The sequence below is a fragment of the Crinia signifera genome, chromosome 12 (genome assembly GCF_055691185.1).
Source record: "Crinia signifera chromosome 12, ASM5569118v1, whole genome shotgun sequence".
Classification (NCBI taxonomy): Eukaryota; Metazoa; Chordata; class Amphibia; order Anura; family Myobatrachidae; genus Crinia; species Crinia signifera.
The window spans coordinates 10,305,220-10,593,577 of record NC_139228.1 but is presented as its reverse complement, the minus strand read 5'-3'; the positions used below and the strand labels follow the sequence as shown (position 1 = coordinate 10,593,577).

General features: G+C 45.9%; 4 protein-coding genes and 1 long non-coding RNA gene across 10 annotated transcripts; 3 read left to right on the top strand and 2 right to left on the bottom strand.

The window, feature by feature from the left end:
- Nucleotides 1–20,948: 20,948 nt before the first annotated feature.
- Nucleotides 20,949–57,331, bottom strand: SH2D2A (SH2 domain containing 2A). 4 transcript variants are annotated; one of them, XM_083165801.1, is made up of 9 exons: nucleotides 57,188–57,316; nucleotides 52,279–52,444; nucleotides 49,013–49,146; nucleotides 46,840–46,982; nucleotides 27,925–28,014; nucleotides 25,789–25,954; nucleotides 25,422–25,580; nucleotides 23,602–24,117; nucleotides 20,949–22,198 (listed from the first exon to the last, which is right to left on the bottom strand). In XM_083165801.1, exons 3-9 carry the CDS (start codon nucleotides 49,025–49,027, stop codon nucleotides 22,022–22,024), a joined length of 1,266 nt encoding a protein of 421 aa, XP_083021927.1. In that variant the 5' UTR covers nucleotides 49,028–49,146; nucleotides 52,279–52,444; nucleotides 57,188–57,316; the 3' UTR covers nucleotides 20,949–22,021. The 4 variants fall into 4 exon arrangements, with proteins under 4 accessions (XP_083021927.1, XP_083021924.1, XP_083021925.1 ...); XM_083165798.1 differs by lacking the exons at nucleotides 52,279–52,444; nucleotides 57,188–57,316 and adding an exon at nucleotides 52,093–52,224; XM_083165799.1 differs by lacking the exons at nucleotides 49,013–49,146; nucleotides 52,279–52,444 and having other exon boundaries at nucleotides 57,188–57,331.
- A 52,290-nt stretch (nucleotides 57,332–109,621) lies between these two features.
- LOC146050584 (Fc receptor-like protein 4) lies at nucleotides 109,622–146,192 on the top strand. Of its 2 annotated transcripts, XM_083167665.1 has the most exons (14): nucleotides 109,622–109,663; nucleotides 114,962–114,982; nucleotides 116,854–117,114; nucleotides 119,756–120,010; nucleotides 128,900–129,178; nucleotides 131,268–131,543; nucleotides 133,005–133,280; nucleotides 134,401–134,433; nucleotides 134,787–134,918; nucleotides 135,658–135,685; nucleotides 137,954–138,021; nucleotides 139,688–139,747; nucleotides 141,603–141,628; nucleotides 145,341–146,192. In XM_083167665.1, the coding sequence occupies exons 1-14, from the start codon at nucleotides 109,633–109,635 to the stop codon at nucleotides 145,461–145,463; spliced, it is 1,869 nt and encodes a 622-aa protein (XP_083023791.1). In that variant the 5' UTR covers nucleotides 109,622–109,632; the 3' UTR covers nucleotides 145,464–146,192. The 2 variants fall into 2 exon arrangements, with proteins under 2 accessions (XP_083023791.1, XP_083023792.1); XM_083167666.1 differs by lacking the exon at nucleotides 134,401–134,433.
- On the bottom strand, nucleotides 119,331–126,996 carry LOC146050586 (uncharacterized). Its single transcript, XR_014466338.1, has 3 exons — nucleotides 126,677–126,996; nucleotides 124,624–124,892; nucleotides 119,331–119,926 (listed from the first exon to the last, which is right to left on the bottom strand). It is a non-coding gene; the product is annotated as an uncharacterized LOC146050586 (long non-coding RNA).
- A 7,962-nt stretch (nucleotides 146,193–154,154) lies between the features above and the next one.
- Nucleotides 154,155–205,854, top strand: LOC146050298 (Fc receptor-like protein 3). The gene is made up of 10 exons (XM_083167225.1): nucleotides 154,155–154,224; nucleotides 155,016–155,036; nucleotides 158,354–158,608; nucleotides 160,216–160,485; nucleotides 161,077–161,322; nucleotides 167,709–167,990; nucleotides 191,988–192,233; nucleotides 192,341–192,622; nucleotides 199,591–199,875; nucleotides 205,724–205,854. The coding sequence occupies exons 1-10, from the start codon at nucleotides 154,194–154,196 to the stop codon at nucleotides 205,837–205,839; spliced, it is 2,034 nt and encodes a 677-aa protein (XP_083023351.1). The 5' UTR covers nucleotides 154,155–154,193; the 3' UTR covers nucleotides 205,840–205,854.
- A 13,435-nt stretch (nucleotides 205,855–219,289) lies between these two features.
- On the top strand, nucleotides 219,290–261,585 carry LOC146049360 (Fc receptor-like protein 5). Of its 2 annotated transcripts, XM_083165858.1 has the most exons (14): nucleotides 219,290–219,334; nucleotides 220,958–220,978; nucleotides 243,420–243,680; nucleotides 249,157–249,411; nucleotides 249,699–249,980; nucleotides 251,014–251,289; nucleotides 252,499–252,774; nucleotides 253,555–253,650; nucleotides 255,186–255,317; nucleotides 256,024–256,051; nucleotides 257,109–257,185; nucleotides 258,113–258,172; nucleotides 260,648–260,673; nucleotides 260,963–261,585. In XM_083165858.1, the coding sequence occupies exons 1-14, from the start codon at nucleotides 219,304–219,306 to the stop codon at nucleotides 261,083–261,085; spliced, it is 1,944 nt and encodes a 647-aa protein (XP_083021984.1). In that variant the 5' UTR covers nucleotides 219,290–219,303; the 3' UTR covers nucleotides 261,086–261,585. The 2 variants fall into 2 exon arrangements, with proteins under 2 accessions (XP_083021984.1, XP_083021985.1); XM_083165859.1 differs by lacking the exon at nucleotides 253,555–253,650.
- The last annotated feature ends 26,773 nt before the right edge of the window (nucleotides 261,586–288,358 follow it).

Genomic DNA, 288,358 nt, shown 5'->3' with positions numbered 1-288,358 from the left:
CCCTACCGGCAATTCTTCTCCTCGTAGGAGGTCAGAGTTATTAACTCCCGTTAGTACCTCACTGGTCCGGTCTGTGTCAATCTCAGGATCGGTGTCGACCTCTGTGTCGAAAGTAGTTGGAGTAGGGATTTTCTTCACTCTGGATGCGTGGATCCACGTTGGGTTGTCATCGGTGAGCACAGCAGTTCTTGTCACAGTGACCACCTCTGTCTCAGGACCGTAGGAGAAATCACCTGGATTCTTGTTGCGTGGAAGGACTTTAACCACAACTTTGTCTCCGACTTGGAATGGATGTGTAGGTTTCTGTGGATGACAAGGATTTTTAAGTACAACTTCATGTTCAATTTCGTCTAGTCTGTGTATTAAAGTCCTTACATATTCTTCTCTGATTACTTCTAAATCTCCTGCTTGTGTAACTAGTGGTTTCCTTGCCCAGGGGGTGGGGAAGGGGCGTCCCATTAGTATTTCAAAAGGGGAGTAACCTAGAGTCTTTTGTGGCGTCATTCTTATTTCAGCTAACACAATAGGAAGGACTTGCTTCCATTTTGTGAAGGTGCCCCCAGTAGCCTTTCTCAATTTATCCTTCAAGGTGCGGTTCATGCGTTCGACAATAGCTGAACTCTGTGGGTGGTACGGAATGTGGAATTTCCAATCTATTTGGAGGGCTTTAACTAGTTCAGCAGTGACTTTGGCAGTAAAAGCAGAACCTTTATCACTATTGATTTGTAGCGGGCATCCCCAGCGCGGAATGATCTCCTGCGTGAGAATGCGGGCTACAGTTTTTGCATCTTCGGACTTTGTTGGATATGCCTCCGCCCAGCGTGAGAACATATCAACTATGACCAAAGCGTATTCCTGTTTCCCTGTACCTGGTATATGGGTAAAATCAATCTGCAGGTGAGTAAACGGAGTGGTGGGGTATTCAAGATGTTGGTGTTTTGCTTTATTGGGATTGTTAGGGTTGTTTCTAAGACACACAATACATCTACTAACATATTGGGTGACAAGTTCTTTTGCATTTGTGATGTAAAAATCATTGGTGAGGAGCAGTGTTGTCGTGACTTTGCTGTGGTGACCTACTCCGTGATAGTGTGCTATGAACAGTGAGGCACTTGTTTGGGGGATACAGGGTTTCCCCTCTTTGCAGATTAATCCAGTCCGTGGATTCTTCTGCAGAATTGGGTATGTCCAATCTGATAAATCAGAGTTAGAGGCAGTTGCCTGTAATTCTGTAAGTAAGTATGTGTCTTCTAGTGACGGTGGTGACATTATGGTAAGTGTGAGGTTGTATGTGGATGTGGCAGCAGCTTGTTTTGCAGCAGTGTCAGCGAGGGCATTGCCCCGTGAGATATCATCTTTTCCACCAGTATGTGCTTTGCAATGGAGAATGGCAATGTGTGAGGGCAATGTGATTGCATGCAATAAGTCAGCAATAAGTTGGGCATGTGAGATGCCTTTTCCATCAGCACCTGTGAAACCTCGGCGCTGCCAAATCATGCCGTGGTCGTGAACAACGCCATAAGCAAATTTGGAGTCTGTGTAAATGTTGACAGGTTTTCCTGTGTACAAGTGACAAGCTCTGGTGAGAGCGATTAGCTCAGCAGCCTGTGCTGATTGCAGAGGAACTGCCTTTGCTTCAAGGACAGTTTGAGGAAGTTTAACTACTGCGTAGCCTGTCTGGTATGTTTTGTCATTTGGTCGACTGCAGGAGCCGTCGACAAAAATTATGTCGGCGTCGGGTATGGGTACAGCCGACATGTCACTTCTGGGTGAAGTTTCTGAGTCGATTGTCAGAGAACAGTCATGTGGGGGAGGTGCTTCGTCATCAGGTCCTTTTAAGCCTAAAAGGGCATTAAGTATGGGCACAGGTCCTTCTGTATTTGTAGCATATTTGATAACAAGTGATGGGTTACCTAGTAAGAGTACTTCATAACCACTAAGTCTTTGGGCCGACATGTGTTGCGTATGTAAGCCTTTTAAGATGGACAGGACGTTGTGGGTAGTGTGAAGGATGGTGTTGTGTCCTAAAGTGAGTGTGGCAGCCATTTCAACCACCATTGCACAGGCAGCCAGCGCTCGAAGACAAGCAGGCATTCCTTGTACAGTGACCGGCATTACCTTTGAAAAGAATGCGACAGGGCGCATTTTGCCTCCATGACCTTGGGTGAGCACGCCCGCCACAGTTTTACAAGTGTCCCTTGCAAACAAATGAAATGGCAAAACATAGTTGGGGAGACCAAGCGCGGGACTTTTAACTAACATTGCTTTGAGCTTTTCATATGCAGAAAACATTTCATTTGACCATTGTATGACTTTGGGTTTGTCTTTGAGTGTGCACTGTCTCAAGATATTATCGTAATAGGAACAATCAGAAATCCACTGTCTGCAGTAGTTTACCATACCCAAGAAAGACAGCATATCCTTCTGGGTAGCTGGGGTGACCAGGCCCAGTACAGACTGTATGCGTTGTGGACTGATTTTCCTTTCTCCCTCAGAGAGCACAAAACCCAAGTAATTGACATGCTTTTGACACCATTGCATTTTTGTTCTGGACACTTTATGTCCACATTCACATAACCAGTTCAATAATGATATACCATCTTCCCGGCTGGCTTCCTCCGTTGGACTACAGAGTAGCAGATCATCTGCATACTGTAGCAGGACTGAACCACAGGGGGGGTGCCAGGGTGCCAAGGTGGCTTGGAGGACTATGCTATAGACCACTGGGGAGTCAATATAGCCTTGTGGTAAACGACACCAAGTCATTTGTTTACCTTCAAAAGAGAAAGCAAAAAGTAATTGGGTCTCTGCGTCAATCGGAATACTGAAAAAAGCATTCTTCAGATCGGCAACTGTGAAAAATGCTGCGTCTGCAGGGATGGCTGAAATGAGTGTGTTAATGTCTGGCACTATTGGTGCAATTGGGACTATGAGGTCATTTACCTTCCTCAAGTCCTGTACAAATCTAATACTTCCATCAGCCTTAGCGACCGGGTTGATGGGTGTGCAGTATGGTGAGATCACATATCTCAGTATGCCTTCTTTTAAAAACTCCTGTATCATTGGTCTAAGACCGTCAATTTTCTCTGATGATAAAGGGTATTGTTTGCTGTACACGTGACTAGAGTCTGGCTTGAGTTTGGCTTTGTATGGTGTACAGGGTATGAGGCCTGTGTCATAGGGACCCTTGGCCCAAATTTCTGCATTGATTTTGTCAATTGAGGTATCAAGTGAATCTTGGGACATTAGGAAGTGTGGTGAAGTGACGTGAAGTCCACTTCCTTTGGGTGAGGGTGTAATGGAGATGTGGAATTTGTTGAAAAGATCCCTTCCCAACAAGTTGACAGGGCATTCTGAAATAACCCTGAACTGATGTTCTCCTAAGTAATGTCCGTTCATGGACCGTATGGTCAGCTCGTCAGTCAGATAAGTGTCAGTGGGTATCCCATTGATTCCCATTGAAGGAGTAGTCTTTTGCAATTCACCATCATAGTGTAATGAACACAGGACACTGGTTGTGGCACCGCTATCTACCAAAAAGGGTAGCTTCTTTCCATTAACATATAAAGTGATAAGGGGTGCGTCTTCCCAGTGTGTGGTGAATTGTACAAAAGATAGGACACCCTCCTTCGGGCCCCGTCACAAGGTGGGGTCGGACCAATCAACTCTAAAACGTACATGTTCTTGGACGGGTGTGGGGCCACGTGCTGCTCTGGGTGGCCCTTGTGTGAAAGATGGTTGCTGAGACCTGTGTGTGCCTGGTGGAGGTCGATATGGTTGTTGTGGTCTTTGGGGTGGGAATGGGCATTCCCTAGCCCAGTGTGTGTCTTGGCCACAATTGTAACATGTTGTGTCTTTTGCTATTGTGCCAGTGTTATTATCTCTGTTGTAAAGAGGGGCCCGATGGTGTTGGTGTGGTGGGCCTTGTGATGGTCTGAAGGGTTTCCTTTGACCATATTGGGGTGCCCTACTCTGTCTATTTGATGGGCCCCTGTTGTCTTGTTGATAACTGTGTGTTGTGACAATTGTCTTTTTCATGTCAAAACATCCAGCTGCCTCCTTTTCATACAAATGGGTCTCAAATTCTTGGAGGGTGTCTGAAGTCCAGGAAGAGACACTTTGTTTAACTGGCGTGGAAATGGAGGGGTGCAGGTTATTGATAAAGGTGGAAATGAGTAAGGAGAATATTTCAAGAAATAGTCCCGCTTCCTCAGTCCAGCATCTTTTAAATCTCTTCCAAAATTCAGTGACTGATTCAGTGGGTTTTTGTTTACACGCCACTGCGACAGGCAATGAGGACCTCATTTTGAAGATCTTGGTCATCCCTGCTTCTATTTCTGTCCACATTGTGGCTATTGCCTTTGAATTATTTAAGGGGTAGTATGCTGTTCCTACCGTGGTTGTAATGTTTTTGAAACTTTTGATCTTATCCCAATCCCACGCATGGTGATGGTCGATTACATTATCGACAATCAGTTTTATGTCATCATGGGTGTAATTTCTGCCTACACATGCTTTCTTCAGATAGGCAATGGTTCCTGCCGCTGTTACAGAGGGTTTTGGGCAGTGTTTAATGATCCTATTTAGGTCTTCTATGTCAATTGGTTTAACAAGTAATTGGTCACCAATTGTCATGAAGGGACAGTATTCAGTTGTTGTGCCATCATAGGTGGCACCAGATTTTGTTGTCTTCGGGCCAAGTTCTGTAGTAACTAATGATTTGTCTGCTGATACTCTGGTGCTTTTTGCTAAAGGTCCTTTCTCTTCTCCCTCTAACAAAGGCATATCCTCGGTATTAGTTTCCTTTTTATCATCTAATTTAAGATCTGGTTTGGGTGGAGGTGCGGTAGGATGTAGAACATGGTGACCCACGGCCATCAGTTCTGTATCCGTGAGGAAAGGGTATACTGGACTGTAAGGTGGAGGTGAAAGGACTTTAATTTCCTTATTGATACGAGTCTCCTCTATTTTATGGAGTTTTGCAGTGACGTCTCTAATTTTCTTTTGTTTCTTTGTCAAATTGGTGTCATGCCAGAAAGGTGCAATAATAAGCCATTGTTCACCTCCTGCACGCATGTATTTCATATCCCAGGTGGGATCTCCTGTATACCAGGGGAAGGCTTCTTTGTCCCCAAGACAAAGACCTTTTATCATTTGCATAAAGAAAGGATAATTAGAGCCGTCTCTAGGGAAGGGGTTGGGACTACATTTTTCCGACCAACCTGCCAGGTTATCTACCCAGGGGTCAATTAGGAAATAGTCTGTAGAAGAATTACGGGCTACATATTCCTTACAAGTTTCATTGGGTAAGGGTGGTGGATAGGAAATTATTTTATTTTTACTAATTTTTGAACCCATGTTTAGTTTATGTCCTTTTATGTTTGTGTGAGAACTTTCTCCACCTTTTAATTTGTTCCTGATGTTCAGGGTCTTGACTAAAGTCAAGGAAATAGAGTAGTTGACTACCTTCAGGTAACTTGTGGATCTGGTCTAAAGTTTTAGGACAGATAATAGGATATGTGAAAAGGTTAATTGGTATATCTGTTAAGAAAAATGGGTATGTCTGATCAATGTATTTTTCAATAAGTCCTGTATCCAAATGACAACCCAATATAATAACGGATTCTAAAACGGTGCCATTAGATGATGTCTTTGTTGTGAGTTTAAATCTTGTGGGTTCTCTAATGACAGATGTCAATTTGGGCCAATAATCGTCTCTGTCGGGGTTATGGTACCAGAGGACGATACTACATTTACAATTTAAACAAGTACCTATGTATGGATGTCTGGGGTGTGACATAGACGTAGATGAAGTATGAGAATGGATGAAATATGAGAGCGTGAAAAATTCTTAGTATCCAGACCAGGGGCGCCGTTTCAGTAAGGCAGGAGTGTACCTACAGCAGCAGACTGAAAGGGTTGGTCTTTATCTGAATACTGTGTGAATTATGTATTCACTTTATACATCTCATAAAAATTAATGTTTATGATTGGTTAGTTATAACCACAGACTGTCTACGTGACAGTGGATAGAGTCAAGTGGTTTTATCCTGAAAACTGCATATGAAGCCTCACGTTGCGTTACCCCAAAGAGAGGGGAGCATATAGTCCGCAAGTCTATTGGCATACAGTAATCAATGAGACAAGAGAGAGAAAGAGTTAGTGTGCGTCAACTTACCAACCGCACAAGATGTACAAGTTAAATACATATATCGCATGTGTGTTCACTTACCAACCACACAAGGATATTACACGTAATACAACTTATACTGTAAAAAAAAGGATAGTAAGAAATGGCCATATAGAAAAAAGGGCGATCAAATTGAGGTGACTAATGAGCGGACCCCTTAGGTCACTCTTTATATATTACCAGATCACTGATCTGCGTGTGCACACTATAAAACAACCAGCTGAAACTTTACTACTTTTGAAGTAAAGGTCTATACGGATTCAGGATTCGATATGTCCGTGATCCGAGAACAGGCAACAGACCACGTATGGGTGTCAACAGTTCAACGGGAACGAAGATCGAAATCCCGGGCCGGGCCCCCAGCTGTTAGGAGTAGTCTTTAACCTACCTCCTGAGGTGGACTCTAACCTACCTCTGGATAGGGAGTTGGACTTTAACCAATCTTCCTTTATCCCTTCTTCCTCAATTTGATGGCCCCCCTTAGAGCTCCGTGAGTGTTAACCCTGTATATGCTGATCAGGAAAGAAGACCATCATGTATGCAAGGTACAACACTGATTTATTGTTTACACATACAGCATATTTATACAGTATAGCATGCATGGGCTCGACAAGAGATGATTGGATGATACAGGGGTGTAGCAGGGAGGAGTTCCAGTTACTGTCTAGGGGATATATGTTATTATTATACAAGGACATGGGAGAACAGACAGTTTTTGTAGAAAACATGTGAAATACATCTTAAAGGAAATAACCTTGAGCAAAGCAGCCTTGAGCAGCAGCAGACTGTCACAAAGCAGAATAGAAACTTGTAATTTTCCACTCACTATAAGGCATTTGAGACAAGATGGAGAACAGCATACAAAATGGTGTATAAATCCTTTCACAGGTCTCCATCTAGAATCACAAGTTAATTAGCTGCACCTATGGATGCTTTAAAATGTGTCAGTGGGCAGTATTCAATGATAAATCTCGCCGTGTGCAGCGAATCTTATTTAGGATTCGCTGCACACTCGCTGCGTTCCGGAGGGCTGGCTGACACTCGCTCCCTCCGTATTCAATGTCGGAGGGGCGAGTAGCCCCTCGCGGCGAATTTTCACCCCTGCAGGGTGAAATAATAGCTACAGGTGTTGTGGTACCTATATATTTGGAAACTATTCTCCTGCCTAGTGGAAAAATACAGTAAGCAACGATTATGATGAACAGAAGTACAGTAAGTGTAATGATACCTAGTTGAGTTAAGGCATGTTTCCAGTTGCTCATCCAGCCGAACCAAGCAGCCCAGGGGTCAGTGACACCTGAGTTTTCCTTGAGCTCTCGGGATAAGTCTTCTAATTTTTTAATGGCTAGTGTGACTTTGCCATTGGGACCTGTATTGTCAGGAATGAAGGTGCAACATCCTGCAACTGTGTTTATGTATACACATGTACCACCTTTCTCGGCCAAGATCATATCCAGGGCCATGCGATTCTGGAATGTCATCTGTGATGTGGCCTCCAGTTGTTCTGCAATACCTTTCAAGGCATCCTTTGTATCATTAACAAATCTCTGTTGATTATAATACATATAGTTTATCCATGCAACATTCTTATTGATTGTAACCTGGGGCAGCAGAGATTCAAAGCCAGCAGCTACTTCATCTCGGGCCTTGAACTCGTCTGGGACACCCCGGGGTACACCAATAGTATCAATGTATACGTGTGGGTCAAAGCTTTCCAGTGGGGTACTTCTCTTTTGTCTAGGGTGTGGGTCAGGTAGGGGTGAAGGTGTTTCAATGGCTGTTGGCAAAATATGGATAGGCATAATGATTTTTGAGAGAGCACATTCGCCTCTCCATACACTGTCAAGCTTTGCTCTAATTTTCATGTCCCCACAAATGAAATAAATGTCACCAAGGGATTTCTTCATGATGGGTAAGGTTACATACCTGCGGATGGCACAGTAACCATCCGGGAATGTTTTCAGATCTACCCCCTTAGTGACATTAGAACAGTAACAAGTATAGTTGCCTGGATATATGGTGATTGTGTTACCTGGATTGGTGTTTTTTTCTAAGATGGGGTAGTTCTTCTTCCATAACTCACATTCATTATCTTTAGTTTTATTGCCAGTGTATAAGGTAAAAAAACATTCATCTTCTGATTCTGGTATGTTAAGGGGGACGGTACCAAGGTGGGGTCTGGACTTAGCACATACATAACAGTCAGTTCGGTTAGTCTGTCGTGCATTGTATTTCATCCATTCTAACCAAAAATTCACATCAGCTAAACCTGTCTCTATGGACATGGTGTCCTCATATGTGGGATTACTGATAGCAACCATATCTTTAAAGGTACTTATGTGTGGTTTGAATGGGGATAATGGCTGGGGCCTGGCGGGGGATGGTGGCTTACGGAGGGAAAGGTATTCCTGATTGTTAAACATATCTTTGAGATAGAATTGTTGTCTATCACTGGCATATCCACCTCCCCACCATACCCCTAGAACATACATTCCAGCATCACTGGGGCTGGGATTTTCAATATTTATAGTGCAATAATAGTCATATCTACCGTCATCCTTAGTGATAGTCATCCTAGAAAGTAATGGCTTACCATACTTGTCCTTTCGATCAATAGCCAAGGTGGGTTTGTATGCCCAGTCGATACCTGAATTCCACCCCACTGCTCCCCAATAATTGCAGTTATTTCCCTAATAATAATCATCTGTGACACAAATATATACATTTTTTGTCTGGCTGAGAGCTGATTTGGATGGCATGGACCACATGTTACTAGGTATGACCGTATCATAGTTTATTCGGTAAGTGGCCACGCGAGTGGTAGATGAATTGTACCAAAGGGTAAGCACATCATCCTGACTGGTAATATCCACTTCTGCGGTACAGAAATTATAAAGAACAAGAGCGAGTAAAGTCAGCAGAGCTAAGATAGGGGGAATCATTTCCTTCAAGGGTCCTCTCGGCCTCAGTAGGAATTCCGTTTTCCTCGATGTCTGGATCCCCTACCGGCAATTCTTCTCCTCGTAGGAGGTCAGAGTTATTAACTCCCGTTAGTACCTCACTGGTCCGGTCTGTGTCAATCTCAGGATCGGTGTCGACCTCTGTGTCGAAAGTAGTTGGAGTAGGGATTTTCTTCACTCTGGATGCGTGGATCCACGTTGGGTTGTCATCGGTGAGCACAGCAGTTCTTGTCACAGCGACCACCTCTGTCTCAGGACCGTAGGAGAAATCACCTGGATTCTTGTTGCGTGGAAGGACTTTAACCACAACTTTGTCTCCGACTTGGAATGGATGTGTAGGTTTCTGTGGATGACAAGGATTTTTAAGTACAACTTCATGTTCAATTTCGTCTAGTCTGTGTATTAAAGTCCTTACATATTCTTCTCTGATTACTTCTAAATCTCCTGCTTGTGTAACTAGTGGTTTCCTTGCCCAGGGGGTGGGGAAGGGGCGTCCCATTAGTATTTCAAAAGGGGAGTAACCTAGAGTCTTTTGTGGCGTCATTCTTATTTCAGCTAACACAATAGGAAGGACTTGCTTCCATTTTGTGAAGGTGCCCCCAGTAGCCTTTCTCAATTTATCCTTCAAGGTGCGGTTCATGCGTTCGACAATAGCTGAACTCTGTGGGTGGTACGGAATGTGGAATTTCCAATCTATTTGGAGGGCTTTAACTAGTTCAGCAGTGACTTTGGCAGTAAAAGCAGAACCTTTATCACTATTGATTTGTAGCGGGCATCCCCAGCGCGGAATGATCTCCTGCGTGAGAATGCGGGCTACAGTTTTTGCATCTTCGGACTTTGTTGGATATGCCTCCGCCCAGCGTGAGAACATATCAACTATGACCAAAGCGTATTCCTGTTTCCCTGTACCTGGTATATGGGTAAAATCAATCTGCAGGTGAGTAAACGGAGTGGTGGGGTATTCAAGATGTTGGTGTTTTGCTTTATTGGGATTGTTAGGGTTGTTTCTAAGACACACAATACATCTACTAACATATTGGGTGACAAGTTCTTTTGCATTTGTGATGTAAAAATCATTGGTGAGGAGCAGTGTTGTCGTGACTTTGCTGTGGTGACCTACTCCGTGATAGTGTGCTATGAACAGTGAGGCACTTGTTTGGGGGATACAGGGTTTCCCCTCTTTGCAGATTAATCCAGTCCGTGGATTCTTCTGCAGAATTGGGTATGTCCAATCTGATAAATCAGAGTTAGAGGCAGTTGCCTGTAATTCTGTAAGTAAGTATGTGTCTTCTAGTGACGGTGGTGACATTATGGTAAGTGTGAGGTTGTATGTGGATGTGGCAGCAGCTTGTTTTGCAGCAGTGTCAGCGAGGGCATTGCCCCGTGAGATATCATCTTTTCCACCAGTATGTGCTTTGCAATGGAGAATGGCAATGTGTGAGGGCAATGTGATTGCATGCAATAAGTCAGCAATAAGTTGGGCATGTGAGATGCCTTTTCCATCAGCACCTGTGAAACCTCGGCGCTGCCAAATCATGCCGTGGTCGTGAACAACGCCATAAGCAAATTTGGAGTCTGTGTAAATGTTGACAGGTTTTCCTGTGTACAAGTGACAAGCTCTGGTGAGAGCGATTAGCTCAGCAGCCTGTGCTGATTGCAGAGGAACTGCCTTTGCTTCAAGGACAGTTTGAGGAAGTTTAACTACTGCGTAGCCTGTCTGGTATGTTTTGTCATTTGGTCGACTGCAGGAGCCGTCGACAAAAATTATGTCGGCGTCGGGTATGGGTACAGCCGACATGTCACTTCTGGGTGAAGTTTCTGAGTCGATTGTCAGAGAACAGTCATGTGGGGGAGGTGCTTCGTCATCAGGTCCTTTTAAGCCTAAAAGGGCATTAAGTATGGGCACAGGTCCTTCTGTATTTGTAGCATATTTGATAACAAGTGATGGGTTACCTAGTAAGAGTACTTCATAACCACTAAGTCTTTGGGCCGACATGTGTTGCGTATGTAAGCCTTTTAAGATGGACAGGACGTTGTGGGTAGTGTGAAGGATGGTGTTGTGTCCTAAAGTGAGTGTGGCAGCCATTTCAACCACCATTGCACAGGCAGCCAGCGCTCGAAGACAAGCAGGCATTCCTTGTACAGTGACCGGCATTACCTTTGAAAAGAATGCGACAGGGCGCATTTTGCCTCCATGACCTTGGGTGAGCACGCCCGCCACAGTTTTACAAGTGTCCCTTGCAAACAAATGAAATGGCAAAACATAGTTGGGGAGACCAAGCGCGGGACTTTTAACTAACATTGCTTTGAGCTTTTCATATGCAGAAAACATTTCATTTGACCATTGTATGACTTTGGGTTTGTCTTTGAGTGTGCACTGTCTCAAGATATTATCGTAATAGGAACAATCAGAAATCCACTGTCTGCAGTAGTTTACCATACCCAAGAAAGACAGCATATCCTTCTGGGTAGCTGGGGTGACCAGGCCCAGTACAGACTGTATGCGTTGTGGACTGATTTTCCTTTCTCCCTCAGAGAGCACAAAACCCAAGTAATTGACATGCTTTTGACACCATTGCATTTTTGTTCTGGACACTTTATGTCCACATTCACATAACCAGTTCAATAATGATATACCATCTTCCCGGCTGGCTTCCTCCGTTGGACTACAGAGTAGCAGATCATCTGCATACTGTAGCAGGACTGAACCACAGGGGGGGTGCCAGGGTGCCAAGGTGGCTTGGAGGACTATGCTATAGACCACTGGGGAGTCAATATAGCCTTGTGGTAAACGACACCAAGTCATTTGTTTACCTTCAAAAGAGAAAGCAAAAAGTAATTGGGTCTCTGCGTCAATCGGAATACTGAAAAACGCATTCTTCAGATCGGCAACTGTGAAAAATGCTGCGTCTGCAGGGATGGCTGAAATGAGTGTGTTAATGTCTGGCACTATTGGTGCAATTGGGACTATGAGGTCATTTACCTTCCTCAAGTCCTGTACAAATCTAATACTTCCATCAGCCTTAGCGACCGGGTTGATGGGTGTGCAGTATGGTGAGATCACATATCTCAGTATGCCTTCTTTTAAAAACTCCTGTATCATTGGTCTAAGACCGTCAATTTTCTCTGATGATAAAGGGTATTGTTTGCTGTACACGTGACTAGAGTCTGGCTTGAGTTTGGCTTTGTATGGTGTACAGGGTATGAGGCCTGTGTCATAGGGACCCTTGGCCCAAATTTCTGCATTGATTTTGTCAATTGAGGTATCAAGTGAATCTTGGGACATTAGGAAGTGTGGTGAAGTGACGTGAAGTCCACTTCCTTTGGGTGAGGGTGTAATGGAGATGTGGAATTTGTTGAAAAGATCCCTTCCCAACAAGTTGACAGGGCATTCTGAAATAACCCTGAACTGATGTTCTCCTAAGTAATGTCCGTTCATGGACCGTATGGTCAGCTCGTCAGTCAGATAAGTGTCAGTGGGTATCCCATTGATTCCCATTGAAGGAGTAGTCTTTTGCAATTCACCATCATAGTGTAATGAACACAGGACACTGGTTGTGGCACCGCTATCTACCAAAAAGGGTAGCTTCTTTCCATTAACATATAAAGTGATAAGGGGTGCGTCTTCCCAGTGTGTGGTGAATTGTACAAAAGATAGGACACCCTCCTTCGGGCCCCGTCACAAGGTGGGGTCGGACCAATCAACTCTAAAACGTACATGTTCTTGGACGGGTGTGGGGCCACGTGCTGCTCTGGGTGGCCCTTGTGTGAAAGATGGTTGCTGAGACCTGTGTGTGCCTGGTGGAGGTCGATATGGTTGTTGTGGTCTTTGGGGTGGGAATGGGCATTCCCTAGCCCAGTGTGTGTCTTGGCCACAATTGTAACATGTTGTGTCTTTTGCTATTGTGCCAGTGTTATTATCTCTGTTGTAAAGAGGGGCCCGATGGTGTTGGTGTGGTGGGCCTTGTGATGGTCTGAAGGGTTTCCTTTGACCATATTGGGGTGCCCTACTCTGTCTATTTGATGGGCCCCTGTTGTCTTGTTGATAACTGTGTGTTGTGACAATTGTCTTTTTCATGTCAAAACATCCAGCTGCCTCCTTTTCATACAAATGGGTCTCAAATTCTTGGAGGGTGTCTGAAGTCCAGGAAGAGACACTTTGTTTAACTGGCGTGGAAATGGAGGGGTGCAGGTTATTGATAAAGGTGGAAATGAGTAAGGAGAATATTTCAAGAAATAGTCCCGCTTCCTCAGTCCAGCATCTTTTAAATCTCTTCCAAAATTCAGTGACTGATTCAGTGGGTTTTTGTTTACACGCCACTGCGACAGGCAATGAGGACCTCATTTTGAAGATCTTGGTCATCCCTGCTTCTATTTCTGTCCACATTGTGGCTATTGCCTTTGAATTATTTAAGGGGTAGTATGCTGTTCCTACCGTGGTTGTAATGTTTTTGAAACTTTTGATCTTATCCCAATCCCACGCATGGTGATGGTCGATTACATTATCGACAATCAGTTTTATGTCATCATGGGTGTAATTTCTGCCTACACATGCTTTCTTCAGATAGGCAATGGTTCCTGCCGCTGTTACAGAGGGTTTTGGGCAGTGTTTAATGATCCTATTTAGGTCTTCTATGTCAATTGGTTTAACAAGTAATTGGTCACCAATTGTCATGAAGGGACAGTATTCAGTTGTTGTGCCATCATAGGTGGCACCAGATTTTGTTGTCTTCGGGCCAAGTTCTGTAGTAACTAATGATTTGTCTGCTGATACTCTGGTGCTTTTTGCTAAAGGTCCTTTCTCTTCTCCCTCTAACAAAGGCATATCCTCGGTATTAGTTTCCTTTTTATCATCTAATTTAAGATCTGGTTTGGGTGGAGGTGCGGTAGGATGTAGAACATGGTGACCCACGGCCATCAGTTCTGTATCCGTGAGGAAAGGGTATACTGGACTGTAAGGTGGAGGTGAAAGGACTTTAATTTCCTTATTGATACGAGTCTCCTCTATTTTATGGAGTTTTGCAGTGACGTCTCTAATTTTCTTTTGTTTCTTTGTCAAATTGGTGTCATGCCAGAAAGGTGCAATAATAAGCCATTGTTCACCTCCTGCACGCATGTATTTCATATCCCAGGTGGGATCTCCTGTATACCAGGGGAAGGCTTCTTTGTCCCCAAGACAAAGACCTTTTATCATTTGCATAAAGAAAGGATAATTAGAGCCGTCTCTAGGGAAGGGGTTGGGACTACATTTTTCCGACCAACCTGCCAGGTTATCTACCCAGGGGTCAATTAGGAAATAGTCTGTAGAAGAATTACGGGCTACATATTCCTTACAAGTTTCATTGGGTAAGGGTGGTGGATAGGAAATTATTTTATTTTTACTAATTTTTGAACCCATGTTTAGTTTATGTCCTTTTATGTTTGTGTGAGAACTTTCTCCACCTTTTAATTTGTTCCTGATGTTCAGGGTCTTGACTAAAGTCAAGGAAATAGAGTAGTTGACTACCTTCAGGTAACTTGTGGATCTGGTCTAAAGTTTTAGGACAGATAATAGGATATGTGAAAAGGTTAATTGGTATATCTGTTAAGAAAAATGGGTATGTCTGATCAATGTATTTTTCAATAAGTCCTGTATCCAAATGACAACCCAATATAATAACGGATTCTAAAACGGTGCCATTAGATGATGTCTTTGTTGTGAGTTTAAATCTTGTGGGTTCTCTAATGACAGATGTCAATTTGGGCCAATAATCGTCTCTGTCGGGGTTATGGTACCAGAGGACGATACTACATTTACAATTTAAACAAGTACCTATGTATGGATGTCTGGGGTGTGACATAGACGTAGATGAAGTATGAGAATGGATGAAATATGAGAGCGTGAAAAATTCTTAGTATCCAGACCAGGGGCGCCGTTTCAGTAAGGCAGGAGTGTACCTACAGCAGCAGACTGAAAGGGTTGGTCTTTATCTGAATACTGTGTGAATTATGTATTCACTTTATACATCTCATAAAAATTAATGTTTATGATTGGTTAGTTATAACCACAGACTGTCTACGTGACAGTGGATAGAGTCAAGTGGTTTTATCCTGAAAACTGCATATGAAGCCTCACGTTGCGTTACCCCAAAGAGAGGGGAGCATATAGTCCGCAAGTCTATTGGCATACAGTAATCAATGAGACAAGAGAGAGAAAGAGTTAGTGTGCGTCAACTTACCAACCGCACAAGATGTACAAGTTAAATACATATATCGCATGTGTGTTCACTTACCAACCACACAAGGATATTACACGTAATACAACTTATACTGTAAAAAAAAGGATAGTAAGAAATGGCCATATAGAAAAAAGGGCGATCAAATTGAGGTGACTAATGAGCGGACCCCTTAGGTCACTCTTTATATATTACCAGATCACTGATCTGCGTGTGCACACTATAAAACAACCAGCTGAAACTTTACTACTTTTGAAGTAAAGGTCTATACGGATTCAGGATTCGATATGTCCGTGATCCGAGAACAGGCAACAGACCACGTATGGGTGTCAACAGTTCAACGGGAACGAAGATCGAAATCCCGGGCCGGGCCCCCAGCTGTTAGGAGTAGTCTTTAACCTACCTCCTGAGGTGGACTCTAACCTACCTCTGGATAGGGAGTTGGACTTTAACCAATCTTCCTTTATCCCTTCTTCCTCAATTTGATGGCCCCCCTTAGAGCTCCGTGAGTGTTAACCCTGTATATGCTGATCAGGAAAGAAGACCATCATGTATGCAAGGTACAACACTGATTTATTGTTTACACATACAGCATATTTATACAGTATAGCATGCATGGGCTCGACAAGAGATGATTGGATGATACAGGGGTGTAGCAGGGAGGAGTTCCAGTTACTGTCTAGGGGATATATGTTATTATACAAGGACATGGGAGAACAGACAGTTTTTGTAGAAAACATGTGAAATACATCTTAAAGGAAATAACCTTGAGCAAAGCAGCCTTGAGCAGCAGCAGACTGTCACAAAGCAGAATAGAAACTTGTAATTTTCCACTCACTATAAGGCATTTGAGACAAGATGGAGAACAGCATACAAAATGGTGTATAAATCCTTTCACAGGTCTCCATCTAGAATCACAAGTTAATTAGCTGCACCTATGGATGCTTTAAAATGTGTCAGTGGGCAGTATTCAATGATAAATCTCGCCGTGTGCAGCGAATCTTATTTAGGATTCGCTGCACACTCGCTGCGTTCCGGAGGGCTGGCTGACACTCGCTCCCTCCGTATTCAATGTCGGAGGGGCGAGTAGCCCCTCGCGGCGAATTTTCACCCCTGCAGCGGACGAGTGTCCGCGGCAGGGAGCCATGGGACAGTGGCAGGCAGGGAGATTGAAGTCTCCCTGCCTGCCCCAGAACGTATGTGGGGGGAGGTGAGCTCCCCGGGACCCAGGCAGCACAAGTTGCCGCGCCCCCCCCCAGAGCCAGCAGGGGACTGGGTATAGTCACTGCTCCCGATCATGCATATGTAATGATCGGGTGAAGTGAATATATGAATATCTAATGAGCAGCTCGGCTCCCGGCCCCCTGCTGGCTGCTCAGTGTAAAAAAAAATTAAAAATAATAATTATTTCAATATATATTCATGTGCTATAAGCACATGAATAAAAATAGCATGCCCCTGCTCAGAATAAAATTCCTGATTTTTTGACACCAAAATTAAAACAAAAAACCTTTTATTTAAAAAGTTCACATCCACTTCTCCATGAAAAGATGGAGAATTGCTACACAGAGAGACACGACGAAAATCACTCAGAAACACGGCGAGAAGTGCACATTGAATAGGGTTGCTCGCTTTTGGAGAGCAAAAGTCTCCGTCCAACGTGAGAAAAGCACAAACTCGCCATAAAACATGGCAAATTTTTCTCATTGAATAATGCCCAGTGAGTAAGGAACGCAGCTGCTGGGAAACAGGTCAGTGGGTAACGAGTACACCTGTGCAACTGCCAGGTAACCTTAGAAATAGGTCAGTGGGTAACGAGTACACCTGTGCAACTGCCAGGTAACCTGGGAAACAGGTCAGTGGGTAACGAGTACACCTGTGCAGCTGCCAGGTAACCTGGGAAACAGGTCAGTGGGCAACGAGTACACCTGTGCAACTGCCAGGTAACCTGGGAAACAGGTCAGTGGGTAACGAGTACACCTGTGCAGCCGCCAGGTAACCTGGGAAACAGGTCAGTGGGCAACGAGTACACATGTGCAACTGCCAGGTAACCTGGGAAACAGGTCAGTGGGTAACGAGTACACATGTGCAGCTGCCAGGTAACCTGGGAAGCTGGTACACCTGCTGGGACACCTAGGGCATGTCCATGAGTAATGAGTGCACCTGCTTTGTGTCCTAAGAAACATGAACCATTTGAGGACTGAGGTTGGGAACCACAGCCCTAGAGGACTAGATCTCCATTCAAAAACCGTGATCCCTATATCACTGGGCCTGATGGCTGTGTCTGAATTGCAATGAAATGGTAGGATTTATTAGATATTTATTAATACATTGCTGTCAAATACCATTACACAGTGATTTATGATTAATATAAAGAACCTAGACTGACATTCAAACACTATCAATACAGGCCTAGTTTGCTGTTTGTCACTAGGCAAATAAGTTACATTCTCCAGAACAGTCAGAATTATACATTATAGATACACTTAGAACAGTGACTGTTGTGATTACAACGTAACAAAGTATCAATCACTATGTACCAGGCTGCTGTAAATTTAATTCAAACATTCTGGGGTAGATTTATTAAGCTCAGTGAAGTGATAAACTGTCTGTTTATCACCGGCCAATCAGCTCTTGCCTGTCTTTTTTCAAACCAAGCCTGTAGCTTCACAGGTAGGAGCTGATTGGTCGGTGATAAAAACCAGAACATTTATCACTTCTCCGATTTTAACCCCTTCCCGACATTTGACGTACATTTACGTCATGGTCGGGATGTACTTCCCGACACATGACGTAAATGTACGTCATGACTTTAAACTGTCACCGCGTCTATAGACGCGGTGACAGAGGGACGATGTCTGCTGTCCCTGACAGCAGACATCTTCCCTCATTGCCCAGGGGGGGCACCGATGCCCCCCCCCCCCCTCAGCGATCGCTGCGATTGGCTGTTCAAACGTGAACAGCCAAAAGCAGCGTTTACTGTGTTAGGTGTATAATTTTGACTCTGCTGCCCCCTAGTGTCCCAAAAAAATAAAAGGAGTTTGAAATAATGATTAAAACATAAAGTAGACATATGATCTTTGTTAGTTATGAACTATTTTGAGTGGTATGATTATTTGTCTCACAAGCAGAAAATTTAACATTTTGCAAAATGTTCAATTTTTTTACGACATTTTGGTATTTTTCACAAAAAAAGACTGTATCGACCAAAATTTACCACTAACTTAAAGTACAATGTGTCACGAGAAAACAATCTCAAAATCACTGGGATAAGTAAAAGCAAAAAAAAGTTATCCCCACTTAAGTGATACATGTCAGATTTGAAAAAAAGGCCTCTGTCAGGAAGGCAAAAACAGGCTGCGTCAGTAAGGGGTTAATGAATTTACCCCTATATTATACAGATTAAGATGCAACATGAAGAATAAACTTTGATAACTACATCATCTCTGTGCACAATCACATGCATCCAGACAGGATGCAGTCAAAATCCCGACAAGGTAAAAATGCCGACAAGGTCAAAATGCCGACATTTAAAATGCCGACAAGGTCAAAATGCCAACATTTAAAATGCCGACAAGGTCAAAATGCCAACATTTAAAATGCCGACAGGTACTTGTGTATTTTGGCGGCGCCCCCGATGTCCGTCGTACGACGGACAGATCGCATCGCATCGCATGCCATGCACCCGATGGCATGCGATGCGACGCGATTTTGATCCCCTATACGACCAAAAATCGTATAAGCACCCTAAAGGGTGCTTTTGAGCACCCAAATGGGTGCTTACAATGTTAAATGCACCCCCACGCCACCCCCCCACTATAAACGTGAACCCGAAGCGTAGCGAGCCCGCGAGGGGCGGCGGTACGCGTCCTACGACCTTTTCATACCCCCACTATCCACGTCGGCGTGGAGTTGAGAATAGAATAGTGTGGCGCGAGCGAGCCACTGAGCCCGAAGCGTGGCGAGCGCAGCGTGCCCCGCGAGGGGACGCGGATACCTTCACAGGTAAACGCGTCCCTTCGCGGGCTTCACAGGTGTCCGTGGCGACGCGGACACCTGTGAAGCCCGTGAGGGGACGCGTTTACTAGGGCATGGTGGGAGAATAAAATAGTGTGCCGAGCGCAGCGATGCAACGAGCACGAAGCATAGCGAGTGGCTGCGGTTGACTTCCAACTGTGTTTATGTCGACTGTGTCGACATTTGGGTAAAAAAGTGAAAAAACCCATGTCGACCTCGCAACATGTCGACGAAAGTCATGTTGACTTTTTCACCTGTCTACATTCTATATGTCGGCATTTTGACCGTTGGGACTTTGGATGGATTCGGTGTGAAATCCCGACGGTCAGACATCATTATTTAAAATTTTTGCCACTTGTTGCCTTATACTGTACTTTGCAGTTTTTCCAAGTTCCCTGCAGTGAATCGGATAATTTCCCCGTGAATGCCATGGTTGCTGGCTAGGCAGTGTAATATGACAGAAGACAATAAAATACACTTTATACCATGCATATTATACCCCTTTCACACCAACCTAAATTCCTGGGTTGGTTCCGGGAACAACCCAGGACTAGCTCTGGTGTGAAAGGTCCCAGGGACAAACTACCGGGTTAATTTGCCGGCAATTCAACCCTGCTAGGTAGCAGAGTTGCTCCCGGGTCCTTCCAGGGTTACTGGCTGGTGTGAAAGGTGCAGGTATATGTTCCTCCTTCCCGTGTTGCCTCTGCTAGTGCTGATTTGCTAGCAGGGCAACTTCCTGTTGTGATGGACACTCACAGACACGCCCAGAGGCAGCATGCAGTGTACAGGGAGACAGTGGCCCTTTTTCAGATCTGACCGCAGTACATATTTGTTCTCAAAATGGGCAAAACCATGTGCACTGCAGGTGGGGCAGATGTAACATGGATAGAGAGAGTTAGATTTGGGTGAGTTATTTTGTTTCTGTGCAGGGTAAATACTGACAGCATTATTTTTACACTGCAATTTAGATTTCAGTTTCAACACACCCCACCCAAATTTTACTCTCTCTGCACATGTTACATCTGCCCCACCTGCAGTGCACATGGTTTTGCTAATTTTGAGAACAAGTTTGTACTGCGATCAGATCTGAATAAGGGCCAGTGTGCATGTTCTGTGGCACCACAGACCCCAGAAGTTCATTTTAACCCCTGAAAGCCTGCAATGTGTGCCATGTCTTGGACAAATGAGGAAGTGAAAGCTATTAATCATTAGAGGGGAAGATGCTTTTATATGCCTTTTAATTTGTTTTATACAATTAAACAAAGGCTGAAACACTACAAATGTTTTGTGTCTTAATCATACCTCCCAACTTCTGTCCATATGAAATAGGGCGTCAGAAAAGGGGGCGGGCGTATGCAAATGAGGGCGCGGCTTATGCTAATTAGCCGCGACCTCATTTTCATACGAGAATAGACGCTGTGCGCATGCGCACAGCGTCTATTCTACTAGATTGGGGGTCTCCCAACTGTCACCCCCCCGCAGCGGGACAATGCCTGCCGTGGGTGGGACAGCGGGACAGGACCCGAAAATCGGGACTGTCCCTCTAAAATCGTGACAGTTGGGAGGTATGTCTTAATTATTAATAATCAATAATCTAATGTGAGCCTAAAAAATGCCATTTTCAATGCTATTCTCATAGAAATGCAGGGTCATCCCGGGTTCAGTGTGAAAGGTGACGACCCGGGTGTCAGTGCTTCAAAAGCATTTGTGAATGGGTCCCAACCTGGGAATGTCCCTGGAATTTAATTCCCGGGTTTTTCTCTGCATTTCTGGTGTGAAAGGGGTATAAGTTGACTAGTGCAAGATTAGCAACCCTTGTTTTTATACATGACAATACACTTCTGTAATTTATTTAAGAAGTAGTGACTAACGCCTGACATACAGTAGGAAGGGATGGTAGTTGTCCTAGCAGGGGTGCAGTGTTAATTGGCCAAACCTTTATAGAGCCTACACACAGGTGAGACTGTGCTGAGCAATCAGATGCTAGAACGCTCAGCGCACAACACATCGATGTGCCAGTGCTGAGCTCTCAGGGCCACAGGGGTACCTCTGCAGGGGTACAGCAGGAATTTGACACCAACTAAGGTGTTTCAGCAGCATGACCATGTATACTGAGAGGCAGGCAGGTCCAGGTGCTGATTGTAGGAACCTGGAGGTGGCATTGAGTTACCCACACACAAGCAGTAAGAGCAAGAAGGAACCCCTGATCTGGCAAGTCCATGTGACCAAACACATCTGATCATCCATTAAGGCACAGGTCTTCAACCTGTGGACCTCCAGATGTTGTGGAACTACATATCCCAGCATGCCCTGAGGGTTTTTGGCATGCTCTTATAGGAAAAAATGTGGCAATGCATTTTGGAACATGTAGTTTCACAACATCTGGAGGGCCACAGGTTGAAGACCCATGCATTAAGGTGAGGCACTCCTTAATTTATTTTTTATGGCTTTTAATGTTGATGGTCTGACACTCAACAGGAATAAGTGCTGGCACAGTTCCTCTAATATCACCAGATTTAGAAAGACTTCACAGCAATGATTCATTTCAGACCATGTAATGGCTACCACCACCATCTGTTGGTTGAAACCTGTCCTGTGTCATGAAGTCCTCCAGGTGATCCTGTTAGTGGTGGCTCACATCAGCTTTCATTCCTTGCAGAATGTTTTTTCTTCGGGTTGACGGAAAGACTTTCAGGAATCTTCTCATAGACGTTCTCCTGACTATCCAGTGAGAGGGACGGTGGTGTATCTGTACGATGGATGGTTCTCTTCCCATATGCCGGGTCATCAAACTGGACAGGAATCTGCATTTTGGTCTGTAAAATATTTGGGTAAGAAATTAGGTTTGATTTATTTTTCAGCAAGAAAATGTCTGCCACACTACTTTTGCTACTTTTTAGATATAGGTCATCATTGTAAAGGTCCCCATACACTATGCCAGTGATGGCTAACCTTGACACTCCAGCTGTTGAACTACACATCTCAGCAGTTTTAGCATGGCCAGATCGTAAAACTGTAGCAGGGCATGCTGGAATGTGTAGTTCAACAGCTGGAGTGTCAAGGTTAGCCATCACTGCCCTATGCAACTACGTGAAGGGGAGAAGTTGCATCCATTGCCTCATGAGCTATCTGGGAGCTTCCCGAATGGCAGGATTGCCTTGCGATATATCGTATGCAGTCATTTTACATACAATATCGTAGGTGCTCCCATTCCCCGCTGCTGGGAGGCAGCACATCCTGCCCCGGTGGCAGTGTGGACCGTGGCCCATAGTCTACAATGGTCTACTCTACCGCCATCTCAGAATTGCGGTAGTCCAGGGAGGTGAAGCGCTGCTGCCCAATGTTGATACATAATATGGGGGATGCGGCCAGCGGTGGTGCAGGAAGGATCGGAAATTCCTGCTGCGCTCCTTCATGATACATTCCAGTTAAGGCCCCCATACACTAGCCGATTTTGGTCAGATTTCAGCCAGATCAGTCGGATCTGGCCGAAATCGGACCAAAATCTGCTAGTTTTGATGTCCCCTCAGATCCGATGCGCGGTCCCGTGCGCATCGGATCTGCGTCGGGTGGTCGGACCTGCTGCACGTCCGACCACCCGACTTGGGACCTAGTGGGGCGGCGCGGCGGTAGAGGGAGCAGGGGGGGGCTGGGGACGCTGCGGGGGACACAGGCGGCATAGAGCCGGGCAGGGGGAGCCGGCGGGAGCTGTCAGTACGGAAGGAAAAAAAAAAAAGCCCATACAATGAATGGGCAGCCTGTGATTGGCTGAGCGCTCTCTCAGCCAGTCAGCAATTGGCTGAGAGAGCGCTCAGCAGCCAATCACAGGCTGCCCATTCATTGTATGGGCTTTTTTTTTTCTTCGGTACAGACAGCTCCCGGCTCCCCCTGCCCGGCTCAGCTGTAAGTAATTGCCGCAGCGTCCATCCCCCCAGCCGCCTCAATGTCCCCCTGCCCCCTTCACATTGCAGCTCCCCTGGAGTTGCAAATGATACATCGCATGCGATGTATCATTTGCAAAACTTGGCACATCAAGTGCCAAATCGTGTGTCCCCCTCCCGGGGAGCTGCAGGGGGAAATCAGGTCCGACTTGTCCTTAGGACAAGTCGGACTAATGTATGGGGGCCTTAATACTTACATTTATGGCTAACCCCCAGGCATCAAGCAGCAAGTGTTGAATGATAAATGGGCCACTCAGTACATTGTTCCAAATACTTACTTTTGTTTTGGGCAGATGTTTGGAAGCCATTCCATGAGCCCTCCCCCGATCTTCCTGCAGGACTTCAGGCTGGTTGTGCAGACGCAATGAAGTGTGAAAGGCTGATGCTTTGTGCTGGAAAGCCTTGCACTTGGGGTGAGGAACAGTGGCATATCCAAGCCGGTGATACTGGTTGGCTCTGGGCTCTCTGGATTCATGCAGTGCCATGGCATTTATGTCCACCTCACTATACACGTTCTCCATGGTGTCACTGCTGGAGCCATTCCCTACAGCATAAAAGGCTATGGGCTCATCTGTGCTGTCCAAGTTGTCCCCTTGTGTGGTCCACAGCTCTGGCTCTGTGTATGTATGGAGCTCTGGTGGGGTATAGGTAGGTCCCTGGGAAGGCTCCTCATTCTTGCCACCTGTAGGATCTCTTGAGGGCTTAGTAACTGATGTGTACGCAGCTGATGGACCTTCATGGACTCCTGCACTTTGCGGAGGTTCTTTCTCCATGAAAGGTGAAGCATATTCCACCTGTGGGAAAGATCTTTCGTGAACCAATGTATGATAGTGATTACTTGTCTTTCTGCTGATGGAGAACTTCACAATGGGGCTTAGCAGCTGCTTTAAACGCAGTCTAGCACTCTCCCCCAAAGTACCTGGACCGATCTACAACCCTTCACAGCCTAAACCAAACCGTACCCACTTTAGTTCCTAATCCCCCACCTCCTGCTTCACCCCAACCACCACTAGTGGCCAACTCCCCCCAGCATGGCCTAACCCTAACCAGATAAAGCATACTTCCGTTTGGGATGCCAGAAGTTGGAAATTCCAGCACCGGCATTGTAAGTGGGGCTGGAATTCCGGTGTCTTCTCACCAGTATCAGGATTCCATGTGTTTGCATTCCCACTGCTCGAATCCCAAACGCTGGAATGTGGAACACATACAATTTATGCTGCAGATAGCATTCCCTATCATTAATGAGGACTATGTACCCAAATCCCATTTTTTTGTGTGACTTTGGTCCTGCCGGTTTAAGACATCCTCATATGTCAAAAAGTAATTTACTTGGGCCTTGTTAAGGGGCACAGGACCAGTTGCTGCTACCCCTCTTTGGCCCAGGTTTTTGGTGGGTTGCCCTGGAAGGACTTAGGTTCTGGGAGAGTGTGCAGGGCAACCGAGAGAGGGGGGGGGGGGGAGCAGGTACTAATTACCCTGCCCTGGTCCGACCCCTCCCTTCCCCCTCCGTCCCCCCTGGGCAGCAACAGCAGCACACAGTTCTACAGCATGCGCTCTCCCTGACAGCATGAGTGCTCATGCGGAGCCTGTTGTCAGCACAGCACATGCTGTAGGTGTGTGCTGCTGCTGCGTTTACAGTTTTTAGTGTTTTCTTTAACCACCCTCTAAACATGTTGGGGGCGTTGCATAAGCGCGAATTTTACCGAGGCCCCGCATTCCTCTCTGCTGCCCTGGGAGTGTGGACTTATAATCTGGTTCCCAGTCCAACCCCATGGTGTTCTGTCAGCACAGGCAGAGTAGAAGTCTCAGCAATAACCCAAGTCTAGCCTGCAGTTTAAAACCAGTGTTCATTGACCTGGGCTGGGCCTGTGGTCTGATAGAGCTATTACTCTTCTGCCTTACTATATAAACAGATCTCTGCGCTCAGGTACAATGAACCACCAGTACAGGTTATGATGGTGCTACCTGGGAGACAATGTCGTATTTAGTGGTCTAGAATTGGACCCTTTTACATTAAGTCTAATAACACTCCCAAAAACACTTCTAAACAAGACATTCTGTATTTGCAGTCACCACATCCAATAGAAATGTTCCGTACCACTATATTCTCTACAAATGATGCGTTTTCGCTGGGGGAAGTGGATGTCAGAGGGGCCTTATCCAGCATCACCTTGCACTGCTTGGTTATCCTGCCGTAGAGCAGTCCACCAGCGGAGCCGTCTGACGCACCAAGAAGAGGGTGGTCTGTCCTAGGATTCTGTAGATAACAAAAATTACAAATCCAGTTTATAGGCACGAGTTAGAGTGCAGAAATGCACTGCTGCATGGGCCAGTGGATAATTACACAAGGGCAGGACACATCACAGCAGCTTAACTGACTGCAATCTCACATTTTTCATGAATATTTGTACCATAAACTATTTGGGATCTGTTAGTGGGGCCATGAATGGAGCCTGTTACCCTACCTTCTCGCAGGGCATTGTCAGTATCTCCTTGTATGGCTCCATGGGACACGTGGAGTAATGCTGGATCAGGTCATCTAGCTGTGGGTGCGCGCTCTGCTCCCCTTCAATCACATATTGCTCATCCTCTTTCTGATAGAGAATGAAATGGCGACAGCGCTCAGAGCCCCTAGAAAGCAAGAAAGACCAAGAGACCATAAAACCTCAAGGAAAAAATACCACTAGGCGCCTTATGTACACTCAAGAGAACATTTAATAACAATTTAATAAATCACAATAAAAACAATTAATTGCATGCAGATTAAACCAAAAAATTGGGATGATTTGTATTCCACTTTTGAAACCCCCAGTGAGGTAACTGAAGTGCTCAGCTGTTTTTATGTATAGCGTCCCAGGTCTGGGGAAAGAATAACAATCACAGTTGCGGTACTTACTGCTTCCCGCAGTTGATTTTGGTCCGTGGCTTTATGACAGTGTCCAGCAGGGCACCTCCTGTATGTTGTGCGGGGTCCGATGACACCTCGCGGCGCCCACTTACTGCACGCCGGATTGCTGTATTGCGGGAGGGAAGCAGGTGGTAGATTAAGCTGATCACAGCTGCTGCGTCCTCTCCGGTATCCGGGATAATGGCCGGCTGTGTGGCCACTCTGCCGATGTTGCCAAGGTGGGGATGGGACGTTTTAACAATTTGCTGAGTATTGATACGTCTCTCCAATCCTCAGTAGTGGGGATATATCAGAGTCCTCAAAAACATGTTTCGCCGCGCTCAGGGCGGCTTTTTCAATTCAGAATTATTGTGATTTATTAAATTGTTATTAAATGTTCTCTTGAGTGTACATAAGGCGCCTAGTGGTATTTTTTCCTTGTCTTGTTTGTATTGAGGGCGGCACCCCTCAACCATAGGGCAGCCTCTGTACACGGCACACCACAACCAGCCCCTAGCGCTCATACTTTGTTTTGTTATTGCTTAATACCATAAAACAGGCATGTCCAAAGTCAGGCCCGGGGGCCAAATGCGGCCCGTGCTATTGCTTAATACCATAAAACAGGCATGTCCAAAGTCAGGCCCGGGGGCCAAATGCGGCCCGTGCTGTCATTTGATGCGGCCCACAGCCTCCAGCTGGAAGCGGGCAGAGCATCAGATGTGGGAAGCACAGCACAGGACACTAAAGGTGGGGCCCCGGCAAGCGCGCCTTTACCTTGCTGTCTGCTGCAGTGAGGAGGTGCCGGCGGCCACAGTCAGATGTGTTTGGCGTCCTACCCCTGCTGCTGCAATCGTATATCACCCTACTCCACAATCACAGTGACAGCAGTGTTTGGGGAGGGGGGCAGCAAGGGGGAAGCTTGCTCCCGTAACATGCAGAGTGGAGGAGGGCAGCAGCGGGAGCCCAAGCATCTCCTGTCCTTGCAGTGCCGGCTTTGCCTCTCCTTCCTCTGGCTCACACAAGGGGCTGGGAAACATACAGAGAAGGGAGGGGGCAGAGTGGGGGACATACAGTGAAGGCGGGTCAGGCTGGGGGACATACAGTGAATGGAGGCACTGATGGACATTAAGAGAAGGGGGCAGGCTGGGGGACATACAGTGAATGGGGGCAGGCTGTGGGAAATACAGTGAAGGGGCAGGCTGGGGGACATACAGAATGGGGGCAGGCTGGGGGAACATTCTGATGTGATTAATGATTCAAAGAATGTCAGGCTGAATGGTTGGCCCCCACACATTTACACTTCACCAAATCTGGCCCTCGTCGCAAAAAGTTTGGACCCCCTGCCATAAAACCTCAGACTGCAAGCGGCTCACTGCGGTGGTGGTTGGGGGGGGGGGGGGGGGGGGTTGCAGTCCTGCAGCCCATTGGTAAAATCTGACACGATTCATGTGCAATTTCTGTATTTTGTGCTATTACTACTGAGAATATGGTGTCGAATTTATTATTTTCACTGTTATATGTTACTTGTGTTTGTTAATGTTCCTAGTGCCACATTTATTGTAATACATTTTATTACATTTTCATTGTTGCAGCTTATTGATCTGCAGTACATGTCCCCAATACCGCCTCCGCTGCCCCACTGATCTACAACCTTAGTCCGGCTCAGAGTAACAGCGTATGGCGGTAAGTGTTACCGTTATTATAATAAGCTTACCTGTAGGACAGGACAAATCCGACTCGGCTCTCACAGAAGCGGATGAGGAAACATCCCAGCGGTTTATCTCGCAGCATCTCCTCTGCTCGCCTGTAGATGTGGCAGTAACGATAGTTTAGAATTACATCAGTGGGCTTAGCTTTACCTTTTTTTGCCCCAGATAACCAGTTCTGCCCCCCCCCCCCCCCCTTTCCAAAACCATAGAGACTCATGGACCTAACCTCTCGATAAGGACTATGGGCAAACTCATGCAGATCATCATGGAGACTCCAGAAACAGCGAGTGATCGCCTGAACAGCGGCGGGTGTGTAATAATTACTTTTCTCTAATCCAGGGTTGCCGACCCTCCCGGAATTTCCGGGAGTCTCCCGAAAATCGGGTACACCCTCCCGGGGGCAAGGGTGGTCAACCCTCCCGGATTCAGGGGGGACCACCGCTGCCCCCCGGATCGCGGCATTAAAATGCCGCAATCCTCGGGTCTGAGCTAAAATGGCACAATCGCGTCATTTTAGCCCCGCCCCCTCCACGGAGATCCATGAATTTGCTGCTTTAACAGCATGGGGCGGGGCCCGGAGAGGAGAATCTTAAAGTCGGCAACCCTGCTCTAATCCCAGATCATTCTAGCACCAAACCTGTATCATTACATATGAACAAGACTATAGATGTAGCGGCACACAACCACCATTGCTACCATAGGGCCGTTCATGCCCATTTAGTTTGCCAAAGTCACACACACCCTACGCTGTGCCCTTGCTGCCCAATGCATTTCTATGAGGTTATAGATAGAGAAAAAAAAAATGTTGGTTCCAGTGAGAAACCTGTAAAGTGACAGTTAGAAGCAGATTGCTCGGTACTTTACGGCTCTCCACTTTCTCCAAGCTTTGATAACTCTTATGCTTACTTTGTTTTCCTTAGTCTTCCGTCTTCCTTAGTCTTCTGCTTTTATTTTTGCTCTTTAAAACCTCCGATTTCCCATACACCTGCTGGGTAATATGTAGCTACTGACAGATACTGCTGTCATCTACACCACAGCTTCCTAGAGTACACAGACGTACCAGCGTGATCCCAATAAAACCCTTACAACGCTTTTAGCAACCTGTCAAAGCCACAGCCACATCCTGTGTAAGCGTGCAGACGCAATGGGCCTATTCTGAGCACAATAGGTGTCACCTGTGCCCCAGGATTTGCAAATACCGCCGATCTCATGCGAAGATAAAAATAGAGACTACTCCTCGGTCACTAAAAGCTGCAGCTACCAGTACCTCCATTGCACTACGCTGCAGAGGAGCACTGTAAGAGGCCCAATTCATGTTTGTATGCAAATAGAAACATATAGAAACATATAGAAACATAGAATGTGACGGCAGATAAGAACCACTTGGCCCATCTAGTTTGCCCCTTTTTTTTAAAAATGTTACCTCAAACCATATTTGATCCTTATTTTTTTGTAAGCATATCAATATGGTTATCCCAAGCATGTTTACATTGTACTACTGTATTTGCTCCTACCACCTCTGATGGTAGGATATTCCACTTATCTACTATTTCTGTGAAGTAATTCTTCCTCCCCCCCAGTGTCAGTGCATGCCCTCTTGTTCTGCTGCTCCTCTTCCTGTGAAGAATGTCTCCCACCTGTACCTTGTTAAATTTTAAAAGTTTCTATCATGTCCCCCCTTTCCTTTCTCTAAAGTATACATATTAAGATCTTTTAGTCTTTCCTGGTACGTTTGTGATGTAGGCCATGCACCATTTTAGTTGCCCTTCTTTGTACAGTCTCTAATGTATTTATATCCTTCTGGAGATATGACCTCCAGAACTGGACACGATACTCCAGATGAGGTCGTACCAATGACCTATACAGTGGCGTTATTACTTCTTTCTACTGCTGATACCTCTCCCTATGCAACCAGGGCCGGCATCAGAAATCTTGGGGCCCTGTACAATTTCTGGGCCCCCCCCACCTAATCCCAAATCCACACAACGCTCTTCTGCATTAGCCTCATTTTATCTTTCGCTGCTCCAGAGCCTGCTTTCAGGTGCAGACTTCTCTCGTTCTAAAGCAGCTCTTAAGGTGCCCATACACGGTACAATTATTCAACATTTTTATTGGTAAGCTGCTCAATCAGAGGTCTGTCATTCAGGTGCCAACAGGGAGGGGTAAATCTGGTTAGGAAAGAAAAACAGTTTGTATCCCTATTGCACACTGAATGAGAAATATACATATAATAATCAGACAATACAGAGATCTTGGTTGCATATATCTGCAGATATAGGGTTAAGCCCCCAGGCCGTACGTCAAGGCGTCTCTGTCACTGGGGGTCCCTAACACTGGGTATGGGTCTGGGGTGTGGGCCCCCAACATGCCGACACAGGCTGACTACTCCAGGGCAGCACACAAATGAAAATTAGTAAGTGTTAAATAAGAAGCACATAAGTGCTATGTAGGGAGGTGAAGGTGTGATTAAAATAATACATACAAAAGGGAAAAAACATAAATGTTAATAAAGTGTTAGGGTGTGCTACCCTGGAGCAGACCAGCCATACCAACAAAGGGGGAATCACACTCCCAAACCCATCCCATGCACAATAACAAATTTATGGGCCTAATAGCCCAGTGTAAGGCCACATGATAATGGCTTTACAACATCTGAGAGCCAGCTTACCTGGAGATACCCCTGGCTTCTCCAATGGCACTCAGGTGTCAGCAATCCCTCCTATTGCTGACCCATCTATGCCTCTCAACTGCACAACATTTTTATTGGTAAGCTGCTCAATCAGAGGTCTGTCATTCAGGTGCCAACAGGGAGGGGTAAATCTGGTTAGGAAAGAAAAACAGTTTGTATCCCTATTGCACACTGAATGAGAAATATACATATAATAATCAGACAATACAGAGATCTTGGTTGCATATATCTGCAGATATAGGGTTAAGCCCCCAGGCCGTACGTCAAGGCGTCTCTGTCACTGGGGGTCCCTAACACTGGGTATGGGTCTGGGGTGTGGGCCCCCAACATGCCGACACAGGCTGACTACTCCAGGGCAGCACACAAATGAAAATTAGTAAGTGTTAAATAAGAAGCACATAAGTGCTATGTAGGGAGGTGAAGGTGTGATTAAAATAATACATACAAAAGGGAAAAAACATAAATGTTAATAAAGTGTTAGGGTGTGCTACCCTGGAGCAGACCAGCCATACCAACAAAGGGGGAATCACACTCCCAAACCCATCCCATGCACAATAACAAATTTATGGGCCTAATAGCCCAGTGTAAGGCCACATGATAATGGCTTTACAACATCTGAGAGCCAGCTTACCTGGAGATACCCCTGGCTTCTCCAATGGCACTCAGGTGTCAGCAATCCCTCCTATTGCTGACCCATCTATGCCTCTCAACTGCACAACATTTTTATTGGTAAGCTGCTCAATCAGAGGTCTGTCATTCAGGTGCCAACAGGGAGGGGTAAATCTGGTTAGGAAAGAAAAACAGTTTGTATCCCTATTGCACACTGAATGAGAAATATACATATAATAATCAGACAATACAGAGATCTTGGTTGCATATATCTGCAGATATAGGGTTAAGCCCCCAGGCCGTACGTCAAGGCGTCTCTGTCACTGGGGGTCCCTAACACTGGGTATGGGTCTGGGGTGTGGGCCCCCAACATGCCGACACAGGCTGACTACTCCAGGGCAGCACACAAATGAAAATTAGTAAGTGTTAAATAAGAAGCACATAAGTGCTATGTAGGGAGGTGAAGGTGTGATTAAAATAATACATACAAAAGGGAAAAAACATAAATGTTAATAAAGTGTTAGGGTGTGCTACCCTGGAGCAGACCAGCCATACCAACAAAGGGGGAATCACACTCCCAAACCCATCCCATGCACAATAACAAATTTATGGGCCTAATAGCCCAGTGTAAGGCCACATGATAATGGCTTTACAACATCTGAGAGCCAGCTTACCTGGAGATACCCCTGGCTTCTCCAATGGCACTCAGGTGTCAGCAATCCCTCCTATTGCTGACCCATCTATGCCTCTCAACTGCACAACATTTTTATTGGTAAGCTGCTCAATCAGAGGTCTGTCATTCAGGTGCCAACAGGGAGGGGTAAATCTGGTTAGGAAAGAAAAACAGTTTGTATCCCTATTGCACACTGAATGAGAAATATACATATAATAATCAGACAATACAGAGATCTTGGTTGCATATATCTGCAGATATAGGGTTAAGCCCCCAGGCCGTACGTCAAGGCGTCTCTGTCACTGGGGGTCCCTAACACTGGGTATGGGTCTGGGGTGTGGGCCCCCAACATGCCGACACAGGCTGACTACTCCAGGGCAGCACACAAATGAAAATTAGTAAGTGTTAAATAAGAAGCACATAAGTGCTATGTAGGGAGGTGAAGGTGTGATTAAAATAATACATACAAAAGGGAAAAAACATAAATGTTAATAAAGTGTTAGGGTGTGCTACCCTGGAGCAGACCAGCCATACCAACAAAGGGGGAATCACACTCCCAAACCCATCCCATGCACAATAACAAATTTATGGGCCTAATAGCCCAGTGTAAGGCCACATGATAATGGCTTTACAACATCTGAGAGCCAGCTTACCTGGAGATACCCCTGGCTTCTCCAATGGCACTCAGGTGTCAGCAATCCCTCCTATTGCTGACCCATCTATGCCTCTCAACTGCACAACATTTTTATTGGTAAGCTGCTCAATCAGAGGTCTGTCATTCAGGTGCCAACAGGGAGGGGTAAATCTGGTTAGGAAAGAAAAACAGTTTGTATCCCTATTGCACACTGAATGAGAAATATACATATAATAATCAGACAATACAGAGATCTTGGTTGCATATATCTGCAGATATAGGGTTAAGCCCCCAGGCCGTACGTCAAGGCGTCTCTGTCACTGGGGGTCCCTAACACTGGGTATGGGTCTGGGGTGTGGGCCCCCAACATGCCGACACAGGCTGACTACTCCAGGGCAGCACACAAATGAAAATTAGTAAGTGTTAAATAAGAAGCACATAAGTGCTATGTAGGGAGGTGAAGGTGTGATTAAAATAATACATACAAAAGGGAAAAAACATAAATGTTAATAAAGTGTTAGGGTGTGCTACCCTGGAGCAGACCAGCCATACCAACAAAGGGGGAATCACACTCCCAAACCCATCCCATGCACAATAACAAATTTATGGGCCTAATAGCCCAGTGTAAGGCCACATGATAATGGCTTTACAACATCTGAGAGCCAGCTTACCTGGAGATACCCCTGGCTTCTCCAATGGCACTCAGGTGTCAGCAATCCCTCCTATTGCTGACCCATCTATGCCTCTCAACTGCACAACATTTTTATTGGTAAGCTGCTCAATCAGAGGTCTGTCATTCAGGTGCCAACAGGGAGGGGTAAATCTGGTTAGGAAAGAAAAACAGTTTGTATCCCTATTGCACACTGAATGAGAAATATACATATAATAATCAGACAATACAGAGATCTTGGTTGCATATATCTGCAGATATAGGGTTAAGCCCCCAGGCCGTACGTCAAGGCGTCTCTGTCACTGGGGGTCCCTAACACTGGGTATGGGTCTGGGGTGTGGGCCCCCAACATGCCGACACAGGCTGACTACTCCAGGGCAGCACACAAATGAAAATTAGTAAGTGTTAAATAAGAAGCACATAAGTGCTATGTAGGGAGGTGAAGGTGTGATTAAAATAATACATACAAAAGGGAAAAAACATAAATGTTAATAAAGTGTTAGGGTGTGCTACCCTGGAGCAGACCAGCCATACCAACAAAGGGGGAATCACACTCCCAAACCCATCCCATGCACAATAACAAATTTATGGGCCTAATAGCCCAGTGTAAGGCCACATGATAATGGCTTTACAACATCTGAGAGCCAGCTTACCTGGAGATACCCCTGGCTTCTCCAATGGCACTCAGGTGTCAGCAATCCCTCCTATTGCTGACCCATCTATGCCTCTCAACTGCACAACATTTTTATTGGTAAGCTGCTCAATCAGAGGTCTGTCATTCAGGTGCCAACAGGGAGGGGTAAATCTGGTTAGGAAAGAAAAACAGTTTGTATCCCTATTGCACACTGAATGAGAAATATACATATAATAATCAGACAATACAGAGATCTTGGTTGCATATATCTGCAGATATAGGGTTAAGCCCCCAGGCCGTACGTCAAGGCGTCTCTGTCACTGGGGGTCCCTAACACTGGGTATGGGTCTGGGGTGTGGGCCCCCAACATGCCGACACAGGCTGACTACTCCAGGGCAGCACACAAATGAAAATTAGTAAGTGTTAAATAAGAAGCACATAAGTGCTATGTAGGGAGGTGAAGGTGTGATTAAAATAATACATACAAAAGGGAAAAAACATAAATGTTAATAAAGTGTTAGGGTGTGCTACCCTGGAGCAGACCAGCCATACCAACAAAGGGGGAATCACACTCCCAAACCCATCCCATGCACAATAACAAATTTATGGGCCTAATAGCCCAGTGTAAGGCCACATGATAATGGCTTTACAACATCTGAGAGCCAGCTTACCTGGAGATACCCCTGGCTTCTCCAATGGCACTCAGGTGTCAGCAATCCCTCCTATTGCTGACCCATCTATGCCTCTCAACTGCACAACATTTTTATTGGTAAGCTGCTCAATCAGAGGTCTGTCATTCAGGTGCCAACAGGGAGGGGTAAATCTGGTTAGGAAAGAAAAACAGTTTGTATCCCTATTGCACACTGAATGAGAAATATACATATAATAATCAGACAATACAGAGATCTTGGTTGCATATATCTGCAGATATAGGGTTAAGCCCCCAGGCCGTACGTCAAGGCGTCTCTGTCACTGGGGGTCCCTAACACTGGGTATGGGTCTGGGGTGTGGGCCCCCAACATGCCGACACAGGCTGACTACTCCAGGGCAGCACACAAATGAAAATTAGTAAGTGTTAAATAAGAAGCACATAAGTGCTATGTAGGGAGGTGAAGGTGTGATTAAAATAATACATACAAAAGGGAAAAAACATAAATGTTAATAAAGTGTTAGGGTGTGCTACCCTGGAGCAGACCAGCCATACCAACAAAGGGGGAATCACACTCCCAAACCCATCCCATGCACAATAACAAATTTATGGGCCTAATAGCCCAGTGTAAGGCCACATGATAATGGCTTTACAACATCTGAGAGCCAGCTTACCTGGAGATACCCCTGGCTTCTCCAATGGCACTCAGGTGTCAGCAATCCCTCCTATTGCTGACCCATCTATGCCTCTCAACTGCACAACATTTTTATTGGTAAGCTGCTCAATCAGAGGTCTGTCATTCAGGTGCCAACAGGGAGGGGTAAATCTGGTTAGGAAAGAAAAACAGTTTGTATCCCTATTGCACACTGAATGAGAAATATACATATAATAATCAGACAATACAGAGATCTTGGTTGCATATATCTGCAGATATAGGGTTAAGCCCCCAGGCCGTACGTCAAGGCGTCTCTGTCACTGGGGGTCCCTAACACTGGGTATGGGTCTGGGGTGTGGGCCCCCAACATGCCGACACAGGCTGACTACTCCAGGGCAGCACACAAATGAAAATTAGTAAGTGTTAAATAAGAAGCACATAAGTGCTATGTAGGGAGGTGAAGGTGTGATTAAAATAATACATACAAAAGGGAAAAAACATAAATGTTAATAAAGTGTTAGGGTGTGCTACCCTGGAGCAGACCAGCCATACCAACAAAGGGGGAATCACACTCCCAAACCCATCCCATGCACAATAACAAATTTATGGGCCTAATAGCCCAGTGTAAGGCCACATGATAATGGCTTTACAACATCTGAGAGCCAGCTTACCTGGAGATACCCCTGGCTTCTCCAATGGCACTCAGGTGTCAGCAATCCCTCCTATTGCTGACCCATCTATGCCTCTCAACTGCACAACATTTTTATTGGTAAGCTGCTCAATCAGAGGTCTGTCATTCAGGTGCCAACAGGGAGGGGTAAATCTGGTTAGGAAAGAAAAACAGTTTGTATCCCTATTGCACACTGAATGAGAAATATACATATAATAATCAGACAATACAGAGATCTTGGTTGCATATATCTGCAGATATAGGGTTAAGCCCCCAGGCCGTACGTCAAGGCGTCTCTGTCACTGGGGGTCCCTAACACTGGGTATGGGTCTGGGGTGTGGGCCCCCAACATGCCGACACAGGCTGACTACTCCAGGGCAGCACACAAATGAAAATTAGTAAGTGTTAAATAAGAAGCACATAAGTGCTATGTAGGGAGGTGAAGGTGTGATTAAAATAATACATACAAAAGGGAAAAAACATAAATGTTAATAAAGTGTTAGGGTGTGCTACCCTGGAGCAGACCAGCCATACCAACAAAGGGGGAATCACACTCCCAAACCCATCCCATGCACAATAACAAATTTATGGGCCTAATAGCCCAGTGTAAGGCCACATGATAATGGCTTTACAACATCTGAGAGCCAGCTTACCTGGAGATACCCCTGGCTTCTCCAATGGCACTCAGGTGTCAGCAATCCCTCCTATTGCTGACCCATCTATGCCTCTCAACTGCACAACATTTTTATTGGTAAGCTGCTCAATCAGAGGTCTGTCATTCAGGTGCCAACAGGGAGGGGTAAATCTGGTTAGGAAAGAAAAACAGTTTGTATCCCTATTGCACACTGAATGAGAAATATACATATAATAATCAGACAATACAGAGATCTTGGTTGCATATATCTGCAGATATAGGGTTAAGCCCCCAGGCCGTACGTCAAGGCGTCTCTGTCACTGGGGGTCCCTAACACTGGGTATGGGTCTGGGGTGTGGGCCCCCAACATGCCGACACAGGCTGACTACTCCAGGGCAGCACACAAATGAAAATTAGTAAGTGTTAAATAAGAAGCACATAAGTGCTATGTAGGGAGGTGAAGGTGTGATTAAAATAATACATACAAAAGGGAAAAAACATAAATGTTAATAAAGTGTTAGGGTGTGCTACCCTGGAGCAGACCAGCCATACCAACAAAGGGGGAATCACACTCCCAAACCCATCCCATGCACAATAACAAATTTATGGGCCTAATAGCCCAGTGTAAGGCCACATGATAATGGCTTTACAACATCTGAGAGCCAGCTTACCTGGAGATACCCCTGGCTTCTCCAATGGCACTCAGGTGTCAGCAATCCCTCCTATTGCTGACCCATCTATGCCTCTCAACTGCACAACATTTTTATTGGTAAGCTGCTCAATCAGAGGTCTGTCATTCAGGTGCCAACAGGGAGGGGTAAATCTGGTTAGGAAAGAAAAACAGTTTGTATCCCTATTGCACACTGAATGAGAAATATACATATAATAATCAGACAATACAGAGATCTTGGTTGCATATATCTGCAGATATAGGGTTAAGCCCCCAGGCCGTACGTCAAGGCGTCTCTGTCACTGGGGGTCCCTAACACTGGGTATGGGTCTGGGGTGTGGGCCCCCAACATGCCGACACAGGCTGACTACTCCAGGGCAGCACACAAATGAAAATTAGTAAGTGTTAAATAAGAAGCACATAAGTGCTATGTAGGGAGGTGAAGGTGTGATTAAAATAATACATACAAAAGGGAAAAAACATAAATGTTAATAAAGTGTTAGGGTGTGCTACCCTGGAGCAGACCAGCCATACCAACAAAGGGGGAATCACACTCCCAAACCCATCCCATGCACAATAACAAATTTATGGGCCTAATAGCCCAGTGTAAGGCCACATGATAATGGCTTTACAACATCTGAGAGCCAGCTTACCTGGAGATACCCCTGGCTTCTCCAATGGCACTCAGGTGTCAGCAATCCCTCCTATTGCTGACCCATCTATGCCTCTCAACTGCACAACATTTTTATTGGTAAGCTGCTCAATCAGAGGTCTGTCATTCAGGTGCCAACAGGGAGGGGTAAATCTGGTTAGGAAAGAAAAACAGTTTGTATCCCTATTGCACACTGAATGAGAAATATACATATAATAATCAGACAATACAGAGATCTTGGTTGCATATATCTGCAGATATAGGGTTAAGCCCCCAGGCCGTACGTCAAGGCGTCTCTGTCACTGGGGGTCCCTAACACTGGGTATGGGTCTGGGGTGTGGGCCCCCAACATGCCGACACAGGCTGACTACTCCAGGGCAGCACACAAATGAAAATTAGTAAGTGTTAAATAAGAAGCACATAAGTGCTATGTAGGGAGGTGAAGGTGTGATTAAAATAATACATACAAAAGGGAAAAAACATAAATGTTAATAAAGTGTTAGGGTGTGCTACCCTGGAGCAGACCAGCCATACCAACAAAGGGGGAATCACACTCCCAAACCCATCCCATGCACAATAACAAATTTATGGGCCTAATAGCCCAGTGTAAGGCCACATGATAATGGCTTTACAACATCTGAGAGCCAGCTTACCTGGAGATACCCCTGGCTTCTCCAATGGCACTCAGGTGTCAGCAATCCCTCCTATTGCTGACCCATCTATGCCTCTCAACTGCACAACATTTTTATTGGTAAGCTGCTCAATCAGAGGTCTGTCATTCAGGTGCCAACAGGGAGGGGTAAATCTGGTTAGGAAAGAAAAACAGTTTGTATCCCTATTGCACACTGAATGAGAAATATACATATAATAATCAGACAATACAGAGATCTTGGTTGCATATATCTGCAGATATAGGGTTAAGCCCCCAGGCCGTACGTCAAGGCGTCTCTGTCACTGGGGGTCCCTAACACTGGGTATGGGTCTGGGGTGTGGGCCCCCAACATGCCGACACAGGCTGACTACTCCAGGGCAGCACACAAATGAAAATTAGTAAGTGTTAAATAAGAAGCACATAAGTGCTATGTAGGGAGGTGAAGGTGTGATTAAAATAATACATACAAAAGGGAAAAAACATAAATGTTAATAAAGTGTTAGGGTGTGCTACCCTGGAGCAGACCAGCCATACCAACAAAGGGGGAATCACACTCCCAAACCCATCCCATGCACAATAACAAATTTATGGGCCTAATAGCCCAGTGTAAGGCCACATGATAATGGCTTTACAACATCTGAGAGCCAGCTTACCTGGAGATACCCCTGGCTTCTCCAATGGCACTCAGGTGTCAGCAATCCCTCCTATTGCTGACCCATCTATGCCTCTCAACTGCACAACATTTTTATTGGTAAGCTGCTCAATCAGAGGTCTGTCATTCAGGTGCCAACAGGGAGGGGTAAATCTGGTTAGGAAAGAAAAACAGTTTGTATCCCTATTGCACACTGAATGAGAAATATACATATAATAATCAGACAATACAGAGATCTTGGTTGCATATATCTGCAGATATAGGGTTAAGCCCCCAGGCCGTACGTCAAGGCGTCTCTGTCACTGGGGGTCCCTAACACTGGGTATGGGTCTGGGGTGTGGGCCCCCAACATGCCGACACAGGCTGACTACTCCAGGGCAGCACACAAATGAAAATTAGTAAGTGTTAAATAAGAAGCACATAAGTGCTATGTAGGGAGGTGAAGGTGTGATTAAAATAATACATACAAAAGGGAAAAAACATAAATGTTAATAAAGTGTTAGGGTGTGCTACCCTGGAGCAGACCAGCCATACCAACAAAGGGGGAATCACACTCCCAAACCCATCCCATGCACAATAACAAATTTATGGGCCTAATAGCCCAGTGTAAGGCCACATGATAATGGCTTTACAACATCTGAGAGCCAGCTTACCTGGAGATACCCCTGGCTTCTCCAATGGCACTCAGGTGTCAGCAATCCCTCCTATTGCTGACCCATCTATGCCTCTCAACTGCACAACATTTTTATTGGTAAGCTGCTCAATCAGAGGTCTGTCATTCAGGTGCCAACAGGGAGGGGTAAATCTGGTTAGAAAAGAAAAACAGTTTGTATCCCTATTGCACACTGAATGAGAAATATACATATAATAATCAGACAATACAGAGATCTTGGTTGCATATATCTGCAGATATAGGGTTAAGCCCCCAGGCCGTACGTCAAGGCGTCTCTGTCACTGGGGGTCCCTAACACTGGGTATGGGTCTGGGGTGTGGGCCCCCAACATGCCGACACAGGCTGACTACTCCAGGGCAGCACACAAATGAAAATTAGTAAGTGTTAAATAAGAAGCACATAAGTGCTATGTAGGGAGGTGAAGGTGTGATTAAAATAATACATACAAAAGGGAAAAAACATAAATGTTAATAAAGTGTTAGGGTGTGCTACCCTGGAGCAGACCAGCCATACCAACAAAGGGGGAATCACACTCCCAAACCCATCCCATGCACAATAACAAATTTATGGGCCTAATAGCCCAGTGTAAGGCCACATGATAATGGCTTTACAACATCTGAGAGCCAGCTTACCTGGAGATACCCCTGGCTTCTCCAATGGCACTCAGGTGTCAGCAATCCCTCCTATTGCTGACCCATCTATGCCTCTCAACTGCACAACATTTTTATTGGTAAGCTGCTCAATCAGAGGTCTGTCATTCAGGTGCCAACAGGGAGGGGTAAATCTGGTTAGGAAAGAAAAACAGTTTGTATCCCTATTGCACACTGAATGAGAAATATACATATAATAATCAGACAATACAGAGATCTTGGTTGCATATATCTGCAGATATAGGGTTAAGCCCCCAGGCCGTACGTCAAGGCGTCTCTGTCACTGGGGGTCCCTAACACTGGGTATGGGTCTGGGGTGTGGGCCCCCAACATGCCGACACAGGCTGACTACTCCAGGGCAGCACACAAATGAAAATTAGTAAGTGTTAAATAAGAAGCACATAAGTGCTATGTAGGGAGGTGAAGGTGTGATTAAAATAATACATACAAAAGGGAAAAAACATAAATGTTAATAAAGTGTTAGGGTGTGCTACCCTGGAGCAGACCAGCCATACCAACAAAGGGGGAATCACACTCCCAAACCCATCCCATGCACAATAACAAATTTATGGGCCTAATAGCCCAGTGTAAGGCCACATGATAATGGCTTTACAACATCTGAGAGCCAGCTTACCTGGAGATACCCCTGGCTTCTCCAATGGCACTCAGGTGTCAGCAATCCCTCCTATTGCTGACCCATCTATGCCTCTCAACTGCACAACATTTTTATTGGTAAGCTGCTCAATCAGAGGTCTGTCATTCAGGTGCCAACAGGGAGGGGTAAATCTGGTTAGGAAAGAAAAACAGTTTGTATCCCTATTGCACACTGAATGAGAAATATACATATAATAATCAGACAATACAGAGATCTTGGTTGCATATATCTGCAGATATAGGGTTAAGCCCCCAGGCCGTACGTCAAGGCGTCTCTGTCACTGGGGGTCCCTAACACTGGGTATGGGTCTGGGGTGTGGGCCCCCAACATGCCGACACAGGCTGACTACTCCAGGGCAGCACACAAATGAAAATTAGTAAGTGTTAAATAAGAAGCACATAAGTGCTATGTAGGGAGGTGAAGGTGTGATTAAAATAATACATACAAAAGGGAAAAAACATAAATGTTAATAAAGTGTTAGGGTGTGCTACCCTGGAGCAGACCAGCCATACCAACAAAGGGGGAATCACACTCCCAAACCCATCCCATGCACAATAACAAATTTATGGGCCTAATAGCCCAGTGTAAGGCCACATGATAATGGCTTTACAACATCTGAGAGCCAGCTTACCTGGAGATACCCCTGGCTTCTCCAATGGCACTCAGGTGTCAGCAATCCCTCCTATTGCTGACCCATCTATGCCTCTCAACTGCACAACATTTTTATTGGTAAGCTGCTCAATCAGAGGTCTGTCATTCAGGTGCCAACAGGGAGGGGTAAATCTGGTTAGGAAAGAAAAACAGTTTGTATCCCTATTGCACACTGAATGAGAAATATACATATAATAATCAGACAATACAGAGATCTTGGTTGCATATATCTGCAGATATAGGGTTAAGCCCCCAGGCCGTACGTCAAGGCGTCTCTGTCACTGGGGGTCCCTAACACTGGGTATGGGTCTGGGGTGTGGGCCCCCAACATGCCGACACAGGCTGACTACTCCAGGGCAGCACACAAATGAAAATTAGTAAGTGTTAAATAAGAAGCACATAAGTGCTATGTAGGGAGGTGAAGGTGTGATTAAAATAATACATACAAAAGGGAAAAAACATAAATGTTAATAAAGTGTTAGGGTGTGCTACCCTGGAGCAGACCAGCCATACCAACAAAGGGGGAATCACACTCCCAAACCCATCCCATGCACAATAACAAATTTATGGGCCTAATAGCCCAGTGTAAGGCCACATGATAATGGCTTTACAACATCTGAGAGCCAGCTTACCTGGAGATACCCCTGGCTTCTCCAATGGCACTCAGGTGTCAGCAATCCCTCCTATTGCTGACCCATCTATGCCTCTCAACTGCACAACATTTTTATTGGTAAGCTGCTCAATCAGAGGTCTGTCATTCAGGTGCCAACAGGGAGGGGTAAATCTGGTTAGGAAAGAAAAACAGTTTGTATCCCTATTGCACACTGAATGAGAAATATACATATAATAATCAGACAATACAGAGATCTTGGTTGCATATATCTGCAGATATAGGGTTAAGCCCCCAGGCCGTACGTCAAGGCGTCTCTGTCACTGGGGGTCCCTAACACTGGGTATGGGTCTGGGGTGTGGGCCCCCAACATGCCGACACAGGCTGACTACTCCAGGGCAGCACACAAATGAAAATTAGTAAGTGTTAAATAAGAAGCACATAAGTGCTATGTAGGGAGGTGAAGGTGTGATTAAAATAATACATACAAAAGGGAAAAAACATAAATGTTAATAAAGTGTTAGGGTGTGCTACCCTGGAGCAGACCAGCCATACCAACAAAGGGGGAATCACACTCCCAAACCCATCCCATGCACAATAACAAATTTATGGGCCTAATAGCCCAGTGTAAGGCCACATGATAATGGCTTTACAACATCTGAGAGCCAGCTTACCTGGAGATACCCCTGGCTTCTCCAATGGCACTCAGGTGTCAGCAATCCCTCCTATTGCTGACCCATCTATGCCTCTCAACTGCACAACATTTTTATTGGTAAGCTGCTCAATCAGAGGTCTGTCATTCAGGTGCCAACAGGGAGGGGTAAATCTGGTTAGGAAAGAAAAACAGTTTGTATCCCTATTGCACACTGAATGAGAAATATACATATAATAATCAGACAATACAGAGATCTTGGTTGCATATATCTGCAGATATAGGGTTAAGCCCCCAGGCCGTACGTCAAGGCGTCTCTGTCACTGGGGGTCCCTAACACTGGGTATGGGTCTGGGGTGTGGGCCCCCAACATGCCGACACAGGCTGACTACTCCAGGGCAGCACACAAATGAAAATTAGTAAGTGTTAAATAAGAAGCACATAAGTGCTATGTAGGGAGGTGAAGGTGTGATTAAAATAATACATACAAAAGGGAAAAAACATAAATGTTAATAAAGTGTTAGGGTGTGCTACCCTGGAGCAGACCAGCCATACCAACAAAGGGGGAATCACACTCCCAAACCCATCCCATGCACAATAACAAATTTATGGGCCTAATAGCCCAGTGTAAGGCCACATGATAATGGCTTTACAACATCTGAGAGCCAGCTTACCTGGAGATACCCCTGGCTTCTCCAATGGCACTCAGGTGTCAGCAATCCCTCCTATTGCTGACCCATCTATGCCTCTCAACTGCACAACATTTTTATTGGTAAGCTGCTCAATCAGAGGTCTGTCATTCAGGTGCCAACAGGGAGGGGTAAATCTGGTTAGGAAAGAAAAACAGTTTGTATCCCTATTGCACACTGAATGAGAAATATACATATAATAATCAGACAATACAGAGATCTTGGTTGCATATATCTGCAGATATAGGGTTAAGCCCCCAGGCCGTACGTCAAGGCGTCTCTGTCACTGGGGGTCCCTAACACTGGGTATGGGTCTGGGGTGTGGGCCCCCAACATGCCGACACAGGCTGACTACTCCAGGGCAGCACACAAATGAAAATTAGTAAGTGTTAAATAAGAAGCACATAAGTGCTATGTAGGGAGGTGAAGGTGTGATTAAAATAATACATACAAAAGGACTAGATTGCATCGCATATGTTTTGCAATGCAATTCTATGCAATCTAGTCCAAATTGCATACAATAATTGTACCGTGTATGGGCACCTATACACGCTGCTATGAGAGCGTGCTTTCCGTACTGTACTAGCATGGATCACATTGCATTGCATTGCATTGCTGTGCATGCGATGCAATGTGATGAAACCCAAGTACAAAAAGTATGTGCAAGCACATACTTTTTGTACTGTGCGATGAGGTGCCGCGGGAGCGCGCACCTCAAAGCACACATCGGAACAGCACGCATAGCAGCGTGTATGGGCAGCTTAAGTCCTGCTGGCTCACGGCTGCTGTTGGCCTGTCACTTTCACAAAAGATCGCTGAGCACTACGAGCAGACAGGGCTGGTCATTTGCAGACGACACGAACAGGCGCAGTAAAAGTACAGGGGCCAGAGACTGAGGACACAGCGGTAGGTACGGCTGTGCGCCTGCGGCCCCAGGCCATGTGCACACACAGAGTAGATGGCTCTGAGCGCCGAACGGCAGGGTGCACACACAGTAGACCGAAGTGGCACACAGCGAGTCAGACTCAGCAACACACAGATGGGGCCCTTCAGATCACTGGGGCTTGTCACACTTGTACCCCTTGTCCCCCCCGTCGCCGGCCCTGTATGCAACCAAGCATCTGTATCTTCGGAACCAACTGACCCATTTACATGAGACCAGTATCATATTGAAGAACTTTTAAATTGGCTTTGAATGATTTTGGTCCCGTGAAACTGGGCTGTTTGTTTATGTTCTTTGAGGGCAATTTTCTCATGAAATTACATAAAAAAAAAAAAAAAAAACACGGTTTAACCTCAATATCCCTGGAACCAATTAACCCATATGGATCCAGCCTGGTATCAGATTGAAGGCCCAGTGATTTGGGTTCGACTGAGATCAACTTCGAGCTTCAGTGTTGCCGAAGGGGGAACTGGCAGCCGTTGTACTGGGTGGGGGTCAGAATTAGTGGGTCCCATGTTATCCTATAGGGAAAACGTTCCAGCTTTGCCTGGCAGTATCTCTGGTTCCCAGAGGGCTAGAGACACTGGGCTGGGCTTGTTGGAAAGCCCCATCCCTCAGCTACAAAATGGGCTAATGGGTGATTCGCCTATGGTCCCATTATGACTTGCCACAGTTTTGCTATTAGGGAATGCTAAAACTATTGCAAAGCATGCTGGGATGTGTAGTTTCAAAACATCTGGAGGGCCAACGTTGGACATGCCTGGTCTAGAGCATTCTTAAGCTGGCCATACCCTAGTCTGATTTGGCCACCTTTGACCCGATTACGTTTGACATTCAATCCAATTCATGGATTGGAGTCGGTGGTCAGACCTGCAGCAAGGAATGGGGTCACATGCGATCCTGCTGCCCAGGATTAGCTGACCATACCCTGCTGTGAGAAACAAAGTAGTGCATGGCCACCTTTAGCAAGTGAAACTGCCACCCAGGAATGACGAGTCCACAAGAACCATTGCAAACCCCTTCACAATCCTCACATACATGCAAGAACACAGAACATTGAGGTTATGGGCTGCTCTAGGGCTACACAGACTGAATACAGCAGTAGAGTTGTCTGAGTTTCCCTGACCGCCCCCATAAACTCCCATTTGACACCTGTCAATTCTTTGCCACATAATCCACAGTGAGCCAGATCGCAGCGGCAGCTTTGCGCATACACATTGCAATTCACGAAGTCTGCAGATAATCGATTTGTTGCGCGATAATCAGGCATTGCATATAATCGCAAAAGTGGCAAATTTTACCATGTTAGGAGATAGGCAGGGACGGCGTCACCACTAGGCAGCTTTCGGCATTTGCCACTGAAGGGCAGTAGTTGGGAGCAGGGACCCCCCCCCCACGGATGGAGGTGAGCGGTGGTCATCCCCCCCAGCATCACATCCCCCCCCGGAGTGATGCAGTGGCCTCCTCCACCTCCCCACCCTGGAGCAGTGCGCCAGCCGCATCACAGCCCCCCTCCACCCGGAGCAGCACGGTGGCTGTATCCCCCCCCCCCACCCCTGGAGCAGCGCGCCACCCGCATCGCACCACCCCCCGGAGCAGCACAGCAGCAAAATTCCCCCCTCAGGAGCAACGCAGCAGCCACATTGCGCATCCTCCCTCCTCCTTCCTGTGGAGCGGGTGAGCGCCGTGGCACCCCCCCCCCACCACCTGGGGCACTCCAGGTGCCTTGTACCGGCCCTGGAGATAGGTCCTTGTGGCAAAGCCATGTTGAGATAACATTAGTCATTGTAACCTGTAGGCTACACAATACAAAAGTACCCAGTAGAGAAATTAAGAACCCTCCGCCGCAACTCTCCACATGTATAGTATGTCTGGTCCCAAAACTTGTAGTAAACTGACTGCAATAAAATTACCTCAACCCCTCACAAGCATTGAAAACTTTGAAGCCCCACCCCTGGATCCGCAACTGGATGTCCTGCAATCAGTTTTTGATACAAGATACATCCCGCCCTCAGTCAGATATATGAGGTGAGATTTAATAGGATGAGAGATTCGGTAAGAAATCACCAGTTTTTTTTTTTTAAAGCAGCAATCATTTACACTGCAAAATCACACTGGTTAAGCAGTGTAAACGATTGCCGCTTTATAAAAAAAAACTTGGAGATTTCTCTCACTTTCGGAATCTCTCATCCTATTAAATCTCACCCCTGGTGTCCATTAATAATCTTTGTTACATTGGTGAGAGGTTACTTACTTCCTTGTGACAAATCCATGGAACCAGTCTGGAAAGTGACCTTTCTTCACCAGCTTACTCCTCTGAGTCCCCTCAAACCATTGGTACGTCTGTTCTTTTAGAGTGGCATCGGGTCTCCTCGCGGTTTCAGATGGAGGCGTATCCTAAATCAGGGATGGAAAATAAGTGAACTTGGCAAACATCCCTCACCAATCACAATGGCCAACATAACTCACCGAGAATATGGAGCGAAAACCCATGTCTGCCCAAACTGCACCCAGAACCCCCTAGTCCATAAGACATAACCCATTCTCAAGTAGGTCATGTACCGCATGGCTGTAGAATATCGGGATGGGGCGAACGTCCAGTCTAATTTTATTGGTAACTGAAGACTATTTAGAGCGCTCGATTTTCTATAAAGTTTTGAGAGGGGGGGGGGGGTTATTGAGAGTTGGGGGAACACATTGGAATTGGGTTTAATATCTGCAGACAACTGGGTACCTATTGGTCGTTCTGTCCTAGAGGTAAGGGAACAAACAGTAAAAAAAGTAATAAATGATATTACTAGCAGTCAAATGAGTATTAAAGCCTGGAGTGATTTTTGTGCAGAACCCGCCATCTCCTTTGTGCAGCATTTAACCCCCCTCTCCCCTACAACTCACCAGTGACACCGCCAGCTTGTGTGTGATACTAGAGTAGGGTGCGTATGCAAAACATATCAGAAAAATGGTGCCACTGACAGCAGGTACAGGGCTACCCATTGCAGCATAACATGAGACCCCCATGTCTGCAAGCAGAGGCGTACCTACATATTCTTGATTGCACATTTTTTTCCTCCAATGGACAAAATCGTGCTGCACTGCAGGTGGGGCAGATGTAACATGTGCAGAGTGTTAGATTTGGGTGGGGTGTGTTCAAACTGAAATCAGAGTCAGTGTAAAAATAAAGCAGCATATTTACCAGGGTTTCCGACGTTAATATTCTCCTCTCCATGGAGGGGGCGGGGCTAAAATGATGCAATTTTGCCATTTTAGCTCCGCCCCCTCTGAGACCCGCGGATTGCGGCATTTAAATGCCGCGATCGGGGGCGCAGCGGGGGGTCCCCCCTGAAACCGGGAGGGGGATTTTCTGGAGACTCCCGGCCATTCCGGGAGGGTGGGCAACCCTCATATTTACCCTGCACAGAAACAAAACTCGCCCAAATCTCTAAACAGGTTATAACAGCCACAGCAGGGATTTTTTGAGGAAGGAAAAAAAATCAAGTCTGAATTAGGCCCAATGTATTGGAGATCAGATGACGGTATACATTGTAGTGAAAGGGGTTAGTGGGAAGCAGGCTCCATAGGGTTGGTTAGGGCTGGTGTAAATGATGTGATGGTAGTTAATCTCTGGTGGATTCGTCCGAGGCCTCACAGGCCCATTGCATATCTGTCAGACTCACTGGTGCGGTGAGGCCTATAATCTAGCATTAGGCCTGGTGTAGTCATGGGATTCGATCATGGAAACACCAATATACAGATACGGCGATTCTCAAACACAGAAATGCGGTAAAAACCCCGTTATCAGGGTTTTTACCGCATTTCTGTATGTTCTGTCCCCCCTCCGCAGTGTCACCGCTGCGGAGGGAATCGCCAGCAAAAGCTGGCAAATCCCTGCAGAAGCCTATGGGCTTCTTACCGCAGCGCTGTGTGAGGGATCCGTCACGGATCCCTCCCAGCATGCCCTGTGGCCGGTGCCGTGCAGATGTGCAGATGGACTCCCGGGTTACAGAATGCCCGGCGATACATGGCAGCGGATGTTAGAAGATCCCGCCCACTGACTTACAGGGTTTAGTGGTTGCCTTTTCCCACACTGCAATTGTGAGGAAGGCACTACATAGATAAAACATGGCATCCCATTCCATATTAACTATCTATTTGCAAATAAAAGGCTATAGCCAAGCCTCTCTTCTATGAGGTGAAGTACCGCCACTTGCCACTAGAGGCCACAATACTCCTTAGTGTGCGGAAAGATCATAACAGAAAGGGAAAGCAATGTTTGCAGGAAAACTTTCAACCTTGCTGGATATGGAGAGAGAAAACTGTGAAGAGATTAGAGGTAGGAGCAGGTAGGGACTAAACGGTCACAGCTCAAAGTGAAAGTACTGTACATTGCAGAAGCTGGCATTTTAACTAGTATACATTATAATTGCAACCTTTCTTTTAGGCATGGTCTCTGACTTAAGTTCTCCGGGGGGGATGAGCCTTGCATTGCAGAGGGTGGGATCTCTGGGTTCTTCTTGTTTTGGAGGAATAGGCTTAAAAGTACTGAAGTGGAGGGGAGTGAAATCTGCGGAAGAGAAGGCATGGATATCTGGTTACAAGAGTATATGTGAAGTGTATGCATAAACAAAATGGTTCCTATAGAGTTATATCATAGCTAGCCATTCTTACAGAAATGTAGGTGCATGTGCTCAATATCAACAGTATTGGAAGTGAGAGGAAATCTCATCAATTCCAACAACTGGCTCCAACACTTTCCTCACTGCGGCAGCCATTTTGTTTCACCTCCACCACAGCCCTGCACGGTACTTCCAACAGAAAAGCCTGTCCTACTACCCCGACCAACAGATGCAGGCAACACCAGTGTCACTAATAAGCTGTAGGCACCTCCCTCTTCACATTCTGGCTGTTCTAGGCAGGGCCGGTGCAAGGTTTGTTGGCACCCTAGGCAAACTTCTGCCAACTCCCTCTCCCCTCCTATAACACTCAGGTGTAACTGCGGAGATGGCGGATAGGTTTAGACATTAGGGGGGAAAATGGGGTAAACTGTGGGGGAAGTTAGGATTAGGCTGGGAGGTGGGGGGCTAGGCTGTGAGGTAGAGGTTAGTTAGGGTTAGGCTGTGGGTGAGGGTAAGGGTTGGGCTGTGAGGTAGGGGATAGTTAGGGTTAGGCTGTGGGTGAGGGTAAGGGTTGGGCTGTGAGGTAGGGGTTAGTTAGGGTTGAGCTGGGGGTAAGGGTTGGGCTGTGGGGTAGGGGTTAGTTAGGGTTATAATGTGGGTGGGGGTAAGGGTTGGGCTGTGAGGTACGGGTTAGGATGTGGGTGAGGGTAAGGGTTGGGCTGTGAGGTAGGGGTTAGGTAGGGTTAGGCTGTGGGTGAGGGTAAGGGTTGGGCTGTGAGGTAGGGGTTAGGTAGGGTTAGGCTGTGGGTGAGGGTAAGGGTTGGGCTGTGAGGTAGGGGATAGTTAGGGTTGAGCTGGGGGTAAGGGTTGGGCTGTGGGGTAGGGTTTAGTTAGGGTTGGGCTGTGGGGTAGGGTTTAGTTCGGGTTGGGCTGTGGGTGGGGGTAAGGGTTAGGCTGTGAGATAGGGGTTAGTTAGGGTTAGGCTGTGGGTGAGGGTAAGGGTTGGGCTGTGAGGGTAAGGGTTAGTTAGGGTTAGGCTGTGGGTGAGGGTTGGGCTGTGAGGTAGGGGATAGTTAGGGCTGAGCTGGGGGTAAGGGTTGGGCTGTGGGGTAGGGGTTAGTTAGGGTTGGGCTGTAGGTAGGGGTATGGGTTGGGCTGTGAGGTAGGGGTTAGTTAGGGTTGGGCTGTGGGTGAGGGTAAGGGTTTGGCTGTGGGGTGGGGGTTAGTTAGGGTTGGGCTGTGGGTGGGGGTAAGGGTTGGGCTGTGAGGTAGGGGTAAGGGTTGGGCTGTGAGGTAGGGGTTAGTTAGGGTTAGGCTGTGGGTGGGGCTGTGAGGTAGGGGTTAGTTAGGGTTAGGCTGTGGGTGAGGGTAAGGGTTGGGCTGTGAGGGTAAGGGTTAGTTAGGGTTAGGCTGTGGATGAGGGTTGGGCTGTGAGGTAGGGGATAGTTAGGGCTGAGCTGGGGGTAAGGGTTGGGCTGTGGGGTAGGGGTTAGTTAGGGTTGGGCTGTAGGTAGGGGTATGGGTTGGGCTGTGAGGTAGGGGTTAGTTAGGGTTAGGCTGTGGGTGAGGGTAAGGGTTGGGCTGTGGGGTGGGGGTTAGTTAGGGTTGGGCTGTGAGTGGGGGTAAGGGTTGGGCTGTGAGGTAGGGGTAAGGGTTGGGCTGTGAGGTAGGGGTTAGTTAGGGTGGGTCTGTGAGGTAGGGGTTAGGGTTAGGCTGTGGGTAGGGGTTAGAATAAGGCGGTGGGGTACAAGCTTTAGCTGCTAGCAGGGATGGATAGGGACAGACTAGACTGCAGGGGACGCCAGCATCTGTATTCTGAACACCAGCATCCCCATCACTGTCGGTCATCCATTTGTATCCAGTGAGAGGGGGGTACGCTGTCAGAATACCATATATGGATCACTCCAAGGGGCTGATTCAGGATTGCTCGTAGCAATCCGAAATCAGCCCCAGCCCCGATGGTCAGGGTTCTGGGCATGTGCAAACCCCAGCACCAAGTGGCTTTGGCAAGTAACACACTCGCTGTGCCATTCGATGCGTGGTGCGAGGCACAGGGGCGGAAACAGGGCTGGAGCAGGGGAACGCCCATTGTTTTATGGGTGTCCCCATGAAAACGCTGGGGGTTCTTCTGGGAAAGCAGTCAGGCTGATGCCTGCCGGAGGCGGGTGGCTGTCACAGGACATCAGTGTCCGTTCTGTCTTCGGCGATTTGGATTTATTAGAGATAGAAGTCAGTTCAGACTGACATATCCAAAGGCAGGAGACATCATTCAGAGGTTGACGACCATCCATCAAATGATTTCTCCTGCTAGCGGCTGCATGCGAGGGGATGTCGTAGCGACGGCATGGCAGCAAAGAGATTTGGGCACCGGGAGGGAGGGGGAGCGGCCGTGGGGTGCACTGCTTAATTATTGGGGGGGGGGCGCATAAATCATAGACCCCATAAAAAGGTACAGGCCATTAAAAAGAAACAGTACTATAGCTGGAGAGTAGGGGTTAATTAGCTGCCAACAAAATGAACCCTGGAATAAATGTGTATACAGAGCATGCGGTAGGGAAATAAGATTCCTCCACTTGGGCAGGGACGGATATGAACGTTCAAATACTCTCTGGAGAGCGCTCTGGAATATGTGTGCGCTATATAAACAACTGGTAATAAATAATGCAATGTTGCAGGTCATGGCATTGTAAATGTCGATTCCTTGCGCGTTTCTCCGCCTGTACTATGATTGGTAACTTCCGGAGTGGATCAGTCCTAGATCTCTGTGGAAGCTGCCTGGCTGGCAACATTACATTTATTGCAAAGTGGTAAAGGACGCACAGCACGGATAATACTGTGCATTGGAACACACCAGCATTATTCCTAAATAACAGAACAGTATATATATGCCTTACCTTGGTGGTAGTTGTACGCCATGACTGATACTGGATCAATGGGAAGAGCTGTACCCAACCTGTGTCTGAGCAGCTGGTTGCACAGGCTGAGTGTGCGCCTTGTTCTTGCACGCTCACAGACAAGGAAATCATGCCTATGCCACAGGACATCACAACAGCAAGGAACTGAGCTAAGCACAAACTCACCCACGTCATGGAAACACTGCTCAGCGCGGCTGAGGTTCTCACTTCTGTCACAGAGCTGTGACCTGGTTTATTTTTTTTTTGGGTTACAGCAGAGACGAGTTTGTATCTGGTCTTGTGCACTGCAGCACCCTGTGTGATGCACATGGCTGTGATAGGAGATGTGGACCTGGGGAGGAAGGGGCATCAAAACTTTTAATGAGCACACATGTAAAGTCACCCATAGCAATCAGCACATGTATTCTATAAAATGCTGGCTAGACGCTTGGTTATGCTATGAGTGACTTCTATTCTTTTAAAAAGGTATGCACCTGTCCCCGCCAAGGCCCAAAAGTCCTTAGGTTTGAGACATCTCCCCCCCCCCCCTGCATTGACCACTATGCACTATGTTCTGTAAGCATCGAAAGGAAATCTAAGTGAGCACCATGGAACCATTAGGTGCATTGGTTTTACATTTCTTGTAACTGGTTTAAAAAAAAAATCTGAAGTATTTTAATAGGTATAAATAGTAATTTAAAATGTGGCTGGTTATTTTTAGATTTGAGTACATTTTTGTATTTCTCAGACAACATCCGACAGATCGTAAAAGCCACATATAAAGTGCAGTGCACAAGGTAAAGCAGGGGTAGCCAACTCCAGTTCAAGAGCTACCAACAGTTCACATTTTCTAACCCGCGTAAGTGGTGCACAGGTGCACTCATTAACTCACTGACACATTTCCCAGGTCACCCAGCAGCTGCACAGGTGTACTCATTAACTCACTGACACATTTCCCAGGTCACCCAGCAGCTGCACAGGTGTACTAATTAACTCACTGACACATTTCCCAGGTCACCCAGCAACTGCACTCATTACACACTGACCTGTTTCCCTGGTTACCCAGCAGCTGCACAGGTGTACTCATTACTCAGTGACACATTTCCCAGGTCACCCAGCAGCTGCACAGGTGCACTCATTAACTCACTGACACATTTCCCAGGTTACCCAACAGGAGCACAGGTGTACTCATCAACTCAGACACATTTCCCAGGTCACCCAGCAGCTGCACTCATTACACACTGACACATTTCCCATGTCACCCAGCAGCAGCTGCACAGGTGCACTCATTACTCACTGACCTGTTTCCCTGGTTACCCAGCAGCAGCTGCACAGGTGCACTCATTACTCACTGACCTGTTTCCCTGGTTACCCAGCAGCTGCACAGGTGCACTCATTACTCACTGACCTGTTTCCCTGGTGACCCAGCAGCTGCAGAGGTGTACTAATTACTCACTGACCTGTTTCCCTGGTGACCCAGCAGCTGCACAGGTGTACTCATTACTCACTGACCTGTTTCCCTGGTTACCCAGCAGCAGCACAGGTGTACTAATTACTCACTGACCTGTTTCCCTGGTTACCCAGCAGCTGCACAGGTGTACTCATTACTCACTGACCTGTTTCCTTGGTGACCCAGCAGCTGCACAGGTGTACTCATTACTCACTGACCTGTTTCCCTGGTTACCCAGCAGGAGCACATGTGTACTAATTACTCACTGACCTGTTTCCTTGGTGACCCAGCAGCTGCACAGGTGTACTAATTACTCACTGACCTGTTTCCTTGGTGACCCAGCAGCTGCACAGGTGTACTAATTACTCACTGACCTGTTTCCTTGGTGACCCAGCAGCTGCACAGGTGTACTCATTACTCACTGACCTGTTTCCCTGGTGACCCAGCAGCTGCACAGGTGTACTCATTACTCACTGACCTGTTTCCCTGGTTACCCAGCAGGAGCACAGGTGTACTCATTACTCACTGACCTGTTTCCATGGTTACCCAGCAGCTGCACTCTGACATTTTAAAATATCCCCAGGTGGAGCTAATTAAGTCACTTGTGATTCTGTGTGGAAACCTGGAAACAAGTTAAATGTTGGTAGCACTCGAGGACTGGGATTGGCTACCCCTAGGCTAAGGAGTCTATTTACTATGACTGAGAAAGAAACTGGACAGAGATAAAGTACCAACGAGGTCCTAACTGCCATGGTACAGGCTGTGAATGAAAAATAACAGAAGCAGATGCTAATACTTGATCTAATTTTCTCCCTGAAGGAGAGGGTCAGGTAGGCAAGTATGCTTTATCTCCATGCATGGCTTAGTAATTAGACCCCTATTTCAATGGCCACTAAAGTATAGTGCTGTAGAGAGAAAGTTAAGAGCATATCTGCTATTGGGACAGGGCTGCCAAATTGGTCCTACAGGTCTACCAGTTTGTTTTCCAGACCGGCCGTGGATCTGTAGATTGTTGTGAATGAATGCAGCACAGGTTTGAAAATGTGACAGTAATGACTCCAACTGTGCACCAGCTAGGTGGTCTGTGAATGTGACAGTAATGACTGCACCTGTGCACCAGCTAGTGGTAGGGGAATGTGACATTAATGACTGCACCTGTGCACCAGCTAGTGGTAGGGGAATGTGACAGTAATGACTGCACCTGAGCACCAGCTAGGCAGTCTGGGAAATGTGACCGTGATGATTCCACCTGTGCACCAGCTACGTGGTCTGTGAAATGTGATGATTAGTAAAGACTGCACCTGTGCACCAGCTAGGTGGTCTGGAAAATGTGACAATGATGATTCCACCTGTGCACCAGCTAGGGAGTCTGGGAATGTGACAGACAGTAATGATTACACCTGTGCACCAGCTAGGTGGTCTGGTAAATGTGACAGATTGTATTGATTGCACCTGTGCACCAGCTGTCACATTTCCCAGACAACCTGGCTGGTCACAGGTGCAGACATTACTAACAGTTACTTCCCAGACGACCTAGCTGTAGCATAGGGGCAGTCATTAATAGCGAACACATTACTAAGGTGGTCTGAAAAACATGACCAGTATTAGGATATCAATATCTACTAAGCAAAGTATAATCAGCATATTACCTGGTCACCAGGCGGATGTCCTTCATTAGCATAATATATTTAGCAGGATACTGCAGCTATATAGAATAGCATTGACTTATGAAAAAGCAGCAGGGTGGAGGTGTAACCAATTAAAGGCATTATCAGCATTGTAAAGCTGGGGGAGTGGCTACAGTTATGCCAGAAACACTTCATCAGCAGCCAAGACCACCCATTTTACTCACTTAGCGGGTGGCTGGGCAATGGGGTCCCAAAATCAGGAGACATACCTGTCCTTCTGGGGGCCATTCAATTTATGGTAACCTCCCAGCCATTGCAGGAAAGTAGTCCAGGATCTGGGAGCAGTATGGAGACAGCAGAACTAAACCAAGCAAAAGGATGGTTAGTGGCTGGGGATAATCTGGAACCAGTGATGCAGGATTGAATTGGGAAATCTGAGATCGGGTTTCCATAGGTGTTGCGCTGGATCAAGTAACAGGGTGTGGAATAGGATTGGCCTGGATTAGAACACCACAAAATATGCTGTGCAAGCTTACAGAAGTATTGCACACAGGTAGGGCAGGGCCGTCTTTTCGTATGGGCTTAATGGGCACTTGCCCAGGGGCCCCAGGTGTATAAGGGCCCTAGGCTGATAGCTGAGGATCCCCTTTTTCCAGGGATACCAGAATTGTGAAAATCGGCCTTGGGGAACTGGAGATATCCAACTTCAAAGCAGCAGTCCACATCTGGCCTGTTAATTGCAATTCCCAGTCATATTTCTCAGGTTCTCTCTGACTTAGTTTTTCTGAGAGTATATTCAAAAAGCTGGGACTCTCCCCTTTCTGGCAACACTAGCGGCTTGTCTCTATCATACCCAAAACCAGAGATATCAGCCTTCCAGCAGCCAGTCCCTGCTCCAGCTCCAAACGTCTGGTGTACAGTTTTATATTTTTGTCAATGGATTGCTCTGGCTCCTGATCTCTGATCCCCAAGTCCCCAGCACCTCCTGAAAGTTGGGACTCTAGGTTTTTATACTATTGAAGGCTAAGAAATCTATTTCCAGATAATGGCGATATCTGCAGTCAGACAAGCTGCCTTTCCCCTGGAAAATGACGAATTTTAAGCCCACTCCATTATCCAACCCTCCCCTGTGTATAAAACACCCCCTACCTCCCTGGAAGTCATTTACAACTTACAAGGGACCCTTCATTCAGCTCAGTGCCCCCTTCCACACATTAGTGTTCTCCCTCCCACCACCCGTGCAGTAAAGGAGTAAGTCCTACATGTTAACTGGAAGCTAGAGCACCCCCTGCCACCCGTGGGACATTAAAGCTGCTGCTGATAGCACCCCCCCACCCCTAGGAGGGGAGAATGGGTAAGGGCCCCAGTGCATTGCTTTGCCCAGGGGCCCACACTGCTGTTAAGATGGCCCTGAGGTAGGGACTGGGATAAACATACCAATGGTGGCTCAGAGTCGTAGATAATACAGAGGTGAGCAATACTGATCAGAGCAGGGACGCCACATACACTGCACTGCAGTGGCTTCTGCAGCAGGAAAGTCATATAGATGGGGATTAGACTCACAGCAGGTAAAGGGGCCCATTTATCATTTAATATTTGTGACCAAATCACCTGAATGTATCGGGTAGGACCACAGCATGTGTCACCAATCCCTCTTGCACCGCACACAGACACTCCCCCAAACATTATGGGGGAGGCAAAGCTGGCCGATGTATTACCATGTAGCATCACAGTGGGTCCCGGGACCACCGCCACTGAGATTGCAGTAGCCTATGGGCTACACACCACTGCCAGCAGGGCCGCTGGGTCAGCCCTATCTGCACATGCACAGCCCCCCCAGAACCCAGCAGGCTTTCAGAGCCCCATTACCTCCAGGTTAAAACATTCAAACTAATGGTTCATATATCGCAATGTAATCCTGGGCATTAAATGCCACCCAGATCACAATGCATGTGAGCTCCAATAGGAAAATGGGCCCTAAAGTCAGTCTAACAATGCAAGAATCATGCAAACTAACCAGTAGCTGGTTCCACAGTCTGGAGATGAAATAACAAATCAGCAGCCTGAATATTGGATAGAAGTAGCAGTTTGTTGGGCTACAGAACATTGCTCCAAGAGCCACTAGCTGCACTATACAGTAGAACCAAGCAACCAGCTGGAGGAGAGGACAAGAAAGGGGCAGTGCTAGAAATGTTGATGGACTTTATACCCCTGGGTTAGCTGTGATTGGCTGAGTGGAGTCAGTTTAGGATTGGATGAACCAATGTCAGGTGATCGTAACCTGTCACAGCAGTACTCTAGGCTAGGCTCTAATGTGGACTTCGGCCTAACAGGCCAAGAAAACTGAAGCCTATGCATCCTAGAAAGGACTTTGGAGAGTGGATCACAACATGGCAGGAGCGGTAAGTGACACAGCGACAGAGATAACAGGAGGGTGTCGGTCATTGGGTCGACACAGGTTAACATGAGTTTTTCATGATTTTATAAAATAAGAAACGGTCTTACTTTACCATCCCAGTGGGCAGAGTGTTTGATTCAAATAGTGTGCCGAGCAAGGCGGTACACTGACTGTGTCCATATTGACATATGTCGACAGACAACATAAATGTGAGAAACCCATGTCAACCTTCACCATGTCCACCTTTTGACCATGTCAACCTTTTCTCGCATCAATTTTCTGTCTGTCTATAGGAACTGGTTGCGACAGTATTTTACATGTACTGAGGTTCTAGTCAGGCAATGGCGATGCGCGAGACTGCCCCGTTGCTCGGGGGCATACACACATTAGGTGTACGGATGGTCAGCAGATTTATTTATTTTTTATTTACAGTTCACCGTGCACACAGCACAATGCGCTCATGTATCTGTAGGGTATACGGTGGTAAGGTCTACATGATGGTAAGGTTGAAAGGGTCAAAAGTTTGGTGTCTTGACATTCGGGACACAAAAAAAGTTGAGATGACTAAGGTCAAAAGGGTCTAAAGTTTGGTGTCCATGTCAGCTATCTTGACATTCGGGACAAAAAAAAGTAAAAACAGCATGTTGACCTTTTGACTGTTGACAGAATGCTTTTGTCGACCTCTTGACCCGTCAACCTTAGCCATGTCATCCTTTTTCATGTGTCGACCTATGGCCTGTTGACCTTCAGTGGTTGACACAATGCACGTCGACCTTAATTTGGTTAAGCCCATCTTTAGATGTATCAGCCAAGCTACTCAGCACACATACATATTGCTAGTACACTCTGTCGGACGGACCAGGGATATATCGGCTGTCTGTGTGTACCAGCATAAGGCAGAGGTTCCCAAAAGTGGCACCCTATTGGTCCAGGTGTACGTATATTCATGCTGGCAGTCTGAAGGTGGTGCACTTTACATAGCAATTGTTAAAATATAACTTTTATTAATAAGTAAAATAATGGTTGTATCTGCTACTAGCGCTAGGGCTGTTTATCCTGACTAAACGTTTGACCTGAAAGGGTTAAAACATTTTTAGAGAATGTGCGTAAGACAGATAAAAGTGCATGTCATACCAACACTGATTTATAAAGAACATATTTATAAAGCTTTTATAAGTATTTATAAAAACATTTGTTTTGGTCAAAAAAGGAAAATTCCAAAAGTTCCTCTTTTTCTGCTTTAAACTTTAGGTACACATCCGAAATGTATTACTGAGTTGACAGAAGTTGATTCTGGTGCATGATTTTGAACCCCGGTCAGAAAAATAATCACATCCATAGGAACATTTCCGTAAGCCCCGGACCTGTCGTTTTGGTCAAAAAATTAAAATTCCAAAAGTTCCTCTTTTTCTGCTTTAAACCTTAGGTACACATCCGAAATGTATTACTGAGTTATTATTATTATAATTTTATTTATAAGGCGCCACAAGTGTTTTGCAGCGCCGTACAAAGGAACAATACAGGGAGACAAAACTTGGGATAACATTGAATAAATAACAAAAATACAGTACAAATAAAAGAGCACCACAGTTCAATACACATTACAGCTTAAATGTAAGTAGTGAGGACCCAATCAACATACAACTAGAGGCTTGAGGCCAATGATGGAGATGAGTATGAAGATGGTCACTGGGTGTTGGAGTAAAGGAGAGCTGTGAGTGAAATGTGAAGAGAAGTGGGCTTTGACAACAGGAGGGAAGAGGGCCCTACTCGGAGGAGCTTACAATCTAGTAGGAAGGGGAGACAGACAGATTACAAGAGGTGCAAGCGAGGGGGTGGTGGTTAGATAGCAGGATGTAAACAGGCAAGGGGTCGGAGAACCAGCTGGTTTATGCAGTGGAAGGGTACGCTTTGATGAAAAGGTGAGTTTTCAGTGCCCGTTTGAAGCTTTGCAAGGTCGGGGAGAGTCTAATGGAGCGAGGGAGTGCGTTCCACTGAAGGGGTGCAGCACGGGCAAAGTCCTGTACTCTAGCATGGGAAGCAGTGATCAGGGTGGAGGAGAGACGACAGTCGTCAGCTGACCGTAAAGGGCGGGAGGGTGTATGAATGGAGATGAGGTTAGAGATATATGGAGCAATGGAATTAGAGATGGCCCTGTATGTGAGTGTGAGGTGTTTGAAGAGGATTCTGTAGGGGAATGGAAGCCAGTGCAGATTTTGTTGAAGGGGAGTAGCAGAATTAGAGCGGCGGGAGAGGAAGATAAGCCTGGCTGCAGCATTGAGGACAGATTGGAGAGGAGCTAGTTGGGATTGAGCGAGGCCGGTGAGAAGAGCATTACAGTAGTCAAGCCGTGAGATGACTAATGAGTGGATGATCAGCTTAGTTGCACTCTGTGAGAGAAAGGGCCGGATGCGAGCAATGTTGCGTAACTGGAACCGGCAAGAATGGGCCAGGGCTTGGATGTGGGGTGCAAAGGAGAGGGAGGAGTCAAGAGTAACACCCAGGCAGCGGAGTTGGGGAACAGGGGAGATGATGGTGTTGTTAACAGTGATAGAGATATTAGTAGGGGGCATAGCTCTGGGTGGGGGAAAGATAATAAGTTCGGTTTTGTCCATATTCAGCTTCAGAAATCGCTCTGACATCCAGGTAGAGATGGCAGCGAGGCAGTTGGAAACTTGAGAGAAAACAGTGGGGGACAGATCAGGAGAGGAGAGGTAGATTTGGGTGTCATCTGCATAGAGGTGATATTGGAAGCCAAAGGAGTTAATGAGTGCACCCAGAGAGGAAGTGTACAGAGAGAACAGAATGGGGCCAAGGACGGAACCCTGAGGGACCCCGACAGGAAGGATAGAAGGTGGTGAGGTAGAGCCAGAGGCAGAGACTGAGAAGGAACGGTTGAAGAGGTAAGAGGAAAACCAGTTGAAGACTGTGCCAGAGAGGCCAATGTTTTGGAGTGTGTGGAGGAGGAGAGGGTGATCCACAGTGTCAAAGGCAGCAGATAGGTCCAAAAGGATAAGCAGGGAGAAGTGACCCTTGGATTTGGCTGACAGCAGGTCATTGGTGACTTTCACTAGGGCAGTCTCAGTGGAGTAAAGTGGGCGAAAGCCAGATTGAAGGGGATCTAGGATGGAGTGGTCAGACAGGTAGCTGGTGAGACGCCTGTAAACCAGCCGTTCTAGTATTTTAGAGGCAAATGGGAGAAGAGAGATAGGGCGGTAGCTTGTGGGAGATAAAGGGTCCAGGTTAGGTTTTTTAAGAATAGGCGAGACCAGAGCGTGTTTGAAGGGTGAGGGAAAGATGCCAGTAGAAAGAGATAGGTTAAAGAGGTGAGCAAGGTGGGAGCAGCCAGTGGGGGAGAGGGAACTGAGGAGACAGGAGGGGAGAGGGTCCAAGGGACAGGTAGAGGGGGGAGAGGATGAGATGAGGGAGCGGATTTCCTCAGCTGTAGTAGGGCAGAAGGATGACAGAGTGGGGTAGTTGGTAGGGGAGGATGATTGGGGTGGGTGGGCAGCAGAGGGGGTATGGAAGGAGATATCATGTCGGATTACCTCAATTTTAGAGAGGAAGAAGGAGGCAAAGTCAGTGGCAGTGAGGGATGAAGGGAGGAGAGGTGGTGCAGGCCGAAGTAGAGTGTTGAAAGTATCAAAGAGACGTTGGGGATTGGAGGAATGGGAAGAGATGAGAGATTTGAAGAAAGATTGTTTGGTATAGGAGAGAGCAGCGCTGTAGGAGGAGAGAATAAACTTGAAATGGAGGAAGTCTTCCAGAGAGTGAGATTTCCTCCAGAGGCGTTCAGCAGAGCATGCACATTTTTGCAAGAATCTAGTTATTTTGTTGTGCCAGGGTTGTGGTTTAGAGCGTCGAAGGGGAACAGTGTGGAGGGGAGCTACAGAGTCGAGAGCAGAGGTGAGAGAAGAGTAATAGAAAGAGGCAGCCTGGTTGGGGCAAGTCATGGTTGAGAGAGGAGAGAGGAAAGTCTCCAGGGAAGACAGGACAGTAGGGTCAAGAGACCCGAGGTTACGTCTGGTGACGGTGGGTCTGGGCAGTGAGGGGAGAGGGGAGGATGAGAGGGTGAAAGAGAGCAGATTATGGTCAGAGAGTGGGAAGGAAGAATTAGAGAAATCAGAGAGATTACAATGGTGGGTGAAGACTAGGTCAAGGGAGTGTCCGAGATTATGAGTGGGGGTGGAGGTCCATTGAGAAAGTCCAAAGGAGGTGGTAAGGTCAAGAAGGTTAGAGGAGGCAGCATTATTGATGTCAATAGGAATGTTAAAGTCACCGAGGATGATAGAGGGGAGGTCAGAGGCAAGAAAGTGTGGAAGCCACGCAGCAAAGTTATCAAGGAAAGGGGAGCAGGGGCCAGGGGGGCGGTAGATTACAGCCACAAGGAGGTGAATGGGGTAGAAGAGGCGGATAGTGTGTACCTCAAAGGTGGAGAATGTGAGGGAGGGCTCAGGTGGGATGGCGCGGAAGGTGCAGTTGGGGGAGAGGAGGATGCCCACTCCTCCACCCTGGCGGCCATCCGGTCTGACCGAGTGTGTGAAGGAGAGGCCTCCATAAGAGAGGGCAGCAGGGGAGGTAGTGTCAGATGCGGACAGCCAGGTTTCAGTGATGGCAAGAAGGTTAAAAAAGTGGGAGATAAAGAGGTCGTGGATAGTTGGGAGCTTGTTGCAGACTGATCTAGCATTCCAGAGAGCACAGGAGAAAGGAAGGGAGGGGACAGGTGAGATAGTAATTAGGTTGTGTGGGTTGTGGGTGCGTGTGAAAGGTGTGGAAGTTGAGAGGGGGCGAGACCTGAGTTGACAGAAGTTGATTCTGGTGCATGGTTTTAAAACCGCGGTCAGAAAAATAATCACATCCATATGAGCATTTCCGTAAGCCCCGGCCGGACCTGTCGTGTTGGTCAAAAAATGAAAATTCCAAAAGTTCCTCTTTTTCTGCTTTAAACTTTAGGTACACATCCGAAATGTATTACTGAGTTGACAGAAGTTGATTCTGGTGCATGGTTTTGAAACCGCAGTCAGAAAAATAATCACATCCATATGAGCATTTCCGTAAGCCCCGGAGCTGTGGTTTTGGTCAAAAAATTAAAATCCCAAAAGTTCCTCTTTTTCTGCTTTAAACTTTAGGTACACATCCGAAATGTATTACTGAGTTGACAGAAGTTGATTCTGGTGCATGGTTTTGAAACCGCGGTCAGAAAAATAAATCACATCCATATGAGCATTTCCTTAAGCCCCGGACCTGTCGTTTTGGTCAAAAAAAGAAAATTCCAAAAGTTCCTCTTTTTCTGCTTTAAACTGTAGGTACACATCCGAAATGTATTACTGAGTTGAGAGACGTTGATTCTGGTGCATGGTTTTGAAACCGCGGTCAGAAAAATAATCACATCCATATGAGCATTTCTGTAAGCCCCGGAGCTGTCGTTTTGGTCAGAAAATGAAAATTCCAAAAGTTCCTCTTTTTCTGCTTTAAACTTTAGGTACACATACGAAATGTACTACTGAGTTGACAGAAGTTGATTCTGGTGCATGGTTTTGAAACCGCGGTCAGAAAAATAATCACATCCATATGAGCACTTTCGTAAGCCCCGGAGCTGTCGTTTTGGGCAGAAAATGAAAATTCCAAAAGTTCCTCTTTTTCTGCTTTAAACTTTAGGTACACATCCGAAATGTATTACTGAGTTGACAGAAGTTGATTCTGGTGCATGGTTTTGAAACCGCGGTCAGAAAAATAATCACATCCATATGAGCATTTCCGTAAGCCCCGGAGCAGTCGTTTTGGTCAGAAAATGAAAATTCCAAAAGTTCCTCTTTTTCTGCTTTAAACTTTAGGTACACATCCGAAATGTATTACTGAGTTGACAGAAGTTGATTCTGGTGCATGGTTTTGAAACCGCGGTCAAAAAAATAATCACATCCATATGAGCATTTCCGTAAGCCCCGGAGCTGTCGTTTTGGTCAGAAAATGAAAATTCCAAAAGTTCCTCTTTTTCTGCTTTAAACTTTAGGTACACATCCGAAATGTATTACTGAGTTGACAGAAGTTGATTCTGGTGCATGGTTTTGAAACCGCGGTCAGAAAAATAATCACATCCATATGAGCATTTCCGTAAGCCCCGGAGCAGTCGTTTTGGTCAGAAAATGAAAATTCCAAAAGTTCCTCTTTTTCTGCTTTAAACTTTAGGTACACATCCGAAATGTATTACTGAGTTGACAGAAGTTGATTCTGGTGCATGGTTTTGAAACCGCGGTCAAAAAAATAATCACATCCATATGAGCATTTCCGTAAGCCCCGGAGCTGTCGTTTTGGTCAGAAAATGAAAATTCCAAAAGTTCCTCTTTTTCTGCTTTAAACTTTAGGTACACATCCGAAATGTATTACTGAGTTGACAGAAGTTGATTCTGGTGCATGGTTTTGAGACCGCGGTAAGAAAAATAATCACATCCATATGAGCATTTCCGTAAGCCCCGGAGCTGTCGTTTTGGTCAGAAAATGAAAATTCCAAAAGTTCCTCTTTTTCTGCTTTAAACTTTAGGTAAACATCCGAAATGTATTAGTGAGTTGACAGAAGTTGATTCTGGTGCATGGTTTTGAAACCGCGGTCAGAAAAATAATCACATTCATATGAGCATTTCCGTAAGCCCCGGAGCTGTCGTTTTGATCAGAAAATTAAAATTCCAAAAGTTCCTCTTTTTCTGCTTTAAACTTTAGGTACACATCCGAAATGTATTACTGAGTTGACAGAAGTTGATTCTGGTGCATGGTTTTAAAACCGCGGTCAGAAAAATAATCACATCCATATGAGCATTTCCGTAAGCCCCGGAGCAGTCGTTTTGGTCAGAAAATGAAAATTCCAAAAATTCCTCTTTTTCTGCTTTAAACTTTAGGTACACATCCGAAATGTATTACTGAGTTGACAGAAGTTGATTCTCGTGCATTGTTTTGAAACCGCGGTCAGAAAAATAATCACATCCATATGAGCATTTCCATAAGCTTCGGAGCTGTCGTTTTGGTCAGAAAATGAAAATTCCAAAAGTTCCTCTTTTTCTGCTTTAAACTTTAGGTACACATCCGAAATGTATTACTGAGTTGACAGAAGTTGATTCTGGTGCATGGTTTTGAAACCGCGGTCAGAAAAATAATCACATCCATATGAGCATTTCCGTAAGCCCCGGAGCTGTCGTTTTTGTCAGAAAATGGAAATTCCAAAAGTTCCTCTTTTTCTGCTTTAAACTTTAGGTACACATCCGAAATGTACTACTGAGTTGACAGAAGTTGATTCTGGTGCATGGTTTTGAAACCGCGGTCAGAAAAATAATCACATCCATAAGAGCATTTCCGTAAGCCCCGGAGCTGTCGTTTTGGTCAGAAAATGAAAATTCCAAAAGTTCCTTTTTTTCTACTTGAAACTTTAGGTACACATCCAAAATGTATTACTGAGTTGACAGAAGTTGATTCTGGTGCATGGTTTTGAAACCGCGGTCAGAAAAATAATCACATCCATATGAGCATTTCCGTAAGCCCCGGAGCTGTCGTTTTGGTCAGAAAATGAAAATTCCAAAAGTTCCTCTTTTTCTGCTTTAAACTTTAGGTACACATCCGAAATGTATTACTGAGTTGACAGAAGTTGATTCTGGTGCATGGTTTTGAAACCGCGGTCAGAAAAATAATCACATCCATATGAGCATTTCCGTAAGCCCCGGAGCTGTCGTTTTGGTCAGAAAATGAAAATTCCAAAAGTTCCTTTTTTTCTGCTTGAAACTTTAGGTACACATCCGAAATGTATTACTGAGTTGACAGAAGTTGATTCTGGTGCATGGTTTTGAAACCGCGGTCAGAAAAATAATCACATCCATATGAGCATTTCCGTAAGCCCCGGAGCTGTCGTTTTGGTCAGAAAATGAAAATTCCAAAAGTTCCTCTTTTTCTGCTTTAAACTTTAGGTACACATCCGAAATGTACTACTGAGTTGACAGAAGTGGATTCTGGTGCATGGTTTTGAAACCGCGGTCAGAAAAATAATCACATCCATATGAGCATTTCCGTAAGCCCCGGAGCAGTCGTTTTGGTCAGAAAATGAAAATTCCAAAAATTCCTCTTTTTCTGCTTTAAACTTTAGGTACACATCCGAAATGTATTACTGAGTTGACAGAAGTTGATTCTGGTGCATTGTTTTGAAACCGCGGTCAGAAAAATAATCACATCCATATGAGCATTTCCGTAAGCTTCGGAGCTGTCGTTTTGGTCAGAAAATGAAAATTCCAAAAGTTCCTCTTTTTCTGCTTTAAACTTTAGGTACACATCCGAAATGTATTACTGAGTTGACAGAAGTTGATTCTGGTGCATGGTTTTGAAACCGCGGTCAGAAAAATAATCACATCCATATGAGCATTTCCGTAAGCCCCGGAGCTGTCGTTTTTGTCAGAAAATGGAAATTCCAAAAGTTCCTCTTTTTCTGCTTTAAACTTTAGGTACACATCCGAAATGTACTACTGAGTTGACAGAAGTTGATTCTGGTGCATGGTTTTGAAACCGCGGTCAGAAAAATAATCACATCCATAAGAGCATTTCCGTAAGCCCCGGAGCTGTCGTTTTGGTCAGAAAATGAAAATTCCAAAAGTTCCTTTTTTTCTGCTTGAAACTTTAGGTACACATCCGAAATGTATTACTGAGTTGACAGAAGTTGATTCTGGTGCATGGTTTTGAAACCGCGGTCAAAAAAATAATCACATCCATATGAGCATTTCCGTAAGCCCCGGAGCTGTCGTTTTGGTCAGAAAATGAAAATTCCAAAAGTTCCTCTTTTTCTGCTTTAAACTTTAGGTACACATCCGAAATGTATTACTGAGTTGACAGAAGTTGATTCTGGTGCATGGTTTTGAAACCGCGGTCAAAAAAATAATCACATCCATATGAGCATTTCCGTAAGCCCCGGAGCTGTCGTTTTGGTCAGAAAATGAAAATTCCAAAAGTTCCTCTTTTTCTGCTTTAAACTTTAGGTACACATCCGAAATGTATTACTGAGTTGACAGAAGTTGATTCTGGTGCATGGTTTTGAAACCGCGGTCAGAAAAATAATCACATTCATATGAGCATTTCCGTAAGCCCCGGAGCTGTCGTTTTGATCAGAAAATTAAAATTCCAAAAGTTCCTCTTTTTCTGCTTTAAACTTTAGGTACACATCCGAAATGTATTACTGAGTTGACAGAAGTTGATTCTGGTGCATGGTTTTAAAACCGCGGTCAGAAAAATAATCACATCCATATGAGCATTTCCGTAAGCCCCGGAGCAGTCGTTTTGGTCAGAAAATGAAAATTCCAAAAATTCCTCTTTTTCTGCTTTAAACTTTAGGTACACATCCGAAATGTATTACTGAGTTGACAGAAGTTGATTCTGGTGCATTGTTTTGAAACCGCGGTCAGAAAAATAATCACATCCATATGAGCATTTCCATAAGCTTCGGAGCTGTCGTTTTGGTCAGAAAATGAAAATTCCAAAAGTTCCTCTTTTTCTGCTTTAAACTTTAGGTACACATCCGAAATGTATTACTGAGTTGACAGAAGTTGATTCTGGTGCATGGTTTTGAAACTGCGGTCAGAAAAATAATCACATCCATATGAGCATTTCCGTAAGCCCCGGAGCTGTCGTTTTTGTCAGAAAATGGAAATTCCAAAAGTTCCTCTTTTTCTGCTTTAAACTTTAGGTACACATCCGAAATGTACTACTGAGTTGACAGAAGTTGATTCTGGTGCATGGTTTTGAAACCGCGGTCAGAAAAATAATCACATCCATAAGAGCATTTCCGTAAGCCCCGGAGCTGTCGTTTTGGTCAGAAAATGAAAATTCCAAAAGTTCCTTTTTTTCTACTTGAAACTTTAGGTACACATCCAAAATGTATTACTGAGTTGACAGAAGTTGATTCTGGTGCATGGTTTTGAAACCGCGGTCAGAAAAATAATCACATCCATATGAGCATTTCCGTAAGCCCCGGAGCTGTCGTTTTGGTCAGAAAATGAAAATTCCAAAAGTTCCTCTTTTTCTGCTTTAAACTTTAGGTACACATCCGAAATGTATTACTGAGTTGACAGAAGTTGATTCTGGTGCATGGTTTTGAAACCGCGGTCAGAAAAATAATCACATCCATATGAGCATTTCCGTAAGCCCCGGAGCTGTCGTTTTGGTCAGAAAATGAAAATTCCAAAAGTTCCTTTTTTTCTGCTTGAAACTTTAGGTACACATCCGAAATGTATTACTGAGTTGACAGAAGTTGATTCTGGTGCATGGTTTTGAAACCGCGGTCAGAAAAATAATCACATCCATATGAGCATTTCCGTAAGCCCCGGAGCTGTCGTTTTGGTCAGAAAATGAAAATTCCAAAAGTTCCTCTTTTTCTGCTTTAAACTTTAGGTACACATCCGAAATGTACTACTGAGTTGACAGAAGTGGATTCTGGTGCATGGTTTTGAAACCGTGGTCAGAAAAATAATCACATCCATATGAGCATTTCCGTAAGCCCCGGAGCAGTCGTTTTGGTCAGAAAATGAAAATTCCAAAAATTCCTCTTTTTCTGCTTTAAACTTTAGGTACACATCCGAAATGTATTACTGAGTTGACAGAAGTTGATTCTGGTGCATTGTTTTGAAACCGCGGTCAGAAAAATAATCACATCCATATGAGCATTTCCGTAAGCCCCGGAGCTGTCGTTTTGGTCAGAAAATGAAAATTCCAAAAGTTCCTCTTTTTCTGCTTTAAACTTTAGGTACACATCCGAAATGTATTACTGAGTTGACAGAAGTTGATTCTGGTGCATGGTTTTGAAACCGCGGTCAGAAAAATAATCACATCCATATGAGCATTTCCGTAAGCCCCGAGCTGTCGTTTTGGTCAGAAAATTAAAATTCCAAAAGTTCCTCTTTTTCTGCTTTAAACTTTAGGTACACATCCGAAATGTACTACTGAGTTGACAGAAGTTGATTCTGGTGCATGGTTTTGAAACCGCGGTCAGAAAAATAATCACATCCATATGAGCATTTCCGTAAGCCCCGGAGCTGTCGTTTTGGTCAGAAAATGAAAATTCCAAAAGTTCCTCTTTTTCTGCTTTAAACTTTAGGTACACATCCGAAATGTACTACTGAGTTGACAGAAGTTGATTCTGGTGCATGGTTTTGAAACCGCGGTCAGAAAAATAATCACATCCATATGAGCATTTCCGTAAGCCCCGGCCGGACCTGTCGTGTTGGTCAAAAAATGAAAATTCCAAAAGTTCCTCTTTTTCTGCTTTAAACTTTAGGTACACATCCGAAATGTATTACTGAGTTGACAGAAGTTGATTCTGGTGCATGGTTTTGAAACCGCAGTCAGAAAAATAATCACATCCATATGAGCATTTCCGTAAGCCCTAGAGCTGTGGTTTTGGTCAAAAAATTAAAATCCCAAAAGTTCCTCTTTTTCTGCTTTAAACTTTAGGTACACATCCGAAATGTATTACTGAGTTGACAGAAGTTGATTCTGGTGCATGGTTTTGAAACCGCGGTCAGAAAAATAAATCACATCCATATGAGCATTTCCTTAAGCCCCGGACCTGTCGTTTTGGTCAAAAAAAGAAAATTCCAAAAGTTCCTCTTTTTCTGCTTTAAACTGTAGGTACACATCCGAAATGTATTACTGAGTTGAGAGACGTTGATTCTGGTGCATGGTTTTGAAACCGCGGTCAGAAAAATAATCACATCCATATGAGCATTTCTGTAAGCCCCGGAGCTGTCGTTTTGGTCAGAAAATGAAAATTCCAAAAGTTCCTCTTTTTCTGCTTTAAACTTTAGGTACACATCCGAAATGTACTACTGAGTTGACAGAAGTTGATTCTGGTGCATGGTTTTGAAACCGCGGTCAGAAAAATAATCACATCCATATGAGCACTTTCGTAAGCCCCGGAGCTGTCGTTTTGGGCAGAAAATGAAAATTCCAAAAGTTCCTCTTTTTCTGCTTTAAACTTTAGGTACACATCCGAAATGTATTACTGAGTTGACAGAAGTTGATTCTGGTGCATGGTTTTGAAACCGCGGTCAGAAAAATAATCACATCCATATGAGCATTTCCGTAAGCCCCGGAGCAGTCGTTTTGGTCAGAAAATGAAAATTCCAAAAGTTCCTCTTTTTCTGCTTTAAACTTTAGGTACACATCCGAAATGTATTACTGAGTTGACAGAAGTTGATTCTGGTGCATGGTTTTGAAACCGCGGTCAAAAAAATAATCACATCCATATGAGCATTTCCGTAAGCCCCGGAGCTGTCGTTTTGGTCAGAAAATGAAAATTCCAAAAGTTCCTCTTTTTCTGCTTTAAACTTTAGGTACACATCCGAAATGTATTACTGAGTTGACAGAAGTTGATTCTGGTGCATGGTTTTGAGACCGCGGTCAGAAAAATAATCACATCCATATGAGCATTTCCGTAAGCCCCGGAGCTGTCGTTTTGGTCAGAAAATGAAAATTCCAAAAGTTCCTCTTTTTCTGCTTTAAACTTTAGGTACACATCCGAAATGTATTAGTGAGTTGACAGAAGTTGATTCTGGTGCATGGTTTTGAAACCGCGGTCAGAAAAATAATCACATTCATATGAGCATTTCCGTAAGCCCCGGAGCTGTCGTTTTGATCAGAAAATTAAAATTCCAAAAGTTCCTCTTTTTCTGCTTTAAACTTTAGGTACACATCCGAAATGTATTACTGAGTTGACAGAAGTTGATTCTGGTGCATGGTTTTAAAACCGCGGTCAGAAAAATAATCACATCCATATGAGCATTTCCGTAAGCCCCGGAGCAGTCGTTTTGGTCAGAAAATGAAAATTCCAAAAATTCCTCTTTTTCTGCTTTAAACTTTAGGTACACATCCGAAATGTATTACTGAGTTGACAGAAGTTGATTCTGGTGCATTGTTTTGAAACCGCGGTCAGAAAAATAATCACATCCATATGAGCATTTCCGTAAGCTTCGGAGCTGTCGTTTTGGTCAGAAAATGAAAATTCCAAAAGTTCCTCTTTTTCTGCTTTAAACTTTAGGTACACATCCGAAATGTATTACTGAGTTGACAGAAGTTGATTCTGGTGCATGGTTTTGAAACCGCGGTCAGAAAAATAATCACATCCATATGAGCATTTCCGTAAGCCCCGGAGCTGTCGTTTTTGTCAGAAAATGGAAATTCCAAAAGTTCCTCTTTTTCTGCTTTAAACTTTAGGTACACATCCGAAATGTACTACTGAGTTGACAGAAGTTGATTCTGGTGCATGGTTTTGAAACCGCGGTCAGAAAAATAATCACATCCATAAGAGCATTTCCGTAAGCCCCGGAGCTGTCGTTTTGGTCAGAAAATGAAAATTCCAAAAGTTCCTTTTTTTCTGCTTGAAACTTTAGGTACACATCCGAAATGTATTACTGAGTTGACAGAAGTTGATTCTGGTGCATGGTTTTGAAACCGCGGTCAGAAAAATAATCACATCCATATGAGCATTTCCGTAAGCCCCGGAGCTGTCGTTTTGGTCAGAAAATGAAAATTCCAAAAGTTCCTCTTTTTCTGCTTTAAACTTTAGGTACACATCCGAAATGTATTACTGAGTTGACAGAAGTTGATTCTGGTGCATGGTTTTGAAACCGCGGTCAGAAAAATAATCACATCCATATGAGCATTTCCGTAAGCCCCGAGCTGTCGTTTTGGTCAGAAAATTAAAATTCCAAAAGTTCCTCTTTTTCTGCTTTAAACTTTAGGTACACATCCGAAATGTACTACTGAGTTGACAGAAGTTGATTCTGGTGCATGGTTTTGAAACCGCGGTCAGAAAAATAATCACATCCATATGAGCATTTCCGTAAGCCCCGGAGCTGTCGTTTTGGTCAGAAAATGAAAATTCCAAAAGTTCCTCTTTTTCTGCTTTAAACTTTAGGTACACATCCGAAATGTACTACTGAGTTGACAGAAGTTGATTCTGGTGCATGGTTTTGAAACCGCGGTCAGAAAAATAATCACATCCATAAGAGCATTTCCGTAAGCCCCGGAGCTGTCGTTTTGGTCAGAAAATGAAAATTCCAAAAGTTCCTCTTTTTCTGCTTTAAACTTTAGGTACACATCCGAAATGTATTACTGAGATGACAGAAGTTGATTCTGGTGCATGGTTTTGAAACCGCGGTCAGAAAAATAATCACATCCATATGAGCATTTCCGTAAGCCCCGGAGCTGTCGTTTTGGTCAGAAAATGAAAATTCCAAAAGTTCCTCTTTTTCTGCTTTAAACTTTAGGTACACATCCGAAATGTATTACTGAGTTGACAGAAGTTGATTCTGGTGCATGGTTTTGAAACTGCGGTCAGAAAAATAATCACATCCATATGAGCATTTCCGTAAGCCCCGCAGCTGTCGTTTTGGTCAGAAAATGAAAATTCCCAAAGTTCCTCTTTTTCTGCTTTAAACTTTAGGTACACATCCGAAATGTATTACTGAGTTGACAGAAGTTGATTCTGGTGCATGGTTTTGAAACCGCGGTCAGAATAATAATCACATCCATATGAGCATTTTAGTAAGCACCGGAGCTGTCGTTTTGGTCAGAAAATGAAAAATTCCAAAAGTTCCTCTTTTTCTGCTTTAAACTTTAGGTACACATCCGAAATGTATTACTGAGTTGACAGAAGTTGATTCTGGTGCATGGTTTTGAAAACGCGGTCAGAAAAATAATCACATCCATATGAGCATTTCCATAAGCCCCGGAGCTGTCGTTTTGGTCAGAAAATGAAAATTCCAAAAGTTCCTCTTTTTCTGCTTTAAACTTTAGGTACACATCCGAAATGTATTACTGAGATGACAGAAGTTGATTCTGGTGCATGGTTTTGAAACCGCGGTCAGAAAAATAATCACATCCATATGAGCATTTCCGTAAGCCCCGGAGCTGTCGTTTTGGTCAGAAAATGAAAATTCCAAAAGTTCCACTTTTTCTGCTTTAAACTTTAGGTACACATCCGAAATGTATTACTGAGATGACAGAAGTTGATTCTGGTGCATGGTTTTGAAACCGCGGTCAGAAAAATAATCACATCCATATGAGCATTTCCGTAAGCCCCGGAGCTGTCGTTTTGGTCAGAAAATGAAAATTCCAAAAGTTCCTCTTTTTCTGCTTTAAACTTTAGGTACACATCCGAAATGTATTACTGAGTTGACAGAAGTTGATTCTGGTGCATGGTTTTGAAACCGCGGTCAGAAAAATAATCACATCCATATGAGCATTTCCGTAAGCCCCGAGCTGTCGTTTTGGTCAGAAAATTAAAATTCCAAAAGTTCCTCTTTTTCTGCTTTAAACTTTAGGTACACATCCGAAATGTACTACTGAGTTGACAGAAGTTGATTCTGGTGCATGGTTTTGAAACCGCGGTCAGAAAAATAATCACATCCATATAAGCATTTCCGTAAGCCCCGGAGCTGTCGTTTTGGTCAGAAAATGAAAATTCCAAAAGTTCCTCTTTTTCTGCTTTAAACTTTAGGTACACATCCGAAATGTACTACTGAGTTGACAGAAGTTGATTCTGGTGCATGGTTTTGAAACCGCGGTCAGAAAAATAATCACATCCATAAGAGCATTTCCGTAAGCCCCGGAGCTGTCGTTTTGGTCAGAAAATGAAAATTCCAAAAGTTCCTTTTTTTCTGCTTGAAACTTTACGTACACATCCGAAATGTATTACTGAGTTGACAGAAGTTGATTCTGGTGCATGGTTTTGAAACCGCGGTCAGAAAAATAATCACATCCATATGAGCATTTCCGTAAGCCCCGAGCTGTCGTTTTGGTCAGAAAATGAAAATTCCAAAAGTTCCTCTTTTTCTGCTTTAAACTTTAGGTACACGTCCGAAATGTAATACTGAGTTGACAGAAGTTGATTCTGGTACATGGTTTTGAAACCGCGGTCAGAAAAATAATCACATCCATATGAGCATTTCTGTAAGCCCCGGAGCTGTCGTTTTGGTCAGAAAATGAAAATTCCAAAAGTTGCTCTTTTTCTGCTTTAAACTTTAGGTACACATCCGAAATGTATTACTGAGTTGACAGAAGTTGATTCTGGTGCATGGTTTTGAAACCACGGTCAGAAAAATAATCACATCCATATGAGCATTTCCGTAAGCCCCGAAGCTGTCGTTTTGGTCAGAAAATGAAAATTCCAAAAGTTCCTCTTTTTCTGCTTTAAACTTTAGGTACACATCCGAAATGTACTACTGAGTTGACAGAAGTTGATTCTGGTGCATGGTTTTGAAACCGCGGTCAGAAAAATAATCACATCCATATGAGCATTTCCGTAAGCCCCGGAGCTGTCGTTTTGGTCAGAAAATGAAAATTCCAAAAGTTCCTCTTTTTCTGCTTTAAACTTTAGGTACACATCCGAAATGTACTACTGAGTTGACAGAAGTTGATTCTGGTGCATGGTTTTGAAACCGCGGTCAGAAAAATAATCACATCCATAAGAGCATTTCCGTAAGCCCCGGAGCTGTCGTTTTGGTCAGAAAATGAAAATTCCAAAAGTTCCTCTTTTTCTGCTTGAAACTTTAGGTACACATCCGAAATGTATTACTGAGTTGACAGAAGTTGATTCTGGTGCATGGTTTTGAAACCGCGGTCAGAAAAATAATCACATCCATATGAGCATTTCCGTAAGCCCCGGAGCTGTCGTTTTGGTCAGAAAATGAAAATTCCAAAAGTTCCTCTTTTTCTGCTTTAAACTTTAGGTACACATCCGAAATGTATTACTGAGTTGACAGAAGTTGATTCTGGTGCATGGTTTTGAAACCGCGGTCAGAAAAATAATCACATCCATATGAGCATTTCCGTAAGCCCCGAGCTGTCGTTTTGGTCAGAAAATTAAAATTCCAAAAGTTCCTCTTTTTCTGCTTTAAACTTTAGGTACACATCCGAAATGTATTACTGAGTTGACAGAAGTTGATTCTGGTGCATGGTTTTGAAACCGCGGTCAGAAAAATAATCACATCCATATGAGCATTTCCGTAAGCCCCGGAGCAGTCGTTTTGGTCAGAAAATGAAAATTCCAAAAGTTCCTCTTTTTCTGCTTTAAACTTTAGGTACACATCCGAAATGTATTACTGAGTTGACAGAAGTTGATTCTGGTGCATGGTTTTGAAACCGCGGTCAAAAAAATAATCACATCCATATGAGCATTTCCGTAAGCCCCGGAGCTGTCGTTTTGGTCAGAAAATGAAAATTCCAAAAGTTCCTCTTTTTCTGCTTTAAACTTTAGGTACACATCCGAAATGTATTACTGAGTTGACAGAAGTTGATTCTGGTGCATGGTTTTGAGACCGCGGTCAGAAAAATAATCACATCCATATGAGCATTTCCGTAAGCCCCGGAGCTGTCGTTTTGGTCAGAAAATGAAAATTCCAAAAGTTCCTCTTTTTCTGCTTTAAACTTTAGGTACACATCCGAAATGTATTAGTGAGTTGACAGAAGTTGATTCTGGTGCATGGTTTTGAAACCGCGGTCAGAAAAATAATCACATTCATATGAGCATTTCCGTAAGCCCCGGAGCTGTCGTTTTGATCAGAAAATTAAAATTCCAAAAGTTCCTCTTTTTCTGCTTTAAACTTTAGGTACACATCCGAAATGTATTACTGAGTTGACAGAAGTTGATTCTGGTGCATGGTTTTAAAACCGCGGTCAGAAAAATAATCACATCCATATGAGCATTTCCGTAAGCCCCGGAGCAGTCGTTTTGGTCAGAAAATGAAAATTCCAAAAATTCCTCTTTTTCTGCTTTAAACTTTAGGTACACATCCGAAATGTATTACTGAGTTGACAGAAGTTGATTCTGGTGCATTGTTTTGAAACCGCGGTCAGAAAAATAATCACATCCATATGAGCATTTCCGTAAGCTTCGGAGCTGTCGTTTTGGTCAGAAAATGAAAATTCCAAAAGTTCCTCTTTTTCTGCTTTAAACTTTAGGTACACATCCGAAATGTATTACTGAGTTGACAGAAGTTGATTCTGGTGCATGGTTTTGAAACCGCGGTCAGAAAAATAATCACATCCATATGAGCATTTCCGTAAGCCCCGGAGCTGTCGTTTTTGTCAGAAAATGGAAATTCCAAAAGTTCCTCTTTTTCTGCTTTAAACTTTAGGTACACATCCGAAATGTACTACTGAGTTGACAGAAGTTGATTCTGGTGCATGGTTTTGAAACCGCGGTCAGAAAAATAATCACATCCATAAGAGCATTTCCGTAAGCCCCGGAGCTGTCGTTTTGGTCAGAAAATGAAAATTCAAAAAGTTCCTTTTTTTCTGCTTGAAACTTTAGGTACACATCCGAAATGTATTACTGAGTTGACAGAAGTTGATTCTGGTGCATGGTTTTGAAACCGCGGTCAGAAAAATAATCACATCCATATGAGCATTTCCGTAAGCCCCGGAGCTGTCGTTTTGGTCAGAAAATGAAAATTCCAAAAGTTCCTCTTTTTCTGCTTTAAACTTTAGGTACACATCCGAAATGTATTACTGAGTTGACAGAAGTTGATTCTGGTGCATGGTTTTGAAACCGCGGTCAGAAAAATAATCACATCCATATGAGCATTTCCGTAAGCCCCGAGCTGTCGTTTTGGTCAGAAAATTAAAATTCCAAAAGTTCCTCTTTTTCTGCTTTAAACTTTAGGTACACATCCGAAATGTACTACTGAGTTGACAGAAGTTGATTCTGGTGCATGGTTTTGAAACCGCGGTCAGAAAAATAATCACATCCATATGAGCATTTCCGTAAGCCCCGGAGCTGTCGTTTTGGTCAGAAAATGAAAATTCCAAAAGTTCCTCTTTTTCTGCTTTAAACTTTAGGTACACATCCGAAATGTACTACTGAGTTGACAGAAGTTGATTCTGGTGCATGGTTTTGAAACCGCGGTCAGAAAAATAATCACATCCATAAGAGCATTTCCGTAAGCCCCGGAGCTGTCGTTTTGGTCAGAAAATGAAAATTCCAAAAGTTCCTCTTTTTCTGCTTTAAACTTTAGGTACACATCCGAAATGTATTACTGAGATGACAGAAGTTGATTCTGGTGCATGGTTTTGAAACCGCGGTCAGAAAAATAATCACATCCATATGAGCATTTCCGTAAGCCCCGGAGCTGTCGTTTTGGTCAGAAAATGAAAATTCCAAAAGTTCCTCTTTTTCTGCTTTAAACTTTAGGTACACATCCGAAATGTATTACTGAGTTGACAGAAGTTGATTCTGGTGCATGGTTTTGAAACTGCGGTCAGAAAAATAATCACATCCATATGAGCATTTCCGTAAGCCCCGCAGCTGTCGTTTTGGTCAGAAAATGAAAATTCCCAAAGTTCCTCTTTTTCTGCTTTAAACTTTAGGTACACATCCGAAATGTATTACTGAGTTGACAGAAGTTGATTCTGGTGCATGGTTTTGAAACCGCGGTCAGAATAATAATCACATCCATATGAGCATTTTAGTAAGCACCGGAGCTGTCGTTTTGGTCAGAAAATGAAAAATTCCAAAAGTTCCTCTTTTTCTGCTTTAAACTTTAGGTACACATCCGAAATGTATTACTGAGTTGACAGAAGTTGATTCTGGTGCATGGTTTTGAAACCGCGGTCAGAAAAATAATCACATCCATATGAGCATTTCCATAAGCCCCGGAGCTGTCGTTTTGGTCAGAAAATGAAAATTCCAAAAGTTCCTCTTTTTCTGCTTTAAACTTTAGGTACACATCCGAAATGTATTACTGAGATGACAGAAGTTGATTCTGGTGCATGGTTTTGAAACCGCGGTCAGAAAAATAATCACATCCATATGAGCATTTCCGTAAGCCCCGGAGCTGTCGTTTTGGTCAGAAAATGAAAATTCCAAAAGTTCCACTTTTTCTGCTTTAAACTTTAGGTACACATCCGAAATGTATTACTGAGATGACAGAAGTTGATTCTGGTGCATGGTTTTGAAACCGCGGTCAGAAAAATAATCACATCCATATGAGCATTTCCGTAAGCCCCGGAGCTGTCGTTTTGGTCAGAAAATGAAAATTCCAAAAGTTCCTCTTTTTCTGCTTTAAACTTTAGGTACACATCCGAAATGTATTACTGAGTTGACAGAAGTTGATTCTGGTGCATGGTTTTGAAACCGCGGTCAGAAAAATAATCACATCCATATGAGCATTTCCGTAAGCCCCGAGCTGTCGTTTTGGTCAGAAAATTAAAATTCCAAAAGTTCCTCTTTTTCTGCTTTAAACTTTAGGTACACATCCGAAATGTACTACTGAGTTGACAGAAGTTGATTCTGGTGCATGGTTTTGAAACCGCGGTCAGAAAAATAATCACATCCATATAAGCATTTCCGTAAGCCCCGGAGCTGTCGTTTTGGTCAGAAAATGAAAATTCCAAAAGTTCCTCTTTTTCTGCTTTAAACTTTAGGTACACGTCCGAAATGTAATACTGAGTTGACAGAAGTTGATTCTGGTACATGGTTTTGAAACCGCGGTCAGAAAAATAATCACATCCATATGAGCATTTCTGTAAGCCCCGGAGCTGTCGTTCTGGTCAGAAAATGAAAATTCCAAAAGTTGCTCTTTTTCTGCTTTAAACTTTAGGTACACATCCGAAATGTATTACTGAGTTGACAGAAGTTGATTCTGGTGCATGGTTTTGAAACCACGGTCAGAAAAATAATCACATCCATATGAGCATTTCCGTAAGCCCCGAAGCTGTCGTTTTGGTCAGAAAATGAAAATTCCAAAAGTTCCTCTTTTTCTGCTTTAAACTTTAGGTACACATCCGAAATGTACTACTGAGTTGACAGAAGTTGATTCTGGTGCATGGTTTTGAAACCGCGGTCAGAAAAATAATCACATCCATATGAGCATTTCCGTAAGCCCCGGAGCTGTCGTTTTGGTCAGAAAATGAAAATTCCAAAAGTTCCTCTTTTTCTGCTTTAAACTTTAGGTACACATCCGAAATGTACTACTGAGTTGACAGAAGTTGATTCTGGTGCATGGTTTTGAAACCGCGGTCAGAAAAATAATCACATCCATAAGAGCATTTCCGTAAGCCCCGGAGCTGTCGTTTTGGTCAGAAAATGAAAATTCCAAAAGTTCCTCTTTTTCTGCTTGAAACTTTAGGTACACATCCGAAATGTATTACTGAGTTGACAGAAGTTGATTCTGGTGCATGGTTTTGAAACCGCGGTCAGAAAAATAATCACATCCATATGAGCATTTCCGTAAGCCCCGGAGCTGTCGTTTTGGTCAGAAAATGAAAATTCCAAAAGTTCCTCTTTTTCTGCTTTAAACTTTAGGTACACATCCGAAATGTATTACTGAGTTGACAGAAGTTGATTCTGGTGCATGGTTTTGAAACCGCGGTCAGAAAAATAATCACATCCATATGAGCATTTCCGTAAGCCCCGAGCTGTCGTTTTGGTCAGAAAATTAAAATTCCAAAAGTTCCTCTTTTTCTGCTTTAAACTTTAGGTACTCATTCGAAATGTATTACTGAGTTGACAGAAGTTGATTCTGGTGCATGGTTTTGAAACCGCGGTCAGAAAAATAATCACATCCATATGAGCATTTCCGTAAGCCCCGGAGCTGTCGTTTTGGTCAGAAAATGAAAATTCCAAAAGTTCCTCTTTTTCTGCTTTAAACTTTAGGTACACATCCGAAATGTATTACTGAGTTGACAGAAGTTGATTCTGGTGCATGGTTTTGAAACCGCGGTCAGAAAAATAATCACATCCATATGAGCATTTCCGTAAGCCCCGGAGCTGTGGTTTTGGTCAGAAAATGAAAATTCCAAAAGTTCCTCTTTTTCTGCTTTAAACTTTAGGTACACATCCGAAATGTATTACTGAGTTGACAGAAGTTGATTCTGGTGCATGGTTTTGAAACCACGGTCAGAAAAATAATCACATCCATATGAGCATTTCCGTAAGCCCCGAAGCTGTCGTTTTGGTCATAAAATGAAAATTCCAAAAGTTCCTCTTTTTCTGCTTTAAACTTTAGGTACACATCCGAAATGTATTACTGAGATGACAGAAGTTGATTCTGGTGCATGGTTTTGAAACCCCGGTCAGAAAAATAATCACATCCATATGAGCATTTCCGTAAGCCCCGGAGCTGTCGTTTTGGTCAGAAAATGAAAATTCCAAAAGTTCCTCTTTTTCTGCTTTAAACTTTAGGTACACATCCGAAATGTATTACTGAGATGACAGAAGTTGATTCTGGTGCATGGTTTTGAAACCGCGGTCAGAAAAATAATCACATCCATATGAGCATTTCCGTAAGCCCCGGAGCTGTCGTTTTGGTCAGAAAATGAAAATTCCAAAAGTTCCTCTTTTTCTGCTTTAAACTTTAGGTACACATCCGAAATGTACTACTGAGATGACAGAAGTTGATTCTGGTGCATGGTTTTGAAACCGCAGTCAGAAAAATAATCACATCCATAAGAGCATTTCCGTAAGCCCCGGAGCTGTCGTTTTGGTCAGAAAATGAAAATTCCAAATGTTCCTCTTTTTTTCTGCTTTAAACTTTAGGTACACATCCGAAATGTACTACTGATTTGACAGAAGTTGATTCTGGTACATGGTTTTGAAACCGCGGTCAGAAAAATAATCACATCCATATGAGCATTTCCGTAAGCCCCGGAGCAGTCGTTTTGGTCAGAAAATGAAAATTCCAAAAATTCCTCTTTTTCTGCTTTAAACTTTAGGTACACATCCGAAATGTATTACTGAGTTGACAGAAGTTGATTCTGGTGCATTGTTTTGAAACCGCGGTCAGAAAAATAATCACATCCATATGAGCATTTCCGTAAGCTTCGGAGCTGTCGTTTTGGTCAGAAAATGAAAATTCCAAAAGTTCCTCTTTTTCTGCTTTAAACTTTAGGTACACATCCGAAATGTATTACTGAGTTGACAGAAGTTGATTCTGGTGCATGGTTTTGAAACCGCGGTCAGAAAAATAATCACATCCATATGAGCATTTCCGTAAGCCCCGGAGCTGTCGTTTTGGTCAAAAAAGAAAATTCCAAAAGTTCCTCTTTTTCTGCTTTAAACTGTAGGTACACATCCGAAATGTATTACTGAGTTGAGAGACGTTGATTCTGGTGCATGGTTTTGAAACCGCGGTCAGAAAAATAATCACATCCATATGAGCATTTCTGTAAGCCCCGGAGCTGTCGTTTTGGTCAGAAAATGAAAATTCCAAAAGTTCCTCTTTTTCTGCTTTAAACTTTAGGTACACATCCGAAATGTACTACTGAGTTGACAGAAGTTGATTCTGGTGCATGGTTTTGAAACCGCGGTCAGAAAAATAATCACATCCATATGAGCACTTTCGTAAGCCCCGGAGCTGTCGTTTTGGGCAGAAAATGAAAATTCCAAAAGTTCCTCTTTTTCTGCTTTAAACTTTAGGTACACATCCGAAATGTATTACTGAGTTGACAGAAGTTGATTCTGGTGCATGGTTTTGAAACCGCGGTCAGAAAAATAATCACATCCATATGAGCATTTCCGTAAGCCCCGGAGCAGTCGTTTTGGTCAGAAAATGAAAATTCCAAAAGTTCCTCTTTTTCTGCTTTAAACTTTAGGTACACATCCGAAATGTATTACTGAGTTGACAGAAGTTGATTCTGGTGCATGGTTTTGAAACCGCGGTCAAAAAAATAATCACATCCATATGAGCATTTCCGTAAGCCCCGGAGCTGTCGTTTTGGTCAGAAAATGAAAATTCCAAAAGTTCCTCTTTTTCTGCTTTAAACTTTAGGTACACATCCGAAATGTATTACTGAGTTGACAGAAGTTGATTCTGGTGCATGGTTTTGAGACCGCGGTCAGAAAAATAATCACATCCATATGAGCATTTCCGTAAGCCCCGGAGCTGTCGTTTTGGTCAGAAAATGAAAATTCCAAAAGTTCCTCTTTTTCTGCTTTAAACTTTAGGTACACATTCGAAATGTATTAGTGAGTTGACAGAAGTTGATTCTGGTGCATGGTTTTGAAACCGCGGTCAGAAAAATAATCACATTCATATGAGCATTTCCGTAAGCCCCGGAGCTGTCGTTTTGATCAGAAAATTAAAATTCCAAAAGTTCCTCTTTTTCTGCTTTAAACTTTAGGTACACATCCGAAATGTATTACTGAGTTGACAGAAGTTGATTCTGGTGCATGGTTTTAAAACCGCGGTCAGAAAAATAATCACATCCATATGAGCATTTCCGTAAGCCCCGGAGCAGTCGTTTTGGTCAGAAAATGAAAATTCCAAAAATTCCTCTTTTTCTGCTTTAAACTTTAGGTACACATCCGAAATGTATTACTGAGTTGACAGAAGTTGATTCTGGTGCATTGTTTTGAAACCGCGGTCAGAAAAATAATCACATCCATATGAGCATTTCCGTAAGCCCCGGAGCTGTCGTTTTTGTCAGAAAATGGAAATTCCAAAAGTTCCTCTTTTTCTGCTTTAAACTTTAGGTACACATCCGAAATGTACTACTGAGTTGACAGAAGTTGATTCTGGTGCATGGTTTTGAAACCGCGGTCAGAAAAATAATCACATCCATAAGAGCATTTCCGTAAGCCCCGGAGCTGTCGTTATGGTCAGAAAATGAAAATTCAAAAAGTTCCTTTTTTTCTGCTTGAAACTTTAGGTACACATCCGAAATGTATTACTGAGTTGACAGAAGTTGATTCTGGTGCATGGTTTTGAAACCGCGGTCAGAAAAATAATCACATCCATATGAGCATTTCCGTAAGCCCCGGAGCTGTCGTTTTTGTCAGAAAATGGAAATTCCAAAAGTTCCTCTTTTTCTGCTTTAAACTTTAGGTACACATCCGAAATGTACTACTGAGTTGACAGAAGTTGATTCTGGTGCATGGTTTTGAAACCGCGGTCAGAAAAATAATCACATCCATAAGAGCATTTCCGTAAGCCCCGGAGCTGTCGTTTTGGTCAGAAAATGAAAATTCAAAAAGTTCCTTTTTTTCTGCTTGAAACTTTAGGTACACATCCGAAATGTATTACTGAGTTGACAGAAGTTGATTCTGGTGCATGGTTTTGAAACCGCGGTCAGAAAAATAATCACATCCATATGAGCATTTCCGTAAGCCCCGGAGCTGTCGTTTTGGTCAGAAAATGAAAATTCCAAAAGTTCCTCTTTTTCTGCTTTAAACTTTAGGTACACATCCGAAATGTATTACTGAGTTGACAGAAGTTGATTCTGGTGCATGGTTTTGAAACCGCGGTCAGAAAAATAATCACATCCATATGAGCATTTCCATAAGCCCCGGAGCTGTCGTTTTGGTCAGAAAATGAAAATTCCAAAAGTTCCTCTTTTTCTGCTTTAAACTTTAGGTACACATCCGAAATGTATTACTGAGTTGACAGAAGTTGATTCTGGTGCATGGTTTTGAAACTGCGGTCAGAAAAATAATCACATCCATATGAGCATTTCCGTAAGCCCCGCAGCTGTCGTTTTGGTCAGAAAATGAAAATTCCCAAAGTTCCTCTTTTTCTGCTTTAAACTTTAGGTACACATCCGAAATGTATTACTGAGTTGACAGAAGTTGATTCTGGTGCATGGTTTTGAAACCGCGGTCAGAATAATAATCACATCCATATGAGCATTTTAGTAAGCACCGGAGCTGTCGTTTTGGTCAGAAAATGAAAAATTCCAAAAGTTCCTCTTTTTCTGCTTTAAACTTTAGGTACACATCCGAAATGTATTACTGAGTTGACAGAAGTTGATTCTGGTGCATGGTTTTGAAACCGCGGTCAGAAAAATAATCACATCCATATGAGCATTTCCATAAGCCCCGGAGCTGTCGTTTTGGTCAGAAAATGAAAATTCCAAAAGTTCCTCTTTTTCTGCTTTAAACTTTAGGTACACATCCGAAATGTATTACTGAGATGACAGAAGTTGATTCTGGTGCATGGTTTTGAAACCGCGGTCAGAAAAATAATCACATCCATATGAGCATTTCCGTAAGCCCCGGAGCTGTCGTTTTGGTCAGAAAATGAAAATTCCAAAAGTTCCTCTTTTTCTGCTTTAAACTTTAGGTACACATCCGAAATGTATTACTGAGATGACAGAAGTTGATTCTGGTGCATGGTTTTGAAACCGCGGTCAGAAAAATAATCACATCCATATGAGCATTTCCGTAAGCCCCGGAGCTGTCGTTTTGGTCAGAAAATGAAAATTCCAAAAGTTCCTCTTTTTCTGCTTTAAACTTTAGGTACACATCCGAAATGTATTACTGAGTTGACAGAAGTTGATTCTGGTGCATGGTTTTGAAACCGCGGTCAGAAAAATAATCACATCCATATGAGCATTTCCGTAAGCCCCGAGCTGTCGTTTTGGTCAGAAAATGAAAATTCCAAAAGTTCCTCTTTTTCTGCTTTAAACTTTAGGTACACATCCGAAATGTACTACTGAGTTGACAGAAGTTGATTCTGGTGCATGGTTTTGAAACCGCGGTCAGAAAAATAATCACATCCATAAGAGCATTTCCGTAAGCCCCGGAGCTGTCGTTTTGGTCAGAAAATGAAAATTCCAAAAGTTCCTTTTTTTCTGCTTGAAACTTTACGTACACATCCGAAATGTATTACTGAGTTGACAGAAGTTGATTCTGGTGCATGGTTTTGAAACCGCGGTCAGAAAAATAATCACATCCATATGAGCATTTCCGTAAGCCCCGAGCTGTCGTTTTGGTCAGAAAATGAAAATTCCAAAAGTTCCTCTTTTTCTGCTTTAAACTTTAGGTACACGTCCGAAATGTAATACTGAGTTGACAGAAGTTGATTCTGGTACATGGTTTTGAAACCGCGGTCAGAAAAATAATCACATCCATATGAGCATTTCTGTAAGCCCCGGAGCTGTCGTTTTGGTCAGAAAATGAAAATTCCAAAAGTTCCTCTTTTTCTGCTTTAAACTTTAGGTACACGTCCGAAATGTACTACTGAGTTGACAGAAGTTGATTCTGGTGCATGGTTTTGAAACCGCGGTCAGAAAAATAATCACATCCATATGAGCATTTCCGTAAGCCCCGGAGCTGTCGTTTTGGTCAGAAAATGAAAATTCCAAAAGTTCCTCTTTTTCTGCTTTAAACTTTAGGTACACATCCGAAATGTACTACTGAGTTGACAGAAGTTGATTCTGGTGCATGGTTTTGAAACCGCGGTCAGAAAAATAATCACATCCATAAGAGCATTTCCGTAAGCCCCGGAGCTGTCGTTTTGGTCAGAAAATGAAAATTCCAAAAGTTCCTCTTTTTCTGCTTGAAACTTTAGGTACACATCCGAAATGTATTACTGAGTTGACAGAAGTTGATTCTGGTGCATTGTTTTGAAACCGCGGTCAGAAAAATAATCACATCCATATGAGCATTTCCGTAAGCCCCGGAGCTGTCGTTTTGGTCAGAAAATGAAAATTCCAAAAGTTCCTCTTTTTCTGCTTTAAACTTTAGGTACACGTCCGAAATGTACTACTGAGTTGACAGAAGTTGATTCTGGTGCATGGTTTTGAAACCGCGGTCAGAAAAATAATCACATCCATATGAGCATTTCCGTAAGCCCCGGAGCTGTCGTTTTGGTCAGAAAATGAAAATTCCAAAAGTTCCTCTTTTTCTGCTTTAAACTTTAGGTACACATCCGAAATGTACTACTGAGTTGACAGAAGTTGATTCTGGTGCATGGTTTTGAAACCGCGGTCAGAAAAATAATCACATCCATAAGAGCATTTCCGTAAGCCCCGGAGCTGTCGTTTTGGTCAGAAAATGAAAATTCCAAAAGTTCCTCTTTTTCTGCTTGAAACTTTAGGTACACATCCGAAATGTATTACTGAGTTGACAGAAGTTGATTCTGGTGCATTGTTTTGAAACCGCGGTCAGAAAAATAATCACATCCATATGAGCATTTCCGTAAGCCCCGGAGCTGTCGTTTTGGTCAGAAAATGAAAATTCCAAAAGTTCCTCTTTTTCTGCTTTAAACTTTAGGTACACATCCGAAATGTATTACTGAGTTGACAGAAGTTGATTCTGGTGCATGGTTTTGAAACCGCGGTCAGAAAAATAATCACATCCATATGAGCATTTCCGTAAGCCCCGAGCTGTCGTTTTGGTCAGAAAATTAAAATTCCAAAAGTTCCTCTTTTTCTGCTTTAAACTTTAGGTACACATTCGAAATGTATTACTGAGTTGACAGAAGTTGATTCTGGTGCATGGTTTTGAAACCGCGGTCAGAAAAATAATCACATCCATATGAGCATTTCCGTAAGCCCCGGAGCTGTCGTTTTGGTCAGAAAATGAAAATTCCAAAAGTTCCTCTTTTTCTGCTTTAAACTTTAGGTACACATCCGAAATGTATTACTGAGTTGACAGAAGTTGATTCTGGTGCATGGTTTTGAAACCGCGGTCAGAAAAATAATCACATCCATATGAGCATTTCCGTAAGCCCCGGAGCTGTCGTTTTGGTCAGAAAATGAAAATTCCAAAAGTTCCTCTTTTTCTGCTTTAAACTTTAGGTACACATCCGAAATGTATTACTGAGTTGACAGAAGTTGATTCTGGTGCATGGTTTTGAAACCACGGTCAGAAAAATAATCACATCCATATGAGCATTTCCGTAAGCCCCGAAGCTGTCGTTTTGGTCAGAAAATGAAAATTCCAAAAGTTCCTCTTTTTCTGCTTTAAACTTTAGGTACACATCCGAAATGTATTACTGAGATGACAGAAGTTGATTCTGGTGCATGGTTTTGAAACCCCGGTCAGAAAAATAATCACATCCATATGAGCATTTCCGTAAGCCCCGGAGCTGTCGTTTTGGTCAGAAAATGAAAATTCCAAAAGTTCCTCTTTTTCTGCTTTAAACTTTAGGTACACATCCGAAATGTATTACTGAGATGACAGAAGTTGATTCTGGTGCATGGTTTTGAAACCGCGGTCAGAAAAATAATCACATCCATATGAGCATTTCCGTAAGCCCCGGAGCTGTCGTTTTGGTCAGAAAATGAAAATTCCAAAAGTTCCTCTTTTTCTGCTTTAAACTTTAGGTACACATCCGAAATGTACTACTGAGATGACAGAAGTTGATTCTGGTGCATGGTTTTGAAACCGCAGTCAGAAAAATAATCACATCCATAAGAGCATTTCCGTAAGCCCCGGAGCTGTCGTTTTGGTCAGAAAATGAAAATTCCAAATGTTCCTCTTTTTTTCTGCTTTAAACTTTAGGTACACATCCGAAATGTACTACTGATTTGACAGAAGTTGATTCTGGTACATGGTTTTGAAACCGCGGTCAGAAAAATAATCACATCCATATGAGCATTTCCGTAAGCCCCGGAGCAGTCGTTTTGGTCAGAAAATGAAAATTCCAAAAATTCCTCTTTTTCTGCTTTAAACTTTAGGCACACATCCGAAATGTATTGCTGAGTTGACAGAAGTTGATTCTGGTGCATTGTTTTGAAACCGCGGTCAGAAAAATAATCACATCCATATGAGCATTTCCGTAAGCTTCGGAGCTGTCGTTTTGGTCAGAAAATGAAAATTCCAAAAGTTCCTCTTTTTCTGCTTTAAACTTTAGGTACACATCCGAAATGTATTACTGAGTTGACAGAAGTTGATTCTGGTGCATGGTTTTGAAACCGCGGTCAGAAAAATAATCACATCCATATGAGCATTTCCGTAAGCCCCGGAGCTGTCGTTTTTGTCAGAAAATGGAAATTCCAAAAGTTCCTCTTTTTCTGCTTTAAACTTTAGGTACACATCCGAAATGTACTACTGAGTTGACAGAAGTTGATTCTGGTGCATGGTTTTGAAACCGCGGTCAGAAAAATAATCACATCCATAAGAGCATTTCCGTAAGCCCCGGAGCTGTCGTTTTGGTCAGAAAATGAAAATTCCAAAAGTTCCTTTTTTTCTGCTTGAAACTTTAGGTACACATCCGAAATGTATTACTGAGTTGACAGAAGTTGATTCTGGTGCATGGTTTTGAAACCGCGGTCAGAAAAATAATCACATCCATATGAGCATTTCCGTAAGCCCCGGAGCTGTCGTTTTGGTCAGAAAATGAAAATTCCAAAAGTTCCTCTTTTTCTGCTTTAAACTTTAGGTACACATCCGAAATGTATTACTGAGTTGACAGAAGTTGATTCTGGTGCATGGTTTTGAAACCGCGGTCAGAAAAATAATCACATCCATATGAGCATTTCCGTAAGCCCCGAGCTGTCGTTTTGGTCAGAAAATTAAAATTCCAAAAGTTCCTCTTTTTCTGCTTTAAACTTTAGGTACACATCCGAAATGTACTACTGAGTTGACAGAAGTTGATTCTGGTGCATGGTTTTGAAACCGCGGTCAGAAAAATAATCACATCCATATGAGCATTTCCGTAAGCCCCGGAGCTGTCGTTTTGGTCAGAAAATGAAAATTCCAAAAGTTCCTCTTTTTCTGCTTTAAACTTTAGGTACACATCCGAAATGTACTACTGAGTTGACAGAAGTTGATTCTGGTGCATGGTTTTGAAACCGCGGTCAGAAAAATAATCACATCCATATGAGCATTTCCGTAAGCCCCGGCCGGACCTGTCGTGTTGGTCAAAAAATGAAAATTCCAAAAGTTCCTCTTTTTCTGCTTTAAACTTTAGGTACACATCCGAAATGTATTACTGAGTTGACAGAAGTTGATTCTGGTGCATGGTTTTGAAACCGCAGTCAGAAAAATAATCACATCCATATGAGCATTTCCGTAAGCCCCGGAGCTGTGGTTTTGGTCAAAAAATTAAAATCCCAAAAGTTCCTCTTTTTCTGCTTTAAACTTTAGGTACACATCCGAAATGTATTACTGAGTTGACAGAAGTTGATTCTGGTGCATGGTTTTGAAACCGCGGTCAGAAAAATAAATCACATCCATATGAGCATTTCCTTAAGCCCCGGACCTGTCGTTTTGGTCAGAAAATGAAAATTCCAAAAGTTCCTCTTTTTCTGCTTTAAACTTTAGGTACACATCCGAAATGTATTACTGAGTTGACAGAAGTTGATTCTGGTGCATGGTTTTGAAACCGCGGTCAGAAAAATAATCACATCCATATGAGCATTTCCGTAAGCCCCGGAGCAGTCGTTTTGGTCAGAAAATGAAAATTCCAAAAGTTCCTCTTTTTCTGCTTTAAACTTTAGGTACACATCCGAAATGTATTACTGAGTTGACAGAAGTTGATTCTGGTGCATGGTTTTGAAACCGCGGTCAAAAAAATAATCACATCCATATGAGCATTTCCGTAAGCCCCGGAGCTGTCGTTTTGGTCAGAAAATGAAAATTCCAAAAGTTCCTCTTTTTCTGCTTTAAACTTTAGGTACACATCCGAAATGTATTACTGAGTTGACAGAAGTTGATTCTGGTGCATGGTTTTGAGACCGCGGTCAGAAAAATAATCACATCCATATGAGCATTTCCGTAAGCCCCGGAGCTGTCGTTTTGGTCAGAAAATGAAAATTCCAAAAGTTCCTCTTTTTCTGCTTTAAACTTTAGGTACACATCCGAAATGTATTAGTGAGTTGACAGAAGTTGATTCTGGTGCATGGTTTTGAAACCGCGGTCAGAAAAATAATCACATTCATATGAGCATTTCCGTAAGCCCCGGAGCTGTCGTTTTGATCAGAAAATTAAAATTCCAAAAGTTCCTCTTTTTCTGCTTTAAACTTTAGGTACACATCCGAAATGTATTACTGAGTTGACAGAAGTTGATTCTGGTGCATGGTTTTAAAACCGCGGTCAGAAAAATAATCACATCCATATGAGCATTTCCGTAAGCCCCAGAGCAGTCGTTTTGGTCAGAAAATGAAAATTCCAAAAATTCCTCTTTTTCTGCTTTAAACTTTAGGTACACATCCGAAATGTATTACTGAGTTGACAGAAGTTGATTCTGGTGCATTGTTTTGAAACCGCGGTCAGAAAAATAATCACATCCATATGAGCATTTCCGTAAGCTTCGGAGCTGTCGTTTTGGTCAGAAAATGAAAATTCCAAAAGTTCCTCTTTTTCTGCTTTAAACTTTAGGTACACATCCGAAATGTATTACTGAGTTGACAGAAGTTGATTCTGGTGCATGGTTTTGAAACCGCGGTCAGAAAAATAATCACATCCATATGAGCATTTCCGTAAGCCCCGGAGCTGTCGTTTTTGTCAGAAAATGGAAATTCCAAAAGTTCCTCTTTTTCTGCTTTAAACTTTAGGTACACATCCGAAATGTACTACTGAGTTGACAGAAGTTGATTCTGGTGCATGGTTTTGAAACCGCGGTCAGAAAAATAATCACATCCATAAGAGCATTTCCGTAAGCCCCGGAGCTGTCGTTTTGGTCAGAAAATGAAAATTCAAAAAGTTCCTTTTTTTCTGCTTGAAACTTTAGGTACACATCCGAAATGTATTACTGAGTTGACAGAAGTTGATTCTGGTGCATGGTTTTGAAACCGCGGTCAGAAAAATAATCACATCCATATGAGCATTTCCGTAAGCCCCGGAGCTGTCGTTTTGGTCAGAAAATGAAAATTCCAAAAGTTCCTCTTTTTCTGCTTTAAACTTTAGGTACACATCCGAAATGTATTACTGAGTTGACAGAAGTTGATTCTGGTGCATGGTTTTGAAACCGCGGTCAGAAAAATAATCACATCCATATGAGCATTTCCGTAAGCCCCGAGCTGTCTTTTTGGTCAGAAAATTAAAATTCCAAAAGTTCCTCTTTTTCTGCTTTAAACTTTAGGTACACATCCGAAATGTACTACTGAGTTGACAGAAGTTGATTCTGGTGCATGGTTTTGAAACCGCGGTCAGAAAAATAATCACATCCATATGAGCATTTCCGTAAGCCCCGGAGCTGTCGTTTTGGTCAGAAAATGAAAATTCCAAAAGTTCCTCTTTTTCTGCTTTAAACTTTAGGTACACATCCGAAATGTACTACTGAGTTGACAGAAGTTGATTCTGGTGCATGGTTTTGAAACCGCGGTCAGAAAAATAATCACATCCATAAGAGCATTTCCGTAAGCCCCGGAGCTGTCGTTTTGGTCAGAAAATGAAAATTCCAAAAGTTCCTCTTTTTCTGCTTTAAACTTTAGGTACACATCCGAAATGTATTACTGAGATGACAGAAGTTGATTCTGGTGCATGGTTTTGAAACCGCGGTCAGAAAAATAATCACATCCATATGAGCATTTCCGTAAGCCCCGGAGCTGTCGTTTTGGTCAGAAAATGAAAATTCCAAAAGTTCCTCTTTTTCTGCTTTAAACTTTAGGTACACATCCGAAATGTATTACTGAGTTGACAGAAGTTGATTCTGGTGCATGGTTTTGAAACTGCGGTCAGAAAAATAATCACATCCATATGAGCATTTCCGTAAGCCCCGCAGCTGTCGTTTTGGTCAGAAAATGAAAATTCCCAAAGTTCCTCTTTTTCTGCTTTAAACTTTAGGTACACATCCGAAATGTATTACTGAGTTGACAGAAGTTGATTCTGGTGCATGGTTTTGAAACCGCGGTCAGAATAATAATCACATCCATATGAGCATTTTAGTAAGCACCGGAGCTGTCGTTTTGGTCAGAAAATGAAAAATTCCAAAAGTTCCTCTTTTTCTGCTTTAAACTTTAGGTACACATCCGAAATGTATTACTGAGTTGACAGAAGTTGATTCTGGTGCATGGTTTTGAAACCGCGGTCAGAAAAATAATCACATCCATATGAGCATTTCCATAAGCCCCGGAGCTGTCGTTTTGGTCAGAAAATGAAAATTCCAAAAGTTCCTCTTTTTCTGCTTTAAACTTTAGGTACACATCCGAAATGTATTACTGAGATGACAGAAGTTGATTCTGGTGCATGGTTTTGAAACCGCGGTCAGAAAAATAATCACATCCATATGAGCATTTCCGTAAGCCCCGGAGCTGTCGTTTTGGTCAGAAAATGAAAATTCCAAAAGTTCCTCTTTTTCTGCTTTAAACTTTAGGTACACATCCGAAATGTATTACTGAGATGACAGAAGTTGATTCTGGTGCATGGTTTTGAAACCGCGGTCAGAAAAATAATCACATCCATATGAGCATTTCCGTAAGCCCCGGAGCTGTCGTTTTGGTCAGAAAATGAAAATTCCAAAAGTTCCTCTTTTTCTGCTTTAAACTTTAGGTACACATCCGAAATGTATTACTGAGTTGACAGAAGTTGATTCTGGTGCATGGTTTTGAAACCGCGGTCAGAAAAATAATCACATCCATATGAGCATTTCCGTAAGCCCCGAGCTGTCGTTTTGGTCAGAAAATTAAAATTCCAAAAGTTCCTCTTTTTCTGCTTTAAACTTTAGGTACACATCCGAAATGTACTACTGAGTTGACAGAAGTTGATTCTGGTGCATGGTTTTGAAACCGCGGTCAGAAAAATAATCACATCCATATGAGCATTTCCGTAAGCCCCAGAGCTGTCGTTTTGGTCAGAAAATGAAAATTCCAAAAGTTCCTCTTTTTCTGCTTTAAACTTTAGGTACACATCCGAAATGTACTACTGAGTTGACAGAAGTTGATTCTGGTGCATGGTTTTGAAACCGCGGTCAGAAAAATAATCACATCCATAAGAGCATTTCCGTAAGCCCCGGAGCTGTCGTTTTGGTCAGAAAATGAAAATTCCAAAAGTTCCTTTTTTTCTGCTTGAAACTTTACGTACACATCCGAAATGTATTACTGAGTTGACAGAAGTTGATTCTGGTGCATGGTTTTGAAACCGCGGTCAGAAAAATAATCACATCCATATGAGCATTTCCGTAAGCCCCGAGCTGTCGTTTTGGTCAGAAAATGAAAATTCCAAAAGTTCCTCTTTTTCTGCTTTAAACTTTAGGTACACATCCGAAATGTACTACTGAGTTGACAGAAGTTGATTCTGGTGCATGGTTTTGAAACCGCGGTCAGAAAAATAATCACATCCATAAGAGCATTTCCGTAAGCCCCGGAGCTGTCGTTTTGGTCAGAAAATGAAAATTCCAAAAGTTCCTCTTTTTCTGCTTGAAACTTTAGGTACACATCCGAAATGTATTACTGAGTTGACAGAAGTTGATTCTGGTGCATGGTTTTGAAACCGCGGTCAGAAAAATAATCACATCCATATGAGCATTTCCGTAAGCCCCGGAGCTGTCGTTTTGGTCAGAAAATGAAAATTCCAAAAGTTCCTCTTTTTCTGCTTGAAACTTTAGGTACACATCCGAAATGTATTACTGAGTTGACAGAAGTTGATTCTGGTGCATGGTTTTGAAACCGCGGTCAGAAAAATAATCACATCCATATGAGCATTTCCGTAAGCCCCGAGCTGTCGTTTTGGTCAGAAAATTAAAATTCCAAAAGTTCCTCTTTTTCTGCTTTAAACTTTAGGTACACATTCGAAATGTATTACTGAGTTGACAGAAGTTGATTCTGGTGCATGGTTTTGAAACCGCGGTCAGAAAAATAATCACATCCATATGAGCATTTCCGTAAGCCCCGGAGCTGTCGTTTTGGTCAGAAAATGAAAATTCCAAAAGTTCCTCTTTTTCTGCTTTAAACTTTAGGTACACATCCGAAATGTATTACTGAGTTGACAGAAGTTGATTCTGGTGCATGGTTTTGAAACCGCGGTCAGAAAAATAATCACATCCATATGAGCATTTCCGTAAGCCCCGGAGCTGTCGTTTTGGTCAGAAAATGAAAATTCCAAAAGTTCCTCTTTTTCTGCTTTAAACTTTAGGTACACATCCGAAATGTATTACTGAGTTGACAGAAGTTGATTCTGGTGCATGGTTTTGAAACCACGGTCAAAAAATAATCACATCCATATGAGCATTTCCGTAAGCCCCGAAGCTGTCGTTTTGGTCAGAAAATGAAAATTCCAAAAGTTCCTCTTTTTCTGCTTTAAACTTTAGGTACACATCCGAAATGTATTACTGAGATGACAGAAGTTGATTCTGGTGCATGGTTTTGAAACCCCGGTCAGAAAAATAATCACATCCATATGAGCATTTCCGTAAGCCCCGGAGCTGTCGTTTTGGTCAGAAAATGAAAATTCCAAAAGTTCCTCTTTTTCTGCTTTAAACTTTAGGTACACATCCGAAATGTATTACTGAGATGACAGAAGTTGATTCTGGTGCATGGTTTTGAAACCGCGGTCAGAAAAATAATCACATCCATATGAGCATTTCCGTAAGCCCCGGAGCTGTCGTTTTGGTCAGAAAATGAAAATTCCAAAAGTTCCTCTTTTTCTGCTTTAAACTTTAGGTACACATCCGAAATGTACTACTGAGATGACAGAAGTTGATTCTGGTGCATGGTTTTGAAACCGCAGTCAGAAAAATAATCACATCCATAAGAGCATTTCCGTAAGCCCCGGAGCTGTCGTTTTGGTCAGAAAATGAAAATTCCAAAAGTTCCTCTTTTTTTCTGCTTTAAACTTTAGGTACACATCCGAAATGTACTACTGATTTGACAGAAGTTGATTCTGGTACATGGTTTTGAAACCGCGGTCAGAAAAATAATCACATCCATATGAGCATTTCCGTAAGCCCCGGAGCTGTCGTTTTGGTCAGAAAATGAAAATTCCAAAAGTTCCTCTTTTTCTGCTTTAAACTTTAGGTACACATCCGAAATGTATTACTGAGTTGACAGAAGTTGATTCTGGTGCATGGTTTTGAAACCGCGGTCAGAAAAATAATCACATCCATATGAGCATTTCCGTAAGCCCCGAGCTGTCGTTTTGGTCAGAAAATGAAAATTCCAAAAGTTCCTCTTTTTCTGCTTTAAACTTTAGGTACACGTCCGAAATGTAATACTGAGTTGACAGAAGTTGATTCTGGTACATGGTTTTGAAACCGCGGTCAGAAAAATAATCACATCCATATGAGCATTTCCGTAAGCCCCGGAGCTGTCGTTTTGGTCAGAAAATGAAAATTCCAAAAGTTGCTCTTTTTCTGCTTTAAACTTTAGGTACACATCCGAAATGTATTACTGAGTTGACAGAAGTTGATTCTGGTGCATGGTTTTGAAACCGCGGTCAGAAAAATAATCACATCCATATGAGCATTTCCGTAAGCCCCGGAGCTGTCGTTTTGGTCAGAAAATAAAAATTCCAAAAGTTGCTCTTTTTCTGCTTTAAACTTTAGGTACACATCCGAAATGTATTACTGAGTTGACAGAAGTTGATTCTGGTGCATGGTTTTGAAACCACGGTCAGAAAAATAATCACATCCATATGAGCATTTCCGTAAGCCCCGGAGCTGTCGTTTTGGTCAGAAAATGAAAATTCCAAAAGTTCCTCTTTTTATGCTTTAAACTTTAGGTACACATCCGAAATGTATTACTGAGATGACAGAAGTTGATTCTGGTGCATGGTTTTGAAACCCCGGTCAGAAAAATAATCACATCCATATGAGCATTTCCGTAAGCCCCGGAGCTGTCGTTTTGGTCAGAAAATGAAAATTCCAAAAGTTCCTCTTTTTCTGCTTTAAACTTTAGGTACACATCCGAAATGTATTACTGAGATGACAGAAGTTGATTCTGGTGCATGGTTTTGAAACCCCGGTCAGAAAAATAATCACATCCATATGAGCATTTCCGTAAGCCCCGGAGCTGTCGTTTTGGTCAGAAAATGAAAATTCCAAAAGTTCCTCTTTTTCTGCTTTAAACTTTAGGTACACATCCGAAATGTATTACTGAGATGACAGAAGTTGATTCTGGTGCATGGTTTTGAAACCGCGGTCAGAAAAATAATCACATCCATATGAGCATTTCCGTAAGCCCCGGAGCTGTCGTTTTGGTCAGAAAATGAAAATTCCAAAAGTTCCTCTTTTTCTGCTTTAAACTTTAGGTACACATCCGAAATGTATTACTGAGATGACAGAAGTTGATTCTGGTGCATGGTTTTGAAACCGCAGTCAGAAAAATAATCACATCCATAAGAGCATTTCCGTAAGCCCCGGAGCTGTCGTTTTGGTCAGAAAATGAAAATTCCAAATGTTCCTCTTTTTCTGCTTTAAACTTTAGGTACACATCCGAAATGTACTACTGATTTGACAGAAGTTGATTCTGGTACATGGTTTTGAAACCGCGGTCAGAAAAATAATCACATCCATATGAGCATTTCCGTAAGCCCCGAGCTGTCGTTTTGGTCAGAAAATGAAAATTCCAAAAGTTCCTCTTTTTCTGCTTTAAACTTTAGGTACACGTCCGAAATGTAATACTGAGTTGACAGAAGTTGATTCTGGTACATGGTTTTGAAACCGCGGTCAGAAAAATAATCACATCCATATGAGCATTTCCGTAAGCCCCGAGCTGTCGTTTTGGTCAGAAAATGAAAATTCCAAAAGTTGCTCTTTTTCTGCTTTAAACTTTAGGTACACATTCGAAATGTATTACTGAGTTGACAGAAGTTGATTCTGGTGCATGGTTTTGAAACCGCGGTCAGAAAAATAATCACATCCATATGAGCATTTCCGTAAGCCCCGGAGCTGTCGTTTTGGTCAGAAAATGAAAATTCCAAAAGTTCCTCTTTTTCTGCTTTAAACTTTAGGTACACATCCGAAATGTATTACTGAGTTGACAGAAGTTGATTCTGGTGCATGGTTTTGAAACCGCGGTCAGAAAAATAATCACATCCATATGAGCATTTCCGTAAGCCCCGGAGCTGTCGTTTTGGTCAGAAAATGAAAATTCCAAAAGTTCCTCTTTTTCTGCTTTAAACTTTAGGTACACATCCGAAATGTATTACTGAGTTGACAGAAGTTGATTCTGGTGCATGGTTTTGAAACCCCGGTCAGAAAAATAATCACATCCATATGAGCATTTCCGTAAGCCCCGAAGCTGTCGTTTTGGTCAGAAAATGAAAATTCCAAAAGTTCCTCTTTTTCTGCTTTAAACTTTAGGTACACATCCGAAATGTATTACTGAGATGACAGAAGTTGATTCTGGTGCATGGTTTTGAAACCCCGGTCAGAAAAATTATCACATCCATATGAGCATTTCCGTAAGCCCCGGAGCTGTCGTTTTGGTCAGAAAATGAAAATTCCAAAAGTTCCTCTTTTTCTGCTTTAAACTTTAGGTACACATCCGAAATGTATTACTGAGATGACAGAAGTTGATTCTGGTGCATGGTTTTGAAACCGCGGTCAGAAAAATAATCACATCCATATGAGCATTTCCGTAAGCCCCGGAGCTGTCGTTTTGGTCAGAAAATGAAAATTCCAAAAGTTCCTCTTTTTCTGCTTTAAACTTTAGGTACACATCCGAAATGTATTACTGAGATGACAGAAGTTGATTCTGGTGCATGGTTTTGAAACCGCAGTCAGAAAAATAATCACATCCATAAGAGCATTTCCGTAAGCCCCGGAGCTGTCGTTTTGGTCAGAAAATGAAAATTCCAAATGTTCCTCTTTTTCTGCTTTAAACTTTAGGTACACATCCGAAATGTATTACTGAGATGACAGAAGTTGATTCTGGTGCATGGTTTTGAAACCGCAGTCAGAAAAATAATCACATCCATAAGAGCATTTCCGTAAGCCCCGGAGCTGTCGTTTTGGTCAGAAAATGAAAATTCCAAAAGTTCCTCTTTTTCTGCTTTAAACTTTAGGTACACATCCGAAATGTATTACTGAGATGACAGAAGTTGATTCTGGTGCATGGTTTTGAAACCCCGGTCAGAAAAATTATCACATCCATATGAGCATTTCCGTAAGCCCCGGAGCTGTCGTTTTGGTCAGAAAATGAAAATTCCAAAAGTTCCTCTTTTTCTGCTTTAAACTTTAGGTACACATCCGAAATGTATTACTGAGATGACAGAAGTTGATTCTGGTGCATGGTTTTGAAACCGCGGTCAGAAAAATAATCACATCCATATGAGCATTTCCGTAAGCCCCGGAGCTGTCGTTTTGGTCAGAAAATGAAAATTCCAAAAGTTCCTCTTTTTCTGCTTTAAACTTTAGGTACACATCCGAAATGTATTACTGAGATGACAGAAGTTGATTCTGGTGCATGGTTTTGAAACCGCAGTCAGAAAAATAATCACATCCATAAGAGCATTTCCGTAAGCCCCGGAGCTGTCGTTTTGGTCAGAAAATGAAAATTCCAAATGTTCCTCTTTTTCTGCTTTAAACTTTAGGTACACATCCGAAATGTATTACTGAGATGACAGAAGTTGATTCTGGTGCATGGTTTTGAAACCGCAGTCAGAAAAATAATCACATCCATAAGAGCATTTCCGTAAGCCCCGGAGCTGTCGTTTTGGTCAGAAAATGAAAATTCCAAAAGTTCCTCTTTTTCTGCTTTAAACTTTAGGTACACATCCGAAATGTATTACTGAGATGACAGAAGTTGATTCTGGTGCATGGTTTTGAAACCCCGGTCAGAAAAATTATCACATCCATATGAGCATTTCCGTAAGCCCCGGAGCTGTCGTTTTGGTCAGAAAATGAAAATTCCAAAAGTTCCTCTTTTTCTGCTTTAAACTTTAGGTACACATCCGAAATGTATTACTGAGATGACAGAAGTTGATTCTGGTGCATGGTTTTGAAACCGCGGTCAGAAAAATAATCACATCCATATGAGCATTTCCGTAAGCCCCGGAGCTGTCGTTTTGGTCAGAAAATGAAAATTCCAAAAGTTCCTCTTTTTCTGCTTTAAACTTTAGGTACACATCCGAAATGTATTACTGAGATGACAGAAGTTGATTCTGGTGCATGGTTTTGAAACCGCAGTCAGAAAAATAATCACATCCATAAGAGCATTTCCGTAAGCCCCGGAGCTGTCGTTTTGGTCAGAAAATGAAAATTCCAAATGTTCCTCTTTTTTTCTGCTTTAAACTTTAGGTACACATCCGAAATGTACTACTGATTTGACAGAAGTTGATTCTGGTACATGGTTTTGAAACCGCGGTCAGAAAAATAATCACATCCATATGAGCATTTCCGTAAGCCCCGGAGCTGTCGTTTTGGTCAGAAAATGAAAATTCCAAAAGTTCCTCTTTTTCTGCTTTAAACTTTAGGTACACATCCGAAATGTATTACTGAGTTGACAGAAGTTGATTCTGGTGCATGGTTTTGAAACCGCGGTCAGAAAAATAATCACATCCATATGAGCATTTCCGTAAGCCCCGGAGCTGTCGTTTTGGTCAGAAAATGAAAATTCCAAAAGTTCCTCTTTTTCTGCTTTAAACTTTAGGTACACATCCGAAATGTATTACTGAGTTGACAGAAGTTGATTCTGGTGCATGGTTTTGAAACCGCGGTCAGAAAAATAATCACATCCATATGAGTATTTCCGTAAGCCCCGGAGCTGTCGTTTTGGTCAGAAAATGAAAATTCCAAAAGTTCCTCTTTTTCTGCTTTAAACTTTAGGTACACATCCGAAATGTATTACTGAGTTGACAGAAGTTGATTCTGGTGCATGGTTTTGAAACCACGGTCAGAAAAATAATCACATCCATATGAGCATTTCCGTAAGCCCCGAAGCTGTCGTTTTGGTCAGAAAATGAAAATTCCAAAAGTTCCTCTTTTTCTGCTTTAAACTTTAGGTACACATCCGAAATGTATTACTGAGATGACAGAAGTTGATTCTGGTGCATGGTTTTGAAACCCCGGTCAGAAAAATAATCACATCCATATGAGCATTTCCGTAAGCCCCGAAGCTGTCGTTTTGGTCAGAAAATGAAAATTCCAAAAGTTCCTCTTTTTCTGCTTTAAACTTTAGGTACACATCCGAAATGTATTACTGAGATGACAGAAGTTGATTCTGGTGCATGGTTTTGAAACCGCGGTCAGAAAAATAATCACATCCATATGAGCATTTCCGTAAGCCCCGGAGCTGTCGTTTTGGTCAGAAAATGAAAATTCCAAAAGTTCCTCTTTTTCTGCTTTAAACTTTAGGTACACATCCGAAATGTATTACTGAGATGACAGAAGTTGATTCTGGTGCATGGTTTTGAAACCGCAGTCAGAAAAATAATCACATCTATAAGAGCATTTCCGTAAGCCCCGGAGCTGTCGTTTTGGTCAGAAAATGAAAATTCCAAATGTTCCTCTCTTTCTGCTTTAAACTTTAGGTACACATCCGAAATGTATTACTGAGTTGACAGAAGTTGATTCTGGTGCATGGTTTTGAAACCGCGGTCAGAAAAATAATCACATCCATATGAGCATTTTCGTAAGCCCCAGAGCTGTCGTTTTGGTCAGAAAATGAAAAATTCCAAAAGTTCCTCTTTTTCTGCTTTAAACTTTAGGTACACATCCGAAATGTATTACTGAGTTGACAGAAGTTGATTCTGGTGCATGGTTTTGAAACCGCGGTCAGAAAAATAATCACATCCATATGAGCATTTCCATAAGCCCCGGAGCTGTCGTTTTGGTCAGAAAATGAAAATTCCAAAAGTTCCTCTTTTTCTGCTTTAAACTTTAGGTACACATCCGAAATGTATTACTGAGATGACAGAAGTTGATTCTGGTGCATGGTTTTGAAACCGCGGTCAGAAAAATAATCACATCCATATGAGCATTTCCGTAAGCCCCGGAGCTGTCGTTTTGGTCAGAAAATGAAAATTCCAAAAGTTCCTCTTTTTCTGCTTTAAACTTTAGGTACACATCCGAAATGTATTACTGAGATGACAGAAGTTGATTCTGGTGCATGGTTTTGAAACCGCGGTCAGAAAAATAATCACATCCATATGAGCATTTCCGTAAGCCCCGGAGCTGTCGTTTTGGTCAGAAAATGAAAATTCCCAAAGTTCCTCTTTTTCTGCTTTAAACTTTAGGTACACATCCGAAATGTATTACTGAGTTGACAGAAGTTGATTCTGGTGCATGGTTTTGAAACCGCGGTCAGAAAAATAATCACATCCATATGAGCATTTCCGTAAGCCCCGGAGCTGTCGTTTTGGTCAGAAAATGAAAATTCCCAAAGTTCCTCTTTTTCTGCTTTAAACTTTAGGTACACATCCGAAATGTATTACTGAGTTGACAGAAGTTGATTCTGGTGCATGGTTTTGAAACCGCGGTCAGAAAAATAATCACATCCATATGAGCATTTTCGTAAGCCCCGGAGCTGTCGTTTTGGTCAGAAAATGAAAAATTCCAAAAGTTCCTCTTTTTCTGCTTTAAACTTTAGGTACACATCCGAAATGTATTACTGAGTTGACAGAAGTTGATTCTGGTGCATGGTTTTGAAACCGCGGTCAGAAAGATAATCACATCCATATGAGCATTTCCATAAGCCCCGGAGCTGTCGTTTTGGTCAGAAAATGAAAATTCCAAAAGTTCCTCTTTTTCTGCTTTAAACTTTAGGTACACATCCGAAATGTATTACTGAGATGACAGAAGTTGATTCTGGTGCATGGTTTTGAAACCGCGGTCAGAAAAATAATCACATCCATATGAGCATTTCCGTAAGCCCCGGAGCTGTCGTTTTGGTCAGAAAATGAAAATTCCCAAAGTTCCTCTTTTTCTGCTTTAAACTTTAGGTACACATCCGAAATGTATTACTGAGTTGAAAGAAGTTGATTCTGGTGCATGGTTTTGAAACCGCGGTCAGAAAAATAATCACATCCATATAAGCATTTCCGTAAGCCCCGGAGCTGTCGTTTTGGTCAGAAAATGAAAATTCCCAAAGTTCCTCTTTTTCTGCTTTAAACTTTAGGTACACATCCGAAATGTATTACTGAGTTGACAGAAGTTGATTCTGGTGCATGGTTTTGAAACCGCGGTCAGAAAAATAATCACATCCATATGAGCATTTTCGTAAGCCCCGGAGCTGTCGTTTTGGTCAGAAAATGAAAAATTCCAAAAGTTCCTCTTTTTCTGCTTTAAACTTTAGGTACACATCCGAAATGTATTACTGAGTTGACAGAAGTTGATTCTGGTGCATGGTTTTGAAACCGCGGTCAGAAAGATAATCACATCCATATGAGCATTTCCATAAGCCCCGGAGCTGTCGTTTTGGTCAGAAAATGAAAATTCCAAAAGTTCCTCTTTTTCTGCTTTAAACTTTAGGTACACATCCGAAATGTATTACTGAGATGACAGAAGTTGATTCTGGTGCATGGTTTTGAAACCGCGGTCAGAAAAATAATCACATCCATATGAGCATTTCCGTAAGCCCCGGAGCTGTCGTTTTGGTCAGAAAATGAAAATTCCAAAAGTTCCTCTTTTTCTGCTTTAAACTTTAGGTACACATCCGAAATGTACTACTGATTTGACAGAAGTTGATTCTGGTGCATGGTTTTGAAACCGCGGTCAGAAAAATAATCACATCCATATGAGCATTTCCGTAAGCCCCGGAGCTGTCGTTTTGGTCAGAAAATGAAAATTCCAAAAGTTCCTCTTTTTCTGCTTTAAACTTTAGGTACACATCCGAAATGTATTACTGAGTTGACAGAAGTTGATTCTGGTGCATGGTTTTGAAACCGCGGTCAGAAAAATAATCACATCCATATGAGCATTTCCGTAAGCCCCGGAGCTGTCGTTTTGGTCAGAAAATGAAAATTCCAAAAGTTCCTCTTTTTCTGCTTTAAACTTTAGGTACACATCCGAAATGTATTACTGAGTTGACAGAAGTTGATTCTGGTGCATGGTTTTGAAACCGCGGTCAGAAAAATAATCACATCCATATGAGCATTTCCGTAAGCCCCGGAGCTGTCGTTTTGGTCAGAAAATGAAAATTCCAAAAGTTCCTCTTTTTCTGCTTTAAACTTTAGGTACACATCCGAAATGTATTACTGAGTTGACAGAAGTTGATTCTGGTGCATGGTTTTGAAACCACGGTCAGAAAAATAATCACATCCATATGAGCATTTCCGTAAGCCCCGAAGCTGTCGTTTTGGTCAGAAAATGAAAATTCCAAAAGTTCCTCTTTTTCTGCTTTAAACTTTAGGTACACATCCGAAATGTATTACTGAGATGACAGAAGTTGATTCTGGTGCATGGTTTTGAAACCCCGGTCAGAAAAATAATCACATCCATATGAGCATTTCCGTAAGCCCCGGAGCTGTCGTTTTGGTCAGAAAATGAAAATTCCAAAAGTTCCTCTTTTTCTGCTTTAAACTTTAGGTACACATCCGAAATGTATTACTGAGATGACAGAAGTTGATTCTGGTGCATGGTTTTGAAACCGCGGTCAGAAAAATAATCACATCCATATGAGCATTTCCGTAAGCCCCGGAGCTGTCGTTTTGGTCAGAAAATGAAAATTCCAAAAGTTCCTCTTTTTCTGCTTTAAACTTTAGGTACACATCCGAAATGTATTACTGAGATGACAGAAGTTGATTCTGGTGCATGGTTTTGAAACCGCGGTCAGAAAAATAATCACATCCATATGAGCATTTCCGTAAGCCCCGGAGCTGTCGTTTTGGTCAGAAAATGAAAATTCCAAAAGTTCCTCTTTTTCTGCTTTAAACTTTAGGTACACATCCGAAATGTATTACTGAGATGACAGAAGTTGATTCTGGTGCATGGTTTTGAAACCGCAGTCAGAAAAATAATCACATCCATATGAGCATTTCCGTAAGCCCCGGAGCTGTCGTTTTGGTCAGAAAATGAAAATTCCAAAAGTTCCTCTTTTTCTGCTTTAAACTTTAGGTACACATCCGAAATGTACTACTGATTTGACAGAAGTTGATTCTGGTACATGGTTTTGAAACCGCGGTCAGAAAAATAATCACATCCATATGAGCATTTCCGTAAGCCCCGGAGCTGTCGTTTTGGTCAGAAAATGAAAATTCCAAAAGTTCCTCTTTTTCTGCTTTAAACTTTAGGTACACATCCGAAATGTATTACTGAGTTGACAGAAGTTGATTCTGGTGCATGGTTTTGAAACCGCGGTCAGAAAAATAATCACATCCATATGAGCATTTCCGTAAGCCCCGGAGCTGTCGTTTTGGTCAGAAAATGAAAATTCCCAAAGTTCCTCTCTTTCTGCTTTAAACTTTAGGTACACATCCGAAATGTATTACTGAGTTGACAGAAGTTGATTCTGGTGCATGGTTTTGAAACCGCGGTCAGAAAAATAATCACATCCATATGAGCATTTTCGTAAGCCCCGGAGCTGTCGTTTTGGTCAGAAAATGAAAAATTCCAAAAGTTCCTCTTTTTCTGCTTTAAACTTTAGGTACACATCCGAAATGTATTACTGAGTTGACAGAAGTTGATTCTGGTGCATGGTTTTGAAACCGCAGTCAGAAAAATAATCACATCCATATGAGCATTTCCATAAGCCCCGGAGCTGTCGTTTTGGTCAGAAAATGAAAATTCCAAAAGTTCCTCTTTTTCTGCTTTAAACTTTAGGTACACATCCGAAATGTATTACTGAGATGACAGAAGTTGATTCTGGTGCATGGTTTTGAAACCGCGGTCAGAAAAATAATCACATCCATATGAGCATTTCCGTAAGCCCCGGAGCTGTCGTTTTGGTCAGAAAATGAAAATTCCAAAAGTTCCTCTTTTTCTGCTTTAAACTTTAGGTACACATCCGAAATGTATTACTGAGATGACAGAAGTTGATTCTGGTGCATGGTTTTGAAACCGCGGTCAGAAAAATAATCACATCCATATGAGCATTTCCGTAAGCCCCGGAGCTGTCGTTTTGGTCAGAAAATGAAAATTCCCAAAGTTCCTCTTTTTCTGCTTTAAACTTTAGGTACACATCCGAAATGTATTACTGAGTTGACAGAAGTTGATTCTGGTGCATGGTTTTGAAACCGCGGTCAGAAAAATAATCACATCCATATGAGCATTTTCGTAAGCCCCGGAGCTGTCGTTTTGGTCAGAAAATGAAAATTCCCAAAGTTCCTCTTTTTCTGCTTTAAACTTTAGGTACACATCCGAAATGTATTACTGAGTTGACAGAAGTTGATTCTGGTGCATGGTTTTGAAACCGCGGTCAGAAAAATAATCACATCCATATGAGCATTTTCGTAAGCCCCGGAGCTGTCGTTTTGGTCAGAAAATGAAAAATTCCAAAAGTTCCTCTTTTTCTGCTTTAAACTTTAGGTACACATCCGAAATGTATTACTGAGTTGACAGAAGTTGATTCTGGTGCATGGTTTTGAAACCGCGGTCAGAAAGATAATCACATCCATATGAGCATTTCCGTAAGCCCCGGAGCTGTCGTTTTGGTCAGAAAATGAAAATTCCAAAAGTTCCTCTTTTTCTGCTTTAAACTTTAGGTACACATCCGAAATGTATTACTGAGATGACAGAAGTTGATTCTGGTGCATGGTTTTGAAACCGCAGTCAGAAAAATAATCACATCCATAAGAGCATTTCCGTAAGCCCCGGAGCTGTCGTTTTGGTCAGAAAATGAAAATTCCAAATGTTCCTCTTTTTCTGCTTTAAACTTTAGGTACACATCCGAAATGTATTACTGAGATGACAGAAGTTGATTCTGGTGCATGGTTTTGAAACCGCAGTCAGAAAAATAATCACATCCATAAGAGCATTTCCGTAAGCCCCGGAGCTGTCGTTTTGGTCAGAAAATGAAAATTCCAAAAGTTCCTCTTTTTCTGCTTTAAACTTTAGGTACACATCCGAAATGTATTACTGAGATGACAGAAGTTGATTCTGGTGCATGGTTTTGAAACCCCGGTCAGAAAAATTATCACATCCATATGAGCATTTCCGTAAGCCCCGGAGCTGTCGTTTTGGTCAGAAAATGAAAATTCCAAAAGTTCCTCTTTTTCTGCTTTAAACTTTAGGTACACATCCGAAATGTATTACTGAGATGACAGAAGTTGATTCTGGTGCATGGTTTTGAAACCGCGGTCAGAAAAATAATCACATCCATATGAGCATTTCCGTAAGCCCCGGAGCTGTCGTTTTGGTCAGAAAATGAAAATTCCAAAAGTTCCTCTTTTTCTGCTTTAAACTTTAGGTACACATCCGAAATGTATTACTGAGATGACAGAAGTTGATTCTGGTGCATGGTTTTGAAACCGCAGTCAGAAAAATAATCACATCCATAAGAGCATTTCCGTAAGCCCCGGAGCTGTCGTTTTGGTCAGAAAATGAAAATTCCCAAAGTTCCTCTTTTTCTGCTTTAAACTTTAGGTACACATCCGAAATGTACTACTGATTTGACAGAAGTTGATTCTGGTACATGGTTTTGAAACCGCGGTCAGAAAAATAATCACATCCATATGAGCATTTCCGTAAGCCCCGGAGCTGTCGTTTTGGTCAGAAAATGAAAATTCTAAAAGTTCCTCTTTTTCTGCTTTAAACTTTAGGTACACATCCGAAATGTATTACTGAGATGACAGAAGTTGATTCTGGTGCATGGTTTTGAAACCGCGGTCAGAAAAATAATCACATCCATATGAGCATTTCCGTAAGCCCCGGAGCTGTCGTTTTGGTCAGAAAATGAAAATTCCAAAAGTTCCTCTTTTTCTGCTTTAAACTTTAGGTACACATCCGAAATGTATTACTGAGTTGACAGAAGTTGATTCTGGTGCATGGTTTTGAAACTGCGGTCAGAAAAATAATCACATCCATATGAGCATTTCCGTAAGCCCCGGAGCTGTCGTTTTGGTCAGAAAATGAAAATTCCCAAAGTTCCTCTTTTTCTGCTTTAAACTTTAGGTACACATCCGAAATGTATTACTGAGTTGACAGAAGTTGATTCTGGTGCATGGTTTTGAAACCGCGGTCAGAAAAATAATCACATCCATATGAGCATTTTCGTAAGCCCCGGAGCTGTCGTTTTGGTCAGAAAATGAAAAATTCCAAAAGTTCCTCTTTTTCTGCTTTAAACTTTAGGTACACATCCGAAATGTATTACTGAGTTGACAGAAGTTGATTCTGGTGCATGGTTTTGAAACCACGGTCAGAAAAATAATCACATCCATATGAGCATTTCCGTAAGCCCCGAAGCTGTCGTTTTGGTCAGAAAATGAAAATTCCAAAAGTTCCTCTTTTTCTGCTTTAAACTTTAGGTACACATCCGAAATGTATTACTGAGATGACAGAAGTTGATTCTGGTGCATGGTTTTGAAACCGCGGTCAGAAAAATAATCACATCCATATGAGCATTTCCGTAAGCCCCGGAGCTGTCGTTTTGGTCAGAAAATGAAAATTCCAAAAGTTCCTCTTTTTCTGCTTTAAACTTTAGGTACACATCCGAAATGTATTACTGAGATGACAGAAGTTGATTCTGGTGCATGGTTTTGAAACCGCGGTCAGAAAAATAATCACATCCATATGAGCATTTCCGTAAGCCCCGGAGCTGTCGTTTTGGTCAGAAAATGAAAATTCCAAAAGTTCCTCTTTTTCTGCTTTAAACTTTAGGTACACATCCGAAATGTATTACTGAGATGACAGAAGTTGATTCTGGTGCATGGTTTTGAAACCGCGGTCAGAAAAATAATCACATCCATATGAGCATTTCCGTAAGCCCCGGAGCTGTCGTTTTGGTCAGAAAATGAAAATTCCAAAAGTTCCTCTTTTTCTGCTTTAAACTTTAGGTACACATCCGAAATGTATTACTGAGATGACAGAAGTTGATTCTGGTGCATGGTTTTGAAACCGCGGTCAGAAAAATAATCACATCCATAAGTGCATTTCCGTAAGCCCCGGAGCTGTCGTTTTGGTCAGAAAATGAAAATTCCAAACGTTCCTCTTTTTCTGCTTTAAACTTTAGGTACACATCCGAAATGTATTACTGAGTTGACAGAAGTTGATTCTGGTGCATGGTTTTGAAACCGCGGTCAGAAAAATAATCACATCCATAAGTGCATTTCCGTAAGCCCCGGAGCTGTCGTTTTGGTCAGAAAATGAAAATTCCAAACGTTCCTCTTTTTCTGCTTTAAACTTTAGGTACACATCCGAAATGTATTACTGAGTTGACAGAAGTTGATTCTGGTGCATGGTTTTGAAACCGCGGTCAGAAAAATAATCACATCCATATGAGCATTTCCGTAAGCCCCGGAGCTGTCGTTTTGTCAGAAAATGAAAATTCCAAACGTTCCTCTATTTCTGCTTTAAACTTTAGGTACACATCCGAAATGTACTACTGAGTTGACAGAAGTTGATTCTGGTGCATGGTTTTGAAACCGCGGTCAGAAAAATAATCACATCCATATGAGCATTTCCGTAAGCCCCGGAGCTGTCGTTTTGGTCAGAAAATGAAAATTCCAAAAGTTCCTCTTTTTCTGCTTTAAACTTTAGGTACACATCTGAAATGTATTACTGAGTTGACAGAAGTTGATTCTGGTGCATGGTTTTGAAACCGCGGTCAGAAAACTAATCACATCCATATGAGCATTTTCGTAAGCCCCGGAGCTGTCATTTTGGTCAGAAAATGAAAATTTCAAAAGTTCCTCTTTTTCTGCTTTAAACTTTAGGTACACATCTGAAATGTATTACTGAGTTGACAGAAGTTGATTCTGGTGCATGGTTTTGAAACCGCGGTCAGAAAAATAATCACATCCATATGAGCATTTCCGTTAAACCCCGGAGATGTAGGACTATTCACTTACCACAGAGATGTAGGACTGTGCACTTACCACAGAGACGTGGGACTGTGTGTGCTTACCACAGAGATGTGGGACTGTGCTCTTGCCACAGAGATGTGGGACTGTGCTCTTGCCACAGAGATGTGGGACTGTGCTCTTGCCACAGAGATGTGGGACTGTGCTCTTGTCACAGAGATGTGGGACTGTGCTCTTGCCACAGAGATGTGGGACTGTGCTCTTGCCACAGAGATGTGGGACTGTGCTCTTACCACAGAGACGTGGGACTGTGTGCGCTTACCACAGAGATGTGGGACTGTGCTCTTGCCACAGAGATGTGGGACTGTGCTCTTGCCACAGAGATGTGGGACTGTGCTCTTGCCACAGAGATGTGGGACTGTGCTCTTGCCACAGAGATGTGGGACTGTGCTCTTACCACAGAGATGTTGGACTGCGCTCTTACCACAGAGATGTGGAACTGTGTACTTACCACAGAGATGTGGGACTGTGCTCTTAACACAGAGATGTGGGACTGTGCCCTTACCACAGAGACGTGGGACTGTGCCCTTACCACAGAGACGTGGGACTGTGCCCTTACCACAGAGACGTGGGAGTGTGCCCATACCAAAGAGATGTGGGAGTGTGCCCTTACCACAGAGTTGTGGGAGTGTGCCCTTACCACAGTTATGTGGGAGTGTGCCCTTACCACAGATATGTGGGAGTGTGCCCTTACCACAGAGATGTGGGAGTGTGCCCTTGCCACAGAGATGTGGGAGTGTGCCCTTACCACAGAGACGTGGGACTGTGCCCTTACCACAGAGACGTGGGAGTGTGCCCATACCAAAGAGATGTGGGAGTGTGCCCTTACCACAGAGTTGTGGGAGTGTGCCCTTACCACAGTTATGTGGGAGTGTGCCCTTACCACAGATATGTGGGAGTGTGCCCTTACCACAGAGATGTGGGAGTGTGCCCTTGCCACAGAGATGTGGGAGTGTGCCCTTACCACAGAGATGTGGGAGTGTGCCCTTACCACAGAGATGTGGGAGTGTGCCCTTACCACAGAGATGTGGGACTGTGCCCTTACCACAGAGATGTAGGACTGTGTGCCCTTACCACAGAGATGTGGGACTGTGCCCTTACCACAGAGATGTGGGACTGTGCCCTTACCACAGAGATGTGGGACTGTGCCCTTACCACAGAGATATAGGACTGTGTGCCCACCACAGAAATGTGGGACTGTGCACTTACCACAGAGATGTAGGACTGTGCGCCCACCACAGAGATGTGGGACTGTGCGCCCACCACAGAGATGTGGGACTGTGCACTTACCACAGAGATGTAGGATTGTGCGCCCACCACAGAGATGTAGGACTGTGCGCCCACCACAGAGATGTAGGACTGTGCACCCACCACAGAGATGTGGGACTTTGCGCCCACCACAGAGATTTAGGACTGTGATAACTAAATACTAATCTATGCAAAAGTGCAAGTGGCAGAGTGAAAATGAGGAAGTGAAACGCGTCAGTTTATCACCACCTCAAACCGGTTATATTCCTCTGCATCACCCAACTCCACAACAGCAAGTGTCATGCCAGTGCTGCTATTGTTGGTCGTGTGCTGTAAGTATTAAGACTTGTGTCTTTGGTCTGTATTTTTTATGTTTTTGAGGCGTGTAAGGCTGCATGACCCATGGAGTTGCAAGGGCTGACCTCCTCCCTAACCATCTTACCATTACAATGATGTGTACCTGGCTTGCCTTATCTGCACCCTACTGCACCCATTAGAACAATGTGTACCCAGCTGGCTGCTACAGATCCTGGCCTCATCTCTACCCTACTTCCCATTAGAACGATGTGTATTGGCCTGGGACAGCTGTACACACAGCACCTCCCTATTGGCAGCCCTGACTGTGCGCCCACCACAGAGATGTAGGACTGTGCACTTACCACAGAGATGTGGGACTGTGCACTTACCACAGAGATGTGGGACTGTTCGCTTACCACTGAGATGTGGGACTGTTCGCTTACCACTGAGATGTGGGACTGTGCACTTACCACAGAGATGTAGGACTGTGCACTTAGCACAGAGATGAGGGACTGTTCGCTTACCACTGAGATGTGGGACTGTGCGCTTACCACAGAGATGTGGGACTGTGCTCTTGCCACAGAGATGTGGGACTGTGCTCTTACCACAGAGATGTGGTACTGTGCACTTGCGCAGGGCCGGCGCCCCCACTAGGCAAATCTAGGCATTTGCCTAGGGCACCAGCCACTGGAGGGCGGCATTTCGCCCCCCCCCCCCTGTGCCGCGGGGGTACCTGTCCTGCGGCTGTGTATATAAAGCTTGCGGCGGCAGCGGGGGGTCCCTGCAGTCAATAAGAAATAGAGCGCTATCCGCCTGGCTATGCGGAAGCGCTTCTGTTGTGGAAACACTGGCCGCACGCTGATTGGCTGAGATTCAGCCAATCATCGTGCGCCGTGCGGCCAGTGTTTTCACAACAGAAGCGCTTCCGCGTAGCCAGGCGGATAGCGCTCGTTATTTCTTGACTGCAGGGACCCCCGTTGCCGCCGCTGCAAGCTTTATATACACAGCCGCAGGACAGGTACACCCCCCCGGCGCCCCCACCCCGACTCGCCTGGGGCGCTCTGGTGCCTTGCACCGGCCCTGCACTTACGACAGAGATGTGGGACTGTGCACTTACCACAGAGATGTGGGACTGTGCTCTTGCCACAGAGATGTGGGACTATGCCCTTTACCACAGAGATGTGGGACTGTTCCCTTACCACAGAGACGTGGGACTGTTCCCTTACCACAGAGACGTGGGACTGTTCCCTTACCACAGAGACGTGGGACTGTTCCCTTACCACAGAGACGTGGGACTGTTCCCTTACCACAGAGACGTGGGACTGTTCCCTTACCACAGAGACGTGGGACTGTTCCCTTACCACAGAGACGTGGGACTCTTCCCTTACCACAGAGATGTGGGATGGTGCCCTTACCACAGAGATGTGGGAGTGTGCCCTTACCACAGAGATGTGGGACTGTGCACTTACCACAGAGATGTGGGACTGTGCCCGTACTACAGAGATGTAGGACATTGCCCTTACTACAGAGATGTGGGAGTGTGTACTTACCACAGAGATGTGGGACTGTGCCCTTACCACAGAGATGTAGGACTGTGCCCTTACCACAGAGACATGGGACTGTACGCTTACCACAGAGACGTGGGACTGTGCCCTTACCACAGAGACGTGGGACTGTGTCCTTACCACAGAGACGTGGGAGTGTGCCCTTGCCACAGAGACGTGGGAGTGTGCCCTTACCACAGAGACGTGGGACTGTGTCCTTACCACAGAGACGTGGGACTGTGTCCTTACCACAGAGACGTGGGACTGTGTCCTTACCACAGAGACGTGGGACTGTGTCCTTACCACAGAGACGTGGGACTGTGCCCTTACCACAGAGACGTGGGACTGTGCCCTTACTACAGAGACGTGGGAGTGTGCACTTACCACAGAGACGTGGGACTGTGCGCCCACCACAGAGATGTAGGCCTGTGCGCCCACCACAGAGCTGTAGGACTGTGCGCCCACCACAGAGCTGTAGGACTGTGCGCCCACCACAGAGCTGTAGGACTGTGCGCCCACCACAGAGCTGTAGGACTGTGCGCCCACCACAGAGCTGTAGGACTGTGCGCCCACCACAGAGCTGTAGGACTGTGCGCCCACCACAGAGATGTAGGACTGTGCGCTCACCACAGAGATGTAGGACTGTGCGCCCACCACAGAGATGTAGGCCTGTGCGCCCACCACAGAGATGTAGGACTGTGCGCCCACCACAGAGATGTAGTACTGTGCGCCCACCACAGAGATGTAGGACTGTACGCCCACAACAGAGAGGTAGGACTGTGCGCCCACCACAGAGATGTGGTACTTTGCGCCCACCTCAGAGATTTAGGACTGTGATAACTAAAGGTACTTATGTATTATCACGGCTCCCGATTTTTCCATTGGGTCGGAAAAATCTACTTATCCTCATTACCCTATGCATATGCCCAGCGTTTCATGGGTGTTCCCATGCAAACGCGGGGCGTATGCATGGTAATGAGGCCGTGACGCGTGGGTACGGGGCGGGCATCTGACATCGCCGGATGTCAGCTGCCTGCCCCCATACAAGATTTCACACGGACAAGTGTCCGTGTGGTCTTGTGTTGCGGGACCTGGTGGAGCGTGCGGCCCTGCATTCGATGTTCGGCGACCATCGAATGCAGGGGCTGCTCCCACCATGGAGGAGGCGTATCACCGTCCAATTTCATGCGGATCGCCACATATCCGCGTACGGACGGCCGTGGCGATCCGTATGGAAGGCGGGGATTCGCCTGGTGCGTTGGAGCCGCATATGCGGCTCCGGCCGCACCAACCAGAATAAGGGCCCTTGTCCCGTCCCATCTTCCCGTTAGAATGATGCGTACCCGGCTCACCGCTGCAGATCCTGGCCTCCTCCCTACTCTTCTTCCCATTAGAACTATGAGTACCCAGCTGGCCACTGCTGATCCTGGCCTCGCCCCGTCCCCTCTTCCCATTACAATGATGTGTACCTAGCTGCCTGCTGCAGATCCTGGCCTTGTCCCTACCCCTCTTCCCATAAGAAAGATGTGTACCCGGCTGGCCGCTGCTGATCTTGGCATCGTCCCTACCCCTCTTCCCATTAGAATGATGTGTAACTGGCTGGCCGCTGCAGATCCTGGCCTCGTCCCGTCCCCTCTTCCCATTACAATGATGTGTACCCGGCTGGCCGCTGCAGATCCTGGCCTCGTCCCTACCCTCTTCCCATTAGAATGATGTGTACCCGGCTGGACGCTGCAGATCCTGGCCTCGTCCCTACCCCTCTTCCCATTAGAATGATGTGTACCCAGCTGGCTGCTGCAGATCCTGGCCTCGTCCCTACCCCTCTTCCCATTACAATGATGTGTACCCGGCTGGACGCTGCAGATCCTGGCCTCATCCCTACCCCTCTTCCCATTACAATGATGTGTACCTGGCTGGCCGCTGCAGATCCTGGCCTCGTCCCTACCCTCTTCCCATTAGAATGATGTGTACCCGGCTGGACGCTGCAGATCCTGACCTCATCCCGTCCCCTCTTCCCATTAGTATGATGTGTACCCGGCTGGCTGCTGCAGATCCTGGCCTCATCCCTACCCCTCTTCCCATTACAATGATGTGTACCTGTCTAGCTGCTGAAGATCCTGGCCTCATCCCTACCCCTCTTCCCATTACAATGATGTGTACCTGGCTAGCTGCTGCAGATCCTGGCCTCATCCCGTCCCCTCATCCCATTACAATGATGTGTACCTGGCTAGCTGCTGCAGATCCTGGCCTCATCCCTACCCCTCTTCCCATTACAATGATGTGTACCTGGCTAGCTGCTGCAGATCCTGGCCTCGTCCCGTCCCCTCTTCCCATTACAATGATGTGTACCTGGCTAGCTGCTGCAGATCCTGGCCTCATCCCTACCCCTCTTCCCATTACAATGATGTGTACCTGGCTAGCTGCTGCAGATCCTGGCCTCATCCCTACCCCTCTTCCCATTACAATGATGTGTACCCAGCTGGCTGCTGCAGATCCTGGCCTCGTCCCGTCCCCTCTTCCCATTACAATGATGTGTACCCGGCTGGCCGCTGCAGATCCTGGCCTCGTCACTATTCCTCTATGTACCCGGCGGATATGCTGGCTGACAGGACAGTCCCATCCTTCCATTTCTGTGCAATAACCGGCCAGCGACCATGCGATTGCGCGGGAGTTTCATTGGATCTCAGCATGGGGTGGGTGCAGGTGCCGACACTATGACAGCTGAAGATGGACACACAGGGCATACGGCCATTAGGTCGACCACTGAAGGTCGAAAGGGCTTAGGTCGGACACCTGAAATTGGTCAACATGGTTAAGGTCGACACAAGCATTAGGTTAACAATGGCTAGGTCGAAATTCAAAAGGTCGACATGAGTTTTTCATTTCTTTTTGTCCCGTATGTTGACATGGCCGACATGGACACCATGAAAGTGTACTGTATCTCTGCTGTGCTCGGCACACTATTATATTCTCTCTCCTAATAGATGGTAGGGCATGAAATACCACCTGTCGGCACCTGTCGGCTAAAAAAGTGCAAAACCCATGTCTACATTTTGACGGTGGACCTATGTATTGTCGACCTAATGTTTATGTCGACCTAAGCCATGCAACCTTCAGTGATCGACCCAATGCATGTCGACTGAATATATGTCGGAAGATCGTCACTCAATAGGTCGACATGAGTTTTTGTATATATATATATATATATTTTTTTTTTTTAGCTGACATGTGTCGACGGGCGGTATTTCATACCGTACCAGCCACTACGGCCTGATGGAAGAATTTAATAGTGTTTCAAGGTGGGCAAGGAACCGTGCCTAAAGCCGATGCAAGGGGAACAAAGTACATTTAGAAGGTGTCCATGTCGACTATGTCGACATTCGAGACAAAAAAATGTGGAAAAGCTCATGTCAACCACTTGACACATGACCTTCCCATTGTTGACCTATTGCTTGTGTCGACCTTAAAACCCTGTCGACCGAAGCAATGCTGGCCTATTTCATGTTTCGACTTAGCCCTGTCGACCTTAATGCATGTCGACCGTATGACCCATACCGGACACACAGTGGGTGGCACAATCTCCTGCATGCAGACACATGGGTAATCTGTACAGCTAGGTGTACACTCGCATCAGCATAGGGCAGATGTGTCCGGCTCAGGAACGGGCGCAGTATGACCGGTACATGGCTATGGAAGGTCTGTGTCATTCTCCTTCAGCTTCCTGTAAGGATGGGCATATCCCAATGCCCTTTGTTGGCTGTATCTGACCATGTCTGTCTCTTGTTTCAGCATCGATTGTGGATGATTCCAGTGAGTATTTTGTTCTATCCTTATATCTATGTCTGTTGTATTGCATGGTATATAATATGTGCGGGTGGGGCTCATGCTGGGCTGGGGGTTACATGTAACACACACCCGAGCCCTGAGAGGAACAGTATTAACAGTACTACTTCTGTAGTGTAAATGGCTGCACTCAGCCAATCAGATGTGGGTGTGAGCATACACAGCCCAGTGGGCCATTGAATCAGTGAGTACGCATTGCCACAATGATATAACTGGGCACATCTCTACTGTGGAGAAAGATAGAGGGGAGAGAGATAAAGTAGTACTCAATCAGCTCCTAACTGTCTGTTTTCTCATGTTAGGGTTACGCACTTAGAAGGGGGATTGGAGATAGGCTATGGGGTGGGGGGAGGTAGGATCAGGGGTTCCAAAATGCTAGCCCTAATCCAAACAGCTTCTATCACATAGAGCAGTGGTAGCCAACTCCAGTCCTTGGCCCTTATTCTGATCTCGGCGGTACGGCCCGCGTGCGGCCGTACCGCCGATGTTTTCACTCTGCACATGCGCAGAGGTCACTCTGCGCATGTGCAGGCGAAATCGCCGCACAAAAATTTTATACGCCGCAAAGGGGGCGTATAGGGGCGTGAGGGGCTTAATAGCCTCATTTCCCTATGCATACGCCCCGCGTTTCATGGGCGTTCCCATGCAAACGCGGGGCGTATGCATGGTAATGAGGCTATGACGCCAGTGATGGGGGCGGAAAGCTGACATCGCCGGATGTCAGCTCTCCGCCCCCATACAAGCTTTCACACGGACGATTGTCCGTGTGGTCTAAGCTTGCGTGAGCTGGTGGAGCGTGCGGCCCTGCCTTCGATGGTCGTCGACCATCGAATGCAGGGGGCAGCTCCCACCATTTTCATGCGGATCGCCAGCCGTCCGCGTACGGACGGCCGTGGCGATCCGTCTTGTAGGCGGGGATTGGTTTGTGCGGCCGGAGCAACGTATGCGGCTCCGGCCGCACAGATCAGAATAAGGGCCCTTGAGAGCTACCAACAGTTCACATTTTTCAGTCAACCTAGCTGCTGCAAAGCTGCACTCATTACTCACTGACCTGTTTCCCTGGTTACCCAGCAGGTGCACAGGTGTACTCATTACTCACTGACCTGTTTCCCTGGTTACCCAGCTGTTGCACAGGTGCACTCATTACTCACTGACCTGTTTCCCTGGATACCCAGCTGCTGCACAGGTGCACTCATTACTCACTGTCCTGTTTCCCTGGTTACCCAGCTGCTGCACAGGTGCACTCATTACTCACTGACCAGTTTCCCTGGTTACCCGGCTGCTGCACAGGTGCACTCATTACTCAATAACACATTTTCAAAGATCCACAGGTGGAGCTAATTACTTCACTTGTGATTCTGTGAGGAGATCTTGAAAACATGCACTGTTGGTAGCTCTCGAGGACTGGAGTTGGCTACCCCAGACATATAGAGCATTGGTTCTAGTGAAGTGCTAAAGTTTAAGCCAATCTCAACTACCATGTTACAGGGTGGGTTTAAAAAATAACAGGAGATGACTGGCTGATGAGCTATCAATTTGAACTTTATCACCTCACCAGGATTAATACATCTACCCCTATGTACTAAGCCCTGGACGGGGGTAAAGTAGAAGGTGATATTTCCGCAGCCAATCAGCTCCTAACTGCCACACAACAGACTGGGGCTTGAAAAACGACAGGAGCTGTTGGGCCTCTATTTTATATCTGTCCTATCTCCATCCAAGGCTTAGTAGATAGCCCCAACCCACCTCCCCACCCAGGGCATGTGTGTACTAAACCTTGGATAAAGATAAAGTGGAGAGTGGTAAGTCATTGTACATGTGACATGTTTGTGTCTTAGAGGCTGCAATGGAACCTTGGGTGACTTTGGATCCAAACTGGAATAAGATCTTCGAAGGATCATCCGTAAATGTGACATGTAACACCCATCACGGAGGACTGGGAGAACGGAAGTATATCTGGTACAGAGACGGTGGACAATTACGTGGAAATCTGCAGACATTACCAATCAATTCTGCTGAGGTCAGATACAGCGGCAGTTACCAGTGTGAGACCACAGACAATGGAAGAAGCAATCCTGTCATGTTGGAGATCAGTACGAGTACGTTAAACATATACATGTGATTGTATTTGTAATGGGGGAGAGAAACCATTACATTTGTTCATTTTCTATTGTCCTGCTCTTTAAAAAAAAAAAATGTGTCGTATATTTCCATGTCAACATTTTGACCCTGTCGACCCAATACAGCGTTGACAGGGGCACAAATTTGAAGGTGTGAGTTTGTCATACAACTCGGTCAATGTAATAGGGTGTGAGTTTCCAGGCACAAACATAAATCGCACGAGACTTCACACCAGCAAACTTGATTTTGTGTTACAAACTCTATATAAGCCTTGATCCACCATTTTGTCATTTGATTGGATCGTGAAGGAGCCTGGGGCGGAGAGGAGAGTTTGTGCTGGAGGTTTTGGATCTTTGTGTTTGAGCTATGTCCATACCTCCCAACTTCTGTGTTCTCCCTCATTAGTCTAGCAATCTCCCTCATGTCACGTAGCCCACATTACACTGTTACATCATAGTTACCTCCCCTCCTGCATTCTGCAGGAGACTCCCTGACATAGCAACAATCTCCCTCTCTCCCTCATTAGTCTAGCAATCTCCCTCATGTCACCTAGCCCACATTACACTGTTACATCATAGTTACCTCCCCTCCTGCATTCTGCAGGAGACTCCCTGACATAGCAACAATCTCCCTCTCTCCCTCATTAGTCTAGCAATCTCCCATTTTTCACCTAGCCCACATTACACTGTTACACCATAGTTACCTCCCCTCCTGCATTCTGCAGGAGACTCCCTGACATAGCATGTATCTCCCTCTCTCCCTCATTAGTCTAGCAATCTCCCTCATGTCACCTAGCCCTCATTACACTGTTACATCATAGTTACCTCCCCTCCTGCATTCTGCAGGGGACTCCCTGACATAGCAGCAATCTCCCTCATTAGTTTAGCAATCTCCCTCATGTCACCTAGCCCACATTACAATGTTACATCATAGTTACCTTCCCTCTAGCATTTTGCAGGAGACTCCCTGACAAAGCAGCAATCTCCCTCTCTCCCTCATTAGTCTAGCAATCTCCCTCATGTCACCTAGCCCACATTACACTTACACATAGCTGCCTACCCTCCTGCATTCTGCAGGAGACTCCCTGACATACTGTAGCAATCTCCCTCTCTTCCTCATTAGTCTAGCAATCTCCCTCCTGTCACCTAGCCTACATTATACTGTTACATCATAGTTAAGTCCCCTCCTGCATTCTGCAGGAGACTCCCTGACATAGCAGCAATCTCCCTCTCCCTCATTAGTCTACCAATCTCCCTCATGTCACCTAGCCCACATTACACTGTTACATCATAGTTACCTCCCCTCCTGCATTCTGCAGGAGACTCCCTGACATACTGTAGCAATCTCCCTCTCTTCCTCATTAGTCTAGCAATCTCCCTCCTGTCACCTAGCCTACATTATACTGTTACATCATAGTTAAGTCCCCTCCTGCATTCTGCAGGAGACTCCCTGACATAGCAGCAATCTCCCTCTCCCTCATTAGTCTACCAATCTCCCTCATGTCACCTAGCCCACATTACACTGTTACATCATAGTTACCTCCCCTTCTGCATTCTGCAGGAGACTCCCTGACATAGCAGCAATCTCCCTCTCCCTCATTAGTCTACCAATCTCCCTCATGTCACCTAGCCCACATTACACTGTTACATCATAGTTACCTCCCCTCCTGCATTCTGCAGGAGACTCCCTGACATACTGTAGCAATCTCCCTCTCTCCCCCATTAGTCTAGCAATCACACTAACCGTTACACTGTTACATTTTGGGGGAAAAAGGAATGAGAGATAGATGTACATTGAATCATCAGCGCCATTTCCCAGCACTTTACCAAGTATAGTATCTCTTATGCTGTGTACACACGGGGGCGATTTCAGCACATATCACTGGCAATATGATTGCTCAGCGACCATATTGCCAGTGATTTGTTTGTGCTGTCTGCGATAAATCGCCAGGTGCGCGCTCCCGTGTGCAGCCCCTGATGGTCGCTGGTCGCAGGAGCTTGCAGATGTTCCCTTTAACTGTATCTACCTAAATCAGTGTCAACGAGTGGGGAGAGTTGTATGTACAAAACAATAAAACCATCTGGATGAGTTTGTACAATGTGATCAGCGGGAGTGTGACATGCGTGAGTTTGCATGTTCTCACAGCCAATCACATTGGCCGAGTTCTCAAAATGTGAGACCCTCTTACATTCATCGTAAGGGATTTTATTTATCAAGCCTCGTAAAACCCACCCATTAGTATAGTGTTTTTGCACGATTATATATATATATGTCTAGTGTAGGTTTGTGTGTCTCCGAAACACTGCCATCTGTTGGCAGCAAGTGTAACTACATCTTTCTCTCTCACACATGCACAAACACAGAGGCAATCATAAATTAGCAGACTAGCTTTCGAAGCATTTGCTTTGAGCGGGTTTACTAGTTTAAATATATGCCCCTAAATCATAAGGGAGGTTCATTAATCTCAGCTCTTTGCCACAAAGTTAAAACAGAAAACAAACTATGTGTAAAATACATTTTGGGGCCTGATTTGTACAAACAGAGGATTATTTGCAGGCTGTGTCTCTGTGGAGGATAATCAGCAGACGCCCGTTTCACCTGGTTATGTTTTATTACCAGGTTGGCTGATTCTTCAGGCACCTGCGGCTGTGTATGAAGGGGACACACTGGCTATGCGATGTCACGGCTGGGATGGCAGCTTTAAAAAAGAAGCATCATTTTGTAAGGATGGGAAACTAGAGTCATCCACGGATTCAGTTCTTCGTATGGAAAGTGTAGATGGTGGAGCATCTGGGAAATACGTGTGTACAAGAGAAAGGTGGAAGGTTATTCACTATACGACAGAGTCAGCCGAGACATCAGTGTCTGTTCACGGTAAATAACACTCATTAAATTACCTAAATAGAGTAACATTTACACTAAGGGAATGGGGCAAATGAGTGAAATATTATAAGTAATAAAGTATCATTATAACTGAATTTTCTGAGATTTTTATGATATTATTCTGTTACTACGGTTGATGATGCGGGGCACTTTAATAGGACGGCTAATTCAGTTGATTTGAAGCACCTGAAATAGTTCTGCTACTGAAACTGGTAACAGTATGCACTATACAACGGTGATTATACTGGATTTAAATAGTGGAGAATCCATATATATAAAAACTTATGCTGCCCACACACTTGTGAGATATTGCACGCAATCATTCGATTTTGACCTCATCTGTTCCATAAATCTAATGATTGTATGCACATTTTGTGTTCCATTCAACGCGTTGCGCGGGCACGCTGGTCGAATCAGGCATCTCATGATCTTCTGTTCTGCCATCGTTACCTCCCCTCCTGCATTCTGCAGGTGACCTGAAATAACAGCAATCTCCCCCTCTCCTTCATTAGTCTAACAATGTCCCTCAGTTCACTTTGCCCACATTACATGGTTACATCATAGTTACCTACCCTCCTGCATTCTGCAGGTGACTCCCTGACATAGCAGCAATCTTCCTCTCTCCCTCATTAGTCTAGCAATCTCCCTCATGTCACCTAGCCCACATTACACTGTTACATCATAGTTACCTCCCCTCCTGCATTCTGCAGGAGACTCCCTGACATAGCAGCAATCTCCCTCTCTCCCTCATTAGTCTAGCAATCTCCCTCATGTCACCTAGCCCACATTACACTGTGACATCCTAGTTACCTTCCCTCCTGCATTCTACAGGAGACTCCCTGACATAGCAGCATTCTCCCTCTCTCCCTCATTAGTCTAGCAATCTCCCTCATGTCACCTAGCCCACATTACACTGTTACATCATAGTTACCTCCCCTCCTGGATTCTGCAGGAGACTCCCTGAAATAACAGCAATCTCCCCCTCTCCTTCATTAGTCTAGCAATCTCCCTCATGTCACCTAGCCCACATTACACTGTTACATCATAGTTACCTTCCCACCTGCATTCTGCAGGAGCAGGGGCGGATTGGGATGAAAAACCAGCCCGGGAAATTTATGAAAGCAGCCCTAATGGGGGTGGAGTCTGCTGAGGGGGTGGGGTCTGTGAAAGGGGGCGGGATCCCTACTTATAGGGTAGAATTCCAGGTTGCATGCAGTTGCGGCCTTTCTTGCAACTTTTGCTGCAGTTGCATCTGCAGCTATATGCTAATGCCATTACACTGCCCTGGTGCATGGCCGTGCACCAAATATATGGACTGGCCCCGCAGGAAAATACAAACACATTTGCACCAGCAGGAAAAAAAAAACATCAAAATCAATTTGCCCCCCCACAGGAATAAACACATTGTCACCCCTCTCCCCCCCAGATAAAACACTGGCTCAAATAGAAAACAATGATATTTACTGATAGCCCAAACAGGTAAAATAAATACATTGACCCCTGACAGGGCAAACATTAACCATTAGCCCCCACAGAAATAAAATAAAAACACATTGAGCTCCACACACACAAAAAAGTGTGGAAAGTATATGTCCCTGGGGTGGGGGTACTGTGGCTAGGAGGACTTGGGGTAGCATGGACAGTGTATGTTCCTGGGGGGGCAGGGATATTGTCGGTAGTGTACAAGTCAGAGAGGTATATACTGGAAGCCAGGGGTTTGAGCGGATAGTGGCTATGGGTGGGTACTGTACAGTGAGGCCTGGAGGGGAGCAGGGGGCAGGCTGGGAGCAGTAGTCGGAAGCAGAGGCAGGCTGGAGTAATAGTAGTGTGGATAAGGGGACAGGCTAGGAGCAGTAGTGGGAAGCAGGGGCAGGCTGGAGTAGTAGTGCAGATAAAGGGGCAGGCTAGGAGCAGTAGTGGGAAGCAGGGGCAGGCTGGAGTAGTAATAGAGAAGATAAGGGGACAGGCTAGGAGCCGTAGTGGGAAGCAGGGGCAGGCTGGAGTAGTAATAGAGAAGATAAAGGGACAGGCTAGAAACAGTAGTGGGAAGCAGGGGCAGGCTGGAGTAGTAATAGAGAAGATAAGGGGACAGGCTAGGAGCAGTAGTGGGAAGCAGGGGCCGGCTGGAGTAATAGTAGTGTGGATAAGGGGACAGGCTAGAAACAGTAGTGGGAAGCAGGGGCAGGCTGGAGTAGTAATAGAGAAGATAAGGGGACAGGCTAGGAGCCGTAGTGGGAAGCAGGGGCAGGCTGGAGTAGTAAAAGAGAAGATAAGGGGACAGGCTAGGAGCAGTAGTGGGAAGCAGGGGCAGGCTGGAGTAGTAATAGTGAAGATAACGGGACAGGCTAGGAGCAGTAGTGGGAAGCAGGGGCAGGCTGGAGTAGTAGTAGTGTGGATAAGGGGACAGGCTGGGAGCAGTAGTCGGAAGCAGGGGCAGGCTGGAGTAGTAATAGAGAAGATAAGGGGACAGGCTAGGAGCAGTAGTGGGAAGCAGGGGCCGGCTGGAGTAGTGGGAGTGTGGATAAGGGGACAGGCTGGGAGCAGTAGTGGGAAGCAGGGGCCGGCTGGAGTAGTGGTAGTGTGGATAAGGGGACAGGCTGGGAGCAGTAGTGGGAAACAGCAGCAGGCTGGAGTAGGAGTAGTGTGGATAAGGGGACAGGCGGGAGCAGTAGTGGGAAGCAGGGGCCGGCTGGAGTAGTGGTAGTGTGGATAAGGGGACAGGCGGGAGCAGTATTTGTATGGTTATAGCTAGGCTGCAAAGAATTATTATTAGGGTTAGGCTGAGTTGTGTGTAGAAGTAGGTTTAGGCTGCAGGGGGGCAGGGGGTGTATGGTTAGGTTGTGTGTGTGTTTTTTTTAGTTAGGGTAAGGCCTGTGAGGGATATGAGTAGGGTTAAGGTTAGGCCGCAGGGGTGCGAGTATGGTTAGGGTTAGGCTGTGTGTGTGTGTGTGGGGGGGGGGGGGGGGTTTCAGTGGCGTAACTAGAAATTTTGATCCCCTCAGCCAAAAACAATTGGACTGTTTCTTGGCAATTCGGCTCCCAGTGCAAAAAGTAAAAAAACTGGAACAATGGCCATGGCCTTACAATGGTGTGGTCTCAAAGGAAATGATGTAGAGAGGCAGTGGGTGACAGTGAAAAGGTAACAGGAAGAGGCAAAGAGTGATGTCTAAAAAAGTCAGAGACCAACAGGAGAGAGAGGGAAATGGGGAGATAGTGACAGTCACACCGGGGAAAGGTAGAGGGTGATGTAGTGGACGATGGGGATGGATAGTGGGAGATAGAGTGGCAGTGGTTTACAAAGAGAGACAAAGGGTGATAGAGATAAGCAGTGGGTGACCTCAGGGAGAGAGTAAAAGAGGTAGTAAGTGGATGATGCCAGGGGAAGGCAATGTGTGACAGAGGATGGCAGGTAGAGGCATTGGATGACAGAAGAGAGAGGTGACAGAAATAGAGAGTGGGGAAAGAGGAGGGAGGGGGGGAGAGGGGACAGAGGGAAAGAAGGGAAGGGGGTAAGAGGGGAAGGGTGGAGTGGGATAGAGGGGAATGGATAGGGAGAGAGGCGGAGAGAAGGGTAAGAGGGGGAGAGAAAGGAGGGAGATAGAAAGAGAGGGGTAGAGGGAAATGACGACTGTCGTCTCTCCTCCACCCTGATCACTGCTTCCCATGCTAGAGTACAGGACTTTGCCCGTGCTGCACCCCCTCAGTGGAACGCACTCCCTCGCTCCATTAGACTCTCCCCGACCTTGCAAAGCTTCAAACAGGCACTGAAAACTCACCTATTCATCAAAGCGTACCCTTCCACTGCATAAACCAGCTGGTTCTCCGACCCCCTGCCTGTTTACATCCTGCTATCTAACCACCACCCACTCGCTTGCACCTCTTGCAATCTGTCTGTCTCCCCTTCCTACTAGATTGTAAGCTCCTCTGAGCAGGGCCCTCTTCCCTCCTGTTGTCAAAGCCCACTTCTCTTCACATTTCACTCACAGCTCTCCTATACTCCAACACTCAGTGACCATCTTTGTCCGCATACTCCTCTCCATCATTGGCATCAAGCCTCTAGTTGTATGTTGATTGAGTCCTCACTACTTATATCCAAGCTGTAATGTGTATTGATCTGTGGCGCTCTTTATTTGTACTGTATTTTTGTTATTTATTCAATGTTATGCCAAGCTTTGTCTCCCTGTATTGTTCCTTTGTACGGCGCTGCGAAACACTTGTGGCGCCTTATAAATAAAATTATAATAATAATAATGGAGAGGGAGAGACAAAGTAAAAGAGGATGAGAGGGAGGGAGATAGAGAGGCTAAGGATGTAGAGAGAGAGAAGGGGGGAGGAGGAGAAGGAGAGAGAGGAAGAGAGAGAAGGGAGAGAAGGAGAGGAGAGAGAAGGAGAGGAGAGAGAAATAGAGAGGAGGGAGAAATCAGCTGTAAAGGAAAGGAGAGAAAGGAAAAGAGTGACGGAGGGGTGGATAGAGATAGAAAGGGAGAGTCGGAGAGAGAGAAAGAGGGAGTTATGTAACATTGGTGCAAGTGTGGTGTGAAGCAGCTTGTGAGGTAGAGGGCCATACTGCCACATCCTAAGCTGCGCTCGACCCCCCGACTTACCTCCGGCTGTCAGCTCCAGGCTGCTGCACAGCTCCTGCTTCTAGTTGCCAGCTCCCGGCAGCTGCGAGTGTCCGATCCGATCTCCAGGCTCGTGCTTCTAGATATCAGCTTCCGGCTAGCACCAGGTTCATACCTCAGCTCCTGACTCTTGCTTCTGGTGTCAGCTTCAAGCAGCTTTGTGGGTCAGGCTCCCGTCTCTAGCTGTCTGCTTCTGGTTCCCGCAAGGTTCAGACCGCAGTTCCCGTCTCTGGTGTCAGCTGCAACTTAAACTAGATTTAAAAAAAATAAGCACCTAAATGACGGGGGGATGTTAGCGTAAAGTCCCTTACAGCCCTACCACAGAAGGCATTCTATACGGCATAGTCTACCCTCACAACACAGGACCCCAGACTCTCCCCTTACTATGTAGCATCCATCACCCCTCACCCAGCACAGCACCCCTCATTTAAAACCCCTCTTCAAGCACAGCACAGATCACAGCAGAGCACCCATCCCTGTATGCCATCTCGCCACACTCACCAACCCTGTTCCAGCACAACACAGCAACCAACACCTATCCCAGCATGTCAGCACCCCTAACCCTTCTTCCTGCACAGCAACCCCCACCTACCAGCACCGCACAGATCACAGCAGCAGCACCGATCTCCCTACACAGCACTCAGTGGCGGAACTAATGTCTAGTAGGCCCAGGTGCAAACATATGTTTTAGGCCCCCACCAACCTGCCTCCCACCACAGGACGTCAGCCGCCCGCCCAGGTCTAGGACCTGACTCCGCAAGTCTAAGCCAACCAGAATCAGGTCCTACAGTATATCTCTACACTGAAAGAAATCACTACATTACAGTACATTGCCCCCACTCCTCTACACTACATTGCCTCCACTCCTCTACACTACAGTACATTCCCTCAATATGCAGCACTATATCACTACACTGTAAATGCTACACTACAGTGACATTACAGCTTGTCTTCACTCCCTCCAGCTCAGTGGCCAAAGTCTGCAGTATGCTGTGCCCTGACCCTGCTCTTACACCCCCCCGGGAGCCCAGCTTCTGCCTACTGCACCTATACTGTTAGCTGAAATATAAGTTACAAAGCATGGAGACGCAGTTGGTTAGACACATCATCTCACCGCTGGCCATGCCCAGAGCCCCATTCTGCCTGTATCAAAGCATATGACAGCTCTGGGATGGGGGAAGGGATTAAGCAGATTAAATGGGAAGGTAGGTTGCACTGTGGCAGAGGAAATGCAGATGGCATGCCTGCCCTGCAGAAACTGTCCCTTAAAGCAGTGGTTCCCGACCCTGGTACTCAAGTACCCCCAACAGTGCACATTTCCAGGTCACCCAGCAGGTGCACTCATTATTCAGACACGTTTTAAAAGATCACAGGTGGAGCTAATTATGTCACCTGTGATTCTGTGTGGAGACCTGGAAAATGTGCACAGTTGGGGGTACTTGAGGACCAGGGTTGGGAACCACTGCCTTAAAGGATGGCCTCCCCTTTTCTCCTTCAGTCTAAACTGCCCCCTCCTTCTTTGGCTACTGTACTCTAATGCATGATCCAGATGAAAAAATGACAGGGGGTGCACTGTAATTGGGGGGAGAATGGTTACTAGTGTGGCTAGATACGGGAGTATGGAGGAGGATTAGTGGGAGAAACAAGAGGAGAGAGAAGGAATAGTGGGTGGATGGAGCAGGAGAGAGGAGGAAGAGTGGGTGGATGGAGCAGGAGAGAGAAGGAAGAGTGGGTGGATGGAGCAGGAGAGAGGAGGAAGAGTGTGTGGAAGAGCAGGAGAGAGGATGAATAGTGGGAGAGTAGGAGAGAGGAGGAATAGTGGGTGGGTGGATGAGCAGGAGAGAGGAGAATTATGGTGTACATTGGGGCAGTGGGGCCAGGGATGGTAATCTCAGAGCAGCTAGGTGCCATTTTGCAGTGTCAGGGTCCTGGCTGAAAGCACCCCATTACAGCTGCTGTAATTGAAATGGGCAGGGGAGGGCAAACTAACATGCACACACAGTGACAAACACACTGTACAGTGGAAGTGCATTACCTGTCAGTACCCCGATGAATCATACCCTCAGCCACCACCTTTATAGAACTGGAGCTTCATTCTTCTGACACAGGAAGTTCAGCAGCACGCAGCAGCAGCCTGTGCAGGGAGAGTGTAGAGTGGAGCCCCCAGGCATACAAATCAAGTGAGGAACACATTCGATCCCTGCCTGTTCTGCTTGTCACCAAGCCGGCTCCTCTGGCTGCTGATCCCCCGAGGTAGGCACCCGACCGCTGCAGCGCTGCTTCTGATTCCCAGCAGCAACCATCGCCCTGAAGTGCGGATTCTTCAGTAATGTCCACAGCTGTGTCTGCTTTCATTGCCGCTTTGAGTGCCCTACTCAAAGCATCAATGAAAGCAGACACAGCTGTGGACATTACTGAAGCATCCGCACTTCTCTCTCCCAGCAGCCGCTCACATACATTTAATTTTTTGCGCGGCTTCAGAGCTCCGCTGGCGGGGAGAAGGGTGGCGCCGCAAAACCCGGAAGTGTGTCAGTCGGGCTGTAAGCACCGCGGGAGGTGCTGTGTGCGGCCGCACATGCGCACCAGCCCTCCCGCGGCCATTTCAACTTCGGCCACAGCCGCGGCCATGTTTATTCAGGGCATTTTGCTGCGGCCGCGGCCGGTAACCGCGGAGATGGCGGTTTGGTGGCCGCGGCCCAGCCAGGGAGGGTGGGCGGCCGCTATGACTCTAAAATGTGCCGGCCCACCGGGAAACGGCCCGGTTTCCCGGTGGGCCAATCCGCCCCTGTGCAGGAGACTCCCTGACATAGCAGCAATCTCCCTCTCCCTCATTAGTCTAGCAATCTCCCTCATGTCACCTATCCCACATTACACTGTTACATTTTTTAAGGGGAAAAAGGAATGAGATAGATAAATTTACATTGAATCATCAGCACCATTTCCCAGCACTTTACCAAGTATCATAGCTCTTACTAACTGCTTTGGGGCTCATCTACATTTGGATGTAAGTCATCTTACAGGATTCCTCTCAGATGTAGCAGTACACACACACGCTTCTAGGTGCCACGTTCACAATCTCTTTTCACAATATCTCCATTTATAGAACTAGACACGCCCTTTGGGGGGAGCATGACACGCCCCCTCAAAGGGGTGCTGTGCAAAATTCTACTACCAACTATAATCTCCCTGAAACTAATTTTCTAAATTGTGTGGTCTTCACATAATATTTATCGCATTGTACATGTGGTCGGATGCTGTTTTGTGTGCATTTGATTTTTCTAAATGCGATGTTCAATTCCTTAAGATTTCTGGTCACTTCCTGGCCCACTGCCCACTGCACACCATTATGCTGCCCCACTGCCCACTGCACACCATTATGCTGCCCCACTGCCCACTGCACACCAATATGCTGCAGCACCCTGCATTATTTTGCCCCACTGCAAGCTGCTGTCCACACCCTGTCCACCATTGTGCAGGCCCATGTACACACCATTATGCAGGCCCAAATTTTTCAAGATCTGTTCGATAATCTGGTGTGATTATTATTGGTGAGCATTCAATGCAATTGCATTCGATCATGCGATCCCGTCCAATTTTTTTATTGAAAGGGGTATTCGATAAATCTCACAATTGTATGCAAAAAGAAAAGCATTTTCCATGCAATTTATCAGAAGGGGACAAGGGATATCGAACCCGATATACCGTCGAATGCAATCGCACAAGTGTATGGGTAGCATAAGATCTACAACAAATATTGGGGTCGATCCTTTGGCAAAGAGTGCGAGATGCCGTTCCAAAGGCGTTTAACCCTTTGAGCGCCAATTTAATTTGTCAAAATAGGTGTGAAAATTGCCCAGCAAACCGCTTTATTCCTCATAATGACCTGTAACGTTACCTTTCATAGGAAATAGAATCTTTTTTATATATATTTATTTGAATTTATATAACAAATGTGAGCGCCGCTGGCATTTTTAGTGGACCTTTTGCACATCTCTCACAGAGATGCTGGCACTTTAACACATCGGGACGGGGGATACCTAACAAGCATGGAGTAAATAAGGCCTTATATTTATACCTCGGCTGTTACAAAATAAAAATGTCAAATATTTTTGAAGCGTGTTTTGTATTATCCAAGACCAGAATGTAAACATATTCTGATGGATAAATGATTAGTTGCTGAGGGTTTATTGCATTACTCACTTTTTGCAATGACATGGTTGCCCTCTAGATACCACAGTTTATGTGTCTTCTCTTCTAGAGCTTTTTCTGGTTCCGGCAATAAAGTTGGCCCAGTCCCCGGTGATGGAAGGCGGTGTCATGACCCTGACATGTGGCACATCTCTGGCTCCGCCCAGACAGGACAAAAAGATGCTGTTTGCTTTCTACAGAGATGGGCGGAGCGTGCAGGACAGTGCATCCGCTACATACAGCATTCCGTCCGTGCAGCTGGGGGATTCTGGGAAATACACCTGTGATGTCCGAACTCCTAGCGGCAGTGTGAGGAAGAGGAGTGGTGTGTTATATGTACAGATACAAGGTGGGTGTAATGTTGTAACAATATTTTCATGCAATTAAGATAACATAATAACATATACTCCTGTTTATTCTCAAAAAGTTGTTCGTAATTTCCTTGTAGGCACTTTAGACACTATGGGGGAATTCAGTTGAGAACAAGAGATTAAAAAACTTTAGACCACCAGACTGGTGAGCAGTGGTGGCTCTTACCTCTGTGGAGGAGGGGTGCTGCTGCGATGCCGCCACCACCCCCCCCCCTCTGCTGCTGCCGCTGCTAGTCCCTGCCGCCGATGCCCGCTGGTCCCTGCCGCCTGCTGGTCCCCACTGCAGGTTCCGACCCCCATTGTGGGACCAGCGTATACTTAATAGCTTCTTCAATACTGCACGTGTGCTGGCCCCAGCCTCTATGGCCGTCCATAGAAGCATATTCACAGGCCTGGCACATGGGCTGTATTGTCCTCGGGACAGCTCATGCATTACACCCCGCAGCAGCACATAGAAGCGTGGGGTTAGGGTTAGGGTTAGGGAGCACCTCCAAATGGGAATGCCTTGGGTGTTTGGACTTCCAATGAGGAACCTTTGGCCCTCCAGCTGTTGCTGAACTACACATCCCAGCATGCCTTGCTACAGTTTTGCTATTTGGCCATGTTAAAACTGTTGCAGGGCATGCTGGGTGCATAGTTCAACAGCAGCTGCAGGGGCTGAACGTTCCCATCCCTGCAATAGGAAGTCACTGTCATACCCCTTTTACACCAAAATCCCTGGTCGGACCCTGGTCTTTGAACACGGGAGTTTCCAGGGTTGGACCCAGCTTCATACCTCATTTACACAGCACTTCAACCTGGGTCGAACCTAGGTCTGCACCATTTACACTGAACCTGGGTCAGCCCTGCTTTTCCCTATCGATGACATTATAAATGTTAATTTTAGGACTGGTAAACTGCCAGCCAACCTTCCCTCGATGATTTAAATAAAAAAAATGAAAAGACATGAAAAGTTAGCCTTGAAAAATGTTGGTTGGTTTAATTGAAAAATATTTTTTCTAAAAGTTCTATTCAGTGCTCACATAGCGGTATAAAAGTGCAGCATCTCCCATGTGCTCCCCCCAGCCCCCTTCCCCTGCAGCAGCAGACCGAATCTCCCATGTGCTCCCCTAGGATGTGGTCAGTTGGTCGACCTAAAGATGGTCGACAGTTATTAGGTTAACACCACTAGGTCGACATACTGCAAGGTCCACAGGGGTCTAGGTCGACATGGGACAAGGTCAACAGGTCATTAGGTCGACACAAGCATTAGGTCGACATGGTCTAGGCAGGGCCGGTGCAAGGCACCGGAGCGCCCCAGGCCAGTCGGGGTGGGGGCGCCCCGGTGCCGGGGGGTGGGGTACCTGTTGCGCCGTCTGGGGAGCGGGCAGGGGTGTCCTTGCCGTGCGGGTACCTGCGGCGCTGTGTATAAAGCTGGCGGCGGCGGGGGTCCTGCAGTGAATAAGAAATAACTAGCGCTATGCGGCGGCGTGGGAAGCGCTTCTGTTTTGAAAAAACTGTCCGCACGCTTATTGGCTGAATCTTAGCCAATCAGCGTGCGGCCAGTGTTTTCAAACCCGGCAGCGCTTCCTGCGCCGCCCCATAACCCGGTGGATAGCGCTAGTTATTTCTTATTCACTGCAGGGACCCCCCACCGCCGCCAGCTTTATACACAGCGCCGCAGGTACCCGCGCGGGAAGGACACCACTGCAGGCTCCTGTCAGATGCCAGCATGGACCCCCCTGCCCGCTCCCCAGATGGCACAGCAGGTACCCCCTTTGCACGGGGGGCGAGGGGCGAACTGCCGCCCTCCAGTGGCCGGCAACCTAGGCACCTGCCTAGTGGTGGCGCCGGGTCTAGGTCGACAGTCAAAAAGTCAAAAGGTTATCTATTTGTACACATATTTCTACACATATACGCAATGATAATGTACAGATGAATCTGATCAGCTCTCATAGTCCAGATGGTTTCGCACATACTGTCCACTAGAAGGGATTCTACACACTGGCAGTCACTGGCTGTATACTGGACACCAGATTATTAGCAGCAACGGACTATTCTAACACTTTGTCTAACAATATGTTGCAGAGTTATTTATGGACCCCAAGATAGAAGCTCTCCCAGCAGCCACTGTCCTGGAAGGAGAAGAGATCAGACTACAGTGTGTGACCAACAGTAACACAGGAGCCCATCTCCTATACACCTTCTACAGGGACTCCCGGGCTGTACAAGGGGCTACCGCTGACAGCACCTATCTCATCCGCCAAGCTGGGGAACAGCACACCGGGGACTATACGTGTTCTGTGCAGTCCACGGATGGGAACGTCCAGAGGAACAGCACAGGCCTATATATCCTGGTGCAAGGTAAGTGCTCATGGGTTACTGTGTTTTCTATAGATTCACTTTTGCTTTTTTTCATATGGGACTGTACGGGGGAGGAGGTGGCATCAAATACCAGACCCGCCACTATCTTGCTACTGGGCTCTGCCACGTTGCCTACCATCAGTTGACCACAATTCCACCAACCCTGAACACTATTCTGGTCAGCTGATTTGTTCCTCCAATGATCTTTTAACAGGGAGGATAAAAGGACTGAGTGGGCACTCCGCTATTGGCCAGAACAATGTCGCTGTTCCTTGGCTCCAGGCTCCTTTGTTAAGTTACCTGTTCTCTGCTTCTCCGTTCCTGAGTTGTGTAACTACAGATCTCAGCCAGTTCTGGTAGTTCTAGTCTGCCGTCTCTGTGCCACTGCTCCAGTTACAGCACAGGTGATTGCAGCAGGTTATAACAGTCCCATCTCTGCAACAAGGAACATTATTGGGCTTAGGGGTAGACCTATGGTCAAACAGACTGGCCATGGCCGTGCGATGTAGGAGCCATGTTTCCCTGCGTAAATGGTCGCTGCTGACTTCGGACACAGGCCCTGAAAGTGACCACAACACAACGGCAACTACGCAACCACTTTGTGTTAACGTCCTCAAACTGTCAATCAACTTTGCGATAAATCCTCACTATGAGCGGGATTGCAGGGGCACCTTGGCACATGCGCAGTGCAATCGGTCTGCCGATAATCACACGTGCGCTGTCTGCCGATAATCGATCCGAGGTGCGGAATATCCACTTTTCCTCCATTCTCTGACAGAGCAGATGTGGGATTGATGTCACCATGGGAGCAGGCCACACCTCCATCTTGTGGCCAGATTTCAGCAGCTTAAATTAGGACTGGGCCCCTCTCATGCAGAGACAGGGGACTTCCCGGGACCACATCAAATCAGAATAAGTATTTATCATGTGATGTCTGGGGACCTGGCTCCTCTATTACTGTCCTGGCAACGTCCCAACCTAATGGACTTTTAATAAAGTTTTTTGACATTTACAACTATGTCGCCATGTTCTATATACATGAAGTGAGCTCATTTCATAAATGTACAGAGTCGGAGTAGTAGTAGTAAAAGTCTATTCATTTATTATCTTGTAGACCAGGCATGGCCAAACTGTGGCCTTCCATCTGTTGTGGTGGAACTACCGCATCCCAGCATGCCTTGCCATTCTTGTAGCATTCCCTAATAGCAGCACTGCGGCAAGGCATGATGGGACTTGTAGTTTCACAACAAATGGAGGGCCATAGTTTTGGTCATGCCTGATCTAGACAGTGGAGCATCTGGTAATTCAATACTGTATATGGCATGGTTGTGTTTTTGTTTTCTTTTGTATCTGCTATAACAATGTGTCTTCAATTAAAGTGCAAACAAGAAGATATGTGTTAGAATATATATAAGCGCCATGCGCCTCCTAACACGTTCTCTCTGGTCACCTATCACCTAGAGTTGTTCCAATCACCGGAGCTGCAGATCTTTCCATCCCAAACTGTCCCGGAAGGAGAAGAGGTCAGACTACAGTGTGTGACCACCAATAACACAGGAGCCCGTCTCCTATACACCTTCTACAGAGACTCCCGGGCTATACAGGGGGCTACCGCTGACAGCAGCTATCTCATCCGCCAAGCTGGGGAGCAGCACACTGGGGACTATACGTGTTCTGTGCAGTCCACCGGCAGAAACGTCCAGAAGAACAGCACAGGCCTATATATCCTGGTGCAAGGTAACTGTACTTTCTATAGATTACAGGGGACAAGATGGCATCTGCTACACTAAGGGATACATCTGTATACAACATAGAAGGACAGAGGTGCCAGGGGGAGTAAGGGAAGTAACAGGAACTGGGGTGACTACTCCTCACCTCTATAAGATGAAGTACTGTCAGTAACCACTAGAGGCCACTCGACGAAAGAAATTACTCCTTTTGTGTGCTAAAAGAGGTCATAACAGAAAGTGAAAGCAATTTTTGCAGAGACACTGATATGTTTCAAACTTGCTGGATATGCAGAGAGGGAGCCGTGGAGACAGAGATTGGAGGTAGGAGCAGATAGGGACTGAGGGTGGGGTGGAGAGTTTGTGGGCTAAAAACTGTCACAGCTCGAAGTGAAAGTAAAAACTGTCACAGCTCAGTGTGAAAGTACATTGCAGAAGCCTTCATTTTGACTGGCTTTTTTTAGCTAGTGTCATATAATATGGTTTCTTTTATATTATATTGTTTTAAAAAGTATCTTAACTTGATTTTACTATATCAAAATACCCCAAGTTTCTGGGGTTCTAGGTGTACCCCAGATCTCCGATCCCTGGTCAATCTAACATTTTTCCATGCCCCCACTTTTAAATGACCACTGTACACTTTCCTATATAGTGCAGGAAATTCCATTGCGCTTTACAATTGGATTCTGTAATAAAAGAAACTGGGTAGTTCCTGACCGTTATAGAGGAAGGAGGGCCCTGCTCGGCACACACATACAGAATTCCATGAGATACAACTGATTTGTACAGGAGTGCACTGTACTGAAGGAAACAGGTGGCTACAGATATGTTTAAGGGGAGTTGTATCAAACCATGGAGAGAGATAACGTGGAGAGAGATAAAGTACCAACCGATTAGCTCTTAATGGTTATTTGACAGAGTGTGTGTGTGTGTGTGTAAAATGAGAGGAGTTGATTGGCTTTTACTTTATCTCTCTCCACTTTACCGCTCTCTAAGGTTTGATACATCTCCCCCCTAAGACTGACTTCTATTAGTTTATTTATGAAGTTTTCTGTATTGAATACGGTATTTATCATGGAATTTCCTACAGTATTTACAATGCCTCTGAGACGTTTGTGAATGTTTTACAGACCCCGAGGCAAATTCTGACCCCATCATGGAAGGTGAGGAGCTTTGTATGGGGTGACCCTCTCATTTGTCTTCTGACCCCCCCCCCCCCCCTCCCCATGCTGGGAATGGTAAGGTGTGCCGAGCAGAGCGAGCCATGCGAGGGTACTTGTTGCCCTCATTGCAGGTCCATGTCGACAAGTGTTGACTGACACCCCCAAAAACATGAAGAACTCAGCCGTTCCATGTGTCTACCTTTAATTCCGTTATTACCTTTGATGTAGGTACATGTTTCTATATGAATGTATCAGTGACTAGTGACTATTTTTCTGCTCTCACTTTTTAGTGAATGGTAAATGTTTTTGTCCAGAAATATTGAGTACTTGATATTGTGTCTTTCTTCTGGCAGGCCGGAGTATGGTGTGGCCGGTGCTAGGGACCGTATTGGTGGCGCTTCTCCTCACCATTGTCCTGCTCTTTATATACCGGGACACGGTGGCTCCGTTATTCAGGAGATGTCTTCACCATCAGCCAGACACAGGTACTATCATTCCGGTAGTCATGTAGATCCTCAGCAGTGATCTGTGGTTCTCATCATTAAATACTCCAATGTAATCTTAATGCTATAACATTTTGTGTACCTCGTATTGATTCTGTGCTTCTGCTGCGCACGTGTCATATTGCTACTTCTCCAGGGGGGCTTCATTCTCTGTGCCAAGATGGCTAATATTGTGCATCTGGAGCCATCTTGGGACTGTGTTAGAGCGCCACGATGGAAGACCATAGTCTAGCTCTAGTGTGACCCATGTTTACCTGTGATATAGATGCTTTTTTGGTATCCTGCACCACTACCTGATACCTACATACACTCCCGGCTGGTGAGCTGTATGGCAACTCATCTTAAAGTGTGTATGTAACAGTGAGTACAGCTGTACTATCACGTAAATTAATAACAGACAGTAAGACAATAAAATAAGTGGGGACTCAATACACTCTTACCGGCCTTTTTAATGCGTCAACCTTTTCAATGTCCATCTTTTGCTTGTGTCGAACTAGTGAGTCTTAACCTAGATCACAGGTTTTCAAAGTCGGTTCTTTAAGACCCCACCCAGTGCATGTTTTCCAGGTCTCCTCACAAAATCAAATAATTAGCTCCACCTGTGGGTCTCCTAAAATGTGTCAGTCAGTAATGAGTGCACCTGCCAGGTGACCTGGGAAATGTCTATAATGTGAGTCACAAGCCGTTCTATTTACTGTGTTTCCCTTTTTTTTTTTTTAAGATCAGACGTTTAATAACTCCAGGGATAGGTGAGTACCTGGGGGGATCTGTGTCTGCTGTAACATAGTTGGTCTTACACTGGATAGTAATTACCATCATGGTCAATAAGAATAGTAACAACCTCCAGCTTGGCGATATTTACTCAGCCAAGAGACACTCTCAAAGTTCACTTTGCTGCGCATGCGGCCGGCTGTTTGCGCCCAGGTGCTTTTTGGTCATAAATAAGTGCCTGATCCAGATATGGACGCAGATCCCGATTAGTGCAAGTTCCCTTCTATGCGTGCCCAGGACAGGTATAGCAATGTCACCTGTAGTTCCTCTCTGCCTGATTGACAGGAAACGACATTGAAGTGGTGAGAGTGGGCGGGGCAGGGCTTGGTTGCTGAAAGCAAGGGATTGTACCCCCCATTTTCATGGCGGAAGAGCCAGTTTCAGAGACTCCCTAGCCTAATTGTCTAATTGATGTTAAGTATAGGCATCAGCTAGTGACAATGTCTAATAAGGCAATAACAACCTGGCGTTGCTGCTGTAACCACCAACTTGCAGGAATCTTGGCAGCTGCAGAATTATTCTTATTGATCTGTAGCCTACGGTAGGTGTCCACCAATGGTGGGAGTGACCACTCAGTGAGTCCTTAACCAGAGTACAGGGTGCACTGCTGTTCGTGGTATAATAATGATATTTATATAGCACTTTTCTCACAATAGGACACAAAGTGCTTCGTATAAGGGTATACGGTCATTTGGTCTACAGCATGTTGGTCGACACCAATAGGTCGACATGGGGATGGGTCAACATGGGTTTAGGTTAACAGGTGATTAGGTCGACAGTGTCTAGGTCAACAGTCAAAAGGTCAACATGGGGTTTGACACTGTTTTTTTGAGCCGACATGTGCCGATTATCGGTATTTCATGCCCTACCATCCACTAGACTAGGGCGTGGTGGGAGAATAAAATAGTGTGCCCGAAGCATGGCGAGGGAAGCGGTGCACTGGAAACTGTGTCAATGTCGACTGTCGACATTCGAGTAAAAAAACTGTGAAAAACCCCATGTTGACCTTTTGACTGTCGACCTAATGCTTGTGTCCACCTAGACCCATGTGGACCTAGACCCATATTGACCTAGAACCACGTCGACCTAACGGTTCTAGGTACTAACCCGCAGCAGGGTGCTTGGGCACTTAAGCTGCGGTGGTGTAGTGAAGATGGACAGCCCTTGTGGATGTAGGAGGGTCCAGGGTACCCGGTATGTGGAGGAGCAGCATTGCGCCTATACTCGGTAGTGCATGTCAGAGTTTACACCTCCTGAAGGAGCTGCGACAGGTTCTAGAGGTGGCTGGCTGTAGGAAAGAGCAGGGCGCAAGGTGCTGGGGCTCTCCTGACAGCCTCACTCTCTTGCGGTTGGACAATAGGTGGTGCACATTGCTCTGATTACTAGTAATCCACTTTATGATGTTTTCTGGTGAGATAGTAATGACGGCTGTACTCACCAATCGCTGATTCCATGCTTTCAGAGAGGCAGAACCTGGGCTGGCTCTAACATTAGCTGCCTAGGGTGCCGGGATCTGGGGGGCGCCACCGAGTCTGCCTATCCCAATGAGGAAGACCTCCTTGTCGTACCTAATGCAGGTGGTGGCTGTGGAACTTTTAAGACACCACCGCCACGCATTCACTTGAGGGGCTGGAAAGTGGGTACTGTTGGCAGAGTGGGGTTATGGGGAGCAGTGGATTGACGTTTTGTCTAGGGTGCGGAGGAGCCTTACACCAGCCCTGGGCAGAACCAGTGCTTCAGCACTGAGACAATGCCTTTCCCTGCGATGGGAAGACACTGCTCACCTGTCACATCAGTGTAAGCAAGACCAAGGTCCTGTTACCAGCCTAGTCCTCAGCCAGATCATTTATTAGAACTCTGTGGAGCCTGGGTTATGCTGGTCATTTACACGTGATAGGTTTGTGTATATTGACAAACAGCAGTGGGAATGGGCCCCAAATCAGTGTGGGGTATAAGTCCCCAAGAGGACTTAAGTGGAGACATGTATCAAGTGTTGGAGAAAAATAAAAAAAACAGCAACCAATCAGCTTCTATCATTTCAATGTCTGTGCTAGTTACAGGAAATGACAGATAGAAGCTGATTGGTTTCTCTGGGCAACTTCTCCTATCTCTCTATAATACGTCGCCCCCTTAATCTGGTCTAGCACCCTGCAAGCAGGAAAGTATGAAAATAAAAATCAACATTCAATATTATTAATATACATTATAAGCAACTTACCTGCTGTTTTATATTGTTCCTTACACAGAGGTGGACAAAGTGCAGCAGGTGAAGATACGCTCAGATCAAATAATGAGCTGGGAGAATATGGCAACAGTAAGGAAGCAACCTTTAATCTGAATGGCACTGGCACTGGCGGAAGAGGAGAGGGACGGGGCCGTGTGCAAATAATGGGAAATTATTTAACTTGGGGTTTACACAACTGGGGATCTATTACCACTAGCATTGGGGGGGGGGGGGGGATTGATGGTGATAACGGTGAAAAATCCCCCCCAGGATGTTCTATTGCCAATGGCGGTAGAAGAGGTTTTACAAATGGTTGACCTATGGACATGGGGTGGGGTGGAAATCCCCTAAACACATTTTTTATTTTTTAATGAAGTATTTTAATTTATTTTTATAAGTCCGTTTTTAACTTCATTATATTAAAAAATCTACAATTTTCTTGGGCCATTTGGCAACAAAAAATTGGCAGATAAATGGTTAAGGAGCCAATATACTGTATTATTTTATAATGGTGGCAACATGACATGTAAAGATTGTCTAATGGTGCTAAATAGATGTTTATTCTAGCACCCTGCTCCTGTCACAATCGCATACCTTATCGCATCTCTTATATATTTGGCTACATCTGTCACTCAAAGTGTGTGAGTGTGTGTATAACAGGAGGGACACATTGCTCTGTGGACTTCTCCCTTAATTAATGATTGCCAGCACCTTTCTAATCAATTAATAACATGTGTGAAACAGGTGATGGCAATCCTACATTATGAGGGAAGTCCAGAAACAGAGCAATGTGTCCCTCCTGGAGAGGGTCATGTTGGGAGGTATGTGACTGACTCACATGACAGAGAACCAGCCCAGTGAGCCCACAGTGCCAGACATCCTCTGCCTCCCCATGTTGCCCAGCAAAGACACTGCACCAGGTGAGCACCCCCCGCCGCCCCACTCACGATTCGCGACCCCCCCCTCCTGCGATTCGCAGAAAAACACGCCCCCCCCCCGCGACACCCCCCCCCTCTCCCGCTTCCAGCGCAGTCTGGTCTGTATCTCAGCTATTGTAATCCAGAAGAAAGTGCATATACACTGAATCATTACGGTAATCCTGAAGAAAGTGACTGAATGCTAAAACGTAGCTCGTATTGGCTGAAGCACACATTCATTATGCACTACATTCTATGGGAGGGATGTATTAAAATACACCGCCGCCCTTCGCTGCCTGTCCGCTGCGATTCCAGCGCATATGTACTAACATATGCATCTGACATCGCGATGCGGTGACGGAGGCCCTCCGCGATACCTGGAATGTGGAGTGCGGGGGGTCTCCGTCATCTCCCTGCATCCCTCACGCCGGGGACAGCTAAGCAGGCTGTCCCCGGCGCCTCCTTCTCCCCCCTGCAGCCGGAAGGACGTCGGCTGCGTCACTAGGGGGAGACAGGTGTTACCTTCCGGGTCCAGGAGGACCTGGACCAGGTAATCCAGAGGGAGGGGGAGAGGGGGTCGGCGGGTTTTTCGGCGGAGGCGGCGAAAAGAAGCCCATAGGCTTCTATAGGGTATCGCCACCCAAAGGTGGCGATACCCTACAATGCGGTGACGTGGCGGCCGGGTAATATAACATCGGAAAATGTGGTAAAACAGGGGTTTTACAGCATTTTCCCGTTAGTACATCCCGCTGCTAATGTGTAGAGTGAGTCCAGTACCTGAGGATACAATTAGAACATACTGTATAAAGGGTAACATCTTGTCCTTTCCTCTCCCGTAGTACCAGCCGGTGGACGAGACGTATCTTATGCTTACATTGATATTATTCGGACAGGAGAAGGTCAGTGCTCTGTTCTGTGTCTTATAGATCATTTAGTACTGACTTCTATGGATTCCTCTGTGACCGCTGCTTATATAAAGTATTACACACAATGCCATATATACAGGTTCTAAATGACCATTATCGTACACCATAACACCTTGTAGTCAGTTAAAAGCAAATGTTGTGAACCAGGTCCTATATAGCCAGATATCTATAATATATACTATTTATATATATCATATTCTCAGGGGCGTAACTAAAACTTTGTGGGCCCCATAGCAAAATTTATAATGGGGCCCCCGGGCAATGCCCATTCCACATTATGCGACACACGGTAATGCACCGTACACATTATGCAACACATTCGCAAGGCCCCATGCACATTGGCCCTTATTCAGATCTGATCGCAGTACAAATTTGTTCTTAAAATAGACAAAACCATGTGCACTGCAGGTGGGGCAGATGTAACGTGCATAGAGTTAGATTTGGGTGGGTTTTGTTGAAACTGAAATCTATATTGCAGTATAAAAATAAGGCAGCCAGTATTTACCCTACACAGAAACAAAATAACTCACACAAATCTAACTCTCTCTGCACATGTTACATCTGCCCCACCTGCAGTACACATGGTTTTGCCCATTTTGAGAACAAATTTGTACTGCGATCAGATCTGAATGAGGGCCAATATGTGACACATCGCAATGCCCCTTACACTATATGACACACACCACAATGCCTCTTACACATTATGCAACAAACCACAATGCCCCTTACACATTATGCAACACACCGCAATGCCCATTACCTATTATGCGACACACCATAATGCAACATCATCCTAGCAGTGGCACTGTCCTCAGACCTTGCCGATGATGGCTCCCTCAAGCCACTGTGGAGTCTGCAGGACCATAGTTATGCCACTGAATATAGCCATGCTGCAGTTGCTGGGATGCGGCTTGTGCCTATTTGTAGCTGGTGATCACTCCATTAATTTCGAATGGACCGATCACCGCCTGTGAATAGTCACAGCCCGGCGCAGCATGTCGCATCACAGCAAACATTACATTTGTATGGGTCAGACTTAAACACATAAAAAAAAAAAACTGTAAATAAAACAATTTAAACATATTATTTCAATATAATATTGCTACTGGTGCAGCATGTTCATGTGCAATAGCCCAGCTCACCAGCAGCAGCCAGCAGGACCGTATTCTCCCTCGCTTCCTGTCTAGGCGGCAGCACGGGTGGATGACTTTCTGTTTGTCAAGCCGCGGCGCGGGCACCAGCAGGTGAGTCGTTCCCGCTTCTCTACATGCCCAGCTTCTCCCGGACAGCACCACCCCCCTACCTGGCTCTCCCTACAATGGCAGCGGCACGATCAAGGGGTAAATATTTAAGAGTCTATGTATTGAGGAGAGGGCCCAGCGGTGGTGGCGCGCACACAAGCACAGGGCTCTCTAACAAATCAATAAAACTACTAAGGGTGCAGGGGATTGTTTGCTGTCCATGGGGCCCTCTCAGCTGCCGGGCCCCATAGCAGCTGCATCCTCAGTAGTTCCGCCACTGCATATTCTGCTTTCCAGTGTAGCGGACAAATAGAACCTGAGTAATAGTGAGGCCATTCAGGTATTTTGGTGTAATTATCATTAATGTTTGATGAGAAGGATTGTAATTATGATCTATTATCAGGATATAATATAATAGTACATAACATATTATATAGTATGGAAGAGGCCAGTAGCCTACGCACCTGCTGGTGTCACCTTTCTTTCATCACTGCGTCCTGGTGTATTGGCGCTCCCTGTTCTAAGCATATTATATAACTAATGTCACTTCTGTTCCTGAAATACACCTTTCTGCTTCCTTCCTCCAGGTTCCTCCGCTCCTACAGAAGGAAACGTGAGTATTTAGGGCTTGATTCAAGGGTCATTTGAAAGGGGCCAATGTTGGGGGGTCTTCACATGTGCATATTTTGGCGTTTCAGCGCAAATTTGCGGTGTTTCAGCGCTCAGTAAGCATGAATCAGTCCAGCTGAATCAGGCCCTTAGTACACTGGTGACCAGATATTTATTTACTTACAGTTTCTTATATGGTTGAACAAAATTGGGAGAAAAAGAGGACTCTTTTTTTGGGGCACTCTTGTGATATGATGATTTTATAGATAAAACTTGACTTTTATTTATTATGTTTTTAAAACAGGGGCTTAGTCTTGGACGAAGTAGCCGTGTGTTTCAAAATCCAGCTCCAGTCTTGCAGTGAGCTTTTTGTATTCTATGCTGTGCGCTGGGGATTTTGATAAGGATTCAGATTGGTTCAACAGTGAGACCAATTTGAATTGTGATGTGCTCCTAGTGAGCCTTCCGGCTTATTTTAACTAGGGCTCGTTTGAGGCAAATTGTAGAGTTGAAAGGGTTAATTCCCTATTGTCGTGGAGACTGCTGTGTCAGTTATAATATTGTTAGTGGGTCAGTGTGCGGAAGTGCGCATAGGTTTACTGGTCCCTCCAACAAGAGTATTTATTCACTCTGAGTGCATATAATATATCATGCACTTATTACACTAGATACGCCAGTTTATAGGTTTTAACCTTATGATTGGCCCAAAATACGTGGTTGCAGTCTAGAGAGATAACACTCTTCTTTGCTCCTTAGTGAGCTTAAGCTGGGCATACATCAAGGCGATTTGGTCCGATTTCGTTAAATCCTGTGCGCATCGGACCCGACTAGGTGGTCGGACCGGCTGGCCGTCCGACCACTCGTTCTGGGACGGGCGCTAAGCAGTGATGCATGCGATCCATCACAATGGATCGCATGTGTCCCTGCCGCCGGAAGGTCCCGGCGGCTTGCAGTCCATCGGGTGTCCGTACACTGCTGCGAGACGTCGCAGGCAGTGTATGGGCACCTTTACAATGGCACAGCCATAGTCTATTATTGTTCAATAGTAATACATCTCATTTGTCACGCTACGTAGCAGTTTCAATAAATACACAGTTCTGTATAGATTATTCTAAATACTTGTTGCATGCATTAATTATAACCAGACAAGAGTATGGTGCACAATATGTTTTCTGTGTCCTCATCTTAAGGCATACTTGCCTACCCTCCCGGAATGGCCGGGAGGGTCCCGCAAATCGGGTCCCCCTCCCGGTCCCCCGGGAAGGGGGGCAAGTCTCCCGCATTTCCCTACAGCCCCGGCTCCCCCTCTCCCCGCGGTCTAAAAACGATGACTTTCGCGGGTCCGCGGGGAGGGGCTAAATGACGCAATTCGCGGCATTTCGCGGCATTATTAGCCCCTCCTCCCACCCACGGACACGCAAATTGAGGCTTTAGCCCGTCATGGGGGCGGGGCTTGATGACATCACCCGTGCCCCGCCCCCAAAACGAAGCCTCTACCCACCCCCTTTCACTCCTCTCCGGGCTTCTCCCGGAAAGGAGTATGCCAAAGTCGGCAAGTATGTCTTATGGTGCGTACACACGGGTGCAATTTCAGCACATATAGCTGGGAATATGGTCGCTGAGCGACCATATTGCCAGTGATTTGTGTGTGCTGTCGGCGATGAATCACCGGGTGCGCGCTCCCGTGTGCAGCCCCTGATGGTCGCTGGTCGCAGGAGCTTGTATTGCTAGCAATATAGTGCTGAGCAATATATCTCCCCCGTGTGTACGGGGCTTGAATGTTTGCGCATGATTTTTGGCAACAGTGAACATTGTTAAACAGTGGTAGAGTGTGTAATACTAAGTAACAGTTTAAAGAGTTTTATGCTTCTTTAGTTTTGGCAACTGTTGCATGTGTCGACTTAAACACAGACAGGGTTTTAGTGCACAGCTGACTTATCTGTGAGGATTTCCTATTCTGTGCTAGTTCCCTACAGTTTCTTATATGGCGCAGTAAATTTCATTGCAATTTACAATAGGAGACAGTGATACTATATACTGGGTAGCAACAAACCGACATAGAGGTAGGAGGGCCCTGCTCGCAAGCAGATCTATTTCACCTCAATAAGTATAGACATTTCTTATCATGTAGTATACAGTAGGTCACACACAAATGTGGGGCCTGATTCATTCTTAGGAGCCAATTTCTCCTTGTTTGCACGTTGTTTTAATTAATAACTCTGACCCAGGTTCATTAGTAACATGTATTTTCTGCTCAGCACTGTGAGGAGCTCTGCTAAACAATGTAAAGTAAAATAGGGTGAGCCAGGGAGAGAAATGGGCTCGGTGTGTCCAAATGGTAGAAAACCCCTTAGTCCTGAAAACCACACGTCCCAAGCACCCCCCGGTATAAGAACCCTCAGTTAACCCTAACGTTCCTGAGAGTGATCCTCCAAATATCCACTATAAATGTCAGCAAAGTTCTTTTAGTATAAGCAAATACAAATACGGCCAAGTGAATTAATTGAAGTTTAGTTAAATATTGCACCCAAAACAAGAACAGTCGCTGTGAGTGGCGCTGGCATCTCACAGCAACGTTGGCACTTAAAGGGTTAATGACAAAAAGTTTGCTTGGCGATTTTCACACCTATTTTGACAAATTCCCTTGGTACTCAAAGGGTTAAGTATAAAAAGGATAAACATTTAGCAGTCTACACCCTCCCCGTCTGCAAAAACTACAAGCAGAGAATGAAATGTAAGCATAATCCCAGTAGGGCAGGGGTGTCCAAACTTTTTGCGACGAGGGCCAGATTTGGTGAAGTGTAAATGTGTGGGGGCCGACCATTTAGCCTGACATTTTTTGAATCATTAATCACATCAGAATGGTCCCCCACTCTGCCCCCATTCACTGTATGTCCCCCAGCCTGACCCTTCTTCACTGTATGTCCCCCACTCTGCCCCCTCCCTTCTCTGTATGTTTCCCAGCCCCTTGTGTGAGCCAGAGGAAAGAGAGGCAAAGCCGGCACTGCAAGGACAGGAGATGCTTGGGCTCCCGCTGCTGCCCTCCTCCGCTCTGCATGTTACGGGAGCAAGCTTCCCCCTTGCTGCCCCACTCCCCAAACACTGTTGTCACTGTGATTGTGGAGTAGGGTGATATACAATTGCAGGTGATGTAACACATCTGACTGTGGTGGCCGGCACCTCCTTACTGCAGCAGACCGCAAGGTAAAGGCCCCACCTTTAGTGTCCTGTGCTGTGCTTCCCACATCTGATGCTCTGCCCGCTTCCAGCTGGAGGCTGTGGGCCGCATCAAATGACAGCACGGGCCGCATTTGGCCCCCGGGCCTGACTTTGAACATGCCTGCAGTAGGGTGATTATAGATGAACGGAAGTACCTTAGAACAGTGGTTCTCAACCTTGGTCCTCAGGGACCCCCAACAGTGCAAGTTTACCAGGTGTCCACACAGAATCACAGGTGAAATAATTAGCTTTGTGATCTTTTAAAATGTGCCAGTGAGTAATTAGTGCACCTGTGTATCTGTGTGGTGACCTGGAAAACGTGCAACGTTGGGGGTCCCTGAGGACCGAGGTTGAGAACCACTGCCTTAGAATACTCCACTATAGGTAATGCCGTAAGAACCTTCTTATAACAGAATATAACATTTGGTAATATGCTGTTGTCTTTCCTAAAAACTTGTGGAAGGTAATTGTTATCGGTTGTGTATTGCTTTGTATAGGGTGAATACTCTGTTACATATTCTGCGGTTAAGTGTTCTGGGACCTCATCGGAGTCAAGACCCTCTGAGGAGACATCTGACCCGATCAACATCTACCAGAACTTTGCTGCCAAAGACCACTGAAGAGTTTGATGCCCAATGTGTGCTAAGGGGTCATGTACAATGTTCTCCAGGTGTGGACCACAAAACTCGCTGGTGGCCTTGATGTCCTAGCGCATTTCAAGATGCATACCTGTTCCACTCTGGCCAGCTGCCTCGGCAATCTAGAACTGCTCCGAGGTGAAGGCACGTGGATAGACATGAAGAACCTTACTCTGCAAAACCCCACACCGAACACCAACCTCATACCTCTAAAGAACCCATCCATTCATTACAATAGACTTTTTTACTTTCAGTTGTGTGAAGCTCAGAGAGTCCATGGAATTGTTCTTCTCTACTAAAAGCCAACACGAAGCTGAAAAATTGAAAGCGTAGGACAAGAACTGATCTCCACCAGCTCGGAGTTGGGGCAAAAAACATTATCTTATACAGTGACCATGGTTGTGCGCCATTCAAAAACAATACTGAGCCTTCTCTACCTCTTGTCCTCGTTTAATTATCCATGCTCCAAACGCTTGGGGGTACAAGGTGCACAGAGGTCTCAGATCCATACCTACCCATCAACTCTTCCATAGGCATAGTCATTTCTGTGCACCATCATGGAAATCTAAGTGCACTGGCACAAAGCTGATGTTGTACCGACAACGTGTGGTTTGTGGTTTGTTTAGAACGTCTTTGTTATGTTAGGGTACTGGGTATACTGAATGTCCTGTTGCTCTGTTGTGTACATAATAAATCCTTCTGTTGCCTAGATCTGCCCAGCAGTCACTAGTGGAGTGTATAAGTCAGAAGAGTGCGGTTGGTGTCTTGTAGCCACTGTACATAGAAATGCGAGAATGCAGAGAACCAGTTATCTGAGTAGGGTGCCTGTAGTAGAGCAGCCTTGCCAAGCATCAACCAGGAAACGGGGATGTCACACCCTTATGGTAAACAAAAACAAGCACGGGTAAGTGGTTGCGCTAAAAGAAGGTTGATAAAGGTTGTGCAATAGGTAAAACATGTACATATATTTATTATAACACTTAAACATTTGCTATATTCAGCTTAAAAAGATAATAATCAATAAAAGATAATAAAGAAATAGCTGCATTAATGTAAGTAAATGTTATCACCAGGAAGCAGTGTCCTTCTTTTTTTGGGCCCAAATGAAAAAGAAGTCCCAGTATGGTAGTGCCCATGGATATCCCAAGAGCTGCTTCTTCCAGATAAATATCAGAGAGGTGGCATTCCTCCACAGGGTGGTTCACAGGAATCTGGAAGGGATGGGATGTATGAAGCGATTGGCCCAATAGTTTGTTACCCAGAGAAATTAGGTGGCGTTCCTCCACAATATCGATATCCAAGTTATCTGGTTGTGGATCCTGAGTAGTACCAGTTGTGAGTGGTGTCTGGGACCAATAGAGAGATGGCTTTAGGTATGAGAAGATACGTTTGCGAGATATTTTTCAGAGGTGAAAAGATGAAACAGCATTACTTGTGTACCAGAAGCCGATGCGTTTCGCTGCTCCTGTGCCACCTTGAAAAAGCTGCAAAAGCGGTGAAACGCATCAGCTGCTAGTACACAAGTGATGCTGATTCATCTTTTTACCTGTGTTGACATGGACACAAAAAAAAGGTGAAAAAATGCAGATTTTTTTCATTTTTTCACCTTTTGTTTATGGCAAAATTTTAGTTTTGACCTCCTGGCTGTCTTCCGAGACAATGTTGACCCTTTAATCCATAACCATTATTGTGCAGGGTTCATCCGTTGTGTGTGTGCGCAGCCGCTTCACCGCCGGTGCACGATGAAGCGGGTCCGGACATTGGCAGAATGTATCCTCACCTGGAGAGAGTTAGATTACCTGTCCAGTGATGTGTGCTCTCCCACTTTTGTCTGTCCTTTTTCCCGCCTGCTGGTGCGTTCCGTGTATGCCCCTTTTTTCATTCCCGTTGTTCCTTTGCACATAATTGGATATCCGCATTAGATGTTTATTAGTGTTCTTATCTTATCAATATTTCAGCTAAGATTGTTTTCTCACCTCTTACACCCGGCACATGGTCACTAGGTCGACTTGCATTGGATCATCCACTGAAGGGCGACAGGCTTTAGGGCCGACACATTTAAAAGGTCGACAGGGTCATTAGGTCGACACAACCATTAGGTCTTTATTGGGAAGGTCAACAATCAAAAGGTCGACATGGGGTTTTCGCTTTTTTTTTCTTTCAGCCGACATGTGACGACAGGCAGTTTTTCATGCCCTTCCATCCACTAGGGCGTGGAGGGTGAATCGTGTGCTCAGCATAGTGAGGCACCGTGCCCGTAACATGGCGAGGGCAGTGGTGCGTCGAGACGATGTCCATATCGACTGTGTTGACATTCAGGACAAAAAAAAACCGTGAAAAACCCATGTCAACCTTTTGACTGTAGACCTAATGCTTGTGTCAACCTAATGACCCTGTCGACCTAAAGCTATGTCAACCTTTTTCATGTGTCGATCTAAGGCCTGTCGACCTTCAGTGGAGGACCTAATGCATGTCGACCTTCCTGTGGTCAATCTAATGATCCACACCCCGCCACCCACCTGCACCTTTTGCAGTGTAAGGTGTATATAGGGCCTAATTCAGTAAGGATCACATATGATCAGCTGCTCGTTTCTGTAAGCGCCGTCTGCCCCCGGGCTACGCTCCACTCTGTCCCTCCCCTTGAATGCATCTGCCTATCAGGACACGCCTTGGCCCCATTACTCCCCGTAGACGCCCCTGCTATGTGATTGCAGCACCCATCCACCAGGAACTGTGCTGCGGATCACAGAAGCAATCCTAGCTGAATCAGGCTCATAGTTCTCAGCAGATGGGATCACCGTCAGTGTTTATGATTTACTTTTATGAAGTGATGTCAGCGCTGGGTATAATTAGTGTGCCAGTAACTGACTGTACCATAGCCGCTTTCACTTCTGCTTTCCTATTAATTGGGTTTTGTTTATGTAAAGATCATTAGAAACTTCTGCAGAAGACAAGCCTATAAAACAATGTATACTATACTAGCTGGAATACCCGGGGTTGCCCAGGTTTTTAAGACTATTTGTTTACAAAAATCAATAAAATAAAATATGAAACACACAGTATAAGTAACATTAGTTGTTTTGTTAATTTACGTTAAAGTGCAGCACATTATGCATCTGCTGATATACTCTGTGCTGCTGGGGGACCCTGCTCCTCCCACTATATAACTCTCAGTGTGTGGGTTCATGCTCCTCACATCATGTCACTTCCCCTGTCACATGCAGCCCTGTCCTCACTGACACATCACTCATCTCCTGATATACTCTGTGCTGCTGGGGACCCTGCTCCTTCCACTATATAACTCTCAGTCTGTGGCTTCCCGCTGCCCCCATTCCCCTCCTCACATCATGTCACTGCCCCTGTCACATGCAGCCCTGTCCTCACTGACACATCACCTATCTCCTGATATACTCTGTGCTGCTGGGGGACCCTTCTCCTCCCACTATATAACTCTCAGTCTGTGGCTTCCCGCTGCCCCCATTCCCCTCCTCACATCATGTCACTGCCCCTGTCACATGCAGCCCTGTCCTCACTGACACATCACTCATCCGATCTCCTGATATACTCTGTGCTGCTGGGGACCCTGCCAGTGGCGCAACTATTACATTTCCGCCCCCCTGCTGCAAAATCAGGCAGAGCCCCCCCCCCCCCCCCCTTGGGTTAACAACCCACCTCCCCCTCCCCGTGCACAGTACCTCCTGCCGCTGCCGGAGCCAGGGCAGCCGAGAGGGGGGGGGGTACCAATTACCCGGGCCCAGGCTTGCTGGAGGGGCCCGCCTGATCAGACCCCTCGATTCCCGCTCCGTCCCTCCCGAGTAGCAACAGCAGCACACACCTACAGCATGTGCTGTGCTGACAGCAGGCTCAGCATGAGCGTCTCTCTGACAGCGTGAGAGCTGCACATGCTGTAGGTGTGTGCTGAGCTGAGTTTAGAGTTTATAGAGTTTTCTTTCACCCTCCTCTAAACATTTTGGGGGTGTGACCTAAGTTTGGGAGGTGCCAACACCGCCCAAACTTAGGCCACACCCCCAATATTTTACTGGGGCCTGGCATTCCTCTCGGCTGCCCTGCTCCCGGCTCCTGCAGCATATAAAAAGTGACTCTCAGAAAATGGCTGCCCCCATAATGCAGACCATTTTTGAGGATGCTTGAGTAGGCGGCGGCCTCCTCTAGCAACCTTAAAAACGGTCTGCTGTATGGGGGCAGCCATTTTCTGAGAGTCACTTTTTATATGCGGCAGGAGCCGGGACCTGACAGAAGCGCCGGCCGTGGCAGGAGGTACTGTGTACGGGGAGGGCGCGGGGTAGCGGCTAGGGGGCAGGGTAACGATAGCCCCGCAGACCCCCGGCGCCCACACCTTCTCGTCGCCTCCCTGCCACTGCGGGGGCTGCAGAGCTATAGTTACGCCACTGGACCCTGCTCCTCCCACTATATAACTCTCAGTTTGAGGCTTCCTGCTGCCTCCATTCCCCTCCTCACATCATGTCACTGCCCCTGTCACATGCAGCCCTGTCCTCACATCACTCATCTCCTGATATACTCTGTGCTGCTGGGGACCCTGCTCCTCCCACTATATAACTCTCAGTCTGAGGCTTCCTGCTGCCTCCATTCCCCTCCTCACATCATGTCACTGTCCCTGTCACATGCAGCCCTGTCCTCGCTGCATCGGGAGCCAAGGCACACTGAGTGTAGTGCATTACTGGGAGTTGACCTTGTCCCATGATACTTTGCACAAGAGGGCAGAGGCTGAGAGGTTTGTGCTGAGATCTGATTGGTGGAGCTCATTGCATGCTTCTCAGGCCCATGGAGGACAGCAGCAGCAGCCTAGTCATGGGAGGGTTTTTAATCAAAGGCAGCACTGGGACTGTGAGGTCTCCTACAGTCCTACAGAGTAAGGTGCAGAGGGACCTCAATGACACATCACTCATCTCCTGATGTACTCTGTGCTACCGGGGACCATGCTCCTCCCACTATATTACTCTTAAGTCTGTAGCTTTGTGCTGCCTCCATTCCCCTCCTCACATCATGTCACTGCCCCTGTCACATGCAGCCCTGTCCTCACTGACACATCACTCATCTCCTTATATACTCTGTGCTGCTGGGGGACCCTGCTCCTACCGCTATATAACTCTCAGTATGTGGCTTCCTGCTGCTTCCATTCCCCTCCTCACATCATGTTACTGCCCCTGTCACATGCAGCCCTGTCCTTACATCACTCATCTCCTGATATAGTCTGTGCTGCTGCCCCACCCTTAGGGGTGCTAGGGATGTGTTACCCACACAGTGTTTTTTCCCAGACAGGAAGTCATGTGTACCAAGTTTGGTGTCAATTGATCCAGCCATACTTGAGTTATGCTGTCTCCTGAGATACTAGGGTGCTAGGGGTGGGTTACCCCCACAGTGTTTGTTACCATACTGTAAGTAATATGTGTACCAAGTTTGTTGTAAATTGCTGCAGCTATTCCATAGCTATGTTGGAACATACATATGAGCATACAGCAAAAAATTGTGTTTTTTAATTCATAAAATATTAACAGTAATTAATTTCCATTTGGAATTTTACCTCGGGCGTGTTTTAAAAGGCTTGTAAACTGTGGATTTGTATAGAAAGACAAAAGGCCAGGCAAATTTTCACTTTTATATGTTAGAATATAGAGCGAGATACATAGCTATATATATATATATATATATATATATATATATATAGAAAGAACAAACGAACCGGCACTCTAGTATCCAAAAGACAAATTGCCCCGGGTGCCAACGAGAAGGAATGAAATACGTAGAAGAATAGACGTGTCACTCCAGGGGACTTGTGCAAATAGGTTTATATATCAAAAGAACATAAAGTTACATGGTAGAGGGTCAACGTTTCGATACACAGCGGTATCGTTGTCAAGACAGCATGTAACTCACAGGTATATGCCCGCACTGCGGCGGGACCACAAATATATAACATAAGTATCACTTACTTACTTATCGTAAGTGATACTTATGTTATGTATTTGTGGTCCCGCCGCCGTGCGGGCATATACCTGTGAGTTACATGCTGTCTTGACAACGATACCGCTGTGTATCGAAACGTTGACCCGCTACCATGTAACTTTATGTTCTTTTGATATATAAACCTATTTGCACAAGTCCCCTGGAGTGACACGACTATTCTTCTACATATATATATATATATATATATATATATATATATATATATATGCAATATAGCTGAGGGCACTCTCAAGATTTTCAATACTGCACGGCGGCAGTTACCGGTAAATAACTCGAATCAACACAGAGGTGTGTGCATCAACGTTTCGGGCGGGTAGCCCTTTATCAAGCCTTGTCTGTGCTCAGTACCCTACTGCACGTGTGCAGCCTCCTCCGGCCTGCTCCTCTCTGCCAGCCACCTCCTCTGTGCTCAGACCCTACTGTACGTGCGCAGATCTTCAAAAAAAATTAAGTGGTGGCCATTTACCGGCGATCTCCGTAGCGGGCGCGAAGCGGTGCTGTAAGTTCTGAATAGTAGAGCACTCAAACCCTATTGCACATGCTCAGATCTCCAGAGCGCTGAGGCCGGCATCGCAGGACTCCGGAGGGTAAGTATTAAATAAACGGGTGCATGGAAATCAGGGGCCCGAGCGCACACTGCACTCATTAAATACACCACAGTGCAGCAGCCTTATAGAGACGTCTTACCTGTAATACACAGCAATGTCTTTGTATTATTTAGCTCTGGATCCCCACACACTATGGAGTTGAGCCCAGGGATAGTCGTCGACCATTGATGATTTAAAAACATTGATGGTTTAAGGTCAATGTTGAATACTGTTGCCATCAGTGGTATAGAACCACCCAATGATTCCACCCCCCAATTAACATTATCAGTGAGGAGCACAGAGAGAGGTGAGGTTGTGTATGTAAGGGCCACACTGCACTGCTTTGCCCTGGGGCAGGGTTGCCTACTTTTAAAGTCTCCTCTCCGGGAGAAGCACGGAGAGCAGACTTTCAGCAGCACTTCGGGGGTGGAGCCTGATGTAGACATCATGAATGACGCGATTAGCATCTTTAGCCCCGTGCCATGAAAACTGTGAATCCCTGTAATTTACTGCTGCGGCCAGGGACATGCGGGGGGGGGGGGGGGGGGGTGCTGCCGGTATCTGGGAGGGTTACCCATCTTTCCGGGGGGCTAGGAGGGGGACCTGATTTTTGGGAGCCTCCCGACCATTCCGGGAGGGTAGGCAACCCTGCCCTAGGGCCCATAAGGGTGTTAAGATTTACCTGCCCAACTGTCCTGATGACAGCTCGACAGTCCCAATAAATGGGACAATGTCCCGCTGACCTGCCTGTGGGCCACAGTGTCCCGCGTGCAGGTTGGGGAGCCGGTGATCACGCTGAAAATGAGACTGCACACAATGGGTAAATCATTCAACGGTGAGTAGCTTGTGTATAGAATCCCCGATTTAGCTATTTTTCAGGTGATTCCAACCTTTTAGGTGGATGTATAACATTTGTAAAGTGTCAAATTGTTTGTGTTTTTCATCCGATCTATATTTATGGTACAATGGTATATATTTATGGTACAATTGTATACCATTAGATATATTTAATGTCTTGGCTTGGTCAATCGTTTAAGATATATCTTATGCCAAAATGACACCAAGGTACAAAATCGGATGGAATCACTGCCTGGAAGGTTCAGGGGGGAGTTCAAGGGAAATAGCATCCGACCTCAAGGTCAGGGATATCGTTGTAGTGTATGGGGGCTTAACATAGAATTTGACAACAGATAACCGCTTGGCCCATCTATTCTCTAGTCAATCACTCACAAAAGACAATTCAGCATTTTAATATGAGATGAGATGATCATAGAGGTTAGAATGTACACAAGGTTAAATTTGCATTTTCAATTTATTGCATAGGCATCACCTTTATTATATATATATTGGGGGTCATTCTAATTAATTCTGATGGGCCCCATTACGATGTTTGGGGGTCTGCGCATGCGCACAGTCTTGTGTGCGCATGTGCAGCTCCCCTTTGTGAATGGCTTGGCGACTTGCATAGTCGCCGAGCCGTTCGCAAGGTGCGGGGTGGGCGAGGATGACAACGGGGTCGGCCATGGGAAAGCCCAGCGTTTCCTGGGGGTCCCCATGAAAACGCAGGGCGTTGCCATAGCTATGCCCGATGTGTGCCAGGAGCGGTCGGCTGACATCACCACAGAGGAGGTCAGCTGCCCGCCCTGTCTTCGCCCCAGAGCACGCAAAGCTTAGCGAGTCAGCCAGAATCAGGACCATTATGCCGAGAAGAAAACAAATATCACAGCAAATAGTTGCAAACAAATAAATCCAATGTTGCAAGGAACAAAGGTATTATCATCAGCACTTGCTCCATTTCCCACAATATATAGTTAGTAATGTTCTATAGAGATATTTCGCAACAAGAATGTAACCACATACAGTATACACATATATGGAGCCAGGCACACCCTATGGATGGCCTATTCCCAGACATCCCCTGTTACCGCTGTTTCCTCTGTAGTTATGGTCACAGAGCCCTTACTTTATGCTGATGCTCTATAAAATGTTTGGGGAAGGAACATTTGGTGCCCAGATATTTCCTGCCCCTTCTTTTTATTCAAATCACAGCTAAATGCTAGTATAAAAATATATAGGAAGTGGCGAGTCCGCAGACTCTGGCACACATTGACGGGGCAACATGTCGGTCCTGGCATCCGTCATCCTCATCCGTAAGTACAGAACCTGTCTTCTCTCTCCTAAGTGACCAGATCAATAAACATCTTCTAGATCAGTGGTTCCCAGACTTTTTTGAATCACGGTGCCCTAAAGAATCAGAAGTTTATTATTGAGATATGTAGAGTTTAAATGAAGTAAATGGTGTTTATATGTAAACCTTAGGGTCAGCTATGTGGTGAGGGACGGGATTCGCTTCTGTTTGCCCACATATATTATGATTGAAAGCCACCAGCACTGATTTTGCCTATTTCATTCTCCATAAATAATTTGAGTTAGTCCTGGCCCACCAACCTAGGGCACCCCTGCAGGTATCCCGAGCCACCCCAGGGTGCTGCAGCACACAGTTTGGGAACCACTGTTGTAGTTGGAGATAAGCTCAGTGATTGGTGAGATCGTAGTGAGTTGAGTTAATCAGATATCATGCGTTGTGTAACAGGTAATACAGCTCAGGTAATTCACAGGCTTGAGTTTTTCACGTTTTTTTTTTTTGTCCCGAGTATCGAAATAGTCGACACGGACACCGTCAGTGTGTACCGCATCCCCTCGCTGTGTTCACCATGCGTTGGGAACACTATTCTATTCTTCCTCCATGCCCTAGTGGATGGTAGGACATGAAATACCGGCTGTTGACACATGCCGACCCAAAGAAATACATGAAAATGCTCACGTTGACAAATTGTCTGTCAACCTAATAATCGACACCCAGGAAACATTTCATGCTGAGGAATGTGGTGACTTTTATTATATGAACTTCTCATTTATTTCTATCTTTTCTTCCTTTCAGTGTCCGTTATGCAGACGTCCTGTAAGTACATTACATCATCCAGCTAAGTTAAAAACCTCTTTGTTATTGTGGTTCTGGTTTTGATCAAGGGAGAGGGGGAAAGGGAGAGATCTGCAGAGGCTGGTGCTAGAGCACCCGATTTGGCCCCAATTGAGACAATCTGGTATATGGATCTCGGAGGGGGTGCAGCCAGAGACACTGTATAGTACGAAATAGGAAGGAAAGAAAAGAGTGTCTTTTTTGTTGGCGCACAGAGGTAATTTGAAGAGATATTTATATTAAAATTACAATTCTTTATTAATAATTATTAAAAAAAAAACTGTCATATTTGTGAAATATGAGAAAATTGTGTACAAATAAACATACAGATGTTTGTCAAAATAAAAACAACGGTGTCCTTTTTGTCTTTTCTATTGTAATTTATGTGGAGTTTTATTGTAGTCATTCTTGGAATCAGACTTATATTTTCGGGAAATTCTATGTAAGGTATTTATTGTACATTCATTAGTCTGAGAGAGTTATGAAATATATTCTGATACGTGCAGTATCCCTACAGATTGCTAAAGTTTATTTAATCTGTTACTTTCTTTGTATGTGGATTTAATTATTACTTGCCACTAGGGAGCATAGTATCAGTAAATACTTTGAAATGAGTACAATGTTTCCACTTATCTTTATTCTAGTGCTTTGTTATTCCAGATTTATAGCCACGAGAGTAGCTAGAAGTAAATTCTCTGAGTTTGCCGGCTTTATATCACTACAAGTCAGAAAGTAACAGATTAAATAAACTGTAGCAATCTGTAGGGATACTGCACGTATCACAATATAATTCATAACTCTCTCAGACTAATGGATATAAAATAAATACCTTACATAGAATTTCCCGAAAATATAAGTCTGATTCCAAGAATGACTACAATAAAACTCCACATAAATTAAAATAGAAAAGACAAAAAGGACACCGTTTTTTTTATTTTGACAAACATCTGTATGTTTATTTGTACACAAATTTTTTAATAATTATTAATAAAGAATTGTCATTGTAATATAAACATCTCTTCAAATTACCTCTGTGCGCCAACAAAAAAGACACTCTTTTCTTTCCTTCTTATATTGTGGTGCTAGCCCTGGTTAGGGGAGGTGGGGGCCCTTCGGAACGTGGTAAATAACATCACAAATCTGCAGCTGCTTATTCTATCATTGGTAATACAGAACCCTCTCATCAGACGAAACGCATCGCTGATGATATTGGTGATTAACCAATAGGCCGATTAGGCTGCAGCCTATGGTGCCAGGCCTAATTTATTCCATGCTTGTTAGCTATCACCAGGGCTATTTTTGTGCAGGCTCCAGCAGGAACTGTGGCCCTTATTCTAGTTCACTCTTTCAGACAAAATATTTCTTAGATGGACAAAACCATGTGCACTGCAGGTGAGGCAGGTGTTACTTGTGCAGAGATAATTAGATTTGGGTGGGGTTTTACACCTGCCTCACCTGCAGTGCACATGGTTTTGTCCATCTAAGAAATATTTTGTCTGAAAGAGTGAACTAGAATAAGGGCCACAGTTCCTGCTGGAGCCTGCACAAAAATAGCCCTGGCTATCACCCATCACGATGTACAGTGGGGGGTACATAAGGTGATTGCCAGACGGCTGTGCCAATGTAATTTACTGATGGAACCGTTACTTTATGCGTCCTCTCGCATACACACTGAGTGGCTTTCCCCCTGCCTGGCGACGACGGAGGGGGGAGGACGGCGTTGCATAGCGCAGTGCTATGCAAAACCTTCCTCAAAGCCACTCATCTGCTGATATAACCAGCAGATGAACGGCTTTCCCGGCGATGTTACAGGGGCATACACACTGGGCAGCTTTGAGCTGAAAGCCGCTCAAACCTCCTGTTTTCAGCGACTTTCAGCTCAAAGTTGCCCAGTGTGTATGGGCCTTAAATCGTACATCCAGACTGTCAGATAAAACAAATAATTACATCTCTGTTCGACTTGTGGCAAATACATGTTTCTTCTACAAATTGACAAAAGGTAAAGTGTCAAATAAATCTGGGAACAGTGCCAGCTTGCCACATTGAAAGCAATGATAATAAACTCAGACACTGCACATATTACAGTGGATTAACGAGAATAATATTTATGTGGTTAACTAGAATATATCACTTCGGATATTAGATGACATATAGACCGGTTTAAAATATTGACCTATCTGTGGTACAGTTTGAAAAATTGATGATGCACATACAGAAGAAACGACATACAGCCTAATGTTAAATCTATCTTTATTTCTTCACACGAATTAATCTTACTCATTTGAACATACTTTGCTAAAAGCAACTGTTTTATTGACATTTATTAAAAGTTAATTTTGAAGACAATACTTTTTGATCCCTTGTGCACCAAATATGGACACTACTCTGTCCTCTTTTGCCTTGTTTAGCTATACTAGTAAGCCCGAAGCAAAAGCTTTGAAAGCTAGTCTGCTATCTTCTGTGTTTGTGCATCTGTGAGAAAGAGATGTAGTTTTACTTTATGCCAGCAGGTGGCAGTGTTTCGGAGACTCACGAACACTAGACACATGCAAAACAAATAACAAATTAGTCCTGGTGTGATTGTCTCCCTGTATCCTACAACTGAAAGGGGACCTTCTTTCTGCGTAGTCATACAATAATACCTGGGTGATATGTGGACAGGGAGAACGCCAACGCACGTTTCACTAAAATGTTTTATTAAGGCATGTAATGTGTCAGGAACTTACATTTCCATCTTAGTATAGGAAATAAATGAACTTTAGCACATCAAATCCCTGTAGGTAGTTGAAATCTATCTAAACCTAAATGAATGGCAATCTATTGACACATCAAAATTGATTGCACAGAAATGAGACATTGGCCCTTATTGAGATCTGATCACAATACAAATTTGTTCTGAAAATGGGCAAAACCATGTGCACTGCAGGTGGGGCAGATGTAACATGTGCAGAAAGAGTTAAATTTGGGCGGGGTGTGTTGAAATATAAATTGCAGTGTAAAAATAATGCAGCCTGTATTTACCCTGCACAGAAACAAAATAACTCCCCCCAAATCTAACTCTCTCTACATGTTACATCTGCCCCACCTGCAGTGCACATGGTTTTGCCCATTTTGAGAACAAATTTGTGCTGTGATCAGATCTGAATAAGGGCCATTATCTAAGATTGATGCATACTGCTCTTCTCCAGACGTGCGTTTCGCTACAGTCTGTTTTTCTCAAAGCAGACTATCACTGGATGCTGCAGAGTATGTACTGCTCTTCTGTTTTTCATTTATTTTGTTTATCTGTTGTTATGTAGGTGACACAATCAAACCTGTTGTGACATTTACCCCTCACTGGCAAAATGTAATTGAAGGTGATTCAGTGACTTTATCATGTAATGTGAGATCTACTGAAGGACTGGAACACTTCTCCTGGTTTATAAAAAATAAATGGATAAGAAAAAGTGAGCAAAAGTTTACAATTACTGCAGGAAAGAATGACGGTGGGGATTATACGTGCCGGACTAGAACTGAAATTAGTTACCCTGCCAGGCTGTATGTTGTTCCTAATGGTGAGTTACTGTATCTTTGTTTCACATGATCACATCACTGCCTGTTTCATATTATATGAGTGATGTGTGTATATAGTACTGTGAATGACTATTTGTCCCTATCTTTATAGTTCTATCAAACAATGACACCGATACAATTGTCCAAGTAGTGTAATGCTACCATTTCTTTCCAATATAAGTAATTTATCTTGTTCACTGATGGCACAACTTCCACCCCATAATATACATACAGTTGTGCACATAAGTTTACATACCCTAGCAGAATGTGTGATTTTCTGGCCATTTGTCAGATAATATGAATGATAGCTCACAAACTTTTCTTTCACTCATGGTTAGTGGTTGGGTGAAGCCATTTATTGTCAAACAACTGTGTTTTACTCTTTTTAAAGCATTATGACAACAGAAACTTCCCAAATGACCCTGATCAAAAGTTTACATACCCTGGAGATTTTGGCCTGATAACATGCACACAAGTTGACACAAACGGGTTTGAATGGCTACTATAGGTAACCATCCTCACCTGTGATCTGTTTGCTTGTAATCAGTGTGTGTGTGTGTGTGTGTATAAAAGGTCAGTGAGTTTCTGGTCTCCTGAAAGACCCTTTCATCCAGTGCTGCACTGACGTGTCTGGATTTTGAGTCATGGGGAAAGCAAAAGAATTGTCAAATGATCTGCGGGAAAATGTAATTGAACTGTATAAAACAGAAAATGGATATAAAAAGATATCCAAGCAATTGAGAATGCCAATCAGCAGTGTTCGAACTCTAATTAAGAAGTGAAAAATAAGGGATTCTGTGCAAACCAAATCACGAAAGCAGACAAGAAAAAAGAGTTTGTATTGGATGCACTCCTTACAAATGATCAGACAACCTTTTGGTATATTCCTTTTTACTTAAAAAAGTGGGGGCTCCTTTTATCTTTATTGGGTATATAGTGGATAACGAGACGGCCACATGTAGCGAAAATGAGGGGTTAAAATTCACATTGACACACATGCATTAATAGTGTTTAGGAAAGAAAAGTTGGTGATTTAAAGATTTAAAATGTAGGCAGAGAGGACTGTGAATGTTGGTGCTTAGATGCATACAGGGGTATATTCCCCACCAGGGTGTATTTCTGACAATATTACTATATCACATTTATAATCCCCACCAGTTTACACTTTAAATATTTGCCTCAATTGGCTTTCAATCGTGTAAATGGCTTCTTTTGTGGGATAAGTGATATTCTTGACAGATACAGCGCCCACGGGAACACTACGGTACTTCTGACTGACTACGCTAACTACGCTGGCCACTGGAACACTACGCTGATTCTGACAGGAACACTACGCTGACGGCGTACGATGCCGCCGTGAAATTAAACAAGTACCATTTTTAATTTGTGAACTTTTAATGCACTTGTCATAGGAATAGGAAATGTGGGTCAGCTGTACAATAAATGGGCATGGCGTCTCTGCATAAATGTGTCTGTAAGAGCTGCATCTGTGATTTCCCCTTCACTGGCTGAGTGACTAGTAGGACAGTATTATGTGAATGACGCCCTCTCCGGCTATAGGGAATGATGTAAGGACGGTGCACCTATTATCCTATGTGTTACATTGTAGGTTCTGCAGAGAGGCCGGTTGTGACTTTTACCCCTAACTGGAGGAAGATATTTGCTGGGGAAGCTGTGACTATAACGTGTGACGCTGGATCTGCAGCAGGAGGAACCCAGCAATATGTCTGGTACAGAAACAATGCTGTCATTTATACAGAGAAACAACAGACTATAACCATTACATATGCACAGAGCAGGGAGCACAGAGGGGATTATCAGTGCTCAGCAGGAAATGGGATCTTAAGTTACCCGGTCAGATTGGATGTTTCTCCATATGGTGAGTATACAAACACACACACACACACACACACACACACACACACACTGCCGGTGGAATGAATGGCAGGCTGAAGTGCTGGCTGGTTGGCATGCTGGTGGGCTAAAGGGCTGGCTGGCATGCTGGCTGTTTGAAGGGCTGGCATGCTGATGGGCTGAAGGGCTGGCTACCATGATGGCTGACTGAAAGGCGGGCTGTATGGCTCAGCCCTCAGTCTGGCTCAGCAGGCCGGAGGGTGGGCGTGGGGCTTAGTAATTGTACGAAAGAGGGTTTCCTCCTTAATTCCTTTCATTCTCTCACTATGTTATCAAATGTCAGATATCTGTTTTACTATGAAGAGATTGAGTTGGTCTTTTTCATGCTTATTACAATTATTACTACACTAGTATATTGGTTTTGGGTCACCTTAGTTCCTGCTCCAGCCCAGTCAAAGCCCCGCCCATCCAACCCTTAGCTCGGTCATGCCCCCGCCTCCATCCCAACCTCTCTGTTTTATCCATCGTAAAGATTCTATACATGTCCCCCTTTGCCAGACAATAGCTGCATTATAATATATTAATATAATACCCGGTTTATCTTTTCTGGTTTCAGCCTCTGTCCTTCTGCAAGTGCCACCCTATATATATGAAGGTGACTCACTGACGATGAGATGTCACAGTCGGCGTCCATACAAAGATGAAGAAGAGTCCGTGTTCTACACAGATAATGCGTATACACGTCCTGACAAGCATATGTTATATATCCCAAATGTAACCACAGCTATGACCGGGATATATGGATGTGAAAAGGATATAGGAGGATATAGAAGAAAGGATAAAATGTTTATCTTTATCCAAGGTACAATCAGTCATTTCAGCCATAAATTATAGTGCAGAAATCACCAAGATGCACAGATTATCGGGTACATTTACTAAAGCTTTTAAAAATGAAAAGAGGTTATGTTGCCCATAGCAACCAAACAGATTTTGCCTATCATTTTCTATGATGCAATAGGGGATTGATACTAAATGCCGGTGGTTGGAATCCCGGCGTTCAAAATCCCGACCGCCGAAATCCCGACAAGGGGGGGGCGTGGATCGCCCCCCCCCCTCCTTGCGGGCTCGCTGCACTCGCTACGCAGCGGGGACGCTGTCGTGGACACCCATAGAGGGAGAAAGTGTCAGGATTCCGGCTTCAGGATTTTGAACGCCGGGATTGTAACTGCATCCCATGCAATAGAGAAATAATAGACAGAATGTGTAAATTTACCACTATGTCATGGCGGTGATTAGTATGAGGACAGGTTGGTGGTGATTATATGAGGACAGGTTAGCGGTGATTAGTATGAGGACAGGTTGGCGGTGATTAGTATGAGGTCAGGTTGGCAGTGATTATATGAGGACAGGTTGGTGGTGATTATATGAAGACAGGTTAGCGGTGATTAGTATGAGGACAGGTTGGAGGTGATTAGTATGAGGTCAGGTTGGCAGTGATTATATGAGGACAGGTTGGTGGTGATTATATGAAGACAGGTTAGCGGTGATTAGTATGAGGTCAGGTTGGTGGTGATTATATGAAGACAGGTTAGCGGTGATTAGTATGAGGTCAGGTTGGCGATGATTAGTATGAGGACAGGTTGGTGGTGATTATATGAGGTCAGGTTGGTGGTGATTATATGAGGACAGGTTGGCGGTGATTAGTATGAGGACAGGTTGGCGGTGATTAGTATGAGGTCAGGTTGGCGATGATTAGTATGAGGACAGGTTGGAGGTGATTAGTATGAGGACAGGTTGGCGGTGATTAGTATGAGGTCAGGTTGGCAGTGATTAGTATGAGGAGAGGTTGGCAGTGATTAGTATGAGGACAGGTTGGCGGTGATTAGTATGAGGACAGGTTGGCAGCGATTATATGAGGACAGGTTGGCGGTGATTATATGAGGACAGGTTGGCGGTGATTAGTATGAGGACAGGTTGGCGGTGATTAGTATGAGGAGAGGTTGGCGGTGATTAGTATGAGGACAGGTTGGCAGCGATTATATGAGGACAGGTTGGAGGTGATTATATGAGGACAGGTTGGAGGTGATTAGTATGAGGACAGGTTGGCAGCGATTATATGAGGACAGGTTGGAGGTGATTATATGAGGACAGGTTGGCGGTGATTAGTATGAGGACAGGTTGGCGGTGATTATATGAGGACAGGTTGGCGGTGATTAGTATGAGGACAGGTTGGCGGTGATTAGTATGAGGACAGGTTGGCGGTGATTATATGAGGACAGGTTGGAGGTGATTATATGAGGACAGGTTGGAGGTGATTAGTATGAGGACAGGTTGGCAGCGATTATATGAGGACAGGTTTGAGGTGATTATATGAGGACAGGTTGGCGGTGATTAGTATGAGGACAGGTTGGCGGTGATTATATGAGGACAGGTTGGCGGTGATTAGTATGAGGACAGGTTGGCGGTGATTAGTATGAGGACAGGTTGGCGGTGATTAGTATGAGGACAGGTTGGCGGTGATTAGTATGAGGACAGGTTGGCGGTGATTAGTATGAGGATAGGTTGGCGGTGATTAGTATGAGGACAGGTTGGCGGTGATTAGTATGAGGTCAGGTTAGCAGTGATTAAATGAGGACAGGTTGGCGGTGATTAGTATGAGGACAGGTTGGCGGTGATTAGTATGAGGACAGGTTGGCGGTGATTAGTATGAGGTCAGGTTAGCAGTGATTAGTATGAGGACAGGTTGCCGGTGATTAGTATGAGGTCAGGTTAGCGGTGATTAGTATGAGGACAGGTTGGGGGTGATTATATGAGGACAGGTTGGCGGTGATTAGTATGAGGTCAGGTTGGCGGTGATTAGTATGAGGTCAGGTTGGCGGTGATTAGTATGAGGAGAGGTTGGCGGTGATTATATGAGGACAGGTTGGCGGTGATTAGTATGAGGTCAGGTTGGCAGTGATTAGTATGAGGAGAGGTTGGCAGTGATTAGTATGAGGACAGGTTGGCGGTGATTAGTATGAGGACAGGTTGGCGGTGATTATATGAGGACAGGTTGGCGGTGATTATATGAGGACAGGTTGGCGGTGATTAGTATGAGGACAGGTTGGCGGTGATTAGTATGAGGACAGGTTGGCGGTGATTAGTATGAGGTCAGGTTGGCGGTGATTAGTATGAGGACAGGTTGGCGGTGATTATATGAGGACAGGTTGGTGGTGATTATATGAAGACAGGTTAGCGGTGATTAGTATGAGGTCAGGTTGGTGGTGATTATATGAAGACAGGTTAGCGGTGATTAGTATGAGGTCAGGTTGGCGATGATTAGTATGAGGACAGGTTGGTGGTGATTATATGAGGTCAGGTTGGTGGTGATTATATGAGGACAGGTTGGCGGTGATTAGTATGAGGACAGGTTGGCGGTGATTAGTATGAGGACAGGTTAGCAGTGATTAGTATGAGGACAGGTTGGCGGTGATTAGTATGAGGTCAGGTTAGCAGTGATTAGTATGAGGACAGGTTGCCGGTGATTAGTATGAGGACAGGTTGGCGGTGATTATTATGAGGTCAGGTTAGCGGTGATTAGTATGAGGACAGGTTGGCGGTGATTAGTATGAGGTCAGGTTGGCGATGATTAGTATGAGGACAGGTTGGAGGTGATTAGTATGAGGACAGGTTGGCGGTGATTAGTATGAGGTCAGGTTGGCAGTGATTAGTATGAGGAGAGGTTGGCAGTGATTAGTATGAGGACAGGTTGGCGGTGATTAGTATGAGGACAGGTTGGCAGCGATTATATGAGGACAGGTTGGCGGTGATTATATGAGGACAGGTTGGCGGTGATTAGTATGAGGACAGGTTGGCGGTGATTAGTATGAGGAGAGGTTGGCGGTGATTAGTATGAGGACAGGTTGGCAGCGATTATATGAGGACAGGTTGGAGGTGATTAGTATGAGGACAGGTTGGCGGTGATTAGTATGAGGACAGGTTGGCGGTGATTAGTATGAGGACAGGTTGGCGGTGATTATATGAGGACAGGTTGGCGGTGATTAGTATGAGGACAGGTTGGCGGTGATTAGTATGAGGACAGGTTGGCGGTGATTATATGAGGACAGGTTGGCGGTGATTAGTATGAGGACAGGTTGGCGGTGATTAGTATGAGGATAGGTTGGCGGTGATTAGTATGAGGACAGGTTGGCGGTGATTAGTATGAGGTCAGGTTAGCAGTGATTAAATGAGGACAGGTTGGCGGTGATTAGTATGAGGACAGATTGGCGGTGATTAGTATGAGGTCAGGTTAGCGGTGATTAGTATGAGGACAGGTTGGGGGTGATTATATGAGGACAGGTTGGCGGTGATTAGTATGAGGTCAGGTTGGCGGTGATTAGTATGAGGTCAGGTTGGCGGTGATTAGTATGAGGAGAGGTTGGCGGTGATTATATGAGGACAGGTTGGCGGTGATTATATGAGGACAGGTTGGCGGTGATTATATGAGGACAGGTTGGCGGTGATTGTTATGAGGACAGGTTGGCGGTGATTAGTATGAGGACAGGTTGGCGGTGATTAGTATGAGGACAGGTTGGCGGTGATTAGTATGAGGACAGGTTGGAGGTGATTAGTATGAGGACAGGTTGGCGGTGATTGTTATGAGGACAGGTTGGCGGTGATTGTTATGAGGACAGGTTGGCGGTGATTAGTATGAGGACAGGTTGGCGGTGATTAGTATGAGGACAGGTTGGCGGTGATTATATGAGGACAGGTTGGCGGTGATTATATGAGGACAGGTTGGTGGTGATTAGTATGAGGACAGGTTGGTGGTGATTAGTATGAGGACAGGTTGGCGGTGATTAATATGAGGACAGGTTGGCGGTGATTAGTATGAGGACAGGTTGGGGGTGATTAGTATGAGGACAGGTTGGGGGTGATTAGTATGAGGACAGGTTGGCGGTGATTAGTATGAGGTCAGGTTGGCGGTGATGAGTATGAGGAGAGGTTGGCGGTGATTAGTATGAGGAGAGGTTGGCGGTGATTAGTATGAGGAGAGGTTGGCGGTGATTAGTATGAGGACAGGTTGGCGGTGATTATATGAGGACAGGTTGGGGGTGATTAGTATAAGGTCAGGTTAGCGGTGATTAGTATGAGGACAGGTTGGCGGTGATTAGTATGTGGTCAGGTTGGCGGTGATTATATGAGGACAGGTTGGCGGTGATTATATGAGGACAGGTTGGCGGTGATTGTTATGAGGACAGGTTGGCGGTGATTAGTATGAGGACAGGTTGGCGGTGATTATATGAGGACAGGTTGGAGGTGATTAGTATGAGGACAGGTTGGCGGTGATTAGTATGAGGTCAGGTTGGCGGTGATGAGTATGAGGAGAGGTTGGCGGTGATTAGTATGAGGAGAGGTTGGCGGTGATTAGTATGAGGACAGGTTGGCGGTGATTATATGAGGACAGGTTGGCGGTGATTATATGAGGACAGGTTGGAGGTGATTAGTATGAGGACAGGTTGGCGATAATTAGTATGAGGACAGGTTGGCGGTGATTAGTATGAGGACAGGTTGGCGGTGATTAGTATGAGGACAGGTTGGCGATGATTAGTATGAGGACAGGTTGGTGGTGATTAGTATGAGGACAGGTTGGTGGTGATTAGTATGAGGACAGGTTGGTGGTGATTAGTATGAGGACAGGTTGGCGGTGATTAGTATGAGGACTGGTTGGCGGTGATTATATGAGGACAGGTTGGTGGTGATTAGTATGAGGACAGGTTGGCGGTGATTAGTATGAGGACAGGTTGGTGGTGATTAGTATGAGGACAGGTTGGTGGTGATTAGTATGAGGACAGGTTGGTGGTGATTAGTATGAGGACAGGTTGGCGGTGATTAGTATGAGGACTGGTTGGCGGTGATTGTTATGAGGACAGGTTGGCGGTGATTAGTATGAGGACAGGTTGGCGGTGATTATATGAGGACAGGTTGGAGGTGATTAGTATGAGAACAGGTTGGCGGTGATTAGTATGAGGACAGGTTGGAGGTGATTAGTATGAGGACAGGTTGGCGGTGATTATATGAGGACAGGTTGGCGGTGATTAGTATGAGGACAGGTTGGAGGTGATTAGTATGAGGACAGGTTGGCGGTGATTAGTATGAGGACAGGTTGGCGGTGATTATATGAGGACAGGTTGGTGGTGATTAGTATGAGGACAGGTTGGCGGTGATTATATGAGGACCGGTTGGCGGTGATTAGTATGAGGACAGGTTGGCGGTGATTAGTATGAGGACAGGTTGGCGGTGATTAGTATGAGGACAGGTTGGAGGTGATTAGTATGAGGAAATGTTGGCGGTGATTAGTATGAGGACAGGTTGGCGGTGATTGTTATGAGGACAGGTTGGCGGTGATTGTTATGAGGACAGGTTGGCGGTGATTAGTATGAGGACAGGTTGGCGGTGATTATATGAGGACAGGTTGGCGGTGATTAGTATGAGGACAGGTTGGAGGTGATTAGTATGAGGACAGGTTGGCGGTGATTAGTATGAGGACAGGTTGGCGGTGATTATATGAGGACAGGTTGGTGGTGATTAGTATGAGGACAGGTTGGCGGTGATTATATGAGGACCGGTTGGCGGTGATTAGTATGAGGACAGGTTGGAGGTGATTAGTATGAGGACAGGTTGGCGATGATTAGTATGAGGACAGGTTGGAGGTGATTAGTATGAGGAAATGTTGGCGGTGATTAGTATGAGGACAGGTTGGCGGTGATTGTTATGAGGACAGGTTGGCGGTGATTGTTATGAGGACAGGTTGGCGGTGATTAGTATGAGGACAGGTTGGGGGTGATTAGTATGAGGACAGGTTGGCGGTGATTATATGAGGACAGGTTGGCAGCGATTATATGAGGATACGTTGGCGGTGAGAAGATGTTCGCTGGTAAGGTCCCAGCTTGTTACATTTGTTTGTGTCCAGCGCCCACATGTGGCAGGAGCACAGATCTCAGCATGGAGGCAAAGCTCTGTCTTTGACCTGTTTTCTTTCTTTGGACCCGCAAAATCTCGGACATGGTGCAGCGGGGAAAGGGGGTGCGAGGGCTGCGGGAGACTTGACTACCTTCCCGGGAGGGGGACACGATTTCCGGGAGCCTCCCGGCTTTCCGGGAGGGTAGGCAAGTATGAAGTACTACACCACTGGATCTGCATGTTTGTGTGACACTTGCTGGCTGTAAATGACCCACACGTCACTCCGTACTAACTAATCTCTTTCAGCTCTGTTTGATACCCCACATATAACAACTGATCAGCCGTCAGTGACAGAGGGCGGTGAGATGTCCCTGACCTGTGACATAAGACGTAACCCAGCCAGATCTACCACAGAGCTGGAATTTGCTTTCTACAGAGATGGGCAGGTTGTGCAGGACTTCAGTGCATCCGCTATGTACAGCGTTCTGTCAGCGCAGCTGGTGCATTCTGGGAATTATACCTGTGATGTCAGGACTCCCAGCGGTAGTGTGAGAAAGAGGAGTGATGGGTTATATGTACAGATGCAAGGTGAGTGTGGAATATGGACCTGTCTACTTTACATTCTGTTGTACTGATAGCATTACACATACAGTATGGTTACACTATAGTTTGTAATATATGATTTCTAACCTCTCTTACCACATATTCTGGAATATAGGTTCTAAGTGACTTTCCACAGACGATGTGCAACTACCTATGTGTTGGATCTCTGAGGTCAAATGATATGGTGTCTGTCATGCTCATCCACTTCTAAATGTATTAACGATGCCATTCCTGACGAGTTCTGCAGCATTCGCTATCAACTGTTTGATGAAGTACTGGGCCTCATTCCTAGTTTTGGGAGTGGTGCGCTCATGATGATGGTGGATATCGAGTCCGCTTTCCGCCTTTTGCCGCTTCCCCCGGACTCAGTCTGTTTTATGGGTTTTCAGTGATAAAAAAGTGCTAAAATGGAGAGTGATAAACAGCCAGCCAATCAGCTCCTACCTGATATGTCACAGACTGTGTTTGAAAAATGTCAGGCAGGAGCTGATTGGTTGGTTATCACTAGAGACAGGATTATATGCAACATAAAAAGCTTGAAATATGCATGCAAATATGCATGAAAAATTCTTAAAATATGAATGAAAAGTGTTAAAATATGCCACATTAAATAATTAAAAATCAGCATACAATTAGTTGCAGATAAACCTCAAAAATAGGCCCACAGCATCTGCAGATGTCTATTGCTATACACCGGATTTTTTTCTTCCTGGCTGCTACAGCAAACTGCAGCCTCCAATGCTCTTCTTGCATCAACTACATGGACCCTCATCTCCAGCGCCGATGGATCAAATGTCAGCATAGCGTGTGAGGGCGGCGCAGTAGAAGGCTTCCTCTCTGCGCGGCATACTCACTGTGACACAGCATTTCCTCCGCGCCGCGTGATATCACAACCCTTCTGCCCGCCTCCTCTGCTGCAGAAATCTGTCTCTTGATGTAAAGTCCCAGGCCAGGGGCAGGCAAAGGTTCAGGAGCTTCGTAATGGGATCCGCCCCCACTGACTTTTATCAACATGGATTGGCAGCCTAGAACAGTGTCAGACATATCGTACATCCAAGGTTCCCCACACTGCACACATATTGCCCCAGCCTGCACACTCTACCACTACCTGGCCAGCAGCAGCAGCAGGGCAAAGCAGTGCTGTGACTCACGGGTGGGAAGAGGGCGGGGCCTAAAATATGCACCATCACTAGATTTTAGTTAAAATATGCAATAACCAGTGAGAATGGGCAAAATATGCAAATATGCAAATGCATATAATCCTGTCTCTATTTATCACACTTCATTTTATCACTTTTGAAGCTTAGTGCATCTGGCCAAAGTCTTACTGTTCTACTTCTGTGATAAAACTGTCTCCCCAGTCCACATTTATGGGCATATGTAACACAGTCCACATCTCAGATGTGGGTGGGTTGTGATAAATTCACCCAAATCCGTATTGCTATCATTTAATATATTGAGGTTCTGAGATACCTCTGAGCCTGAGAATCCTCTTACCACAATTCTCAGGGTATTTTTTGTGAATGCGCGCACCTCCACCACCACTACCACACTTGTGCTCCGCCGTGACCTCTGGTGCTGTAAGAAGGGGTGCCGACAGGTCAACTGGGCCCCGGTAAAATGGAGGGAGTGACCACGCCCCAGTGAAAAAAATAAACGAGCGGGTGGGGACAGGCTGCCACTGGAGAGAGAGGCTGAGCAGCCTGCCCATCACTGCAACGGGGGGAGGGGAAGTGTTCATCTACAAATAACCTTTTATACTGTATATAATTATATGTCAATTGAAAAGCTTATTAATTGACAAAATATCAACATTTTTATTATAAACAGATATATCCAGATCACCAGGTTAAATCATTTTTATTTTTCCAGTATATGAGAAGCAGTTGGGTAAATGTGTTGTTGCGCACGTAACACGCTGATATAGCTCTTCCTGTGTCACCTCTATACCGGGTCTAAGCAGCAGGGAAAGGGTCCCTTGATAGAAGAAGCAAGAGAAAGACTGAGAATGTCTCTTCAGGGGCACTCTTTACTGTAATAATTAACTATTAAAATATAACTTTTATTTATGTTCCTTTTTTTATAAAGAGAAAAAGAAAACAATAAATAAGGAAGAAGAGAAAGATTGGTCTCTATCACTGCCCTATTATTTAAATTAGGCAGTGATAGAGACCAATCTTTCTCCTCTTCCTTATTTATTGTTTTTTTTTTTCTCTTTTTTAAAAAGGAACATAAATGCAAGTTATATTTTAATAGTTAGTATTAAATAATAGTGATTTGCTGAGAGTTCTCAGCAAATCAATGGATTCCTATTCGTTTCTATGGGCTTTTTTCTTTCTTTTGAAATCTACTCCTGCCCGGCTCTCTGCGCTGCCCCTCATGTCCCCCATTTTGGACGTCGAAGTGGGCTAGTTAAAAATACCCCATACCCCACCCCTGCTGGCTTACTGGGCATGCTAAAAGAAAAGAGGCAGCGCCTAAAGTCAGAAAAAAATTAAGTTAACGATTGGATTGACTGTACATCAATTTTTATGTATAAACCATAGATAATACAATTTTAATCATGTATAAAAACATTCAGTATGTAAAAGAATCACCACACTAAATTATTTAAAAAGAAAACTCTTTGGCATGGGCAGCACTGACGGGCACCATCCGTTCCTATAAATACCTTGGGTAGTTTATAGGGACTGGCTCAAGATGTAATCTAGTTACCATCCACCTCTCAAATTAGGGCTTGAAATGTCCTTTATGATCACTGGCACATGTAGATTCCTTCCCTGAATTACCAAAGTCCTTCGGCGATATGGGAGGTTCCCAGAGTCCTTTATTTGTAATCCGATCACTGTGGATCAAGGAGATGGCATGCACAGGAGATGGCTCACTTGCTGTGCCCAAGAGCTGTGGGGCCAAAAGGAGAGTTCAGTCTGTCGAGGCTGGTCGGGATAGTGTCCACTTGTATTGTGGGTGCTGCTGCTGTGTCCCTGACGCGTTTCGCTAGAAGATAGCTTTTTCACAAGGGCAAGATCTCCTGTGCAGCCTGGCAATGGTGGATGCTGCTGCCAGGGATTGCGCTGTCCCTTCTTCAGTGTACAGGCAAGAACCCCTCCAGCTGTTGCTATGGATAGCTGCAGCTGATATACATTGTCCCCTGATATCAGCATGCTATCTTAAAGATAATGATAGGGGTGCATAGCGCCTTCGTCAGATAACCCGCTACTCCTCCTTTGTACATATGGAAGTGGTATCCGCGACGATAGAACATTTGCCCCATTGTATCAGCACAAATAGCGGCAGGCAAGAGGGGGAGGCAGTTCCCTTATGACGCGTTTCACTTCATCTCTTTTTTTTTTTATTGTAGCTGAGAGAAGCCTAAATGCATCAGAAATTCCCAGCAATTGAGAGATGATGGACAATCTATGGAGTAACTGGTAATGATTTTTACAGATACATTTTAATAGTCTGCATAGCAAATATAATATAGTTTCAAGATTGTGGTTACATTAATATGGACAGTAATATGAACAAGTAACATAGAAAATGTAAAACTACACCTACATACATCTCTTATTTCCAGCATTGCCTAGTAAGACCTCTCTCTGTTTATTCTGTAGGTACATCTATCAGTCTCCAGAATGCGAACCGTCTGGCTCTGTCTGCCGGTGATCTTATAATGCTTTTCTATATATCATTCAGCCACATGGACACAGCAAGACAAGTCTGGTAATGCAGAGGATAATTACAGATGGTGTTACCTGCTGGGACCACAAGAGGTCGCCAAACGCAGCAATCAGCAGCACATTGCGACAACATATAACATTACTCATAATTAGCTTTTACTTTATAATGGCTTAATGCATTGCTTTCTGGAATAGGTTTCTGCATTTTAAAATCTTCTTATAACAATTAGTGTTAGGAGAAAATAAAATGTCCTCTGTACGAGGAATAAAACCATCCCACTGCAATAGTGTATTTTATTGTTATTTTGCTGTGATAGTTATGTACAGTACACAATATAGATAGAAGCACTTTACCCGATGTGTGTTTTCCTAATACTATAATACTAATACAATATGTGACTAGAATGCGCAATATTTCAAAGTTAAACACAGGATTCTGTGTGTGTGTCACCGCCTATAGAGGTGAGCCTAGAAATGCGTCAGATTGTGATGCACCTCACATGCGTTTACCAGGAAGGGATTGGTGATGTCCTGCAGCCAGCAGTGTTGGCATTTTCCTCCAGGCACTGGTATTAGCCAGTCCACGCAACCACCCCGTGATTCTCTGCCCGCCGGCACTACAAGGCATACCTGAGAGCCCGCACAATCTGCTAGCTGAGTGACTTGAATTCCATCAGGTGCAGCACTCCCATAACATCTGGTGTTGCACTAATGTAACTAGAAATTTTGCACACACCCCCCCCCCATGCCAAAAAAAGTCCCTTCCCCCCCATACATCAAGTGTTGTATTTTTACCTACATGCTCGTTGCCAGGGGTTTCCATGCTCATTGCCAGGGGTTACATGCTCATTGCCAGGGGGTTCTATGCTCACAGCACATCAATGCTCCGAATACTGTAGAGGTCCTGTAGGAACTCCCAGAATCTGTCTCTAACCAGGCAAATCTGCAGAGAGTAGACCTGTGCCACCGCTGTGCCAGCTTCCCCCGCCATCGCTCGGGCTGAGGTGCATCACGAGTCTTAGCAACACCTTGGGGTAAATGTATTACTGCACAGGGTTTGTTATGTGTGTGGACCCCTTCACCTCAGGTTCCCGGTAAAGCGTATCTACACATCGCCAGAATATAATACTACCGATGTAGCCGATGTGGGAGAGGGATAGATTACCTGCCCAGTGATGTACCACTTTTGTGTGTCCTTTTCAGCATGCTGGTACCTTCCACACCTGAGCCCGGATCTCCCTCTGCCAACAGCCACTGCGCCAGTGTGCACAATTTGTCAGATGATAAGTTTTGAAGCAAACTTTATTAACAAAGAAAAAGAGACAACATGGCCGTTGGGTCAGACAGGGGGATGCAGCAAAGCCAGTCAGACGTGGTAGTATTATAATGTGGAAAAACCAAACCAGGCAGGTGATGGGACCGTTTAGACATATGTTTGGTCACATCGGCATTACAGGGGGGTGACCAAATTGTATAGACCCACCAAAAGTATTGGAAACATATCGGGAAAAATTGGCAAAAAAATGCCCCTTCTCCACTCCCAATGTTTATTCGCACCTAGCTGGATATCCCCCGTAAGCTGTGTACAGACAGGGCGATTTTAAGCACATATTGCCAGTGATTTGTATGTGCTGTGGGCGTTAAATCGCCAGGTGCGCGTTCCCATGTTCAGCCCCTAATGGTCGCTGGTCGGAGGAGCATGCTCCTCTGACCAGCAACTTCCCTGCCTTTTCTCACGGCAGTGTCTCATCTCTCCAGCCCTGGTCGCTGATGAAAACAGGACACTGAGCAATATATTGCACCGTGTGTACTAGAGATGTTCAGACTCGGATTCCAGAGATCCGAGCCCCCACGAACGTCATCATTCCGAGCCCGGTTCCGAGCAGCGCTCGGAGATTCCCGCCTGACTCGGGTCCGTCCGCGTGGTCAGAACGTCATCTCCTGGCGCCGGATTTCGCGAAGCTTTAAAAGCGGCTGCTGCGCCCGCCATCTTCACTCCAGTCTAGTAGTGGGTTGGGAGAGGGTGTGTTGGTGCTGCTGCTGGGGCTTAAACTTGAGCTTGACCTTGAACGCAATATTTTGTATTCGCTGGGGCTGTCTCTCAGTGCTGCTGTGTAGTCTAACTGTGTACTTGTAGTACTGCGGTCTACCTCTGGTGTGCTGTGCTGTGCTGTAATTATTTTATTCGCTGGGGCTGTCTCCCTCAGTGCTGCTGTGTACTCTGTTCTCCTCTCTGCTTAGGGTGGGCTCTCCCTAGCAAGGAGGACAGTCTAACTGTGTACCTGTAGTACTACTGTCTCCTCTGTGCTGGGGCCTACCTCTGGTGCTGATGTGTGCCACTGAGTGCCACTGCCAAGCTGTACCTAATAATACAATTAATTATATTATTATAAATTCTGCTGGTGCACTGCATAAAGCTACTGGTGATGTGTAACTACCTTTTGTGTTGACCACTGGCAGTGCTACTGCCTACCTACCTAGTAGTTTATTTTCTCTACCTACTAGGCTGCTATATTATTAATACTTAATTAATTGAATTATATATAGTCCACTGGTGCTGCCTGCACTGAATACTGTGAATAGAGGTTGCCAGTATTATTTACTCAGTCCACTGTTGCCACTGGCAGTGTTACTGCCTAAGTGTACCTACCTAGTAGTACAACTACATTCTAGGCTGCTATATCTCATTTAATTAAAAAATAATACTTGTGCTGCGTGGGACTGTAAAAAATAATTCCATGCTGCTGGTGCACTGACGTGTGCCACTGAGTGCCACTGCCAAGCAGTACCTAATAATAAAATTAATTATTATAAATTCTGCTGGTGCACAATACTAGTATTGCTGACTTATCTACCTGTCTTGTGCCTAGTACTGTCTTCTCTACCTGTCTGTGTCTAGTACTGCCGTATCTACCTGTCTGGTGTCTAGTACTGCCGTATCTACCTGTCTGGTGCCTAGTACTGCCGTATCTACCTGTCTGGTGCCTAGTACTGCCATATCTACCGTCTGGTCTGGGGCCCACTGCCTAATACTGCCGTATCTACCTGTTTGGTGCCTAGTACTGCTGTATCTACCTGTCTGGTGCCTAGTACTGCCGTATCTACCTGCCTGGTGCTTAGTACTGCTGTATCTACCTGTCTTGTGCCTAGTACTGTCTTATCTACCTGTCTGGTGCCTAGTACAGTACTGCCGTATCTACCGCTGCAGTGCCACTCTTACATGAGCCAGGTGTTTGTGCCGCACTCTTGTGTGGCTTAGCATAGTTATCCAGCTACCTCGGTGCAACCTTTTGCCCTAAAAACAATATTGTGAGGTGTTCAGAATAGAGTGGAAACGAGTGGAAATTAATGTTATTGAGGTTAATATAGCGTAGGAGCAAAGAAAAAAACTGCGATTTTAGCAGTTTTTATGCTTTTTTAACAAAAAATCAAAACCCAAAACCCCAAAAATCCAAACACAAAACACTTAGGAAGTGTTTTGCCAAAACCCATTAGAACCCAAAACCTCAAGGTAATCAGAACCCAAAACCCGAAAAGTGGCCGGTGCACATCCCTAGTGTGTACACAGCTTATGATCTTTACTAGTGTTCTTGTTTTATCAGTATTGCAGCTAAGATTGTTTTCTCCCCTCCGCCACCCACTGGCACCTTCTGCAGTGCAATAGTAATTAGTCCAATGTGTACAGTTCTTATAGTTTCATCGTCTGAAGTGATGTCAGTGCTGTGTATAGGAAGTGTGCCAGTAACTGGCTGTATGATGGCGGCGCTCACTTCTGCTTTTCTAGCAATTTGGTTTTGTTTTATGTAGAGACCATCAGACACTTCTACAACAGGCAAACTATGAGACTAGTGTACTGTATATTACAGTACTGTAGTGTCTGCAGAAGCCTGATAGAGACGGTCCTGTAATTCACATCAATGTCTTTATTATATATCTCTGGATCCCCACACACTATGAAGTTGAGCCTAGAGAAGGCCACTGATCATCGATGAAACATTGATGGTTTATGGATAATGTTTAATACTTTTGCAATCGATGGGGGGGGCAACCAGATGGTTTAGAACCACCCGATGGTCCCTCTTCCCCCATCCTCCTACTATCTGTGCCCACATGTAGGTGTAAATTTGGACCATGATGTCTCTTATTGTTACACTATACGGATCACCCAGGAAGGGGGCGTGGCATTACACTAATTGCAGCAGTAGCGCCTGTCAGTGCTCCATTGATGAACTACTTGTCCTGCAGTACTAATTATTAATCCTGGTAATGCAAGTGAAGCACATGCGGAATAAAGGCTTCTCCATCTCTACAGGTGGCCAGTACGCTGGGTGCGTACTTTGCTGAACTCACCAGCAACGTGCGATGCAATGAGCAGCAGTGTCATTCACCAGTGATTTACTGTATACCAAGACATCCCCAGAGGCCATCTTAATGGTATTGTGGGTCCTAGGCAAAGCAATGCATTAGGGCCCCTACTTAAGTTATGAAAATCATAACTTCCTATGGTGTCTCTTCACATGCTCGGAACCGTCCAGCAGTTAGCCGCTTACAGCCATTTATCTGTGTGACTGCAGCCGGTAGAGGATGTTTACCAGCAAATCTGATTTTTATTGTATTTCACAATCAAAGCAGCCGGCCGGGCAGCAATCTCTACTAGCTTAACAAGAAACTCCGGAGGCACCAGCAAACCCCTGCTCGAAGGCCCCTAGAATTGCGGGGCCCTAGGGCTGCTGCCCAGTTAGCCCATATGTTAAGATGGCCCTGGACATCCCCTGCTGATTCCCCTGCAGTTCTGGTCACAGAGCTCTTACTGTATGCAGATGTTCTATGAAATGTTTGGGGAAGTAATATTTGGTGGTCAGATACAATATTTCCTGCCCCTTCTTTTTAATGAAATCACAGCTAAATGCTAGTATAAAAATACATAGGAAGTGGCGAGTCCGCAGACTCTGGTACATATTGAGGGGAGAACATGTCGGTCCTGGCATCCGTCATCCTCATCCGTAAGTACAGAACCTTTCTTCTCTCTCCTAAGTGACCAGATCAATAAACATCTTCTAGATGGCGGGAAGGTCAGTGATTGGTCAGATTGTGTTGAGATAATCAGATATCAGGCTTTCTGCGCTCAGCACACTATTGTAATCTTCCTCTCTGCCCACTGGCATGGTAAAGAGTTCCCAGCCTCCCTCATTCCAGGCATGATATATGGTCTAAAGCTCACAGCAGACTATGGGGGGGATATTCTAACATCCGCGTCCCCTTACCGCCGCCCATCGTCGGCTACCGCTAACATAATTATCGCATATGCTGTAACATATGCGATAATTATGGCAAAGGACAGCTCTTGCGTTAAGAGCTGTCCTTTGCGGTGGGAGACAGAGGGTCCCACCGGGACCCGGCGGCTCCTCCCTCCCTTACCTGGCGCTGCTGCTGCTGCGCCGGGCTCTCCTCCTCCCTGCACCCGGAAGAGGATCATAGTGCAGGGAGGAGGAGGTCACAGGTCCGGGCAGCACAGCGCTGTGCTGCCCGGACACAGGTAAGGGGTGGTCGGTGCGGGGCGGCGATGGGTCGCGTTAGAAGCCCATAGGCTTCTATGGGGCATCGCCAGATTTTTCTGGCGATGCCCCCCGTCGCGATAACCCGGCAGGGGATGCTTAGAGCATCCCAAAATGCGTTGAAATTCCTGATAACGGGGTTTTTACCACATTTTTAGTTTAGAGAATCTCCCCCTATGCTTTTAAAGGTGAGCAGTTACCAACACACCTGTCACTAATCATCTAGGGAAATGGCCAATGGTCACATTCTCTCATACAACCTGTACTTCATAGCTTATGTTAACCATTTCCTAGATGATTAGTGACAGGTGTGTTGGTAAATGCTCACCTTTAAAACACAGTCTGCTGTGAGCTTTAGACCAGATAGGTTGCCTGGAATCAAACATTAATGTGATAGCTATGAGTATTGTAGCCATTTTGACAACACATGAAAAGGTTGACATGAGTTTTTTTGGATTTTTTTCATCCTTTACCATACATGTGCACTTTGATTCTGAGTGGTAAATCAAATCTACAAATTTGCACACAAAAAAAATGTTCATGTGTGGATCATTTTCATGTCGATTTTTTTTTCCATTGCGTCAACATTTTGCCTATGTTGACTTTCTACAAGTCGACCTTTTGGTGTCAACCTATTGACTGTGGGACTTAATGAGCCCTTTACACCATGCAGCCCACCAAGGATCCCATTTTGGCAACATTAAGTTTGGCAATCATTATATGTGTATATGAAACGCTTCATGCTGAGGAATGTGGTGACTTTTATTATATGATATTCTCATTTATTTCCATCTTTTCTTCCTTTCAGTGTCCGTTACGCAGACGTCCTGTAAGTACATTACAGATATCTTTTGTTTGGCAATATGTGACTACATGTAAAACTACTCTACTTGTTAATCTGGTGCTGGCCCTGGTTAGGGGGGTTAGGGGGATCAGGCATACTTGCCTACCTGACCCTCTCCTTCAGGGAGAACATGCTCTGTTCCTGGACTTCCCTGGTAATGTAGGATTGCCATCACCTGTGGTGAGCTAGGTAATTGATAAGAAAGGTGTCACCACAGGTGATGGCAATCATACATAACCAGGGAAGTCCAGGAACAGAGCATATTCTCCCTCATGGAGGGGGTCAGGTAGGCAAGTATGCCTGACCCCCCTAAACCCCACCCAAATCTAATTATCTCTGCACAAATAACACCTGCCTCACCTGCAGTGCACATGGTTTTGTCCATCTAAGAAATATTTTGTCAGAAAGAGTGAACTAGAATAAGGGCCTCAGTTCCTGCTGGAGCCTACTGAAAAATAGCCCTGTATACAGATATCACATAAAAAACCCCAGGTGGGGAACCGTACCCTCTATTATTGTCCACTTATTCTAAGTAGACAATATGCGCTTGATAGGTGGGAGTAATCAACTCCAAACAGCAATCTTGTATCCCTTGCGAGTTTGTCACCATGTGCACAGAATCAGATTAGAAAATGACCTTATATACTTATATATCATATTGTAGTGATGGTAGGGTGACCAACTCATCCCTTTAATCCGGGACACATATTAATTACACAGGTTCTGTGGCTGACTTTCACCTGGTTTTAAACTGCCACAGAACCTGTGTAATTAATATGTGTCCTGGATTAAAGGGATGAGTTGGTCACCCTAAGTGACGGGTAGGGGTCATTGGCTCCACCCATATTAGGTCAACATGTATTGGGTCAACCATTGAAGATCATTATGGCTTAGGTCAACATTTTGAAAACCAGCACCGGGCCTAAGCAGCCAACAGGCTAATGTCACAGCTGGGAAGACTTTTTATACAAAGCCTGACTGGTCAGCCCGGGCCGGCACCCTGGGGAAGTGGGGATCCCCCCAATAAAGGGGTCCCCCACACCAGGCTGCCCCCTGCCCGGCCTGAAGGTGGGGATCCCCATGCTGCTGTGTCTGCTACCTTTACACTGCAGCCTCGCCTGCTGCTCCCACACGCAGCGGTCCTCCTTCTCTATGACTTGGAGGTGTGAACTGCCATACCTGATCTCCACAGCCCCTCCCCCCCAACCTGGGCTTCATCACTGGACACTAGGCTGTGTCCATCTTGTCTCATCCATGTCCTGACCTGATCTGCCTGTTCATTTGTTCTATCCAAACTATCTTCACTTTCTGTTCTAAGAAAAACCTCAACATCTTGTTATTTTACTCTGCAAGGAATGTGGTTTTTCACTGGGTCATAATAAAACTCCCTAGAAGTTCCTTTGTCACCGACCTAACACATCACCTCATCCTCTGATAGGAATCAACTGCCTTTTTGGAGTTTTCCAATATCTCCTGACCCCTGCAGCTCAGCCAAAGGCTGGATTATCACATTTATATAAAGCCTATGACTCAACACTGGAAAATACATTTGGTAATCTGGTGATATATTTTATGTTTCAAAAAAACAATACTTTTGCTCACCTCATTTACTGTACAAAATGTCATGCATAATTATATTGCTGATTAGAACACTGAGACACATCAACTAGACCACTGTCCTCAAGGAATCCTAACAGTTCATGTTTTCCAAGTCACCTGTGAATTTTTTTAAAATCACAGTTGGTGATGCACCATGCACCTGCTGGGTAACCTGGAAAACATATCCTGTTAGGGTTCCTTGAGGACCGAGTTTGGGAACCACTGAACTAGACCACAGCCATCACCCATTTTCATACATGAGACTTGGGACTGCTGTCAGTGTGCTGTGTGCTATGAATCAGTAGGCGTTGGGAATGTGTGCAGCTGTGGGTGAGCAGAGTGCTGTACGCAAGGTGTGACCACTCAGGTAGTGTAGCATAAGCAGGGTGTGTTTTTATTGGCACAAGTGAATGTACAGCCATGCTCACTGTTACATTGGTTGGTTGGATGAGTGGTGGAGGGGAGGCTGTAGGGAGCCAGTGTCTTCTCACAAGGTAGCGGTGCACTAGGTGTAGGATACTGGAACAGGGTGATAGCAGGGTGAAGTCAGGGGTCTCAGGAGCTAGGAGAAGGACCTCTGACCTAAACCATGCTGCTCATACACAGGGGCAAGATGGTGTCACACGTGTGGTGGCCGGTGCACGACGGGAGAGGTCTCCCCTTACCTTGTGACTTCGAAGGCGATTCAGGTTCGGCGTGCCTCCACTTTCCGGTGGGCAGGAGATAGACGCTTCAATGAAAGGGACACTGGTTGATAGAATAACTCAGTTTTATTGCAGGTTAGTTTCGGATTCAGACCACTGACCCCCTCGGCTAGGCAGTAAGTGGAAGAGTAAGGCACAATAATGACACAACAAACAATCACGCGACCTAATGTCGGCACGTGGAGATAAGAGAATACGATACTATCAATACAATACTACCTTCTACAGTTAACACGGTGAGCCGCTGGCTAACAGTGACGAGAACATCAATAAATCAGATTATACAGGTTTCCGCTGGCCTAGATTGGCCGCAGTCACTTCCTGTGTTCCTAGTACCGTGCGGCCTATCATGGGTCAAACACCCCCGCTTAAATATTATCACTGAACCGCTGGGTGCCACCGGTACTACCAACACTGAAGTTCTCTTCCGGACTCACGACCCATATCATGCATGAATTCTCCGCATTAAGTACATACCACCACATATAACCAACACAGTAATGAATAATTTTGGTTAACTGGTGCACCAGGGTACCCCCTTTAATCAACAACCTGAGGTGACGTCACCATTTATATATCATTCAGTCTCGGCCGACCGGTGCACAGGGCGAATAGGAATGTCCATCCCGGGGTTTACTCTGTAATACGTAGGGTCTCTATGATTCCTTTTGAGCAGGACTGCAGGATTACTGAATCCGGCCACAAGGTGGCACTGTCTCCTCACACATGTGGAAGTCTCTGTAACACCTGTACTTTGTACAGGATACGGACTGTGAGGCAGGATGCAATTCCAAAAGGGCTATCCTGTGCAACCTGCTAGTTCCTCCTAATGAGGGGGATGTCCCTTCTGTCCGGCGCTTAGGTGAGACCGGGTCCCTTGGACACTGAACTATAATACCCGCGGGTTTAGGGTCTGAGGGAATGCTGGGTAGTGGCTTTGGTCGGTGGGGGTACTCCAGATAGGCCTTGCTGTGGGGAGCTAGTCACGCGGGCACCAGGGGCTGGGTAATGGCTACCTGTAAGTGTGGGGGGTTACAGTCGGTACCTGGAGGCTGGTCACTGGCGCAGGCTCCCGCCCGTCACGACCTCCGGCTCCATGCGTCAGGTCCCCTCTTGGCTCTTCCCGACGGGTGGCTTCTCTCTTGGCGGGGCTCACTAGTGGGGGTGCCACAGCCGCAGCGTTGCCCCACTCAGTGCGTCGCCGTCCGCCTTGCTGGTCTCCCTGGAGCGCTGGCGCTTCACTGGCGCCGGGACTTCCCTCGGCAGGTGCCGGGGCTTCTCCTCCTCTCCGGGAGCTGGGGGCTTCTATTCCTGACGTCACACACCGGCGGCCGGCTCTATCAGAGTTCTCCGGCGCTCTGCTCTCTCTCCGCTCACTCCTTCTCTCACCTGCTCCCCGGGTCCTCCCCCTCACTCGTCCCTCCAATTGGGCCTCTCCTAGGCCTGTCAGTCACTTCAAAGGCGCGAAACCCCGGGGAGAAATTAACCCCGTGCATGCTGCGCCAGGGATGCTGCTGGCATTAACCCCCTCGCGTCCAGAGAAGGGGGTCGCGGGGTTTGGACAGTTCTGGGGCACCACATTCACCCCTGCTTTTTCGGATGCGTGTCCCCGCGCATCATAACACCACGGTAACAACAACAGTGCTTTCAGCTTACAATACATACACAGCAGGTTATAGGCAAATATCTAATCCTGGTACCGCCGGGGAAGTGTACCCCGAGTACTCCTTTCGAAGCGCCTTAGCTCAGGCTCGGGGGCCACCTCCTCGGCCGCGCGAGGCGCGATTAATTCAACTGGCGACCTAGGCTGGGCTTGCTGTGGCATAATGGACCAGCCCACCGTCATCAATGGCTCGAGAGGGTCAGTGGGCAGTGGAGGCGAGAGGACCGCTTCACCCTTCGGCTCTTCGTCCCCATCATCCTTTGGTGCTTCCTTTGGCTTTCGGTCCGGTCTTAGGCGGAGCCCGCGCTGACTTCTGTGGGCCGATGCTGGAGGGGCGCCGCCGAACTTCGAGGTCTGGCCACCCGCCACTATCAACATGGATTCGACTGCGTGCGAGTTCAGCCCCCGCTTGGGGTTCACTTCGATATGTGGCCGCTTCTTCCTCATTGGCTCACTCTGTACTCGAACCTGAGAGCTCTGTTGGCCACATCCGTACGCTTTCCCGTTACTTCTTCCTACCCCATCTTCTGTTTCTTCGGGGTACACACCACTCCATCGGGGTGGATCTTTCGGTGGGTAGTACCGTTGGTGACTTCTGTGGCTTGGGTAATTCCAACGGCGCTCTCTTCTTGCGGCATATTGGGTACCTCTGACTGGAACGCCACCAGGGCCAGTGACGTTGGCTGCCCGGAGGCCCTTTCTTCCCCTGATGATGTCGAATTCCACCGGCTCTCCGGCCCCAAGACTTCGATAGGAATCTGTTGCATTTTTCTTCTCGATAGCGGTGAAGTGGACGAAGATATCCCTTGCTGCGTCAGCACAATTAATAAAACCGTATCCCCGTTGTACGTGAAACCAAACCACTCTTCCCTGGTTCTTCATGTGGGTTGGAGGGTAACGATCCGAGGTGGCAGATAACTCGCTTGCACCTATATAGCATTGTCTGCCGTAACAAGCCTGCCCATCTTCGGGAGCTGGACCTACGCTTCCTGTCCTCCCAGAGGCTCGGCCCTTGACCTTGGGGCGTTGGGGTTTAAAGCTTCGTCCTGGTCGCAACCTCTCTCTGTGTGTCCAGCCTCTTGGCTTTGGTGGTGCATCAGACGTCCCTGTCCCTCAAACTGGTCAGGAGGCTGCCGTCCATACTCTCGGGGCGGTTCCCACCTGCTTCGGGCCGGTCTTTGTCTTTCGGCTATCCATTTTGGCTCCGAGTAATTCTGTGCCGGCGAGCTCGCCATTCTGCGCATCTCCCTCTGCATCTCTGCCATCCCTACGACCAACCCCTCCATTTGTTTCTGGAGTGTCTGCATCGCGTCCCCGTCGGGCTGTTGGCCACCCTGTACCGCCAAGTCGTAGGGCCATTTCGCCTTCTCCGTGCCGCTGGTTGTGGCTCCGGTTGAGTTTGCTCCTTCTTTGCAGCCGATCAGTTCTGGATACTCCTCTTCCCTATTTTTAGGGTTACCAATGATAGCGAGGGCAGCCGTCTTGAAGTCCCGGAAGGTCTTGCCAGGTATCTGCGACCTCAGCAGCCGTAACTGGACCTTGACATTTTCTTGGGCCACCCCTTCGACAAATTGAACTGTTAAGGCCTCGTCGGCGTTTCGCACCTCCTCCGGGTCCACTGCTTGAATAGCCTTTAACGTCTCCTGTAGGCTCAGGGCATAGTCCCGTAGGGACTCATTTGGCCGTTGTTTGCGAGCATACAATTTCATCTTCAGCTCAGGGATGGTCTTCGTTTCAAATGTTGTGAAGATTTTCTTTAGCACGTCTGTCGCACTTTTTCTATCTTCCATTGGCCATGAGGCCACTTCTCTGCGCGCCGACCCAGTCAGCTGCCCCATCAGCATTTCCACCTTCTGCTGTTCGCTAGGCTTATACATCCGGAACGTGGATTCTATGTTGTTCCTGAAGTCTGCGAATGGGGTTTTCTGTAGCTGGTCATCGTCTCCGCTATAGGTCAGGAGCCACGGGGCTCCGAAATAGTACGGCAGGGTGATGATTATACAGGTTTCCGCTGGCCTAGATTGGCCGCAGTCACTTCCTGTGTTCCTAGTACCGTGCGGCCTATCATGGGTCAAACACCCCCGCTTAAATATTATCACTGAACCGCTGGGTGCCACCGGTACTACCAACACTGAAGTTCTCTTCCGGACTCACGACCCATATCATGCATGAATTCTCCGCATTAAGTACATACCACCACATATAACCAACACAGTAATGAATAATTTTGGTTAACTGGTGCACCAGGGTACCCCCTTTAATCAACAACCTGAGGTGACGTCACCATTTATATATCATTCAGTCTCGGCCGACCGGTGCACAGGGCGAATAGGAATGTCCATCCCGGGGTTTACTCTGTAATACGTAGGGTCTCTATGATTCCTTTTGAGCAGGACTGCAGGATTACTGAATCCGGCCACAAGGTGGCACTGTCTCCTCACACATGTGGAAGTCTCTGTAACACCTGTACTTTGTACAGGATACGGACTGTGAGGCAGGATGCAATTCCAAAAGGGCTGTCCTGTGCAACCTGCTAGTTCCTCCTAATGAGGGGGATGTCCCTTCTGTCCGGCGCTTAGGTGAGACCGGGTCCCTTGGACACTGAACTATGAGACCCGCGGGTTTAGGGTCTGAGGGAATGCTGGGTAGTGGCTTTGGTCGGTGGGGGTACTCCAGATAGGCCTTGCTGTGGGGAGCTAGTCACGCGGGCACCAGGGGCTGGGTAATGGCTACCTGTAAGTGTGGGGGGTTACAGTCGGTACCTGGAGGCTGGTCACTGGCGCAGGCTCGCCCGTCACGACCTCCGGCTCCATGCGTCAGGTCCCCTCTTGGCTCTTCCCGACGGGTGGCTTCTCTCTTGGCGGGGCTCACTAGTGGGGGCGCCACAGCCGCAGCGTTGCCCCACTCAGTGCGTCGCCGTCCGCCTTGCTGGTCTCCCTGGAGCGCTGGCGCTTCACTGGCGCCGGGACTTCCCTCGGCAGGTGCCGGGGCTTCTCCTCCTGACGTCACACACCGGCGGCCGGCTCTATCAGAGTTCTCCGGCGCTCTGCTCTCTCTCCGCTCACTCCTTCTCTCACCTGCTCCCCGGGTCCTCCCCCTCACTCGTCCCTCCAATTGGGCCTCTCCTAGGCCTGTCAGTCACTTCAAAGGCGCGAAACCCCGGGGAGAAATTAACCCCGTGCATGCTGCGCCAGGGATGCTGCTGGCATTAACCCCCTCACGTCCAGAGAAGGGGGACGTGGGGTTTGGACAGTTCTGGGGCACCATACATGCACATGTACATTATCAGAGGCCATCTTGTTTAGGGAATGAGGTTCCCCCCGAGGAGCCATTTTGTTAAAGAGCACACAGTAGCCCACTCTACTTCTAACAGAAGGCTCTGTATGTGGCATTATCATACAGTGGTGCAGCTGGGATGTACGGAAGCAGAGGAGCAGTCTGCATGTTACCAGGGGCAGGTGTCAGTGGTAGAGATGAGCACAGGTTACAGCAGCACAATGCTTAGTACACAATACAGCTGGGATGTAGGGAAGCAGAGAAGCAGTCTGGAGGTTACCAGGGGCAGGTGTCCGTCATAGAGATGAGCACAGGTAACAGCAGCACAATGTTTAGTACACAATACAGCTGCGATGTAGGGAAACAGAGGAGCAGTCTGCATGTTACCAGGGGCAGGTGTCAGTGGTAGAGATGAGCACAGGTAACAGCAGCACTAAGTACACAATACAGCTGCGATGTAGGGAAACAGAGGAGCAGTCTGCATGTTACCAGGGGCAGGTGTCAGTGGTAGAGATGAGCACAGGTAACAGCAGCACAATGCTTAGTACACAATACAGCTGGGATATAGGGAAGCAGAGGAGCAGTCTGCAGGTTACCAGGGGCAGGTGTCAGTGATAGAGATGAGCAGAGGTAACAGCAGCACTTAGTACACAATACAGCTTGGATGTAGGGAAGCAGAGGAGCAGTCTGCAGGTTACCAGTTGCCGGTGTCAGTGGTAGAGATGAGCACAGGTAACAGCAGCACTTAGTACATAATACAGCTGGGATATAGGGAAGCAGAGGAGCAGTCTGCATGTTACCGGGGGCAGGTGTCAGTGGTAGAGATGAGCACAGGTAACAGCAGCACTTAGTACACAATACAGCTGGGATGTAGGGAAGCAGAGGGAGCAGTCTGCGTGTTACCAGGTGCAGGTGGCAGTGGTAGAGATGAGCACAGGTAACAGCAGCACAATGCTTAGTACACAATATAGCTGGGATGTAGGGAAGCAGAGGAGCAGTCTGCAGGTTACCAGTTGCAGGTGTCAGTGGTAGAGATGAGCACAGGTAACAGCAGCACAATGCTTAGTACACAATACAGCTGGGATGTAGGGAAGCAGAGGAGCAGTCTGCAGGTTACCAGTTGCAGGTGTCAGTGGTAGAGATGAGCACAGGTAACAGCAGCACAATGCTTAGTACACAATACAGCTGGGATGTAGGGAAGCAGAGGAGCAGTCTGCAGGTTACCAGTTGCCGGTGTCAGTGGTAGAGATGAGCACAGGTAACTGCAGCACAATGCTCAGTACACAATACAGCTGGTATGTAGGTAAGCAGAGGAGCAGTCTGCATGTTACCAGTTGCCGGTGTCAGTGGTAGAGATGAGCACAGGTAGCAGCAGCACTTAGTACATAATACAGCTGGGATGTAGGGAAGCAGAGGAGCAGTCTGCATGTTACCGGGGGCAGGTGTCAGTGGTAGAGATGAGCACAGGTAACAGCAGCACTTAGTACACAATACAGCTGGGGTGTAGGGGAGCAGTCTGCGTGTTACCAGGTGCAGGTGTCAGTGTAGAGATGAGCACAGGTAACAGCAGCACAATGCTAAGTACACAATACAGCTGGGATGTAGGGAAGCAGAGGAGCAGTCTGCATGTTACCGGTGGCAGGTGTCAGTGATAGAGATGAGCAGAGGTAACAGCAGCACTTAGTACACAATACAGCTTGGATGTAGGGAAGCAGAGGAGCAGTCTGCAGGTTACCAGTTGCCGGTGTCAGTGGTAGAGATGAGCACAGGTAGCAGCAGCACTTAGAACATAATACAGCTGGGATGTAGGGAAGCAGAGGAGCAGTCTGCATGTTACCGGGGGCAGGTGTCAGTGGTAGAGATGAGCACAGGTAACAGCAGCACTTAGTACACAATACAGCTGGGGTGTAGGGGAGCAGTCTGCGTGTTACCAGGGGCAGGTGTCAGTGGTAGAGATGAGCACAGGTAACAGCAGCACAATGCTTAGTACACAATACAGCTGGGATGTAGGGAAGCAGAGGAGCAGTCTGCAGGTTACCAGGGGCAGGTGTCAGTGATAGAGATGAGCAGAGGTAACAGCAGCACTTAGTACACAATACAGCTTGGATGTAGGGAAGCAGAGGAGCAGTCTGCAGGTAACCAGTTGCCGGTGTCAGTGGTAGAGATGAGCACAGGTAGCAGCAGCACTTAGTACATAATACAGCTGGGATGTAGGGAAGCAGAGGAGCAGTCTGCATGTTACCGGGGGCAGGTGTCAGTGGTAGAGATGAGCACAGGTAACAGCAGCACTTAGTACACAATACAGCTGGGGTGTAGGGGAGCAGTCTGCGTGTTACCAGGTGCAGGTGTCAGTGTAGAGATGAGCACAGGTAACAGCAGCACAATGCTAAGTACACAATACAGCTGGGATGTAGGGAAGCAGAGGAGCAGTCTGCATGTTACCGGTGGCAGGTGGCAGTGGTAGAGATGAGCATAGGTAACAGCAGAACAATGCTTAGTACACAATACAGCTGGGATGTAGGGAAGCAGATGAGCAGTCTGCATGTTACCAGGAGCAGGTGTCAGTGGTAGAGATGTGCACAGGTAACAGCAGCACAATGCTTAGTACACAATAGAGTTGGGATGTAGGAAAGCAGAGGAGCAGTCTGCAGGTTACCAGTTGCCGGTGTCAGTGGTAGAGATGAGCACAGGTAACAGCAGCACTTAGTACATAATACAGCTGGGATGTAGGGAAGCAGAGGGAGCAGTCTGCAGGTTACCAGTTGCAGGTGTCAGTGGTAGAGATGAGCACAGGTAACAGCAGCACAATGCTTAGTACACAATACAGCTGGGATGTAGGGAAGCAGAGGAGCAGTCTGCAGGTTACCAGTTGCAGGTGTCAGTGGTAGAGATGAGCACAGGTAACAGCAGCACAATGCTTAGTACACAATACAGCTGGGATGTAGGGAAGCAGAGGAGCAGTCTGCAGGTTACCAGTTGCCGGTGTCAGTGGTAGAGATGAGCACAGGTAACTGCAGCACAATGCTCAGTACACAATACAGCTGGTATGTAGGTAAGCAGAGGAGCAGTCTGCATGTAACCAGTTGCCGGTGTCAGTGGTAGAGATGAGCACAGGTAGCAGCAGCACTTAGTACATAATACAGCTGGGATGTAGGGAAGCAGAGGAGCAGTCTGCATGTTACCGGGGGCAGGTGTCAGTGGTAGAGATGAGCACAGGTAACAGCAGCACTTAGTACACAATACAGCTGGGGTGTAGGGGAGCAGTCTGCGTGTTACCAGGTGCAGGTGTCAGTGTAGAGATGAGCACAGGTAACAGCAGCACAATGCTAAGTACACAATACAGCTGGGATGTAGGGAAGCAGAGGAGCAGTCTGCATGTTACCGGTGGCAGGTGGCAGTGGTAGAGATGAGCATAGGTAACAGCAGAACAATGCTTAGTACACAATACAGCTGGGATGTAGGGAAGCAGATGAGCAGTCTGCATGTTACCAGGAGCAGGTGTCAGTGGTAGAGATGTGCTCCGGTAACAGCAGCACAATGCTTAGTACACAATAGAGTTGGGATGTAGGGAAGCAGAGGAGCAGTCTGCAGGTTACCAGTTGCCGGTGTCAGTGGTAGAGATGAGCACAGGTAACAGCAGCACTTAGTACATAATACAGCTGGGATGTAGAGAAGCAGAGGGAGCAGTCTGCAGGTTACCAGTTGCAGGTGTCAGTGGTAGAGATGAGCACAGGTAACAGCAGCACAATGCTTAGTACACAATACAGCTGGGATGTAGGGAAGCAGAGGAGCAGTCTGCAGGTTACCAGTTGCCGGTGTCAGTGGTAGAGATGAGCACAGGTAACAGCAGCACTTAGTACATAATACAGCTGGGATGTAGGGAAGCAGAGGAGCAGTCTGCATGTTACCGGGGGGCAGGTGTCAGTGGTAGAGATGAGCACAGGTAACAGCAGCACTTAGTACACAATACAGCTGGGGTGTAGGGAAGCAGGGGAGCAGTCTGCATGTTACCAGGCGCAGGTGTCAGTGGTAGAGATGAGCACAGGTAACAGCAGCACAATGCTTAGTACACAATATAGCTGGGATGTAGGGAAGCAGAGGAGCAGTCTGCATGTTACTGGGGGCAGATGTCAGTGGTAGAGATGAATGAACATAAGTGAGAAGAGATGCCTGTATAGATGGTCACCTGAGTAGGAGAGAGCTGTAATTGAAATGCAAGAAGAGGGCTGTGAGAACAGGAGGGAAGAGGGCCCTGCTCCAAGGAGCTTATAGTCTAGAGGGAGGGGAGACAGACCGGCAACATAAGGGTACAGGCAAGGAGGCCAGAAGACTGAAAGTGAGCATGGCAGGGATGGCCAGGACATAACGTGGTAGGTAGGGAGAACGGCCTCGGTACTAGGTTATGGAGAGCATTCCCAGGCTGGGCACCCCACTGGCATTAACATAGATGTTTAATATTACAACTTTTAATGCAATTATCACAGTATGTGGGTCAGATGTACAATAATGGGCTGGGCTTCTCTGCATAAACGTGTCTGTAAAAGCTGTATCTATGGTTAAAAATACAATAAAATAGGGCATTAGCTGAGTGACTAGTAGGACAGTATTATGTGAATGAGGCCCCTCTCCGGCTATAGGGAATGATGTAAGCACGGTGCACCTATTATCCTATGTGTTACATTGTAGGTTCTGCAGAGAGGCCGGTTGTGACTTTAACTCCTAACTGGAGGAAGATATTTACTTGGGAATCTGTGACTATAACGTGTGATGCTGGATCTGCAGCAGGAGGAACCCAGCAATATGTCTGGTACAGAAACAATCTCACCCTTAATAGAGAGATCAAACAGAATATAACCATTACATATGCACAAACAGACCACAGTGGGGATTATCAATGCTCAGCAGGAAATGGGATCTTAAGTTACCCGGTCAGATTGGATGTTCCTACATATGGTGAGTTTTCACATTCATTTAATTTATATTAAAAAATAATAAAGAAAGTTGTTAAAGGCAACACAATCCATGTTAAGACAGCTACCCTCGATCTAAACCATACTTGCCTACTTTCGAAAACTAGTTTCAGGGAGATTATAGTTGGTAGTAGAATTTTGCACAGCACCCCATTGAGGGGGCGTGTTATGCTCTACCCAAAGGGCGTGTCTAGTTCCATATAAGGAGATATTGTGAACGTGGCACCTAGAAGCGTGGGTGTGTACTGCTACATCTGAGAGGAATCTTTTTAAATGACTTATATAAATATGTATATGAGCCCCAAAGCAGTTAGAAAGAGATGCATGCAAAAAAAAAGTCACTGATATGTGTCAGGGATTTTTCCATATAAATTAGCCACAAGAAATGCATGTAGCTTTCATTGTGGGGTCATTGTCTTTTATCACCAATGCTGGGAAATGGTGCTGGTGATTCAATAAAAATGTATCTATCTCTCATTCCTTTTCTTCCCCATTAAAATGTCACAGAGTAATATGGGCTAGGTGACATGAGGGAGATTGCTAGACTAATGAGGGAGAGAGGGAGATTGCTGCTATGTCAGGGAGTCTCCTACAGAATGCAGGAGGGGAGGTAACTATGATGTAACAGTGTAATGTGGGTTAGGTGACATGAGGGAGATTGCTAGACTAATGAGGGAGAGCGGGAGATTGTTGCTATTTCAGGGAGTCTCCTGCAGAATGCTGGAGGGAAGGTAACTATGATGTAACAGAGTAATGTGGGCTAGGTGACATGAGGGAGATTGCTAGACTAATGAGGGAGAGAGGGAGATTGCTGCTATGTCAGGGAGTCTCCTGCAGAATGCAGGAGGGGAGGTAACTATGATGTAACAGTGTAATGTGGGCTAGGTGACATGAGGGAGATTGCTAGACTAATGAGGGAGAGAGGGAGATTTCTGCTATTTCAGGGAGTCTCCTGCAGAATATAGGAGGGTAGGTAACTATGATCTATACTGCCCCCTACCCCCCATTTAGCTAATACAACTAGGAAGTAGGAACCAATGAAGGTTCTGGGTTAGAACATTTTTTTTCTTGTGCTTTTTGTTCCCCAAGGAGAGTCACATGACAGGAAATGGAATAGCGCACCGCGATGTTCCACAGCTGGCCAATCTGCTTAGTCCTGTGCATACAGCTCATAGGGTTAGGCGGAGACAATACTCAGTCAGTGGTGTGGCGGCAACTCTCCCTCTCCCTCTGCGCAGCGACTCGCATCACCCCCCCACCCCCTGGAGTGACTCGGTGGCCCGCGCCGCATCACCCCCTCCCCAGTGGAGCGACGCGGTGGTGGCTGCATCACACACATACTCCCCCCCCCCCCCACCTGGGGCGCTCTGGTGCCTTGCACTGACCCCTGGTGGTAGTGATAATGCTAATAACTACTACACTAGTATATTGGACTCGGTCACCTCAGTTCCTGCCCTGCCAAAGCCCCGCCTCACCTGACCCTCAGCTTTGTCCAGCCCCACCCCCTTCTCTACTGTTCTGCCCCCCGCTCCATCACGCCCTCTGCTCCACACCCCTTACTCCATTTTATCTCATTCAAAGGTTCTATACATCTCCCCCTTTGCCTGACATAAATAGACTAAAATACATGAACATATCCTGCAGTATAATAATATAATAATATAATACCCGTGTTATAATTCTGGTTTCAGCCTCTCTCATTCTGCAAGCTCCGCCCTATATATATGAAGGTGACTCACTGACGCTGAGATGTCACAGTCGGCCTCCATACAGAGATGAAGAAGAGACTGAGTTCTACACAGATAATGAGTATACGCAGCCTGACAAGCATATGTTATATATTCCAAATGTAAACATAACTATGACCGGAATATACGGATGTACAAAGAAAATACAAGAACAGAAACGAAAGGGTAAAACATTTATCTTTATCCAAGGTAAAATCATTATTTAAATTCATCAATAATACAATTATAATGCACAAGAGTTACAAAGCTACATAGATTATGGGGTGGATCGTGCTGCACTAACTAATCTCTTCCAGCTCTGTTCGATGCACCACAAGTAATAACTAATCGGTTACCGGTGGCAGAGGGCGATGACATGTCCCTGACCTGTGACATCAGACGTAACCCGGCCAGATCTACCACAGAGCTGGAATTTGCTTTCTACAGAGATGGGCAGATTGTGCAGGACTTCAGTGCATCCGCTATGTACAGCGTTCTGTCAGCGCAGCTGGTGCATGCTGGGAATTATACCTGTGATGTCAGGACTCCCAGCGGCAGTGTGAGGAAGCGGAGTGACGGGTTATATGTACAGATACAAGGTGAGTGTGGAATCTGGACCGGTCTACTCTACATTCTGGTATTTCCTCCACCGTACATGGGCTTTTCCTCCACCGTACATGGGCTTTTCCTCCACAGGACATGGGCTTTTCCTCCATGGCACATGGGCTTTTTCTCCACCGTACATGTGTAGTATACGGAGCAGGGGTCGTGCAGGTTCTTGGTTTCCGGGGGAATAAAGATGCTTCGGATGAAGACGGACCACGGTTGAAGTAGAACACACTCTTTTATTTGTTCACAGAGGAAATAAAATACAAAATAGGAAAACAACCTATAACACTGACCAATAGTGATACACCACAGCGTAATACTTTCTGCACATATCACAATAGCAAAGGCACTTGGATTCAAAAATAAGGCAAACGTTCATGCAATAACTATGCCAGAGTCCGATGGTTTGTGCTGACGCCGTGCAATCCCAGCCTAGAGGCCACAAGGAGATAACAATACGGTAAATTAGGGATGTCACAGCGACGCAACTAAATTCGGATACCTGAGATTTAATAAGTATCGACTCAATGCTTAAAACTAGCATCTTACTCGCTTATCCTGCATATGCAAACAGGCCTAAGGTTACCGGTAACCCTGTCAACGGCAAATAACCATCAGACTACGACACTATCTAATGTCCTGGACTTACAGGCCCTGATGGCCTGACCTGTGCACAAGGGTTTGGACGGGGCCCGAGACGGTGGTCCTAACTGGTCACGGAATATGGGGGGATTGATCCAAGGATAATTCCTGGGGGGTAACGGGCGTACTGCACAAAGGGTGCTAGGTTAGCCACAGCTATGCACGGGGGAGTCCCTGAGATGTAAGTCGGTCTCACCAAAGGGTAAGGAGGCCTCCTGGCTTTTATAGTTACTGTGTTTCCTTACGGGCGAGAGCAAAGGGGAAAGGATTATGGATAAGGGAAATGCTCCCTCTTACTTGTAATAGCAGTCCCTCTGGTTGCAGGGGAGAGGGTTCTGTCTCTGTACTCCGGCTGGTGCAAGGGTGAGGGTAACTGCGGGAAGTTGGACAGACTGATCCGGGTAGCTGTTACTGGTCTGGGGCTGTGGTTAGAACAGGGGACAGTAATGGGGTAACCACCCACTTAGCACAACAATAGTCTCCAGGGTCAGGTGCTCCTGAACTGGGGGAAGAGTCTGGGTGTTCTGCTCAGAGCAGATGGGCTAATGGCAGGGGACTGCACTGGTAGGGTAAGGTCTACCTGGATGCTAGACCTCAGGGTGCCCAAAGGGCTGACTCACGGTTACGCGTCCTCTCCTCTGGGTGTCACAAGATGGCGGCCGCCTCTCGCTTTCTGTCTCTTCTCCCAGCCGAACAGTCATTCTGGACTGATATGCCACTCCTGTGGTGCCGCGCACGAGGGAGGTGCTGGAGGTCAACACTGTTGGGCCCCTTCTGGCTGGTGTCACCGCCCGATCTCGCTCCGGCGCTTCGCGCCGTGTGCTGGGGTCAACGGGGGTCACAGCTGCACTTTGCTGTCTCAGTCACAGCCGTGACATCGTGCCGCTCTCCTCTCTGCGCCGTCACTCCGATACCCGGCTCTCCTCTTCTCTTGGCCACGTCTTCACTCCTGCGGCACGCCACCAAACCCGTTCTTCTGTTGGCGCTCTCCTCTGCGGTTCTCCTCACTCTCCTCCTCACGTCAGTCAATGGCCGCCCAGTCTGCAATGCAGCCGAGTTAAACCCATCGCTGCCAGATGCTGGGTCTGCTGAGGCAATTTTGGGGGTATTACACATGGGCTTTCCTCCACAGCACATGGGCTTGCCTCCATTCCGTATTATTTATTAATACAGTTTGTGACACAGAAAATGCATTACTCTACATATCCTTCATAGATATCTTCTAGTAGTCCATTATAAATGCAAATATACTATACTGTATACTGTATACACAACATGCAACCGGGCACATAAGTACACCACGGGATCTGCATGTTTGTGTGACACTTGCTGGCTGTAAATGACCCACACGTCGCACTGTACTTCCAGCTCTGTTTGATGCACCACAAGTAAGAAATAACCAGTCATCAGTGACAGAGGGTGATGAGATGTCCCTGACCTGTGACATCAGACGTAACCCGGCCAGAGCTACCACAGAGCTGGAATTTGCTTTCTACAGAGATGGGCAGATTGTGCAGGACTTCAGTGCATCCACTATGTACAGCGTTCTGTCAGCGCAGCTGGTGCATTCTGGGAATTATACCTGTGATGTCAGGACTCCCAGCGGTAGTGTGAGGAAGAGGAGTGACAGGTTATATGTACAGATACAAGGTGAGTGTGGAATCTGGAGCTGTCTACTCTAGAATAGAATAGAATCTTTATTTATCATAAAATGCCCACATACAATGAACATTAAACGAAAATAAATTGTGAACAATACAAAAATACAAGCAGAGACATTAAAAAACGGTAACACATGACTACTAGATTCATACATACGTGTTTTAACCCTGAGTATCTCATATATTTAGCCAGATCTGTCACTCATCCCCTGTGTAGCTAACGTTCCCGCCCAGCAGGATACACAAACCCGCCCTCCTAGGGAAAAGTGTTCTATGTTTATAACGTTCTACACATCCCACCCCCTTGACATCACCTCCTCCGCCCAGCCAGGGCTATAGTACACGCCCACCATCCACCATTACACCACAGCCACCATTACTTCCCCACCCCCCATACCCTCTGCCAGCAAACCCCCCCCCCAGACACCCACGACCCCCCTCCCGCGATTCGCGGCACCCCCAACGACCCCCCTCCCCCCATTTGCGGCACCCCCGAGACCCTCCCTCCCACGATTCGCGGGACCCCTGCGATCCCCCCCTCTTCCCATTCGCAGGACCCCCATGACCCCCCTCCCCCCAATCGCGGTACCCCCCGCCCCCCCTCACCCCATTCGCAGGACCCCCGCGACCCGCCACCCCCCACCGCGATTCGCGGCACTCCCCGCGACTCCCTCCATTCGCGGGCCCCCCGCGACCCCCCATTCGCGGGACCCCCCCTCCTGCCAATCGCAGGACCCGCGCGACTCGCAGGACCCCCACGACCCCCCCCCCCTCCCGCGATTCATGCGACCCCTCCTCCAGCGATTCACAGCGCCCCCCTCCCGTGATTTGCGGACCCAAGCCCCCTCCCGCGATTCACGAAACCCCCCCTCCCGCTATTCACGGCACCCCCCGCGGACCCCCTCCCACGATGTGCGACCCCCCCCCCCGCGATTCGTGGCACCCCCGCGATTCACGGCACCACCGCGCCCCCTCCCGCGATTCGCCGCGCACCCCTCCCGTACTTTGCTGCGCCCCCCTCCCGCGATTCACGGCAACCCCCCCATCTGCGATTTGAGGCCCCCGCGATTCTAGCCCCCCCTCCCGTGATTTGCACCAACCCCCCCGTGGAATTTGCAGACCCCCTCATGTGATTCACGGCACCCCCAGCACCCCCTCCTGCGATTTGCAGACCCCCTGCCGCGATTCACGGAACCCCACAGCACCTCCGGCACCCCCTCCCGCCATTCGCAATTCCCCGTGACATCCCCCAGCGATGCACACACCCCTCCCACGATTCCAGGACCCCCGCAACCCCCCTCCCTTCATTCACGGCACCCCGCGCGCCCCCCGCGATTCACGGACCCCCTCAACCACCCCCTCCTGCAACTCACTAACCCCCCACCCGCAATTTGCGGACCCCCCCTTCCAGCGATTCAAGCCCCCCACTGCCAGAAGTGTCCCCATGGTCCTCTGCACCAGCGCCACAACTTTTATCAATGTCTTGCCCACATACCACTATTATACAGCCTCCTGCTCTCATACACCCCCTTACTCCCTCCCAGTGCGAGGAGACGCTCACCCACTGTCGGGAGCTGAATACTGTCCCCCACCCTCCTCCAGTTCTATGGATGCCCATCGACCATCAATGATTTCAAATCATCGATGGTTTATGGCCGATGTGGAATACTTTTGCCATCGATGTGGGAGGACCAGATGGTTTTCCTACATCAATGGCAAAGGAGAACCAATCAAGTTTCAAATTTTTTTGAAGGTGCCGGGACACGGAGCATAGCTCCGCCTCCCACACCCGGAAGTCCCACCACCGAGTTCTGATTGATCCATGGCCTATTCATTCAGATATATTGGATGACCATCGATAGCTACAACAATCGATGGTTATCCAAGTATTATTACTACTATCGATGGCATGGTGCAAAATCGCTATCAATGCCAACCATCGATGGCATCTGCACCAATGCCCATCCCTACTCTGCAACAGCCAAAAACCTTTACTACCCCTCATGCCCACACACCTCTATCACTGCCCTGGCTCTTGTTCTCCTGCCCCGTAACTTTCGCCAGTGGGAAGCCTTTCACCCTGTGTTGCCCACATTCCCCTATCATGCTTTACCACCCAGCCTCCTGCTCTCATGCACCTCCCAGTAGGAGGAGACACTGACTCAGGGGCACCGTCCTGTACTCCTGTGCTGCCACGCTGGACCCTCACCCACTGGCAGAAGCTGCACAGTGTCCCCCTCCCTCCTCTTTAGTCCCCCTTATGCCCACACACCCCTATTACTACCCAGCCTCCTGTTTTCCTGTGTAGTGACCTCCGCCAGTGGGGAGCCGCTGACTCAAAAACACCCTACTATACTATTGCACACACACACCTAAACAGCACGCACACACAGCCCCCCCCACACCCACAAATGTCACTGTACCATCCACACTATCAATGTACATCTTACTCTGTAACCGCTTTTTAATTAAACAAAACAATACACACCCCCTTCCACATCATATGCTCTCTATTTAACACATTTCACCTAGAACTCAAGTTGCAATACAGGCATCTTACATACAATTCTAACCATCTTTCTCATATACAAATGTTCACAAATTAAGGGGGAGCAGCCCCTTACGCCGGTGTGAAGAGCGCCCGGAGGGTGCGATGAATCACCTACTTTAAAATATTTAAAGTGCGAACAGCCACTGGAAAAAAACTCTCCCTATATCGTTTAGTTTTGCATACAACTGAACGATAGCGCCTATTTGAGGGAAGTAGGGAAAATAAATCATTATTAGCGTGAGTAGGATCTCTCAAAATACTATTGGTCTTTGAGAGAAGCCGCTTCTTAAAGATGTCATGTAAACTTGTCAAAACAACTCCTACTGCTTTACCTGCAGTTGACATGACCCTCTGAAGGGACTTCCAGTCGGCTGCCGAGCAGGGACCAACCCATGCCACAATACCGTACGTGAGAACACTCTCAATCACGCATAAGTAAAAGTTCACCAAAGTCCTCTCACTCATACGGCCAAGCGCAGTTTCCTCAGAAAATACATACGCTGGTGGGCCTTTCTAATGACAATATTAATAGGAGTGCTCCATGAGAGATTTTTAGATATATTAACACCCAGATACTTAAAAGTGTCAACGGTCTCCATCTGTTGACCATTTAAAACCAGTGGAAGATACGTGGTCTTACGAGACTTCCTGAAATCCACAATCAATTCTTTGGTCTTACTCACGTTCAGGATCAGACAATTTTCCCTGCTCCATGACTCCAATTTAGATACTTCCAACCTACAGTATACTCTACATTCTGTACTGAAAGTATTACACATATAGGGCCTTATTTTGGTTCATTCTTTCTGACAAAATCCTTCTTAGATGGGCAAAACCATGTGCACTGCAGGTGGGGCAGGTGTTACTTGTGCAGAGAGAATTAGATTTGGGTGGGGTTTTACTTCAAAGTGAGATCTATATTGCAGTGTAAAAATAAAGCAGTCAGTATTTTCCCTGCACAGAAACAAAATTACTCACCCAAATCTAATTCTCTCTGCACATGTTACATCTGCCCCCCCTGCAGTGCACATGGTTTTGTCCATCTAAGAAGGATTTTGTCAGAAAGAATGAACCAAAATAAGGCCCATAGTAAGGTTACTGTAACATCCCATGCCTCCCAACTTGTGTCCTGATTGAATTGGGACCTGTACGGCCGGCCTCTAAAGGGTACGGAGCTACAATCAAGGTGAGAATGGCATTGGCTAAATGGGGATGTCCTAGCGCCACAATCTCCATTTCAGTCATTTTGGGGGCGTGTCCAGTGCTCCCTGAGCAGCCCACTGGCTCTCCTCAATGCACTAGTAGATGCCATATTCAGGGATTACCAGCTGCTCTGAAAGATCACTGGCTTTTTCAACCTGCCCACCCCCGCCCGCAGGACACCGCAACACGTGGGTTGGTCAGCAGGACAGTATCCAATTAGCGGGCCTGTCCTGCTGTAATCGCATCCTCAGTACACTTAGCCTATGTGTCAGCGCCCATTTACCAGCCAGTTACAGCAATTCAGCTGCAGGTCAGTGGCGTAGCTACATATGTGGCAGGCCCCTCGGTGGCTTGGGGGAGCCAAAGTGGGCGCCACTGGTTGAACTGACAGGCGACCCAGCCAAACAGAGATGGTCCCGCCCTGTACATTTCTAATAAGCAGGGACCCAGCGCAGTGCATATTAAATGAGTGGGTCCCCACCCCGCAGGTTCTGCTCATTACATATACACAGGCCGGGGACCCTCTCAATAAATTTGCACCGTGCTGGTTCCCTGCTCATTAGATATGCACGGAGCGGGACCAGCTCTGTGCACACTGCTGCCTGGGTGACCTGTCAGCTCAGCCAGTGGCACCCATAGTCCATCGCCTCGCCCCTTTATAGGGCTGGAATTTTTGTGGGCAGGGGGGGGGGAAATTTCTGGCTACGCCACTGCTGCAGGTGTAGATGCAGCTGGGTTATGTAGGACTGATGTTGGGTATACAGGATCTGACTCAGATCCATCTACAAAGTGAGCGTGTGGTCCAGGCCCTGACTTCCTCATCACACAGGTCTTCCCCTGAGGCCGTGTTCCACCACATGTAACATTATATAATACGTGATATTTTATTTCTACCTTTTAGCCATTGCTGTGGATCAGCCCCAGCTGACGCTGATACCAGAAGAGGTGTCGGTGGGGGGTGAGGTTGTGCTTCGATGTGAGTCCAGGGAAGGCTCCCTACCTATACAGTACCGGTATTACCACAACGGCACACTCCTAGGTGCTATCACTGTGCATGACCAGAAGATGGCAGAGCTGAGACTGAGCATCTCCTCACTGACCATGGCTGGTCCCTATCACTGTGATGCTGCCAATGGTTACTTCCCTGGAGAGCAAGGCAGTCATACAGTCCATCTGCTTGTTATGGGTGAGTACCGGCTGGGACACCTGGGATGTATCCAAGTAAGAGGAAAACATGTTCTGTTATACTGTGACCTGTGCATATAACACTTATATACTGTACAACCCTGCCCGACAAGACCAAAGCTGAGATGTATCACATACTGGAGAGAGATAAAGTGGAGACCAAACTGTCATTTTTAAAACACAGCCTCTACACATAAACCATAAACAGTTGATTGGTTGGGACATTATCACTCTCCAATATTTGATAAATCTGTCCCAAAGTAAAAATACAGGATTATTGCAGAGCCTGTACCCAGGGGTACAGGCTCTGCAATAATCCTGTATTAATACAGATGGTTGACATGGTCAAAATGTTGAAACAAGCAAACAGTCAACATGGCTGTGGTCAACATGTGAAATGGTCGACTTGTTTTTCTTTTTCATACTCTACCATCCACTTGGACATTGATCGAAAAGTGTATCTCCAGTGTCGCACTAGTGTATGTTGACCTTTTGTGTCGACCTAGTAATTGTCCAACCGCTATATATCACCCACCTCCCACCCCCCCCCCACCCCACCCCCCACCCCATAATTTAGGATAGGAATCGGATTATTTCTGATTTTGTGCCAATACACTTATTTGGTTTCCAAATTACCGTAAACGTTTAAGGTAAAAAAACATTAATATATTTCTGGAAACTTACAGCTGGTGGAAGATGGAAACAATTCAAGGTTCTTACTTCTCCAATACATACTTTCCTACTTTTGAAAACTGGTTTCAGGGAGATTATAGTTGGTAGTAGAATTTTGCACAGCGTGGCGTGTCATGCTCCACCCAAAGGGCGTGTCTAGTTCCATATATGGAGAGATTGTGAAGAGATTGTGCACGTTGCACCTAAGATCCTGGGTGTGTACTGCTACATCTAATAAACCTTTCACATCGGCCACCCGGGAATTACCCAGCATTTTTGAATGCCGGGTCATTTTGCCGGGTGCAGCCTGACCCCACTTCACACCACCCGCCAATTACTGGGTTAAAGCATTTCAACCCGGGAGATTGCTGAAAAACCCTGATTTTTCGGTTTTGCAAAAAGGTCAACCCGGGTCTTAAATCCCAGCACTATGACCCTGGTCAAGAGCAGGGTGTGGACCAGTGGGAGATCTAGACTTCTCTACTAGGGGGGACGATTTACTGTTTAAACTTGACTCTCCACCTCCAGTTCTGACTCCTCCCCTTCCCATTCCTGACTCCTCCCATTGTAAGACTGGCACCCCCCCCAAAAAAAATCATAATAATAAAAATAATAGTAAAAAAAACAATAATAAGCATGGGGGGTATGCATTGCACACATATACATAGCACACCACAAACACACATATGCATTTCACATCACACACAGCTCACTTGAAATATATACATACCCCCCCCCCCCCGAAAAGGGGGCGTGGCCTCGCGAAAAGGGGGCGTGGCCTCACGGGGTGCCGCGAACTCCGGCCACGCCCCCGTTTTCGCCGCTCGTCTATTCTCGGCAAGCTGGGGGGGCTCCCAACTGTCCCCCCCATCGCGGAACAATGGCGGCCCCGGGCGGGACGCGGGAACGTCCCCGAATATCGGGACGTTCCTGCGAAAATCGTGACAGTTGGGAGGTATGTACATAGTATATCACACATACAAACACACTGTATGTGCAGCCAGACACACCAGCATCCGGACAGTGCACACACAAGGGAGCTCCAGGCTGTGGCTGCTCCCTCTCATCAGGCGACTTCATCCTGAAACCGGGCACACACCCACCGTGTGCCCGCCAGGCAGTGCTGCAGACACAGCCCACCCCGCACTGTCTGTGAGCAATCAGGGTGGCAAACCACCTAATTTACAGCCCACCAGCCAATAGGACAGCAGGATGGGGAGAGAAAGCCCCGCTATATCAGCTACTGGGTGAGAGAGGCGGTGTCATCACCTCCCCATCATCACTACAATCATTACTTAGTAGGTGCGGGTGCAGATGCGGCAGTGAAGAGTATACCCCTTGCCCCCCGCAGTGATTTCACTGGCCTAGGAGGGCGACCGCCCCATTCGCCCCCCCCCCCCCCTTTAATCCGCCCCTGGTGAGGACCTATTCACACCAAAGAAAATCTGGGATTTTCAGCAAATTCCCGAAAATCATTGAAAATCTTTAATTTGCTTCTGGTGTGAAATGGGTATGAGAAAGGAATCTTTTAATCTGACTTATATCCAAATTTAGTTGAGCCCCAAAGCACTTATATCCGATTCTGTGGGTGCTCCAGGGCCCGAGCACCCACGGAAATTGATGAGTGCCCACAGGCACGAGTCCCACTGTTGGGCCACCGCATTAACTAACTTGCTAATTTGTGGCTGCAGCACCCAAAACAATATGCCGGGAAGAGTGTACTGTGTCCACGGAGTAATACATCGCGGACACGGGCCAGCTCTTTAGTCACCTGGCGGCTGCCGCATGCGCATTTGCGCATACAAGATGCTGCCCAGCGCCACTAGCTGAGCTGACAGCAGCATCTGCCCAGCATTCCTGTGCATGGGGGTACATACGGTTATCAGCTGCAGGTCCACAAGTTATATGTAAAAAGGGGAACACTGCTGCTGTAATTTGAATATTGGAGACAACTGTGCTGCGTAATATAAATTGGTATTGTTTTGAGCTCTTCCCCATGAAGCCACTCCCCTATATTTTTGCCTTGAGCACCCACCAGCAAAAACATAAATCGGCACCTACAGTATGAGTAAGAGTTACTATACTTTGGAAATTGCTGGGAAATGGTGCAGATGATTCAATGTAAATGTAACAGTGTAATGTGGGCTAGGTGACATGAGGGAGATTGCTAGACTAATGAGGGAGAGGGAGATTGCTGCTATGTCAGGGAGTCTCCTTAAGAATGAAGGAGGGGAGGTTACTATGGTGTAACAGTGTAATGTGGGCTAGGTGACATGAGGGAGATTGCTAGATTAATGAGGGAGAGAGGGAGATTGCTGCTATGTCAGGGAGTCACCTGCAGAATGCAGGACGGGAGGTAACTATGATGTAACAGTGTAATGTGGGCTAGGTGACATGAGGGAGATTGCAAGACTAATGAGGGAGAGGGAGATTGCTGCTATGTCAGGGAGTCTCCTGCAGAATGCAGGAGGGGAAGTAACTATGATGTAACAGTGTAATGTGGGCTAGGTGACATGAGGGAGATTTCTAGACTAATGAGGGAGAGAGGGAGATTACTGCTATGTCAGGGAGTCTCCTGCAGAATGCAGGAGGGGAGGTAACTATGATGTAACAGTGTAATGTGGGCTAGGTGACATGAGGGAGATTGCTAGACTAATGAGGGAGAGAGGGATATTGATGCTATGTCAAGGAGTCTCCTTCAGAATGAAGGAGGGGAGGTAACTATGGTGTAACAGTGTAATGTGGGCTAGGTGACATGAGGGAGATTGCTAGACTAATGAGGGAGAGAGGGAGATTGCTGCTATGTCAGGGAGTCTCCTGCAGAATGCAGGAGGGGAGGTAACTATGGTGTAACAGTGTAATGTTGGCTAGGTGACATGAGGGAGATTGCTAGATTAATGAGGGAGAGAGGGAGATTGCTGCTATGTCAGGGAGTCTCCTGCAGAATGCAGGACGGGAGGTAAGCATGATGTAACAGTGTAATGTGGGCTAGGTGACATGAGGGAGATTGCTAGACTAATGAGGGAGAGAGGGAGATTGCTGTTATGTCAGAAAGTCTCCTGCAGAATGCAGGACGGGAGGTAAGCATGATGTAACAGTGTAATGTGGGCTAGGTGACATGAGGGAGATTGCTAGACTAATGAGGGAGAGAGGGAGATTGTTATGTCAGGGAGTCTCCTGCAGAATGCAGGAGGGGAGGTAACAATGATGTAACAGTGTGATGTGGGCTAGGTGACATGAGGGAGATTGCTAGATTAATGAGGGAGAGAGGGAGATTGTTATGTCAGGGAGTCTCCTGCAGAATGCAGGAGGGGAGGTAACTATGATGTAACAGTGTAATGTGGGCTAGGTGACATGAGGGAGATTGCTAGACTAATGAAGGAGAGAGAGATTGCTGCAATGTCAGGGAGTCTCCTGCAGAATGCAGGAGGGGAATTAACCATGATGTAACAATGTAATGTGGGCTAGGTGACATGAGGGAGATTGCTAGACTAATGGGGGAGAGAGGGAGATTGTTATGTCAGGGAGTCTCCTGCAGAATGCAGGAGGGGAGGTAATAATGATGTAAAATCCACCATTGTCTGCCTAAAGTGAAGCCAGATGCAGGCTGTGAGACTGCTCTGGTTTCAATGTGACTGGCAGTGATTTCCTATTGGACGTCCAACCTGCCAGTCAGTCAAGGCAGTCCCATTCTGAGGTGTTCCCTCCCTCTGGGATGCCTCTCTGTACAAATGTGCGGCAGCCTCCAAAACAGGTTGTGCGCATGCGCCATACCCGGGAACCTGATTAAGCCTCCGGGGCTGCTGCAAAGGCAGCCTATGGAGGCTTGGGCCAGTGCATTGCGCAGTATGTATGAAGTTACCTGGACCGGCAAGCGTGGGGAACGCGGTGGTGGCAGAGGAGCGGGGGGGCCCACATTGCAGCAGCCTCCCACCTCCAAAAGGGTAAGAGCCGCCACTGGACAAGGTTCACTTCTGTTTGTCCAAATGTTATGATTGTAAGCATTGGTTTTGACTATTAAATTGACCATAAATAATAGGAATTGATCCTTCTCCATCAACCCAGGGCCCCCCTGCAAGTGTCCTGAGACACCCCGGGGTGCCATGGCACACAGTTTGGGAACCACTGTCCTACACAATAAAATATTGAACTAAATAGATTTGCTCTGTATGAAATCTAATCTGTGCTAGTTATATTTAGTGTTACGTTCCAATTCCAATCTGCATGTAATTAGCAATATATAAGTTATATACTGTAGATACTGTATGGTGACTTTATCACAGCCTTATATATAAGCTCTTTGTGAACCCAAAAATCAGCCATTTGAGTCCCTTTAAAGAACAACTGATCCTAAAATGCCAGAATCCAGAAAGCAGTGGTAGGGGGGCTTGTGCTTATGGGTGTGGCTAGCTTCCAGAGGAGGTGTGGCTATCGTCCAGAGGGGGTGTGGTCATTCTCCAGAGGGGGTGTGGTCAGCTAACACAGAGGCCTGGCTAACTATTAGAGAGCTCATGGGCTGGACCTCTTAATAAATATGTGTAAATACCGCTTGCGCATGCATGACATAGGGCCCCATTTATCATTGATCGCATTTACAATGCGATCTGGGCGGAATATTACCACCCAGGATTGCATTGTAAAATGCGATAATTTTGCCCCAATGTATCAACTGCCAGGGCGCAGGGACAGGGCTCCGAAAGGAGCCTGTCCCTGTGATGCCCGGAGCCGGAAGCCGGGGGGTCTGCACATGCGCGGTTACGCGCTGACCCCCCCCGCGACCCCGCTGACAGCACTGCCGCTCAAGCAGTGCGAGGTGTAGCCGTAGGCTACAATGGGCTATCGCAATATCAGAATGGCGATAACCCAGGGGTGCGATGCCGGGCTGCCCGATGTTAATACATCGGGCTGCTTCGCATCCCCCATAGAAACCTATGGGGGATGCGGCCGGCGGCGCTGCAGGGGGGGATCGCAGCAGGGATCGGAGATTCCTGCTGCGGTCCCCTGTGATACATTAGGGGGATTCATAATATTTGCGGTTAACCCCCGAAAACTGGTGTTTTCGGGGATTTAGCCGCAAATATTTGTTGATAAATGCGGACATTAGCCTGATACTTTCTGTGTACTGATTGTGTTCATACCATATTTCTCCAAAGTAATGACACATTCTTCTCTGACAGACAGGAGTATGCTGTGGCCGGCACTTGGGATTCTTCTGGCGATAATACTGATCCTCACCGTCCTGCTCCTTCTGTACAGACACAAACTGGCTCTGCTGTTCTCAAGATGTCACTAGAGACAGACGCCCCTGGTTATGTGACGCCTCTATATACATACTAGGTGATCCATCTCGCCCTACGGGCGCTCTTCACACCATCGTAAGGGGCTCTGCTCCTGTAATCTGTGAATGCCTTTATTGCGGAGGTGCACCAGTTGAGTGAGGGGCAGTTGCAGGGGTGCTGTGTGTGCCGGACTGATGGTGACGTGGGTGGGGGAGATATGGGTGGTGGGTGCGGTGTTGGAATGTCTGGGTGGGAGAGGTATGGGTGCGTGGGTGGTAGGGGTGGGGGTGGTGTTGGTTTGGCTGGGTGGAGGAGTTATGGGTGCGTGGGTACTGGGGGTGAGGGATGGGTGGTTACAGTGTTGGTTTGACTGGGTGCGGGGGTACTGCGGGTTGAGAAGGGGTGGGTGCTGAGGTGCTGTGGGTGGGTGCATTAGTACCTCGGGTGGGGGAGTGGTGGCGGGGTTGGTGCAGGTGAGGTAGGGTGTTCGGTGGTGCTGTGGGTATGGGGGGGCGGGTGCGGGTGTGCTGCAGGTGGTGGAGTTGCAGTTGCCGGGGTGCTGAGGCTGGAGGAGGGGCGGGTGGTTCTGTGGGTTGGGCGGGTGTGGTGGTGTTGCGAGTAAGTGAGGTGCCGGTTGCGTGGGTTCTGAGGGTGGGTGAGGGTCGGGTATGGGTGATGCGCGTGTGGGAGTACTGCGTGTGCAATAGGTTCGGTTGCGAGTGTGCAGTGGTTCTGAGGGTGGGTGAGGGTCGGGTATGGGTGATGCGCGTGTGGGAGTACTGCGTGTGCAGTAGGTGCGGTTGCGAGTGTGCAGTGGTACTGTGGGTTGGGGAGGAGGGGGTGTGTACCAAAGCAGAGGTGTATGGTGGAGCCATGGCACCAAGAGCAAGTTTTTGTCACTGCACCCCCCAGACCTTGGTTTCCTCCCCCATGTTATTTTAATACTATTTCCACATAATACACTCCCCCCCAATAGTGCAACTTGCTGAAATGCCCCTGGTAGTGCCACTTGTATGCAATACCCCTGCTTTGACTGAGTGGGTTGGGATCATTTGGTCTACAGCATGATGGTCGACACCATTAGGTTGACATGTGAAAAGGTCGACAGGTCATTGGGTCAACATGGGGGTTTTCACTGTTTTTTTACCCGAATGTCAACACAGTCAAAATGGACACAGTTTAAAGTGTGGGGACTGCTACCGCGGTGATAGGCTATTAGCCCCATCTGCCACTCTGTGACTCCACCCAGTGTTATACACACAGTCACAGAGTGACAGATCTGGGCAAATATATAAGAGATATAATATAAATACGGCTGGGAATATTACCAATGTTTCAGGTTATGATAACGCACAAGAGTTTCTAATATACTGAAAGTTCCAGTATTGTGCAGCGCTAACAGTATCTAATGGCATATCCAAGGGCAGAGAGGAGAACAAATCTGGGGGCTGAAAGCTACTACAGATGGAATTTCTCTTTAAATTCAATTTGAATCCAAATTTGTTAAACAATTAATACTCCAGTATTTACAGTTACAAAAGAGGGGGGGTTAGGCTATGGGAGGAGATGGAAAGGGTTACTTACCAGCGGGAGGGGATGGTTAGGCTATGGGAGGAGATGGAAAGGGTTACTTACCAGCGGGAGGGGAGGGTTAGGCTGTGGGAGGGGAGGGATAGGGTTACTTACCAGCGGGAGGGGAGGGTTAGGCTGTGGGAGGGGAGTTATAGGGTTACTTACCAGCGGGAGGGGAGGGTTAGGCTGTGGGAGTGGAGGGATAGGGTTACTAGTGGGAGGGGAGAGTTAGGCTGTGGGAGGGGAGGGATAGGGTTATTCACTAGTGGGAGGGGATAGTTAGACTATGGGGGGGATGGATAGGGTTATTCACTAGTGGGAGGGGATGGTTAGGGGAGGGGAGGGATAGGGTTACTCACTAGTGGGAGGGGTTAGTTAGGCTATGGGAGGGGAGAGATAGGGTTATTCACTAGTGGGAGGGGTTAGTTAGGCTATGGGAGGAGAGGTATAGGGTTACTCACTAGCGGGAGGGGATGGTTAGGCAATGGGAGGAGAGGTATAGGGTTACTCACTAGCGGGAGGGGATGGTTAGGCAATGGGAGGAGAGGTATAGGGTTACTCACTAGCGGGAGGGGATGGTTAGGCAATGGGAGGGGAGGTATAGGGTTACTTACTAGCGGGAGGGGATGGTTAGGCTATGGGAGGGGAGGGATAGGGTTACTCACTAGCGGGAAGGGATAGTTAGGCTATGGGAGGAGAGGTATAGGGTTACTTACTAGTGGGAGGGGATGGCTAGGCTATGGGAGGGGAGGGATAGGGTTACTTACTAGCAGGAGGGGATGGTAAGGCTATGGGAGGGGAGGGATAGGGTTACTTACTAGCGGGAGGGGAGGGTTAGGCTATGGGAGGAGAGGGATAGGGTTACTCACTAGCAGGAGGGGAGGGTTAGGCTATGGGAGGGGAGGGATAGGGTTACTAGTGGAAGGGGAGAGTTAGGATATGGGAGGGGAGGGATAGGGTTACTTGCTACAGGAGGAGAGGGATAGGGTTACTCACTAGCGGGAGGGGAGGGTTAGGCTATGGGAGGGGAGGGATAGGGTTACTTACTAGCGGGAGGGGATGGTTAGGCTATGGGAGGGGAGGGATAGGGTTACTTACTAGCGGGAGGGGATGGTTAGGCTATGGGAGGGGAGGGATAGGGTTACTTACTAGCGGGAGGGGATGGTTAGGCTATGGGAGGGGAGGGATAGGGTTACTCACTAGCGGGAGGGGATGGTTAGGCTATGGGAGGGGGAGGTAAGGGTTACTCACTAGCGGGAGGGGATGGTTAGGCTATGGGAGGGGAGAGATAGGGTTACTCACTAGCGGTAGGGGATGGTTAGGCTATGGGAGGGGGAGGTAAGGGTTACTCACTAGCGGGAGGGTTAGACTATATGTTTTCACTATATAAGAAACTTAAACTAAATGAATAATAAATTAGATTAGCTGGGACGGGATGATATGGGATCGGCTGTAATGGGTTGGAATGGGATGAGATGGGATGATATGGAATCGGCTGTAATGGGTTGGGATGGGATGAGATGGGCTGGGAGTGACTGGGCTGGGATGAGATGGGCTGAGATGGGATGATATGGAATCGGCTGTAATGGGTTGGGATGGGATGGGATGAGATGGGCTGGGAGTGGCTGGTCTGGGATAAGATGGGATGGGCGGGTATGATATGGGATCAGTTGGGATGGTCTGGGATTGGATAAGATGGGGTAGGATCGGCTGGGATGAGATGGACTGCGATGGGATGAGATGCGGAAGGATCGGCTGGGATTGGATGAGATGGGGTAGATGGATAAGTCTGCAGAGACTGGGGCTGACCATACAAGGTTAACCCCTTATGGTAGACAAGTACATAAGGTCAACAAGCTCAATATGTTGACAGGTATAAGGCAGACAGGGCTTAATGTAGACAAGTAATAGTGTACATGGTAAAAGAGGTCGACATTGCAAAGGTCAACACACGAATGGTGGACAAGTTATTTGGGGGTGTTCATGCTTTTTCCATTTTTTACTTTGGGGGGGGAATGTCCAAGTCTCCACTGATTATGTTTACATATGGTTAAACATACAAGGTGACACCGAAACAAAGTTGCTAAATTGTGTCAACCTTTTTTGCACTGACCATGTTGACTATTTGACCCTGTTGACCTTACATATTGTCTATGTATGTATGTATGTATGTATGTATGTATGTATGTATGACCTCACTTGTCTGTATGTTTACAGCAATAAAACAAATAATTATTCTCTTATGATGACCTCTATTTGCACTTAAAGGGGAACTCTGTCTTCCACAATCATCTCCTGGCCTCACTTGTTTTGTTGCCCTGAGATAACAGCAACAGGTCTTTGTGCAGATAAAGTAGATTAAGCGAGGGCTGTATAGGCATGAGGGCATATAAGAGCCTTGTAATTTTGTGATTGGTTTAATAAAGTTAGTTGAAATGTTTCTTACCCATAGAATCCAGGGTTGTAGGTGTAGCCAATCAGGTGTAGAATGGGTGATAGCTTATGCAGGGGTATATAAGGGGTAGTCAGATGATTCTGCTTCCTCTTTGAGTCTGGATTCCCACCCGCCCTCCCTTGCTTTCTTCAATAACCACCCGTCCCGCCTGTGGCCTCGCATGATTGAAGCGATTTGAAGACCATGTCCCCTCGATGAGAGGCAATGCCACGCTCAAAGGCCCCGCTGAGCCACCAGTGAAAGTTGAGAGGTATGGCCCTCCAGCTGTTGTGGAACTACATGTCCCAGCATGCCCAGCCACAGTTTTAGCAAGCCATTATATAAATTCTGTGTCAGGGCATTCTGCGATGTGTAGTTCCACAACAGCTGGAGGGCCATGAGTTTGACACCACTGCTCTACAGTTACTGCCCAGTGTAATGTCCTTGTATTTGTCCAGACAGGATTATTATAATTAGAGCTATACCTATTGTGACAAGAACACTGGAGTAGTGTTTGAGGGCAGGTATATTTGTCCCAGGTTCTTGTCCTACACCTTTTAGAAACAGGTGTTTGACATCACAGAGGGCTAATCAGCAAGCAGCTGTGAGTGGGATGAGAAAAGGCTGCCAGACTGAGCAGTGTGTGCAGACTGCCTGGGGAGACTGCAGAATCTGTGTGAGAAACAAGCTGCCTTATACAAGTGAGCCACCTAGTGTTGACTGGGAAACTTTGTGTTTTTCTTTAGTGACAGTTAGGAACATCCTGTGTTTAGTTAGTGACGGACAGGCAAGGAATTTTCTTTTGATGTTTATTTTATTTTCTGCTGGATAAAACTGGTTGCGGCCAGTTGCACCACAAAGACTGGAATTGTATGATTTCTCAGCTGCTGTTTGCTGCCTTCTACCCCAGGAAAAGGCATCCAAATCCCCCTACAGTGTTACACTATCAAAATATCATCAGGGTTTGGTTTGTGATAGATAATTGGGGTTGTTGTCAGTATTTATCAAGGCTCAATCATGGAAGAAGACAAATGTGTACTGTAACCTGACTTTATGATTACTTGTGACAAAATCCTACCAAACTCTCTGGGACTGCTCCCCGGAGTCATGTAATTGGGGCTTTCCTTAAGACCGTGCCCCCACATTCCTACAAATGGGAGCTTCCTGTGAGGCCTCACCCTCTTTCCAAAAGACAACTCCCCTTTTTAGAAGGGGCAGAATAGACATATGGTTTAAATTCAGCTCATTGTCTTTTTGCTGCATACTGTATATGGAGCAATAACACTTTATTTTAATAAGAGCACAAAGCATCCAAAGATTGGGGCCTGTTGATTAGGGTGACCAACTCATCCCTTTAATCCGGGACACGTATTAATTACACAGGTTCTGTGGCAGTTTAAAACCAGGTGAAATGGAGTCTTGAGGTGTGGCAGTTTAAAACCAGCCACAGAACCTGTGTAATTAATATGTGTCCCGGATTAAAGGGATGAGTTGGTCACCCTACTGTTGATAGATAAGTGCAAATTTTATTGCAACATATTAATTTTACAGGTGGGAAATGCTAAAAGCATTTGTTTTGTGTGTTTTTATTTTTTTTCTGCCTTTGTAGCAAATTGTTAGAATGTTTTATTTGAGGTTAAAGTTATACCTTACTTGCCTACCTGACCCTCTCCATGCGGGAGAAAATGCTCTGTTCCTGGACTTCCCTGGTAATGTAGGATTGCCATCACACAAAAGATCCAGGAGACATTCCCCAGAACATCACCATAGTGCGCAAGGACATTGTGACTTATAATTTAGTATAAATTGTCAGGTGCTTTCCTTTGCTTGAATATTGAATGCAGGTTATTTTAACTTTTTGAGTGCCAAGTGAATTTGTCAAAAAAAGGGGTGAAAATTGCCAAGCAAACATTTGTATTCATCTTAATGACCTGTAATGTTTGCCTTATACAGGAAATATGTTTTTTTAACACATTTTTCATTTGAATCTATATAACAAATGTGGGCGATGCTGGCATGTTTAGTGCATATGTTGCGCATCTCTCACAGCCTGTAAAGGTGCCCATACACTACTAATATTTATCTTCAGATCTGGCTGGTTGGAACAAAAACCTGGTTATGGATGAGTGACAGTTCAGTTTGTCAGTTTTCCAGCATTTCCAAGCAAATGGTCAACTGTCATTTGCTCTCATCCATAACCATGTCTTTGTTCCAACCAGCCAGATCTGAAGATAAATCTGCGTGTGTATGGCCACCTTTACACGATAGGCTGAGTCATAACCTGAAAATGGGCGCATCATTGCCTTTTTTTGCCAACCTGGTTGTAGTCGCTCAACCCCATAGATATTGCGGTACTTGTTTCCTAGCACGGCCACACCGATCATGATCTGGGGCATCGCAGGTAAAAAAAATCGCGTCGGTCGCATCGCATGCGGGCCAAAAAATCGCATGCGATGCGATCGAAGTGATGCCCGCGATTTCCCATAGGGAACAATGTTAAATGCCTCAATTTTCCCAAATCAACATAGGGAACAATGGTAAATGGTCCAGAAACCCCCCAAAACACCCTTGAACAGTGAAATGGCCCCCCAAAATGAATTAACGCCACCCCACGATCAACGTGAACCCGAAGCGTGGCGAGCGCAGCGAGCCCGCGAGGGGCGGCGGTATGCGTCCTCCGACCTTTTGCATACCCCTACTATCCACGTCGGCGTGGAGTTGAGAATAGAATAGTGTGGCGAGCGCAGCGAGCCACCGAGCCCGAAGCGTGGCGAGCGCACGCGGATACCTGTGAAGCCCGCGAAGGTACGCGTTTACCTGGGAAGGTATCCGCGTCCCCTCGCGGGGCTCGCCACGCTTCGCGCTCGCCACACTATTCTATTCTCAGCTCCACGCCAACGTGGATAGTAGGGGTATGAAAAGGTCGGAGGACGCGTACCGCCGCCCCTCGCGGGCTCGCTGCGCTCGCCGCGCTTCGGGTTCATGTTGATCGTGGGGTGGCGTTAACTAATTTTGGGGGGCCATTTCACTGTTCAGGGGTGTTATGGGGGGTTTCTGGGCCATTTACCATTGTTTCCTATGTTGATTTGGGTAAATTGAGGTATTTAACATTGTTCCCTATGGGAAATCGCGGGCATCGCGTCTGGACCATTTAAGGCTTTTTTAGCCGCATGCGATGCGACCGACGCGATTTTGACTTTTTTCAATGCATTTCAATGGCAAATCGCGGGCATCGCGTCGGTCGCATCGCAGGCCACTAAAAATTACCCGCGATTGTGGCCGTGCTAGGAAACAAGTACCGATATTGCAGTTGCATCCACAATGGTATCCTGCCCATGATGAGATGAATGAATCCGCATGGTCTCAGTCTCTGGCACACCTGCTACATACAGCTACTTCCATGATCACCAAACAATGCCAGTCTTCTCATTTTACTTGGTCTTTAAATCAAATAATCAAACAAATGTCATTAATAATTTAGATGTTTTCATCTTTTTACAATAGCGACGATCTGGAAAATAGAAACCGGTTACAAGTTTATGGGTAATGACGTCCGATTTGTCAACTTTAAACCGGAATAGTGTTGTACTGCGTCGCTGTATGCTTATATACAGTGGTAATAACATATATTTGAAAATGGTGAATAGTCAACATCTGGTATAAAATGTTTCTCTAGATTTTGTTTTCTAGTATCTATGAGGATGTTCTTGGACGTGTTTTCTGCCTCAGTACAACAACTATATAGGAATGAGAAATATGTATTATCATATAAAACAAAATAAAAAGTATTTAAGAACTGTGTGTAATTCCAGATTTCTTTTTTATTTGTAATGTTATTTATAAATGAGAAAATATAGATTTTTTTGTTTGAATTGCTATCTCCATCTACTCTGTAAATAATCCATTTCACCGGCCGTTTCAATTTCCCTGATGAAGTCAGTGCAGATGAAACGCATCAGGTGATTGGAACAGCTTAGACTAAAACTTCCTTCACCCATTTCATTTCTGGGATTATTTGTTCTTGAAGATCAGTGAGTTTGGAGAAGAGATTACTCTTCTTTCTGTCCTTGGGGCTCTGCTCATAGGGCAATGGGTGCTATTCCCCCAATACAGTTTATATAGAATGTATTTATATAAAAGACTGTGTATATATTTTGTAAGTTGTGGGCTTGGAGTCTACAGGCTTCCATGGGTGCTGAGGAACTGTGGTATTCAGTGGCTTTAAGAGACACACAGCTGATCTTCATGGGGGTTTCTATGGTATTGGAGCAGTCAAATATAGCCATGCTGCACTGGGAGAGCCCCCTGTCTGAGCACGGGGACCAGTGATATTCCAGGGAGCACCTGTCAATGGCCAACGGTCACAACACCTGGTAAGCAAGGCTGCCATCTGGTGGGATGGGGGCGGGGCCTGCAGGAACTCCAGTCCTGGGTATGGACAGAAATTGATCTCGGAACTGGAGTCTATCAAGTGTAATTTAAATTTTTTTTTCCCTGAAAGCAATGTAGAGGTAGAGTACTGCGGCCAGTGCTGCGGTCACTGAAGGTCTAACCAGACACGCCGGGGTACAAGAAGGGGCCCTGTCTATCATGTCAGCCATGGGCCTCACAATTACTGATGGGACCCCTGCTTGTAAGTAAGGGGTCAATGTACTAAATCTTGGAGAGAAATAAAGTGTAGAGAGATAAAGTACCAGCTAATGAGCTCCAAACTGCCATGTTACAGGCTGGGTTTCAAAAATAACAGATGCTGGTTGGTTGGTAGGTACTCTGTCTCTCGCCATGACTTTGCACATATACCCCTTAGTCACTACTTATGAGATGGAGCTGCAGATACCCCAGGGACCTGTGTAATAGTCGGAGCAGCTGGGAAGAGAGGCCGGGTATCACCGCATTGGTGAGGAACACCTATGGGAGCCATGCAAAGCAGCTGCTGTAGGCAGGTAGTGCAGAGCAGCTGCTGCAGGCAGGTAGTGCAGAGAAGTTTCTGTAGGCAGGTAGCGCAGGGCAGCTGCTGTAGACGGGTAGCGCAAAGCAGCTGCTGTATTCAGGTAGCACAAAGGCAGCTGCTGTAGGCAGGAAGCACAGAGGCAGCTGCTGTAGGCAGGTAGAGCAGAGCAGTTGCTGCAGGCAGGTAGCGCAGGGCAGTTGCTGCAGGCAGGTAGCGCAGGGCAGTTACTGTAGGCGGGTAGTGCAGAGCAGCTGCTGTGGGCAGGTAGCACAGGGCAGGTGCTGTAGGCGGGTTGTGCCGAGCAACTGCTGCAGGCGAGTAGCTCAGAGCAGCTGCTGTAGGCAGGTAGCGCAGAGCAGCTGCTGTAGGCAGGTAGCGCAGAGCAGCTGCTGCAGGCAGGTAGCGCAGGGCAGCTGCTGTATTCAGGTAGCACAGAGGCAGCTGCTGTAGGCGGGTAGCGCAGAAGAGCTGCTGTAGGCGGGTAGCGCAGAAGAGCTGCTGTAGGCGGGTAGCGCAGAAGAGCTGCTGTAGGCGGGTAGCACAGAGCAGCAGCTGTAGGCGGGTAGCACAGAGCAGCAGCTGTAGGCGGGTAGCACAGAGCAGCAGCTGTAGGCGGGTAGCACAGAGCAGCAGCTTTAGGCGGGTAGCACAGAGCAGCTGCTGTAGACAGGTAGCACAGAGGCAGCGGAGCTGTCCAGGTGCTGAACATCAGTAGTGGAGGTGCTGGAATCCCTTCCACTTCATAGTGGAAGCGGTACATCTGTCAGAATGAACTTAGGTCTACAGTCATTAGGTCGACCCCACTAGGTCGACTGGCAGGAAGGTCGACCTGACTTAAGGTCGACATGGGCCAAGGTCGACATGACTTAAGGTCGAATTTGCATAAAGGTCGACATGAGGAAGGTCGACTGGTCATAAGGTCGACATGGGTTTTTCACTGTTTTTTGATCCGAATGTCGACACAGTCGACATGGACACAGTTGGCAATGAGAATCGGACCCTCGCATCGCTCGCTTCGCTCGCAATGCTTCGGGCACGGTGCCTCGCTGCGCTCGGCACACTATTTTATTCTCCCACCACGCCCTAGTGGATGGTAGGGCATGAAATACCGCCTGTCGGCACGTGTCGGCTCAAAAAACAGTGAAAAACCCATGTCGACCTTATGACCAGTCGACCTTCCTCATGTCGACCTTTATGCAAATTCGACCTTAAGTCATGTCGACCTTGGCCCATGTCGACCTTAAGTCAAGTCGACCTTCCTGCCAGTCGACCTAGTGGGGTCGACCTAATGACTGTAGACCTAAGTTCATTCTAATAGATGACCGCTTCCCTTCATAGTAACCTATCCTTATGTCTGTCATTCATCCTCAGTCACAGCAGTGCAAAGGACGTTAGCACAGAACGCATGTGCCATAGCCCAGCCTGCAGCTGAGTACGAGGTCCCCGTCACACAGCTCTGCTACAGACTGCTGACACATTGTCATATAAGAAGGGGAAGGAAATGTAATGCTGATATCTTCCATGGGACGTGCAGTATATAGCTACAGCCGGCATTATAGCCAGTGACTTCTACCTGTAGCTCTTCTCTATATATCCCCCCCCCCCCCCCCCCCCCCGAAATAACCCTGGATATTGTAACAGAGTACATGTGTCCACCAATGCAGGGGGACAAGGCCAGAGACTCTAAGGGGTAAACTTTCTAAAGCTTCTAAACATGAAAAGAGGTGATGTTGCCCATAGCAACCAATCAGATTATTTCTATAATTTTCTAGGATGCAACAGAGAAATTATAGACCGAATCTGATTGGTTGCTATGGGTAACATCACCTCTTCTCATTTCCACATGGACCCAGGGATTGGTAAAGTGAGCTGTAGCGCCACTCGCCATGCAAGGGAAGCACTACAGCAATTGGAGGTCCACCGGCCCAGTTGTCCACATTGACACCAATGAAAGTGAATAATGTACATCACAGCAGCACACCTACACGCTGTCAGTGAGACGCTCATTGCTGAGCCTGCTGTCAGCACAGAACATGCTGTAGGTGTGTGCTGCTGCCCAGGAGGGACGGAGTGGTAAGGGGGGGACGGAGCGGGGTGGAACCAGGGCCCCCGCCGGTCCCCTCCAGCAAGTCTAAGGCCCGGGTAATTCGGCAGCCCTGCCAGCTGTGAGCTATATATATATATAACACACCCCTGAGTGATGAGCAGTGGATTCTGACACAATAGCGATCACGTCATCAGTATCCGGGGTTCCCATTACAGTCATCTCTGCATGTGCTGGGTCTAGGGTGACCAACTCATCCCTTTTATCAGGGACACATATTAATTACACAGGTTCTGTGGCTGGCTTTCACCTGGTTTTAAACTGCCACAGAACCTGTGTAATTAATATGTGTCCCGGATTAAAGGGATGAGTTGGTCACCCTAGCTGTGTCTGATACATTATCATGGCTGTAACTACTGTGATTGGTGAGGACAGTCATGTACATCTGATTACCTTGTATACCCGGGATATCATATCTCCTGGCATAAAGAAAGTCATGTGAGCAATAGGTCAGTGGTTGAGCTTCCAGCCGCCCTGCACAGGGGACGTCTGACTGTGGGAGGCTCAAGGGAAGCCCAGAGTTACTGAGCTGCAGGTGCTGCCCCCGGTACAGCTGGAACCACAGTGTATGCAAAGTGTTTCCTGCTCTGATACAAGTGTGCTTCCTGAAGCTGAAGAAAGATCATTTTATTCACAGTATTTAACTAGTTAAAAGCTGGTCAAAATGACGGCTTCTGAAAAGTACTTTCACTTTGAGCGGTGACAGTTTTTACTTTCACTTTGAGCTGTGACAGTTTGCAGCCCACAAACTCTCCACCCCACCCCCCAGTGCCAATATCCTCCTACCTTCAATTTCTGTCTTCAAGGCTCCCTCACTCCATATCCACAGATCAGTGTCCCTGCAAATATATATATATAACTTAGGTTCTACCAAACCCTAATACACACAAACAAAGAACAATGTCCAGTTGCATAGACTGTACCTGACCTTTAAGTTATTCACCAGCAGCAATATGTATATATGATTCAGGGTTGCCTACCCTTCCCGAATGGCTGGGAGGGTCCCGGAAATTGGGTCCCCCTCCCTGCTCCCAAGAAAGGGGGAAAACCGAAAACCCTCCCACATTGCTGTCCACCTCCCGTAAACTGCCCCTCGGGGGGGTCGTCCGCAGGTTAAATGACGCGATTGCAGCATTTTAGCCCCGCCGTGCAATGCCTGAAATACTGGCATTCCACGGCAGGGGCGGGGCTAAAATGCAGTGATCGCTCTAGACACGCCCCCAATAGCACATTACTTCCATGGCTCCACCCCCGAACCGCCCCTTCCCCCTTCCATAGATGGCCCCGCCCCCTGCTTCACAGAGCAGGCTGCCCTCCTAAAAGTCGGCAACTATGATATGATTACATTCAGGGTAGGGATATATTTATCATGATACAGATAATGTGTGTATGGTTTGTGTGATCACATTACTGTATTCCGTCTGTATATCTTGCTCTGATCAGGGCAAAGGTACTTACAGCCAATCACATCATCAGAATCCTGCATTTCAGACAAGTGTGCTTTCTTTGGGATTGGCTACTTGTGTGGGTGTGTGACCAATGACAGGGCTCCATGTGACAGGAGCCGCATTGTTAGGAGGGAAAAAGAGAAACCAGACTGACAGTCACAGTAGTAGCAGCTTGGCTTCCAGAAAGCCCACAATAATATTGTCACACTGATGTAGATGTTTGGGTATCCAGATGGAAGACATACAGTGTACATGCAGGGCCAGCGCCACCACTAGACAGCTTTAAGCATTTGCCTAGGGTGCCGGCCACTGGAGGTCAACAGTTAGGAGCAGCCCGCCCCCTGGATGAAAGTGAGCGGCAATTCAACCCCCCCCCCCTGTGGAGCGACTCGGTGGCCACATCAAGGCCCCCCCTCCCCCCCCCCCCCCCCCGTGGAGTGCCTCGGCACCCATTGCCGCTTCACCAGCCACAACCCCTTGGAACGACACGGCAGCCGCATCAACCCCCCCCTGTGAAGCAGGTGTGTTTGAACAGGTGTGTTTGAAAGATGACAGTTGTGAGTTGATTGGCTGGTGCATTACCTTCTTCCACTTTATCTACACTTTATCTCTTGACCAGGCTTAATACATCTGCCCCACTGAATCATTACATGATTATTTCTCAGATTTACTTATTAGAGGTTAGTGTACTAAGCTTGGAAAGTGATAAATGGCCAGCCAGTTAGTTCCTAACTGCCATGTCACAAGCCGTCTTAAAAAAATGACAGTTGTGAGCTGATTGGTTGGAGGTTTAACACTCTCCATTTTATCACTCTTCATGGCTTAGTACATCTGACCCTTAATGTAAAATTATTTTTGCAATAAACCAATAACATAAGTGGCGGAGTAAAAAGAGGAAGTGAAACGCGTGTGGTGCATGTGTGTATATGTATATATAATGCTGCGTATACTGTACCAGATGCAAGCACCATGGCACGTCTGCTACTGTTGGTCCTAATCTGTAAGTATTGAGATTCATTATTTTATTTTACCGTTATGTTTATGCTTTTTCCTTAGAGATATTTAACCCTTTGAGTGCCAAGTGCATTTGGCAGAATAGGTGTGAAAATTGCCAAGCCAACATCCTTATTCGTCATAATGACCTGTACTGTGACCTTATTATAGGAAATATAATCTTTTTTTACACAACCTTTTTTATTTGAATTTGTATAACAAATGTGAGCGGGTGTTTTGAACGTCTCTGGGAGATGTTGGCACTCAAAGGGTTAATCAGTGATCTACTGTATGTACATGTGAGTTCTAGACTTTGTCCTATGAATCATTACACTATATACATGAGAGGAATGGGGTATATGCTGTATACAGTGTTTGCCTTTTGCAGCTGTATACAAAAGTTCCCAAAGAAACTAAAGGAATCCTATCCCCTGTCGTACACCACAGTACTCTGTGGGAGATGTACTAATCCTTGGGTAGAGAAACAGTACCAGCCAATCAGCTCCTAGCTGCCATTCTTAAAACACAGCCTCATGGAAGTTATGAGCTGGTTGGCTGCTACTTTATCTCTCTCTCTCTCTCTCTGCTTTATCACACTCCAATGCTTAGTATGTGTAGCGGGTGAAGGGATGTCTAGGTGGGGCCGTGCTGATTCACTTACCGACTTACCTTCCTTCCATGCTGTGATACATACTTGCTCTGTTATGCTATAAAGTACAGTTCTGTCCCACGCTTGCAGACCCGACTCAATACTCAAGGAACAGTGCCAGACATGGGCATTATGCCTGTAGGAGCACATGTGTGTGGCAGAGTCTGCTTCTACAATGTGCAGAGATGTGCCCAGTAACCAACCCCGGTTCTAGCTCGGCCATGGTTCCAGTGTGTGTAGATAGAATTAGTTCCAGCAGTGATATAAAAGGGAACTTCAAGCTGAGATTTGGTCGTACAACAAGCATTGGAACATTTGCGCTATTAAGAGTGCACTTAGAGTAACGCATTTCGCAATATACATGCAACTTGATTGTTTTACATCTTAAAGTCATTGGAATTAATTAAAGTATTTTTCAAAACCGGTTATTTAATGTTTAAGCAAATCCTCATTTTTTTGTCCACATGCAATAGTGGACTACAAGAGAGCGAAACGCACGTGCTTTCTAGACTCATACATGATTATCACTGCTACATAAATGTTAAGGTACCCATAGACGGTCAGTTCCCGGACCGTCCGTTTTGTACTATGCGATGCGCGCTCCCGCGAATCACATAGTACGGTACAAAAAGTATGTGCTGCACATAATTTTTGTACTAGCTAAACATCGCATCGGATCGCATTGCATGCACACCGCATGCACTAGGCATGCGATCCGATGCGATGCGTGCTAATTAGGACCCAAACGGATCCGTTTAACGGACCGTGTATGGGCCCCTTTAAATAAATGCATTTAATCCAATTCTTTTGAGACCCTGCATGTAAAATTATCCTGAATTACTGTGTGTAGCGCTGTGTGTTACATTCACAACTTGTGCAAGGCTGTGCAGAACGTAATAACATCCGAACATTGCACAAACAGTATAATGTTATTTCCAAAGTATATCGCTTACATCTCACATTTATTATCCTGTGTTTCAGCGTCATTTGTGGATCATTCAAGTAAGTTTATGTTCTATTCATTTTTCTGATGTATTTCTGTATTATAGCAGCGTGGGCCACACAGCAGGTTCCTGTGGGCGTGTGGCCCACGCTGTGCTTCACCTTACATGGATGCCTTTGATGTATAACTCCTGAAGACGGTCCTGCTAGGACTGAAACGCTAACGTTGAGTACTAATCTTTCATTGTTGCTTATGTGAAATACAATACACAGCTGTTTTTATTTGCATGAAATTCGTCTGGAGAGTGACTCTTTTCTTGTCTATATACATGGACTTTTTTGCTAAGAGTTCTGGACGTCACCCCAGCTGTTGCACATTTATTATATGGAGTGCGATCTTATACTACATATATTTATATATATTAGAGAGAGAGAGAGTGACTAGTAAGCCCACTCAAAGCAAATGCTTCCAAAGCTAGTAGATGTAGTTTCACTCACTGCCAACAGATGGCAGTGTTTCGGCAGTGTTTCGGAGCCACACGGACACTAGACATATATATATATATATATATATATATATATATATATATATATATATGCAATTGTAACTGATACCCACAGCGCAATATTTCTGTCCAGGGTGATATAGGGAAGACCTTCACCGACAAAGTCTTAGAAGATTTGACAAGAAATATAAAATCCAGGAGTCTTCTTTCTCTTGAGTTTTCTCAGACTCCTGGATTTTATATTTAAAGACTGTTATATGGACATATTTGGTGTAAGTGAAATATAGGTTTCGCCCAGTGGTGTAACTACTGTAAGGCAGCCCCAGCAGCCGCTTGGGGAGCAAGCAGCAGCAGGGTCTGTGTGGGCACCGGAACCTGCACAACGCACTGACATGCTGCTGCCTGCCGCTGCCCACTGACTGAGCACTGGACGCGAGTCAGCTGCAGAGCGGGTGGGGCCATGGCAGAGATGACAAATTCCTCCACTCATTCAATTGACTGTACACAGAAAAGATGTGTGACCCTGGGGTCACCTAGGAGCGCTGGTAGGATAGAAGGAATAGGTGCTTGTAATAAACAGTAAAAAATCTGAAAGCTATTGCAGCTCCTTGGAAACAGAGGTTGTGTGCCTCTGTACAGATACAGCAATTCAAAGAAATTGCATGCTGCCTAGGCTGCATGCATAACCAAGGAGCGCAGTTGCACTCAGAAAAGGAATAACAATAATAAATTCCCTTAATGGAAATATTTATTAAAAAAAACAAATATAAACAATTTATACATAGAATAAAAATTCATAGAAGTGCACTAAACATCCTAGCATCTGATGTGTGTGACCTCTAGCATGTATATACATCACATTTCAAAACTTACAAACTAAACCTGAAATAAAGACTCAGAGACTTAGGTTTGGCAGAAATTGTTAGCTGATTTATTTTAGCACTTTTGAGCTAGATTAATTTATTAATAATTAATTAATTAATGGTGGCCCAGAAAGAACGGCTAATTAACTAAGCTCCACCCACACAATCTGCATACGTAATCAAGCCTACCCTAACAAGCGGTATCCGCTCGACCTACTGCATTGACTACCCACCCATCTGATGGGTTCGCTGCCCCCCGAGCGGGAGATCGAGCGAAGGCCTAAGCCAATGAGAGGCGAGCGCACCGAAAAGAATAAAAATTCATAGAAGTGCACTTCAAACAAAGATTTGACAGACAAGACAAACAACATAAGACAAACGGATGCTTGGCATATATGTTAGACCAAAAGGCTTATTTCTCAGTATAATATTGGCAAGGCAGATTTTTATGTATAGTTACCACTGTTCCCTCTAAGCTGTGCGCACGTGCGCATGCACACAACTCGACGAGCGTGCGCACAGACATTACAGCAGAGCGCACAAAGCAGCAGTGGTCCCTTTTTGAAGTTGTGAACTCAATTAATGTGTGTTTCACCCATTAACTACATTGTGTGCTGTGTTTTGAATGTTTAATATCATTTTGAAGTAAAGTTAACACAAATGCTGAACGTCATTTTCCAGTTATATATAAGTGACGCACAAAAATTTAAATTTCCTTCCAAAGTTGCACAGCCAAAATCTTTTGCCGCACACAGTCTTCATAAAATTAGAAGGAACATTGATAGTTACCAGTCCTGCTCTATCAATAGAGCTTTAGGCTGCACAGAAATGTCACCACATTTTGGAGCTGTGTTGATGCCAGGATATCGCTGAGTGACCCCTGTACACTGCTGCTAAAATTCTTCTGCAGAGTGGGTATACTCTTTTGGCTGCTGCTATATCCCTCCTCAGCAATTGAAACATCCAGCTGAATAGAGGAAGGACTGAGCCCTGACCACATAAAATGTAGTGACATTTCTGTGCAGCCTAAAGCTCTATTGATAGAGCAGGACTGGTAACTATACATAAAAATCTGCCTTGCCAATATTATACTGAGAAATAAGCCTTTTGGTCTAACATATATGCCAAGCATCCATTTGTCTTATGTTGTTTGTCTTGTCTGTCAAATCTATGTTTGAAGAATAACGTAATGTCTGCAATAAGCATGGAGTGGGTTAAACATCCAAGACTGTTGTGTGACCTAGGGAAGCATGTGACTCGGTGTTCCAATAAGGACTTAGGGAAGGGCAGTGTTAGCTGGGATATCAGGGCAGGAAAGGGAGGAGTATTTCTCTCTTTCCTGAAAGTTTTCCCGCCCTCCCTCCCTTGTGTTATTATGGTTGGGTGGGTGTTAATCGCGTTGGCTGATAGGCGGGAAAGAACGGCAGGTGAATAGAATTAGTTCTTATTCAAATGATGATGCTACGTATATGTTTGCTTTTCGGTGCGCTCGCCTCTCATTGGCTTAGGCCTTCGCTCGATCTCCCGCTCGGGGGGCAGCGAACCCATCAGATGGGTGGGTAGTCAATGCAGTAGGTCGAGCGGATACCGCTTGTTAGGGTAGGCTTGATTACGTATGCAGATTGTGTGGGTGGAGCTTAGTTAATTAGCCGTTCTTTCTGGGCCACCATTAATTAATTAATTATTAATAAATTAATCTAGCTCAAAAGTGCTAAAATAAATCAGCTAACAATTTCTGCCAAACCTAAGTCTCTGAGTCTTTATTTCAGGTTTAGTTTGTAAGTTTTGAAATGTGATGTATATACATGCTAGAGGTCACACACATCAGATGCTAGGATGTTTAGTGCACTTCTATGAATTTTTATTCTATGTATAAATTGTTTATATTTGTTTTTTAATAAATATTTCCATTAAGGGAATTTATTATTGTTATTCCTTTTCTGAGTGCAACTGCGCTCCTTGGTTATGCATGCAGCCTAGGCAGCATGCAATTTCTTTGAATGACTGTACACAGAGCCGGCTATTGGCTACTGTGAACAGGATGGGTAGATGAATGGACGTACTAGGGTGGCCTGGGATGCGTCGGAGCCAAGGGAAGCAGCAGTGTCTGCTGGTCTCTCTTTCTCTCACCTGCTTCAGTTTCTCTGTTATGTGATGTCATCATGTCACACACTGGGGAAACATGCTGGAGAGGAGCCTGGAGGGGAGTGGGCACACACTTTTTGGCAGGGGGGAGCAAAATTTATAGTTACGCCACTGGTTTCAGTGGGTGTTATAACACTTCTTCTTGTCATATATAATGCCAGTTCAAACAACGTTTCAATTTATGAAATACATTTTGATCACTATATATATACTGAATAGTACTGTGTATATGCATCATTGGTTATTTTGTGTCTGTACTGCTTATTAGAATTATATGTTTATACTGTAGGTGGTATAAATGACGGGTATGGCTCAAAGGAAAAACAGTGTCTTGGTCGACACCAAAAGGTTGACATTGACAAAAGGTGGACATGAAAATGTCAACATATATTTTTCAAAAAAAGGTGTCAATGCTGACATCTGAGCATGTGGACCCCCAATTAGTGTAGAATATGTCCTTGCTTCCCTCATCATGCTTCCGTTCAGGTATCTGGCTACACTACCACTGTGCTAGAATCACTCTGCCATTCCCAGTTGGAGAACCCATAGGACAGTTGGAAGATATAGTATGTCCATATTGATGCCTATAGTCAATAAGATGTAGCCAGACAGACCTTAAGGCCCCCATACACCAGAAAGAGATTGTACACAAACGTACAATCTCAAGGGGTTGTAAGATTGTATGTACATCGTGTGTACACAATCGTGCAATACCAAGTCCTGCGGTCGAATGGTTGGTCCTCTGATCAGATGTGATTGGGACCAGATTGCATGTGCTTTTAAGCACATACAATCGGTCATTTGATTGGTCTGCCGCCTTCCCCCGCCGCTGCTGCCTTCCACAGCACTCCTCTGTCCACCTGAAAAATGGTATAATTGTGATGGACAGCAGGCGCTTAAGATACAATAACAAATTTATTGGTTTACATATGATGAAAAAATATGTATAAAAAACATGTATAAAAATGTATAAAAACAAGTGGAAAACAGTATTGAGATTGATAGCTGTCTTACTCTAAAGGGGAAATTGGAGCCTGCAGGATGTTATGGGTTGCAGGGTAACAGTCCGGATGTGCTACCCATCAGGATCCAATTGCTTTCAGCACCCACCTCCCATTCTAGCACAAGTCTCCCACCAAACCATCCCCTTCCCTTCACAGAACCCACTCCTACCACAGCGCTCCTCACCCATTTCACTACACCTCCATACGCTCCTCTTACATTACAATACCCCTTTTTGCACTCCTCACACCATACCCCAACTGCCCTCAAAGAACACCACAAGGTGACAAGGCACGTACTCTAACAGCACAGAACACTTCTGAAGCTGGGGCTGTGTGTGGTCTCCTTTCGGCAGCCTGCTTCCGACGCAGGCTGTGCAATCAAACAGGCATCACAGCTCACCCTGCACTAAATCTACAGTTCCGCCGGCTGTGACTTGTGTCACGGGGCACTAGGGCTGCGGATCAGATCACAGCCCTGGTCCCACAACAGAGATCCCCCTTGCCGCCGCGCAACCTTTGCATCCACGCCGCAGAATTTAAAGTTGAAAAAACAAACAAAAAAAGAACCCCGAAAACGGCAGGATGCAACACAGACGGCTGCTGACTGACAGACAGCCAGTGTGCATGGGGCCTTGGCGGTGTTATACCGCTGCAGCGCTGCCCCATTTTATGTGCCTTTGATCACTGGGGCCCCTCTGACCCCCCCTGTCGCCGGGCCTGGGTGTTTGCAGGTATCAGTCAAAAGGCCTCTGCAAACACCTTTGAGATAGTACCCCTTTGGGGTAAGACGGCTATCTATCTCAATACTGTTTTCCGCTTGTTTTTATACTTTTTTTTATACATGTTTTTTATCATATGTAAAGCAATAAATTTGTTATTGTATCTTAAGTGCCCGCTGTCCATCACAATTATACCATTTTTCAGTTCCACTTATATGGTTTAAGGGAAACCATATTGTGTTCAGACTAAGAGGCAGCTATAGATAGTGCACAGGTAGGAATATCCAAATCCTTCTACCATTACTCCTCTGTCTGCCATCCTCTCCCGCACTCTCTTCCTTGGAGGAGACAGACGCTAGAGAGAACATTTCACCTCTAGCCTCTGACAGGGAGCACAGAGCTATGTGCTCCTGGCACTTCCTGGTAAGGATGCAGTGCTGTGCTTCCTGTCAGAGGCTAGAGGTCAAACATCTCTAGCATCTGTCTCCCCTGAGGCTCCAAGACCCTTAACTTCTTGGTGACCATTATCCCAATGGCAATGGCAATGAGCATCAACCCCTGGCAATGATCATTAATAAATTGGCAAGGACTATTAACCCCTTGGCAATGAGCATTAACTCTTGGAAAGAGCACTGACCCCTTGGTTGTATGCAGCAGCTGAATTGTATGACGGATTGTGTGCACATTGTGAGTACATTCTATGTCCAAAAACCACCAATTCTGCTGGGGAGTTGAAGGCATAACTGAACACAATCATGATTGTAAGCAGGTCGTTCTGATGTATGGCCAGCTTGCTATAGCCCCATTGAGAGCGTAGTTAAGGCCCCCTTACACTAGAACGATATATCTGATGCTAAAATTGGATGCAAATTCCCTTTAACTCCCCCTGGACCTTCCCGGGAGTGATTCCAGCCAATTTGGTACTTCTAACTGTGAACAACTGTTTATTATGACATAACTCAAAAAAAAATTAAATTAGGAGGTCCATTAGGTCCTGCAGGTCTGCGGCCGGCATAAGGAGGTGTTCCCTCATCCTTGTAAGGGCACCTCGGACGCCCTCGTGGACTTGCCTCTGGTCATCTGTCGGCATGTTAAAGGGAGTTCAACATTACTATTGATATTCATGTATACATTTTACATTGTGATACATAAAATATTTAAAAATGATCTACAGCATGATAAATCATAGATACACACAATTACCGTATTTGCCGGAGTATAAGACGACTTGGCGTATAAGAAGACCCCCAACATTTCCACTCAAAATATAGAGTTTGTTATATACTCGCCATATAAGACTACCTTCTCTTCCGCACACCTTCCACACTCCATGTCACTAGCAGCTGTCTGGTCCGCCCTTGAATCCATATCATGGATACCTGTAGTACCAGTATTAACCCCTTGAGTGGTGGGTTTTGCTGGGGCAGGACAAACCTATCAGGGCAGGTTTGTCCTGCCCCAGCAAAACCCACCACATAAAGTTGTAAGCCCCCCTCACCTGCAGCTTCCCTGCAGTGCTGCCGCTGTCCCCCCTGCCTAAGCCCCAAGGGTTACACTTTTATACATGTCATACACTCTCCTCGCCCCCCCTTCTTATGCAAACCTTGATACTTCAAATCTCTTTTTAGATACATGTCAGTGCTGCTGCTGTCGACCTTGCATAAGCCCCAAGGTTTACACCATTATACATGTCATACACTCTCCTCGGGCCCCACCTTCTTATGCATACTTTGATACTTCAAATGTCTTTTTGGAGACATGTCAGTGCCGCCGCTGTCCTCCTTGCCTAACCGCCTGTCTGTTACTTATACCAGAAATTGTCAATGTATGTTTAAAGCCACCTACACTTGAACCTCACTCAAACTTGTCAAGCCTTACCAGTCAGCAATGTACTATAAAGCTACAACCAGTATAAGTTATTCCCTTTTTGCATAAATATAATCCAATGCCAAGTGGTCAAGTCGTGGCTCTCATTCCTGTCCTTTCCGTAATACATACTAACCTATGTGTGATGTTGCTGCTGCTGGTGAAGGCTAATACCATCAGGGTTTCAAAATTTATAAGCAACAGGCTAATGGATACATTATGGCCTTGTTTGTGATTTTTATTGTATGCGCCTACCCTGGTTTTCAATTATCTATATTGGCAGAGTGTCTATAAATACGTGCAGTGTGGTTGTTAGACGACACACTTAGAAGATATAACCAACTTGAGGTTTATTCAAGTGACAGGCTTGCAAAGTATAACAGTACTTTTGTAGTTAACTTCAGGCAGTATACAACTGATTGCATGGGAATCACAGTTTCTGGTGTTACTTAGCTGTAGCGTTTAGCTTGTGCAGGGTTGATGGCAATTAACTGGTTTACGCTGCGGTATCTCTCCCAGTCATCGCTGCTGCCAATGATGATGGATGTCCCTGTGCAAAGGTCACGCTTGTAACGGGATTACAGCGGGGCTCTGTCTTGTGCGCTCCGGTGCACGTGGAGCTACAAACAGCATGGAGGATGTCACACACGCTCTGAGGCACACCATCACGCGGGGACTTCCTTACAGGAAAGGAAACGCTGCCAGCAGGGTCAGGGGTCTCTGCCCTGCTATACGCTTAAGCGAGCTGTCACTCAGGGTGACGTCTAACTACAGTGGCTGCAAGGGGACAAGGCAGTCTGTTAGGCTGCACACCAAACAGTGTATGGAGACAGACGCCGGGCGCTTTATTCTAACACTCCCCCTCGCTCAAGGCTGTCTTCGGCTACATAAAAGAACTCAATACAATACTTTGTCCTTTTGTAATACCTGTAACCGAAAATATGGTTAGAGAGAAAAGACATTCAGAACATCAAAACTTCAAATCAACATTTTGAACTTAGACAAGTCCACAGTCCTTCACGAACTTAATAAGCAAGTTTGTCGACAGTCCTTTTGTAAGCATGTCAGCGACATTCTGTTCACTTGCAATGTATTCAACATCGATGGACTTGTTCTCCACTAGTTCCCTGATGAAGTGGTGTCTTATCGCGATGTGTTTCGACCTTCCATGGTGCTTGGTAGTACAGGAAAGATCTTTCCTCTACCTCCCCCATGGCAGCCATTACAAATGGGTTCCTCCCCACTGGGTAGTGCTTCAGAAAGGGAAAAAAAGACACCAGCCCCTATAAGAAGGCACCTCCTCCTGGCCTCAGTGTCTTTTTTTCCCTTTCGGGTAGTGTGTGAGAGGTGGCTTACCCTGGAGGCTGTAGAGTAAAAATTGTGTCCCCCTGCGGCAGCTCCGGCGATCCAGCAGTGAGGGAGGGCAGGCCGAGCCCTTTGTGGAGGTATGTGATCTCCCTGGCCGCATGCGGACCCCTCCGGGGGCAGCTACAGGCGGCGGCGTCTGCAGGCGTGTTGCTAATGGCGGCGCGGGATAGCGTTGCCGCAGCACGCCTGGCCTGCATTGATCCACAGTGAAAGCAGGCAGACGTCAGCTGCGGTGCGCGGCGCCGGCTTGTGATGCGATCTCCGTCCTATTAAGGGCGGAAGTAAGCCGGCGTCTGGGTCCCTGTGTGTATAGCAGCATGCTTAATGGCGTGGTAGGTGTGCTGAGGAGGAAAACTTATTTTCTACAGTTGGTGAGCCTGATTTTCTTGTTTAAAGTATTACTCTTGTGCTAATTTCAGTTAGTGTGGCATGGTTCCAGCCCTGAGTTCCATGCCACACAGAGTTAAATTCCTTGTTTTTATTAAGTTGTTCTTTGTGGGAGTTGGTTTGTAACAAGGAGGCATTCAGGTGTTACTATTATTGCATGCAGGTGTGGTCATTATTGGAGCAGGTATGTGCAGCAATCAATGCTTGTGTGTTGCTGGCTTTTTCTGACAGGGAACTTAATTGTTATTTCAATTTAGTGTCAGGGCGCACCGCTGGCTTTAATATGGAAGAGAAAAATCGGCAGGCAGCTAAGAAATCAGGATAAGCCACAAACTGTGTGATTTTTGGGTGATTTTTATTTTTTTGGTTTTGGTTTTTGTTATTGGTCCCTTTGGTTTTGGTTTTTGGTTGTTTTGGTTATGGAATTGTTTTCTTTTGTGGTGTTCAGGTGATGGTGCATTGATTTGGAAAATTAATGAAACATGGTGTTTGGGCTGTTGCAGGTCTGAGACCAGCAAGGAAAAGGAGAGTAAAGCCAAACACAGGAGAACGCACTCACCTAAATGTTTTTCATGCAATAAAACTTTACCTGAAAAGCATGTGGGCAGCCTCTGTGAGGAGTGTAAGGCCCCTCAGCCTCTACCCATGGCTCAAATGACGAACCTAGTGGATATGCTGAAAACAGCATTAGCAGGGACTTTTGTTACAAAAGAAGACCTGAGTAAAATGTCTGGAAAAAGGAAGCATGTGGTCCTAAGTGACGAGTCGGATGACTCTGTGGAGGACATAACCTGTGCGCAGATGCTGGGTCAGGATCCGGATGAGGATCAAGACATACCTCAGGATAAGTCAGAGGACTTTGATCCTGATATGATCAATAATCTGTTAGAGCTTATCCATAAGGCCCTCAATATTGAGGATCAACAAGAGGACCTTAATTTACAAGAACTGTTGTTCAAGGATAAGAAAAGGAAGGGGAAATGTTTTCCCTTGTCTCAGACTTTGAAAGCTATCATTGCTGAGGAGTGGAAACACCCGGATAAGAGGGTGGCTGTTTCCGCCAGAGTAACAAAAATGTACCCATTCGACAAGGATCAGGTGTCGACATGGGAAGAGGCGCCAAAGGTTGACGCAGCTATCTCTAGACTGTCAAAGAAGACTACACTTCCCTTGGAAGATGTAAATATCTTCAAAGACCCCATGGACCGTAGGATTTAACTGGGTCTGAAAAAGCAGTACATTACGGCAGGGGCATCCCTGAAGCCAGCGGCTGCTATGGCTGTTACCGCACGTGTAATGCGAGGCCGGTGCCAGCAATTAGAGGCGGACATTTTGGACAGAATTAAGAGGTCCGAACTTATTAAAACAGTCCAAGATGTTCAATTGGCTGTAGAGTTTATGTGTGAGGCAACTATGGACTCCATATGCCTATCAGCTAGAGCAGGAGCCACTGCAGCGGCGACACGTCGGGCCCTTTGGTTGAAACCATGGGCGGCTGACGTGCAGTCGAAAAATAAATTGCTATCCCTACCATTCCAAGGGGAGTATCTGTTTGGAAAACAGCTTGATGAACTAATTACTAAAATCTCGGGGGGCAAATCAGTCTGGTTGCCCCAGGATAAAGCTGTCATAAAGAATGTTCCAGCAAAATTTAATAGATTTCAGCATCAGGAATACAGATATTCCAGGGCTTATAGGCCAGGAAGGGCCTATAGGAGAGGAAACTGGATGTCTCGGGCGTCCTTTCATGCCCAAAGAGGGAAAGAAGGGAAGGCTCCTTTCCAAAAGGAGCAACAATGACGCCGTCATACAGAGAGTTGGCACCAGGCTCAAACAGTCTTACCAAGCTTGGCGAGAATCCACCACGGACAGGTGGGTTCTGGAAATAATTCAGTCCGGATATCGAATAGAATTTGAGACTTCCAGGAAATCTCTTTGTGGAGTCTCCAGTACCCAGCGACATGGAGGAGAGACAGGCGCTATTTTCAAGTCTGGAAGAAATGCTAAGATAAGGAGTTGTCAAAGTAGTTCCGAAGAAGCAAGTGAAGCAGGGATGGTTTTCTCGCTTCTTCGTGGTAAAAAAGGGCGTCAGAAGGTTTTCGAACCATCCTAGACTTAAGGCACTTGAACAAGTTTGTGTTAAGCCGAACGTTCAAGATGGAGTCAGTGAGATCGATAATCCCAGACTTAAAACGTGGGGATTACATGACGTCCATAGATCTAAAAGACGCCTATCTACATATACCCATCTACACAAACCATCACAAGTTTCTCAGGTTCCGTCTGCAAGGGGTCACTTATCAATTCGTGACTCTTCCCTTCGGCCTGTCGACTTCCCCGCAAACTTTTTCAAAGGTACTGATTGTGATCATAGCAAAGCTGGGACAGGAGGGCGTAAAACTCTGGCCCTATCTCGACAATATTTTAATTGTTGCAGATTCAGAAGAACTGGTAAGGGAACACACAGAGTTAGTGCTCAAATGTCTGGAACATCATGGATGGCTGATCAATGTAAAGAAGAGTCAACTGATGCCAGTTCAAAAGATTACATACTTTGGGGTATCAATAGATACTCAAAACATGAGAGTGTCTCTCACGGAGACCAGAAGAGAGAAATTGGTACACCAAGTAGGATCAATTATGAGGAGATCAGTCATGTCATCCCAAGACTGCATGGAGATACTGGGATTAATGGCAGCCGCATTAGAGACAGTACCATGGGCAAGGTTCCACACAAGGAAATTCCAAAGTTGCTTCCTGTCACAATGGAACAAGAACAGCAAAGATCTTACTCAGAAGATAATATTAACAAGGGCCGCAAAGTCAGATTTGGCCTGGTGGTCAGACGTGGAACGAGTAGAAGCAGGAAAATGGTTTGCAGTAGTCAACCAGGTCACGGTAACAACAGATGCCAGCCAAGGAGCCTGGGGAGCGACATGCGGTCAGTCCATTGCACAAGGACGGTGTGCAGGGAAATGAAGGCGGTGGTCATGTCGTGTCAGGAGTTCCAGGATCAGCTGAGACCTAAACATAAGATCGGACAATCGGGCGGTAGTCTCGTACATAAACCGTCAAGGCGGGACGAGAAGTCGACGCCTCATGGAAATAACATCCCAGTTATTGCAATGGGCAGAGTGTCATGTACACAGCATTTCGGCAGTCTTCCTGGCAGGAAAAGACAATCTGGTTGCGGACTCATTAAGCAGAACAGAGTGCCTACCGGGTGAGTGGGCGCTCAACGACAACCTGTTCAGCATGATAGTAGAGAAATGGGGGTCGCAACAAAAAAGTTCCAAGGTACTTCTCAAGGTTCAGAGATCCACAAGCGGAGCCGGTAGCTGCCCTGACAGCAGAGTGGAACATGTCCAGAGCGTATGTCTTCCCACCGATTCCAGTCATTCCGCGCCTACTGAGAAAGATACAGAGAGAGGAGACGGAAGTGATAGCAATACTTCCGTATTGGCCAAGGAGGGCGTGGTTTGCTACAGTGATGCAAATGGCAGTGGACAGACCATGGTTCCTGCCTGAATGGCCCGATCTCCTAGTCCAAGGCCAAGTACGTCAACCGCAGCCACCAGCATGGAAACTGACGGCCTGGTTTCTGAAACCGCTACATTAAAATCTAAAGGTTTCTGTGATTCAGTGATCAACACTTTGCTTAAAGCAAGGAAACAATCGACATCCAAAATATATTATCGAGTGTGGAAGAGATACTTGTCCTGGTGTAGTTCAAACCAACAAATACCGAGTAAAGTTGCTTCAGTACTTGGATTTCTACAGGCAGGTTTACAACTGGACTTATCAGTAAGTACTTTGAAAGTACAAATATCAGCATTGGGAGCGATGTTAGATTGGGATCTGGCAGAGAACAGATACATACGCAGGTTTATCCAAGCTGCGAAAAGGATAAAACCAAGATTTAGGTCGCCAGTGGCACCGTGGGACTTAAATTTAGTTTTAGGAGTTTTGACGGAAGCACCGTTCGAGCCGCTTCAAGAGGCTACACTTAAGTTACTTTCCTGGAAAGTCAGTTTTTTTAGTGGCAATAACCTCCGCAAGGAGGGTGTCAGAATTGCAGGCACTTTGGGCGGAGGAGCCCTTTTTGAATTTTTTTGAAGACAGGGTAGTGCTGCGAACTAACCCTGAATTTTTACCTAAAGTTGTATCAGACTTTCACATCAACCAGGATATAATCCTACCTTCTTTTTGTGCCAATCCGTCAAATGTGAAAGAAGAGCGACTACACAGATTAGATGTGAGAGCGCTGAAGATTTACGTACAGAATACGAAAAGCATCCGGAAGTCGAAGAATTTATTCGTTTTAACGGAAGGAGTAAACAAGGGTCAAGCTGCATCAAAAGCCACATTGGCTAGATGGATCAAGGCCTGTATCTGCAGAGCATATCAGATTAGGCAAAGAGAGCCTCCAGTGGGTCTGAAGGCCCATACCACAAGGGCGGTTGCATCTTCCTGGGCAGAGAAAGGATCTGCCTCAGTATTGGAGTTGTGCAAAGCAGCCGGGTGGTCATCCATTCATACTATCGTGTGGATGTGATGTCGTCATCAGATCCTAAGGTCGGGAGAAGCGTCCTTAGCGCGGTGATATAAGGACGGAGGCTGAAGCAGTACCTTATTATTTAATTTGAAGTCTGGAGTGAAGTAACTCTGGTTTCGTGAGTATGCCCTCCCATATATCAACTGCTAGGGTATTACCCATTTGTAATGGCTGCCATGGGGGAGGTAGAGGAAATATCAGATTATTACCTGGTAATATGTTTTCCTCTACTCCACCATGGCAGCATATATTCCCGTCCCGATGTGTTATGACTTAACATGTGTTATGCGGATTAATGATGTTTTTTGTTTAAAGCTGGAGAATGCAAAGACACTGAGGCCAGGAGGAGGGGCCTTCTTATAGGGGCTGGTGTCTTTTTTTCCCTTTCTGAAGCACTACCCAGTGGGGAGGAACCCATTTGTAATGGCTGCCATGGTGGAGTAGAGGAAAACATATTACCAGGTAATAATCTGATATATTGCTCCCCTGTTATCACATGCGATGCTGATAGTCTCTTCTTCAAAAAGTAGACCTAACTCACACAAAGTCTCTTTGATCCAGAGTGCTTCCTTTGATGTCTCTGTAAGAGCCATGTATTCGGCCTCGGTTGTCGAGAGAGCAACGGTTGGTTGTTTTCTACTCGCCCAACTAACTGCTGCCCCGGCCAGTGTGAACAGGTAACCGGTGTGGGAACGACGATCATCTTCATCTGCTCCCCAGTCGGCATCGCAGAAGACTTCCAAATTTGAATTGCTTGTCTTGGCGAATTTTAATTTCAAGGAACTTGTACCTTTTAGGTATCTCAGAATCCTCTTCACTGCGATCCAGTGTTGTCTTCCAGGATTTATTGCAAATTGGCTCACCCGACTGACTGCATGAGTGATGTCTGGACGGGTTCCAATACTTGCATACATAAGACTTCCAACCACGTTCTTGTAAGGAACATCTTGCATTTCCTCTACTTCTTCTCGTGTGGTTGGTGACATACCTTTTGTAATCTTGATGCTTTTGTCAATTGGTGTATTTACTGACTTGGAGTCCGCCATCCCATACTTCAAGATTGTTGCCTCGATGTACATTTGTTGGTCGACTGTGACTGTTCCCTTTTGCAAGTTTTGAACAATTCTCATTCCCAACAAATGATTGGCTGGACCTAAGTCTTTCAACTTGAATCTCTGTTTTAGTTGATCTCTCACACTTGTGATGTGATCTTCGTGACCTGCTATAAGTATATCATCCACATAGACTGCTATGATGAACAACTTTTCTCCCAGAGTTTTGTGATAAAGGCAATGGTCAGTCTCTGATCTAATAAAATTCATTTCAAGTAGTACTGTGTCCAATTTTATGTACCAGCAACGACCACTCTGCTTTAGGCCGTATATGGATTTCTTCAGAAGACACACCTTCTCTGTCTGAAGTTCATCCTCATTATAGTGATCTGGTGTTTCCATATAGATTTCTTCAAGTAACTCTCCATTTAGGAATGCTGAGTCGAAGTCTAGTTGATATAGCAGTAAGTCTTGTAAGGTGGCGACTGCAATTACTAATCTTAGAGTGTTGTACCTCGCAACAGGTGAGTATATCTCCCCATAGTCAATTCCGGATCTCTGTGTGTATCCCTTAGCAACAAGACGGGCTTTGTAACGGGTAACTTCTCCGTCTGAATTTAACTTCTTGCAGAAGACCCACTTGTTCTTGACTGTCTTGCGGTTGCTTGGCCTATCTACTATGGTCCAAGTATCATTCTCTTTCAGTGCTGATAGCTCTGTATATATTGCAGATTTCCATTTCGCCCAATCACTGCACGCTTTCGCTTCTCGAATACTCTGAGGTTCACTGAAGGCAATATTCGCATATTCTTCCTCATATCTTCTGGCTGGTATGCCCTTGTTCCTTCTTACGGAAGCTCTGTTCGTTGGTTCGCTTCCCTCTTCAGTATTTTCTGTTTCAGGTATGCTTTCTATTTCACACACCTCTACTAGTGCTTGCTTTTCTTGCTCTTTGGCTTTTGTGGGTGATGCTGTTTCTTGAAATATCACATCTCTTGATTTTAGAAGACGTCTGTTCTCTGCATCCCAGAGTCTGTACCCTTTACTCTCCTCACAATAGCCTAGCAATATGCACTGTCTTGATTTCGGGTCAAGTTTCTTCCTTTTCTCCTTTGGTATATGCGCATAAGCTCTGCTCCCAAAGACACGGAGATGACTGATGTCTGGCTTCTTCCCAGACCAGGCCTCTAAGGGGGTTTTTCCCTTCACGGCCACTGTGGGTGTTCTGTTTTTCAGGTATACTGCGGTAGATACAGCTTCTGCCCAAAAACTCTTCTCCAGGCCAGCATCGTTTACCATCGCTCGTGCTCTTTCAACGATTGTTCGATTCGCCCTTTCACTTACGCCATTCTGTTCAGGCGTATAGGCCATCGTCAGCTGATGCTTTATGCCATGCCTTTTTAGAAAGTCGGTTAGCTCTTCATTTTCGTACTCTCCCCCATTGTCGGATCTCAGGACCTTTAGCTTTAGGCCCGTCTGAGTTTCCACTAGGTTCTTGTACTCCACAATTTTCTTGACCACCTCACTTTTCTTCCTTATGAAGTATACGTGTGTCATTCTTGTGGCGTCATCAATGAGAGTCATGAAGTACTTGTAACCACTGGTTGACTCCTCTTCCATTGGTCCGCACACATCTGTGTGCACCAGAGCTAATTGTGATTCTGCTCTGCCTGCTGACTTGGGAAATGGGTTGCGGGTCTGCTTGCCTTTTATGCAACTCTCGCACACAGGTCTTCCGGTGTCTTTCACTGTGATTCCTGTTGCCATCCCATCAGCTAATTTCTGGACATTATCATATCCTAAGTGTCCCAAACGCCTGTGCCAGAGTTCCATCGACTCATTTTCAGCAGAGGCTGCCAAAGCTACACATTCATCTGTGTCTAGGACGTATAGTTGGTTGCATCGGGTTGCTGAAGCAATTACAGTCCCTTTTTCATTTTGCACCATACACCTGCCCTTTGCAAACTGGACTCTGTAGCCTTTTGCCTCGAGTACGCTGATAGCGATGAGGTTACTTCCCAATTCTGGTACATATAGGACGTCTTGGATATCTGTGACTACTGTCTGTCCCTCAATTCTTAGTCTCACTGTGATTGTCCCAACATTTGAAGCAGTAAGGACCTTTTCACCAATCCCGGTAACTGTTGTGGGTGTACACTGTGTTAAAGAATTGAACCACTCCTTGTTGCAGCTGAAGTGTCTAGAGGCTCCCGAGTCCATGTACCAGAGATCCCTCCTTGGCTTGTCTGTTACATTCAGTGCTGACTCGTTCTTCTTGTCATGCCGCTTGTGCATGCCACTAGTGTTCTTCATCCTGCATTCTGAAGCCTTGTGCCCTACTTTGTGGCACACATAACATTTGAATGTGCATTTCTTGGGTTTTGCACCCTTTGCTACTAAGGCAGAACCCTCAGCTATGGCATCCTTGTGGATTCTCTCTTGGAACTGTAGTAGCTTGGCTCTCACAACTTCAGTTGTAAGCTTGGTTTCATTTGACTCTAGTGCGACAACTAGGAAGTCAAATTCTTCTGTCAAGTTCTGCAGCATTACCATCGCCACTTCTTCCTCATCCACTTTTGCTCCTACACATGCCAATTGCTGAGCTATCGATAGTATCTTATCAATGTAATCGTTCATGTCCTTGCATGCATTCAACTTTGTTCCATACAGTGTGCATCTCAGACTTATTCTTCTCATTAAGCCTTTATTTTCATAAGCACCTTGTAGAGTTGTCCACACGTCCTTAGCGGACTCCTTCCCACAGATAGTAGAATAAACATGCTGCTCCACAGCCAGGCCTATTGTGCCAATGGCCTTGTCTACCTCTTCTGGGTTTGGACTATCTCCTGGGGCTATTGTGACTTTCCATAGCTTCTCCCTTTTAAGCTGCATTTCCATAGCGAACTTCCATGTAGTATAATTCTCTGAGCCTTTAAGTTTTGGAAAGTTCATGCTATGCCCTGTACTGTGCATTCTCGTTAACTCTTCCACAAATGACAATTTAGAAATAATTCCTTTGTGTTCTTTTATGTACTGCGCTAGCACTTGGTCTTTAGGGGGTTAATCTTCGCGCACGTGACGTGCTGGGCCCATAACCTATTGGCAGAGTGTCTATAAATACGTGCAGTGTGGTTGTTAGACGACACACTTAGAAGATATAACCAACTTGAGGTTTATTCAAGTGACAGGCTTGCAAAGTATAACAGTACTTTTGTAGTTAACTTCAGGCAGTATACAACTGATTGCATGGGAATCACAGTTTCTGGTGTTACTTAGCTGTAGCGTTTAGCTTGTGCAGGGTTGATGGCAATTAACTGGTTTACGCTGCGGTATCTCTCCCAGTCGTCGCTGCTGCCAATGATGATGGATGTCCCTGTGCAAAGGTCACGCTTGTAACGGGATTACAGCGGGGCTCTGTCTTGTGCGCTCCGGTGCACGTGGAGCTACAAACAGCATGGAGGATGTCACACACGCTCTGAGGCACACTATCACGCGGGGACTTCCTTACAGGAAAGGAAACGCTGCCAGCAGTTTCAGGGGTCTCTGCCCTGCTATACGCTTAAGCGAGCTGTCACTCAGGGTGACGTCTAACTACAGTGGCTGCAAGGGGACAAGGCAGTCTGTTAGGCTGCACACCAAACAGTGTATGGAGACAGACGCCGGGCGCTTTATTCTAACAATCTATAGAGGCAAAACATTTTTGTACAATGTCCCCATACTCCATTTATGCCATAGTCCATAGTGTAATTAAAAATACATAACACATACCACTAATCAAGTACATGAGGCTGTAGATTGTAAGCTTGCAGCAGGGCCCTCTAACCTCCAAGTCTGTCTGCTGTTACCCAGTTTGTTTTATAACTGTCTACTACTGTAAAGCGCAACGGAATCTGCTGCGCTACATAAGAAACTGTACATAAATAAATAAATAATGAGGCATATTGTATACGTACCACTTTACACAACCTCTGCACCCATTTCTTCCACCTGGTTGGTGGGTGGAGGGTGGTGGGAGTGTGGGTTCTGTTTCAGCAGGGTAGGTGGGTGGTGAAGGGAGGCTGAATGAAGATGTAGGGGAGTGGTCGTGGGTATGGGTTTGGGAGTGGGTTTGGGAGTCGGTAGGGGAGTGGGAGTGGGTATGGGTTTGGGAGTGGGTAGGGGAGAGGGCCTCCTCCTCATGGGCCTGTCTTGCTTTTTCCCGTGCTGTGTAAATAAGATACAATAGGGCAATGGATGAGTGACAACTAAGGGACATTCATTTTTTTCAACAAAATCAATTTTCATATACATCTACATATTATATCCACATTACTGCATGTCAATGAGGAAGTAACATACATATAGTGTGTGGCATTTGTACCTCATTGACACCCACTTAACCTCATTGACACCCACTTAACACCATTGACACCCACTTAACCTCATTTACTTAAATTAGTTCTTAATGTGAAAACGAATGCATGCACTAGCAATTATGTGTTTATAGTGGAAAAACTCACATCTCTCTATCCTGCGCCTCAAACGCTGGAGGAGCTCTGGCTGGCGCCTCCGAAGTTCCAACCAGCGCCTCTCCAGCTGGGCGCCGCTCCACCGCACATGTGTGAGGGCGAAGATCCTGCGCCGGGCAGCAACATATGCCCGGCGCTTATCCCTATTAGAGATGAAAGGGCCCGCACGGCCCAGCCTCCTCTCCATTACAGCGACTAGGGCCATCAGCTCCGCTGTCGAGAAAGGGGGTGCTCTCTCATAGGTAGCCATCTTAGATATGGCGCAATAAAAACAATCATGTCCTGTGATTGGTTGTAAGAGTGTTATTTGGTATTAACTTTATTGATCATATTTAAATGAACAGTGTGTATGCGCAACAAGAATCGGTGAAAACATTGCATTGCCAAGCAACGCATACCATCGCTTGGCATCGCATAGCTGGCCTTAGCATAACTTACTGTATGCATTTATGTATATGCGTACATTTAGTCAAATACACACATAAACATATGTGCAGCTCTCCAACCTACACCATTATATTTGACACATTATAGACCTCAGCTGGCTGCCTTAATCACCTCTTACTTCAAATAAATATATATCTAAAAACAACATATTTGCATTAATAAACCTATCACCAACGTATACAAATCAGACAGGCCCAAAAAATTATGAAAAACAAAATACTCACCAAGCATGGATGAAAACATCAACTAAAATATGGGACACAATTATAAAGTTAAACATATCTGTACAAGGTATACATTTTAACAACAACATTGGTCACCCAAAACAAGACACTACAAACATTAAAAACAGTGCACTTGCATTTTTACTAAATAGCCCATGGTGCCTATTGTGACCTTGGGAAACCACATTTATTACACATTTGTCACTTTAGATGTTTTTATTATGACTAAATAGTGGATTGTCTTTGCAACATTCAAACATGTACCTGAAGAAATGTGTGACCCCAGAGTCCTGCAGGTGGTATCCCCTGATGTTTTCCGGGTTGCGGGATGGGGGCAGGGCACCCTCTTGCGGCTCTGATGTTACCTCCCACTCATCAAAAGGGACATTACGCCGCACAGCAATATTATGAAAAAAAACAACATACTGCCACAATCCTCGACAAAATTTCTGGGGCGTACTGCAAGTCACCACCAGTGCGGTGGAGCACACGAAAGCGACCCTTTAATAGGCCAATTGTGCGCTCCACCACTTGCCTGGTGGCAACATGCGTCCCATTGTATGCCTCCTGTGGTCCCGGTGTTGGGGAGCTGTACGGCGTAAGCAGCCAGGGTGTACATGGGTAACCTGAGTCACCCAGAACCCACGCATCACGGCCTTCAAGCTCTTGGAGTCTTTGCCAAATCCCAGTTTGTCGGATAACATGAGAGTCAATGGTACTTCTGGGAAACTTCGAGTTGAAGGCGAGAATTTCCATGGATGGTCCACATACCACCATCACGTTGAGTGAGTTCTAACATTTTGTGGTTCCTCTAGATCTTCTCACTGCGTGATGGCGGCACGAATGGTACATGGGTCCCATCCACAGCTCCTATAACATTAGGGAAGCCAGCAATTTGATGGAATGCCTGCTGGCTCCTGTGAAGGGTCTCTTGTGCAAAAGACATGGCTATGAAGTGCCCCTTGCACCACTGCCATGCAGAAAGCAGGCTGGTACTGCCACTACTTGCTGGAACGATCCTGAGGCTCAGAAATGCAACACTGCCAACGGTATCGCCGTCCTGACCCGATGAAGAGGTTCCAGATCACTCTCGATTAAAGAGAGTATTTCTAGAGTCACATGTCGGGGTAACCGGTACCTAGTAAGTACCTCATCATCGGGCATCCCAAAGAGTGTCACCCGTGTGCGAAAGATTCTTGCACGTCCTGGCCTCCTTTGGCGACAAGTGGGTGGAGCCGCAAGTGCTCTCAGCCCATGGACCATATACACCATTGCTGCTTCCACAACCTAAATAAAAATATTACAATAAAAGGTACACCTAAGCAAAGAATGGCCCACAATACACTATACTAGAAACATATGGAACATACGTACAGGTGATGGCTGCCCGGTCAGGTCACGAATATCCATAATGATCTACAATTATGGAAACAACATAGAACCTCAGACAACAAGTGTTATATCAATATATTTCTAACACACACTCGAGCGACATCTATAAGAAAAAAAGTTGTACATTTATATATAGTTTAAAATATGCCTTCAATGTTTTTGTATATGGTTAAACTTGGTTAATATGTTTTTAAAATAAAGTTGTTTTTATAATAAAAGTTTCTTCAGTAAGCAAGCAGGAATAGTATAGCATTGGGCCCAGAAAAACAAATGGCAGCATTGGGGTACAGTGGCAGGGAAAACACATGGGCAATAGGGGGTTAAAAACACTTTGGGTGCAGGTAACACAATGGATAGAGAGAAACACATTGGCAGTGTGCTTATTATTATGTACATTGGTGGCCAGTGTCTGCACTGGTGGCCAGTGTCTGCATTGGTGGCCAGTGTCTGCATTGGTGGCCAGTGTCTGCATTGGTAGCCAGTGTCTTCATTGGTAGCCAGTGTAGTATACATTGGTAGCCAGTGTCAGCATTGGTATCCAGTTTCAGCATTGGTGGCCAGTATATTCATTGGTAGCCAGTGTAGTATACATTGGTGGCCAGTGTACATGCGTTGTCTGATATACATACTTTTCTGGGGCCACAATCTGATCAATCCACTGTCTTCTCTTTCCTGCTGCCATCCCTCGTGCTGCCTCATGCTGCTGCTGGTGCTCCCACCGCGAGGTGTGTCCAGGAAACATCAGACAACTTCCAGTGACACATCACAGGCGATATATCACGGGAACAAAAAAGCACTCCTTTTTCCATCTGATTCCGATAAATTACAGGTGCGGTACGATCATCCTAGAGGCTCCTATTCGACTCTCATGGGACCGCGCATCGCATCAGATGGAAAACACAAACTATGTGGCAATTTTCAGACGATATATCGACCCGAATGGTTGGAATCCGCCAAAATCGTGCTAATTGTTGTAATGTAAGGGGGCCTTTGGACGTGGGCAGATGTATTAAGCCCAGTGAAGTGATAAAGTGCTTGGTACTTTATCACCGGCTAATCAGCTACTAATTGTCATTTGTCAAACCCACCCTGTAGCTTGACAGTTAGGAGCTGATTGGCTGAGTGGGGCATGGCCAAATTTGAGCGACATTTTTCACACCTCATACCCCCAAATAATAGAATGAACATTATTTGCAGCACTCCACGCAAAAAAGGGGGTCGCTGCAAGTCACAAAGTAGGGAGACACAATGTCCCCCTCAGATATTGAACTGACTCTCACCAGGAATCTCCAACAAGTCTGGGTAAAGAGTACCCCCCCCCCCATATCTGATGTTCTAGTCACATTCTGTATTATGTGGAAAGGTCAGTGCGTGCGCCAGGCCTGCAGTGAAATAGTACAATGATTGCTATTGACTTCTCTGTCTGTACTGGTCATTTACCTGGGAATTATTATTTTTATTTAAGAGACTGCAAAAAAACCTTGGGTGACTTTGGATCCAGACTGGAATAAAATCTTCACAGGATCATCCGTAAATCTGACATGTAACATGAAAAACATTGGATCGGACGTACCAGACTATAAATGGTACAAGAACAATAAGCGAATGAAGGCAAAAACTAGGAAAATGAGCATTTATACTGCTAAGGAGAAAGACAGCGGTAATTACCAGTGTGCGATATCTGACAGTGAGAGGAGCTATGGCGTCCAGCTGGATGTTTATTATAGTAAGTCAGTATTTAGTTTGTTTGCAAAAAGCGTAATATTTTTTTACTGGTTAATGTAGTAATTTCATAAAGAGAGAATATTCCACATATTCCGCTGTACAGAGAATATTATAACCAGTTATTATATAGCGCACACATATTCCGGAGCGCTGTACAGAGAATATTATTACGAGGTATGTATATAGTGCACACATATTCCGCAGCGCTGTACAGAGAATATTATTACCAGTTATTATATAGCGCACACATATTCCGCAGCGCTGTACAGAGACTATTATTACCAGTTATTTATATAGCGCACATATATTCCGCAGCGCTGTACAGAGTATGTTATCAGTTATTTATATAGCGCACATATATTCCGCAGCGCTGTACAGAGTATGTTATTACCAGTTATTATATAGTGCACACATATCCCGCAGCGCTGTACAGAGAATATTATTACCAGTTATTATATAGCTTACACATATTCCACAGCGCTGTACAGAGAATATTATTACCAGTTATTATATAGCGCACACATATTCCGCAGCGCTGTACAGAGACTATTATTACCAGTTATTATATAGAGCACACATATTCCGCAGCGCTGTACAGAGACTATTATTACCAGTTATTATATAGCGCACACATGTTCCGCAGCTCTGTACAGAGAATATTATTACCAGTTATTTATATAGCGCACACATATTCCGCAGTGCTGTACAGAAAATATTATTACCAGTTATTTATATAGCGCACACATATTCCGCAGTGCTGTACAGAAAATATTATTACCAGTTATTATATAGCGCACACATATTCCGCAGCGCTGTACAGAGAATATTACCAGTTATTATATAGCGCACACATATTCCGAAGCGCTGTACAGAGAATATTATTACCAGTTATTATATAGCGCACACATATTCCACAGCGCTGTACAGAGAATATTACCAGTTATTATATAGCGCACACATATTCCGCAGCGCTGTACAGAGAATATTATTACCAGTTATTTATATAGCGCACACATATTCCGCAGCGCTGTACAGAAAATATTATTACCAGTTATTATATAGCGCACACATATTCCGCAGCGCTGTACAGAGAATATTATTACCAGTTATTATATAGCGCACACATATTCCGCAGTGCTGTACAGAGAATATTATTACCAGTTATTTATATAGCGCACACATATTCCGCAGCGCTGTACAGAGAATATTATTACCAGTTATTTATATAGCGCACACATATTCCGCAGTGATGTACAGAGACTATTATTACCAGTTATTATATAGTGCACACATTCCGCAGCGCTGTACAGAGACTATTATTACCAGTTATGTATATAGCGCACACATATTCCGCCGTGTTATGGGAGTGTCATGGCCGTGTTATGGGCTTGTCATGGCCGTGTTATGGGAGTGTCATGGCCGTGTTATGGGAGTGTCATCACCGTGTTATGGGCGTGTCATGGCCGTGTTATGGGCGTGTTACGGCCGTGTTATGGGAGTGTCATGGCCGTGTTATGGGAGTGTCATGGCCGTGTTATGGGACTGTCATGGCCGTGTAATGGGTGTGTCATGGCCGTGTAATGGGCGTGTCATGGGCGTGTTATGGGAGTGTCATGGCCGTGTTATGGGTGTGACATGGCCGTGTTATGGGCGTGTCATGGCCGTGTTATGGGAGTGTCATGGCCGTGTTATGGGAGTGTCATGGCCGTGTTATGGGCGTGTCATGGCCGTGTTATGGGATTGTCATGGCCGTGTTATGGGAGTGTCATGGCCGTGTTATGGGAGTGTCATGGCCGTGTTATGGGCGTGTCATGGCCGTGTTATGGGAGTGTCATGGCCGTGTTATGGGAGTGTCATGGCCGTGTTATGGGAGTGTCATGGCCGTGTTATGGGTGTGACATGGTCGTGTTATGGGTGTGACATGGTCGTGTTATGGGCGTGTCATGGCCGTGTTATGGGCGTGTCATGGCCGTGTTATGGGAGTGTCATGGCCGTGTTATGGGAGTGTCATGGCCGTGTTATGGGATTGTCATGGCCGTGTTATGGGAGTGTCATGGCCGTGTTATGGGCGTGTCATGGCCGTGTTATGGGAGTGTCATGGCCGTGTTATGGGCTTTTCATGGCCGTGTTATGGGCGTGTCATGGCCGTGTTATGGGCGTGTCATGGCCGTGTTATGGGCGTGTCATGGGCGTGTTATGGGCGTGTCATGGCCGTGTTTTGGGAGTGTAATGGCCGTGTTATGGGAGTGTCATGGCCGTGTTATGGGCTTGTCATGGCCGTGTTATGGGAGTGTCATGGCCGTGTTATGGGAGTGTCATGGCCGTGTTATGGGCGTGTCATGGCCGTGTTATGGGAGTGTCATGGCCGTGTTATGGGAGTGTCATGGCCGTGTTATGGGAGTGTCATGGCCGTGTTATGGGAGTGTCATGGCCGTGTTATGGGCTTGTCATGGCCGTGTTATGGGAGTGTCATGTCCGTGTTATGGGTGTGACATGGTCGTGTTATGGGAGTGTCATGTCCGTGTTATGGGAGTGTCATGGCCGTGTTATGGGAGTGTCATGGCCGTGTTATGGGCTTGTCATGGCCGTGTTATGGGAGTGTCATGTCCGTGTTATGGGTGTGACATGGTCGTGTTATGGGCTTGTCATGGCCGTGTTATGGGAGTGTCATGGCCGTGTTATGGGAGTGTCATGTCCGTGTTATGGGTGTGACATGGTCGTGTTATGGGCGTGTCATGGCCGTGTTATGGGCGTGTCATGGCCGTGTTATGGGAGTGTCATGGCCGTGTTATGGGAGTGTCATCGCCGTGTTATGGGAGTGTCATGGCCGTGTTATGGGAGTGTCATGGCCGTGTTATGGGCTTGTCATGGCCGTGTTATGGGAGTGTCATGGCCGTGTTATGGGCGTGTCATGGCCGTGTTATGGGCTTGTCATGGCCGTGTTATGGGCTTGTCAAGGCCGTGTTATGGGAGTGTCATCGCCGTGTTATGGGCTTGTCATGGCCGTGTTATGGGAGTGTCATGGCCGTGTTATGGGCTTGTCATGGCCGTGTTATGGGAGTGTCATGGCCGTGTTATGGGCTTGTCATGGCCGTGTTATGGGCTTGTCATGGCCGTGTTATGGGAGTGTCATGGCCGTGTTATGGGAGTGTCATGGCCGTGTTATGGCCGTGTTATGGGCGTGTCATGGCCGTGTTATGGGCGTGTCATGGGCGTGTTATGGGAGTGTCATGGCCGTGTTATGGGCTTGTCATGGCCGTGTTATGGGAGTGTCATGGCCGTGTTATGGGAGTGTCATGGCCGTGTTATGGGCTTGTCATGGCCGTGTTATGGGAGTGTCATGGCTGTGTTATGGGATTGTCATGGCCGTGTTATGGGAGTGTCATGGCCGTGTTATGGGAGTGTAATGGCCGTGTTATGGGAGTGTCATGGCCGTGTTATGGGCGTGTCATGGCCGTGTTATGGGAGTGTCATGGCCGTGTTATGGGCTTGTCATGGTCGTGTTATGGGAGTGTCATGGCCGTGTTATGGGATTGTCATGGCCGTGTTATGGGAGTGTCATGGCCGTGTTATGGGCTTGTCATGGCCGTGTTATGGGCTTGTCATGGCCGTGTTATGGGAGTGTCATGGCCGTGTTATGGGAGTGTCATGGCCGTGTTATGGGAGTGTCATGGCCGTGTTATGGGAGTGTCATGGCCGTGTTATGGGAGTGTCATGGCCGTGTTATGGGAGTGTCATGGCCGTGTTATGGGAGTGTCATGGCCGTGTTATGGGCGTGTCATGGCCGTGTTATGGGAGTGTCATGGCCGTGTTATGGGCGTGTCATGGCCGTGTTATGGGAGTGTCATGGCCGTGTTATGGGCTTGTCATGGCCGTGTTATGGGAGTGTCATGGCCGTGTTATGGGCTTGTCATGGCCGTGTTATGGGCTTGTCATGGCCGTGTTATGGGAGTGTCATGGCCGTGTTATGGGAGTGTCATGGCCGTGTTATGGGATTGTCATGGCCGTGTTATGGGAGTGTCATGGCCGTGTTATGGGCTTGTCATGGCCGTGTTATGGGAGTGTCATGGCCGTGTTATGGGAGTGTCATGGGAGTGTCATGGCCGTGTCATGGGAGTGTCATGGCCGTGTTATGGGCTTGTCATGGCCGTGTTATGGGAGTGTCATGGCCGTGTTATGGGCTTGTCATGGCCGTGTTATGGGAGTGTCATGGCCGTGTTATGGGAGTGTCATGGCCGTGTTATGGGCTTGTCATGGCCGTGTTATGGGCTTGTCAAGGCCGTGTTATGGGAGTGTCATGGCCGTGTTATGGGCTTGTCATGGCCGTGTTATGGGAGTGTCATGGCCGTGTTATGGGAGTGTCATGGCCGTGTTATGGGCTTGTCATGGCCGTGTTATGGGCTTGTGTCATGGCCGTGTTATGGGAGTGTCATGGCCGTGTTATGGGAGTGTCATGGCCGTGTCATGGCCGTGTTATGGGCGTGTCATGGCCGTGTTATGGGCGTGTCATGGCCGTGTTATGGGAGTGTCATGGCCGTGTTATGGGCTTGTCATGGCCGTGTTATGGGAGTGTCATGGCCGTGTTATGGGATTGTCATGGCCGTGTTATGGGAGTGTCATGGCCGTGTTATGGGAGTGTAATGGCCGTGTTATGGGAGTGTCATGGCCGTGTTATGGCCGTGTCATGGCCGTGTTATGGGAGTGTCATGGCCGTGTTATGGGCTTGTCATGGCCGTGTTATGGGAGTGTCATGGCCGTGTTATGGGATTGTCATGGCCGTGTTATGGGAGTGTCATGGCCGTGTTATGGGCTTGTCATGGCCGTGTTATGGGCTTGTCATGGCCGTGTTATGGGAGTGTCATGGCCGTGTTATGGGAGTGTCATGGCCGTGTTATGGGAGTGTCATGGCCGTGTTATGGGAGTGTCATGGCCGTGTTATGGGAGTGTCATGGCCGTGTTATGGGAGTGTCATGGCCGTGTTATGGGCGTGTCATGGCCGTGTTATGGGAGTGTCATGGCCGTGTTATGGGCTTGTCATGGCCGTGTTATGGGAGTGTCATGGCCGTGTTATGGGCTTGTCATGGCCGTGTTATGGGCTTGTCATGGCCGTGTTATGGGAGTGTCATGGCCGTGTTATGGGAGTGTCATGGCCGTGTTATGGGCTTGTCATGGCCGTGTTATGGGATTGTCATGGCCGTGTTATGGGAGTGTCATGGCCGTGTTATGGGCTTGTCATGGCCGTGTTATGGGAGTGTCATGGCCGTGTTATGGGAGTGTCATGGGAGTGTCATGGCCGTGTCATGGCCGTGTTATGGGAGTGTCATGGCCGTGTTATGGGAGTGTCATGGCCACGTTATGGGAGTGTCATGGGAGTGTCATGGCTGTGTTATGGGAGTGTCATGGCTGTGTTATGGGAGTGTTACAGATAATTATCTTCCCCAGAGACACTGTTTCACCTGTTTATCTCTTATTACCAGGTTGGCTGATTCTTCAGGCACCAGCGGCTGTGTATGAAGGGGACACACTGACTATGCGATGTCACGGCTGGGGTGGCAGCTTTCAAAAAGAAGCATCATTTTATAAGGATGGGAAACTAGAGTCATCTACGGATTCGGTTCTTCATTTACAAAATGTGAAGAGAGAAATGGCCGGAAGTTATATATGTAAAAGAGACAGAAAGGCGTATTTATCTGATGGTAAAGAAGAAGCTGTCACATATTTATCTGTTCAAGGTAAATAATAACAAATGAAGTAACCGGATTTTATAGTTACCCAACATGCGTTAGGAGTTAGAAACCATCAAGAAAAAGCCGGCTATAATTTCATACTACTGTACATTCAGTTTAGAAGGGTTATGTACTAACATTCATAAAAGGAGACAATCTGTAATACGCTGCAGTAACCGGCCAGCATTTTGCTTTGCCTGGTTTGTGCAAAAGGGGTAATTAAATAAGATGATTGAGTTTCTGTAATTTAATTGCATTATTATACTTCTGCTTATGCCAAAGTTGTTTTCTAGAGCTGTTCACCGTACCGGTAATTAAGTTGGCCCAGTCCCCGGTGGCGGAAGGTGGTGACATGACCCTGACATGTGACTCAGCTCTGGCTCCGCCCAGACAGGACACACCGCTGGAATTTGCTTTCTACAGAGATGGACGGAATGTGCAGGACTTCGGTGCATCCGCTACATACAGCCTTCTGTCCGCGCAGCTGGTGCATTCTGGGTATTATTCCTGTGATGTCAGGACTCCCAGCGGCAGTGTGTGGAAGATGAGTAATGCCTTAAACGTTCATATACAAGGTGTGTATAACAATATTGGAATGGTAATGATTTAACATTAGATTCTGCATTTCCCCCTTATCTACCCTCCACATGCCTCACTTCATAAGGTGCGGGTGTGATATGGGGTAATGTTCCAGGCAATAGTAGATAAGAAATTTTGGTGCACTTGGGAGGAATTAGTGATGCTAATTGGAACTTAAAATTGTACCAAAAGATGGGTGAGGGTGGGTTTATAAAGTGGCCTAAGTAATGTTGTCAGATACAGTATACACAGGGAAGATGGAATGATTTATCCGATGGACTGTACAGGTGACAAGTAGACTGCAGCTTCCCTACAAACACATGGACACTGTGCGGGTGATGACACTGAGGGTATCACTGCCTGCGAGTGTACAGAATACACGTGGATTCAACATTTCACATGTATTCCGACTTTTGAAATGTTGGAAGATTGAATTCCGACTGTCGAATTGATGACGGTCGATGTTCCAACTGTTGGAAATGTTCCGACAGAATCAACATTGAATACTACCTTATCTCTTACAATTGTATCTCTCTCCAAGTTTTGTTAACTTCCCCTCCTAAAAGTTTTATTACATTAATGAATGCATTTCCTTAAACCAAATGATGGTCTCCTTTCTTTAAGACACCACAGAAGAGCTGTAGATCACTATAGTCTGTAAACACTATGAGCTGTTATCTAACATTCCGAGACTCTTCCGTTCAAGGGGGCTGCAAAGGGGGTTTGTGAGTCAGCAGAGACTGCAGCAAATTCCTATGAATCGAGTAGAGAGAGATCTGTCCTAGTTCAGCAGCCCTCTTTCTTGGAGCCCTGTTGGCAACAAGAGCCCAATGGCCACTGCCTTCAATGTCCATGGCAGTTACGTCACTGATCTTATTCTATAATGGAGACAATTTGATTGTTTATACTCGCCCGATATCCTTTCTAAAAGGATGGAAGATCAGGGGTCACAATTCAAATATAGTTTTTTTAAAAACAGACTTTATAAAGCACCAGTCTAACATTTTCTGTTTGAATTTGATGTTCCAGAATTGTTCCAATCACCGGAGCTGCAGGTCTTTCCATCCCAAACTGTCCTGGAAGGAGAAGAGGTCAGACTACAGTGTGTGACCACCAGTAACACAGGAGCCCGTCTCTTATACACCTTCTACAGAGACTCCCAGGCTATACAGGGGGCTACCGCTGACAGCACCTATCTCATCCGCCAAGCTGGGGAACAGCACACCGGGGACTATACGTGTTCTGTGCAGTCCACGGATGGGAACGTCCAGAGGAACAGCACAGACGGAAATATCCGGGTACAAAGTAAGTGTTAATAGGGCCTGGACAAAGCAATGTACTGGGGCCCTACTTAAATAAATAAAAAATCACAACTTCCTGCAGTCTCTCCACCTACTATCAGCCATCCAGCAATTAACATGCTCACAGCCAGTAATGGTTTAGCTGCAGCCGGTAGAGAAAGTTTCCCAGCAGCAATCTCTATTAGCCTTAAAAGAAACTCCAGAGGCATCAGCAAACCTCTGCTCAAAAAGTGGAGGCCCCGTGGCAGCTGCCAAGTAAGCCTATACGTTAAGATGGCCCTGCTACCAGCCCCATTACTAAACTGCAGGTGGTGTCTCCCGTATTCAAAATTCTGAAATGGGAAATAGTTAGAAATAAGGAATTTTTTGATCGCACAATTTTTCTAATTGGTCAATCTATACAGACTTTATTATATGCACAAAATTTTTCATTACTATATTAAATGCCCCTCAGGCTGTGTGTAAGGTGTGTATATATATATATATATATATATATATATATATATATATATTACATAAATGCAGCTTGTGCTTAAACTATGGTCACATGTTATTATATCCTATTATGCCATTATATATATATATATATATATATATATATATATATATATATATATATATATATTACATGACATTATATCCTGTTACACATTTCCCAAAATACAGAAAAATCCCATATCCAAAATACCTCTGATCCCCAGCATATTGGAAACGCGAGCCTCGTCCTGTATTCGAATTCTGCTCATATAAGACACAATCTTTAAGTGCTTTTGTTTTACTTTATTCTAGAAATATCCTATAACATCCAGAATATATATATATATATATATATATATAACAGGCAGAATTTTACATGGCCAATACCGAGGGAGCTTCATGTATGTCAGTATAGTACTTTGTGTCTTGTTTTAATCAAGAATAACAGCTTTGTAGCATTTGTCATGAATTGGAGGTTTGGATTCTGGTGCTTAGGATGCCGCCAGTCAGAAAACCGACAGTGGCATCCTGGTTCTGAGGATCCTGGCACCTAATAGGTGAGTATCCTATCCCCCTACCCCCTTATTGCCTAACCCTAATCCGTCACAAGTACTTTAACTCAAGCACCAGGATGCCAGCAACATTCCTATGAATTAATGTGCAATAATTGATATGAATGTCATTACTTAGAGCCATGCACCTTCTTACACGTTCTCTCTGGTCACCTATCACCTAGAGTTGTTCCAATCACCGGAGCTGCAGATCTTTCCATCCCAAACTGTCCTGGAAGGAGAAGAGGTCAGACTACAGTGTGTGACCACCAGTAACACAGGACCCCGTCTCCTATACACCTTCTACAGAGACTCCCGGGCTATACAAGGGGCTACCGCTGACAGCAGCTATCTCATCCGCCAAGCTGGGGAGCAGCACACCGGGGACTATACGTGTTCTGTGAAGTCCACCGGCGGGAACGTCCAGAGGAACAGCACAGGCCTATATATCCTGGTGCAAGGTAAGTGCTCATGGGGCTACTTTCTATAGGCTTATATTTTATATCCTCTATTAATAACTGTTTCCTAATGACATAATTTGTAAGAAAAAGAGTGATACAGTATAAATGTCTGGTACGGTCGCTGCTACTAGCGCGGTGTACTCTCCATCCAGTTCCCTGATACTCATAACCTGACTGCAAAATGAGGTCATGTTATTGTACGGATCGGCCAATAAAAGCATGCCTACTCTCCCAGTATGGCTGTATCCCCTCCCCCGCTTTACAATGCCAGTAATCAAGGGATTGTAGAGTGGGGGCGCGGCTGTGATGATGCAATCAAGCATCCCCACCCCCGCACCGCCCACTGTGTAGAATGCCACGCCCCAATATGAATGCAATACATGTGCACAATGGTGGTGATTTGTGCACCTGTGCAGGACCCGTTGTGCACATGGGCAAACAGGTCATTTGACTCGGAAGCATATAAGTAGGCATATCCTGCTGCTGTTGTGTCCAACCTGTGTTCTAGGACAAAGGCATCGGAGAACTGCAACACCATTAGATGGCTTCAATATCGTTTTACTTTCTGCGGAAGGGAGTTTTTACGTTACATTTTTGGGATTTAAATGTGAATGGCTAAAGAGTTGGTGCAGGCCCCAAATGGCAATGCACAAGCAGTAACAAACACAATGGCTGGTATCACAGTGAGTTGTCATCTGTTGGAGCTTATGACAGGCACAGAAATAATGTGTACATCACAGGTATCATCTTAATATTTTTTTTTACTATATTTCATTAAAGAACCCGGGGTTACCACCTCTGACAGTACATCCGCCGCCGCTGTCTTCGATGATGGACTCCACATCAGCCACACGCCCAGGCTGGATGACAGGCAAGGTGACGGATGGAGCCTCATAGCTTGTACATGCCCCAATATTACTCCCGCATATCCCCTTCACTTGATGAAAACACAATCTGTAATAGAGATTTTAGTTGCTGGGGAAAAGTCGGGCATCATAACGTCGGACACTTTCCCAGATCTCGGGAAATGTAATAATGTGCGTTTTTTACGCTCCTAATGCAAATTGGATCCGACGACTTGCGGTTTTTTTCTAACCAGCCAGAATGCGTCTTTTAGGGCCTTATTTTGGTTCACTCTTTCTGACAAATTTCTTCTTAGATGGACAAAACCATGTGCACTGCAGGTGAGGCAGATCTAACTTGTGCAGAGAGAATTAGATTTGGGAGGGGTTTTACTTCAAAGTGAGATCAATATTGCAGTGTAAAAATAAAGCAGCCAGTATTTACCCTGCACAGAAACAAAATAACTCACCTAAATCTAATTCTCTCTGCACATTTTACATCTGTCCCCCTGCAGTGCACATGGTTTTGTCCTGCTAAGAAGGATTTTGTCAGAAAGAGTGAACTAAAATAAGGCCCTTGGTGTAATAGCTGCAAAGTTTCAGAACAAGTCGCCCATTGGTCCCTAAAAATAACATGATTGAAGCTGCAAAACAAAAACTGGTGAGCAGCGCAGGGTTTCACTGAGAGTCAGGAGACATTCTATTAAACCTTAAAAATATTTTTATTAATAAAAATTTATATCACAATACAAGCTCGATCACAAATGAATAAAAAACATAAGTAGTGGGTGGGGTTCCTGGGGTATGGATGGGTATGGTGAGGCAACGCAGCCTTTTATTAGTCAATTGCGCATAGAAAAAAGTTAATTTGGTATGCGGGCATGGCACTTAATGTGTTCCAGTGGAAATAAAAGTTCCGGTATAACACCCAGGTAAACACGGATAGATTTGAAGCCCGATGTGGGCGTTCCCGATCGATGGGAACGACCAATCGTTCAAATCGTTACGTGCATTGTTAACGATGCGCGTACCCGCGAATCGTTAACGATGGTCTATGATCTTTCCTGCATGCAGGAAGATCATAGACAAATCTTTTGTCAAGTGTATCAAGGCGTTCCGTGTGTACGCACAATGAACGATCTGATACACTCGTTAACGATGTCGGAACGCTTCCGACATCGTTCCGTGTGTACCCACCTTTAGAGTGGGATGATTATCCTGTTCAGTGGCAAGTCCGTCAGATTGGTTCCGTGTTTAGTGCTCGGGTGGCTGGACGACAGAGACGGGAGGGTTTCCATCAACAAATAGTGCTGGTCCGGAGAAATGATGGAAAGGCTTAACGCGTTTCGGTATATTCAGCTTCCACAGGAGCAGGTTGTGGTTCTCCAAGTACCAGCATGTGAGGGAGGCTTGCTGGGACCTGTGGTCCTCCTGTAAAAGATAATATTATTCTTTCACTTATGAAAGAATGACTATTTTTGGGACCTTTACAAATGTAATTATTAGCGTTTGGCCCATTTTTTGGAAAAAAAAAAAAATTTGGAAGAAAAAAAATCAATCTCTTCACAGACCAGAGTATGTTGTGGCCGGTGCTTGGAACCGTATTGCTGGCGCTTCTCCTCACCATTGTCCTGCTCTTTATATACCGGGACAAGGTGGCTCCTTTATCCACACGATGTCTCCAACATCAGCCGGACACAGGTAACTGCACTCCTATATATATGTGCTGGGCATCTGCGGGGCATCTGTGGGGCATCTGCGGGGCATCTGCGGGGCTACTGCTACACCACTGCCCCCATTATAAATGTCCCTTCCAAAATGTCTGCCACCACAGAGGAGACAGATGTTAAAGATGCTAGAGGAGGTGGGGGCCATTTTGGAAGGGGACATGCACAGTAGATCCATGGCAGTAAGAGAGGGGGGGGGGGGGGGTTGCAAGTGACAATGGGCAGGATATGAGGCTGTTGCAATGGGATCAAAGACCCATGGTGATGGGGATCCCCTGCCAATCTATGTATCGATCAGATACTGGATGCAGGGTATGCGTCGGTGCTTAGTCTGCATTGTGAGTGATTAAATGCCTGAGTGCACAACCACTTCTGTGCCACGTCCGCTACGCCCAATAACACACCCACTAGGCATTGGGTCTCCATGCATTAGAATATCTACCTCTTATTCGCCTTCCAGGAATGGCCAAATCATTTCCAACACATGTATTTATCAGTCGCTACTGTAACACTGTGGGACGCATGCGCTGGGTGACCTTGTAGCTACTTAGACACAGGCACAGTTGGAAAACATCACTGTGCTGCACACACAGCAGAATTCTGCCAACTGCCCCCAGTGACGTACAGTGTTCATAATGCAAATTACAAGCTGACGTGTCACTGTGCTTCCTTTGTTACAGATCAGACGTTTGTTAAATCCAGGGACAGGTGAGTAACAGAGAGAAGTTACGCCTTCTGTAACCTACTGAGGCTTAAGGGGTGTACACACGGTGAGATATTGGCAGGAGATTTTGACTAGCTAGTCAAAATTGCATAGAAGGATAGCCAAAATCTCCCTGTTTTTCTCCTGCTTAGATACCACAGATAGACTGTGCAGGCAAGGCAGGTTTCGCTAGATCATAGACTATCATTAGTTAGACAAAATCGATGAGTCAAATTTGGCCGTTAGCCAATATGTCACCGTAAGGGGCTTTTCCCTGGACAGTACTTAGCACTGGGCCTGAGAGACGGGATACACTGTGGCAGCACTTATAGGTGGTACAGTGGTCAGAGATTACTACCGGCCTTTTTTCCATAATGCCCAGTAACAGCGATCTGATCGATTCCATGCATTTGTCCAAATTTGAAAGCAAACACAACGTGATACTGAGGCAATTATCTGCAGTCACTTACTTTATTTATTGAATTTTTTACCCTTTTTTGCTGTAGTTTTATTATATCACATATATATTGAGTGACGTCTGGTATGGTGCAGTTGGGGAGGCAAAAAAAAGTCTAATCGCTATTTTAGAGATAGAATCTTATATCATTAAACCGCCTCCCCGCACCGCCCTAACCCTGCCCATCTCCCTGAAGCGGAGACGGGCAGGGTTTGCGTCCCCCGCTGCCCGGAACCTGGGACACGCGTGCGTGAGAGACGTTCAGTTAGATGGAGCGTTCGCCAGTGGGGGGGGCATTCTGGCGAGCTCTGGCGCTGACTGAGAGGCGCTCCATCTGTAGGTGGGTGGAAGACCCTACGGGATAAATTTACTAAGATGGGAGTTCTATTGAAGTTGTGATGTTGCCCATAGCAACTATTCAGATATGACTTATTTATCTAGCACCTTCTAGAAGATAATATATAGATTTAGAACTGGTTGCTATGGGCAACATCCCATTTTCAATAGAATGCCCATCTTAGTAAATGTCATAAGTTAGCAATGCAAAGAGTATAACTGAGTAGCAATTGATTATCTGACATGGTTTGTTATTGTACCCTTTACAGAGTTGGGGAGCCCCGGACAAATGTGGATACACACAGATCAGATCCTACAGATAACGATCAGGAAGAATACAGTAACAGTAAGTACCTAAGCGACAAGCCGCCATCACCTGTTGTACCCGATCCCCCGATATCCCATCACCCGCACTGTAAAATAAATCCCACATACCCTTGTAAGTGTGAGATGCCGCGTCATGATTCCGGTATCCACGCCCATTGCTGTGATGTCATATTATGGGGAGTGGTTTATGTATCATTAATCTAGGGATGAGACATGGATGGTGTCAACAGTTGGAGCAGAATTTATTATGTCAATTTGCCACCTTGGCATGGAAAGTTTTCTCGAAATGAACCCCGGTATTCTGAGCTTTGTGAAATCTGTCATTAAATGAAAGTGGTTATTACTGAGCCCTGCGCCACAGTGATAACAATATATTTAGCTCTTTTGTGTCTATTGCCTTTCGTGCATCTGTGACTCTGTGTTCTCCATACATGCTGCCCAATCCGTCGGGACTGACATCCCAAATGGGTGGGCGCTTTTGCATGCACCCAACCATTGAGCTGTCAACCACCGGCAGCTCCCGTTGCGGCTGTACAGTCGGTCGGTGGATCGCCCGTACACACAGCACGATGCGAAGATATATCTTTATATATATCTTTTTATATCTTTGTGATATATCAGGAATCGACTGTGGTACGCAGACAATGCAATATATCTGTGAACGATGCCGTTCACAGATATATCGATGGTACATGTTGGCCGATGGTGCATCGTTATATCAGCCAGGAAAAGACAAACATTTTACCTTTAATATGCTTACAATGTGTGGGGTGATTCCGACTGTTACTTCCATGTAAAACGTTGGCGCTTGGTGCACTGGAATAGTAACTAGATACACAAATATATAAATATTTAAAGGTTAACTACATTCATTACATGTTACACGTATGTGAACATACAATAAAAACATATAATGGTTAGCATCTTGTCTTTTCCTCTCCCATAGTACCCGCCGGCGGGCGAGATGTGTGTTATGTCTACATTGATACCAATCGGATACAGGAAGGTCAGTGCTCTGTTCTGTGTCTTATAGATCATTTATACAGTATATGGTCATTGTATTTCTCTACTAGGGTGTGGTGGAGGAATAAAATAGTGTGCTGAGCATGGCGAGGCACCGTGCCCGAAGCATTGCGTAGTGAGCTATGTGAGGGGACGCGGTGCTACGTTATAGTGTTTTGTTGACTGTGTCAACATTTGGGTGAAATAAAATAAAAAATATGTCGACCTTTTCACTGTCAACCTTACTCATGTCGACCTAATGACCCTGTCGACCTTACGCATGTCGACCTAATGACCCTGTCGACCTTCCTGCATGTCGACCTTCCTGCATGTTAACCTAAAGTCATGTCGACCTAGTGGTGTCGACCTAATGCTTGTCAACCGACTTGCTGGTGTCCTAATGATCCATACCCCCCATGGGATATACATATTATACTTGACTATAATACCTGTTGTGAGGAACCACATCCCTAACAACCGATTGTGTGGTCATCCAATAGAACCGCTGTGTTTCTGCCCCTGATGAAGTCACCATTATGATGAAACGCGTTGGGTTAACTACATAGTTTTATTGATTGTACTGACGCGCTAAAAGGATTTCACACTGATGATTCATTGAAGTGTATCAAAAAATCTGTATGCACAATGTTATGTCCTTAAGGCATTTTTTAATTAAATATTATTTGAGCGTTTTCTGTTTACATTTTAAATTTAGCCGCACTCTGAACCCATTCCTTCTTTTCATATATATATATGAAAATATATATATTAAGTCCAATAGCGCAAATGGTGAAACAATCAGGTGTGATCTCAGGTACTGCAGCTTCAACTCCGTGGACGCCCAACCAGGGCTCCAGAAATGCAGATTGCTTTGTAAAAACAGAATGGAGGAGCGCAGACTTAGTAGATCATAAAAACAGTACTTTACTGTAACAATGCGCAATTCTCTAATAACCCCGGCTGCACATCGCCGACACTCACAGATCACGATTAACCCTAAACATTTAAAATATTTAAAGTATTTAAAGTGCGAACTGCCACTGGAACAAAGCTCTCCCTGTATCGTTTAGTTTTAAATAAAACTGAACGGTAACGTCTATTTGAAGGAAGAAAAGAAAAAAAAATCACTATTCGGGTGGGTGGGATCTCTCAGAATACTACTAGTCTTTGAGAGAAGCCGCTTCGTAAAGATGTCTTGTAGACTCGGTAGAGCAACCCCAATTGCTCTACCTGCAGTTGACACGACCCTCTGAAGGGACTTACGGTCAGCTGCCGAGCAGGGACCAAACCATGCCACAATACTAATCGCATATGCAGTAACATATGCAATTATTAACGCAAAAGCGATGTACTGCGGGTCCCCCCTCCCTCCCTGAACCCTTACCCGCTTTGTGGGTGCTCTGTTTCCTCCTCCCTGCACCCGGAAGCTGTGCAGGGAAGAGGAGGTCACTGGTCCAGTCAGCACAGCAGGAGGCTGCCCAGACACAGGTGAGGGAGGGTGCGGCGTGGATCGGCGGGGGGCGTGCGGGGCGGCGTGGGACACGAAGGGAAGCCCATAGGCTTATATGGGGTTACGCCATCTAGAACTGGCGTAACCTCCCGCAGTGAAGCCCCAGTGCTGCATATGAAAATGTGGTAAAAACCCCCGAAAACTGGGTTTTTACAGCATTTTGTTTTTTTGGAGAATCCCGCCCAATATGTTCAAATACATCAAGGTTTGTAGTATAGATAGATAGATGCTTCGCCTCTTATTCAGGCAGACCAGGAAGCAATACCACCCCCTCTGGCAATGCCTGTAAGTTCCGCAGCACATTGACCTGGTGCTCATGCGTCCCTCTTACACTACCTCCTGTACGCCCCACTGTGCATGTGTCAGATCACATTTATGGGTGTCTGTCTGTGTGCGACACCGCACAGCACATGTATCCCTCCATGGTGCAACATATTACAGCAAACACTATGATATAACAGCACATAACACAGTATCAGCTAGTTATACTTGGCCTCCCATGGTAGGGATGAGACCGGTTATGCTGGGTACACACCAGAACGATGCACATCGTGAGCGGGATTGTAAGATGATCGTATGACCCGCTCACAATGTGGTGGAGCCTACGACCCGCTCAGGAACTGCATCCGATCTGATCGCGACCCGCACCCACTTGAATGGTCATTTCTCAGATCCTATCTGCTGCAGGTAGGATCTGAGAAAGGACCCAACGACCTGCGGGGCCGAGCATCGCATCGGATCAGAAATGCACTGAAATGGCCCGAAACATGCCCAACTTACATACAATCGGTCGAGATTGTATCTAAATTGGCTAATTTTGAACCAAAACATTCTGGTGTGTACCCCACATTACAGGGAAGTACTCTACACACCTGGTGGCACCAACTTGTCCTTCGTTGTCCTCTATGAGAATTTCCCAACCAGTCCATGAACAGTACATGACCTATATTTCTGCTTCCTTCCCTCCAGCCTCCTCCGCTCCTGCAGAAGGACACGTGAGTACTTACACGGCTGATGAAGACCAGATATATCGGGTCCCAATAAATGTAGACATCTTGTGAGGTCTCATGCAGATATGGTTATCACATTCAGGGGGATGGTCATCAGAGCGTGGAGAGAGATAGAGTAGCAATCAGTGAGTGTCTGAATGACAGATGCTGATTGGTTGGTACTTTATCTCCTCCTCTGTCTCCTGATCACTGAAGTAGTAGTTGGAACTTCGTAAGCTCTACTGTAGACAATGTAACTTCTGCATCTAACATGGCCGTATTGTGCTTTGTTTAGGGTGAATACTCTGTTACATATTCTGCCGTTAAACATTCTGGGACCCCACAGGAGAGCAGACCCCCGCCATCAGCCCCGGACCCTGCCAACATCTACCAGAACTTCACTGCCACAGGGCATTGAGGAGATTACACCACGTTCTCCAGCGTCACACCAAGAAACGCGTTTCACGATGCACAACTGTTCCACCCTCGGGAGCTTCCTCTGCAATCCAGAGGTGAAGGGGGACATTTACTAAGATGGGAGTTCTATTTCACATGGGATGTTGCTATGGGCAACCAATCAGATACTATCTCTTATCTTCTAGAAGGTGCTAAATTATACAAGTAGATTCTGATTGGTTGCCCATAGCAATGTGACATAGAGCTCCCGTCATAGTAAACGAACCCCTCAGAGTTCGCATGGATGGTAAAGTCCAAAAAAATTAAGAAAAAAAAAGTGTAAACCCATGTCGACTGTTTCCTGTGTCAACTTTTGTTTGTGTGGAACTTTTCATCATGTCACCCCTCTGTCTATCAATCTAATATCTATTGACCTAGACACTGTATGACAGCCGTCCGGATACCGATGATTTATTCTATGATTGTATTTATTGGCTGCCTGTAATAAAGTGCTTAATATGATGATCTGAATATACTATAATCCCACATTCGCAGCCGTGCACACTCGGTCACCATCGGATGAGTTCTCCCCTGCTCGCAGCGCTGAGCGAGGCAGGACTTACTCTGCGCTGGAAAGGCCGTGGGGAGAAGGAGACCGTTGATGACGCCAGTGGCCGGGGAACTCCTGTGTTTTCCAGGACAACATCGGTGGCATGCCCCCAAGCGGCCACCCACAGGTGTTCGGAGCTTGTGCACGCACAGGAGGCATGTGCACAGCGGACTGTGCGCATGTGCGGTGCTTCGATGATCGGACGTCTGAATCGGCCCCTAACAGTGTAATTCCTACTTGGATTTGGGGACTGTTAACTTTACGATATAAGTAATTAATGCTTCCGTCTGCCATCGTTGGCATATTCTTTTCTCTATACTCAGTTTATGTTGTTCGTCAAAAAACAACATAACATAACAAAATCACTTTACCGATGTGTTTGAAAAATGTCCAGAGCGGGTTGTTTGGCACTTTATCTCTCTCCATTTTATCTTTCACCAACGATTGATGCATCTCATCCTGTGATTGGACCACATAACAATCTGGAACCAGGTGTTATATATACAGGAATCCTCATACATACATAAATTCAATAAATGGCAAATTCTCTCCCCAATTCTATTGTAACATCTATGCATCCTCATCCTCCATCCACACTTGGGGGGGAGATGTATTATCATACCTCCCAAATTATAGCTTCTGCGAGGAGGGACACTGGCGCAGGGCCAAAATCAGGGGGAGTGACTTGCCATGGGCACGTGGCATTGTCCCCCGTGGCCACGCCCCTGTTTTGAAGCTGTAGGGGCATGGCCCAGAGGCTCTGTGACTCTGCCCTCTGTCTGTGGAAATAGACACTGTGCACATGCGCACAGCTTCTATTACCGCTGGCCAGCAACACTGACAGGAGGGATTCCCAACTGCCCCCCCCCCCTTCCCCGCTGCGGGACACTGCCGGCCTCGGGAGTGACACGGGAACGTCCCCGAAAACCGGTAATCGGAAAGGTTGGGAGGTATGTATTATTATTATTATTAGGTTTGATAAATCTCCCCTACAATCTTATGTCAGGATCACAGGAGCTCAGATTCAGGTAACAATGAGCTTTCCAGGATTGCTGGGGAGAGCAGAACACATGGATGCCAGGCAGTAGGTGCAGATCATCAGGGTGATCCAGGTGCTCTCATCAGCTGCAGCACAGACTGACAAGGTAAGCGCTCAGCAGAGGAGGACAGGAGTGACTCAGTGGTAATGACTGTGACAGGGGACACTTCATAGCTGCCTCCCCTCAAAATACCAGCATCTCTCTTATTGCGCCTAACCCATATCATGCAGCTGTTACATTTTTTGGGGGAAAAACAGCTGACTGCACAATGAACTACACCGATGGTAGACAAATCCAGTCCTCGAGAGCTACCAACAGTTCACATTTTTACAGACAACCTCACTCATTACTGACTAACACATTATATTAGAGGGGGATCAGGGGAAGGGGGATTGATAATCCGCACACAGTTAGATTAAGTCCCTCTTATTTTGGGATTCTGGAGGTCCGCCTTTATTAGTTATATTATGACGAGGGTGCTATCCGGGCAAGCAAAGTACAATTTATAACGAGAAAGAGAAAAATATTTTGCACTATGGACGCACACCTACAATTTATTTATTTATTATTTTCTTAAAACTTTAAACTGTATTGAAATTTTATTTTAAAAGATAAGGGGGAGGTTCTCTCCGTGTCCGTTTAACTTATAAGTTCACAGATAGTGTCACTCCTTATTTTAGTGAAATATTTGAGAAGTTAAAATTATTAGGCGAAACAAACATAAACGTGAGGTGCTTATATTGCACCTATAAAGAAAGAAAGGGTGTGTATATAGATTTAAGAAATAGGCTTGTTGTTCAGTGTCTTATTGTTACTGTCGCTTCAAAAATATAGTGTAACACTTTGCCTACTTATGGTGTGTACACACGGTGAGATTTCCTTGCTATTTGACTTAAGGGGCCTACACACATGGCGATTTCTGCCAGCGACTTAAGCTATGCTAAGTCGGGCAGTTCTACGTCGCTGTCACTCATCACGCAGAGCTGACAGCCCACACACAGCTCTGTGTGCTGAGTGAGCTGACAGCGCCAGTGTTCTCTGGGGGAGAACACTGGCGAGCAGCGAGATTGATGGACACTGCTCATCAATCTCAGACAGCGACGCGCGGGGACGCGTTATTGCTGTCGATATAGCCCCCACACACACACACCAATGTAGGGGCATTTTCTCAGCGAATTTGCCAAACTAAGCAAAGTCGCTTAGAAAATGCCTTAATATCGGCATGTGTGTAGGCCGCTTTAAGATTCGAGTGCTATACAATCTTTGCTAACTCTGTACTATTTACATACAATTCATACAATCTGCATTAGATTTGCACTATATAGTCATTGCTGCCCTGTCTATATGGGTTTCAATTTGTGCTGTCACAGGAGCGCGCAGCTGCATCAGGATCGCAAGGTAAAAAACCTGTGCGATCTGCTTACGATCTGCATGCGATTTTGACTATATAGTCAAAATCTATTGTCAAATCTCACCGTGTGTACACAGCATTAAGGCCCATAAACACTTGACGATTTTCAGCTGAAAATCGCCTAGTGTGTATGCCCCAGAGATTGCCGACTAGCGATGATGCGCGCTCCCGCATCATCGCAAGCGAGGTGGGCAATATGCTGGTTTTAACAGCACTCCTAGCGATGATAGCTGGTTTTTCAGCCATCATCGCCAAGTGTGTATGTGGTGCATGGTGTACGAAGGAAACGGGTTCCCCTTACCTTGCCTCTTCAGGGGCGACTCAGGTTCATCCTTTCTCCTGTTCCCGGTGGACCAGAGAGGGACACTTCAATGAAGGGGACACGTTCTGCAGTACAACTCAAATTTATTGTAAATTAGATGCAGCCTTTGCCCACTGACCCTCACGGCGGAGCAGTGACTGCGGGTTAAGGCAATGGTAATGAACACGGGTAGTTATGAGACAAGTATCTGGATAACGGTCGATTATCACTTGAAACAATAATACAGAGTCAAAATACATACACGCCCACTTGGGCCTATAGGCTTCACGTGTTCGAAGTACCGTGACGGCGTTCGGGGTCAAGCACCCCCGCTTGAACGTTACTACTGGGTCAAATAGTCGACACGGCACCATTAACACTGAAGACTACCTTTGACATATTCCCACATTAAACCATACATGGTATACCACAATAATGGTTATAACAATAAACAATAATCAGATAACTGGTGCACCGGGGTACACTCTTAACCAATAACCTGAGGTGACGTCACCATTTATGTAACACAGTCCCGGTCTACCTGTGCACAGGGCTTCTTCTGGAATGTATTCGGTCCTTGTGGTCCCTTTGGGGCATAGGCTGGGGTAACCAGGGGTCAATTCAGCAGGTCCCCAATAACAAGCATACGTTGTGGCCCAAAAGAAGGAGGTCTTTGATCTGGCCACTAGATGGCACTGTCTCCTCTCAACATGACAGGCTCCCTGCACGGATGAATATCTTCAATTAAGGTGGGTGACACCTATAGTGGCAAGGGGTATAGGGTGCCCCTGAGTCCCAAGATAACTCTTCTGCGTAGGACGTGGTAGCTGAGGTCACAAAGGGGCTTAGCACTGGGGCCCTGGGATGGAGGGTGTTGCTGTCACCAGTAGACAGGGGGGGAAAGCGGCTGGCTCTGGGGCAAGGTGGATAGTCAGTACCTGGTGTCTGGATACAGCTGCAGGCTCCAGCCTGTCACGACCTCCAACTTCAGCGGGCTCTCCTCTTCCTTGGTGGGCACTCACTAGTGTGGGCGCTGCAGCCGCAGCGTTGCCGCACTCAGTGAGCCTTCTGTCCCTCCTGGCTGTCTGCCACACTGGCGTGGGGCTGGTCTCCGGTCCCCTGGGCTGTAGGGATGTGCTGCCCGGCGTTCCCCGGTCACTCCCCGTGCTGGCGCGCGTTCACTGGCGCCTGCGACCTCCCGCAGTGCGGCACCCAGCGCCCTCTCCTTCTCTCAGCCGCCCGGGGTGAAGGGAGCTGTCACTCACCCGCCGCGGCTCCCGCTTGACGGCTGCTGCGCACCGTTTCTCTCCCTCCGTTCTCCTGACACTCCGTCCTCACTCCTTCCTCGCCGCCACACCGCACGGCCCCGCTCACGTGAGGGTCCACTTTCTTCTCCTTTTTTCTCCGCCCCCTCCGTTCTTCCACCAGTCCCCTTGCTCCTAGCCCTGCCTGTCACTCCAAGCGCGCGAAGTCCCGGGGAGATATTAACCCCTTCTCTACTGCACTGGGACCGGCGCTTGCACTATTAACCCCTTGCGTCCTGGAAGGGGGGGGGGGGTCGCGAGGTCACTAGAGTTCCGGGGCACCACATTCACCCCCGCTTGAACGGATGCGTGTCCCCGCGCATCACAACACAGCGAATAATTGTCCCCTTTTTTTTCACACATTTACAACATTTATAAGAACGTTATAATTTACAGGATCTACAACAGGGTATAACAGATATCTAATCCTGGTACCGCCGGGGAAGTGTACCCCGAGTACTCCTTTCGGAGCGTCTCAGCTCAGGCTCGGGGGCCACCTCCTCGGCCGCGCGAATTTCAACTGGTGGCCTAGGCAGGGCTTGCCGTGGCATAGTGGACCAGCCCACCATCATCAATAGCTCGAGAGGGTCAGTGGGCAGCGGAGGCAAGAGGACTGCTTCACCATTCGGCTCTTCATCCCCATCATCCTTTGATGCTTCTTTCAGCTTTTGATCCGATCTTGGGCGGGGTCCGCACTGACTTCGGCGGGCCGATGCTGGAAGGGCGCCATCGAGCTTCGAGGTCCGGCTACCTGCCCTTGTCAACATGTGTTCGACTGCGTACGAGTTCAGCCCCCGCTTGGGGTTCGTCTCGAAGTGGGACCGCTTACTCCTCATCGGCTCACTCTGCATTCGAACCTGAGAACTCCGTTGGCCACATCCGTATGTTTTCCCATGATGTCTTCCTACCCCATCTTCGGTTTCTTCGGGGTACTGTTAATGGCGATTAAATATGACCAGAGAGACAATAAGTGAAAAGCGCAGGTTACGTAATAAGTCCGCAACCTGAGTACCCTTTATACCTAACTACGTGCGAACAAAACGTAGCGCAGCGTAGCTTACCTTTATTGTATATTATACACCAAGAACCGATACCTTAATAAGAGATCCCTTCGCAGTACTTTGTCTCTAATCTGCGAATATACCTTTAAGGATAGTGTCCGTAATATACCTTTATCGCTAAATGCGAATAACAGACACAAACCACAGTATAGAAGTAAGGAGATAAGAACTCCGCAAAAAGGTTGTATTTAAGTCCCTAATGGACAAAAGGGGGTTACAGGAATAGAAAATACAGGTTTAACAGGTAATACAATAGACTAACAATAAAATACTATAATCAGGCTCTGCTAGGGGGAAGGAAACAGATACAAGACACAATCAGCCAACAATATAATAAGAATAAATACCGTTAATGCAACCGTTACCGTCTCATCAAATATGCGAAGCGCAGTCCGGTCAGAGCTCACTATCGTTCAGGGATGAACTATAGTCCGGTGGAAAGTCAGGGAAAGGTAGATGTGCCGAAGTGACTGTGACTGCTCTGGGTTGCCTATCTTATAGGGTCAGAAGGGGGAGGTCAAAGGCCATTTCCATTGGTCAGAGATCGTATGTCAGGTCCACTGTGATTGGGGGTAAGATGATACAACTGGTTTGACTAGGTGCAGGGGAGTGAACTTTAAGAGTCCTTTGTTTGATGGTTTCGGCGTCAGCAGTGATAAGAACCAGTTTCATCCAGATTCCTTTGTTACATACTTTCAACAGAAACTGTCTCTGGAATATGGATTATGTCCATAACTATCGGGCCGTGTCTATTGCGAAATATTCGCAATGACCAGAATACTACGCATAAGAAACGGAACGGTACTAAACATGATACAGACAGATGTATGCAGGGCTAACTAAGCTATGTGTGGCGTTCTAAACCTTTAACTATATTTTATTTAGTGTAAGTATGTTATTATGAATTTATGTGTGATAGTATGGCTACTCTTCTGGTCCACTTTGTCACACATACTCGGGTATGGAAACTTTATTTGCGCAACTCTGCGAACCAAAATGGCGGCCATACTATCCTAAAATGGCGTGTGTGCAACTAGACTTCCACAGTCCACCCTTTAACAGTAAATATAAAACTGTTACAATACAAAACATTTTACACAGCAATACAGAAATTCATAATCCTAACAAAGAAATTGGGATCCATGAAATAAACATATAAGGGGAGTAAACCATCTGCTCTTGGCCGATCCAGGATCACGGATAAACGATGGGCTGCATTTATCGAACAATCTACTCAGGGTCACGAAGGATAATGTACAATTTTTTGGGATAAAAATAAAAACAGGGGTGGTTACACTATATACAATTGTTTTTTTTTTTTCAGATATGGCATCCTTTGGTAGGTATTGTTTGTGACAACAGACCCTTGAACTCTTTGTTGTCTCTCTTTTTGGTATGCTTTTAAGTATGATGGTATTATCACTATCAAACATCCGGTCCTGGGTAATGTGTCAAGTTTATAGATTCTACCTTGACCTAAACTGGGACGGGTAACACACTCTCAGAACTCTGTATCGTCCGTCCAATGCCTGGCAGCAGTGCGGCGGCGGTAACGGATAGTGGGGGGGGGGGAGACAAGAATAGGACCCACAACAATAGAGAAAACTGAGAAAGGAAAAATTTTGTTAGTGATCCTTCCAACCTGTTACCAGTGGGGTGTGTCACAGTCCCTTTTGTAGCTTGTACAGGTTGCTTGACCTTAGCTGCTCTCCAGTCCTCCCGAAATGGTGCCTCTTAGCGATTTCTTTCTTTCGCCCTCGAGTGTAAGGACCTTTTGGTTTTCTGTTCCTTTGGCAGTAGGACGAACGTACCCGAATCTCTCTCTCTGCGACTTTGTTATTGAGGTAGTGCTGGTCAACAAGATCTGGGGTGGTCCTTTCCAAAGGTCTATCAAGCAACCTGTATATGGCAAAGCAGGGGAAACAACAACAATATCTCCTGGTTCATGGTTATGACAGTTCACAACAGGTGTCAACAAAGTACTTTTGCTACAGTTTTCCAGGTGTGGATACATCACTTGCATTTGTGGTCTAGGATCTCCTTGTGGGATTACTATAACCTGTGGCTGGCCGCCAAGCAATGTTTCGATGGGGACAAATGAGGTGGAATTCTGAGAGTGATTCTACTACTACAAAAAGAGATTATGGGGTGTACCATCAGTCCCTAAAGGTTCACACATGACTTAAACCTTTCATATATATATATATATATACTTGCATACTCAAGGGTGCTTCTGGGCTGCCATATCTATACACACAAACGTCAACATATATATATATATATATATATATATATATATATATATAAAATAAATAAATAAATAACTAGAATGCTTCTAGAGTGGACTGTACAAAGCCAATTTTGTATTACCTGCAGAGGATCCTGCTGGAGGAGGGATGTGGAGATGGCTCTGTGGGAACAGCCGTTGCAGTTTCGGTACTTGTGAGTTATCCGGGCGTCCGATTTTTAAATCGGGTCGGATCGGGACATCGCATCGCATCGCATGCGACCATCGGATGCGATGCGATGCGATGACCCGATTTTTCCATAGGAATCAATGTTAAAATGGACTGAGTCCATTTTAACATGGAATTCAATGGGAAAAAGGGGTCCTTTTCATACCCCTACTATCCAAGTGGGCATGGAGTTGGATATAAACCGAGCCCGAAGCGTGGCGAGCGTAGCGAGCCCCGCGAGGGGACACGGAATACCGTCCCCTCGCCACGCTTCGGGCTCGGTGGCTCGCTACGCTCGCCACAGGTTTATATCCAACTCCATGCCCACTTGGATAGTAGGGGTATGAAAAGGACCCCTTTTTCCCATTGAATTCCATGTTAAAATGGACTCAGTCCATTTTAACATTGATTCCTATGGAAAAATCGGGTCATCGCATCCGATGGTCGCATGCGATGCGATGCGATATCGCATCGCATCGCATCTGATTGTATGCCTTAACTTAAGGCATACAATCAAAAAATCGGACGCCCAGATAACTCACAAGTACCGCAGTTTCTTTCCCCCAGACAAGTAAGGCATGATCCTGTCGTCTTACCTGTCTGTGGGCACACTAGTAATTTCAGACTAATTTTTCCACATACCTTCCCTGTCAAGACAAGTCAGGCCATGGGCTATCTCTGTCCTGACAGTTTGGCATGTTCTCAGAGTCATTGGCTTTCCTTGTCCATCTTTCTATTCCTGTCCACATCCCTTCGGCTTCCAGACTGCTTCTCCTGCAGGGGACACAAATCTTGTATTTCTATGTGAATATACTGACATTTACAGGGGGAACACAAACATTATCCGCAGAGCGCATGGCTCACCCAGCTGTCTTGCCAGTATGTTCATTATCAAGTGACACTGAATCCTCATCGAAGATGTGGGCTTTACACTTGATAACAGCCATTCTGTCCGGCAGTTGTGTGACTGTCAGAAATCTTTTAAACTTACAACGCTTGCGCCACTGGAGTGCCAGTTACTGAAACAAAACATCTGAGGCGCCATAGGGCCTAAGATCTTCTGTATTACCCCAACAAACGTACTTGGAGTCGGCATGAATATTGGCTGTTTTTTCTCTCAGCCCGCAGTACTACTAATGAGACTGCTGTTGCTGAGTGAGACGTCCAATGGGTTCAGCCTCTACTATGCCTTTTCCATCTATTACGGTATAGCCAGTGTACAATTTTCCCCTCTCTGTGTTGTGGAAAGAAAAATGATTTTTCCTCTTCCAATGGGTTGTTACCACCCTTTGGGGGCATGCTGCAAAGGTCTGATTCAAACATGTCATGCAATCATATTCGTCTCGGCTCCCCCCAAACTCCACCATTCCAGCAACCTCAGCACCACTCCACCCTTTGTGCCTTGGAGGGCACACCTGGTAGGAGTGTTGCTGGGATTACAATATTACCTGCTTTACTGGTAACATCAATGCAAGTTCCCATTTAGTGGACTTGGCTGATGAATATTTTTCACATGTTTAGGCAGAATTTTAGGAATGTCCAGACTATATGAGGAGCATAAACAGTTAAAACACACCCCAACACCACATTCTCAGTTTTGTTTACCGGTAGTGCTATGGCAACTACACTGTGTAGACACGTAGGAAGTGCTCAAATAATAGGGTTTAATTGTACACTGCAGTACGACATTGGTCAGGCTGGCATCACCAGGTTTCTTACGTCACTATATCTGTCGCCCCCTCAGCAGGTCTAATATTCTAAGTCACATGATATCTTGTGTCAGTTTTACCCATGGCAAAAAGCTGTAATCAGGCCTGTTTCTTCTTCTTTACTATCCACATTTGTCTGTGAAGACATGGGCTTTGCGATTGTACCTATTTATATGTAAATGCGTTTTACAACCCTTTTCATTCTTTGTAGAAGGGGAATGCTTTGTGCATTACTTGGACTGCTTTTCACAAGATGGTGGCCGTGGTTGCCCTGGGTAACATTAGGAGCAATGCTTAAAGTTACTGGGACTTTGTTCAAGATTTACTGAAAAATATCTATATTGTGACTACTCGCTTTACGGGGTACCGCATATTCACAATTGTATTTCTCTGCTGGGAGTGCGACAGATTCTTCGAACTATTTTTCTATGATTTGTGGGTTTCTGGAACAGAAGAGTAGGGGAAGGAAAAAAAATTGGAAAAAAAGAGAAAGAAAAACTCAAAAACTAGAAAATATTTATGACAGTAATGTGTACATTTATTTTCAACTGGAAATTTTTCTTTTACCTTTTTTTTTTTTATGACACCAGGATTTAGCACTATGGGGGAATTGGCTCTCAACTATTTGGTTCTTACCCTGTTCAACTCCTGTTCTGATTTGTAAGCCCTCCCTTTCTTTCTGTTTCCCAGTGTGGTTGTGACTATGGGCTGTGTCTAGGGGTATTTAGTTAAAAGTTCTATTTTGGGAACCTTGTTATTTCACTGGGTATTTTTCCAGCTCAACCTCAGATTTCAAATGGTGAAGCTGTACTTTGGGGCGCTATACTTTCTGTTTTTAACAGGGTTTCTATTGAAGCTATGGTTGCCATTGATCCTGTGTCCTTCCCATCTTTAGTTCAAAGGGAACTCGGTATTTGTGCTGTAGTTTTTAGCTACCTTAGATGGATTTGACTCTATAACAGTGGAATACAACATTAGCCTCTGAGGACGGTCCAGCATATCTTGCACTTCTTGTGTAAGATTTCTAGGAGTGTCCAGAAATACCCCATCAGGGGTGCAGTAGATGACACATCCCATTTTACATAGTAAATCTCTACCCAGGAGGTTAGTCGGGGCCGCTGCAGCCAACAGAAAAGATTGTTTGGTATGCAGAGGCCCGCTTGTAACATCTGCTGGTTTCGTCAGTGGGTAATGCTGTATTTTTCCTGTTACCCCAATTGCTGCTACTAATTGCTTGGCACAACCTAGACCAGGAGGGAATGTTGTTAACGGGTTTGATGCAAAAAAAAACTTTATATTTAAACTATTCCACTTACCCATATCTGAGGCTCCTCCCTCAGATATTGTCTTATGTTACCTGGATGTGGGGTGTATGTGTGTCCTACTCCCTGTTTGCATATATGTGTCATGCTTAGGGCGGCGTTGGCTACTAGGTGGGGCTATGGCTATGTGTTGAGACCTACCTGTCTTCTCCCATTGTGTCTCCCAGTTACTTACATATGTGTTATGTTTCCTATGGTTACTTACCCTGCAATGTCTGGCTATGTGTCCTTTGTTTTCACATTTGAAACATACCATTTGGTTTTGTCTTTCTGTCATAAATCGTTTGTCCAGATCAACAGCAGTTTTCTTTAAAGTGTGTATTGACATCTGTCTGCAGTTGGGGTGAATGGTTTCTGTGTTGGTTCTCAGATTTTCCCTAAGACCTTGTATCAGCACAGAGACAATCCCTCCCTTAAGATGTATGTTGTCCCTGGGGCTGGGGATACCAGAGTGTTTTGGCAACGCCTGTAAAGCACGGTTGAAATATCCGCTGGTGGACTCACCATCTTTCTGTGTGATGGTGAACCCTAGGGTATTTTCAACTGTCGCTGGGAAATATACACCCAATTGTATATTTATTAGGCGTATATTTTCCTGGTTGCCCTGTTCAGTTAAAATCTTATCGCCCTCCACAACACTGTCTCGAATGAACTTCTGGACATCTATGTGTGAAGGGAGGCAAGCTCTCAACATGTATCGCCAATCCTTATTGGTGGGCTCATCTGAATTTCCTCGCTCCCTTACAAATTTCTGACACTTTGCCAGATCTTTGCTGGGATCAGGGAAATTTTTGATGATTGAATGACGTTCCAATCATGTCCATGTATTGTGCATGTCACTATCCTTTACAGGCATTACCTCATCCCCGTCTCCCCGTCCACAAGGAGGTTCCACTGTGTGCAGAGGGTGGATCTGTATCCCCCCTGCACCATTGGACAACATCCCAGGAGCAACTATCTCTGTGCTGTGTTGTGTGTACTTACCTGTGTCTCCAATCGTGTTCCTGGCATCAGCCATCTCCTCGACCAGAATGGCAGCAGCAGCTTGGGCTGTCTCAGCCTCTCTCTCCTTTCTGCTAGCTTCGCAAGGGATGGCTGATGTCAGGAATCTCCCTTGTGGATCTGTATCTTGCTTATAGGGGGTAAAAACAGCGTACAAGTTAGCAATGGATACATTATTACTCATGTCTTTCTTATGAGTCATTAACCCCTTCGGCACATATGGGGGTGGGGGAGCTGATTCTATTGTGGCAGCGGTTGCATTTTTATTGTGGCTGATTGCGTCTGGTATTGCCAGACCTCTGATTCCCCATTGTTCCTGTCCTTCCTTCTGCCACAATTTAAGAATATCTATATGCTTCACTCTCTCCTTACGACTGGAGAGTAGGCATATTTCATCTTTTACTGCCGATAAGATTTCTGGATCGAAGCTACCAACACTGGGAAATTCTAACTTGCTGCCTTGTGTCATTTTTCTCCATTTATTTTGGTAAACAACTGCGAGTTCACCGTGCTTCCTGCACATAATAAAAGCCGCCGATCCTTTTGGCCGGCTTGCTTCCTCCCTAACATGCACGTTATCACAGCGTGACCCGTTATTACCCATAATTACAGGAATAAACGTTCACAGCTTAATAGATACCGGTGGGTTATTTAAGTTGAGAGCTCCCCAACCACTCACTTCTCCACACAGTGGCACTATTCCGCAATCAAGCGTGAAGCCCACAATGCGAGGTAATGTACTCAATCACCAAGTCTTTCAACTAGCAGCGAACTTCTAGTCAACTTGCAAGGCGCGGCCTAATTTCTCCAGGGCCCAACAAACTTGTTTTCCTGTGCCCCCAGAAACTGGATTTCTAAAGTAGCTAATCGGAAACAACTGGGTTCCGATGTATCTTCTTGTACCCTCCTAGCGGAATTTAGTTCCACTGAAGGGGCAGTTCCTATGTGTACGTCGGCACGTACACCCTGTCCTAACTGGACTGTCCTACACTGGACTACACTGCGCTTGAGTCGTGCCGTCACACACCCATTCGCCTCAGTTATTTTTCACACTGGGCGCTAGTTACACCTTGGTCTTATGCTTATTTTTGAAATATTTCTGTACAGAAAATCTTCCCAGGCCGGTAGCTTTTCACTAGATACTTATGCAGGTATAAATCCCTTATAATACGCTATAGGAATCTATTAAAATAATGCTTGAGTTGCTTGCTTAAAAAAAATGAACAAAAAGAAAAACTTATTTTCTTTTATTAATCACCGCCCCATTCGCAGTATATTACTATACTGTTTAAATAAGGCTAGTGGTTTAATACTGTTCACCTTTGAGTTCCTATGTGTGCTGCATGTGCAGTACCAATGAACAGCCACGTGTGTACGTGCGCTGTTCACAGGCCGCCGATGAATCGGCCACCCACGTGTTCTATAGTGTATTTGCAAGGTTGCGCTCGGGTTTCGCTATACGCAGTAATTGCGCCTAAATGTGGAATAAATCCCTTAACTCCGTCCGAAAGTTACGTATCAAGATGCGAAATAAATCCCGCACTTAATCCGTAAATCACGTACAAAGATGCGAAACTTTCCCGATGTGGGCACGTGCGCGCGCACCTTGCGTAATACACAATAGACGCTTTACGTTACTGCAAAAGGCCCAGGACTTGTCGCCACGTGGCGGAGTCCCTGGTTTTACAGTAACTAACAATAAGAGTTATAGTTTTGCACAGAGGGGATCCTCTATGTACTATAATAAACACAGACTCCACGTGTGCGAACCTTATCGCACGTGGTACATATACTGTAATGAACAAGCAACTCAAGACACTATACCCCGTTAAACTACTTGTGGCAGGCAGAAGTACAGTTTACTAAATACTTAATATATGCTTTAAACACGTGGTTTTCACTTATTGTACTCCGGGTTCAACGCTAGCACTTCCCAAACCCCGCACCGCCGCAGACCCGGCCTATCCAGCAATGGATAATACTTCCACCCTTTTGCTGGTATAGGTCGGGTCGCACGCCTGGTACTGAGTTCTGGAATGTGGAGCGGACGGACGATGCCCCCAATTGTTAATGGCGATTAAATATGACCAGAGAGACAATAAGTGAAAAGCGCAGGTTACGTAATAAGTCCGCCACCTGAGTACCCTTTATACCTAACTACGTGCGAACAAAACGTAGCGCAGCGTAGCTTACCTTTATTGTATATTATACACCAAGAACCGATACCTTAATAAGAGATCCCTTCGCAGTACTTTGTCTCTAATCTGCGAATATACCTTTAAGGATAGTGTCCGTAATATACCTTTATCGCTAAATGCGAATAACAGACACAAACCACAGTATAGAAGTAAGGAGATAAGAACTCCGCAAAAAGGTTGTATTTAAGTCCCTAATGGACAAAAGGGGGTTACAGGAATAGAAAATACAGGTTTAACAGGTAATACAATAGACTAACAATAAAATACTATAATCAGGCTCTGCTAGGGGGAAGGAAACAGATACAAGACACAATCAGCCAACAAGATAATAAGAATAAATACCGTTAATGCAACCGTTACCGTCTCATCAAATATGCGAAGCGCAGTCCGGTCAGAGCTCACTATCGTTCAGGGATGAACTATAGTCCGGTGGAAAGTCAGGGAAAGGTAGATGTGCCGAAGTGACTGTGACTGCTCTGGGTTGCCTATCTTATAGGGTCAGAAGGGGGAGGTCAAAGGCCATTTCCATTGGTCAGAGATCGTATGTCAGGTCCACTGTGATTGGGGGTAAGATGATACAACTGGTTTGACTAGGTGCAGGGGAGTGAACTTTAAGAGTCCTTTGTTTGATGGTTTCGGCGTCAGCAGTGATAAGAACCAGTTTCATCCAGATTCCTTTGTTACATACTTTCAACAGAAACTGTCTCTGGAATATGGATTATGTCCATAACTATCGGGCCGTGTCTATTGCGAAATATTCGCAATGACCGGAATACTACGCATAAGAAACGGAACGGAACGGTACTAAACATGATACAGACAGATGTATGCAGGGCTAACTAAGCTATGTGTGGCGTTCTAAACCTTTAACTATATTTTATTTAGTGTAAGTATGTTATTATGAATTTATGTGTGATAGTATGGCTACTCTTCTGGTCCACTTTGTCACACATACTCGGGTATGGAAACTTTATTTGCGCAACTCTGCGAACCAAAATGGCGGCCATACTATCCTAAAATGGCGTGTGTGCAACTAGACTTCCACAGTACACACCATTCCATTGGGGTGGATCTTTCGGGGGTAGCATCGTGAATGGCTTCTGTGGCTTGAGTAATTCCAACGGCGCTCTTTCCTTGCGGCATATTGAGTGCCTCTGACTGGAACGCCACCAGGGCCAGTAACGTTGGCTGCCCGGAGGCCCTTTCTTCCCCTGATGACGTCGAATTCCACCGGCTCCCCGGCCCCAAGACTTCTATAAAAATCCCTTGCATTCTTCTTCGGGATAGCTGTGAAATGGACGAAGATATCCTTTTCTGCATCGGCACAATTGATAAAACCGTATCCCCGTCGTACATGGAACCAGACCACCCTTCCCTGGTTCTTTACGTGGGCTGAAGGGTAACGATCCGATGCGGCAGGTAATTTGCTTGCACCGATATAGCATTGTCTGCCATAGCAAGCCTGCCCATCTTCTGGGGCTGGACCTAAGCTTCCCGTCCTCCCCGAGGTTCGGCCCTCGACCTCGGGGTGTTGGGGTTTAAATCTCCGTCCTGGTTGCCGTCTCTCTCTGTGCTTCCGACCTCCTGGCTTCGGTAGTACGTCGGACGTCCCTGCCCATCCAACCGGTCGGGAGGCTGCCATCCATACTCTCGGGGCGGTTCCCACCTTCTTCGGGCCGGACTTTGTCTTTCGGTTCTCCATATCGGTTCTGCATAGCTCGGTGTCGGTGCACTTGCCATCCGACGCATTTCTCTCTGCATCTCCGCCATCCCAACGGCCAGTTCCTCCATTTGTTTCTGGAGCGTCTGCATCGCGTCTCTGTCAGGCTGTTGGCCACCTTGTACCTCCAAGTCTTGGGTCCGTTTTGCCCTGTCGGTGCTACTGGCTGTGGCTCCGGTTGAGTTTGCTCCTTCTTTGACGCCGATCAGTTCTGGATACTCCTCTTCCCTATTTTTAGGGTTACCAATGATAACGAGGGCAGCCGTTTTGAAGTCCCGGAAGGTCTTGCCAGGTATCTGCGACCTCAGCAGCCGTAACTGGACCTTGACATTTTCTTGGGCCACCCCTTCAACAAATTGAACTGTTAAGGCCTCGTCGGCGTTTCGCACCTCCTCTGGGTCCACTGCTTGTATAGCCTTTAACGTCTCCTGTAGGCTCAGGGCGTAGTCCCGTAGGGACTCATTCGGCTGTTGTTTGCGAGCATACAATTTCATCTTCAGCTCAGGGATGGTCTTCGTTTCAAATGTCGTGAAGATTTTCTTTAGCATGTCTGTCGCACTTTTTCTATCTTCCATTGACCATGAGGCCACTTCTCTGCGCGCCGATCCAGTCAGCTGCCCCATCAGCATTTCCACCTTCTGCTGTTCGCTCGGCTTATACATCCGGAACGTGGATTCTATGTTGTTCCTGAAGTCCGCAAATGGGGTCTTCTGTAGCTGGTCATCGTCTCCGCTATAGGTCAGGAGCCACGGGGCTCCGAAATAGTACGGCAGGGTGATGGCCGCGGCCGGTGTTGCATCTTCTGCGTCCTGTTCTTGATTCTGTGGGTTTGGCGGTTGTGCCGCCCCTCCGCCTTGTTGCTGCTCCATCTTTCACAGAGTTGTCGCTCTCCTGATGCACCCGGATCCTGTTCGTGACGCCAAAAGATATGTGGTGCACGGTGTACGAAGGAAACGGGTTCCCCTTACCTTGCCTCTTCAGGGGCGACTCAGGGTCATCCGTTCTCCTGTTCCCGGTGGACCAGAGAGGGACACTTCAATGAAGGGGACACGTTCTGCAGTACAACTCAAATTTATTGTAAATTAGATGCAGCCTTTGCCCACTGACCCTCACGGCGGAGCAGTGACTGCGGGTTAAGGCAATGGTAATGAACACGGGTAGTTATGAGACAAGTATCTGGATAACGGTCGATTATCACTTGAAACAATAATACAGAGTCAAAATACATACACGCCCACTTGGGCCTATAGGCTTCACGTGTTCGAAGTACCGTGACGGCGTTCGGGGTCAAGCACCCCCGCTTGAACGTTACTACTGGGTCAAATAGTCGACACGGCACCATTAACACTGAAGACTACCTTTGACATATTCCCACATTAAACCATACATGGTATACCACAATAATGGTTATAACAATAAACAATAATCAGATAACTGGTGCACCGGGGTACACTCTTAACCAATAACCTGAGGTGACGTCACCATTTATGTAACACAGTCCCGGTCTACCTGTGCACAGGGCTTCTTCTGGAATGTATTCGGTCCTTGTGGTCCCTTTGGGGCATAGGCTGGGGAAACCAGGGGTCAATTCAGCAGGTCCCCAATAACAAGCATACGTTGTGGCCCAAAAGAAGGAGGTCTTTGATCTGGCCACTAGATGGCACTGTCTCCTCTCAACATGACAGGCTCCCTGCACGGATGAATATCTTCAATTAAGGTGGGTGACACCTATAGTGGCAAGGGGTATAGGGTGCCCCTGAGTCCCAAGATAACTCTTCTGCGTAGGACGTGGTAGCTGAGGTCACAAAGGCGCTTAGCACTGGGGCCCTGGGATGGAGGGTGTTGCTGTCACCAGTAGACAGGGGGGGAAAGCGGCTGGCTCTGGGGCAAGGTGGATAGTCAGTACCTGGTGTCTGGATACAGCTGCAGGCTCCAGCCTGTCACGACCTCCAACTTCAGCGGGCTCTCCTCTTCCTTGGTGGGCACTCACTAGTGTGGGCGCTGCAGCCGCAGCGTTGCCGCACTCAGTGAGCCTTCTGTCCCTCCTGGCTGTCTGCCACACTGGCGTGGGGCTGGTCTCCGTTCCCCTGGGCTGTAGGGATGTGCTGCCCGGCGTTCCCCGGTCACTCCCCGTGCTGGCGCGCGTTCACTGGCGCCTGTGACCTCCCGCAGTGCGGCACCCAGCGCCCTCTCCTTCTCTCAGCCGCCCGGGGTGAAGGGAGCTGTCACTCACCCGCCGCGGCTCCCGCTTGACGGCTGCTGCGCACCGTTTCTCTCCCTCCGTTCTCCTGACACTCCGTCCTCACTCCTTCCTCGCCTTCACACCGCACGGCCCCGCTCACGTGAGGGTCCACTTTCTTCTCCTTTTTTCTCCACCTCCTCCATTCTTCCACCAGTCCCCTTGCTCCTAGCCCTGCCTGTCACTCCAAGCGCGCGAAGTCCCGGGGAGCTATTAACCCCTTCTCTACTGCACTGGGACCGGCGCTTACACTATTAACCCCTTGAGTCCTGGAAGGGGGGGGGGGTCGCGAGGTCACTAGAGTTCCGGGGCACCACATGTACAGCAGCCGGACTGAAAGATGAAAGTCTTTCAGTCCGGCTTACAGCCTGCTCCCCCCCCCCAGTGCATACTCACACCTCCCTGCTCCAACGCTGCCTGCCTCTCCTCCGACTCAAATGCTTCGGCTGCACAGCTTCTCTGCTCCACTCCCCTGCTCGGACATACAGCCCGGCGGGACGCGCCGCCCCCCGGCTGACTGGCCTGCTCCCTGCTGCGTGGAGCATAATGCCACTGACCACCAATGAAGTTGTTTTAAGGCAGTAATATATGCATTGCTGGCACATGCCAGCAATGTATATATCACTGATACCACTTGGCACCAATGAATTTGTTTTAGGCAGTAATATATATATTGCTGGCACATGCCAGCAATGTATACATTACTGCACCACTGGGCACCAATGCATATTTTTTATGGCGGTAATGTATACATGGCTGGCGCAGGCCACCCATGTATACGTTACCACCACCCCTTGCCACCAATTTATATTTTATTTAGGGTTACCACCCATCTAGTATGACTCCAGACAGTGCGGTAATTAAGCCTTGTGTCCGGACGGGTGGCATTCCTGGACTATAGAATGTTCGGGAACAGACAAAGTCCGGCAGCGGCACCAACATTAGTTACATTAGTCTCATTAGTGAGAGTGAGACACGCTGTGTGTGCGCATGCGCCACTGAGAGAGATAGCCGGGCCAATGAGCAGCTCTGCAGCTATTTTGTTCCCGGCTGCGCAATGCTTTCGAACCAGCTGTCTGGCTGCCGCTCTCGCCATGCTCACCGCTCTTAAAATCCCCTGTGGCAATGAGCACTTAACTCCCCCATGGCATCGAGTATGAAGGCCCTAGCATCTAGCATAAAGGCCCTGGCATCTAGCATAAAGCCTCTGGCATTGAGCAAGAAACCCCCAGCAATTAATATGTAGGTAAGCGGAACTAATGTGGTATAATATGTAATAGTCATTATGGTATGTGTGGTATAATATGTAATAACCATTACGATGTGTGTGGTATAATATGTAATAGTCATTATGGTGTGTGTGGTATCATATGTAATGGCTATTTCGATGTGTGGCATAATGTAATGTAATGGGCATTATAGTGTGCAAAATCAAGAATAATTTTTTAGCAAAGATTAAAAAAAAACAAGATAAGGTGAGTCAATGGGCGGGGCTGGGGGCAGGTCAATGGGTGGGCTGTGGATGGATCAAGGAGCGGGCCACTGTCTGGGAATCTCTCAACGCAAAGGTGGTAACCCTAAATTTATAATGGCAGTAACCTATACATTGCTGGCACAGGTGAATGGATTTCTCCCTACGTGCACGGCTGCAAATAAAATTGTAGCCGTGCAAATGGGCGGAATTTCCCTGGATGGGGCAAGGTTTACCCGAATGTTTACCCGATCGCTCAAAACAGGCGTGTATGCCTGTGTGTACGCCCCAGCGACGCCAGACAAGCGATGTGTGTATGTCCCAGCGACGATACGCGCTCCCGCATCATCGCTAGCAAAGTGGGCAGTCTGCTGGTTTTACCAGCACATCTAGCGATGATGGCTGGTTTTTCAGCCATCATCGCACATACTCTGATGTTAGCAGAGCTGGCCAGGAGCTGCATGGCGTATTGAGGCAAGATGTATAAGGACCCATCTGTATCCAAGCAGAGGCAGAGGTCACAGTGTTAGTGGCTCTGTGAGTGCTGTGTGCAGGTGGGTTGGTTGTGCAATAGTGCTCGGCATATGTGTAAGGGGCATATGTGTGCCGTGTATAAATGCATTAATAATGTGCAACATATGTGTAAGGGACATTATGTGTGTCATTATGTGTATAAGGGCATTAATAATGGTTGGCATAATGTGTAATGCGCATTATGTTTATAAGGACATTAATAATGTACTGTATGTCATGTGTAAGGGGTATTACTGTGTGGTATTATGTGTATAAAGGCATTACTAATGTGTGGCATTATGTGTATAAGGGGCTCTACTGTATGGTGCTGTAACATATAGGATGGACACTACTGTGTGGTCTAATGTGAAAAAAGAGAAATTCAGTGTGATGTAATGTGAATAATGGGCACGACTGTGAGAAGTAAAGTGAATAAGGTTAAGTGGTACTTCTAAGTGATGTTACGTGAATAAGGGACACCATCACATGATATAATGTGAATAAAGTTGCACTACTGTGTGGCATAATTTGAATTGGGGGTACGATTGTGTGGCCATGCCCCTTCCCAGTTAGAACACACCCCTTTTTGGGATGCAAGCCAAATGTGTGCACTGTTTCTATTTAAAATACAGAGGGTAGGAAAACCAAAAGGATGACTGCTGTGATGAGTGATTCTGGTGCTGGGAAAGGGGAGCAGGGACAGAGGTGGAACTAGTGGCAGTGCTAGGAGGCACCAGCCAAAATCTTGCCTAGGGCATCATATTGGCTAGGACCGGCTCTGCACACAGCCGCTGACCACCAATGTTAAAGCAGTAATATATACATTGCTGGCACATGCCAGCAATGTATATATTACTGGCACCACTAGCCACCAATGTTATTTATAAGCCAGTAATATATATATTGCTGGCACATGCCAACAATCATTGGTGGATTCAGGGGGGGCACCTGGGCATGTGCCCCCGACATTGTAGCTGAGGACCAGGGCTTTCCAACGAGGGCAGCCCCGTGTCTCTAGCCCCCTGGGAACCAGAGATATCGCCTGGCAAAGCTGTAACGTTTTTTCCCCATAGGATAATATGGGACCCATTAATTCCGACCCCCACCCGGTTTTGATGGTTGCCAGTTCCCCCCTGGCATCACAGAAGCTTGTGGTTGATCTCATTCAATTCCAAATCGCTGGGCCTTCAATATGATACCAGGCTGGTCCATATACTGTAGGTCAATTGGTTCCAAAGATATTGCAGCTAAAAAGATTATTTTTGAAATGTAATTTCATGGCTGTTCATGTTCTTTGAGGGCAGATTACTCTGGAACCAAACGTTCCAGTTTCACTGGATCAAAATCATTCAAAGCCCACTCAAAAGTTCTTCAATATGATACTTGTCTCATGTAAATGGGTCAGTTGGTTCCGAAGATATAACCGGTTAAATTAGATAACTGGTTAAAGGGGGGAGGGGTGGTTTTCTCTCCCCCTCACACCAGAAAATGGAGGGACTAGGCTGGTGTAAAAGGGGCCAACCTGGGAATGCATTTTCTGGTGTGAAAGGGGTATTATTTCAAATAGCCGGGACCTGCAGTGCTCTTAATACAGCCAGGCTCTGCCACTGTCAGTGGCTAGCACTTCTGCCTGTCGGCGTCTGTCCCCCATTTACCGCGAGCATGTATCCCCCCTTGGCAATGATTATGTAATCCCACATGGCAACGAGCATGGAACCTCTGGCAATGAGCATGGAACCCTTGGCAATGAGCATGTAGATAAGCAGAACTTATGTAGCAGAATTTTTAATAGGCATTATGGTGTTTGGCATAACACATAATGGACATAATGGCGTGTAACTTAATGTGTAATGGATATTATGGTGTAAATGTTTAATGCGCGCCTTTGGCGGACAATGTCCCTGTTTATGAAGCGTATTGTGAATTTTGGCTTAATCTGTGTGGCATTATATGAATTCTGGCTCAATCCGTGTGGTATTATGTGAATTTTGGCTCAATCCATGTGGCATTATGTGAATTTTGGCTCAATCCGTGTGGCATTATGTGAATTTTGGCTCAATCCATGTGGCATTATGTGAATTTTGGCTCAATCCGTGTGGCATTATGTGAATTTTGGCTCAATCAATGTGGCATTATGTGAATTTTGGCTCAATCCATTTGGCATTATGTGAATTTTGTCTCAATCCGTGTGGCATTTTATGAATTTTGTCTCAATCCGTGTGGCATTATGTGAATTTTGGCTCAATCCGTGTGGCATTATGTGAATTTTGACACAATCCATGTGGCATTATGTGAATTTTGGCTCTTTCCATTTGACATCATGTGTAAGGGGCAAGTATAATGGGGTCTAGTATTTTGTTGCATAATGTGTAGAAGTTGTATAACTTGTGGTACACTACACTCAAGGACACGCCCCCTGTTGAGTGGCCACACCCCCTTTTCCGGAGCGTGCCTTTGGCACGTGCACAACTACATCCTTCACTTTTGTCGCCATGGTGGGCCTGCATACTTTAAATGCCAGGGCCTATTTTTAATCCCATTCTTACCCTCTCTCTGCCGCTCTCTTAGCATGTACACTGGCACCACTAACACCGCCCCTCCCCCACCCAAACCCTCTTTTATCATAGCACCCCCCCCCCCCCCCCTGTCATTTTATCCTGGATCCGCCCCTGCCAGCAATGTATATATTACTGGCACCACTGGGCACCAATGTTGTTTTATATGCAGTAATATATATATTGCTGGCATACACCAGCAATGTATATATTACTGGCACCACTAGCCACCAACATTATGTATAAGCCAGTAATATATATATTGCTGGCACATGCCTGCAATGTATATATTACTGGTACCACTGGGCACCAATGTATATTTTTTATGGCTGCATCTTATACACTGCTGGCACAGGCCAGCCATGTATACGTTGCCGGGGGAAGCCGCTGGTCTCAGGAGCATGCTCCCGGCGACCGTCATCCTGTACGCATGGGAATATGGCACTTCAGGGACCATATCCCTGGCAATTTTGCCTGAAATCGCCCCATGTGTACGGGTCTTGAGGTGCGCTATGTGTGCTCACAGTCAGGAGAGATAGCTGGCCCAACGAGCAGGTCTGCTGCTATTTCGTTCCCGGCTGAGCAACGCTTTCGGCTCGGCTGCCTGGCTGAGTCTCTCGCCGTTCTTAAACTCCCACATGGCAATGAACACTTCACTCCCCCGTGGCAATGGGCATGAAGGCCCTGGCGTCTAATATGTAGGTAAACAGCACTAATGTGGCATAATATGTAATAGCCATTACAGTGTGTGGTATAATATTTAATGGGCATCATCATGGTGTGTTGCATAATATTGCATCAGTGTGTGGCATTATGGTATGTGGTGTAATGGGCATCATGGTGTATGTGGCATAATGTGTACTGGGCATTGCGGTGTGTGGCATAATGTGTACTGTGCATCATGATGTGTGGTATAATGTGTAATGGGCACTATGATGTGTGGCATAACATGTAATGGGCATTGCGATGTGTGGTATAACGTGTAAGGGACATTACAGTGTGCAAAATCAAAAATAGATTTTTAGCAAAGGTTTAAAAAAAAACATGATAAGGCGGGGCAAGGAGCGGGCCACTGTCCGGGGAATCTCTCAACAAAAGTGTGGTAACGATAATTTTATTATGGCAGTAGCTTATACATTTCTGGCGCAGGTGAATGGATTTCTCCCTACGTGCACCGCTGCAAATAAAACTGTATCTATGCACATGGGCGGGATTTCGATGGGCAGGGCACCGTTTACCTGATCGCTGGGCTCTGTATATATGCAGCCAGGGGGGAAAGGGTACTTATGTATTATCTGGGCTCCCATGTTAAATGCACCCCATTTTTTCATACCCCTACTATCCAACTACGCATGGAGTTGATTTTATCTAGTGTGGCGAGCGCAGCGAGCCACCATGCCCGAAGCGTGGCGAGCGCAGCGAGCCCCGCGAGGGGACGCGGTCTCATAAGAAAAACAGGAGCCCAGATATTACATAAGTACCGGGGAAAGTGCTAGAAGCAGCACAACTCACTGTCTGGGTCTCCCCCTCCAGTCCCCCGCCGCTGCCATCGTTGTTGCTGCTGCTGCTTTCCTGGGGAGGGGAGGGGAGCGGAGCGCATCGCGCACCTCTCCTTCACTGTGTGTACCTGAGCCGTCAGCCTTTCATACCTCGCGGGCTGGCTCCTGATTGGCTGCCGGCCCGCGAGCTCTGATCGTCTGTCAGCCCAGTGAACGAGGGGAAGGAGAGACGCGCGATGCGCTCCCCTCCCCTCCCCTGGGAAATCAGCTGGGCGTTTTAGCCTGTGGCGGCCGGGGAGAGCGGGAAGAAGGGAGGTGGCGGTGTTGGGGGGAGCTGACGGGTGCCCCGGCTGTTAACAGAGGCGGAGAAGCCATGCGGCGCCCCGGGCTCCTGAATGGCTTGTCCGCCTCTAGAAACGGCCCTGTATGCAGCCCACCAATCAGTTCTGAATCAGGCCCCAAGTACAGAAATGCACTGAATAAAATGGCCCCTGCTCGCACCCTTGGAATTCAAACCCCGCCCATTATGTAAATATCCTTTTACATCAAAGATTTTCAGCCTTTCGCCTACTAAAAATCTTTTGATCTTTGGGGAAAATAGCTCATTGTGTACGCACTACTTTATTATTATTATTATTATTATTATTATTATTATTATAATTTTATTTATAAGGCGCCACAAGTGTTTCGCAGCGCCGTACAAAGGAACAGTACAGGGAGACAAAACTTGGCATAACATTGAATAAATAACAAAAATACAGTACAAATAAAGAGCACCACAGTTCAATACACATTACAGCTTAAATGTAAGTAGTGAGGACCCAATCAACATACAACTAGAATACTTTGGTGATAGATATATCTATCAGAGATTTTGGCAACATCTTTTGAAATGAAAATCTTCTATTGTGTATAGGCCTTTAAGGGGTGTACACACGGAGCAAATTTGTGCTATTTTCTAAGCAATCTGACTAGATTTCTTAGAAAGTAAGCACAGATCTCTCCGTGTGTATGCTCCGAGAGATTAAATATCTCTTGCTAACTAAATCAGTGCATGCAGTCACAATCTAGTCAGATTGCTTAGCAAATGACTGCAAATATATCTGTGTGTACAGAATGAGAGATACTGATCACAATCTCTCATTCTGAACCATTACCCTGACTTTTTTTGCTTAAGCAAATTTGCTTAGCAAAATCGCTTAGCAAAATCACTTAGCACAAATCTCTGCATGTGTATGTGCTCCCCATGGGAGATCTTGACACCAGCAAAATTGCTTAGCAAAATAATTTAGCAAAATTGCTTAGCACAGATCTCTACGTGTGTATGCCCCTTTAGTCTCTCACTGTTAAATGTTACACTGTATCGGGTTTTTGGCAGTCTGCCTGGAAAGTGTAATTTTTTTTCTGGTAATCTAATAAAGTTCAATAGAGTTCTGTTGTCACTTTATTTTGTAACAATTTTAAGATGCAATCAGGGCCGGTGCTAGGGTTTTGGGTGCCCTCCTGCAAACTATAAATTTGCGCCCTTCATACTTTAGAAAGGGACAGCAAGTGGAGATTGCGGATGCTGAAGAAAGCTATATAATGCCCGTAGTGGTAGTGCTACATCATGTGCCCAGTAACAGCAGTGTAGTAACTGTAAATTTTAGGGCCCTGTGCCAGAAAAGGAATTAGGTCCCTGTGCTTCCCCCCTCCAGCCACCCAAACACACACCTACACTGAGTAAAGCGCAATGCAATATGCTGCGCTATACAAAAAACAGTAAATAAATACAGGGACAGTGCACACTGGAGGCGCGTGGCAAAAATTAAGGGCGAAGGAGCATGGCCACATAATAGTACCATATCACCTTACACCACACAGTAGTGCCAGCTTGAGCTCCTTATGCACACTGCGCTAGGTAGAGACTTTTAGACACGCTGTGCCAGGTAGAGCCCTTAGACACCCTGCACTCGATAGAACTTCTATAGAAATACTGCACCAGCATTAAGTACACTATAATGCCCATTACACATTGCCACACACCATAATGCCTATTACACTTTATGCTGTACACCATAATGCCCATTACACATTGTGCCACACACACTGTAATGCCTATTAGACTTTCCACACACCATTATGCATCATTACGTATCATGCCACATAAATTCAGCTTACCTGAATACTCGTTGCCAGGAGTTACATGCTCGTTGCCAGGGGTTTCTTGCTTGATGCCAGGGGTTACTTGCTTGATGCCAGGGGCTTCATGATCGCTACATGCTAATTGCCTTGGCGGTTTACATGCTCGTTGCCAGGGGAGCTATATTCCTGTAGGCACACAGCATGCCAGCGCTCCCGGAATCAGCATTTTCTGGTAGCACTAGGCACCCTGACAGAGGTGCAGGAGGCCCTCAAGCGACTCCCTCCTCTATTGTGGTGGACAATTTAGAGGGGCACTGGATCTCTCTCTGTACATGGGCGCATACATGGGGCATGGGAGGACCTGATTCAGGGGAGTGGGGAGGAGAGAGGACGGAGGGACCTGACATACAGCAGCAGGAGCAAATGCAGGATTTCAGGGGGGGTTCCCATAAAAAAAAATACATACATACACATAGCATACTTATAAAAACACATAGGACATACACGCACACATACCATACATGCACGCACACACAGGGCATACACGCACACATACCATATTTACAGACAGGGCATGCACGCACACACACATTATGTACACACAGGGCACGCACACATACCATACATTCACACAGGGCATACATGCACACATACAATACATACATACAGGGTACTGTATACAAGCACACGCACCATACATACAAACTGGGCATAAAAGTACCATACATACACACAGGGCATACATGCCCACCTACCAAAC

Coding starts and splice junctions, on each gene's coding strand:
- LOC146050584 (XM_083167665.1), top strand. CDS start 109,633: ATGCCAGTGCTGCTATTGTTGGTCGTGTGCT. Junction 133,281..134,400: donor CCTATATATCCTGGTGCAAG/GTAACTGTACTT, acceptor AATGTTTTACAG/ACCCCGAGGCAAATTCTGAC. Junction 139,748..141,602: donor TATTATTCGGACAGGAGAAG/GTCAGTGCTCTG, acceptor TCCTTCCTCCAG/GTTCCTCCGCTCCTACAGAA.
- SH2D2A (XM_083165798.1), bottom strand. CDS start 52,114: ATGGCGTACAACTACCACCAAG. Junction 28,015..46,839: donor CATGGATTTGTCACAAGGAA/GTAAGTAACCTC, acceptor CCACATCTACAG/GCGAGCAGAGGAGATGCTGC. Junction 24,118..25,421: donor CATTTGTAGAGAATATAGTG/GTACGGAACATT, acceptor TCTTTCCCACAG/GTGGAATATGCTTCACCTTT.
- LOC146049360 (XM_083165858.1), top strand. CDS start 219,304: ATGGCACGTCTGCTACTGTTGGTCCTAATCT. Junction 220,979..243,419: donor GTCATTTGTGGATCATTCAA/GTAAGTTTATGT, acceptor TTTTTATTTAAG/AGACTGCAAAAAAACCTTGG. Junction 243,681..249,156: donor CCAGCTGGATGTTTATTATA/GTAAGTCAGTAT, acceptor TCTTATTACCAG/GTTGGCTGATTCTTCAGGCA.
- LOC146050298 (XM_083167225.1), top strand. CDS start 154,194: ATGTCGGTCCTGGCATCCGTCATCCTCATCC. Junction 161,323..167,708: donor AATGTTTATCTTTATCCAAG/GTACAATCAGTC, acceptor AATCTCTTTCAG/CTCTGTTTGATACCCCACAT. Junction 199,876..205,723: donor AGTCCATCTGCTTGTTATGG/GTGAGTACCGGC, acceptor CTTCTCTGACAG/ACAGGAGTATGCTGTGGCCG.